Source organism: Heterocephalus glaber, unplaced genomic scaffold (assembly GCF_053883595.1).
Source record: "Heterocephalus glaber isolate CG9 unplaced genomic scaffold, H.glaber_assembly_v1.0 deba00001504, whole genome shotgun sequence".
Lineage (NCBI taxonomy): Eukaryota > Metazoa > Chordata > Mammalia > Rodentia > Bathyergidae > Heterocephalus > Heterocephalus glaber.
The window spans coordinates 18,832,545-19,060,441 of NW_028258324.1; the positions used below are offsets into that span (position 1 = coordinate 18,832,545).

At 36.1% G+C, this 227,897-nt stretch overlaps 2 protein-coding genes and 1 long non-coding RNA gene across 17 annotated transcripts; 2 read left to right on the plus strand and 1 right to left on the minus strand.

Moving 5' to 3' along the window:
* The first annotated feature begins 2,009 nt into the window (after positions 1 to 2,009).
* On the plus strand, positions 2,010 to 142,107 carry Pls1 (plastin 1). Of its 6 annotated transcripts, XR_015440841.1 has the most exons (17): positions 79,099 to 79,207; positions 82,257 to 82,420; positions 83,573 to 83,702; positions 95,728 to 95,860; positions 97,721 to 97,802; positions 101,988 to 102,153; positions 102,239 to 102,381; positions 104,734 to 104,829; positions 107,191 to 107,386; positions 107,843 to 107,863; positions 112,538 to 112,616; positions 121,538 to 121,652; positions 132,067 to 132,200; positions 133,054 to 133,177; positions 133,516 to 133,596; positions 139,826 to 139,950; positions 140,174 to 142,107. XR_015440841.1 is itself a non-coding variant. In XM_087186296.1 (16 exons), exons 3-16 carry the CDS (start codon positions 83,576 to 83,578, stop codon positions 140,307 to 140,309), a joined length of 1,677 nt encoding a protein of 558 aa, XP_087042422.1. In that variant the 5' UTR covers positions 2,010 to 2,099; positions 82,257 to 82,420; positions 83,573 to 83,575; the 3' UTR covers positions 140,310 to 142,107. The 6 variants fall into 6 exon arrangements, 4 of the variants coding, with proteins under 4 accessions (XP_087042422.1, XP_087042423.1, XP_087042420.1 ...); XM_087186296.1 differs by lacking the exons at positions 79,099 to 79,207; positions 133,516 to 133,596 and adding an exon at positions 2,010 to 2,099; XR_015440842.1 differs by lacking the exon at positions 107,843 to 107,863.
* On the minus strand, positions 60,673 to 146,211 carry LOC110347665 (uncharacterized). Its single transcript, XR_002392398.2, has 4 exons — positions 146,010 to 146,211; positions 79,652 to 79,773; positions 73,024 to 73,130; positions 60,673 to 66,501 (listed from the first exon to the last, which is right to left on the minus strand). It is a non-coding gene; the product is annotated as an uncharacterized LOC110347665 (long non-coding RNA).
* Trpc1 (transient receptor potential cation channel subfamily C member 1) lies at positions 142,341 to 214,297 on the plus strand. 10 transcript variants are annotated; one of them, XM_087186287.1, is made up of 13 exons: positions 142,341 to 143,116; positions 153,316 to 153,470; positions 159,708 to 159,809; positions 164,329 to 164,531; positions 181,466 to 181,597; positions 184,660 to 184,855; positions 188,227 to 188,563; positions 195,867 to 196,006; positions 197,767 to 197,910; positions 208,683 to 208,858; positions 210,462 to 210,663; positions 210,976 to 211,170; positions 212,432 to 214,297. In XM_087186287.1, exons 2-13 carry the CDS (start codon positions 153,327 to 153,329, stop codon positions 212,657 to 212,659), a joined length of 2,199 nt encoding a protein of 732 aa, XP_087042413.1. In that variant the 5' UTR covers positions 142,341 to 143,116; positions 153,316 to 153,326; the 3' UTR covers positions 212,660 to 214,297. The 10 variants fall into 10 exon arrangements, with proteins under 10 accessions (XP_087042413.1, XP_087042411.1, XP_087042417.1 ...); XM_087186283.1 differs by lacking the exon at positions 142,341 to 143,116 and adding an exon at positions 145,224 to 145,936; XM_087186285.1 differs by lacking the exons at positions 142,341 to 143,116; positions 181,466 to 181,597 and adding an exon at positions 145,223 to 145,936.
* Positions 214,298 to 227,897: the final 13,600 nt, after the last annotated feature.

Below are 227,897 nucleotides of genomic sequence, written 5' to 3' on the forward strand. Positions count from 1 at the left end.
GGCAAAGCCACTGAGCTAAATCCCCAGCCCTTATTTTGCCTTTCTGTCAAATCAGGTTATACCATATTTTGAGTCTGCATTTCCTTGTGAACTTGCCTTATCAACAGATCATAAATGTACTTGATATTTTTTCTTTCCAACTCCACTGGGGAATAATTTATACAAAAGAAATGCCATATATTTAAAGAGCACAGCTGTATACATCTGTGATATTATCACTACAATCAATAAAGAGAAAATTTCTATAATCTCCAAAGATTTTTACTCCTTCTTTGTAGTCCATCCTTTCCTTCAACCCTGGTTCTAGGAAATTACTGATTTGCTTTTTGTCATTATAGGTTAATTTTTTTTATTTTTTTGTACTGGGGATTAAACTCAGGACCTCATACTTGCAAGGCTGGCTCGGCACCACTGAGCTAAATCCCCAGCCCGATTATAGGTTAGATTTCATATAAATGGAATCAGATTACAGTATATGTATTTTGTCTCTGGCTTCTTCAGTTCAGTAGAATGATTTTGAGATTTATCCATATTGAGGCCCGTATAAGTAGCTCCTTCTATTTTAATCACTGCATGGTATTTCCTTGTATAAATGTACCACAATTTGTTTTCTTACCCACTTGTTTGATGGACAGAGTTCCTTCCAGATTGAGGCTATTTTGAAAAGATACTGCTATGGACATTCGTGTTGAAGTCTTTGTGTGAAAATGTTTTAATTTCTCTTGCATATTATACATGGATTTTTTTGGAGGGATACTGTTAATTGAACTGAGGATTTGTACTAACCTACGTCCCTAACCCTTTTTATTTTGAGACAGGGTCTTGCTAAATTGCCTAGCCTGGGTTCAAATTTGCCTCAAGTACCTGGGATTATAGGCGTGTGCCTCCACAACTGGTGCGTATTTAAATTTTTTTTTTTTGTGCCAGGGATGGAACTCGGGTCCTTGAGCTTGCGCAGCAGGTGGCGAAACCACTGAGGTAAATCACCGGCCTGTGTGTTTAATTTTTTAAGAAATATTTTATTTTGTGACAAGTTACACATTCAGCTCCTCTTGTATATCTGGGCTGAGATAAAAGTTACCAAATTTGCAGGCTTCTCTAGGTGGAAGGTAGAGAGAAATCCTTATCTTTCCCCTCTGGCCCATATACTTGTATATTGAATTTCTCATTCAATTATTTTGAATTCTTAATTTCAAACTTCTCCTTTTTTCTTCCAGGGCTGTCGCTACGGCCTCAGGATTTCCTGGGTGCCCATTCTGCATCAGGTACTGTGCTAAGTGCTAAGGCGGCACACAGGAGTTGGAGGTGAAAAGGCAGTAAAATAGGGACCAGCCTGTCCCTGGACTGAGCTAGTGGCACACCAATGGATTATGCAACAGGCAAAGTTTATGAGAACTCTGGAAGCTGGATTCCATTCAGTTGACTCAGAGAAGAAACAGCCCACCTTTGAGGGTAGACTATGGTTATTTATTTGTTTAAAGCAGGTGTGACTGTTAAAAACAGGTGGAAATATTATGTGTAATCTCAAATGGGGTGAGGGTAGGAGAGAAACCTTTTTTTTTCCTTCAATAATAGATGCCTTTCCTTTCACCTGCGATTTTCCAAGTGTAGTACCCAGACTACGCAGCACCCCCTGAGAATATACTACAAATGCAAATTGTCCCACCTCACTCCAGACTTCCTGCCTCTGATACCTCCGGGTGTGGGATCTATTTTAACAAGCCCTCCAGGCAATTCCAACCCACACTTAAGTTTGAAGACCAATGTGCTAAACTCATTCCAAGGGTGTAGATGGTCTTCTTAAAGCTTGGTGAACTGTGGACTGCAGAGATAACGTTGCCATATAGCATCTCTCCTCCATCTTTCCTCCATGAGTCTCCCAGCACCTGCAACTGGGCTGGAAAACCGGCTTTGGGTTCCTCTTTGTCCAGGAGCCGCAGCCAAAACCCGGAAAGTGGATTTCGAGTTTGAGGCCGGGGTGCCGACTGGGCATGCGCAGTGGCGCTAGCGCGGCGGCTGGGCGAGGGCGGAGAGGTAGCCGCGGAGTCGAACGACGGGTTCCTGGAGCCGCGTCCGGAGCTGCAGGACCGCCACAGAAGGTATCAGGCGAGGGGTTGCGGGAGTGGAGCCCGAGAGAGGAAGACTGGACGGACAGAGGATAGCAAAGCTTTACTTTGGGCCTGTTGGGGACAGTGTCCAGGGTTGCTCGCTAGTCGGGCGTCTCCGGAGTCCAGTGCGGCACCGGGCGCGCTCCTGCGTGGGCGGAGCAGCAAGTAGTGCCCGCAGGTGTTAAATCCTGGGTCGCTCCTGCCTGAACGGTGTGCACAAGTGCTCAACGGTCGCTCCCCGAAGTAAGACGTTTTACGAATTGCAGTTACGTGTTTAAAGTTTGGTGGCTGCCTGTGAGGCTTTCTGATCCGGTCTGTTTGGCTTGCGTTCCGCGACTTACTTGTCTTTGGCCTTTCGGTGCACAGGATCAATACGGCTGGAATGAAATCGCATCTGTCCTTTCTGGGTTTGCTTCCTTTCCTGGAGCACAGGGACCTCAGGCTGCAGCGTAAGAAATGTCAAGTTTCAGCGAATTTCAGTGCCAAAAACTTTCCGCATTTCGGCTGCATTTTCAAGTACAGTCTTTTAAAAAAAAAAAACTTTAAAAAAAATTCCCCCTCACCTTTTAACATTACTGTTTTTGTTTTTTCTCCAAGCTTTTGAAACTATTAAAAGAGGTCCTTTAAATGAGTATCAAGAGTTCTCACCTTTCTCCCTTTGTTTACTCTGTCACATTTTGTGGTTTATGAGGAGATAATTTACCCGGAGCTCTGATACTGGATACACTTGTAAGAGACTAAGGTTGTACTGCACAAATTTCTTGGAGAACCTGTAAACGAACCATAAGCAAAAATTTCAGGCCAGGAGGAACACACTGAATTTCATTTGGGTGCCATAACACCCTGCCCCGCGCCTTGTAATCAGCTCCCCTTACTTTAAATTGAATTCTGTGGTGAAATTCTATAGGAAAGTGTTAAATTTATGATGAGGAAGCACACCTAATAATAGTAAATTTAGGAAAAAGAACATTTTTAGTTCAGGAAGAGAAACATGTAGAAAGGAAACACACCCCCCAGCATCCTCTCATGATGAATATTTCAATTGCAGAAATAATATACAGTTGGTCCACTTTGGGACAGTAGGGACCTTTGAGGTCAGCTAGTTCAATTGCTTCAATTTACAAATGAGAAAACTGAGACCAGTGAGGTTAGATGACTTGCTGCAGTTTTCCAAGCCCCACCTTTGCAAAGCTGTGCCAGGGAACTAGGTTTTCTGATTTCAGGGATCTTTTTTTACTCTTTCCTCCTGATACTCTTCTCACAATTTGGTTGGATTATTGAACTTTCTCTTCCACTTTCTTATCTTTTGTAGTCTAGTTGAAGCAGAAAAGTCACTGTTTTTTGTGCTTAGCTTGTAAACTTCTTTCAAAGAATACCCAGTCACTCAAGCCCCACCCACCAATTTGCTGGTATTGAAACCAAATCACCCTCCTTCCTTGGCTGGAGCGCATGTTTGCCTCTCTCTCTGTTGAAGTCCTGCCCATGCAGCAAGGTTTAACATGCTCAAGTGTGACCTCTTCCTGGAAACCTTCCTTGACTGCTGCAGTGAGAAGTAGCTCTCTCTTTACAGCCCTCTTTACAGTAGCATTCACTACTATTGTCTGTGCAGCTGGTGTCTGCTTTGTGTATAGTATCCTGAAGTATATTTTAGCACATATCCCAGTTTTCTGACTAGAAAATTGTCACATTATATAAACTTATAAAGGTTAAAGCTCGTCACTTAAACATTCTACCCAGTACTAAATACAAAATAGATTCTCTGCCACTGTGTGGGAGAGAAGGAACTAGAATATGGATAGTTTTGTAAAGAAGTTTGATATGGATGTTCTGTGATAAGGGGGAGGCTGTCTTACAGCTCTATCAAGAGAGTGGCCAAGTCAAACCAGCCAAATGGGATGATTCTGTGATTCTCATGTTTTGATAAGAGAACATAGATTAGTTCCAGGAAATGCGGGGGACAGGGGCAACAACATAATAGGGGACAATCATCCAGGGCCTAGATTAAGCGTGCAACTCATAAATGCAGAGTGGAGAGCACAGATTTAAAAAAAATAATGTAAAGGAGGAAGCATTTAGTGAAAGAGTAGATGAAAGAGAAGAAAAGATCTGTTGAAAATTACTTATGCTCAGAATTGGAGTGTAGTGATGGGCTTATAATATTCCTTATAAGCACCTTGAATTGGGAGATTATCTCTTTTTGGTTTCTTTTAGTTATTGATGTGACTGTCTCATTTCCTATTTTAGCTGATAAGCTCTTTGAGGGAAGATCTTTATACTGTTATCCTTAGTGTCTGGCTAAGGATAACAACTGCTTTGCATTATCACATGGTCAGTAGTTACTGTATGAGTGCAGGAATTTTGGCATGAAGAGGCAGGCAGTTAGTGTCTTAGAGTTACCCAGACCATCCCCTTCTTGGAGAGGCACTGAGATGTGCTTAACTCAGCTGGTTAGTGGCATAGGAAGAGACTCTGTTCAAGTTTCTTCGTTACTAGACCTGAGCTCCTTTCATTAACCTTTGCTGTTCAGCGTTATTGGTCCCAAGATTAATTTGACTTGGTAGCAGGACACTCCAGTACAAAAGGTCCTGTGGACTGAAAACCCTCAGAGACTAATCTAAAGGGAAACATTAGGTGGCTGATGAGAGAATGTCTTTGTCACTGGAAGAGATGAGATTCAAAGAAAGACTGGCAGGGCCAGGGATTTAGCTCAGTGGTTCCGCTGTCTGCCTCACAAGCTTTAGGTCCCAAGTTCGATCCCCGGTACCAAAAAAAAAAAAAAGGAATGACTGGCAAATTCAGAATTGATTATATAGAGGCTGACATGTGCATGCAAGCATAAGTGTGAGAGTGTGTCTGTGTTTGTGTGTGTGGTTGGTGACTTGGGAATCTGCAGCTGGGAAGATGGAGGAAGAGTCTGGAAAAGTCATTGCAAGCCTAGCATATCAGAGGCAGAAGATACGTGGTGGCCCAGAGCCCTTGGGAAGAGAGTATACGCAGGATATCCTACATTATTGGGAGGTGATGAGCCATGGATTTTGAGAGAGTGGCACTGAGTGGTTTATAACCCAGGAATGAGGGAGTAAGAGTTGAGGGAGGGAGGGAATTGTGACCAAATTGCCCTAGAAAAACAAGACAGAAGGCAATGCTTCTGATCCCCAAACTCCACTTCAGGAGGTATTTTGGAATATTTGTTTATTTGGAACAGATGTTGCAAATAGGCATTTTGCAAATCAAAAGCTAGCCTTTCCATTGAGATGCTTGAGGCATCAAGGGAGCTGTTGGATGGCACATCCTTTCAGTTGTCACTCATACCAGGTTGACCACCTTCTTCGTTTTTCACAGGCAGTTATGTCTGTTCTTATGAAAGTGTTAAAGAGAGAGATAACAGTTGAGGGAAGAGACTGAAGGAACATGACATGGTTAGCAGTTTGGCCTGATTAATGAGATAATCATCTTTTTAAAAATCCTGACATTAGTGAAAATTGATTAGACAAATGCAAAGTCAGCCAGTATGTTAAATTATTGTCTCATATACTGTAATTTAAAAAGTGTCCAGATCTTAAAGCCTAGAGTCTTCCATGGCATTGTATAAAATGACAATGTTATATGCCTTTCCTAAGATAAAAATAGTAATACTATATTTGTAACTAATTTTATGGAATTTTTCCATTGATCAGACACTGCACTAAACATTTTACAAGCAATGTGTCATTTAATCTTTATAAACCATCCTATGAAATAGGTGCAATCATTACCCTCATCTCCTAGATGAGAAAACTAAAGCTTAGGAGATAAAATCATCTGAGGTCAAACCGTTGACATGTGTTCAAGCTGAGATTTGACTCTATGTTTGCTTGACTTCAGGCACTGAGAGCTCAAATAATCAAATATCTTTATCTGGGGTTACTCTAACAGATGCTTAAAGTGACCACAAGCTTTAGCTGGTGAAATCTCCAGCATTCTCTGAGGCACATTTTAATCTGAGAGGTGAAACAGCAGTGATGACTGGTTTTTTAAAAAAATTCCACTTAGCCTTTATCTCTTTTTCTTTTGAAGCATTAGTGGCAACAGAGATAGCAGTCTTTTCTCCGGGAATACCATTAAGTTATTTCTGATCTGCCCCATCCTCTTTCAGAGTGGAGCTGGGTTAGGTGCAGAGTGGGTTGGTGGTAATCAATGAGGTGCATAAGGAATTAGGGAGCTCACCTTATGTAGGATCCAGAGATTCTAGGTGACCAGATTAGTGAGGACTTTTCCCCCCTGAGGTGTTGTGATTCTTTGCTGGAAGCTCTCAGGATATCTCTGAGTTCTGAACCCTGAACTGTGATCATAATCCCCCAGGGAGGATCCACACCTGAACACATTCTCTGTGAATTCTCAAGGTTAGAAAATTCTGAAGTCATTTTGGTTTAACTGGAGGTAGGCACAGATACTTCAGGGACAGTGTCAGGTCAGAAACATAATTTAGAGGTCTGGAAGGCAAGCTCTAGGCTTGACCATTGGAAGGATCCATCAAGTGGGCTGTGAGAAAATATACTCCCCTTCCTCCTCCTGATGAATGTAATGACATAGGGCATTGACCCTCTCCTTGAAGTCTGGAAAAGGAACTCAGGTAAGAATGTCCCTTCCTCTTTTGTGCTGCCTGAACTCTTTACCTTGCCTGGTTCTACTTTGCCTTCCCCTGAATGGGTGGGTGTTCCCAGGGCCAGTGCTCTGGATATGGAAGGAAGGACCAGGGGCTTCTGGCCTCTGCATTTACTCGTCTCAACAGCCAAAAGCTCATTATGCCTTGCAGTTCGAAATCAACATTTTACTCTGGGTACAGATAAAAATCAAGGAGAGAGAGGCCTTTGTGCTCCATACAGATTTATTGGTTATAAAATAGTTAATTTTTTGTTGTTGTAGTTGTCTTGAGAAAGGGTTTTGGTATGTAGTTCACTGTGATCCTCCTGGCTCAGCCTCCAAAATGCTGGGATTACAGGCACCTGCCACCATGCCTGGCTGAAAAATAGTTAATTTTCTTGCTGGAAAATTTTCTATAATATAAGGTCACATGGGATGTGAGGCTGTGCCAACTTTAATCATCTTAGTTCTTTTCAGTACTGTTGTGTCTGAAAGTGCATATTTGCCATTTTGTGTGTGTGTGTGTGTGTGTGTGTGTGTGTGTGTAACATGTACCTTGGCTTCTGAAAAAGGGAGTTGTTTTTTTACTGATATTGGGGGCACAGAAAGAGTAAGTAGATGATTAGGAGAAATATTTTTCTTCTTTAAAACATTTGTTTTACCAGAAAATATTTTCTGGGAGAGCTAGAGATAGCTTTCATAAAGTCCACTTGTGAGCCAGGTGTGGTGGCATACCCCTGTAACCCCAGTACTTAGGAGGCTGAGGCAGAAGGATCTCTGAGTTCCAGGCCAGCCTGGGTTACATAGTAAGTCCAAGACCAGCCTAAACTACATAGTGAGACCCTGTTTCAAACAAACAAACAAACAAACAAGCAAGCAAACAAACTATATTTGTGAAGAGGACTTTAAACTTTATAACTCTTGAGTTTTTATGATTGAGTTTTTGAGAAATTCACAGTTGTAAAGCTGCAAGAGTTCTTTGATGATAATTCATCTCACACCATCATGCCTCCTTCAGAAGATCCAAGCTGACCACAAATAAAACATAAGAAACTGACTTCTTTTATATTAGGTGGATGTATACCTTAGAAAGATGGAAAAAGGTGTGTGTGGGTGTGTGGGGGGTATGAAGTAATAAAAAGCCAAGGGTTTGGGATATGGTTGAATCAAAATACTGAAGGAAACCAGATTTACTCTATTACTGAGAAACTCAGTAAAATTGTTAAAAGATAACTTTTTTTTATATTAAATTCTTTTATTGGTACATTGTAGGTATACAACACAATTACATTTCTCATTGGGAATTCTACCTTTACATAATGCATCTTGGTTCTTATTTTTTCCCCATTCCTAGCCCTCCCTTCACGCCCTCCACCCTTCCCTATTTACAAAGACTTTATTTCCATTTTTTCCATTTCTCATCATTTTTCCTTTCCCTTCTTTCCTTTCCCCTGCCCCTCCCACTACCCATACCCCTTTGGACCTTTTCTTCCTATTTTACATTATCGATTATTCATTCTAATCATTGGTACATTTTAGGTATACAATATAATGACATTCATCATTGGAAATTTGCACCTTTACATAGTCTCTCTTGGTTCTTATTTTTCCCCCTTGCCCAGCCCTCCCTTCAACCCCTCCAGTCCTCCCTATTTACAAAGATTTTGTTCCTATTTTTCCATTTTCTCATATTAATCCCATTCCCTTCTATCCTTTCCCCTATCCCTCCCACTTCCTTCCCCTTTGCCCCTTTTTCTTTCTATTTCACATTACCTATTATACATTTAGTCTTTATTTACACTTTCAGTTTCTCACACCAGAGAAACTATTCGGTATTTACACGTGTGTCCTTTTATTTCACTTAAGAGTATCGCCTCAATGTGCATCCACTTAGCTATAAATGTCTCTAATTTCTCATTTTTGATGGCTGAGTAGTACTCCATTTTATTAAAAAAACACATTTTCTTTATCCAGTCTCCAGTTGATGGGCATTTGGGCTGTTTCCAAGTTTTAGCTATTACAAATTGTGCTGCTCTGAACATGGGTGCACATATATCACTGTGGTATGATTCTTTTAATTCTTTGGGGAAGATCCCCAGCAGTGGAATAGTGGGGTCAAATGGGACTTCCAGTCCTAGTTCTTTGAGGTATCTCCATACTGATTTCCACAGTGGTTGCACCAGTCTACACTCCCACCAGCAGTGGAGCAGTGTTCCTCTTTCCCCACAGCCCCGCCAGCATTTGTTATTGGTTAATTTCATGATAGCAGCCATTCTTTCTGGAGTGAAGTGGAATCTCAGTGTTGTTTTCATTTGCATCTCTCCAATGACCAGTGATGTTGAACATTTTTTCATGTATTTATTTGCTATTTCTACTTCTTTGTCTGAGAAATGTCTGCTCATTTCAGATGCCCATTTTCGGATTGGGTCTTTAAATTTGGGAGGTCTGATCTTTTTAAGTTCTTTATAGATTCAAGGTAGTAGACTTTTGTCTGAGGAAGAGCAGGTGAAGATTTTTTCCCACATTGTGGGTTGTCTGTTCACACTGCTGGTAGTTTCTCTTGCTGTGCAGAAGCTTTTTAATAAGAAGAGATCCCATTTGTTGATTGTGCTAGTTCATGGGCAACTGAGGTTTTGTTCATAAAATCTTTTCCTACACCGATGTCTTTAAGGGTTCTACCTAATCTCTGTTCCAACTGGTTCAGAGTTTCTATTTTAATATTTAGATCTTTAATTCATTTTGATTTTAGTTTAGTGCATGGGGAGAGATATAGGTCTAGTTTTAATCTTTGGCAAGTTGAAGCCCAATTTTTCCAGCACCATTTATTAAAGAGGCTATCTTTCCTCCAGTGAGGATGTTTGGCTCCTTTGTCAAAGATGAGGTGGCTGAGTGTGTCTGGTGTTGTTTCTGCATCTTCTAATCTGTTCCACTGGTCCTCAAGTCTGTTTCTTTGCCAGTACCATGCTGTTTTTATCACAGTAGCTTTGTAGTATAGTTGCAGGTTGGGGATTGTGATACCCCCTGCCATGTCTCTGTTACCTAGAATTGCTTTTGCTATTCTGGGTCTCTTCTTGTTCCAAATGAATTTTTGGATTGTTTTCTCAAGGTCTATGAAGTATGCTGCTGGGATCTCAATTGGAATTGCATTAAGTCTATATAGCAGTTTTGGAAGTATGGCCATTTTCACTATATTGATCCTTCCTAACCAGGAGCAGGGGATGTCTGTCCATTTCTGATATCATCTTCAATCTCTAATTTCAGAGTGCTGTAGTTTTCAGAGAAGAGGTCTTTGATTTCTTTCATTAGGATGATTCCTAGGTACTTCAGTTTTTTGGATGCTATTGTGAAAGGAATTATTTGCCCTATTTCTCTCTCAGTGAGTCTGTCATTGGTGTAGAGGAAAGCTATTGATTTTTGTGTGTTGACCTTGTAACCAGCTACTTTACTGAATTTGGTTATTAAGTCTAGAAGACTTTTGGTGAAGTTCTTGGGGTCTTTATATAGAGTATCATGTCATCTGCAAATAATGACAATTTGACTTCTTCATTACCTTTCTTTATTCCCTTTATTTCTTTCTCTTGTCTACTTGCCGTGGCTAATATTTCCAGAACTATATTGAACAAGAGTGGTGATAGTGGACATCCTTGTCTTGTTCCTGATTTTAGTGTGAAGGATTTCAGTTTTTGACCATTTAGTATGATATTGGCTGTTGGTTTTTCATAGATGGCTTCTATCAGTTTGAGGTAGAGACCATCTATTCCAATTTTTTGTAGGGTTTTTATCATAAATGCACGTTGGATTTTGTCAAATGCTTTTTGTGCATCTATGGAGATAATCGTATGGTTTTTGTCCTTGGCTCTATTGATATAGTGTATTCCATTGATTGATTTGCTTATATTGAACCATCCCTGCCTCCCTGGGATGAATCCCACTTGATCAGGGTGTATGATCTTCTTGATGATCTTCTCCATTCTGTTTACCAGTATCTTATTAAGGATTTTTGCATCTATGTTCATTAGTGAGATTGGCCTATAGTTCTCTTTTTCAGTTGGGTCTTTCTCTGCTTTGGGGATCAAGGTGATGCTTGCTTCCAGGAATGAATTTGGGAGTATTGCTTCCCTTTCAATTTCATTGAAGAGTTTAAACAATAGTGGGAGCCGTTCCTCTCTAAATGTCTTGTAGAATTCAGCAGTGAAGCCATCAGGGCCCGGGCTTTTCTTAGTTGATAAGTTTTGAATTACATTTTCAATTTCATTGGTTGATATTGGGTTGTTCAGAATTTTTAGGTCTTCTTCGTTCAACTTTGGTAATTCATATGTATCTAGGAATCTGTCCATTTCTTCTGTGTTGTCCATCTTATTGGCGTATAGGTTCTGGAAGTAGGTATTGATGATCCTCTGGATTTCTGCTGGGTCTGTTGTAATTTCACCCTTTCCATTCCTAATTGCATGGATTTGGGCCTTTTCTTTCCTTTTTCTGACAAGGTTGGCTAAAGGTTTGTCAATTTTGTTGATTCTTTCCAAGAACCAACTCTTGGCTTCATTGATTTTTTGTATTGTTCTCTTAGTCTCCATTGCATTGATTTCTCCTCTGATCTTTATAATTTCCTCCCTTGTATGAGCTTTGGGGTTGTTCTGCTCTTCTTTTTCTAGAAGTTTCAGGTGCAGCATCAGGTTGTTTAATTGGACTCGTTCTGTTTTCCTCATATGTGTATTCACTGCTATGAATTTCCCTCTTAAGACTGCTTTCATTGTGTCCCATAGATTCCCATATGTTGTACTGTCATTGTCATTTAATTGAAGGAACTGTCTGATTTCTTCTTTAATTTCCTCTGTGACCCATTGGTTATTCACAAGTGTGTTGTTCAATTTCCATGTGTTTATGAAATTTTTTGAGTTTCTTTTGCCATGGATCTCCAGTTTCATCACACTATGGTCTGATAATATACAGGGGATAACTTCAATTCCTTTGCACTTACTTAAACATGTTCTATGTGTGAGTATGTGGTCTATTTTTGAGAATGACCCATGGGCAGCTGAGAAGAATGTGTATTCTGATTTTGTGGGGTGGAAGACTCTGTCAACATCTGTTAAGTTCATTTGTTCAGGAGTTCGATTGAGTTCTAGTGTTTCATGACTTATTTTTAGTCTAGTTGATCTATCTATTTGTGACAGTGGGGTGTTGAGGTCCCCCACTACAATTGTATTAGTGCATATATGACTTTTCCTGTCCGTTAGTATTTGTTTTACATAGTTGGGTGCACTAGTGTTTGGTGCATAGATATTTATGATTGTCATCTCTTCCTCTTGGATTCTTCCCTTTACAAGGATGTAGTGTCTTTCTTCATCTCTCTTAATCAGTGTTGGTTTGAAATCTACTTGATCTGCCAAGAGGATAGCTATTCCTGTTTTTTTTCGGGTTCATGTCCCATGCAGTATTGTTTTCCACCCTTTCACTTTCAGTCTATGAGTTTCCTTTTGAATTAAGTGTGTTTCTTGTATGCAGCATATTGTTGGATTTTGCTTCTTGACCCATTCTGCCAGTCTGTTTCCTTTGATTGGTGAATTGAGACCATTAACGTTGATGGTTATAACTGAAATGTATTGACTTGTCATTGCCATGACTTTTTCTTTTTGTTAGGTTCTCCCCCTTTCCATTTAATTTCTTGTCATGCCAGATGGGTTCATTCTGCTTTGCTTCCTGGGGTTGTGATCCTCAATGTCTGTTCCTAGGATATTGTGTCAAATTCTTTGGAGTGCTGGTTTGGTATTCACAAAGTTCCTAAGGTGCTCTTTGTCATGAAAGTATCTTATTTCTCCATCCATTTTGAAAGATAGTTTTGCAGGGTACATCAATCTGGGTTGGAGGCTGTTTTCTTTTAGGGCTTGGAATATGTCACTCCAAGCTCTTCTTGCCTTGATGGTTTGTGTTGAGAAGTCTGCTGTGATTCTGATGGGCTTTCCTTTGTATGTGATTTGTTTCTTTTCTCTCACTGCTTGGAGAACTTTGTTCTTCTGTTGTGTTTCTGGAATCTTAACAATTATATGCCTATGTGTAGGGTTTTTTTGATCAAGGCTAGTTGGAGTCCTGAAGGCCTCACTTATCTGTATGTCAAACTCTTTTCCCATGCTTGGGAAGTTTTCTGCCATTATTTCTGTGAAGGGATTTTTTATGTCATCTGCACTCTCTCCTGTTTCTTCATTGAGCCCAATCAGTCTTATGTTATTCTTCTTTGCATCATCTAGCAGCTGCTGGATTGATTTCTCGTGTTCCCTTATAATTTTGAAGCAGTTTTTCTTTTCCTGGTCACTAATTGCAATCTTATCTTCTGTATCTGAAATTCTGTCCTCACATTGGCTCATTCTGCTGTGTAGACTTTCAATGGAGTTTTTCATGTCCTGGAAATCTATCTCCATCTGTTTTATGGATTCCATTTGTTTCTTATGTTGGGATTCCATCATGTTCCTGAGTTCCTCTCTAGATTTATTAATCATGTCTTGCACTAGGGGCACAATTTCTCCTGTTATCTGAGAAATTATTTCTGATTTCATTTTTTCCAGATCCCCTTTTGTTGCCAGTTCAGTGGGTCCAGGTGGTTGAGTATCAGAGTGTTCCATCTCGTTTCCCTTTGGGGTTGCTGTAGGTGATCTGGAAGTCTGGTTTTGAGATTTATTTACGTGTTTTCTCATTTCGACTGGGGCAGGGGGCTGTTAGCGCCTGCACGGATTACCTCCTCTGAGCTGGGTGAGGTGGGACAGGGGCTGGGAGCAGAGGTAGGCATGGTGACCCAAAAGCCCTTTCCTGTGGGCTGGGAGCAGCCAGAGGGATGGTGGCCGGGAAACCCCTTCCTCTGGACCAGGAGCAGTGGGACGGTGGCTCAGAAGCTCCTCCCTCTGGGCCGGGAGTAGTGGGAGGGATGGTGGCCCGGAAGCCCCTTCCTCTGGGCCAGGAGCGGCAGGACAGAAGGTGGCCCAAAAGCCCTTTCCTCTGGGCTGGGAGCAGCGGGAGGCATGGTGACCGCGAAGCCCCTTCCTCTGGACTAGGAGCAGTGGGAAGATGGCTCAGAAGCCCCTACCTCTAGGCCGGGAACAGTGGGACTCAGTACCTTGGTCTGGTGGTCTGGTATCCTCTGCGTCTTTGTAGTGTGGAATCAGGTGTCTGCCTGTCTGCAGCGGGATGATTTGGTGTCTTCCGCGGGACTCAGGACCTTGGTAGGGCGTGCACAGACCCGCCTGTCTGCAGCGGGCTGATTCGGCGTGTGTGGGGACCTAGGTAGGGCATGGGCAGACCTGCCTGTCTGCAGCGGGGGTGATTCGGCGTCTTCCGCACGACTCAGGACCATGGTAGGGCGTGCACAGACCTGCCTGTCTGCAGCGGGCTGATTCAGCGTGTTCTGTGCGACTCAGGACCTAGCCAGGGCACGGGCAGACCTGCCTGTCTGCAGCGGGGTGATTCGGCGTCTTCTGCGTGACTCAGGACCTCGTTAGGGCGTGCACAGACCTGCCTGTCTGCAGCGGGCTGATTCCAAAAGATAACATTTTTAAAAAAATAAAAATTGGCAAAAACTTGTTCACCTTTTTGGAAGACCAAGAAATGAGAGATTTTAATGGTACAGCCAAAATAGAATTTGTATTAAATTTGAGTTTAAGACATTGGCATAGTGTAGAAAGTTCAACATGTTAATTATGCCTTGGACCAGGAGCTACTGGTTACTGCTGCCCCCAGAAATGTTTACACGGGTCCCTCTGGAGCCCTTGAAGAAGTCAGCCTACACAGATCAGGGGTGTAGAATCAAAGTACGGCAGTCGATGCCGTAACACTGGTGTTGGTCAGGCGATTGGAATGCTTATGTTCCCATAGCTGGTACTCACAATCTAATTATATATATATTTTTTTGTACCGGGGATCGAACTTGGGACCTGGTGCTTGTGAAGCAGGTGGTGGAACCACTGAGCTAAATCCCCAGCCCAGAATCTAATTAAATTTTGAAATAAAAGGAAAGCAAATTCAGAACTGATTCATTTATGGTGAATAATCAGTCACACAACTAGACTTCATCTCAGTTCACTTTGTCATCCTGAATGGCATCTTGTATGACTGCATTGCTTTTTCCCCCCTTTCTTTGTCCTTGATAAGTACGTACTTATTGTGTACTGTTTATAGATAAAACCCAGTGCAAACTAGAATTCTGAGGTTTGACAAATGAGTCTCTGCTGAGGGTTTAATGCTACTCATCAATAATTTGGTGGAAAGACAATATTAAATTAGTATATAATTATAACCTGTGTGAAAAAACCAAAAATTCTCAAAGACTTCTACAGTTGCACTGGAGAACTTTCTTGGAATTCTGACCTGGTGAAGGCCCCTTTTCTATACTTACTCCCCAGGTATACTTTACTGTGACACCCTTTGGTCCAGAGAATTCCCGTTTTCAAGAGATGCCCATTTCTTGCAGAAGTTTCAGTATTAGCAGGTTAGTTAGGTGCCAGCCGTGAAACACAGCGTATAAAAACTCAGTGTTTTTTTTTGTTTTTTTTAATAGCAAAACTTCTCATGCAACTGAATTAATTCTGGAAAGAAAACAATAACAGCAATTTGCTTGATTCCTTTTCTTATCCGCAACTAGCCAAGTTAAAGCCAAGATTACCATCAGTGGAAAAAAGATAGTCTGAAAATCTCTGAATGTTTAATGATCAATCAAAATGGATCTTGGAGCAATGTAAAACTTAGGTATCTGAAATCAGTTGGCCTCTGATCACAGCAATGGATGGGAAGTCAAAGTCTGTGATTGTTTCTGACTCCATGAGAAAAGAGATTTGCTCTTTGGAGGTAGATTTGATGATTAAACAGGACTGTGAATGTGATAGCAATTAGTGAAGTATAAGATAAGCGGTAAGGTATTTATTGGCAGTTATACTATTTTCTGCTTTTCATTGACAAGTGTCCTGAACTTCGAGAATGGCTCACCTGTATGAAGTTAACCATTTTGAAAGTGGCAGAGATCGCACTCTAAGTCTTCTAATTTCAACAACTGACAAAATGTCAGGGCTTAATTGGGACCACAGCATAGCCAAGACAGATACAGGGTCCCCACCTTTGTGAAACTTCAGTCTTGCTTTAACTCGAGTGCTTTTCTAATCAATCTCTATTTTTTTCCTCTGACCAGAGGAAACAATTTCTCTATAAAAGCTATATCCAGTCTTGCTTTAACTCGAGTGCTTTTCTAATCAGTCTCTATTTTCTTCCTCTGACCAGAGGAAATAATTTCTCTATAAAAGCTATATTTGACTTTTATAAAGTCCTAGATGTGTTTTGTGGCCAAGGCTCAACTGTGGAACTCTTTAAGTGATTTCTCTGTTGCCAGCAGTGCCTTCAATCAGTGGCCCCTGAACTCCTTCACAGTGATATTTATTATCTTTGTCATGAAGACAAGTTGGATGTCTCACAACATCCTTCTCCTTGTTAACCAGAGATGTCTTGCAAAAGAGCTTGGTTGGAGGCAGGATCATGAGGTAGATGTATTCCCTGTACACCAGAGTTCTCAGGCACACAAGGACCCCTGCCTGTGACACTAGTGAGCACCAATAGGAACAGTGCAGTGAAGCTTTGAGGGGATGAAGGAAAGAGAGCAGTGAAGTCTGTTCAGTGGGTCAGGGAAGGCTTCAAGGTGAAGGTGATCTGAGAGCTGAGCTTTGAGAGGAAAGCATAAGTTCAATTGATAAAAAATAGAGAAGAAAGGGCCGGGGATTTAGCTCAGTGGTTGCCCTGACTGCTGTGCAAGCACAAGGACCCGAGTTCGATCCCCGGTACCAAAAAAAAAAAAAAAAAAAGAATAGAGAAGAAAGCTTTCCATGGAGAAGGGACAGCATGAAAAAAAGCATGGAAACAGATGAAGCTGGGCTCTTCAGGAAGTTATAGATCTTTTAATATGTTCTAAAACATGAGCAAGCATAAGAATCCTCTTGAGTGCTTCTTAAAAAAATACATGACTGGGTCTCTATTCAGAGGTTCTGGGGTGTGGCTGGAGATTTTACATTTTGACAAGTTTCTAGGTGATGCTAAGGCTAGTGGTGAGGGAACCATATTTTGAGAGTCACTGGGATACAGTACAGGGTGTGTGAGATAGATGAACTAAAAGAAAAAAGTTTGACATTTACTACTGTTATAAAATTGACTTTTCAGGTTTTGTTTTTGTTGTTTTTAAAATTAGTCCTATTTACCAAGTAGTTGCTGCCCTGTATCCTCTGGGAATTTCTTATTAGCCCCCCCCAACCCTTTTTTCTTAAGAAACTACCTCTTTTTTTACATTCCATATTTAAAAATGTTGTTGTTTAGCCAGCTGGTCATTTCACTTATGGAGTGAATAGCTGAATAGCCAATATCAGCCAAATGGACCCAAATCAATTTGGGAATTGATCCAAATCAATATGAATGACTAGTATGTTCAAGGAATATTTTGACTTTGTATGAATGACTAGTATGTTCAAGGGATATGTATTTAAATTTTGTTACTCTAGATATGATATTAGACTTCAACAAATATTTTTGAAATAATCTGCAAGTTCTGAGCTAAGAATTAGGACTCATACAACTACAGAAAGTTCCTTTCCTGCCCTCAAAAAACCTGCAGTCTTCTTGGAAGGTTAAAATGCATACATTCTTGGCTATGGAACAGCACAGCTGGTGCTAAGTGTTGTTGGAATGTTATAGAAATTGAATATGACATGGAAAATTCACTTTCTGTTGCAATAATTAGGGTAATTAGGCAAGGCAGAGTTGAGAAGAAGGATTTCTGCCAGTGGTGGTGAACCTGTGGGACACATGTCACAGCTGGCTGTTTGTTAAAAGCTCTAAAAGGTTTGCTGTCACTGTTCATGCTATTCTTCTGATATTTTATGCATCTTCGTAAGCCATCTGAAATGAGGAGTATAATTGAGGAGGGGACATTTGAAGTAGGCATGAAGGATATGGACAGATGCTTATCAGGTAGAGATTGATCAGCTGGGGAATGTATTAGTTTCTTTTCTGTTGCTGTAACAAAATACTTGAGTCTGAGTACTTTATGAAGAAAAGATGTTTATATAGTTCATAGTTTTGGAAGATGAAAGTCCTAGATTGGGCAGTTTCTGGTGAAGGCCCCCAGGGCTGTGCCACAGCATGGCAGGAAATGATCATGTGCAAAGGGTTCGAGCATGTGGGGTGGCCTCACTTTCTGACCACCCACTCTTGGGAGAACTAATTCACTCCAGAGGTCACATTAATCCCTTCCAGGGCTAGTTTCCTCATGACCTGGTGCCTTTGATCAGGCCCACTCTTAAATGTTCTGCTACCTCAACACTGCTACCTTGGAGACCAGACTTCCAGTACACATTCAAACTGTGATATTGAGTAATAGGGAGAGCATTCCAGACAAAGGGGCAGCTGAGACTGAGGTTGATGTTAGGATAGGAAAGTTCAGGTTTAGTCAGTGATGAGAACTTTGGTTTGTTTTGGTAAGTACAAGGAGGTACTGTGGAAACTATGTTAGGGCCAAATTGTGGAATGTCTTACAGGATGAATTTGTGAGATTTGGACTTTATTCTGTAGATAGTGTTGAGTCATAGGCTTGTTCTGTGACTTAGTCACAAGCTTATCTCAGGTTTACTCTGCTTGCTGGTTCCTTCCACTCCCAAAACACACAAAAGAGGAGGTATCCCACTTCTCACAGTGCACTCATCTGTGGTCAATACTATCTTGAAAAGTCACCTACAGTGCTTTTTTGCTGGGGCTGATTTTCATATATATATATATATATATATATATATATATATATATATATATCTATCAAGCACATTACAGGCTTGTAAAAGTTAATTACCAGAGGCTTCTAAGTCTTTCAACAATATGTGATATTTAAAAGGACAACCAGTTGATTTCTAAGACACAAGCTACAGAGATAAAAATAAACAATCCCTAGGACTAGTGATTATAGTACTTATTCTGGGTGGTTGTGAGAGACATGACATTTAAAAGTTAAAACTAGAATATGGGTTCTAAGCAGTTGCTCTCAAGTGATGAAATATTCCATGGAGAAAGGTAAAGGTAACAATGTGTCCTTTCAGAGTTGCTTTAGATATAAATGGAGAGCTGTCTACTCCTTTTGTAGAGGAAGAACTTGTCTCTGGGGAGTAGAGGGCACTAAGGCTAGAATGGTCCTTTCCTTTCATCTCTTTGGAGGATGTCCACAGAGGGTAAAGACACTTGTGTCTCATTGAAGGTTTCGATAATCTTCTGTGTATATCCCCTAAACGTATCCTGCTGAGGAGCTACAGTGTGTTAAGAAGCAGGGTAGTTTCCTAAATCAGCTGGTGCTGCTATGTGCTACTGACTGGTAGATGAGGCAGCGTAATGAGTGTGTGGTTCTGGACTGACTGACTCACCTCTTGTCCAAGGCCAAAGCTGAGAGGGTCTTTGCACGGGAAGGGGGGCGGTCCTCTTTAGGACACTCAGTTTATCTAAACTTTGCTTCTTTTTCTTTTTCTTTTTGCTGTGGATTAATTAAATATGTAAATTGAAAAATACCATGCACATTTCAGTTAACAATTTTCTAACACTAATTTTTAATTCTCTTGTAAGTTTTTTTTTGCCATATTGAGTTATGGCAGGATTTTATCATTTTTACTTTGTGCCCCTATTCCTGATACATAGTAGCCCCCTGGTAAATTATTGAATGGGAGAAAAAAGTGAATTAATGAGTGGATGAATATACACTTAACCCTACTCCCAACCTGCCCATGTACCTATAATTCTTTCTTGGTTTTTGCTTACAATGATTTAAGATCATGGTGCCTTATTTTTAGATGATAGCAGTTACCCCTTATCTGTGATTTTGCTTTCTTTGGTTTCAGTTACCCTTGTCAAGTGTGGTCTAAAAATGTGAAATGGAAAATTCCAGATAATGAGTCACAAGTTTTTGTCTGTTTTGTTTCTGGTGTTTTGTTTTGTTTTGTTTCAGACAGGGTCTTGCTTTGTAGTTCAGGCCAGCCTTGAACTGGCTAAGTAGCCCAGGATAGCACCAAACTCAAGATCTTCAAGATCCTCGTGCCCTGGCCTCCCAAGTGCTGGGATTATAGGTGTGTATCACCACACCCGGAAAATCATAAATTTTAAATTGCATGCTATTCTGAGTGTTACTTGAACACAAGTACTGCAATACCTTGATAGCTGATAACCAAGATGACTCCTGAGTGACTAATAAGTGGGTAATGTATATAGCAGGGATATTCTGGACAAAGGGATGACTCAAAGTATGGGACAAAGTTGAATGGTACAGGGTTTCACCCTGCTACTCAGGATATCGATGGAGAAGATCAGTAGTAGTCTAATACTGCATCACAATGCCTGTGTCCATTAAATGAACTTCACTTCATGTCATCACACAGGCATCATACCAGCTCACTTCATCACGAGGACACGAGAACAGAACGTAAGAGAGTTAAACCATACCACATAACTTATAGTATATTGGTATAATTTTTCTATTAGCTTACTAGTTATTATTGTTGATCTCTTATAGTGCCTGATTTATAAATTAAACTGTTATCATAGGTATGTATCATATTTCCTTTGTTTTTCCTTGTTTTAACCTTTTTATGTTTCAGGATCCCATCCAGGATAGTATATTACATTTAGCTATGTCTCCTTTGGCTCCTCTTGTTTTTGACTATTTTTCAGACTTCACTGTGTTTTGGTATCTTGAAAATTTTGAGGAAGAATGGTCAGGTACATTGTAAGATGGCCCTCTGTTGGGATTTACCTGAAAAAAATTTTTTTTCAAATGGGTAACCTGTGGTAACATTGGTTTTTAACATCAGAACAACTTATTATTTTAAAATATGTATTCAGAATTGGAAATCAGCAGAATATGGTTGGTAGAAAATTCTTGCCTCTGGAAGATGAGCAGAAATTTAACTGTAGATGTATTTTCCTAGCAAGAGATTAGTCAAACTGAAAGATGATCAGATGAGATAATAGAATTTATTTTTATGACTGTCATTAGATAGCATCTAATCTAAGGGTAAAGCCAACATTATATTTTTCATTGCTGTAAATGTAATAGACTTATTTTGTGTATAATAAAACAGAAAGTTAACAGAAATTCAGATTAACTTTTAGAGAATTCCACAGCATTGTGACAGCAAGCCTTGAACTCACTCTGAGTACTTCCACTTACAGGAATTCTAGTAATCCTTACAAATGGCTTAGTAAGAAGGAGCGAACTGAGGCTCAGAGAGGCAGTGATACAGAGAGGCCTGTCTCACGTAACTTGTCAGCAAAAGATTTGAGACTTTCATCCAGGGCTGTGGAAGCTTATACTTTGCTGCCTACCAGGCTCCAGAGTTTCCAGTGGCTTTAAATCAGGAATGTATTAAAGAACACAGGCACAAATCCTTTTCTTACTGGATGTTTTCACTATCAGTCGCAGGAGATAGCATCTCTCTGTGTTCCCGATCCCACCAAAATCATTCTTATCAATTAGCATGTATATATTTTTTGACTGCTAACAAAAGAGAACTTATCCAGCTTTACCTTAGGCATTACACCATCCTGTCTGGTTGTAGAGTAGTAACTCTGGCCACGTTTCTCCTGAAAATGAAGCCTGAAGGTCATAAAGCAAGAAAGGAGCTCTGTAGGAGAACATCATGTTCAGCTAAGGCTCTTGTGTTTATCAGTAGTTCCATTGTTCAAAGTATATTTCAGTTTACTCTCCAGGTTTTTTTTTTTCTATCAACACTCCAATGGCATAGAGAATTTGGTTGTAAATACTTATTTTTGAATAGGAGTAGGTATGGTACGTAGGTGGGGTCATAATCTGTGAATGCACTTGAAATAATAAAAGTTGCACAGATAACAGATGAAGATCTGGACAATTTCCCAGTTTATTCAGCTAATTGTTATACGTTGTCCACACTGATTGATCACAGGCAGATACAAGATTTCTTTCTATATTATCAGGATATCATACTTTCTACAAAGTATATATAGTTGGGATATAGTCTGTGCTGCAGTAACAAATTAACCCTAAGACTGATTTTTTTATTAGTACATGTGTGCAGTACATAATGCACAACTCCTGTGTGGAATTGGTATACGTACATAACACATCTCAATTCCTTTTTCCATCCCATTTCCCTCTCTTCCCTTCCCCTGCCCCCACTTCTTGGTCCCCTTCCTTCTTTTTTTGTACATGTTTGCAGCACATAATATTTTCGTTTTCTGTGTGTTGATACATGTACACAAAACATTCTGATTCCTTTTTTCATCCTGTATCCTCCTCTCCCTCCTTCCCTCATCTCTTGATCCCTTTCCGCTTTGAGAAAGATCTATCTCTCCACTCCCGATGAGCTATCTTTTATTTTACTCTTTATTTACAAATTTTCCCAGCAGGGGAAAGGAAACTGGAGAGTCACATACCAGCTCTGAAATCCTTTGGCCTAGAGTAACACAAATCACTTCTCATAGTGCACTTCTCATAGCTCACAACTAATCACATAACCCTGCTTATTGTTAAGGGGGTGGAAGTGAAGGAGCAGAGGGTCATTCAGTGAATGAGAAAGCTCCTTTGCACAATCTATTTTAAATAAAACAAGACTGTTAGTTTGCAAAAACAAGTGAACAAACAAAACAACAAAACCCTTTCAGTAAAAATAAATCCTCTTCAGTAAAGATAGAAAGGGTACTGAAATAGTGATAATTACTTGGTAATAAATTAAAGTGAGTTTTGCCATAATTTATGTTTAGGTGATTCAGCAACTTGATTTCCATTTGTGGATATGGTTACATCTTTCAAGGGAATAAATAACAATAAGGGTTTAGTCCTTTTGCATTGTAATTCTTCAAGTGATGATGCTGATACTCAAAGCTTCTAAGTGGTACCTCGGTTCACGACTTGATTTGTTCTATGATTATGGAAAAGATGGCCACATTTGTGTTTATGTGTGAAAGATGGTCGTATTTGTCACCTGACGCAGAGTTTGCAAACAAAAACAGAAGTTTGTCACATGCTTCTGTTTGCAAACCAAATTGTTTGCAAGCGAAAGCATTTGTGAACTGAGGTTTCACTGTGTTTAGTATCTCCGCTATGATAGGCTCTTCTAAATGTTTTATATGAATTAACTTAATTTAGATTGAGTATTACAATTTCATCTCCATGCTAAATATTGTCCACTTCTATTAACTTCTCTTATTTGAAATGTCTAGATTTACCTAACATCATGTTTCCCTCTATAAACTTAGCTTGTCACTGTATTGCCTTAAAAATGAGCTCATACCTTAGGTTGAAGGTGACAGTGGAGATTGCTATAGCTAACATAGAGTACAGTGAGACAGTGATTTGGGTACATACTTACATAGATGCAATTTAAGATGGAAAACCTTTCAGTTTTTAAAAATAAGTGGTGGTAAACTAAGCCTACACAATTTTCCCCCCTAAATGTTTTTTCTAAACTAATTATCTTGTGTCATACCTTTGTAATATTTTTTTTCTTAAAAATAAACTACTGCAGCTGAATGTGGTTGTGCATGCCTATAATACTAGCTACTCAGGAGGCTTAGGCAGGAGGATCGCCAAGTTCTAGGCCACTCTGGGCAACTTAGGGAGACCATGTTTCAAAAAATAAAAAGGGCTGGGCATGTAGTTCAGTGGCAGAACATACCTGGGTTCAATCCTCGGTATCAGGGGTTGGGGTAGGAGAGGTGGGATCTCTCTCTGTTTCTAACTCTCTCCCTCTCTCTCCTGGTAGATGCAGAACTTCTGCCTTTTGCCTGCTCTTCTGTGTATCCTAAAATTCTATCATTAGAATTACAGACAGCAAAGATCCTAGGTAGCCTGTGCCAACTAGGGCAGGCCTTGCTAGTTCTGTTTTCAAAAGGGCTGTCTGTTCTTTGAGAACAATTATCTTTACCACATCTGAGGAGCCCCACCTCAGGCTCCTCATGTTGATACTTCATCCATTCTTCAAATGCTTACTTAACCCAATTTTAGGCCAGGCACTGGGCTGGGCCCCAGTGGTCTCTACCTTCAAAGAGCTGGTAGAATGAACCAGAGTTGCAAAGTTTTCTGTAAAGAGCCAGATCATAAATATTTTAGGCTTTGTGGACATGTGGTTTCTGTCTCTACCACCTAAATCTCCTCTTGTAGAGGGAAAGCAGCCCTAGACAGTATATAAACAAATGAACCTGCCTGGAGTCCAATACACTTCTTGTAGGGACACTGAAATTTTAATTCTTTAAGAGTTTCACATGTCGCAAACTATTCTTTTGATTTTTATCGAGCCACTTAAACATGCAAAAACTATTCTTGGTTCCCAGGTTGTATTCAAGCAGATGGAGGGCCAGGTGTGGACTTTAGACTGAGTTTGTGCACTTCTGGCCTAGAGCCAGGTCCGTGTGGTTTTATTCTCACAAATAGTGAACTGCCTCAATGATTGCTTAACTTATTCAAGCCCAATATTTAAACATGAGCAACTTCATCTTTTTTTTTTTTAAATCTACCTTTAAATTCAATACAGCTCTCTCATTAGTTACTGGTGAATGTCATTTCTGCCAATTGTTTGATATTTTCTTTTCCCCCCTTTCGTATAAGAGATACACAGTATATAAATGTGCACACACGTATTATTTTTGAGGGCCACTAATTTTATGAAAATTATAAATTGCCAGTTTAAAAAATAATAGCTTAAATCTATTGGGTACTTACTACATGCCAGGCCTTTTTCTAAGCCCTTTGCCATTTGTTTTAATTAATCCTCTCCAGAACTCAGTGAAGTTGGTATTATTATCTTCATGTTTTGACTATGAAAACCAAGACTCAGAAAAGGTAAATGAGTTGTTCAGGGTGATATAATTAGCAAGAAACAATCTATATTTGTCCCTACAAATTCTGATTTTAGAGCCAGGGCTCCTAAATCTGCATTTGTTTTAGGCTAGCCTGGGCAACTTAGCTACTTACCTTATTATGCTTCCTTAGCTACTGAAGTGTATTTGTGAAAGTAGTTAAATTGCTTTTTAAAATTATTATTACAATGTAAGAAAACAAATGGTGAGTAAAGATTACAAAATTATTTTTCCTAAGACTCAAATACAAAGTATAATATTGAAAAAGAAAATCTAGCCAGGGTTATAATAGTTTTTTTTGTTTGTTTGTTTGTTTTTTAATACAGGGTCTTGCTTTACAGTTCAGGCTGGCCCTGAGCTCACTCTATAGCCCAGGTTGCCCTGAAACTCACTGCAGACCTCCTGCCCGGCCTCCTGAGTGCTGAGATTACTGGTGTGCACCACCACACCCAGCTAAAGGGTCACAATAATTTTTGCTGATTTAACTTTAATTTATTTTTGTTCATAGAAAAAGACAACTCAGACTCTAACAGGACTGCTGAAACCCTTACCTTTTCTAAACTAAGTGAATACAGAATTATCATACATTATGCCCAACTCAAAAATCATAATACAGATATATTGTACAAAAATTTATAAAATGTTTTACTGTATGCGGTGAATTCTGTGAAAGTTCTTTCAAACCTGTTAATCATATTCCAGAAGGATCGTTGTTGATTACAGTATGGGCCATTCTACTATAAATACAGCCTTAGCCCTACTTTCATTATTCCTTCATTTAGGGGCCAGGGATTTAATTTAGCCCAGTGGTTTCACTGCCTGCTGTGCAAGTGGAAGGACCCGAGTTTGATCCCCGGTACCAAAAAAAAAAAAAAACCACACACACATTATTTCTTCATTTAGATGAGGAGAAAAGGTTAGATCTCAAATGAACATTCCTGTGAAAGATTCCTATTAGACTAGTTAAATTTCTCCCCACTTGTTTTTTGATCTGTTTTATGTTGAACCAGAAAGAAAAAGACTACAGAATTCCTAGGAATTCTCTGAGGAAAAAAAAAAAAGAAGTAGGATCAAGTATATTTTATTTTCCCATTTGAGTTCTGATCTCAGAAGGGAAGAGGTGTGAAAGACAAGGAAAATTTTGACAATCAAGCCTCGACAGTGATTTACTCATCTTAGGGCAAAGACCAGGTTTTGTTTTTTTTTTCTTTTTGTACCAGGGATTGAACTCAGGTACTTGGGCTTGCAGGGCAGGCACCGGAACCACTGAGCTAAATCCCTGGCCCCAAAGACCAGGTTTTTATTTTATTTTTTTGGTACCGGGGATCGAACTCGGGTCTTTGCGCTTGCGCAGCAGGCGGCGAAACCACTGAGCTAAATCCCCGGCCCAAGACCAGGTTTTTAAAAGGTACCCAAACATGTGACACTACCAGGACAAAAATGATATAATCAAAAGTTACCAAATGTAACTGCAACTGGCTATCAGTGACATGGTCTTTCTAAAGGCAATACACTTTATTTGGTTTATTTATAATTAAAATTAAGTGTACCATAAAAGTCTACATTTGGTAGCTTCTAATTATGGACTTTTTGTCTTGTAGGATATGGCTGCTTTTTCCTTTCATTATTCCTCATCTTTTAAGCAGCTAGAGACAATCAAAAGGGGATTACTTTTGTTTTGAGTCCCTTTAGCTTCTCTCTCCACCTTCTCTGAGTCTGGGCCACTTTAGGGCAAACATTTCCTTTTGTTCATGATTCTGACAATTATGGCTTCATGACTGAGAATGGAAGCAACCACTAACTGAGGAGGAAAAAAAAATACAGGCTCCTTTCTTTTAACAGCACCATACCATATAATTTCAGTTCAGGGATGTCTCAGGAAATTAGCGGTAGCAGGTGGTAGAGCTTAGGGTTAACTGCTGGGGATGGGCCCAGATGTCTGTGTTAAACAAGCCCTCCCTCTGATTTATTGTGGTTGAAGTTTGAGAATCACTGCAGTGGAGGAGTGAGCTGCAATGGATCCAAGACTTTCTGGTGAGATAAATCAGCTTCTGTTCCACTGGGGAAGAGTGAGAAGGCAGTGTAGAAAAGGCCAGAATTGCTGCTTGACAACAGGCCTTCATGGAAAATGGAGATGGAATCTGTTTCCCCAACACAGAATCCTGCCTGTCTTCTAGAAGGGAACAGTCAGAGAAAGACCAGCAGATGGAAACATGAAGACTATTCACATGCCCCCTTTCTTTGTTAATGTTTTCTGTCCTTTTCTATAAAGGATAAGGGAGAGAGAAAAAAATGATGAAGGAATGAACACAAGCCGAGAAAGAGCACTACAGCCTCTGAAAAGAATGTAATAAGTAGTACATTCCTTCCCCTATCTTTCTTTACAGCTAATAACCACTTATTTTTGTATTCTATTAAAGGTTTAGTCATTTAAATCTCCGATTCATTTTTCTAGCTGTGACCCCAACTGTAGACCATTTGACTGTAATAATTTCATTTGTCACAGTGTCTGTTGTGCTATTTGGTTTTTAGATCTGTTCATTTTCATGCAGTTGGATTGTGTACATTACTTAGTGACATTATTACTTATGTCCTTCATATTAACCCAGCAGTTGAGATTAACTTGCTGCCTACTCTTGAGCAAGTCATTCAGTTTCACTTTCAGCAGTCTTCCTGTCAGAATAGAGGCACTCCTACTTAGCTAATAAAATAGCTAACAATGACAAAGACGTGGCTCAGTGGCTCTGCGCCTGCCTGGCAAGTGCAAGGTCCTGAGTTCGATCCCCAGTACCACACACACACACACACACATGACAATGACGGAGACATGACAAGAACTTGTCTCAACTCTTCATATAGTTGGCATTCCCTATTCTAAGGTAAAAGAACAACAAAGAATACATTTCCTAAATAATTATGAATAAGAAAATTATCTTACTTCTACCAACCTTTTCAGAGATTTGGAATAAAATGATGCCTCTTTGGGTATATGTAGCCTCACAAAGATAAGGTTGGCTCCTTTCCCCCATTTCCCCTCATAACACAACCTCTTGTAACCTCTGAATTCTATGCAATACAGATTGGAAGTTTGTTTCCATTAAATATTTAATCTCTACAGATCCAGTTATAAAAATGAATGATAAAGAATTCAAGCTACCTCTGCTTAAAGTATTTTGTTCTGATTTCATCTAAAAACAGAATTATAGTGGTGTTGTTGATCACAGTACCTGAATGCTTTGTTGTAAGAACTGTGCTAAATGTCATTACAATCCTAGAGCAGATAAGAAAACTGACGTACAGAGATGTTTAGGGATTTACCCAAAGCATCCCATCAGTAAGAGACAAAAGAAGACCCAAGTCTCTTCATGCCAAAGCTATGCCCTTAAACATTCAGTCAGATTGATGGGCAGTTCAGGGTTAACCTCTGGTAAGAAATGGATTTTGAGCCTTGGTCAAAGTTGTAGAGTTCTCAGGTTATTTGTGGAAGAAAAGGGGCCACTTCAGCGGTATAAGTCATTCACTACAGGGAAAAATTCAGAAATTCTAAATTTTGATCCTGTCTGGATTCCTGGGCTCTACCCTAAGATTTCTGAAAGAATCTTTGGAGTTGAGGCTCAGGAATTTGCATTTAAAATCACTCTATAGGCTGATCTTATGACCGCAAATGAGAGCTGTATCTAATTGCTGGGTAACTTTTTTTGTGCAATACAGTAATCTCTGGGGCCCTAGTCTGTTAGGAAGGGTTAAGACAAAGACACAACTGCTCATTATTATTGGTAGAATTCTGAATATTTGATTTTTGTAGATTTACAGTATTTGATTAACATCTGATTTGTTTATATATGCTCTGGGAGAAAAAATTAATTTAAAGAGAACCAAAAAGCCAGCATTGACCCTCTCTCAAAACATGCTCTGCCTCATATTTGTAATCCCACCACTCCGAGAGGCTAGGCAGGAGGGTTGCAAGTTTGAGCCCAGCCTGGGGAACTTAGTGAGACTCGGTCTCAAAAAAAGGGAGGGGGGCGGGACTAAACTCTGGTGCTGGAGCCTGTCTCGCAAGCGCAAGGTCCTGAGTTCGATCCCTGATACCAAAAAAAGGGGAGGGGACTGGCGGTGTAAAAGGCCTGGATTCAATCCCTAGTACATCAAAATGAACAAACAAATAAAAAAACCAAAGACATATTCTACCTCCTCTTAAGCCCCTGCATCTCTCAAATGATAGCTACTCTTTCTTTTGGGTAATCTAAAGAACATTCTGCTCTGGAATAAAACTGTCTGAGCCTGTAGTAGCTTTCTGTTGCTCCCATAACTACACAATTTACTACACAAATCTATCATCTTAAACAAAAAATTGATTATCTCCCAGTTCTGTAGTTCAGAAGTCTGACATAGGCCTTACCAGCAAAGTCAACGTACCAGGTAGGACTGCATTCCTTTCTGGAGGCTCTTGGGAAGGATCTTTGTCATGGCTCATTCTGGTTGTTGGCAGGAGTCAATTCCTTGTAATGATAGGCCTGAGACCCCCTTTCTTTCTGGATGTAAACTGGAGGCCATTTCCAGCTTCTTGAAGCCATCTACATTCTTTGGTTCATGGCACCTTTTCTCTATCTTCAAAGTTAGAGGCAGTGGGTCAAGCCCTTTTCACATTTTGAGGTCCCCTGCCATTTCATCTCTGACCTAACAGGAAATGTTCTGTTTTTAAGGGCAAATGATTAGGAGGTTAGACCTGTCTAGATAATCCAGGATAAGCTACTTCATCCCAAGGCCCATACCCTTAATCAACACCTGAGAAGAATCTTTTGCCATTTAAGGTACCATGTTTAGAGGTTCTGGGGACCAGTGTGTAGCCATCTTTGGAGGTATTGTCCTGCCTACCACTGGCATATCATCTGCCTTTGTTGTCCAGTAAGACAGCGTAGTTATTACTATCAGCAGGGGTATAAGCATAATAAGCATTAATGTTGACATACCTGAGAAAATGTGACTTAACTGGGTATTTTTCTAACTTAAAATCATTTTGGGCCAGATCTCAAAACAAATAGTTTTGAAAAAGATGTTTCAGGACTCTTGCAGGCAAGCAGAGCTGCAACTGTACTTATCTTGGTGTATAGCAAAGGACGGTAATTTGCGTTGTGCCTGCTTCTTTGGTAATTTAGATTTAGAAAAAAAATGATATAAAAAAGGCACACTCCTGCTGCCAACGTATTTGCTTTCAGTTACTCATTGCCTGCCATATGCTCCCTGCTTCCACACCTTTGTTCATGTTCCCTCAACTGCTTACTCTGCCCTTGTCTGTCTACCCATTTATCTCCAATATGCATATTTATCACAAGGTTTGACTCCTACTTATTCTAGGAAAGTTTCCAAAATGTTAAAAGTGTGGCATCTTCTCCTTTTCTCTAATAGCTGAATTAAAGTGATAAAAATAATCCTTGTCATCTGCCAGTTTTTCAAAGGGTATTTTTTGAGCTCTTCTCTGTGATGTTTTCCTCTATAAATTTGTAAGGGATTGAAGAAGCCCCTACAGCATCTTAGACATAATAGGTACTTAATAACCACTAGTTGAGCCAATTTGAGATATTAAATTTAAGAAATTGATTGTATTATCTTATATAACAAAACTCTGCAAGATATGTATATTTATTGTTTCTTTAGAGTGCTCTTAACCAAACAACATTGCTAAAATGTCTGATGCAAGTTAGTAAAAATTGGTTGTTAGAGATGAAGTTTCCAATACAAATTTTACTGAATATTATGTTAATTCATGTTCTATCAGATACTAGTATATTTTGGGGCAAGTAATGGACTTTTTGTAGAATTTCCATTTTCAGACCTTTCATTCACATGCACTATAATGCAGGAAAAGATACAAGTTGTAAGTGTACAGCTCCCAGTTGCTCCCATGTAGTCAGCACCCATGTCATGAAAGTAGGATTAGCACTAGCACCCAAAACACTCTTAAAGCTTCCTTCCATTTGCTGCTACTCTATTTTAAGGTACAGAGAAATACTCTTACAGATGTTATGACAATACTTCTTAGAAACAAATCTCCAAGTAAGTGTATGTGAGCTTACAAGACTGAAAAAAGAAAGATATGGTTCCTGCCTTGAGGATGTATTTAAACATAACAAGAGTTTTAGTATTATCAAATAGTCTGAGATGTTACAAGTTTGACTCAATTTTTTTTTTTTGTACTGGGGATCGAACTCAGGGCCTTGTGCTTGTGAGGCAGGTGTCATTGACTCAGATTTTTATCTTCCAGTCCTTATTGAATACTTGTGGTTATTCAAAATACTTTTGCCTCAGATATTCATGATAGTTAAAACTGCACCATACACTGGCCCTGATCAGTGTGACTTGGCTCTTTACATAGTTTGTTGTTGTTCTTGTTAACATAATGGCTGGCTGTGTTGCCCAGGCTGGCCTTGAACTCCTGGACTGAAAAGATCTTCCTGCCTCAGCTTCCTGAGTAGCTAGGACCACAGGTGTGCTCCTCCACACCAAACTCTACATAGTTTTTATTGAGCTCAAACCAATATATTTTCTTTGGAATTTCTTTCCCATGAAGTTTATTGGTACATTTAGGTGTAAAATACAGTTGCATTCATCATTGGGATCTTGTACCTTTACATGAATATCTTGGTTCTTATTTTTTTCCCTTACCCTGCCCTCCCTTCACTCCCTCCATTCTTCCATCTTTGCAAAGACTTTGTTTCCATTTGTCTCCTTTTCTCATATTTTTTCTTTTCTCTTCTTTCCTTTCCCCTTCCTTGTCCACTTCCCCTGCTCTTTTAGACCTTTTCTTCCTATTACACAGTTTCAATTATACATTTTAAAAATTACAATATCAAGATCTAGGAGACATTACCACAGATTTTACAGAATTTAAAAGGATATAGAAAGCATATTACAAAAATCTTTTTAAAAATAAATTTGACAAGTATTTTTGTATATCCTTTTATTGGTACATTTTAAGTGTACCTTTACATACTCTCTTGGTTCTTATTATTTTCGCCCTTCCCCTGCCCTCCCTTCAACCCCTCCATTCCTCCCTATTTACAAAGACTTTGTTTCCATTTTCTCATATTAATTCCATTCCCTTCTTTCCTTTCCCCTGTCCCACCCACTTCCCCTTCCCCTTTGCCCCTTTTCTTCGTATTTCACATTATCTATTATACCTTTTAGTCCTTATTTACACTTTCAGTTTCTCACACTAGAGAAACTATTCGGTATTTACTCACGTGTGTCCTATTTATTTCACTTAAGAGTATTGCCTCAATGTGCATCCATTTAGCAATAAATGTCTCTAATTTCTCATTTTTGATCGCTGAGTAGTACTCCATTTTATTAAAAAAACACATTTTCTTTATCCAGTCTCCAGTTGATGGGCATTTTGGCTGTTTCCAAGTTTTAGCTATTACAAACTGTGCTGCTATGAACATGGGTGCACATATATCACTGTGGTATGATACTTTTAATTCTTTTGGGAAGATTCCCAGCAGGGGAATAGCAGGGTCAAATGGGACTTCCAGTCCTAGTTCTTTGAGGTATCTCCATACTGATTTCCACAGTGGTTGCACCAGTCTACACTCCCACCAGCAGTGGAGCAGTGTTCCTCTTTAACCACAGCCCTGCCAGCATTTGTTATTGGTTGATTTCATAATAGCAGCCATTCTTTCTGGGTTGAGGTGGAATCTCAGCGTTGTTTTCATTTGCATCTCTCGAATGACCAGTGATGTTGAACATTTTTTCACATGTTTATTTGCCATCTCTACTTCTTTGTGTGAGAAATGTCTGTTCATTTTAGATGCCCATTTTCGGATTGGGTCTTTAAATTTGGGAGGTCTGATTTTTAAAGTGCTTTATAGATTCGAGATAGTAGACCTTTGTCAGAGGGACCGCTGGTGAAGATTTTATCCCACATTGTGGGTTGTCTCTTCACACTGCTGGTAGTTTCTCTTGCTGTGCAGAAGCTTTTTAGTAAGAAGAGATCCCACTTGTTGATTGTTTGTGCAAGTTCACGGGCAACTGAGGTTTTGTTCATAAAATCTTTTCCTACACCGATGTCTTCAAGGGTTCTACCTAACCTCTGTTCCAACTGGTTCAGAGTTTCTATTTTAATATTTAGATCTTCAATCCATTTTGATTTTAGTTTAGTGCATGGTGAGAGATATAGGTCTAGTTTTAATCTTTGGCAAGTTGAAGCCCAATTTCTCCAGCACCATTTATTAAAGAGACTATCTTTCCTCCAGTGAGGGTGTTTGGCTCTTTTGTCAAAGATGAGGTGTCTGAGTGTGTCTGGAGTTATTTTTGCATCTGCTAATCTGTTCCACTGGTCCTCAAGTCTGTTTCTTTGCCAGTAGCATGCTGTTTTTATCACTGTACCTTTGAAGTACAGTTTCAAGTTGGGGGCTGTAATACCCCCTGCCATGTCTGTGTTACCTAGCATTGCTTTTGCTATTCTGGGTCTCTTCTTGTTCCAAATAAATTTTTGGATTGTTTTCTCAAGGTCCATGCAGTACGCTGCTGGGATTTCAATTGGGATTGCATTGAATCTATATAGAAATTTTGGAAGTATGGCCATTTTCACTATGTTGATTCTTCCTACCCAGGAGCAAGGGATGTCTTCCCATTTTCTGATATCCCTTTCAATCTTTCTTTTCAAAGTGCTATAGTTTTCAGAGAAGAGGTCTTTGATTTCTTTCGTTAGGTTGATTCCTAGATATTTCAGTTTATTGGATGCTATTGTGAAAGAAATTATTTGCCCCATTTCTCTCTCAGGGAGTCTGTCATTGGTGTAGAGGAAAGCTATTGATTTTTGTGTGTTGACCTTGTAACCAGCTTCTTGACTGAATTTGGTTATTAAGTGTAGAAGGCTTTTGGTGGAGTTCTTGGGGTCTTCTATATAGAGTATCATGTCATCAACAAATAATGACAATTTGACTTTTTCTTTTCCTATCTTTATTCTTTTTATTTCTTTCTCTTGTCTAATTGCTGTGGCTAATGTTTCCAAAACTATATTGAACAAGAGTGGTGATAGTGGACATCCTTGTCTTGTTCCTGATTTGAGTGTGAAGGATTTCAGTTGTTGACCATTTTGTATGATACTGGTTGTTGGTTTTTCATAGAATGGCTTTTATCAGATTGAGGTAGAGACCTTCTATTCCTATTTTTTGTAGGGTTTTTATCATAAATGCATGTTGGATTTTGTCAAATGCTTTTTCTGCATCTATTGAGATGATCATATGGTTTTTGTCCCTGGCTATTGATATACTGTATTACATTGATTGATTTGTGTATTTTTAACCATCCCTGCATCTCTGGGATGAATTGCACTTGATCAGGGTGTATGATCTTCTTCATTCTATTTGCCAGTATCTTAGTAAGGATTTTTACATCTGTGTTCATTAGTGAGATTGGCCTATAGTTCTGTTTTTCGGTTGGGTCTTTCTCTGCTTTGGAGATCAAGGTGATGCTTGCTTCCAGGAATTATTTCGGGAGTATTGCTTCCCTCTCCATTTCATTGAAGAGATTATACAGTAGTGGAAATAGTTCCTCTCTAAATATCTTGTAGAATTCAGCAGTGAAGCCATCAGGACCCAGGCATTTCTTGGTTGATAAATTTTTAATTACATTTTCAATTTCATTGGTTGATACTGGGTTGTTTAGAATTTTTAGGTCTTCTTCATTCAACTTTGGTAATTCATATGTGTCTAGGTATCTGTCCATTTCTTCTGTGTTGTCCATCTTATTGGCGTATAGGTTCTGGAAGTAGGTATTGATGATCCTCTGGATTTCTGCTGGGTCTGTTGTAATTTCACCCTTTTCATTCCTAATTGCATGGATTTGGGCCTTTTCTTTCCTTTTTCTGATAAGATTGGCTAAGGGATTGTCAATTTTGTTGATTCTTTCGAAGAACCAACTCTTGGCTTCATTGATTTTTTGTATTGTTTTCTTAGTCTCCATTGCATTGATTTCTGCCCTGATCTTTACAATTTCTTCCCTTGTATGAGCTTTGGGTTTGTCCTGCTCTTCTCTTTCTAGAAGCTTGAGGTTCAGCATCAGGTTGTTTAATTGAGCTTGCTCTGTTTTCTTAATATGATTATTTACTGCTGTGAATTTGCCTCGTAAGACTGCTTTCATTGTGTCCCATAGATTCCAATATGTTGTGCTGTCATTGTCATTTATTTGAAGGAAATGTCTGATTTCTTCTTTAATTTCCTCTGTGAAACATTGGTTTTTCAGAAGTGTGTTGTTCAATTTCCATGTGTTTATGAAGTTTTTGCAGTTTCTTTTGCTGTTGATCTCCAATTTCATTGCACTATGGTCTGATAATATACAGGCGATAACTTCAGTTCCTTTGCATTTACTTAAACATGTTCTATGAGCAAGTGTGTGGTCTATTTTGGAGAACCACACGTGTGCAGCTGAAAAGAATGTGTAGTCTGATTTTGTGGGGTAGAACACTCTGTAAACATCTGTTAAGTTCATATGTTCAAGAGTTTGATTGAGTTCTAGTATTTCGTTGCTTGTTTTTTGTCTAGTTGATCTATCTATTTGTGACAATGGGGTATTGAGGTCCCCCACTACTATTGTATTAGTGCCTATATGGTTTTTCATGTCCATTAGCATTTGTTTTATGTAGTTATGCGCACTAGGGTTTGGTGCATAGATATTCATGATTGTCATCTCTTCCTCTTGGATTGTTCCCTTTACAAGGATGTAGTGTCCTGTTTGTCTCTCTTAGTCAGTGTTCATTTGAAATCTGCTTGATCTGCAAAGAGGGTACCTGCTCCTGCTTTTTTTCAGGTTCCCGTCACATGGAGTATTGTTTTCCACCCTTTAACTTTCAGTCTACGAGTTTCTTTTTGAATTAAGTGTGTTTCTTGTATGCAGCATATTGTTGGATCTTGCTTCTTGACCCATTCTGCCAGTCTGTTTCTTTTGATTGGTGAGTTGAGACCATTAACATTGATGGTTATAACTGATATGTATTGACTTATCATTGTCTCGACTTTTTCTTTTTTTTTGATCCTCCCTCTTTGCTTTTAATTTCTTGTCGTCCCAGGGGATTCACTCTGCTGGGCTTCTTGGGGTTGTGCTCCTCATTGTCTTTTTCTAGGATTTTGTCTAAAATTTTTTGAAGTGCTGGTTTGGTATTCATGAAATTCCTAAGGTGCACTTTGTCATGAAAGTATCTTATCTCATCATCAATTTTGAAAGATAGTTTTGCAGGGTACATCAATCTGGGTTGGAGGTTATTTTCCTTTAGGGCTTGAAACACATCACTCCAAGCTCTTCTTGGCTTGAGGGTTTGCATTGAGAAGTCTGCTGTGATTCTGATGGGCTTTCCTTTGTATGTGATTTGTTTCTTTTCTCTAACTGCTTGTAGAACTTTGTTCTTCTGTTGGGTTTCTGGAATCTTAATTATTATATGCCTATGTGTCGATTTTTTTTTTGATCAATGCTAGCTGGAGTCCTATATGCCTCACTTATGTGTATGTCAAGTTCTTTTCCCCTGCTTGGGAAGTTTTCTGCCATCCCTTCTGTGAACGGTTTTTTTTATGTCATTTGCACTCTCTCATGTTTCTTCATTGACTCCAGTCAGTCTTATGTCATTCTTCTTTGCATTGTTTAGCAGCTGCTGGATTGATTTCTCGTGGTCCCCTACAATTTTAAAGCAATTTTTCTTTTCCTGGTTCCTAATTGCAATCTTATCTTCTATATCTGAAATTCTATTCTCACACTGGCTCATTCTGCTGTGTAGACGTTCAGTGGAGTTTTTAATCTCCTGGAAATCTGTTTGCAACTGTTTTATGGATTCCATTTGTTTCCTTTGTTGGGATTCCATCATGTTCCTCAGCTCCTCTCTAGATTTATTAATCATGTCTTGCACTATGGTCACAATCTCTGCTGTTATGTGAGAAATTATTTTTGATTTCATTTTTTCCAGATCCTCTTTCGTTGCTAGTTCAGGGAGTCCAGCTGGTTGAGCATCAGAGTGTTCCATCTTGTTTCCCTTTGGGGTTGCTGTAGGTGATCTGGAAGTCTGGTTTTGAGACTTCTTTACATGTCTTCTCATTTTGACAGGGGTGGGAAGGATGTTGCTGGCGGTCGTGCTGCTCACCTCCTATGTGCTGGTGGGGTTGGTAAGGTGGCCTGGAAGCCTCCTCTTGTGCACTGGGAGAAGCTTACCTCCTGTGTGCTAGCGGGGGTCTTCTTTGGAATTTTGATTGAGCCTCATAGTAGGTATTGAAGAAAAGTCTGTTGCCAACAAAAGTGGCAGGCTTGTACTGTACATGTTAGCTGTTTACCGTGATACTTCCCAAAGAACAGAAATTGGAATTGGTTGTAACGAAATGGAGCAGAGAAAAATCTTCGAGAAATAGAACTCAGCTATAATATTTCTCATTCCCCATCCTGTTTCTGTGTTCAAGGATATTTCTTGAAGTATTATTTCTAGGAATTCATCCATTGGAAACCACTTTGTTTTCTAACAATAATACTTAAATAAATCGTGGCATAGTCATAATATGAGCTATTACAAAGCAGAAAGGTATATATTTTAAAAATGTTTAAAGATAAGTGAAATTTCTTAATAATGTTAAATAAAAATGCATATAGCAAATACCAATTTTGTTTTTAACAAAAAATATATAGGAATAGAAGAGCCCCATGGGAGTTCTTACTGGATGTTTTTGAATGGTATGCTTGAAAACAATTTAAATGTTCTTATTTTATAAGTATTTTAAATTTTCTGTATTACTTTTAAACCCGGAAAATTATACAGTATCCTTCTTTAAAGGGTGCACATAGGACAGATAATTGTCCTATGAAGTACCTGAAGTATCTCAAGGCAGATAATTATCTATGAAGTCAAGCCCTTGAGTAAATCGGGCATGGCCAGTACATGTTTTAGGCAAGAGGTTAGAAAAATTCCCTACAATAGTAGCAGGATCACAAACTTCCATAAGAGCTCTTCTTGAAATAATAGAATTAATTTTTTGAGACACAGTCTCACTACGTAGTACAGGCTGGCCTTCAACTTGTGGTGATCCTCCTGCCTCAGCCTCCCAAGTTCTGGGATTATAGGTGTGTGCCACCACACCCAGTCAATAATAAAATTTTTGTTGCAAGAAATATGAATGGTCACTTCATTCACTTTCCTATTCAAGAATTCCTAAAGAGAAGATCCTTTGTGCCCTTCAAATATACTTTGAGCTTTTGTTAGAGAAGGCTCAGCACAGAGAATCTTAGCATTGCCAGAGTTAGCCTGGGTTGGCTCTGAATCAGGTGCCCAGAAGATGAGTTATGATCAAAATTTTTTCAATATTTAAGGTTTTAAAAAAAGTCTTATAGTAGAAGACACCTTGCCATTAATCCCTTTAAAAATATTCCCCTTTACTTTCAATACATGTATCCCATTGTTCTTGCCACTTTCTGAAGCAGTTCTGGAAGTCCTCTTTCGTGAGTGTGTGTAGTTGCATTGCCATGGCTGCCTAATGCTTAAATCGATTTAAAATGTTTACCTTTCACTGTCATTTTGACTTTCGGAGAGGGCCATTAGTCCCTTGGTGCCAGATTGGGTGAATAAGGTGGATGAGGACACATTATAATCTTTTTATTTGATAGAAATTGCTATAAACATTTGATCAATGACAGGTGCTCATAAAATAGTATTCAATTTAAAAATTTTATTAAAGCAAAGGCATATTGCCATTAATCCTCAGAATACTCAATATACTCCCCCTTGCTTCAAACACACTTGTCTCATTGTTCTTGGCAATGTGTATTTTACTCGATATGTTCAAAAAAATTTAAACATTTATTATTATATTTAGATATATGTGCTTATTTTGTTTCCCATTTGTTTTGTCTTGCAATCCAATTTCTATCAGCTTTCTATCAGTGGTCATGTAGAGCAAGAATAAGCCTTCTTCAAAACAGTACCCTTTAGATCAGCCCACTGCAGACAGGCAGGTCTACACACACCCTACCGAGGTTGCGAGTCGCACAGAACACACTGAATCAGCCCGCGCCCTGGCAACAATCCACTGGACCCCCCCCCCACTCCTCTGTACAGCCACCTGGTTCCACATTACAAAGACCTAGAGGACACCGGACCACTTGACCATGGTACTGAGTCTCACTGCTCCCAGCCCAGAGGGCAGAGAAGCTCAGCCGGTCCCAGAACCCAGAAGAAAGGTCCCTGCCTCCATCCCAGGCTCCTAGGGCAGAGAAGCACAGCCAGTCCTAGCACCTGGAAGGAAGCTCCCGCACCGCCATCTCAGGCTCCTAGGGCAGAGAAGCTCAGCTGGTCCCAGAACCTGGAAGGAAGGTCCCCACCTCCATCCCAGGCTCCTAGGGCAGAGAAGCTCAGCTGGTCCCAGCACCCGGAAGGCAGCTCCTCTGCTGCCATCCCAGGCTCCTAGGGCAGAGAAGGTGAGCCGGTCCCACCACCCAGAAGGAAGCTCCCTGCCTCCATCCCAGGCTCCTAGGGCAGAGAAGCTCAGCTGGTCCCAGCACCCAGAAGGCAACTCCCCTGCTGCCATCCCAGGCTCCTAGGGCAGAGAAGGTGAGCTGGTCCCAGCACCCTGAAGGAAGCTCTCTAGGGAAGGTGAGCTGCGTGGGCACCAGAAGCACCCCCCACCCCGTGGAAATGAGAAAACACATAAGCAAGCCTCAAAAACAGAGTTCCAGATCACCTACAGCAACCCCAAAGGGAAACAAGATGGAACAATCTGATACTCAACCACCTGAACTCTCTGAACTGGCAACAAAAGAGGATCTGGGAAAAAGGAAATCAGAAATAATTACTCAGATAACAGCAAAGATTTTGCTCATGGTGCAAGACATGATTAATAAATCTAGAGAGGACACAGATAAAAAAATAGAGGATCTGAGGAACATGACGGAATCCCAACATAGGAAACAAATGGAATCCGTAAAACAGACACAAACAGATTTCCAAGAGATTAAAAACTCCATCGAAAGTCTGCGCAGCAGAATGAACCAATGTGAGGATAGAATTTCACATATAGAAGATAAGATTGCAATTAGTGAGGAGGAAAAGAAAAATTGCTTTAAAATTGTAAAGGAACACAAGAAATCAACCCAGCAGCTGCTAGACGATGCAAAGAAGAATAACATAAGACTAACTGGAGTCAATGAAGAAAGAGGAGAGAGTGCAGATGACATAAAAAAACTGTTCACAGAAGTGATGGCAGAAAACTTCCCAAGGAGGGGAGAAGAACTTGACATACAGATAAGTGAGGCATATAGGACTCCAGCTAGCCTTGATCAAAAAAAATCTACACATAGGCATATAATAGTTAGGATTGCAGAAATCCAACAGAAGAATAAAATTCTACAAGCAGTGAGAGAAAAGAAACAAATCACATACAAAGGAAAGCCCATCAGAATCACAGCAGACTTCTCAATGCAAACCCTCCAGGCAAGAAGAGCTTGGACTGATGTATTTCAAGCCCTAAAGGAAAACAGCCTCCAACCCAGATTGATGTACTCTGCAAAACTATCTTTCAAAATTGATGGAGAAATAAGATGCTTTCATGATAAAGAGCACCTCAGGAACTTCATGAATACCAAACTGGCACTCCAAAAAAGTTTAGACAATACCCTAGGAAAAGACAATGAGGATCACAACCCCAGGAAACCCAGCAGAATGAATCCATTGGGCGTGACAAATGAAACGCAAATGGGGAGAATCCTACAAAAAGAAATGTCATGGAAAGGGTTTTAAAACTTTTGACTTCATCTCCCTAATAAGTGTATAATTCAATCTTATTATTGTAGTGGTTAGTACTTTTCTGATTCTAGAGTTGAACACCATTCCTTGTGCTATACTGGCTATTTATCATCTTCTTATGTGTACATTTTAATTGGGTTGTCTATTAATGAGCTCTAAGAATTCTTTATATATTCTGCTCATAGGTTATATGCATTGTAAATATGGTCTGTTTAAGGACTACTTTTCATTTTAATGCTGTCATTTAAAGTCCTAAATTTTGATGGAATCTCATTTATCAATTTTTTTCTTATATACATCATGTTTTTTGTGTCCTAGGTAGTTCTTGCCTACCCTGAATTCATAAATATTTTCCCTTATAATTTCTTCTTAAAGTTTTATACTTTCAGGCTTTCTTCTTTAGGTTCATAGATCCCTTCAAGTTATTTTCATGTATGGAAAAAAAGGGTTGAGGTTAATTTTTTGTATATGGATACCAGGTGTTCTAATGCTGTTTGCTGAAAACACTATCTCTTCCTTGGCTCTTGAATTGAGTTTATATTCTATAAAATGCTAAATAATCTTTCAAAACTCAGTGGACCATATATGTGTGGTTCTATTTCTAGATTCTCTGTTTTATTCACATGATCTACATGTCTTTCCTTCACCAACACTGCCTTGATTACTGTAGCTTTAGAAGAAGTCTTAAAATTGGGTGCTAAACGTCTTCCAACACTGTTTTTGTTTTTTTTAACTTTTCTAGGTCCTTTGTACTCTTACATAACTTTTAAATTTCAATATCCAGTTCTTCATTTATAGCAAGTATACACAGACCTGAAGTTTTATATATACCTTGTGTTTTCTAATCCTGCTAAATTCAAGTACAAGTTCTAGGGGCTCCTAGAGATTTCTTAGTATTTTCTCTGTAGATGATCATTTCATCTACATATAAAGATTTTGCTTCTGCCGTGCCAATCCTATCCTAGTTGTGTCATTTTATTGCCAGACTATTTTGGACAGATGAAGAGTAGCCATATATGCCCTTGTTCCCCACTTTAGGGAGAAAGCATTGTATCGTCTCCATTCATAGAAGGAGTTTTTGTTGGAAGTATGGAGTACATGTCTTTGATCAGTTGAGAAGGTTCTGTTCTACTTCTAGTCTCCTGATAGCTTTTACCATGAACAGCTGTAGAATTTAGTCCAGTACTCTTTCTCCAACTAGTGACAGGATCATATGGCTTTCTCCTTTCCTCTGTTAAAATGATGACTTTTGGGGGTGGATCTTCCAATGCTGAACCAACACTGCCATCCCTATAACAAAACCACGTTCTACATCCTGCCAGACCTGACTTCCAATAGTTTGTTTTGTTAAACAAATTTCTATCTATGTTCATACTTTTTTCTTCTATTATCTTTATCCAGTTTTAGGATTAGCACAATGTTGATTTCCTAAAATGAGGAGAGAAGTGTTCCTTCTTTTTTCTGCTTTAAATGTTTGATATAATTTATCAGTTAAAATGTTTATGAGCCTGCTTTTGTCATATAGGTAAGTTTTCAAGCTAGGAACATACTTTCTTCAATAGGTGCTATTCAAATTTTATATTTCCTCCAGAGTTACTTTCATTAATTTGTCTTCCAAGGTACTTCTTAGAAGTTGTCAAATTTATTTCATAAAAGATTTTTGTAATATGCTTTCTATATCCTTTTAAATTCTGTAAAATCTGTGGTAATGTCTCCTAGATCTTGATATTGTAATTTTAAAAATGTATAACTGATATTGTGTAACAGGAAGAAAAAGTCTAAAAGAGCAGGGGAATTGGGAGGGGTAGGGGAAGGGAAAAAAGAGAAAGGAAAAAACTATGAGAAGAGGGAAAAAAAATGGAAACAAGGTCTTTGCAAATAGTGAAAGGTGGAGGGGGTGAAGGGAGGGCAAGGGAAGGGGAGAAAAAATAAGAACCAAGAGTCTCATGCAATGGTACAAGATCCCAATGATGAATATAACTGTATTGTATACTGAAAATGTACCAATAAACTTAATGGGGGGGGACAGTATACCCTTTAAATATTTACATGTGCATAATTTTAACATTCATTGAGATATAATATTGGCATAATAGACCGCACCCATGTGCAGTGGGCAGTTACTGTGTTTTGACAGTGGTATACATCCATAAAGTCATCACCACAGTCAAGATGTATATTTTCTTTCTTTTTTTTTTCAGTACTAGGGATCAAATTTGGGAAGATGCATATTTTCTTATCCTTAAAAGTTACCTCACGCTTCTTTGCACACTATTCCTCCTTTCACCTGTTTTACAGACAACCCCTGATTGGCTGTGTCACCAGATATTAGTTTGCAATTTCTTCAGTTTCATGTAAATGGAATCATATAGAATGAACTTTTTGTTTTAAACTGCTCTGTAAGACCAAAATCCTTAACTTTTTCTTTCACTTTATGAAGCAGTTTTATAACATCCATTCTTTTTTTTTCTTTTTCTGGTACTGGGGATCAAACTCAGGACCTTGCTCCTACAAGGCATGCACAGTGCCACTGAGCTAAATCCCTGGCCCTAACATCCATTCTTTACTTTTATGGGGCATCATAAAAGATGTTTCAGACTTCCTCTTCACAGAATTAACCACTCAGTGAAATGGGGTATAGAGTTTATAAATAGAGTTCTTACTTCACTTAAAAAGTAGATTGCAACCCTTGAGGTACTTCTAGCTGTAACACTGTAAATTTCTATATAATGTTTCCAGTTATTATTCAAAGGTAATTTTTCAATATTTGTTTGAAATTAATCCAGTACTAATACAAATTCAATAGGGTGTAGGGTTTTTCTCATTTTTAAGTTTAACATTTTCTGATTCTTTCTAGAGGTAAAAATATATGCTTAGTTGTTACAGAATGGTTTTTCACATGGTGAAAACAACATTGCCATTTTAAAATTAAAGTGGCAAATGAATATTTATAAATATATGAGAGTTCACAGAGTAGTCCCATTTCATAGGAAGAAAATCTGCTTGAATAGAACTTAGAGGTAAAGTGAGTGTCACAGTATATTTCAAGCAACCCAGATAGGATCAAATCGAAATGGTGATGTCATCTACATTTTTGCCTCCTGACTTTTTTACAGTTCCAAACCACACCCATGCTGCAGGCTGCCTTTTCTACTGAAACCCAGTTCTTTGAGATTAAAATCTGTAGTAGTAGGTAAAACACTTCAGTGAGGAGTCAGTCAGTTGCTTGATTTCTTTGGTTAAACACTAACTTTTACAAAGTGGTGTCTGAAGTTAGGCACAGCTTAGAGAGACGTTAATTTTAAATCTTCTGAATTTGTTTTCCTGGACCTGCAAATCTCAGGTGCTAAGACCAGCGGAAGCAGGTATGCCAATCTTTCCTTATGTAAATAGCAGTTCTGTAGTCTTAGATTCTAATGCTACTTTTTCATATGATTTTAAATTGAGATAAACTACCTCAGAATTTTTTTTGTTAGCTTTTCTTTTGCTTTGGAATATTAGGTGGCTTTGCATAATCAATACAAATACATTATTAACCTTGGTGTGATGGTCACATAATGCTTCATTCTGTCTTCATTTTTCTGTTTTGAAAACTTTTTCTTTTTTTTTTGCACTTTATTAAATTCTTTTATTGGTACATTGTAGTTATACAACACAATTACATTTCTCATTGGGAATTGTACCTTTACATAATGCACTTTTGTTCCTATTTTTTCCCCATTACTAGCCCTCCCTTCACCCCTTCCACCCTTCCCTATTTACAAAGACTTTATTTCCATTTTTTCCAGTTCTCATCATTTTTCCTTTCCCTTCTTTCCTTTCCCCTGCCCCTCCCACTACCCCTACCCCTTTGGACCTTTTCTTCCTATTTTGCATTATTGATTATTCATTCTAAGCATTGGTACATTTTAGGTATACAATATAATGACATTCATCATTGGAAATTTGCACCTTTGCAGAGTCTCTCTTGGTTCTTATTTTTCCCCCTTGCCCAGTCCTCCCTTCAACCCCTCCATTCCTCCCTATTTACAAAGATTTTGTTCCTATTTTTCCATTTTCTCATATTAATCCCATTCCCTTCTATCCTTTCCCCTAGCCCTCCCACTTCCTTCCCCTTTGCCCCTTTTCTTCCTATTTCACATTACCTATTATACATTTAGTCCTTATTTACACTTTCAGTTTCTCACACCAGAGAAACTATTCAGTATTTACACATGTGTGTCCTATTTATTTCACTTAAGAGTATCTCCTCAATGTGCATCCACTTACCTATAAATGTCTCTAATTTCTCATTTTTTATGGCTGAGTAGTACTCCGTTTTATTAAAAAGCCACATTTTCTTTATCCAGTCTCCAGTTGATGGGCATTTTGGCTGTTTCCAAGTTTTAGCTATTACAAACTGTGCTGCTATGAACATGGGTGCACATATATCACTGTGGTATGATTCTTTTAATTCTTTGGGGAAGATCCCCAGCAGTGGAATAGCGGGGTCAAATGGGACTTCCAGTCCTAGTTCTTTGAGGTATCTCCATACTGATTTCCACAGTACTTCCACCAGTCTACACTCCCGCCAGCAGTGGAGCAGGGTTCCTCTTTCCCCACAGCCCCGCCAGCATTTGTTATTGGTTGATTTCATGATAGCAGCCATTCTTTCTGGAGTGAAGTAGAATCTCAGCCTTGGAAAAGTTTTTCTTTTGTAATAGAACTCCTTATTAGGTAAGAAACAACTGTTTTGGTTTGTTCAGGCTTGGAATAAAAAAACTTACAATCTTTGTTGGGCTTTAATTTTCCTTTAGAAATGGCTGAAAATTATTTGGAAAGTGCTGAAGCAACTGAATATATTTTTCCTGTGCAATCCAGAAAGAATGCTATCATTCTTTGAAGCCTAATGCTTTTGGTCTGATGAAACAGCTTTTCTAGTCTATAGTTTAATCATGAATAAGCAAAACTCTTCTTTTTTCTAAAGACATTCCACAAATATGTAAATTAAATGGCAATAGAGAATATCTGCAATGCTGGGGATGTGATGAGGTTATATTCAAGTATGTACAAAAAATATCTAAATTGAGATAAATTTTGTCATGTCTTCTACATTTTTAAGAACCAAAATGTAACTAGAGATAGTGTTTTTGCTTAAAAGCTTTTATTTTTTTTTTTACTATTTCATTGAATTTGGAGAGGCATCTAAAGCTTTTAGGAAGACAGTTTCCTTATAAATAATATACACATAAGCATGATGCCTTTCACTTTGAGCATTTTTAATAGTTTCTGAGATTGGCTGAAAAAACAATGTATATCTTTACCCTATACAGCCTGGAAGCTACAACAGCCTTTCTACAGTTTTTTTCTTAGTAAAGCATAAAATGTACAGTTTCTTGCCCATGTAAAGCTGAGAAGGTCTTGAATGATGCATGTTGAGGAAACTTGGATACTGATACTACTGGCAATTCGAATAGGTCTTAGTGCCAAAGAATTAAGGACTCTTGAGTTTTCTTAAAACGGGCCAGATTGCCAGGGTTTTAGCTCAGTGATTTCGTGGCCTGCTGTGCAAGTGCAAGGACCCAAGTTTGATCCCCGGTACCAAAAAAAAAAACGGGACAGATTTTAAAAAGTTAAGTATGTTTCCTTTGTGCAGTAGAAACTTAGGATTTACCTGTTCAGCTTTGTGAAGCAGTCAGCCATTTACATTTACCTGTATGTGTCAGAGAATAGTTACTCGGTGGCTCTTCTTAGGGAAATGAACACATTATGATCATTTAACACTGGAAAACGAATGCTATGGAAAAATCTCACATTCTTAACAACAACAACCCCTACACTCTTATGGTTTTTTTAGGAACCAAAATTGCCTTTCCTGTATTGTGTCTAGAGTCCAACAAAGGCTGTGCCCTTATGCCAGTCTTCTCATAATGAACCAGCCAGTCACTCAATTGTGTTCTTGTGGAGGAGGGAGATAACATTCCTTTATGATCCCCAGTTTAGATCAGCTTACCACCCAAAGCATGATATTTGATTACCCTTATTATGTTACTTTGCATAGCCACAAATGTTTTTAATGGAGTGGCCTTATCTTGCTGTCTAAAATAGTCCACATCCATGCTGCCTTACAGTGCTGTAAAAGGTTTTGTTGCTAAGGATCCTGGTAACAGGAGCCTGTGGACAGGGGACAAAGTATGTGTTGTTCACCCAATCATCTTAAACTCTTCAGTGCTCCACTGAGTGCTGGCTTGTTTTTTTCTTTCAAATATTGATTTTAATCTCTAAAGCTCAGTGTTTCTGGCTCTGAATTGCTTTAAGAATTAAAAGGTTTACTGGCAACTTCTGACCATGTTATTCTATCAGAATTGAGATTTCCATCTTTCTTTCCAAGTGCTTTGAACACAGTTCTAGTCTTGTAGAACACAAGAGGTACTGTCATAAACCATTAAATGCAAATGATAGAAGAATTTCTAACTCCTTTACTTGATCCAACAGAGGTAGAAGACTGAGTTCTTTCTGTAAAATTGGCGCAGTTGGCCCTCTAGGCTTTTTAAATTACCCAGCTCATTAGTAAAAATTTGTTGTGCATATACCACTTGTGATGTGTAGCTTAGTATTGCAAATCTGAAAATCCAAAATCTGAATCTGAAATGTTTCAAACTCTAAAGTGTGTGTGTGTGTGTGTGTGTGTGTGTGTGTGTGTGTGGTGCTGGGGATAAAACCCAGGGCCTTGTGCATGCCAGGCAAGTGCTCTACCACTGAGTTGTACTTCCAGCCCTGCAAAAATCCCAAAACTTTTTGAGACCCAGCATGATGCCACAAGTAGAAAATTTCAAACCTGATTTCATGTGACAAATCACAGTTGAACACAGGTACACTATCCAGGAGTGGTGGCACACAACTGTAATCCTAGCACTTAGGGAGGCTGAGGCAGGAGGATTGCAAGTTCAAGCCCAGGCAATTTAGCAATTTAGCCTCACCTGTCTCAAAATAAAAAATGGGTTGGAATGAGGCTCCAGTGCAAAGGCCCTGGGTTCAATCCCCAGTACCACAAAAAACATAAAACACAAACAAACCCCACAGGTGAACTAAAAATATTGTATAAAATTACCATTAGGCTGGTATATAAAATGTGTATATGAAACACAAATGAATGTCATGTTTACATGTGGGTTCCAGCCCCAATATATCTCATTATATATATGCACATTACCAAAATCCAGAAGATCTGAAGTCTGAACATTTCTGATCCCAAGTATTTCCAATAAATGATACTCAACCTGTATATATTTTAAATCTTTTTTTTTCTCTTTTGTACTGGGAATTGAACTCAGGACGTTGCATGTGCTAGGCAGGCAGCGGCACCACTGAGCTAAATCCCTGGCCCTACCTGTATTCATTTTTAATTTATTACTATATTCATGTTCTTAATGTGTATAATGTATTGGAGCATATATAAAATTAAAATTAAAAGAATAATATGATTTTTAAATGTATTATTAGAGGGACTTTATAATACTCTTAACTAATATCTCATGGTACAGTGTACACACCAGTTACTGTTTATTATTAATGAGGGTGAATGTAAAGCTGTATTTTATATAATCTTAATAATTTTGAATTTTTTACCCAATTTGTGGTCACATTTGCTCCCCTTTGTTTTCTACTGAAGTTAGTAAAGATTCATGCTAGGATGAGAAATATCAGTTTTGCTATTTTCTTATATGATTTGTATTTTTTTCAGTCTCTAATAAGCACTTTTAAAAGCTGTTTGCCCATTTAATGAAGGTAGGTTTGATACCATATGGGTTATACAATCCATTAATTTAGGTATACACAAATTATAGGATGTCACAAATGCTGAGAGTAAAAAGAGAAATGATAGTCCACTGTTCAGCCTCTTCTTGAGGTCTGTCCACACCTCTCCTGGGGTGTCCCTTCAGCTCTTTTGTCATAGGATCGTCTGTCCTAAGGACCAAGTTACAATGCCATTGAAATGCATATTCAATATTAGTAAAGCTAATTTTGTTCCTTTTTTAGTAATAGAATATAACTAAAATATAAATATAAGCTGTTATAATATTTACTTCCTGTACTGTTAGAGACCATTGTTTTTGGTGACCGCTGTCTTCTAAGGGTGTAGCTTCATTTTTCTCATCTGTGAAAAGAAGAGGTTGAACCAAATGACTTTTAGACTCCTCCCCTTCCTCTACCCTGGGGTGAAGTGGGGCTGGGGGCCCATGTTTTGTTTTGTTTTAGTACAAGAGATTGAATCCAGGGCCTTTGCACTGAGCTACAGTCCCAGCCCTTTAAAATTTTATTTAAGAGTGGGTCTTGGGCTGGGGATGTAGCTCAGTGGTTTCGCTGCCTGCTGCGCAAGTGCAAAGACCCGAGTTTGAGCCCTGGTACCAAAAAAAAAAAAAAGACTGGGTCTTACGGAAGTCACTAGCCCAGGCTGGGCTCAAACTTGCAATTCTCCTGCCTCAGCCTCCCAGAGTGCTGGGATTATAGGTATGTTCTACTTATATTTAGCTCAGAGTTGCTATTTTTTCCCATTTAGTTTTCTACTTAGTTTTTTGGAATAATACATGCCTATTAACTCATTCTTATAAGTAATGTTCACTGCATGGAAATTATTTATATAAAAATTATGTTCAGAAATATAAGGGACTTATCAGGATTTACTTTTTAAGTCAGGATTTTGGAAATTTACACAAACCAGAACTATAGAAGCTTCCTTTCTCTTCCCAGCCATCCAGCTTAAACTTTACTCTCTCAGGAGAATCTTTGTCAGAACACACATATATATTTGTTCCCCCTTTTTCATCCTATGGAATTGTTTGTACATTAGTAATTATGGTTATATTTGTTCATGTTTGTTTTTTATGGGGCACAGCTGTTTATACTAAGTTTTATACCAGCAAGACTTGCTGATTAATTGATTTTCACTGAAAATGTTGAAGAATGCTGTTGAGAATATTAAGAAGGCCAAGAAAATATTTTAAAATGTTTTCTTTTAAGAAACCATTTTGGAAACCTTGAGGCTAGAGTCTTTTTTTTTTTATTTTTGAGGCTGGAGTCTTAACCTAGAGCTCTGGGCCTTTAGAAGGTTGGGCCCCTGAGTGGGTATATCCCCATAAACTCTCTGAAATTATTATAAAATTCAGATCTATGTGCAGTTTTCAGAGTGGAAGTCCTTAGCCTTCTATCAAAAGTGCAAAAAATCAAAAGACCATTAAGAACCAATGCTGTTGGGTAAATATAAGCATTTCAAGTATAACTTTCTACTCACCTAAATTTATGTTTACTTTCTAATCTGATTTTCATAACTTTGGTGTTTTTAGCTCTTGATAACATTTCATGATCTTATTATGAAAATCAGTAGTAGTATCAGCAGTACTTAATACAGTACCCTGAATCTCCCATGCTTTATTCCTAATTTATGTACTTAGGACAGTATCTTGCTTATAAGTGATAATGATCTTTCCAAACTCATTACTTAATTTTTGTTGAATATAAGAAATAATATTTTAGGGCCGGGGATTTAGCTCAGTGGTTGCGCTGTCTTGAAAGCACAAGAACCCGAGTTCGATCCCTGGTACCAAAAAAAAAAAAAAAAAAGAAAGAAATAGTATTTTAGTTCTTAGAAAAAAGGGAGAATTTGGGGATAAATTAGAATAGAGAAAATAAAAGGATGATGTACAGAATTGTTTGTAAACTTTTAAAATGAGTCATCTAATTTCAAAATCTATGTAAAAGAAGCTCAGAGCTCTCTTTTAAATATCATTCAGAAAGATGATCCCCTAGTTCCCTAGAGAACCTATTTCATGACTTAATTGCTCTTGGCCATTCAAGTATGGATTATTGAAAAGAACATGGAACTGAAACTCAGGCACCCTGAAAATAATATTGGCTTTGATACTTAACAGCAGATGGCCTAAGCTATATAGGTTGACCTCTCTGAGTCTGTCCCTTTATATGTAGAAATAGGAGAAAGTGAGTCAAGCAGCAGACTGCAAATATTATGTGTATGTGTCTCCAGACATTGCTGGATGTTCCCTTCCACAGCCCCAGAGACTAAACTCTGCTTTGGTTCTGCCTAACAAAACTTAAAAGCAGTATCCAAAAGGATCAAATTTTTTCCAAGTAATTTAACTTCATCAAGAATAGTTAATGACATTCTTTTTTAGAAGTAGAAAAAAAAAGTTGTAAAATTCATGCGGAATCTGAAAAAAGCCTGAATAGCCAAAACAATCTTGGATAAAAGGATAAAGCTGGTGGCCTCCACTTCTTGATTTCAAAATGTATTTCAAAGCAACAGTAAAGAAGATGGCCTATATAGTCTGGCATAAAGACAGAATATAAATAAAATCTCAGAGAGAAAGCCCATAAATAAACTTGTGTATATGGGCAAATGATTTGTGACAAGGGTCCTAAGACTTAATCTATGGGGAAAAGACAGTCTTCAAACAAATGATACTAGGAAAACTAGATACCCATATGCCAGAGAAGCATGTTGAAATCTTACTGTATGGAATATACAAAAGTTAACTCAAAATTGTTTAAAGATCTAAATGTAAGACCTCAAACTGTGAAACTCATAGAAGAAAACAGGGCTAAAGTTTTAGGACATTGAGTTCGGCAGTGATTTCTTGGGTATGGTAATAAAAGCACAGGCAACAAAAGCAAAACAGATGACTGAGACTACTTCAAACTTTAAAACTTCTACTCATGAGAAGAAACAAGAGAGTGAAAAGGCAATTTAAAGTGGAGATGATATTACCAAATCACCTATTTGATAAGAGGATACTATTTAAAATATATAAGGAACTGCTATAATTCAGCAAAAAGAAAACCACATTTGTTTCATTTATTTATTTTTGTTAGTACATAATGTTTACATTCCTTGTGTGTAGTTGGTATGAGTACAGTGCATAAAACATCTTAATTCCTTTTGTCATCCCCTTTCCCTTCCTTCCTTCAACCCTGTCTCCATCTCCTGTATTAAAAAGATGTATCTCCCTACTTCCTATTTTCTATCCTTTATTTTGCTCTTTATAAATTTGGTTTCTTGTATAAGAGAAACGTGATATTTAACCTTGTGTGTCCGATTTGTTTCACTTAACATTATGGTCTCAAGGAGCATCCATTTTCCTACAATGATTCCAGTTTATCTTTCTTTATGGCACAGTGATACTCTATTGTGTCTAAATACCATATTTTTTTAACCATTCATCGGTGTATGGAAATAGACACAAGATTTGGCTATTATGAATTGTGCTGATATAAACATGGTTATGCATGTACCACTGTGATATGATGCCTTTAACTCTTTGTGGAAGAGAACTAGAAGAGGAATAGCTGGGTCAAATGGGATTTCTAGTTTTAGCTTTTGAGGAATCTCCATACTAATTGTATAGTGGTTGTACTAGTTTACATTTCTACCAGAAATGTAGAAGTATTCCTTTCTCCCCACAGCCTTGTCAGCATTTGTTATTATTTGATTTCTTGATGATGGGCATTCTTTCTGGGCTAAGATGGAATCTCAGTGTTGTCTTAATTTGCATTTCTCTATGGCCAGTGGTGTCAAACATTTCTTTATGTATTTATTAGCCATTTATACTTTTTCTGTGAAGTGTCTATTTATTTCAGTTGTCCATTTTATTGAGTCTTTTATTTTGAGGGTCCATTGTTTTGTGTGTTCTTTATGTATTCTAGGTATTAGTCCTCTGAGGAACAGCTGGCAAAATTTTTTTTTCTCAATTTGTAGGTTGCCTTTTCACTCTGTTTGTTTCATTCACTGTGCAAAAACTTTTTAATTTGACATGGTCCCATTTGTTGATTCTTGGATTATTTCCTGAGCAAACAGGATTTTGTTCAGAAAGTCCTCGCCTATGCCTGTGACTTCAAGAGTTTTATCTATTTTATCTTCTAGGAGATTAAGTGTTACTGTTTTAACATTTAGTTCTCTGGTCTACTTTGATTTTAGTTTAGTACACAGTGAGGGATATGGGTTTAGATTCAATCTGCTACATGTGGATAGCCAGTTTTCCCAGCACCATTTATTAAAGAGGCTACCTTTCCTCCAGTGAATGTTTTTGGCCCCTTTGTCAAAGATGAAATAGTTCAGTGTGCTTGGGGTTTTTCTACATCCTCTGTTCTGTTCCATTGATCTTCATGTCTGTTTTTGCCCCAGTGCCATGCTGTTTTTATCACAGTAGTTTGTAATGTAACTTCCAGTCCAAGACTGTGATGCTTCCTGCCCTGCTCTTGTTACTCATGATAGCTTTTGCTATTCTGGGTCTATTCTGGTTCTATATAAATTTTAGGATTGTTTTCTCTAGTTCTGGCAATGCAAAATTAAATAGTAGGTAGTATGACTGTTTCTTAAACATTTTACAAATATTTGTAAAATTTTTTGTTTGAAATTTTATTATGGTCATTATTATTACTACTTTGGTTGTAAACTTTTTTATTTTTTTATTTTTTGTTTTGAGACAGGGAATCACTAAGTTGCCCAGGCTGGCCTCAAACTTAGTGGTCCTTCTACCCCAGCCTCTTGAGTAACTAGAACTACAAGCACAGGTGTGTGCCACTACATTCAATTTTCTTTGTTATTTTAATTTTCATTTGGTTTAATGGCCATTTTTAAAAATTTTCATATCTTTTTTAATTAAAAAATAAAATTTCATAAAATAAGAGAATAACAACAGTTAATAACTATCATTACTTTCAAAATAGTTACTCAGACAAAAAAGATTTTTATAAAGAACAGATAATAGCAAAAAAATTTCTTTTCAATGCACTAAGAGAAACTAGTAATGTAAGTAAAATTAATTAGCATATATATTAAATTATCTTTGAAACAGTAGAATAGGTTGTTCAAATAATTGCATTAATGGCCATTTTACAAAAGATACTTCTTTGAGCTGGATGTGGTGGGCCATGCCTGTAATCACAACTACTAGGGAGAATGAGGCAGGAGGATCACAAATTTCAGGCTATTTATCAAGACCTGGGCAATTTATCAAGACCATGTCTCAGAGTTTTTAAAAAGGGGTAGCCAGGTGAGGTGTCACATTCCTCTAATCTCAGCACTCTGGAGGGCTGAAGCAGGAGAATCACTGTGAGTTCAGGGCCTGCATGGAATACATAGCAAGACGCTTGTCTTAAAAAAACCAAAACAGAACAAAAACTGGCTGTAGCTCAGCACCAGAGTGTTTGCCTAGCACATGAGAGGCCCTGGGTTCAATCCTCAGTACTGGGGGGGGGGGGGATAAACTTTAAATAGGACTGTGATATCATCAGTTTAAAATTTTCTTAAAGAGTAACATGGAACTTGTTTGACTAATGATTTGTCTTTTGTTATTTGCTACTTAACTATAACTTTCTAAGGAAGTTGGAGCTTTAGATGAAAGTTGTATTTGGGAAAGGGAATGATGCAAATTGTAGAAACTAAGGAAGGAAAGAGCCAGTTGAATTGCTAAATATAAGAAAAGCAATTAGGGTGGAGATGAAGGAAACAAATCTTAGAGGAGGGGAAGCTGAAGTTCAGGAGGATGTGCTCCAGTGGGTGTGGCTGGGGAGAGAGTTTTGGAGCAACCAAGGAAAATGTAGCTCTCTTTGAGCAGAGTTTTGGGGAAAGATGGAGTAATTAAAGAAATTTTGCTGTTTTTTCCAGTGGTGTATAGTGTGCATTTTCTTTTCTACTTGTCCATAAAAATCTTAAATAAAATATTTCTCACTCATTGCAAGGTTGACTGTCGTAGAACTGTTGTGAAGTATAAAATACTTGATAAATATAAAATATGGCTGTTAATTTTTCTACTGTTGACATTCTGATGAGAGGAAATTTTACAGTGTATCCTACTTTTTTCCCTTCTTCAATCGCAAACGGCACAGATATTTTAGAGTTCTTTTAATGATATATATTTGTGAGCATTAACTTTTTTATCCATAATCTTTAGAAATTTAAGATTTTAGGAAAGATTTCTGTGGAGTCTTGAAAAAAACCCCATCTATTTATATGATAATTCCTTTCTTTGCCTTTTATTGGGTAGGGTCATATTTGGATTCTTCAGGTTACAAAATTGAGTATCTTACAGTTTCAACTCCTAAAAGTACTTTTTAAATTTTACCTGGGCAAGAAGCAAACAACTTCAAGTTTAAGCCGCTGGGTGTTTTGGAGGTTAAAGTTCAAACCCTGACACAGAAGCGAACTGGGTAGAACTTTTCTGCTTCCCTGAGCATGAGTTGGACCAGAGTGTCATTTGTATTGCTATGAATCATTTACATTAGAATTTTGGGCTAGAACTGGGAGGGGGTGTTCTAAACCAGGAAGTAATGCCTATGTTATTCCAGAAAACTTGGACGTGAATCACTGCTTCTTTTTCTCTGATAGCTCTTTGGTGTTGGTATTGAAACATTCACGCTGACATATTTGGCATTATAGGCAATTACAGTCTGGGCAATGATCTCCCCACTGTACAATTTCCTGTGACTCAATAATATGCAGTATAGGGCCGGGGATTTAGCTCAGTGGTTCCGCCTCCTGCCTTGAAAGCACAAGGTTCCAAGTTCAATCCCTGGTACCAAAAAAAAAAAATATGCAGTATAGAAAACAGGAACAAAGTACTTTTCCAGGGACAAAATATGATATGTAGTAATTGATGCCATTTTCACAAAGCTTATTTAAATTTTTTCATTAATTTCCTCAGTTTCTAGGAAGACAGATCATACCATGTCCAAACTTGATCTTAATAATTCTAAACTGAAAAGTTAGCTGATAGGGCATCTTCTAACAGGAAAAAGTCATAGGGAACATAAAATTAAAGAACCTAAGGCCAGAAACTTCACAGTAAGCAGTAGAACTGGGCCCTGAGCCCAGGGAGTCTGCCAACTCCAGACCCTTAATTATATATTACCTTCCTACTGGTGGTTACTATAGATCCCATTCCATACCTATATCTTCTTTAGAGTGAAAACTGTTGTAACATCAACCTCTTTGAGTTGCTCTGAGGACTAAATGAGACAGTATGTGTAGTACTTCAGACAGGGCTTGGTTCATGGTGAACTCTCAAGAATGTTTACATTAAAAGTAGCGAAAGTCCCTCTTGCCTTGTTTTGACTGTCCTTGAGTGTAAGTCCTGTGCTTTGTGGTTTTGGCATGGGGGAAATTTTGTGAAGTATGATAATCTGTAGGTGTTCTTGGTTGGTTGCAATGAGTTTAAGTCAGGAGAAGACTTTTGGACTGCATGTCTTCATTTGCTTAGGAGTCAAATTTAAAACTGCCTTTGCTTCATGCAAACATGAAGACTAGACAAAAGGCAAATGAACCTAGGACAAAGAGATTCTCTAGAGTTGCAGGTCTTGTCTTTCTGGTATTTCCTTACTAGAGAGACAAGATTCTACAAGATAGTATGGCTGTAGCATCCCCTGACTATAGAAATGAGAATGTGGCTGAAGCTCTACTAATCAAACATAACATAATGGGACACAGGTAGCAGTGAAGGCATCGAGAGAGTGCCTAAAAGCCACACATTATAGTTCTCACTGTTGATCTTTGGGGAACTGCCTGGTACTTGATCTTCTGGAGCCTGTTTGTTCAGCCTTCCTTTGATTCTTTGAGCCAATACCTTGAACCAACCCCTATACCCCACTGACACTGCCCTCTCAACTTTCATCTTTTTTTGACAAGTTTGACAGACAGTTCTTCCTTTCCTACGTATATCATTCTAAAGATACAGTGGTTCTGGAGGTAGCATTCTAGTTCATTTTGAGGGCTGACTCTGGTAAGGGCTGTGTGGAAGGCTAAGTTGAAAGGAGGAACCTGAAGTAACTCAAGGCTCAGTGGGAAAAAGCTGCAGTTGGTGAGTGATATTTGCAGTGGGTAAGGAAGTCTTATTTTGCTATGGCTGTCATCTTTGGTTTGTTGACCTCCATATTAAATTGCCACCATCAGATTGCCTCCCAACACTTACCATAACACCTAGCACCTTAGATGTTCTCAAAAAATATGTGTTAAAATGAAATGAGGGCAGGCCGGGGATTTAGCTCAGTGGTTTCACCACCTGCTGTGCAAGCGCAAGGACCCGAGTTCAATCCCTGGTACAAAAAAAAAAAAAAAAAGAAAGAAGGGCAATGAAGAAAAAATTCAGAGAGGAATTTGGGCTGTGCTTTGAGGGGTGCTAAAGATTTGGATGTGGTAGAAAAGTTTCTAGGGACAGGAAATAGCATGAAAGTAAGTTGTAGGACAATAAGGAAGAATAAAAGAAGGCCTTTCTCAGAGAGTAATGGGAAACAGAAGTCAAAAGGAAAGAATTGGAGCCTAAAGGTAAATGTTTATTAGCGAAAAGTGTTTAGGTCGTGATCTCATGAAGGAAATTGAAGTATTGTTTAAGGTAACAAACAGACAAGAGAAAATTTAGTTTTGTGAAACAGCACTTAGAATGTTTTCCTTCTGTAGAATTCTAAATAGAGAATAATTAGGCAGTGTGCATAATTTGGAACAGCAGTATAGTGATACCACTGTTGTCAACTGAAACTTTAAAACAACAATAAAAGCAACAAATATATTGGATAAAGAAGCCTAGCATTTCTAATGTTCCTACTTAAGTTTTATTCCAGACCAGTTTCTTTGAGAAGCCACAACTATGTAAGATATCTGACCGTGTATAAAGATGCTTTTTCAGAAATGAAGAGTTTTATTTTTTCGACCTCATTCCCAAATTCTTTTTTTTGCTCCCCCATTAACGTTATTGGTACATTTTAGGTATACAGTACAGTTGCATTCATCATTGGGATCTTGTACCATTACATAAGTCTCTTGGTTCTTATGTTTTTTCCCCTTCCCTTGCCCTCCCTTCACCCCCTCCACCCTTCCCTATTTGCAAAGACCTTGTTTCCATGTTTTTCCTCTTCTCATATTATTTCCTTTCCCTTTTTTCCCTTTCCCTACCCCTCCCAATTCCCCTGCTCTTTTAGACCTTTTCTTCCCGTTACACAGTATCAGTTATACATTTTTTAAATTACGATATTAAGATCTAGGAGACATTACCACAGATTTTACAGAATTTAAAAAGGTATAGAAAGCATATTACAAAAATCTTTTATGAAATAAATTTGACAACTTCTAAGAAGTACCTTGGAAGACAAATTAATGAAAGTAACTCTGGAGGAAATATAAAATTTGAATAGCACCTATTGAAGAAAGTATATTCCTAGCTTGAAAACCTACCTATATGACAACAACAGGCTCATATACATTTTAACTGATAAATTACATCAAACATTTAAAGCAGAAAAAAGAAGGAACACTTCTCCCCTCATTTTGGGAAATCAACATTGTGCTAATCCTAAAACTGGATAAAGATAATAGAAGAAAAAAGTATGAACATAGATAGAAATTTGTTTAACAAAACAAACTATTGGAAGTCAGGTCTGGCAGGATGTAGAACGTGGTTTTGTTATAGGGATGGCAGTGTTGGTTCAGCATTGGAAGGTCCACCCCCAAAAGTCATCATTTTATTGGAGGAAAGGAGAAAGCCATATGATCCTGTCACTAGTTGGAGAAAGAGTACTGGACTAAATTCTACAGCTGTTCATGGTAAAAGCTATCAGGAGACTAGAAGTAGAACAGAACCTTCTCAACTGATCAAAGACATGTACTCCATACTTCCAACAAAAACTCCTTCTATGAATGGAGACGATACAATGCTTTCTCCCTAAAGTGGGGAACAAGGGCATATATGGCTACTCTTCATCTGTCCAAAATAGTCTGGCAATAAAATGACACAACTAGGATAGGATTGGCACGGCAGAAGCAAAATCTTTATATGTAGATGAAATGATCATCTACAGAGAAAATACTAAGAAATCTCTAGGAGCCCCTAGAACTTGTACTTGAATTTAGCAGGATTAGCAAACACAAGGTATATATAAAACTTCAGGTCTATGTATACTTGCTATAAATGAAGAACTGGATATTGAAATTTTAAAGTTATGTAGGAATACAAAGGACCCAGAAAAGCCAAAAAAAAAAAAAAAAAAAAAACCACAGTGTTGGAAGACGTTTAGCACCCAATTTTAAGACTTCTTCTAAAGCTACAGTAATCAAGGCAGTGTTGGTGAAGGAAAGACATGTAGATCATGTGAATAAAACAGAGAATCTAGAAATAGAACCACACATATATGGTCCACTGAGTTTTGAAAGATTATTTAGCATTTTATAGAATATAAACTCAATTCAAGAGCCAAGGAAGAGATAGTGTTTTCAGCAAACAGCATTAGAACACCTGGTATCCATATATAAAAAATTAACCTCAACCCTTTTTTTCCATACATGAAAATAACTTGAAGGGATCTATGAACCTAAAGAAGAAAGCCTAAAAGTATAAAACTTTAAGAAGAAATGATAAGGGAAAATATTTATGAATTCAGGGCAGGCAAGAACTACCTAGGATACAAAAACCATGATGTATAAAAGAAAAAAAATTGATGAGATTCCATCAAAATTTAGAACTTTAAATGACATCATTAAAATGAAAAGTAGTCCTTAAACAGACCATATTTACAATGCATATAACCTATGAGCAGAATATATAAAGAATTCTTAGGGCTCATTAATAGACAACCCAATTAAAATGTAGACATAAGAAGATGATAAATAGCCAGTATAGCACAAGGAATGCTGTGCAATTCTAGAATCAGAAAAATACTAATCATTACAATAATAAGATTGAATTATACACTTATTAGGGAGATGAAGTCAAAAGTTTTAAAAGCCTTGTCATGACTTTTTCTTTTTTTGGATTCTCCCCCTTTGCGTTTAATTTGTCATGCCCAATGGATTCATTCTGCTGGGTTTCCTGGGGTTGTGATCCTCATTGTCTTTTCCTAGGGTATTGTCTAAACTTTTTTGGAGTGCCAGTTTGGTATTCATGAAGTTCCTGAGGTGCTCTTTATCATGAAAGCATCTTATTTCTCCATCAATTTTGAAAGATAGTTTTGCAGGGTACATCAATCTGGGTTGGAGGCTGTTTTCCTTTAGGGCTTGAAATACATCAGTCCAAGCTCTTCTTGCCTGGAGGGTTTGCATTGAGAAGTCTGCTGTGATTCTGATGGGCTTTCCTTTGTATGTGATTTGTTTCTTTTCTCTCACTGCTTGTAGAATTTTATTCTTCTGTTGGATTTCTGCAATCCTAACTATTATATGCCTATGTGTAGATTTTTTTTGATTAAGGCTATTTGGAGTCCTATATGCCTCACTTATCTGTATGTCAAGTTCTTTTCCCCTGCTTGGGAAGTTTTCTGCCATCACTTCTGTGAAGAGTTTTTTATGTCATCTGCACTCTCTCCTCTTTCTTCATTGACTCCAATCAGTCTTATGTTATTCTTCTTTGCATCATCTAGCAGCTGCTGGATTGATTTCTCATGTTCCCTTACAATTTTAAAGCAATTTTTCTTTTCCTCCTCATTAATTGCAATCTTATCTTCTATATGTGAAATTGTAACCTCACATTAGTTCATTCTGCTGTGCAGACTTTCAATGGAGTTTTTAATCTCTTGGAAAATCTGTTTGTATCTGTTTTATGGATTCCATTTGTTTCCTATGTTGGGATTCCATCATGTTCCTCAGATCCTCTATTTTTTTATCTTTGTCCTCTCTAGATTTATTAATCATGTCTTGCACCATGAGCAAAATCTTTGCTGTTATCTGAGTAATTATTTCTGATTTCCTTTTTCCCAGATCTTTTGTTGCCAGTTCAGAGAGTCCAGGTGGTTGAGTATCAGATTGTTCCATCTCATTTCTCTTTGGGGTTGCTGTAGGTGATCTGGAAGTCTGTTTTTGAGGCTTGTTTATGTGTCTTCTCATTTCCGCGGCGGGGTGGGGGGCGTTGCTTCTGGCGCCCACACAGCTCAACTTCTGTGCCCTAGGAGCTTGGGATGGCAGCAGGGGAGCTTCCTTCTGGGTGCTCGGACCGGCTGAGCTTCACTGCCCTAGGAGTCTGGGTTGGAGGTGGGGAGCTTCCTTCTGGGTGCTGGGACCGGCTGAGCTTCTCTGCCCTAGGAGCCTGGGATAGAGGCAGGGAGCTTCCTTCCAGGTACTGGGACCGGCTCACCTTCTTGGCCCTAGGAGCCTGGGTTGGAGGCGGGGAGCTTCCCTCTGGGTGCTGGGACCGGCTGCCCCAAATTCTTGTCTTCCATGTGTCTTTTTGTTCCCTTGTGTTTTGGAGCCACCTTGTCATGCTGCACAGCAAATTACAGTGTGGATCCTACTGAGATCATACTAATTTAAAGGGGCTTGATGCTTGGTGCACCTAGTTTTGGTGGAATAATGGATAAACCTGAAAACAACTTAGCCATGCTTTTTTTTTTTTTTTTAACCTTAAGAGATGGTATACATTAATTTTTTCTTTGTACATGTAATGTACTCATAATTTCCTGACTTCAATGATTTGTTGACTTTGAATGTTATGGCAGCTAGATTGTTCTGCCCTACCTCACACCAGAAAGACCTGCCCATTTCTCATACTATATTACTACTCGCATTGTCATCTTTACCAGAAAGTGAATGAAAAGAAACAGGAAGAATTTTTCTGGATGAAGGGAAGGGAAATATGAATTTTTTCCAAATGGGTAAAAGGTATAAAGAAGCCACAAGCCCAGAGGCCCATAGGTTATGAATAACACTGCTGTTCAGTGTGGGAGCAATGATCGACTGACTTTTCTGCAGTTCACCAGTGCACAGAATTTCCAGGATTAGGTATCATAGTGGTAAAATACAATTACAACAAAATAAAGCTTCTTATCTAGATATAAATATATTCCAAAAAAAATTCTTTCTGAATTCAGAATGCCCCAATATTTTCTAACCTTTGAAAAAGTGATCTCCCTTCCATGCTCTCTATGTAAAGTATGTCTAATATTGCTCTCTATATCATTTTGGGCTCTTTGTTGAAAAGAACATAACCCAGTTTAACTGGCTTAAAAAATTAGGTTAAGTAACAATAAAAGTGTGAAAGCTTTAGTACAAAGGGATTCAGGGCGCACACAACTCTGTCAGAATGTGTTTTCTCTCTGCTACTTAACCTCTGCATCCTGCTGTGTTGGTTTTAGTTTCATTCTTAGCCCTGGTTTCTCAATTTGTGGAGGCATGATAGCTGCAGCTGCTCTGGCCTCTGTCCTCACTGATACTGCTCCAGGGGAGTGTTCAGGGACTCTTGCTTCAGAAAGCTCCATAAAAGCCTTGTCATGTCTTATTGGCTCCAGATAGGCCTCTTCCTAAACCAAATTACTGTGGCCAGGGAATATTATGAAGTGCTTGGCTTAGATGTGGGGTCTCATCCTATGGCTTGGCTTAATTATAGGGAGTGGGAAAACTAAAATTGAGGGTGTTATCAGAAGGGAAATAGTTACTGGAGGAAAAAACAAAACATGTTGAAGAAATTTTATAAGCACTAATATTGTAATGTTATAATGAAAGAAATATAGTAATAGTCATGTGTTGAATTTTCTCGAGTCAGGAAGTTACTAACCTGAGGGTCCTGAAGTAGAAATGAGGATAGGGGAGAGTAAATGTAATCTAAATACTAAATAAAAAGAAAAAGAAAAGATCTTAAGACAATGGACAGGTGCAGTTAACTGAGCTGTGAAAGTCTCTGTGATAAATGGGCTTGTGACCTGCAGGTCCCTCATCTCATAGGGGAGCTGACACTTGGAAATATCCCACTTGGGCTCAGGATGTGGTAAGTGATTTAAAACTGAGCTTGCGTTTTGACTAAGAGACAAAATGTTTTCTTTTGGCCCTCACGTTTTGACTAAGAGACAAAATGTTTTCTTTTGGCCCTCACAGTGAGCTAATTTAATGGGAGTGTTTCTAAAAAAACACACACAGCATTTCCACCAAGCCCTTTGGGAATTTAAGTGAAATGATTTACAAATCTAGGTGGTATACAATGTACCCTGGAGTTACAACTGGCCTGACATAGGAACAACCTGGTTTATGACCAGAAGTTTAGTATTAACTTATATTGGCCACTTGTGCTTCCAGATAGTCTCAGATACAGATTGAGCCCTTAAAGAGTTCTGAAGGAACATTACAACATCCTTTCCTGTGTAGGGTTGAGAAATCCTGGGCCAGTGTCTCTTTAAGGACACTGAGATCTGCCTGTATTCAGGAGAGAGACTTTGAAGTCTTTGTAGAGGAGCCTGAGCTTTCATTGACTAACTTGAGTTACAACCAGCCCTGGTGAACGCATTGAGTTCGTAAGTCAGGGGTCCTCTGTAGATCCAAACTTACTAGACTTGAGAACTTATTTGGCACATATGAATGGTGCTTTGTAAAAATTCAAATTGTTAAAGTTTAAAAATAAAAATTCACTTAAAAATATGGATCTCTGTGAAATAAGTAGGACACATATGTGTAAATACCGAATAGTTTCTCTAGTGTGAGAAACTGAAAGTGTAAATAAGGATTAAAATGATTAAAACGAATAATTGAAAGTTTGAAATAGGAAGAAAATGTCCAGAGGGGTAGGGGAAATGGGAGGGGAAGGGGAAAGGATAGAAGGGAAAGGAAAAATTATGAGAAAAGGAAAAAATGGAAACAAACTCTTTGTAAATAGGGAAGGGTGGAGGGGAGGAAGGGATCACAGGGAATGGGGAAAAAATAAGAGCCAAGATGCATCATGTACAGGTACAGGCACCCAATAATAAATGTAAATGTATTGTATACCTAAAATATACCAATAAAAGAATTTAAGCAAAAAAAATATGGATCTCTGCTTCCTTATGTACATGTACCAGTTCCTGACCATGAATATAATCATTGTTTACTGCAAACATATACTAATAAAAAAAAAATCAGATAGCAACCTTGGCCCTGATTCCCTTTGGCAATAATTCATTGACGCTCTGTAGTAGTGGCCCTTTGATGTGCTTCTTCTTCATAGCCCCTGTGTAGCTTGAATCACACATTAGACTTTCCCTGCATGATCCTTGTAGGCTTAGAGGCAAGGACTAGATTTCTAGGCGGCTGGCAGCACGGATGTATGAGGGAAATGGATGAAGACTGGAGAGTCAAATCCTTCTTTCATCCAGGATCAGGAACCAGGAAAAATATTCATGGCTAATAGAATGCAAGTGTTGCTGAACTTGGGGATATGGCTGTTGCTGGACAGTATGTCTTGATATGAACTTATTTGTATTCTGTGGATTCTAATCTGCTGAGTTTACAGGTTAGGAATAGTCATTTAATGTTGAATTTAGAAAGAATTTGAAGCTTCAGTAAAGTACTAGGGGCTTGGTCTTTTATACCTTCAAATGGTTTTTTTTTGGTACTGGGGATCGAACTCGGGACCTTGCGCTTGCAAGGCAGGCAGTGGAACCACTGAGCTAAATCCCCAGCCCTCCCTCAAATGGTTTTAATCAAAATCTCCTGTGGATACTTACTATGCTTTTATCAGTAAGTTCCACTTTGTATAGTTTCTTATTGCTCAGCTAAGAAAATTACTAACCTTAGCTCTGTTGACAAAGAACCAAAGATTTTCCTACTTGTAGACAGGCTGCAGTGGGGAACATTGAAAGCATGGCAAACCCATAAGTGTACAGTAGATCCTTGATTTACGAATTCACTTTGCTCATCAGGGCTGGTTGGTAACTCAGATTGGTCAACTGAAGACTCAGGCTCCTCTACACAGCCTTCAAAGTCTCTCTCTTATATATACAGGCACATCTCAGTGTCCTCAGAGAGACATTGGCCAAGGATTTCTCAGTTAACTCCACATGGGAAAGGATGTTGTAATGTTCCTTCTAGAACTCTTTAAGGGTTCAAGCTGTATCTGAGACCATCTGGAAGCACAAGCGGCCAGCATTTGGGTCATAACTCAAAACTTTTTTCATAAGTTAAAACTAAACTTCCAGTCATAACCCAAGTTGTGTGTATGTCAGGCTGGTTGTAACTCGAGGGTCCACTGTATCTGTTTGGGTAGAGCTGTGAGCACAGAGTGGAAGGACTGAGGGACAGAAGTGAGGCCAAATTTACATATTGCCATTCTTTGCCTAGGCCATCCCTTCAATACTGCTACACTTAAAGTGTTTGAATTTCAAAGCTGAATAGCACTTGTTTGGTGTTAGCTGGGGATAATAGAAGGAACTCTAGGACAAGGGCCTTGTGAGAGGAGACTATTTTTTGGGTTTTTGTGTGTGTTTTGTTTTCCTTGACGTTTGTACTTAACCATTCAATAAGCAACCGTGGCTCTGTACGTTTATCTATTCATTCAGTTGTACAAGTCATGTCACATTTGAATCTCTGTGCTTGGATGATCAAATCTCATATATGAAGTAGTGAAGGTGTGGTGCCAGCACCTTTGATTTCAATTTGATATCCTTTCTTGGGAGTTATTTATTCTAAGTTCTATTATATAACCTTTTAAAGGGTCTATTGTTGAGTCCATTTCTGACTCACCACGTATTTTTACATTGGTGTTCTGCTTTGAGTTATGCATCTCTCCAACTTCCAGTTTGTTTTAATAGGAGAAAGGGATAGTTTTGTCTTAGCATGAATTCTCTACAGACTGATTTTCGAGGAACATCTGTTTCTGTGTTCTTTGAGACTTTGGTCATTGTTTTTTAAAAACTTGTGTATGTGTCAGTGTGCATGTATTTTAGCCCTTTAGCCTTTCTTCTTGCATTGCCATCTCATATAATACAGATAATTTGATTATAGTTAGTCCAGAAACTTCCAGCCCATAGTGATATGTGATATGTCCTGGAGTAACCACTATAATAAATGATATAAATATTAAATATAAAATATTTAAAGCCAGATTTGAATAGAAAATGAATTAGAGAATGATTCTATATTTTCATTAGAAAAGTATCACAAGATTATGTCTTCCACAAAAACGTCAGTTTTAATTAAACTTTTTAGGCATTTACAGTTGAACATGCTAAGCATTATATGAGTTTCTGGAAGATAATAATTCTTGTTTATTTTTAAATCTTCAAGTTTAGCCCTGAACTAATATGTATTTGTTGAATATGTGAATGGATTTAAACTCCCTTACTAGGGAATGAATTTCAGCTCCCTTACTAGGAGCTATATATTGAAGCTTTTAAGTAAAAGAATATTGGTAGTAACTCTAACAGCCATCAAATGCCAGCCCCAAGTTAGTGCCCAAGTGTACAAATGCGCAGCAATGTGATGACTGTGGCTAGCTGTGGAGATGACCACGGTGTTCCCCACCTTCTCTCCCCTTGCCCTCTGTCTCCTGGACCCCTTCTCGTTTGCAAGAGATTTATCCTCTTGTCTCGGTCTATACGTCCTTTATTGTGCTCTTTGTTTGTATTTTGCCTTACTCAAATGAGGGTACTATATGCTTGTGTATCTCATTTATTTCACTCAATATATTTTCCAGATGTATCCATTTTCCTACAAATGGCTCAGATTTATCCCTCTTTATAGCTGAGTAGTATCCCACATTTTCTTTATCCAGTTGTCTGTCGATGGGTATACAGGCTGCTTCAAATATTTAGCTATTAAGAATCATACTGCTATAAGCATTGGTATGCATGTATTGCTGTAGTATAATGTCTTTAGCTCTTTGGAGAAGATACCTAGAAGGGGAATAGCTGGGTCATATGGAATTTCTAATTGTATTTTGTGGAGAAATCTCTATATTATCTTTCATAATGGTTGTACTAGTTTACATTCCCACCAACAGTGGGTCCACAGCAGCCATGCTAACATTTGTACTTCTTTGTGATTGCCATTCTTTTTGGTGTAAGATAGAATCTTAGTGTTGTTTTAATTTGCATTTCTCTTAATGGCCAGAGATGTTGAACATTTTTTCCATATATTTGTTGCCATTTGTACATCTTCTTCTAGGAAGTGTCTGTGCATTTCACTTGCCCATTTCTTTTATTTTAGGTGGTCTAAATTTTTTGAGTTCTTTATATATTCTGGATATTAGTCCTCTGCCTGAGGAATAGCTGGCAAAAGTTATTTCCCATCCTGTAGGTTGTCTCTTCACTCTACTAATTGATTCCTTTGCTGTGCAGAAATGTAGAAACTCGTCTTGTCTGTTGGTGGCACATTTCCCACAAACCACTGTTTTGCTTGGCTCTTTGTTATCTAGCTCTCTTTTTGCTCTGTGAAGAAAAACATCATGAATTAATGAAGTTTACTAAATTTTCCCAATATATGCAACACAATAAGGCCACTGGAAAGACAAAAAGAGTAAGATATGTATCTTTTACCTGCAAGAAGAAAACAGTGAAGTCAGGAAGGTAGGAGAATGAAATAGCAAAATGAAACCATTACAAAGCAATGTAATCAAGAATAATGTTTGTAAACTGAGCAATGTATAAGAGGTGAAGACACCGAGTGTAGGAAAATACAGAGGTGATTATATCTCATTCCAGTGGGAAGGTGTTAGGAAAGTGATGAGTGGACCTTGTCAAGGTTAGAAGTCCAGGTTGTCAACTGAGAGTAGGAGGCAGAGAGCACATTAATTTAGTAGTGTGGGGAGTAATGAAATGGTAAATACTTGGAGAGATGAAAAGAGATAAAAGCATCAACAGTAAGATAACAGTATGTTATTATTTTTGTTCTGTTTTTGCAGGATATTGCCAGGTTTCCTTTTAGGTGGCCACAGAAAAGTCAGTTTGGAAACAAGGGTCACTTTATCCAATGTGTTAGATGTGGCTTAATTGTTTCATAATGGTGCCTAATTGATATTCTTAAGATCTCTAGATTTACCAGGCACCTAAGAAATTATTTGCTTGTTTGCAAATAAGTTGTCTTTATTGCAATTATCTTTTTAAAATAGTTCAGGATCTGGAAAATCTAGGCTGTGACAATCAAATTAATTACTCTTTAAAGAAAACTTTTATAGCTACTCTTTGTAGAATGAATGAAACAGCCAAGCTTAGTTCTTTCAGTGCTGAAGGATGCTCACAAAAAAATATATAATTGGGGCTAGGGATTTACCTCAGTGGTGCTGCCTGCCTCGCAAGTGCAAGGTCCTGAGTTCGATCCCCAGTACCGCCCCCCCGCCAAAAGACAAAAAATATATAATTATATTGTGCCCGTTTAATATATTGTGCTCTCTGTTCAGATGAAGAGTTCCATAGTCCAGGTTTGTATGTAGAGTAGTGAACTAATAATTAATAAAGTAGTAACATTACAGTTCATATTTATATTCAAGAGTCAGTAGATATTCCAATTAACTAAAAAATGTGTTTTAAAAATAATGGGTTGATAGGAAATATGAATTTTGACCTTTTGCAAAATAAATGATATAACTCTATTGTTAAATGTAGTTGAATAAGGAAATTGTTGGAAATATGATAGATGAAAATATTTTCCAAATTTTCCTTTAAGCTCTTCAACGTAATTTTATTTCTTAGCTGTTTCTTTTTTCTTAGCTATTTCAGTGGTCTTGTGATCTTTAAACTTATAATACAGAGTAGGAAGATAGAAAAGGCAAAGGTTGTAGTGGGAGATAAGAGAATACTTTGTGGGGGCTGGGGATTTAGCTCAGTGGTTTTGCCGCCTCCTGCGCAAGCGCAAGGATCTGAGTTCGATCCCTAGTACCAAAAAAAAAAGAAAGAGAATACTTTGCAAAAGAAGGATAAGAGGATACAGGGCAGCAGTAGAAGTGCCGCTCATCAGAAATGATGAAGTGCTCTGGAATCTCTGATCCTGGTCATTTCTATTGAGAAAGGGTATCAAAGTTTTTCCATAAAAGTCAGGAAGGATATATCCTTTTTTTTTACATTCTTTGAAGCAAGTGTATTTTGACCTATCCTGCCTAAGTGCTGCCAAGTCTTCTCAGGGACCTGGAAATTGCCCCTCAGCTTCTCATGTCTTGGTGTCTTATGAAAAACAAGAGGCTTAGAGAAAGCTCTTCTACCCTCAGTCATCAGCCTTCAGTGGTTATGTGGAAAGTAGTCTGTGGGTCCTTTCTGTGTAGGTTCTGTTGCAATTGCTCCCCTGGGACAGAGTCTTTTTGCTCTACCCAGATTTCCCTCCCTTCTCAATGGAAAATCTCTCCATTTTTTCTTAGTGGCTTCTCAGAGATACCCTCTTCCTGTCTACCCCTGACCATCTCCAGGACACCCAATTTAAGTAAACCCTTTAGTAGGTTTATTCTTTTCAAAGACTAAGAGAACCACAGATTCCGTGCTGATTTTGCTTTCTGTGCTGCTAGAATACATAAGAGCTTGTTACTGATTTAAATGAAGATAGAAATGAATAAGCACAATTGAATATTTCAGCAAATTATTCTTCCACAGTAATATTAACTATTTTAAGTGTTCAAGATTAAAGTATTTTAACAACAACAACAACAAGTTTCCACAAGCCTTGGGAAAATTTCCCCTGTTCAAAAATATATTCTTAATCATTGTTATGGTTTATATCTAGATGTCACCCATATTGCATATGATGCCATATATATGTAGTAAAACTTAAGACTTGAAGGTGACACAATGAATTAAGAACAGTGGTTGTCTATGCAAAGAACGGCAAGGGGCAGGGCTTGGGAAGAGGACAAACTGAATGTATTACTTTTTATAAAAGACTTACTTAAAGGAATTTTATTTAAAATTTAAGTATTTAAAAGAATGTGTCTTAAACCAAAGCCACAAATCACTAGTAAAAGAAACTCAGGGCCTAGACATGTAGCTTAGTGATGCAGCACTTGCCTAACACATGCAAGGTCCTGGTTTGATCCCCAGCACAACAAAAACAAAACAAAAACTCTCAGAGAGTAAAACAATATAAAGTTGATTGTCTTAATTACTTTCTCATCATTGAGACACAATACCCAACACCCAGAACTAAAAGAAGGAAAGGTTTATTTTGGCTCAGTGTGTAGAGGTTTCAGTCCATAGTGGCTGGCTCCAAGGTAGGGTGGCATGGCAGAGGGGCATGGCAGAGAAAAAGTGCCTTCATAGCTTGATAGCAGGAAGCAGAGAGAGAGAGACATCAAGGGAGATGGGAGGAAGTTAAATCCTTCCAGGCCACACCCACAGTGACCCACCTTCTCTGACCAGACTTCACCTCCCAAATCACACTTAGCTATAAACTCTTCAGTGGACTAATCCATGGATGAGAACCACTCCTCCATGATCTAATCACTTTCCAGAAGTCTCACCTGGGTATTATAGTATATATGGATATAATCCATAACAATGATTTTTTTTTTGAGACATAGTTTCGCTGTGCAGTTCAGGCTGGCCTTGAATTCAACTATGTAACCCAGGCTGGCCTTGAACTCGCAAGGACCTTCCTACCTCAGCCTCCTGAGTGCTGGAATTACAGGGGTACACCATCATGCCTGGCTTTTGTTATTGTATTTTATATTACTGGGTGAGGAAGTAAGGGAAGGAAAGAGATTTTGGAGGATGATGAAGGGGAAGCCTGCGTGAGCTAAATCAGAAGCAAGCTTGAAAACAGAATCTGAAGTTTCCTGGACTACGGCAACTTTGGGAGGAGGGAAAATAGAGTAGCTGGAAAGCTAGAAGGTGCCAGTGGACACTGGTGAAGACAGCTTTGGTCTCATGTAGTTGGGAGTTTTAGGGTTGGTAGAAGGACACAAAAATCTTGGTCTTAAGACAGGTCAGGGCTGTTCCTAATGCTCTTTTCCCTGAAACTGCACTAAGAAGGGCTTTAGGTCCTGACAATCATAAAAGATTGTTTCAACTAACTTTAGTTAAGCTTTAAAAGGCTCAAGATATTAGAAGTTTGAGGAAGGATAAAAGATCACATTCAGTTGCATCTAAATTAAAAGTTTATTGTTTTGGAATGTGCTTCCTTTACCTTCCAAATATATATTTGGTTGTGTCAGGGTACCTTTGAGGATGGGGAGAAGAAAAAAAGAATGTGTAATTGGGGAAAGAATGTTCAATTTAAAATAATCTGTGTTAAAGGAAAAAAAGCAAGTGAAAAGCAGTATTGGAATTATTGAAGAAATGTGGGGAACATGTCAAAATCCATAGGAAGAGTCAGTGATTTCACTGGGTTCTGAGCTGCATCTTTCAGGGTTGGCTTTGGTAGTTCAGGTCTTTGGCTTCTCCCTCTCCCTCTCCCTCTCTCCTCCCTCTTCCCTCTCTTTTTTGAGGGGGATGTTATTAAGACAGGGTCTTTTTTTTTCCCTTTGAGACAGGGTCTCACTATGTAGTTCAGGCTGGCCTTGAACTCACTATGTAGTCTAGGTTGGCCTTGAACTCACAGAGATCCTCCTGGCTCAGCCTCCCAAGTGCTGGGATTATAGAATGCACCAATATGCCTGGCAGCTCATGTCTTCTGGTTTGTGTTTTGAGCAAATATCTTAAGTGTTTGGGTATTGACTAAATGACAAGTTCTTCAAAATTGCAAAGTAATTACTATTAACTATTCTAGAGTGTTTTATTGTGACAAGTTACATATGCTTGACAAATATGAGTTGAGGGCCAGGGATGTAGCTTAGTGGTGCCATGCCTGCCTGGCCTGGTACTGGAAAAAAAAAAACAAATATGAGTTGACCTAATTAGAGATTTCCCTCACACTTTACACAGGGTGATTTCTTTTAAAATGCAAGTTATTTCACAAGAATATAATACGTAATGTTATGATATAAATAAATATTTGTACATTTATATGGCTTGATATCAGATTATATTTGGGAGGTCTGCATCCTGGCTGAGAGGCAGGAATGATATAGGTTGGGTTCTACCATAACTTATCTGGAAAACTGAGAGTGATTTACTTTGAGATCTTGAGAAGGTTACTCCATCCATGATCATGCCTTTCTTGATTGCCACATGGGGACAGGGCCTACCTTATGGAATGGTGAGAATTAAATGAAATATAATACACACAAAGCAGTTAAGACATTGTATGGCAGATTAATTACCCACGAGAAGGACTAGTAAGAGAAATAAGGGTTACTAGTTATTGGGTCATCAGGCTGTTTTTCTAAATTTTGTATACTCGTTTAGGTTGATGGAACACATTCTCTTCCATTTTCAAAAAGTCTGTGCTTTTATTGTAGGAGAAATATTTTTTCAATGAAAAACCCTATATCCAGCTTGAGTATCATGTAATTATTAGATTAGCCTTTTATACATCAAATCAAACTACTGTGTTTTCTTAGCCAATAGGATATTCAACAAATTCATTATGATATGTAACTTCCAAAATTTTTATACAGATTTAATGCAATCTCAATCAAAATACCAACAGCATATCTCACAGAATTAGAAAAAACAATCCTAAAATTCATTTGGAACCAGAAGAGACCTAGAATAGCAAAGGCAATTCTGGGCAACAAAGGCAAGGCTGAGGGTATCACAATCCCTGACCTGAAATTATACTTCAAAGCTACTGTGATAAAAACAGCATGGTACTGGCAAAAGAACAGACCTGAGGATCAATGGAACAGGCTAGAAGATGCAAAAACAACTCCAGACATACTCAGCTACATTATCTTTGACAAAGGAGCCAAACACCTTCACTGGAAGAAAGATAGGCTCTTTAGTATATGGTGCTGGAAAAACTGGCTTTCCACATGCCAAAGATTGAAACTAGAAGCATATATTTTATCATGTACTAACCTAAAATAGAAATGGATTAAAGATCTAAATATTAAAACAGAAACACTAAATCGGCTGGAAGAGAGAATAGGTAGAATGCTTGAGGACATAGGAGTAGGCAAAGACTTCATGACCCAGACCGCAGGGGAAATAGTACAAAGAATCAACAACTGGGACCTCATCTCATTAAAAAGCTTTTGCACAGCAAGAGAAACCACCAACACAGTGAAGAGACAACCCACTGTTTGGGGAAATAATTTTACCAGCAATTCATCAGATAAAGGACTACTATCTAGATTATATAAAGAACTAAAAAAAAAAAAAATCAGACCTCCCAAATTTAAAGACTCAATCCAAAAATGGGAATCTGAAATGAAAAGACACTTCTCAGATGAAGAAGTAGAAACAGCAAATAAATATATGAAAAAATGTTCAACATCACTGGTCATTTGAGAGCTGCAGATGAAAACAATGCTGAAATTCCATCTCACTCCAGAAAGAATGACTGCTATTAAGAAATCAATTAGAGTGCTGGGGATTTAGCTCAGTGGTTTCACTGCCTACCCGAGTTGGATCCCAGGTACCAAAAAAACCACACAAACAAAACCCAAAAAAAATCAAACAATAACAAATGCTGGCAGGGCTGTGGGGAAAAAGGAACACTTCTCCACTGATGGTGGGAGTGTGGACTGTGCAACTACTGTGAAAATCAGTATGGAGATTTCTCAAAAAGCTAAAACTAGGGGTTCCATTTGACCCAGCTATTCTCCTTCTTGGTATCTTCCCAAAAGAATTAAAAGCACCATACCACAGCAGCATATGCACACCCATATTTATAGTGGCACGGTTTGTAATAGCTAGATCTTGGAAACAGCCCAAACACCTATCACCTTAATGTGAGGTTCTCTTGATCCTCAGGTCTGTTCTTTTGTCAGCCAACTATGAACTGAAGCCTCTACAAACTGTGAGCTAAGTAAACCTTTCCTCCTTTAACTTTGGGTGTCGGGTATTTTGTCTCAGCAACAAGAAAAGTAACTAAGAAAATAAACATGCAAGTGATATCACTCCCCTTCATCCATCTGCTATTCTTACTTTTCTGGATCTTGCTTTGTTACTTTAAGAGTATACGTATTGGCGATGCAGCTCAGCAGTACAGCCCTTGCCCAGCGCATATGAGGGCCTGGGTTTAGTCTTCAATACTGCAAAAAACAAAAGCATAAAAGAAAAGAGTATATCTTGAAGATTATTCTGTATTTTCTGTTTGTGTCAATTAAATGCTAAAGGACTTAAAGTGACATATTTATGTTTATTAGATATAGAAACAAAGCTTTAAAAATTAGAAACAACAATATATGGGTACATTGCTTTTTAAATAAGTGCTGGTTTTGCTTAAGGGCAAAAGAATTTTTTTGTAATTAATAAGTTTTATAAATTTAAATGGGCATGGCCAAAAATGCAAGGTCAACACAAGGACTGTTAATTTCCAGCCCTTCTGTGCAGTGTAAGTGCTAAAATTGGACCACTATTTTTAAAACTTGAAGCAAGATACAGAAACCATTTTAAATAGGGGACAGGATATGCAGGATGACCACAACCACAAAGGTGAAAAGCCAGCCATAACAGAAGTAGCCTTTTGCAGACCCTAAGGAATTAAGCTTAAAAGTCCCAGTAAGACCAATCAACTTCTTTCAACACAGAGTAGCTATGCCTGTAAGTAGTATTAATTGCAGTAAAACCTTCTAAAAGTAAGAATTCAATACAATGAATATTTAATACTAGATGTGAGGAACTACATCCAAGGAGTCTGACTTTCAGTTGTTTTCCTTTCTCCTTCACTGACTTCAGCTCTTCAGAGATTTTTTTTAACCGTGAATAATTAGTGGGAAATGGAATATTTAAAAAAAATACTTAATTGTACATTAAATTAGAACCACTCCCTAGAAAAATTATAAAAGATAGAAATCTATCCCCTTGAAAGAACATAAAAAAATTCTAAAGAAGTTGGTATACAGATCATGAAAAGTGAGCCATATTCTTTGAGAGTGTCATACAATTTAATATGGTTTTAAAGTCATCAGTGATAAATTTCAGTAAATTATTTTAAAAACTGATGTGCTTCCCTGAAAAATGAGATATTGAACCTCATATAAATATAATTATATATAAGCATGTAAAAGTTTAAAAGGGTGACTTCCTATTTAGCTTCAATTCCTCTTATAAAGCACAAATGTTCACTTATTTTCTGAGGTACATGTGAAATGTCTGATGTAACTAAGTATATCTAAGAGAAGCACAACATAATTTGTATTCTACTTTAACTTTATATTGAATGGATAAACCCTAATTCATCTAAAAATAAGAGTTGCACTATTACATATCAGAAATATTAAAAATGTAATTCCACTTTTAGATATTTGTCATACAGAAATAAACATAGATATAAACAAAGATTTATCTACAGGGATGTTCATTGAACCATTATTTGTAATAAAAATCGGAAGCAATGTAAACACACTGAAACAAGGGATTTGCCAAATAAGTTATGATAGTGTAATATGTGGCCATTAAGTATTATTTTGAAGAACAACATAAAAACATACTGATACTGTGTATGCTCACATTTTCCACCTGCTCCAACAAGAGTACATACACATGCTTAGAGAGTAGATTGGAAAGATAAAGGTAACAAAAAGATAATAGGTGTTATTTCTGGAGAGCACCATTATGGGTAACTTTAATTTTCTGTTCGGGCATTTGTTACCAATTATTTTCAAAAATTGGCACCACTTTAACTTTCTTACGGCCTAATTTTATGCAATTTTTTTCTTTTTATTTGTCTTGGCTACTCACAGAAAGGAGGGGCCCAGTGATCTGGGAGAACATCACACAGGGAAGGGGAAGAATGTAGCAGTGTCTGGTTTATTTTTATTTTATTTTTAAAATGTATAACTTTATTATCATTCACTAAACACACACATATACAAAAATTAAAATTATTCAAAGAAAAACAATGCAAGGGAAAAAAACCTATAATAATATTCAAATATAATAGAACTCAACCAAAGTAAGACTGAAAAGTACTTAAACATTTTTCCATATAATTTAAAAAAAATCTCAAGCATTAACAAGACATCAAAGGACGTGATTTGTTTTAGAAAGATTTTCAAAACTAATATTGAACAAATAGTGGTCTGGAAAAGAAATTCTAATTAGCTAGTAGACTCCACATAGGCCAAATTTTTTAAAATTTAAATTTCAATACAGTCATATGACACGTGATGGAAATATAATCTGAGAAATATGTTATTAGGCAGTTTCATCCATGTGTACTGCAAAGTACCACACAGAGTGCCAACTTCTAAGTGCAAACTGAGAAGGTATACGTCAGTCATCTGTGATGGCCCCTTGATATTATCCAAATATGCAGTTAAACACGGGATACATGAGGCTACCAGTGGCATAACAGTACACTGTTTTACAGTAAACTCTTCTATATAAGTAGGATTATGCTCTAAAGGATGAAAAGCACAGCATGTTATGATAAGTACCTAAAACAGTAACAGTCATTTATCACACTGCCGAGTACTGTGAACTGTGCATAGCTGTATGCGCTTCTTCTGTAAACACACCCTTCTCTCCTTTGATCTCAGTGACTCTTCCTTCCCAACCCACTGATGAACTCCAGCCTAGTCTTTATCTACATCTCTTCCAGTAGTTTTAAACACAGTCGATATATGGATTCTTTCTAGATTCCAGCCTGTAACTCTGATCTCTTCCCTTCTCTTCCTGCCAGCCCTACCCCTTTGAACCTTTTCTTCCTATTTCAAATTATCAATTATTCATTGTAATCCTTAATTACACTTTCAGTTTCTCACACTAGAGAAACTATTTGATATTTACATATGTGTGTCGTATTTATTTCACTTAAGAGGATGGCCTCAATGTGCATCCATTTAGCTATAAATGTCTCTAGTTTCTTGTTCTTTATGGCTGAGTAGTACTCCATTTTATTAAAAAAAAAACACATCTTCTTTATCCAGTCTCCAGTTGATGGGCACTTGGGCTGTTTCCAAGCTTTCCCTATTGCAAACTGTGCCGCTATAAACATGGGTGCACATATATCAGTGTAGTATGATTCTTTTAATTCTTTAGGGAAGATACCCAGCAGGGGGATAGCTGGGTCAAATGGGAACTCTAAGCCTAGTTCTTTGAGGTATCTCCATACTGATTTCCCCAATGGTTGCACCAGTCTGCACTCCCACCAACAATGGAAAAGGGTTCCTTTCTCCCCACACCCCCTCCAGCATTTGTTATTAGATGATTTCTTGATAGCAGCCATTCTTTCTGGGGTGAGGTAGAATCTCAGTGTTGTTTTCATCTGCATCTCTCAAATAACCAGTGATGTTGAACAGTTTTTAATATATTTATTTGCTGCTTTTACATCTTTGTCTGAGAAATGTCTGTTCATTTCTGATGCCCATTTTTGAATTGGGTTTTTGAATTTGGGGGGTCTGATTTTTTTCAGTTCTTTATATATTCTAGATAGTAGTCCTTTGTCTAAGGTACAGCTGCTGAAATTTTTTTCCCACATTGTAGGTTGTCTCTTAGCTCTGTTGGTGGTTTCTTTTGCAGTACAGAAGCTTTTTAATAAGCTGAGATCCCAGTTGTTGATTCTTTGTGCTAGTTCCCATGCTACTGAGGTTCTGTTCATAAAGTCTTTTCCTATGCCAATGTCATCAAGAGTTCTACCTAACTTATCTTGCAGCAGTTAGTGTTTCTGTCTTAATATTTAGATCTTTAATCGATTTTGATCTTAGTTTAGTGCATAATGATAGGTATGGGTCTAGTTTTAATCTTTGCCAGGTTGAAATCCAGTTTTTCCAACACCATTTATTAAATAGGCTATCTTTCCTCCAATGAGGATGGTTGGCTTCTTTGTCAAAGATGAGGTGGCTGAGGATGTCTGGAGTTGTTTCTGCATCTTCTAATCTATTCCACTGATCCTTGGGTCTGTTTCTTTGCCAGTACCATGCTGTTTTTATCACAGTAGCTTTGTAGTATAGTTTCAAGTTGGGGATTATGATACCCCCTGTCATGTCTCTGTTGCCTAGAATTGCTTTATCTATTCTAGGTCTCTTCTGGTTCCAAATGAATTTTTGGATTGTTTTCTCAAGGTCTATGAAGTATGCTGCTGGGATCTCAATTGGAATTGCATTAAATCTATATAGCAGTTTTGGAAGTATGGCCATTTTCACGATATTGGTTCTTCCTACCGAGGAACAAGGGATATCTTTCCATTTGCTTATATCCTCCTCAATCTCCTTTTTCAGAGTGCTGTAGTTTTCAGTGTAGAGGTCTTTTGGTTCCTTTGTTAGACTGATTCCTAGATATTTCATTTTTTTGGATGCTATTTTAAAAGGAATTGTTTCCCTAATTTCTCTCAGTGGGTCTGTTATTTGTGTATACAAAAGCTATTGTTTTTTGAGTGTTGACCTTATATCCAGCTACTCTACTGAATCTGTCAATTAAGTCTAGGAGTCTTTTGGCAATGTATTTGGGGTCTTCTATGTAAAATATCATATCATCAGCAAATAATGACAGTTTAACTTCTTCCATTCCTATCTTTATTCCTTTTATTTCTTTCTCTTTTCTAATTGCTGTGGCTAATGTTTCCAGAACAGTATTGAAAAGGAATGGTGATAGTGGCCATCCTTGTCTTGTTCCTGATTTTAGTGTGAAAGTTTTCAGTTTTTGACCATTTAGTATGATGTTGGCTGTTGGTTTTTCATAGATAGCTTTAATCAAGTTGAGATAAAGACCTTCTATTCCAATTTTCTGTAGGGTTTTTATCATGAATGGGTGTTGGATTTTGTCGAATGGCTTTTCTGCATCTATTGAGATGATCATATGGTTTTTGTCCTTGACTCTGTTAATATAGTGTATTACATTTATTGATTTACAAATGTTGAGCCATCCTTGCATCCCTGGGATAAATCCGACTTGGTCAGGGTGTATGATCTTCTTGATGAGCCTTTGTATTCTGTTTGCCAGTATCTTGTTGAGGATTTTTGCATCTATGTTCGTTAGGGAAATTGGCCTATAGTTCTCTTTTTGGGTTGTGTCTTTCCCTGGTTTTGGAATCAAAGTAACACTTGCTTCCAGGAATGAATTTGGAAGTATTGCTTCCCTTTCAATTTCCTTGATGAGTTTAAAGAGTAATGGCGATAGTTCTTTAAATGTCTTACAGAATTCAGCAGTGAAGCCATCAGGACCTGGGCTTTTCTTTGTTGGTAAATTTTTTATTACATTTTCAATTTCACTCATAATTGGGGTGTTTAGAATTTCTGTATCTTCTTCATTTAACTTTGACAATTTGTATGTGTCTAGGAATCTGTCCATTTCTTCTGTGTTTTCCATTTTATTAGAGTACAGGTTCTCAAAGTAGGTGTTGATGATGCTGTGGATTTCTGCTGGGTCTGTTGTAACATCACCTTTTTCATTCTTAATTGCATGGATTTGAGCCTTTTCTCTTTTTGATAAGGTTGGCTAAGGGTTTATCGATTTTATTCTTTTGAAAAACCAACTCTTTGATTCATTGATTTTTTTGTATCATTCTCTTAGTCTCCATTGCATTGATTTCTGCTCTGATCTTTATAATTTCCTGTCTTGTACGAGCTTTGGGTTTGTTATGCTCTTCTTTTTCTAGGAGCTTGAGGTTCTGGTTTATTTTAAAGGAACCACAAACTCCATCCCTAGCTGAGCAGACTCCAACTTAACTTTATCCTTCTTGTGGACATTACTGATGTCTTTAAATCTTATTTTCTGACTTCCTACTTAAATGCTACATTTCTTAAACTTGCTTATTTTACTTAAATAATGAGGTAAAATGTAAATGAAAATTGCACAGACTGTTGAGAAATGTATGTACCCCAGGAAAGCACAGAGTGGAAAGCAGGTGTTTCTTCCTCACACTGAGTGTCAGCCCTTGCTTGCTAGACAGTTCTGAGACAGACTGCTACTGGGAGACCTACTCCTATTTGTTTCTTCTCAGCCAGATGTTATGGATGATTTTTTTGGTAGGGAATCTACTTCTTTTGTACCTTACATTGCTTTAAAGAAGTGTCCACAGGATTAATGTTCTAAATATTGTTGTAAATACTGCTTTTTCTAGATACAAAGACTTGAAGTTGTCTTTCCTGCCCTAAGATGGAAAATAGTACCACTACCATTTCTCGGGAGGAGCTTGAAGAACTACAAGAAGCATTTAATAAAATAGGTATGCTTGAGGAAAAGTAAATATGATATTATTATTTTGCTTGATGTTAGACTTCAGGAGTAGAACAATACTTTTTTTTTTTTAAATCTAGGTTTCACTGGATTCTTTCTGAAAAATAAATAAGACTGGCTTGAATTTCTAGATGAATTGAACTTTGAATTCTTTGACCATTTCATTACAGAGAGTAACCTAGGTTAATGAATGACAACGTAACTGAATACACTTAACATGTTACCCTCATTGTAGTGAAAAAATAAACATTTCCTTGTGTATTAACTGAACTCTGGCCTTCATGTCTTTGTCACTAACAATAACACTTTCTGACTTAATGAAGAGTATCGTTTAAATCTATTGTGGGTATTGTCTTTAAAGCCCATGTCTTGTTTTCCTTCTTACTCATATATAATTTAAAACATCTTTGCTTTTAAAGGCTGTATGTCTTACTTTCTTTTAAAAAGTGAAATGTCTTTATGGCATTATCATCTTGACAGCTTTGTATTTTTCTTCCAGAAAATTTCCCGTATGCTGTTGAATCTCAATTTTTCTGCATTTTCCTCTTAGAAAACCTAGGGCAAACAAAGAGAATATGAATACCATTTTTTCTTTGGTCTGCAAATATGTGGAAGTGAAAGTTGAGCACAGTGAATAGACTTTGGGAAAATGAGACCACTGTCACTGTCCCTTCCTCAGCAGATACCTTCTCCCGGGCAATAAAGTACTCAATGAAAAACAAGTCAGCTGGGGCCAGGGATTTAGCTCAGTGGTTTTGCTGACTGCTAGGCAAGCGCAAGGACCCGAGTTTGATCCCCGGTATCAAAAAAAAAAAAAAAAAAGTCAGATGGTGGACCAGGGAGGACATAATGATCACAGTTGGTCTTGTTCTCAGATTTCTCACAAACTTAGTGAATAATAACTGAAATTAATGTAGGTGAATGAAATGCAGCGTGGATTTTAGAGACCACTACAAAGAAAAAATATTTAATTTTAAAAAGTAAAGCTCTTCGAAAAAAAGTAAGACCTTGTGATTTGCAGATGATTGCTATGAAACACAGCAGACCCTTCCGTTACTCCCTGTGGGTTTGTCATTTGAATACTGTATGAATGTGTATGATTTCAATATTATTAATAATAAATATTACAGAGTATTGGTTGCAAGTGCCCAAGATATTTTCAAAACAAAAACTGGCAATTATTGAAATGTTCTGCTCATTTTAGGCACTGGAACAGGAAGTAATAAAATTGGATCTCTCCTACTTTGTACTTCAGTCATTTTATGTGGGCACTTGAAAAAAGGGCTGTGTAGCATTTAGTAAAATGAATGGATGAGAGTAATCTATTTTCTTTGTTTAGCACATCAGCTTTGATCCTTATGACTCATGGACATATAATCTTACAATATTTATTTAATGAAGTTTTGAATAAACAATTCAGTAATGGAATAATTCTAGCAGCAAACAATTTGTTTTATGTGAGGGAATTATTAACACTATTAGAATATGTACTTGCTCTTTTTTTTTTTTTTTAGCAAGATAAACTATGGCTAATGAACTCAGCAAACCCTCTGGTAATTTGTACCAAACAACTGTTTTCAGAGACAGAGGGATACACCCATCCAGTCTTACTAGATGGAATGTTTTTGGGTCACTGGGGGAAAGTTGAGAGTTAAAATATGCCATCTTGCTTCCTTTAAAAATCTGTGGTAGAGCCAAGCATGGTGATGCACGCCTGTAATCCCAGGACTCAGGAGGCTGAGGCAGGAGAATTGCCATGAGTTTGAATCAAGCCTGGGCTATATAGTGAGTTCAAGACCAGCCTGCATTACATAGCAAGACTATCTGAAAAAAAATTGTGGTAGAATATACATAACAAATGTATGATTTTAATCTTTTAAGTGTATAGTTCAGTGGCATTAAGTACATTTACGTTGTTCTGCATGTGGCACCACCATTCTTTCTCAGAACTCTTTTCCATGCTCCTAAACTATAATTCTACACCTATAAACAATAATTCCCACTTTCCATCTCTCCTGTACCCTAGAAACCACCATTCTACTTTTTGTGCATAGAAACTTGACTACTCTAATTACCTCATGTAAGTGAGGTACCTGTCTTTTTGTGACTGGCTTATTTTATTAGCAGATGAGCAGAGAGAACCTATACAAAGTGGATCCAGGCAACAACAAAACAATTCAAAGCTCTGTTGCCAACTCTGGGCAGAAGTGTTTTGTGTTACCTTTGCTCTGAGTTAAGAAGTGATATCCAGTCTCTGGAAAACCACCCAGGGAAGGGGACCTCAATGATAATGTGAAAACACCTGGAAACCTGTTTCTAAAAGCCCAAATATAAGTGTGAAATTTCTTCCTTTTTCTTTTCTTTTTTTTCTTCTTTTTTTGATACTGGGAATCGAACTCAGGTCCTTGTGCTTGCGGGGCAGGCTGCGGCACCACTGAGCTAAATCCCTGGCCCAAGTGTGAAATTCCTTGAACACCTGATCTCAAAATGACATCAGATATGATTCAGTATACATAATGGTATCATAAATATGTAATGAAGAAGCAAAGAATTATTGACAAATGAAATGAATTACCACCAAGTGAAATGAAGAATGAAAATGCTTTAGGTGTATTTTACATCATACACATTTTATATGGAATGTGGGGCCAGAACATTAATTTTGTAAATTCCACTGAGTTAAATTCTGGATGAATGTTTCCTCTTGACCACTGCTAACATATTTCTTTTAGATATGTGAGACTTCTCCAGGCTTATTTCTTTGAAACTTAGTCTTGTGCTAAAACTGAATTGTCAGAGCACTGTTCATACTTAATACATATAGTTGACTTAAATCTATGGAGATGGATTCCATTCAAATATGAGTATTTTGATAAAGTGTAAAACATACCCTGGACAGTTCTGGTGCAGGAAAAAGGCTACTGCCACTTGTGAAACAAATTTGAAAGGTTTTACATGCATGTGAATCCTCTATATGGCTGAATGCACATCTTCAGCAGTACAAATGATATTTGACATCTCATAATGTATCATTACAGATATTGACAACAGTGGATATGTGAGTGACTATGAACTTCAGGACCTATTTAAGGAAGCAAGCCTTCCTCTTCCTGGCTATAAGGTGCGCGAGATTGTGGAGAAAATTCTAGTAGTTGCTGACAACAACAAAGATGGCAAAATCAGTTTTGAAGAGTTTGTGTCAGTAAGTAATCTAATCCTTTCCTAGCTACTAATCCTTTTGCTTCAAGAAGAATTTTAATAATGACATTGCTAGTTTTGTTTTGATTTGGCTGCAGAGGGCAGAAAAAGTATTCCTTTAAAATGGTGATAATGTTAACAACAAAATATTGTAGAAATAATAATTCCACAAATAATTTGTAAAACAAAGGGAAATATTGAATGGGAGTTAGGTTTTTAGATAATAGTGCTTGATGCTCTAGAATAATTACATATTGATTCAATGCTTATTAATATAGCTGATTAAATATTTATGAAATAGAAATTATCTGGTTTTGCAGTCTTTATTCACTAAGCAAATATTTAAACTCTAGGCACCGTGAATAATGTGATGAGCAAAAGTGACATGGTTCCTGCTATCATGGAGTTTACATGTGGTAGGGAAGGCAGAATCACATAAATGAACAAAAGATAAGACAGAGTGGTACAAGTCCCATGAGAGTTTGTAGTAGAAGGAACTGAACTTGTAGTTGGAGGATGCAGGAACTCAGGAAGGTATCCTTTACTCTGTGATGACTGAACTGAGATCTGAAGAAAGATATTAAATGGAAAAAGGGGGTTGGGGGCCCGGAGATTTAGCTCAGTGGTTTTGCTGCCTGCTGCAGAAGCACAAGGACCCGAGTTCGATCCCCGGTACCCAAAAAAAAAAAAAAGATAGTGGGGGGTTAGGAGGAAATGAATGATATGAAGCTAGGCATGGTGGCACACATCTGTGATCCCAGCAGTTGGGAGACTGAGGCAGGAGGATATTTAGGCATTTGGGATGTTTACGCAGAAAAATGCCTTCATGATGGCATTTAAAAAAAATCTTTGTCATATAGTTATTTCTTAGGTTTTCAGTAAAAAGATTATGGCCAGTCACTAAGAACAGTTTTGTGTGTTCTAGCTAAATTTAAATTATAATTTCTTTCAGGGGCTGGGGCACAAACATTTGTCCATTTTGTATTATCGGTAAGTGATATGAGAGTTATCTGTGTACACTAAGATTAACTAAAGGAACACCTGATTTATGTTTATTTTTATGTCATTTCAAATAAGGAAGTCTAAATACATGTCCTCCTGTCACCAAATTTTTATGATTTGATCAAATCTCAATTTTACTTATATTTCATTCCAGCTAATGCAAGAGTTAAAAAGCAAAGATATCAGCAAAACATTCCGAAAAATAATTAACAAGAGAGAAGGAATTACTGCTATTGGAGGAACTTCATCCATTTCCAGTGAGGGCACACAGCATTCTTATTCAGGTAATGTTGTCCTCCAAATTTGATTTTTTTAGACATTGATTCACTCAGTAAGTGCCACATTTCTTTATATATAAGATATCCTTCATTGTGATTAATACCATTATTTTATGCATCATTAAGGGGAAAATTCTGATTAAATTATACTATAACATGAAATTTAAAGTGTATCTCAATTTTAGAGCTGTTAAAATGAAAAGTCTTACTAAAATCAGTAAGTTTGTACTGTGTGTCAGGTTCAGTGCACATCAAAGAAATTAAAAACAAAATGAAAGTTTGTATTTTAGCACTTGGTATGTTTAATCATGACTTTTGAGTGGGTATTTCATCCTGACTGGTAAGGTGGCTTTACATTTACAGTCAATGGAGGAATGGTGGAGAGGCATATTATAAAGATTTTCCCCTTCCATTTTCCAAGAACTGAGATACTTGATTCATTTTTTTATCAAACAACCAAGTGACTAGAGAATATAGTGCCTAATTTTCTTGATCTGGTAGAATCACTGGATTGTTGCCCAGTGGGAAATCCAGAGTCACATTAACTCTTAAAGTGAAGAGTCTTGCCCCTTGTTAAGCTTACTTCTCAGAGTCAAGATGTCTAAGAACCTTTGGGCAAGTTCCTTTTTATTCATATGAACATACTTAGAACTATGCTTTTGAAATTTCTGACCCAATTTCTTAGAACTTTTTTCCTTTTTTCTTCCTTTGAGATCTGAATCTGTTAATTATCCTCTTGATTTTCTTCCTAACTGGATTTTCCTCAAATTATACACTCAAGTTTCTTTTACTCATTGTATTTTTTCTTCCTAACCTTTTTCCACTAGGGAAGTAGTAATACAGGCAGTAGTCTTTAATTGCTACCTTCACTTTTTGAAATGTCCTTACCCCTTACCTCAGTTTCTGCCTGTTAATTTTACTGAAATGGTTCTTTTTAAAAAAAAATACAAAAAAAAGCAAAAAGTAAAAAATAAAATAAAATACACACTAATCAAAGTGCTATAATCTTAAGTATATGACTCAGTGACTTTTTTATGTGTGTGTATACATCCATGTACTACATCTGTGCAGCTCCCAACCAGATCAAGATATGGAATATTTTATCACCCTGTGTGGCTCCCTTATTACCCTATTAGCAACTATTCCTTGCCAGAGGTAATCACTTGTCTAAGGTGACATTTTTTTTCTTGTTTATTTAGGTATAAAATATAAATAGTAAACTTCATAAAGTATACTTTTTTTTGAGTTTGACAAAATTTATGGGTTATTTTAGTAAAGACATTCATCTCAGTTGTTTCTCTCCTCATCTTGACCTTAAATTAGTATTTCATTTGGGTCAAGAAAAGAGTATGTAGGAGAGGAATGTTATTTTAACAAACAGTAAAATGGACAAAAATGAATAGTTTGGCTACATAAAAGTAAAGTTAAATTCATGTATCTTGGTATAATTAAATCATGTAAGAACTAATAGTTCTATGTACATTTCCATTGTTTTACTTGGGGCTTAATCTAAACTTTATTGTAAAAGAACAACTTATTAGGCATATGCGTAGGTTTCTGGAATTACTATTAAAAAAGATCACCAAGTAACTACCACCAATAAAATACTCTGAAGCTGCCTCCAAATTTAACACGTAGGAATTCTGAAGGAAACCATTGTATCATTTTTCTTTTGTCTGTGACTACGCTTTCAAAGATGTGTTTAACTGTCACATTAAAAAAGTCCACATACAATACAAAAATACCAAACAAAACACCCTACAGTACACAAATCTAACAGTATATGTGATGAACAATTACATAAAATGTGTTTGAAGATGCATTTTCTTTCATTTTCAGTACCTACAATATACCCAGGTCACTGGGCAGTATGTATACACTTAAAATAAGCCATATAATTGTTCTAATAAGAAATCCTGGAGTGAGTTCAATTCAAATTGGATTTAACAACTTAGTAATGGAAATGTGTAGACAAAGTTACAGAACTTATTGTTTTCCATCTTCTACAATGTTAATTTTTTTTTTGGTGTTTATACCTTTTAAAAAATAAAAACCAGCCAAATACTTAAGCAATATGTACATTTAAATTTTTGGTGGTGGTTTGTATTTTAAAAGAGACAGCTTCCTTATGATTTGCCTCAAGTTCTGGTGGAAATGCTTACAAGAACTAGCTAATAAACAAAAACCAAGAGAAGCACATTCAAGATACTGATTTTCTTTGGTAACAAATGGCTGTTCTTTGAAGACTAATGAAGGTAGACAAGACCATTAAAGTAAAATGGGCTATTTCAAATATGATACTTCACAGACAAATTTTTTTAAAAAATTATTTTTTGTAAAAGAGCTAAGCATCTGTATCTGCTGATAGCAGTGCAATACCTAATATGATAACAAAACAAATGCCTATAAGGAAAAAAACTCTTTTAATTTTATCTTGTTGTGGGAAATCTGGGAGTTGAAATGATCTTAGAGAGACCAGGAGAGTTGGGTAAAATAAGAAAGAAGTTTATCGCCAGGCCATGGCCAGTTCCAGGAAACGAGTCCTTATAGACTGACCATGAGTTAATAAAGTTTCTCCCTTATATACCTTTTACAGTGTAAGAAGTTCAAGTGGTGGTCACACAGCTGCGTGGCAAAACAGCAAGGGGCTTTCTGTAGCTTCAAGGTCGGGGGCTTACATAAACAGTTTCAAGGCTGGTTTCTAATCTTTCTGGGAACCCCTCAAGAGGAGAGGGCCCAGCCAGTGTTTCTAAAAAGGAACAAGTTGACCCAGACGGGGCCTCAGTGATAGCCCATACAAAGCACAAAAACAACATCTTTCTGCTACATTGTCACTTTAAGCTGGCATACAGTTCATGGACAGATGTGCTACAGTAATTATTCACTCCAAGTTATGTTTGGCAGCACTTTCCACATTATTTCCCCCTGTTGCATCAAACAGAATCTTCATTGATTTGCACAGGACAAACATAACTAGCCTCTGTTCTCAGTAGCATTTGATAGAATTTGGAAATCCAATTAATTAAACATGGTCCAGTGGTTACCAGGAGTATTATTATCATTATGGGTCCCATCAGGGCCCCTAACCATGTTTTCCACCCAGTGATCTGCCAGTTCCACCAGGAGTTAGTATCCTGGGAACCATATTTAGTTTCCATCCGATTTAATCTTTCTTTTAATTGGGTCATGGACTCCCTGATCACTCCTGATTGATTTGCATAATAGCAACATTCTTCCCCTGAGTAAAGACAGGTTCCCCCATATTTAGCAGTCAGTAAATCAAGGACTCTTCTATTTTGTAGCACTGCGTCTGTCAGCAAGTCAATTTGTCCTTGTAGAGTGAGGATTGAGGCTCGCACTTCATCTAACCCTTTTTGGATGTCTTGACCTAATGAAAGGTATTGTTGTTATCTGAGCCCGAGTGCTGTGGTCCCAAATGTCAGGCTTCCTGCTATAGCCAGTCCTGCTAGGATAGGGAGGACAATGGGATCTCTTTTCTTTCTACTTAGTTCCCCCTCAGAAGATGCTATTCGAATAGGAACTTGTCTCATCGCACTGGGGGAGTATATGTTTAGGTCTGGAATAAGAATGCCTATAGCACAATCACTCTGTACTGCAGGGGAAAAGACTTGATATAAACCGTCCTTACATATAAAGAAGGCTCCTGCCGGAGCGCTGAGGTTGGAATTAGTCCCTTGGATATTACCACAATGTTTGGGGGATATTTTGTAAGGCAGAAACATTAAATACACATGAACTATTTCCTGTCATTTCAGTGGGTTCATTTAAAAATCAAACTGCTGGCTCATTGGTATGGTTTAGGGCTCCCTCCAAGGTCACTCCCAAAGCATGATAGGTGACCTGACTGAGGGGTGCACAAATCCAGCAGTCAGATGCCAGTTCTGGGTCAGCGGCCAGAAGTAACCTGTGTGTGTTATTTATAGTCTGTACCATGCCTATTCCTGTGTAATTAGTCGGTCTGGATTTAATCTTGTTAATTTCTTTGATTATTGGGCTTTCCCCAACTGTTGGATGAATTGTGGTCCAGACCTTTTTGATTAGCATATCCTAATGAGTGTCATGGTCATCACTACTTATCCAAGTACTTGAACCAGGCACCAAATGATAAAGTTGGATCCTTGTAGTTTGTCCTTTTAACCATTTGGGATCCCATGCGTCAGGTATTACTACTTTAAGTGGGTTACATTCTGCTTCTTTACAAGTATGGCAATTCGGGGATTGGGTGTCCTCTACTATTTGAGTTTTTTGTTGTCCTTGGAACTTTATAGCCATTCTTGCTTGCCCTTCTGACCTCATTGTACAGTACTGCTGTTCCCAATCATATCCTCCACAATCTATTACTTCTGGCCAGCCGTAATGTTGGCGTGGGCATCCATCAAATGTAATGGGTAGGGGATACCCCTCAGGTTCCCATTTAATTACCTTGATTAGTTTGGTTTGGGCATCAAACTTTGAATCTTTAGGCTTGTACATACTTAGCTCAAAGTCCCAATGTCCCGCATTTACCATAAACTTATAAGACCCCAGAATAGTGAGATAATACACCAGTACAGCATTTTTGGCAAGTGCTCCAGTCTCTTGGGGCACTGGCACTTAAAGCAATACCAAAGATGAACCCAGTAAGAACTATATACACAATAACAATATGTAGGAGAGTCCCAGGCAAGAGTGCAGAACTATTGTTCATAGCCTGTCATCAGGGTTTTGAGAGAATCGTCTCCTTTAATTTCTTCAGCCATGAGTTGACCTGTCAGCTTCTGGAGTGACAGGAGCAGGGCTTTGAGAGCGTTGTCTCAGCAGGCTCGCCCTCAGGGGGATTGCTGGATCCAGTTGGCATGTCCAGAAGTCTCCTGGATGAAACTCCTTGATCCTTGAATGATGAATCCAAGGCTGGATTTCTGCAAATTCACTGCTGTGGGAGTAGTCATAACAATAACATAAGGCTTGGGCCAGGGATTTAGCTCAGTGGTTTCACCCCCTGCTGTGCAAGCGCAAGGACCGGCGTTTGATCCCCAGTACCAAAGAAAAAAACAACAACCAAAAAATCCCATAAGGCCCTTTCCAAATTGGGGTGAGGGAGTCCTTTTTCCAATCTTTTATATAAATTTGTTCTCCTGGCTCAAATAAATGGGCAGGAATGTCCGTGGGAATGTTATCCCTTTCCCTGTAATATTTGTGAAGCTGATGAAAAACCTGTCCTGGAGCCTCAAGCTGTTGGTTAAGCATTAGACTTCCTACTTCATGTGTATTGCCCCTAAGGGTTTGTTTTGTTTTTTTGTACCAGGGATTGAGCTCAGGTCCTTGCGCTTGAGCAGCAGGTGGCAAAACCACTGAGCTAAATCCCTGGCCCTGCCCCTAAGGCTTTTTTTTTTTTTTTTTTTTTTTGGTACCGGGGATTGAACTCGGGTCCCTGTGCTTGGAAGGCAGGCGGCAAAGCCACTGAGCTAAATCCCCAGCCCGCCTAAGGCTTTTAATCAAAGGCAGTGGCCTTCCGAACAGGATCTCAAATGGGGAGAACTTTTCCTTGCTAGGTACATTTCTGATTTTCATCAAGGCAAAGGGTAAGAGATCTACCCAAGGGGCCTGGGTCTCTAGGCAGTACTTAGGGAGAGCTTACTTAATAGTTCTGTTCATCCTTTCTACTTTTTTTGAACTTTGTGGACAGTAGGCAGCATGCAAGTTCCATTTTATCTTCAGCAATTTAACCAATTTTTGGACTGTTTCTGCTATAAAAGCTGGACCATCGTCACTGTCGATGGTCAGAGGGACATATGTTGGAGAAAGACCCTGCATACTTCTTAGGCTTTTTCTGTCTTAGTGGGGAAAGCTTCAACCCACTCTGATATCAGTAGCCTTTGTATGCCTTCACTTTTGTGAAGTCTATTTGTGTATCTTCAAAAAGAGAGCTTCCAGTGTGTTGGATTCTGGGTGTTGGCTGAGGCTTTTGGCCCCATGGGCTTTACTCTGGTGTAGGTGCTACATCTTCAGCAGACAGGGCCACAAAGTGTGGAGAGTTGAGTAGCACCCAGTTGTTGTATTCTCCTTTATGGGCTTTTTGACTCTGTGCCCATTTATCATCCTCATCTGATCAGTGTAGGTCAACCTCTTTGAATTCCTCTTGGGTGTTCTGTAGATTCCCTGTAAATTCTGTGCTGGAATTGGCTGCCTTTTTGGCTTTCTCATCCGCCTTTGAGTTCCCAAGAATAACGGAATCGTTTACTTTCTGATGGCCTCTGTAATGCGTGACACTTACCTTCAGAGGCTCCCAAACTGTATTAAGGAGCTTCAGGATTTCCTTTTTCTATTTTTAACTTGTTTTCCTTCTGTCATAAGGAATCCTCTCTCTTTGTACAGTATGCCATGGACATGTGTGGTGGCAAAAGCATATCTGGAATCAGTACATATATTGACCTTTTCCCTTTTGACCATTTGAGTGCCTGAATCAATGCCCATAGTTTGGCCCTTTGTGCCGACCATCTGGCTGGAAGAGATCCAGCTAGGAGCACCTCTTCAGTGGTCACTACTGTATATCTGGAGTGGCGGATTTCCTTCCTAACTGAGCTACTTCCATCCGTAAAAAGGGTGTACTCAGTGTCAGTCAGGGGAGTCATCTGAAGGTCTGGTCAGCTAGCATAGGCCTCATCAACAGTCATCAGGCAGTTGTGGTCAGATGGACCCATTTCAGAGGGCAGGTAAGTTGCAGGATTCAGAGCTTTTATAGCCGTGATGGTCAGGCTAGGATTTTCACATAGCAGTGGCTGATATTGAGTGATGCAGCTATTGGAGAGCCAATTCTGGCCTTTATTATTTAATAATTCCATTACTGAAAGAGAAGTATACACAGTAAGTTCTTGTCCTAAAGTCAGCTTGTCAGCTTCTTTTATTAATGTGACTATAGCAGCCATAGCTCGCAAACAGGCCATCCTTTTGCTACTGGATCTAAAGCTCTTGAGAGGTAAGCGACGGGTCTCTCCCAAGGGTCCATCCTCTGAGTTAAGACCCCTAAGGCAACATAATTTTTCTCATCTAAAAACAGGCTGAAGGGTCTGGTTACATCTGGGATGCCAAGCACAGGAGTTTTACTTAAAGCCTTTTCAGTCTTCTGAAGGACAAATCTTGTTCAGTGTTCCATTCTAAGTTGGAATGTTCTTTTCCTTTGCCTTTCAGCATTTCATGTAGCTGCTTTGTTTTTTCTGTGAACCCCAGAACCCATATTCTGCAGAATCTTGCCGTTCCGAGGAATTCTTGGAGCTTCTTTTTGGTTGCAGGTCTTGGCAAAGAACAAATGCCTTTTTTCTCTGGACCTAGCTTCCTCTGTCCTTTTTAAAATCAAATCCCAAATATTGTACTTTGGTCTGACAGATTTGTGCTTTTTTCATGAGACTATATCCCGCGTCTTGCAGGAACTCAAGGAGGGCCTTGGTCCCTTCCCAACAGTCTTTTTTTGACTCACTATAAAGGAAGAGGTCATATTGTAACCTGTTGACTCTTAAACCCTTTGAAGATGACCATTGTACACATATTATAGTAACATATTTAGAATTTAACTCTTTGATGACAACCAATGTAAACATATTTAAACTTTTTATAACAAACTTGAAACCAACAAACAAACATACATATTTTCTTAATCACTTTTGCACATCTTTTAGACATACCTAGGTCTTCTGGTCTTATATATCTCTTTTTATCTTTCTAACAAGACAAACATACAAAAAATTTTTATATCAAAATTGTATCTCTTTTACTTAACAGCTTTTTAATATTTTTTTCATTTCACTTACTCTAGACCTCTTATCACAAACTTGTCTTTAGCTGTTAAAATTTTAAAGTGTCCCTTGTTTTCAGATTGTTACACTTTAAATTTGGTTGGCTGCCAATAGAATGGTAGTAACCTTGAGGGTTTTTTTTTATTAACAAAGTACAGAAAAGAGCAAGTTAACTCTATAATTACATTTGAAGAATTTGCAATGTATAAGAAATATTTACACTGTATTTAAGCACACCAATTAAACATCAACTCAAACTGAAACACAGATACATTTATCAATTAGCTAAAATTTGTAACTTGATTTCTCTTGTAAAATTTCTTTATGTCTAGTAGAGCACAGTTATACTTTCTCTGGCTTTGTTTTGGATTCCAGACTTTTGCAGCAACATTAGGCTGATACCATAGCTTTGGTCTTGGCTTGTAAGGCCAAGAGTGCTTTTTCTCACTATTCTGTTTTATGCTCTTAATAGAGCTTTTTTTTTTTTTTTTTTTTTAAAGCTATTTTCAGTCTATTACTTATTTTCTCTTTTCAGTTCTCTTCAATCTGAGTGCAAACCCTATTTGACCTTCTCTGAGTCTGACCACAGTATGCACCCTCTGGTGCTCTAAAGCCAAGCAGTTCTCATGCTTTTGTCCCCACCTCCTCTGCACCTGTGAATTTAGCAATTTAAAAGGAGGGGGAAGCAGCTCCACCTCCTCCAAAGGGGAGCCCTGTGATTTGCCTGTAACGATGTCACATTTTTGAGAGAGGTGAGTCTGAGGTGTGAAAGACAGATTTGGCAAGTAGTTGTTTTAACACGGAAACTAAACAGTTCAAAAAAAGAGAAATGTAACATAAAGGAAACACTGCATATATAGGGTGCAATGTTTTAAAATTTTAAAAAGCAACACTTTCCACATCAATCTAACTTTACTGTCAGTCAACAGTCCAGCAACATTTTCCTTTCAGTACAATACTCCCCCTTAATAAGGCTGTTCCTGGGAGCCAGCCAGTCAATTTAGGTAATGAAGGAGTTAATTTAGGAGTAACTGCTTACAGTTTTAAATAGACAGTAATTTTTTGCTTCCCACTTAATGTGCTAATAGTTGTGTCTTAAAAAATACGCAATTCTTAAAAAGATACCATTTCTGATTTCTTTATTATCTATAACCTTTGGAAACTAATCACATGAAACTACAAAATTAGCAAATGTCTTGAAATCTGTATATAAAACATAAATTACCTCTAATTTGAAACTCACACTTATTAGTGTACCACTCAATCTTAAAAAAAAAAATGAAAAAGAAAAAGCAGCCCAAATATAGTTTTATACCATTCTTTAAAAAAGGAAACTGTTCCTTTTAACTTTACACCCACCCCAGTTCAAAACACATCATTTAATTGTCTTGGTCATGGACATTTCCAAGATGAGATTTTATGTTTCGTTCCCATAGCTTCTGGTTATCAGAAAACCCATGCTTTTCTTTTATTGAAAGTTTGGTCCGGCTGATGTTGGTATATCCCTTCCATTATTCTTCATCCTCATCTTTGCTTCTGGAGGCATTTCCTCTGGTTCACTATCTTCATCTTCATTAAAACTGCTGCTATTGAAAGGGTTTTTGGAGCAAGAGTTGGAACAGTTTCTTTAGGCTTCTCCGGTGGCTGCAGCTCGCTTCAGCTTCTCAGGCTTCTCTCCTCCCACCTTTTGGTCCAACATTTTCCTTGCTGCGGCCTCCCCTCAGCACCTACCTTCTAACACCACTTCCAGCTTCACTTTTCTTTAAGATCAGCTGTCTGCTCAGGTCTCCTGTTCGCTGTGAAGTCCCACTTTCACTGGTGGTTGCCTCTGCTCTTTGCTCCTCTTTGAGCTCCAATGAATCAAGCTAACTTCACAAACCACAGTCACCTTTGTACTAGTTTGTAACTGGGTTAAGTATACTCTTATGTGTGTGGCTTAATGATTTTTTTTAACATATTAATTGGCTTACTATTAAATTCACCCCTTTTAAGTGTATGATTCAGTACTTTTTAGTATATTAACAGTCTTGTACAATTGTCATCCCCATTTAATTTCAAAATTCTCTACTTACACCAAAGAGAAACCTCCAAACTCATCAGCAGTCATTTCTTGTTCCCATCTTCCAGAAACCTCTGCAACTATTAATCTATGTTCTAATTCTATGGATTTGACTACTCTGGAAATTTCATATAAATGGAATATTGTAGTGGCTTTTCATTTTACAAACAGTTCTTTACTGGTATATTTTTAAAGTTCATCCATGTTACAGCATATTTTGTTCCTATATATATAAAACATACTTTGTTCCTTTTTATTGCGAATATTCCATTCTAAGGGTAATGTCACATTTTGTTTATCTTTATAAATATTTGGGTTGTTTACTCTTTTGGACTATTATGACAAATAATGTGTGAACACTTGATACATTTTTCTTGTGTGGACATAACCTTTAAATTCTCTTAAGTATATACCTGGGAGTGGAATTGCTGGATCTTTTGGTAGCTATATGTTTAACATTTTAAAGAACTGGCAGACTGTTTCCAAAGTGACTGCATTTTATTACACTTCTACCAGTTATGCATGAGGGGGTTTTTTTCTCCTATCTTTACCAATACTTGATATTATCCATTAAAAAAAATACAACCATCCCAGTGGCTATGACATTGTATCTCATTCCTGGTTCCTGTATCTAAAATATCCTCCTGTTTCCTGCCCATTTTCACCTTCTACCTTTCACATAGTATTTCTATATAAATTTTGTTTTTGAGATGAGGGTCTTCCTGGTTTCCCCAGGTTGGTCTTGTGGGCGCAAGTGATCCTGTGGCCCAGCACCCTGGGTAGCTGGGATTACAGAAATGTGCCACCACACCCACTCTAGTAAGCCTTTTTTTCTTGATTAGCCCAACCATAACTGATTATTTCTTTCTTTAAAATTTTAGAAAACTGCACCCTATATATGCAGTGTTTCCTTTATGTTACATTTCTTTTTACTTCTGTTTTATCATTACACTAAAATTCCTTTGATGGCAAGTACAATATAGTAGTGATCTTCAAATCCCTAAGGACGTACGTAGGTTGTGACAAGTAGATAAGAGGCAGATTGTTATATGTAAAAGGAGAAACACTAGTAAAAGTTTATGTCTTTATTGTCTGTGTTGATTAAAGACACACTGCTCATGACTACCTTAATGGGGAATACTTGCCAAATATGCCCTTAGGAAAGTACCTAATTCTAGGTACTGGGGTAAAAATGGAGTAGGCCAGCTCGTACATACTACTCTCTGATGGAAATAGAGATTAATTACTTTGAAAATTTATATTGTTAAATAATATTTTATATTTACATAAGATTAATAAAGCTATAGAACATTTTTACTTTTAGGTTCCTTCCTATTTTCCTTACTGAATAGCCCAATGATATTTTCTGCTTAAAAATCAGCGTACTTACCCTAGGGTACATGTGTTGCGGGTTGATTAAGGTAGTTATGAGCAGTGCTTAGTTTGTGATAGTTTTCTTATAGAAAAAATTTCAGAAATGGTGCCATTTTAGTCATTTCAATAACTGTGTGTGTGTGTGTGTGTGTGTGTGTGTGTGAGAGAGAGAGAGAGAGAGAGAGAGAGAGAGAGAGAGCAAAAGCTCTACCCCTGAGCTACATCCCCAACAAATAACTCTTGCTTAAATTCAGTATATCTTTTGTAAGTGAAAAAATCACAGCTCTCTAAATATTTTTTAGGAGGTAGGATTTATTGCCCTGGATCCAAAGATCCATTTTGGGGGAGTATTTTTCCCTTTATTTAAATATCTGTCTATATTTGTGTGTGTGTGTGTGTGTGAGAGAGAGAGAGTGTGTGAATTTGTAAACCTTTGATGTTCTGCTTCTGGTTCGTTAGATTTCAGAAGCAATACATATTTGGAAAGATTTTAGACTCAAACCAAATATTTATTGTGCCCATTTAAGATATATGTCTTCCTTCCTCTCTCCTAATATTCTGATGAAAAAGTGAAATGATTTCCCTGTTCTTAAACCTTTTAGTGTTTGAGTAGACTCTTCTTCCCCCTGGGTACTGGGGAATGAACTCAGGACCTTGTGCTTGCGAGGCAGGCACAGCGCCACTGAGCTAAATCCCTGGCCCCTTGAGTAGACTTTTAATAGTCATTTATTATCTTTGAGCAGTGTGTTTCTGTTGTGTAATAAATTTTGTGAAATGAGGTTTGCTTATGAAGACTTTCTGTTTTCAGAGGAAGAAAAAGTGGCTTTTGTTAACTGGATAAACAAAGCCCTAGAGAGTGACCCTGACTGTAAGCATCTTATACCCATGAATCCCAATGATGGCAGTCTGTTCAGATCACTTGCAGATGGCATCCTTCTTTGGTGAGTTGAATGTTGAGTTACAGTTATATGTTCTTCTTAGTGTCTCCACTGATGAACATTCCATGAAAACTGAAGTAAGCAAGTTAACCAGAAACCCCCAAATAGCCTGCACCTGAACTTTACCCCTTTTCCTCCCTGGACTGCCTGTTCAAAGTGATAAGTTAACCAGCACATAGCTTACCTTGTGGTTAAGAACAAAGGACAGGGCATGTTATACTGTAGCCCAAACCATAAAGATAGGAATTTCCTGCTGGATCCCCAAAATTGGATTTTAATCTAACTTACAATCTGCTTCTGTACCCCTGTGCTTGCTCAAACATGAGATCATGATATACCATTGTGTGGTTTTCCCTTTAAAAACTGAGTGTTGGGCTGGGGATTTAGCTCAGTGGTTCCAGGCGCCTGCCTCACAAGCGCAAGGTCCTGAGTTCGATCCCCAGTACCAAAAAAAATTAGAAAAACCTCAACAACTGGGTTTTTATTGATCAGTACCAAGGAAGATGGGGAGCGAGAGCTCATCCTTGTTTGCCAGCTAATTAAAAGGACTCCTTTAATTTGGACATTTTTGTGGCGTGTTTTTTTTTTTTCGCTTGGACAGCTATAACAAAAACTACAATTCAGCATGTCTTGTTTTGTTTTTCTGAATTAGCTACTTAGGTCTTGAAGGATTTATATTACATAGGAAATTAAGTTGTTTTCCAAAATTTTCCTTCTAACACAATCCTTTATTTTTCAAGTGCCTTTTACATATATTACCATAATAATGCTAGGAAACTTTTGAGTTAGTCCTTAGATGCATTTTTAAATGTTTACTTGGTTTTTTGTTTCATTTCCTATTGATTCCTGAACTGACTGGGAAAGGAACACCAAGAAATTAAAAGGAAGACAAAATTTAATTATGAAGTGAAAATAATGTTCTAATAGAGCCTTAGTTTTTCTCAGTCTGTTCTGCTCACTACACTGTAAATTCTAAGGGTATATCTTTGTCTTTGTGCTATTTATGGTAGTACTAGAATACTTTATACATGCAGGTATCTTTTTAAAAATTTATAAAAATGCAGGAAATTTCTAAAGAAAAAAATAATCACAAATATTTCTACCAGCCACAATTAACTATTTTTAACATCTTAGCACATTTTCTTTAATCTTTTTTCTGTGTATTTATTTATTTATTTATTTGGTACCGGGGATCGAACTTGGGACCTTGCACTTGCGAGGCAGGCGCCCGAACCACTGAGCTAAATCCCCAGCCTGTTTCTGTGTATTTATTAAAAAACAAAACAAAACAAAACAAATTCCTACCCATGAACATAGGTTTGTGTTTAGGACCTTATGTATAAAATAGGTCTTGACCCTATCTACTTCCTCTGACTTTTATTTTCCTATTTTAGTTTTAAAAGAAATATATTCTAAAATGTAGAGATAAAATTCGTATTTTCTTTTAAAAGTGTCTAAATTATTGAAGTCTTAGACAAAGCCTCTAGTTCCTTGTATTTCTGCAACAACAATACATAATTTAAACAGTATTGACACTACTTCATGGAACTTTGCTTCTTGAGAATTTGTTTACATTTCAGCCTGCTAAATGTTGGCAGTAATTAAATGAAATAAAGAGAAGACACACATAAGATGGTTAAAATATTTAGGCATAAATGCTAAGATTACTGCAATAAGTGATAGATTTGTTTTAGACTAGGGAATATTTCTTAGATTTTAGAAATTAAGTTCCTGACATGAATTTATAGTTTAAAGAAATTGTTACTATTTTTTTCAAAATTTAACTATTGTGGCTGCTTGCAAAAATAAACTAAAAATATTTGTGGGAATTTTAAACTGTGTCATTCCCCTTTTTCTCCTTAGCAAAATGATCAACTTATCTGAACCAGATACAATTGATGAAAGAGCCATTAATAAGAAGAAGCTCACTCCTTTTACTGTTTCTGTAAGTATTTGCCCTTTACTAGAAATATGTTACTGTGTTATGCAATATGGTATAAGGCCCTTATTAATGGATGTTTGGGGCCAGGGATTTAACTCAGTGGTGCCCTGCCTGCCCTCACAAGCACAAGGACCGGAGTTCGATCCCCGGTACCAAAAAAAAAAAAATTCAGTTGCATTTTATAATGAGTGAAATTAAATTTCTATGTCTCTTGTATAAATTTCTTTAGGTTAGTATGCTCAGTTTATATTGTTGTAATTATTGAGTTATTTGATTATTATTTATTTGATGCTAGAGTTCTTTTTTGATTTTCTTGTGTTGTTGAGCATTGTATATGCGACTGTTGAGTTAATACTCCCAGCCTCAATGATAGTATACTTGTTGGCTAGTTGAAAAATTAACACTGAATAGTTTTATGGTGTTTTACAATTTCACAGAAGTTTTGTTCTTTTTGAACAAGACTATACCATAGTCATCTTCTCCACAAAGATCTTGTTAAAGTCTAGGAATTTGAAGTTACCACATTTCCCCCTTCAAAATCTATACATGAATGGGTGGATATTAATATTTATCAAATGTTTAGTGGATACTAATCATTGTTCTAAACATACCGTGTGAAATTATTCCCTTGACTCTTTCTAGGAGTCAACTTCATTATAAGGTACATTGTGTGATATTACAGATAAGGAACTGAGGCACAGGTCACATGGTGCAGAGCCAGGGGTATGATCACAGTGGTATCCAGAGCCATTCCTCTTCATCACTATGGTATACTGCCACCCTCTTGTGATGGCAGTAATGCCAACTATTAATATGTGGTTAAAACAGTAATTATTAAAATTGAGCAACTACTAATTTATTTCCTTTATTTAGCAAGTGGAATCCTTGTTTTTGCTAAAATTAAATGTCTTCTGTAGGAAGCCAAGACCTGAGGACAGAGATACATAGTCTTAAACTATTTAAGGGGTTCTACCATTTTTTGTCATCCTTGAGAAGTATAAAATTGGATGTTGACTACATGGCTTTCTCCTCTGGCTCCTACCCCACCTGCCAATAGGCCAAAAATGTGGCATATCCCTAGTAGAAACTACCATTCTTTTTTTTTTTTCTGGTCCCAGGGATCGAACTCAGGACCTTGCGCTTGCAAGGCAGGTGTGGTGCCACTGAGCTAAATCCCTGGCCCAGAAACTACCATTCTTGAAGAAGGCCGTTTCTAATTGGAATTGTCAGAAGATTATTTTCTTTCACACTTTTTCCTGCTGTCTTTATCTAATACCCACAATTATTGAAAATATTCATACCCATCTTATTTTTAGAATATATGGGTCACATGACTTTTTGTGGCACTAAATCTGAAATACAGCATTTCTTACTGTTTTATGAACTCACTGTTTGGTTTTACTTTTAATACATATATGCACTGCATTAAAGGGGCTAAGAGCTGGCTTAGTGGCTAAAGTGGCTTAGAGCTGGGAAAGTAAGATTAGATTTTCAGAATTGGAATTGTCTGTGGTTTAAGGTGGGTTTTTTTAGTGTGGTGAGAGGAGCCTGATTCACATTAGGTGAGGATCTCAATACAACAAGCCAAGATTATTAGGTAGAAGTAACAAATGGAGGTTTTCAAGGTGAGGAAGTAAAAGAATTTTAGCCTATAAACTGTTCATTGGTGTTTTCCGTTGAAGGGCTAATGAGTCTTTTAGGCAGTGTCTGTGGTGGTAAACAAATCTTTTGCCAGGAAGAATAAAATCATGCTAATGAACACAGAGGAATAGTAAAGTGCCAGTGAAGACCAGAGGAATAATGCACAAAACCATATTAATGTAGTTAATATTAATAAGTTGTCAGTGTCCAGCCTGAGAGCAGTGGTAGAAAATTTTCATTCTTACTAGTTATGAAAGTCAATTTAGTGAAATTATATACTTCTTTTAAATGGTTTCATGATGTTATTGCTTATGAAGTGGGTTATTGTATAATAAATCATTTTCAGTCCAGTTCTTCCCCCTGCTGATGTATTCTGGAAAATCACAAGTTGAACAGAGATCCTTTATGCTTTGCAAAAAGCAAAAAGATAGAAAAATATTAGTGGTCAAGTCTTAGTTTGCAGAGGCTGTCTCCAAAAGATTGTATTGATTTGATATAGGTTAACTTAAAAGCATTGAAGCTATTAAAAATTTTCTAGGACTTCTGTAAAATATTTGCAACTTATGTGTTTTTGAATTTGTTGTGATTATTTGTAGTGAATTATGAGGTTTTAAAGACGTTAAAAGGTTTCTCTGGTTCTGCTGCTACTTTGAGGAGAACTACATTTAAAAGAACATCATTTAATAGTACTATAAAAATAATTTCAAGTGCTTACTTAAATCACTCTTGAGTGATCCCCAAGAGATACATTTACAAGATAAATTGTTTACAATTTAAATTGTTACATTTACAAGATAAATTGTTTGAGTACACTGCAGAAGAAAGCCACTGAAATATTCACCATGCTTTGAAAACTTCTGTGCATAGCGGCTGCCGTCACCAGCACATTAAATAATTGCTATTGCTACTGCCAAATGAGAGTGGCAGTACAGCAGAATGATTAGGAGGATGGCGTGTGGAGACCAGAGATGAAACCTTAGCTCTGACACTGTGTAACCTCTGCGCCTCAGTTTCCTCATCTGTAAATCCGTTTTAACAGTTACCTTTAAAATTCTCTGGACTTGAAACCTAATTGTATATCATTTGTTAAAGTGCTTCCAAATAGAGACTTTATAAAAATAAAGAACATTAATCCAATGCTAATAAACTGATGGTACAAAAATTGCTAGGAGCATATGCTATTAATATATTTAAATAACAGTTATATAAATATGTTAATAATTTCCTTCTTTTTGTGTATATGAAACTTACTATGAAAGTATAAGGAAAAGTCTGACTGATGTATGTGGAAGATGATTCAGATGATTCAGGAGATGGTGTTTCAGGGAAAGAGATTTGAGGAACGAGCATGTGATTTGAGAAAAGAGGAACATTATAAGCTAAGGGGAAAAGACTTTCTGTCTTGGCCAGAGCATAGTCTATATAAGTGAAATGTTAGAAGGTGAGGCCACAGCCAAGTCCTGAAAAATTTTTAATGTCCAACTAAAGATCTGAACTTGACCCTTGCCTTTCCCTCCATGATTTCATTCACTCTTACCCATTCATCCGTTTATTTAGTAACTATTTACTGAGCATATCAGTACTTAGGTACGGGAAAGCATCTCCAAACAGATCAAGGGTCCTGTTATTACAGAGCTCATCCTCTTAATTGGGAGAGATATAACAAGAAGTATATAATATGTCAGAGAGATAAGGAGTAAAGGAGGGAATACAGTAATAAGTAACAGCAAGGGCTGTAGTGATGCTATTTTGTGTAGGATGACCAGAGAATACATCACACCTTAGATGTATCTGAGCAGAGTTTTAAAGCAACAGTGTAATTTGGGGGAAGCATGTTCTAGGCAGAGGAAACTCTAAGTTCAGAGGCCCTGTGTAGTTGGATTAAAGTGTGGTAATGACAGGGAACAGTTGAAGGACTCTAAAACTTGGGAACACCATCAGCTTTATATTTTCCTAACATCACTGACAGCACAGAATTGTAGAGGATGGTCATTAGGAAGATAGGAAAATATTCAATAAAAATATTGAGGGTTTTCAGAGGTATTTAGAACATCGATTTGACAAGTTGGGGATTGCATGTGGTAGGCAAGAAAGAGCAAGGATGTTGTTCACTTTCTGGTTTAGGAAGAAGAATGAAGTTTGGTCTCATCAATCAGAAGAGTAAATAAATAAGGAAGAACTAATTTTAATAGGACTGAGAGGAGGACCAGGGAAACATACTGAGAAATTTTGCTTATTTTGGACATGTTGGGTTTAAGGTACTTATGGAACATCCAGGTGGATACAATCAAGTGTGAACACAGAGGTGAAGCTTACTGGGGGTTCAGAGAAGGTGTAGGCTGGAGATGCAGATTTGAAAGTGATTGGGATATACAGATGATGGTTAAAACCGTGTGATATTTTAGTAGTAATTTAGTTATATAAATATTACTTAAGTTTAAAAATGTGGTATTTTTGCAATTCATTGTTTCTTGCAGATAACTTGTAGATAAGACTTTAGAAAGTACTTCCATGTATATATTTTTTGTTTACTCTTGGGCAATTTAGGAAAATTTAAACCTAGCCCTGAATTCTGCCTCAGCCATTGGTTGTACAGTGGTCAACATTGGTGCACAGGATCTTAAAGAAGGAAAGCCTCACTTGGTCTTGGGTCTTCTCTGGCAGATCATCAAAGTTGGTCTTTTTGCTGATATTGAGATTTCTAGGAATGAAGGTAAGATTATCAAAAATACTTTTTATGGATACATACTTTCCTGCAGAAAGTAGGAAAAATTTACATTTCAGTGTTTTCCTCTTAGCTTTGATTGCATTGCTAAATGAAGGTGAAGAACTAGAGGAACTGATGAAGCTTTCTCCTGAGGAATTACTGCTGCGATGGGTGAACTACCATCTGACCAACGCAGGATGGAATACCATCAACAACTTCAGCCAGGACATTAAGGTTTACATTTTAATGTTCAAATTTGTGACATAAAATGAGGATATGGAATTTGAAAAATAAGCGGGTTCTGACTTAAACTTGAATTCAGTTTACACTGGGAGAGAAAATGAAGTTTTCTATTTTATTGAGTAGATCCTCCCAAATATATTTACAAAATCTTTTAATGAATTAAACAGATTTACTGAAATTTTCTTTTTTGTGTGCTGGAGATTGAGCCCAAGGCCTCATGCATGCTAGACAAGCTTTCTACCACACTGTTCCATACCCAGCCCCAGATTTTTGTGTGTATGTGTCTGTGTGTATTATTTTGGTTTTTTTGAGACAGGATCTCACTATGTAGTTCAGGGTGGCCTTGAACTCTGAGTGACCCAGGGTGACCCAACTTGTGATCCTCCTACCTCAGCCTCTTGAGTGCTAGGATTAGAGGCATGAACCATTACACTGGGCTCTTACTGATTTTTTAATATGAATTATAACTGGGTATGAGAGAAATGAGGTGTTACCCTTTGCAGATTAAATCATTCTTCCCCATTTTATATGCCATAGGTCTACCAAATTATAATGAGGATGTCAATCCATTAATTTGAACTGAAATCGTATCTGTTTGCCTTACTACACCCGTGTGGGTCTGACCAATGTTCTTACTCCCACTTTGCCAATAACTACCAGGAAACCAAATTGTCTGAGGGCAGAGGGAACCAGTAGACAAAAAGAATCTTAAGATATGGCTTCCAAAGTGGCTTGAAACACTTTCCTCTCTACTGGGAGAGCCTTGTCAAAGAAACGGTAACATACATTTCTGCCTAACAGTAACTCTCCCAAGGTTATTGCTGGTATAGGCATTGCCAAACAGGTTTCTTGTGAGATTCTTTTCATGTTTGTATGTATGTATGTATGAATGTATGTATGAATGAATGAATATATGTATGTATATATATGTATGTGGTATTAGGGATTGAACCCAGGGCCTTCACAGTGAGCTACATCTTCAGCATTTTTTATTATTATTTTAAGACAGGCTCTTGCTAAGTTGCCAAGTTGCCCATGCTGGGCTTAAACTTACAATCCTGCCTCAGCCTCCAAAATCTTCGAGCAGTGTTATCTAATTCATATTCCCTCTGTAGACATGGTGACTCCTTCAGACATGTTATATTTTTGCTACAATGGCCTGGATGACACTCTCTGTCTTTGAAGTGACATTGTTTTCTCTGCTTTCACTTGCCGATTGAAAAGTTTATTTCCAGGGTTTCTCTTCTTTTGAATCCTCCCACAATTCAGTTCAATTTACCTCATTTCAAGATTTATTATGTCCCTCCTGTTGGGCATTATGCTAAACTTGGGTGACACAGATACATATCTTTTGGGAAGCTTACTAATTATACACAGCAAACCATGCAAAACTTACTGGCTTAAAGTAATGATTTAGTATTTTTCATAATTTTGTGGGTTGATGCTGCTTGGCTGAGTGGTTCTTCTCCACATACATTTTTTCTGGGATCACTAATTTGGTTATACTCAGTTGTCAGTTGGGCTCATCTGGAAGGTGCATAAGAGCATCAGTCACAGGTATGGTGCCTCATTGCTTCTCCACCAGGCCCCTCCACATGTTCAGATTGGGCTTCCTCACATCATAATAGTCTCAGATAGTTGGCCTTCTTAGGTAAAGGGAGGAGAAGAAGGGAGTGTCATGATTTGGAAGCCCCAGAACATCACTTTCACAGCATTCTGTTGGTCAAAGGAGTCACAAGGCAAGTCCAAGTAAAAGGGGAGGGAAAATAGCCTCTGCTTTTGTGATGGGAGGAGCTATATGTATGTATGGAGAATTATGATAACCATCTGTAAAGATGACTATATTGGATAATTTAATAAAATGTGGTCACAGCTGATTTATAGAGATGGGAAGGGGCTGCTGTACAACAGAGAAGAAACTGTCTGGTTTATTCTAGAGAGATCAGGGAAGCCTCCTGGGACAAAAATATTTGACCCGAATCTTTAACTGATGCTTCCACTATGCTTGGAGACATAAACAAATGAGAGAGGGGAGCGTGTGTGTGTGTGTGTGTGTGTGTGTGTGTGTGTGTGTGTGTGTGTGTGTGTGTGTTCCAGGTACAAGGAATAGCGTTGTTAGAAGCTCTGAGGTGTGAAAGAGGATTACTGAAAGCTCTGAAATATAAAACAGCATACTGCAATTTAAGTGATTTGTAATAGTAAAGTAACTAAGTTGTTTTTCATTTCATTTTTGGGGACAGAGCAATTTCCTCAGTTTGGGCCCTTTCCCCCCTATATTTAATGAGATTTTATTTATTTATTTATTTTATTCATTTTAAATATGCTGTTTATCTTTCCTTGAAGGATTCAAGAGCCTATTTTCATCTGCTTAATCAGATTGCCCCTAAGAGTGACCGAGAGGATGGACCTGCCATTGCCATTGACCTTTCAGGATTTAATGTGAGTGTAGTTTAAATTTTTTTTATATATATTGAAGTAAAATTATATGTAACATCAAAGTTACCATTTTATCATTTTTGAGCGAATAGTTCAGTGACATTCATTACATTCACATTCCTGTGCAATTATCACCACTATCTATCTCTAGAACTTCTTTATCTTCCCACAAAGAAACTCTGTAGCCATTAAACTATAACTCCCCAATTACCCCCCAGCCCCTGATAACCACTGTTCTACTTTATGACTATGAACTTGACTAGTAAGTACAGTCAAACTTAAAGCATAATTCTCTACAGGCAGCATTCCACTGTGGTCTTCAGCCCTTCATTAGAAATTGACTTTTTGCTCTTTAGAAGTTTTTTTCACACCCTAGGCTCCAAATCTCCATGCTAATTCATCTGGCTGTCATGACCAAAGAAGGGGAATTGCAAAATTCTAACCTTGAATATGTGTGGATCAATCCTATTATCCACGTATTTCTGGTATAGTGTAATTGGAATCAGAGTGCTTTTGTGACTGTTACTGTGTTCAAGAAAGGGAAACACAAGCTGTTATTAGATTGCTAAGCAACTGATAATGAGTTCCACAGCCTACATTTAGAAATACACACAATAAAGAATAACAGTTCTATTTGTGTTCTAGGTAGGACTGACACAGATCTTGAACCACCCAGTGCATTTCTTACGAAGCCCATTCTTTTAGCATAAATTATAAATAGCAGGGATGGTTTTATTATTAAGCATTAAAATCTGGTCAGGCTCTCTATTATGTGAAAATATGTTAAATACTTAAAGTGTAGCATCCATAATTTCACATTACTTTAATGAAATATCAGAAATTTGGTGCTGCAGAACTATGCAAACTTTGCAAATTACTTTGAGTCAAAAAAATCAGGAATTTAAGCCAGGTATGGTGGTGCATGCCTATACTCCCAACACTGGGGAGGCTGAGGCAGGAGGATCACTTTGAGTTTGAGGCCAACCTGCTTTTGAGTTCAAGGCCAGGCTGCTGAACTGCATAGTGAGACCTTGTCTCAAAAAAAAAAAAAAAATCAAGAACTTAAAAAGAGAACTATGGAAAATTTAAAATATATTCAACAGTGAACAGAGTTCATATATTAATCTTAATATACTTATTAAATATTATCCATTCATCATCAGTGAACTTATTTCTTATTTCCCTCTTCTACGCAGTATTATTTTGAAGCAAAATTCTAGACATTCTATCATTTCATTGATAAATATTTCATTTACTTCAAGAAGATAAAGATTTTTTAGTATAAAAATACCTTACCCCTGAAAAATTAATAATACAGGTAATCTGTAATATCACCTAGTGATTATTGACATTTCCAGTTGCCTTGTAAATATTCATTTGAATTAAGGTCTAAATAAGTTGGTAACTCTTCATTGTTTAATGGGTTGAATTTATCACTTTCTTTGATTCAATTTATGTTTTTGCTTCTCTACTACTCTGGTAGATAAAATCAGGTATGTTGCACTCCATGGTTATGATATACTTTTGTGATAGATCCATATATGCCTTTTTATTTTTAGTTTTGGTCACTTATTTTTAAATTGTAACAACCAATAAACCCTCAATCTAACAAGAGAACTAAGACTTTGACATTAATTTAACTCTGCAGTTCTTCCCTATTCTCTCTGCCTAACCTCAGTGTGGTTACCACCATATTGAATCTTGTGTTCATTGTACTTTTTGCTCTTTTTATATAGTCTACTTTCATTCAAATGTATTTGTTGTAAAATTAAATTTTTATTTTACTTTTTAACTTAAGGTTGTACTTAAATTTCTACTGTAGTACTTATTTCCATATTGCATGAATATAGTAGTTTGTTCACCTACTCTTCTTGTTTATGGGTATTTGACTTGCTGTGCTTCTAGGGTTTTAACAACTGTGAAAGGTGCTATTCTTTCTGCTTTTAATGTTTTTATGTTATGTACCTCAATTTGCTTTTCACTGAGAAAAGTACTTACCAGGACTATCACTTAGTGTATACAGGGTGAGATAACTAGGCTTGTTATCCAGAGGACACTCTACTGGGTGGCCTTGTTACCTATAGTCAACTTTGACCAGTAGGGGCTTCCTGATTCAATATCTGAGGTTTGTTGAGTATTTCAACAGTATGAGTGAAATATGTATCAGTAATTTCAGCACTAAATCTAAGAGACTTGTTATTTTGGATTTACAAGATGTGGGGAAGTTGATTTGTAAATTCCTGCACATTCTGACCTTGAGTTATTATTTGATATATTTGTGGAAATGCAGTTGTTTATAAATATGTATGTCTATAAAACTATGTAATTCAATCTTGACCATTTTTGTTTTATTTTATTATTTAGGAGAAAAATGACCTGAAGCGTGCTGGATTCATGCTTCAAGAAGCAGATAAACTAGGCTGCAGACAGTTTGTTACTCCTGCAGATGTGGTTTCAGGAAATCCTAAACTTAATTTAGCCTTTGTAGCTAATCTTTTTAACACATACCCCTGCCTACACAAGCCTGATAATAATGAAATTGATATTAATTTATTGGAAGGTATGTTGCATTTTTTTTTCTTGTGGTACTGTCAGAGCTAGAGGGTTGTGGGGGGAGATGCAATTTAGGGTATACAGGCATGGCATCCATTGAAAAGCTCAAATTATAGACAGTAGTTTTGTTTAAAAGAGTACTGGGATAAATCTTACTTATTTGTCATTTCTCTATTAAGAGTTTAGTGAAAACTATTAAAATATTTAAACTATTAAAACATTTAAAATATTCTCATAAATGATCCTATTACAATGAATTATCTATTGGAAAAACTAATTTGTAGCTATTTTCTCCTTTGAAAGCTAATTTGACTCCAGTATTACTTTTTATTTTTCAGTATTACTTTTTTAATGTCTTCAGTGTACATGAAAAAAATAATATTCATTACTTGTCTTGTTTCTGTACTATTGTTATCTGTCTCATAATATATAACACTTTCCTATTTTGCTTCATGAAATGCAGATTTGACCCCTCCTAATGTAGGTACTGTATTTAGTACTTTTCTATACTCTCAATATATCCATACTGAATGTTTTTATTAGTGCCATTTATTTTTTCCATCTGGGTTGATACTTACTTTTTGCATTGTTCATGCTGTGTTGTCTTTTTTTTTTTTTTTTTTTTTGGTACCGGGGATCGAACTCGGGTCCTTGCGCTTGCGCAGCAGGCGGCGAAACCACTGAGCTAAATCCCCGGCCCGTTATTTGTCTTAATATGCCTATAGAATGAATACAAAGCAAGACACACAAATAAAGCTTAAATAACAGAGCAAGATTTTGGTTATATACACTGTTTACCAAATTTGCCTTCTATAATGATGGGATATTATAGTGTAAACACATTAGAAATGAGTTTTGACAATTAGACTTCATGATTTGATGTAAAGTCTTTATCCCTCTCCCATGATAAATCTTATATTTTATCACAAATAACCTTTGAAAGGTCTAATTTAGGTTCTATAACAGATTTCAAAGTATTATTTAGCTTTGTTATATTTATTGAATGTCATTGAAGCTTACAATATATGAATTGTCATAATGACAAAAACATTCTCAATATCTAGTTCTTTCTCCTTATCTCTGTTTACCAACCTCTCTTTCTTCTGTTATCACACCCTCACCCACCAGTACCCACATTAGTATCAAAAGGAAAAGTACAAACAGTGGCAGCAAAGATAGTAGTTATTGGAGGGAGGGACTAAGCCTAAGATTTTCTCTTTAATTGCCCAGGTTGGAAGAAAGTAGGGATTCTTCTTGGTCGGGAAAATCTGACGTTGCTGTGTCCATTCTCTCACATAACCCAACCCTACTCCTTTCCCCAGTGAGACAGAATGAGAAATCAGTTTCATGACTTTTTTCCTTTGACTGGCACAACTAGACCTATAATGTCCTTATTACTACATAACTACGGTTTTGTGATTAATAAAAGAAATTTCAGATTTAACAAATATATTCTTTGAGGAATATGATGAATTCAGTTCATTCTGATGGTTTAGTTAAAGAAATAATCAGTATATTCTCTACAGAGATTTACAGCTGAGAGGGAAAGAGACAAAAATGTAGATTGTTATTAGCAAAGAGAGTACAAGATTAGAACTTTTAAAAAAGTAAAAAAGGAATAGTGCTAAGTTTTTAATCAGTCTGGAAAATTTCAAAAATCTCTCTGTGTCTTAAGTAGAAGGCATTGTTTAGAGTGGCATATTAAAAATGATCTGCTTTTTATAGTCACTGAATTCTTGCTAGATATCTTTTCCAACTTGCTCGCTCTCCTGTTTGTCATGTTTGAATTCCTTTGCTAGTGTTCAGCATGCTTTTGGAAATTTTTAGTGTGAATAGGATTGTTATATATTTCCATTAGTATAGTGATTTATTAACATACTATGGAAATATTTACCAATCATCTTAATTTTGAACATATGTATGTCCTGATACATCTGCCAAAAATGTATTTGACTTCGACTGTCATTGAAATATTTTCCTATGTAAATTTATGTTTTTATTGAACCTTATGAAATTTGAAGCTTGACCTTATCACATCACAAATTCATATATTAGTATGTCCTCATTGGCAGAGAATTTTGTCTCTAGGGAATTAAAGAAAATTTAAAGCCCAATTAATTATTAAACCTTTATATCATTTTGAGCAAAACACATGGGCTACATGTAGAGACATCATCTCAGTTTTGTTTTTTTTTAGACAGAGTCAGTCTCACCATGTAGTTCAGGTTGGCCTTGAACTCACTATGTAGCCCAGGCTGGCCTTGAACTCATGGTGATCCTTCTGCTTCAGCCTCCTGAGAACTGGGATTACAGGTGTGTCCACCCCTGGCCCATCTCAGAATTCATATTGTCAGCAGAAAGTACAATAGGCTACAGAGTTTAGAAAGACTTTGTTCAAATCATGGGCCCACCATTTAATATCTCAGAAACCTCTGTGAACTTTGGTTTTCCCATATAAAAAGGACTAATACTACTTATTTTTAAGTGTTACAGAGAAAGTTAAGTGTGATCATGACTGAAGGGGTTTAACCTACTCTATATGCTTATTAATGGTTAGGATGGGAGGAAGAAAGTACCTAATACAGCACAGTACATTTAATGATTGCTGAATATATGTTAGTCGTTTTCTTTCCTCTTAGTAGCCTACTTATCTATATATGTATACATGGTGGTGGTGGGGGAATGACCATTTTACCCGGGACCTCACACTTACCTACACCCCAGCCCTTTCTAAATTTATTTATTTATATTTATGTATGTATTTATTTATTTATTTATTGTACCGGGGATTGAACTCTAAATTTTTATTTTTGGACAGGGTCTCTAGCTATGTTGCCCAATGTGGCCTTGAACATGTGATCCTCCCTATCCTGAGTAGCTGAGATTACAGATGTAAACCACCACACTCAGCAAAATATTTGTTATTTTTATTGAGACTTTTAGCAATTGCAGATGACAATTTAATCTGCAAATGATGGGAACATTTTATAGTTCTATGTTGTTTATTAGTTATTAAGAACTTAATTCTAATATTGTTTTAGTTGTCTGCAATCCAGAAAACATTTTTCCAGTCTGGAATACATATGTTTTTATAGGGCGGGGGATTTAGGTCAGTGGTTTCGCCACCTGCTGCGCAAGCACAAGGACCTGAGTTCGATCCCTGGTACCAAAAACAAAAACCAAAAAACAAAATACATATGTTTTTGTAATGCTTTACTATGGCTCTTGCACAAATGCATAGTGCTTCTAGTTTTGAGCATTTATTTACTAAGACAACTTGAAATTATGCTAGATAAATAAATGCTCACTTTTAAAGTCATTTTACTTTCCAGGATCAAAAATTAAAATGATAATAATATAATTAGTTGAGAACACCAGGAAGAAATGAGTCTCTGAATCATATAGTAGTTTCAGAATTCAAAATGCAAGTTTGTTCTTTAAATATTTACTGTATCAGCAGATTTGACAGAATTTGAGTATTTTAATTAAAAACTAAACCAATGTGATAGTTTTTGTAATTTTAGGACATAATTTGGATTTTGCTACCTATTATTATTATATTATTCCCAATAATATGAAATTCTTCTAATTACTAGAAAAAATTATATATATGGGATATATACATATATATGGCATTATGATAGTGAAAAAAAGGTGAGTCACATGCATCAAGCTATTTGTCATCTCGTTTGTTTATATTTATATAATGTGGGGCACAGTTTAGAGCTTTAATTTGTACTTGTTTAATAATTTCTATAAACAAGGTAGGCATAGATTTTAGGAATATTTAGTTTAACTTGGTTCTTTCTTTAAAAGGTTCTCAATGTAGATTGTTCATTATAAAGTATGTGTAGCAGATAACAAATTGATCAATTACCTTTTATGAAGACCAGAGGAAACAATATTTAAGCAACAAATTATATAGCTATATGACTTAATAGGGAAAGAATAAAGCAGATTCTGGGAAAACTGTTAGGCAGTGGCATTGAAAACCACATGAAAATGTTGTGGGCAGTTTATTTCCTGAACATTTGGCAAGAAAACAGAATCCTTTAGATCATAAAAGGTTTTGGTTCCTGTTCTGGTCAGGTTTGTACTATCTGTGGCTTTTTGAATACTGTAGGGATGGCACTACTATATTGGAATGAACTCTGAAGCTCAAATGGTTATAGGATTCTTTGCCAAACTGTCTGTGAGTCTCACATGGGCTGAAGTCTAGGGAGTGAACTTGTTTATGAGTTAAAACTTGTTTATGAGTTAGAAATGATGAGAGGTAAAAATGTTTCAGCTTTTCAGGAGTCTGGTGAAGAGAGATAGTCTGGGCTATTCTATTACCCCCTAACTTTTCCAAAGAATAAATAACAATATTATCGTCACTTAGAACTGTTTTCAGTCAGTAGGTGACTATAAGGCAGAAATGGCATGGAGAGTATACATCTCTCCCAACTTTGTGATACACCATAACTATGTTTTCTGTACAGATATGTAAGCACTGGTATAAAGGGAATGCTTAGGGAAGAAGGGGTTATTATCGGTTAAATATTAGTACCTGCAGGAGTTATCTCCTTGACATGATCTTTGAGGTTCAGGAATATACTATCATGAAACATGTCTTTCTCAGCACACATTAGAATGCTGTGTGGGGTCTGTGCTCCTCATGTATTTTCAAAAGTGACAGTTTACTCAGGAAGCCAATACATTCTCATTTCCTGCTTTTTATATTACCTGAAATTCCCTCTTTTCTTCATCAGTGTAAAGTGCAGGTTTGAAACCATAATTGGTATAAAATTAGAAACACTGCATTGGGGAAGGTAGAGCTTTTCTGTTTAATGTGCTAATGTTACTGACGGCTAAAAGATTTTGTTTTATAATGTTTAGCCAGATTCTGTTGCATCTACTAGTAACGTCAAACTGCACAGGTTTACCTGTTGTTTCTGGATAGAGAAATCCATGGATCAAAAGTAGTTCACAGATATTGAATAAAGCAGTTGAGAGACTGATTGACTGAAAGCTTAGAAAGGCAGTGTAAGAGATTTTCCTCCCTCCAAAAAAATTATGATATCTAAAGAAGCGTGGCAAAGTATGTATGGCCACTTTGTATCTGCTAGAATAGTTTAATATATAGTTCCTGATTTTTTTTTTGTCCTGTACACTCTAGGAGAGAGCAAAGAAGAGAGGACATTTCGGAACTGGATGAATTCCTTGGGAGTCAATCCATACATTAATCATTTGTATGGGTAAATATTTTATTGTATTCCAGCCTTACTGTCAGGTCCCTTTTTTTCCTCTTTTAGGGTTGGGGATTGAACTCAAGGCCTCATGCATGCTCCATAGGTGTTCTACCACTGAGCTACTTTCACAGCCGCAGAAGTCCAGCTTTTAAAGTTTCAAGCTATAGATGTTCACATGAGAACATTTTCTCAGGTCACAGAATTTAGTCAACACAGAGTTTCAGAGTGCCCAGAATTGGCAATACAATAATTGTAAAAGAAAAATATTATTTGGAAAGATAATGCAATAGTTACAACTTTTGATATAAATCAGAAAAGATAATCTTTATTTTTATTACTGATCATGAAAATTTTGTCATCATAATACATATCTTCATTTATTTTTGCCACAACCTCACTTATTCTGTAAAGTTTATGTATATTTTTATTTATAGAAATAATTTGTTTCCTTGGCTAATTATCATGATTTTCATCTTATTATTTCTTGTTTAAAAATGATGACATTATTAACACTGATTAGTAGCACTAAGAAAATATTTTACTAAATCACTTTTTGTGCTGCCTGCTAGGGATAACAATGTGTCTTTCTAGGTGTGGATGAGAGGAAATGTATGTTATAAAATCTTTCCTTTAAAAAAGTGGAAAAGATCTCAACTTCACCTACTTCATTTTTTTAAAAAGTCAAATAACCTAAACTAATAGTTTATATATCAAGAAAACTCCTTAGAGTGTAACTCCTTAAAGAAGATTAACTAAATTACTATTCAAATATGGCATAGCATATAGCCTTACTTGCTGTAATGTCTTTTCCTTAGTATATATTAAAAATATTCTTCAGGGCCGGGGATTTAGCTCAGTGGTTTCGCCACCTGCTGTGCAAGCACAAGGACCTGAGTTCAATCCCCAGTACCAAAAAAAAAAAATTTCTTCAAAATCTAAAACCAGCACTGCTGTATTCTATTAAATGGCCTGGATGTGACAGACTTGTATTTCAGAAATTCTTAAACAGTATATAAATTCTAGCTAAATGAGAACAAACATATATCAATTAGATTGGAGCTAAGTCTAAAATATCAAAGTGGAGGGTTTAAGTCTTTATAGATTGACTTTAAAAGAATGTCTATAATATATTACTGAGAGAAAAGAATAGGTGTAGTATAGTCCCAATTTATTTAAAGATTGCATATGTACATACTTATATAGGAATTTTTAAAGAAAATCTGAAGAACTGCATACCAAACTGTAAGCAGCCTAGCAGGAGTGGAGAATAGTCGGGAGACTTGTACTTCTAATTTTAGTAATATAAGAATGGTTCAATTTTATTCTTACAATGAGCATGTATTTCTTTTATATTTAAATATTAAATTTTAAAAAGAAGAGTAAAATTTTTCAGACTCAAGGTATCAGTTTCATAAATATTAAGATCACTAGAGTTTTGTATGGTTAATAGGAAGAGATTGGCTAAATATTTTAATTGAAATGTCTGATTATAGTTATATGAATCTTGAAATGTTAGCAAAGGGCTTCTGGATAGATATAATTTTTTTTCTTTGTTACCAGGGATCAAACTCGGGACCTTGCGCTTGCGAGGCAGGTGGTGGAACCACTGAGCTAAATCCCCGGCCCCAAGATAGATATAAATTTTTGATGAGAAAGAGACTTGTTACTTTCATAAAATTCTCAAAAGTAATATAGCCTTAAAGAGAACCATTGTTTTTCTGTAAAAAACAATAGCCACATGTCTAATTGACAGCAGAATGTGTCCATGAATTTGTGTCTATATCATATTTCTAACCCTGCCCCTAAGCAGTTTTAGCTCCATACCTACAGTACACTCAGTCCATACCAAAGCAACTAAAATAATTGATTTTAATGGAAATTGTTTTCTTATTAAATATATTTAAAGAACTATTTAAAAATTCTAGTTTTTCTATTGATTCTGGAATTCATCTCAAAGTCTCCGAAAATCAGCTGCGTCTCAGTTGTCCTGTTTGTAGAACATGAATAGTAATAGTGTGCCACACAGGAATAAGAATGATTCATTTAAAGTAAAAAAAAGAAAAATATGTGAAATAGATGAGATTCTAGAACATACACAAATACTTTAGTGATTTTTTTATACAAAATGTTCGTGTGTTTATGGATAACCTAGGCACATCTTAATTACCTTCACATTAGACTTTCTCCATCACTCAGGACTGGGCCTCATCCTTCATTGCCATAAGGTGTATGCTCAGAGAATGCTAAGTAATTTTAATATGAACCTTAACGAAACATAATGCAGAGGATAAGCTTTTGGATGAAAAAAGTGATGTAATACATCCCAGAGCTAGCAATTTAAAATATCAGTTGGTATTGCTTTATATCTTTAGCATACAGAATTAAACACAGACTTTACAGACATATTTTAAGCTTCTCAGGGGAATTTATTTTTCTGAATACAAAATAGTAGTATTCTTACTTTAAGAACTCCTACTTGTTCATAAATTTCTTCCTCTTAACTTTTATTACTGAACATGAAGAGCTGGCTACTGAATAGCTGTGATTTTCTTTTTTTCTTTTTTTTTTTTTTGGTACCGGGGATTGAACTCAGGTCCTTGCACTTGCGAGGCAGGTGACAGAACCACTGAGCTAAATCCCCGGCCCCAGCTGTGATTTTCTTATAATTAAGTTTTTAAAACTCATAAACAAAGTAACACATGGACTCCTTTTCACATACAAGTTTCAAGAAATACATAAATGTATAAAGTAAAACATGGTAATTTTTCCCTAGCCTAATACTCCTTTTTTCCTGTGCAGAGGTAATCACTACTAACAGTCCTTGGTATATAAATACATTTGACTCTACTTTTTAAAAAAATAAAGATCTAAGTATATGAAGTGTTCTGCCATTTGATTTTTGAAACTTAATATAGCTTATAAAACGTTTCATATCAGTGCATACAGATCTACCTTATTTCTAATGGTGGCCCAGAAGTTCACAGTATATATAGTTTATGTAATAGCCCTCAATGCCAGGCATTTAATGGTTTCCAAATTTATAAATACCATGAGTCAGGCATGTGGCATGTGTCGTCCCAGCTATTCTTTTTTATTTTTTTGTATATCCTTTTATTGGTACATTTTAGTTGTAGAACAAAATGACATTCATCATTGGAGATACGCACCTTTACATACTCTCTTGGTTCTTATTTTTCCCCCTTCCCCTACCCTCCCTTCAACCCCTCTATCCCTCCCTATTTACAAAGACTTTGTTTCCATTTTTTCATTTTCTCATATTGATTCCATTCCCCTCTTTCCTTTCCTCTACCCCTCCCACTTCCACTCCCCTTTGCCCCTTTTCTTCCTATTTCACATTATCTATTATACTTTTTAGTCCTTATTTACACTTTGTTTCTCACACTAGAGAAACTATGCGGTATTTACACTTGTGTGTACTATTTATTTCACTTAAGAGTATCGCCTCAATGTGCATCCATTTAGCTATAAATGTCTCTAATTTCTCGTTTTTTGATGGCTGAGTAGTACTCCATTTTATTTAAAAAAACCACATTTTCTCGATCCAGTCTCCAGTAGATGGGCATTTGGACTGTTTCCAAGTTTTAGCTATTACAAACTGTGCTGCTATGAACATGGGTGCACATATATCACTGTGGTATGATTCTTTTAATTCTTTGAGGAAGATACCCAGCAGAGGAACAACTGGGTCAAATGGGACTTCCAGTCCTAGTTCTTTGAGTTATCTTCATACTGATTTCCACAGTGGTTGCACCAGTCTACACTCCCACCAGCAGTGGAGCAGGGTTCCTCTTTCCCCACAGCACCACCAGCATTTGTTGTTGGTTGATTTCATGATAACAGCCATTCTTTCTGGAGTGAGGTGGAATCTCAGTGTTGTTTTCATTTGCATCTCTCGAATGACCAGTGATGTTGAAGATTTTTTCAAATGTTTATTTGCCATGTCTACTTCTTTGTGTGAGAAATGTCTGTTCATTTGGGAGGGCTGATTTTATTAAGTTCTTTATAGATTCAAGATAGTAGACCTTTGTCTGAGGGACCGCTGGTGAAAATTTTTTCCCACATTGTGGGTTGTCTCTTCACACTGCTGGTGGTTTCTCCTGCTGCGCAGAAGCTTTTTAGTAAAAAGAGATCCCACTTGTTGACTGCTTGTGCTAGTTCACGGGAAACTGAGGTTTTGTTCATAAAGTCTTTTCCTACACCAGTGTCTTGAAGAGTTCTACCTAACCTGTGTTCCAGCCAGTTCAATGTTTCTGTTTTTATATTTAGATCTTTAATCCATTTTGATTTTAGATTAGTGCATGGTGAGAGATATAGGTCTAGTTTTAGTCTTTGGCAAGTTGAAACCCAATTTTTCCAGCACCATTTATTAAAGAGACTTATCTTTCCTCCAGTGAGGGTGTTTGGCTCCTTTGTCAAAGATGAGGTGGCTGAGTGTGTCTGGAGTTGTTTTTACATCTTCTAATCTGTTCCACTGGCCTTCAGGTCTGTTTCTTTGCCAGTATCATGTTGTTTTTATCACAGTAGCTTTGTAGTATAGTTTCAAGTTGGGGGTTTTAATACCCCCTGCTATGTCTCTGTTACGTAGAATTGCTTTTGCTATTCTGGGTCTCTTCTTGTTCCAAATGAATTTTTGGATTGTTTTCTCAAGGTCTGTGAAGTATGCTGCTGAGATTGCATTAAATCTATATAGCAATTTTGGAAGTATAGCCATTTTCACTATGTTGATCCTTCCTACCCAGGAGCAAGGGATGTCTTTCCATTTTCTGATGTCCCCTTCAATATCTTTTTTCAAAGTGCTATAATTTTCAGAGAAGAGGTCTTTGATTTCTTCTGTTAGGTTGATTCCTAGGTATTTCAGGTTTTTGGATGCTATTGTGAAAGGAATTGTTTGCCCTGTTTCTCTCTCAGTGACTCTGTTCTTCGTGTAAAGGAAAGCTATTGATTTTTGTGTGTTGACCTTGTATCCAAGTACTTTACTGAATTTGGTTATTAAGTCTAGAAGACTTTTTGTGGAGTTCTTGGGGTCTTCTATATAGAGTTTCATGTCATCTGCAAATAATGACAATTTGACTTCTTCATTTCCTATCTTTATTCCTTTTATTTCTTTCTCTTGTTTAATTGCTGTGGCTAATGTTTCCAAAACTATATTGAACAGGAGTGGTGATAGTGACATCCTTGTCTTGTTCCTGATTTTAGTGTGAAGGATTTTAGTTTTTGACCATTTATTATGATAGTGGCTATTGTTTTTTCATAGATGGCTTTTATCAGATTGAGGTAGAGACCGTCTATTCTGATTTTTTGTAGGGCTTTTTTTTTATCATAAATGCATGTTGGATTTTGTCAAATGCTTTTTCTGCATCTATTGAGATGATCATATGGTTTTTGTCCCTGGCTCTATTGATATAGTATATTACAATGATTGATTTGCACATGTTGAACCATCCCTGCATCCCTGGGATGAATCCCACTTGGTCAGGGTGTATGATCTTCTTGATGATCTTCTGCATTCTGTTTGCCAGTATCTTATTGAGGATTTTTGCATCTATGTTTATTGGTGAGATTGGCCTATAATTCTCTTTTTTGGTTGGGTCTTTCTCTGCTTTGGGGATCAAGGCGATGCTTGCTTCCAGGAATGAATTCAGGAGTATTGCTTCCCTTTCAATTTCATTGAAGAGTTTAAACAGTAGTGGCAGTATTTCCTCTCTAAATGTCTTATAGAATTCAGCAGTGAAGCCATCAGGACCTGGGCTTTTCTTGGTTGGTTAGTTTTTAATTACATTTTCAATTTCATTGATTGATATTGGGTTGTTTAGAATTTTTAGGTCTTCTTCATTCAACTTTGGTAATTCATATGTGTCTAGGTATCTGTCCATTTCTTCTGTGCTTTCCATCTTATTGGCATATAAGTTCTCGAAGTAGGTATTGATGATCCTTTGGATTTCTGCCGGGTCTGTTGTAGTTTCACCCTTTTCATTTCTAATTACATGGATTTGGGTCTTTTCTTTCCTTTTCCTGATAAGTTTGGCTAAGGGTTTGTCAACTTTGTTGATTCTTTCGAAGAACCAACTCTTGGCTTCATTGATTTTTTTGTATTGTTTTCTTCGTCGCCATTGCATTGATTTTTGCCCAGATCTTTATAATTTCCTCCCTTTTATGAGCTTTGGGTTTGTCCTGCTCTTCTCTTTCTAGAAGCTTGAGGTTCAGCATCAGGTTGTTTAATTGGGCTCGATCTGTTTTCCTAATATGATTATTCACTGCTATGAATTTCCCTTGTAAGACTGCTTTCATTGTGTCCCATAGATTCCTATATGTTGTATTGTCATTGTCATTCATTTGAAGGAACTGTCTGATTTCTTCTTTAATTTCCTCTGTGACCCATTGGTTATTCAGAAGTGTGTTGTTCAATTTCCATGTGTTTATGAAGTTTTTGCAGTTTCTTTTGCTATGGATCTCCAATTTCATCACACTATGGTCTGATAATATACAGGGGATATCTTCAGTTCCTTTGCACTTACCTAAATATGTTCTACGAGTGAGTATGTGGTCTATTTTAGAGAATGACCCATGTGCAGCTGAAAAGAATGTGTATTCTGATTTCGTGGGGTGGAAAACTGTAAACATCTGTTAGGTTCATATCTTCAGTAGTTTGATTGAGTTCTAGTATTTCATTGCTTGTTTTTTGTCTAGTTGATCTATCTATTTGTGGCAATGGGGTATTGAGGTCCCCCACTACTATTGTATTAGTGCTTATATAGTTTCTCATGTCCATTAGTATTTGTTTTATATAGTTGGGTGCACTAGTGTTTGGTGCATAGATATTTATGATTGTCACCTCTTCCTCTTGGATTGTTCCCTTTATAACGATGTAGTGTCCTTCTTTGTCTCTCTTGGAATCAGTGTGGGTTTGAAATCTACTTGGTCTGCAAAGAGGATAGCTACTCGGGCTTTTTTTTGGGTTCCCGTCACATGGAGTATTGTTTTCCACCCTTTAACTTTCAGTCTATGAGTTTCTTTTTGAATTAAATGTGTTTCTTGTATGCAACATATTGTTGGATCTTGCCTCTTCACCCATTCTGCCAGTCTATTTCTTTTGATTGGTGAGTTGAGACCATTAACATTGATAGTTATAACTGACATGTATTGAGTTATCATTGTCATGACTTTTTCTTTTTGTTTGATTCTCCCCCTTTGCTTTTAATTTCTTGTCGTGCCCAGAGGATTCATTCTGCTTTGATTCCTGGGGTTGTGATCCTCAATGTCTGTTCCTAGGATATTGTCTAAAATTTTTTGGAGTGCTGGTTTGGTATTCATGAAGTTCCTTAAGGTGCTCTTTGTCATGAAAGTATCTTATTTCTCCATCAAGTTTGAAAGATAGTTTTGCAGGGTACATCAATCTGGATTGGAGGTTGTTTTCCTTTAGGGCTTGAAACACATCACTCCAAGCTCTTCTTGCCTTGAGGGTTTGCACTGAGAAGTCTGCTGTGATTCTGATGGGCTTTCCTTTGTATGTGATTTGTTTCTTTTCTCTAACTACCTGTAGAATTTTGTTCTTCTGTTGGGTTTCTGGAATCTTAATTATTATATGCCTATGTGTAGATTTTTTTTGATCAAGGCTATTTGGAGTCCTATATGCCTTGCTTATCTGTATGTCAAATTCTTTTCCCCTGTTTGGGAAGTTTTCTGCCATCACTTCTGTAAACAGTTTCTTTATGTTATCTACACTCTCTCCTCTTTCTTCATTGACTCCAATCAGTCTTATGCCATTTTTCTTTGCATCGTCTAGCAGCTGCTGGATTGATTTTTCATGGTCCCTTAAAATTTTAAAGAATTTTTTCTTTTCCTGGTCACTAATTGCAATCTTATCTTCTATATCTGAAATTCTGTCTTCACATTGGCTCATTCTGCTGCATAAGCTTTCAATGGAGTTTTTAATCTCATGGAAATCTGTTTGCATCTGTTTTATGGATTCATTTTCTTTCCTGTGTTGGCATTCAATCATATTCCTCAGCTTCTCTATTTTTTTTATCTGTATCCTCTCTAGAGTTATTAATAATGTCTTGCAGTATGGGCATGATCTTTGCTGTTATGTGAGAAATTATTTCTGATTTCAGTTTTTCCAGATCCTCTTTCGTTGCTAGTGCAGGGAGTACAGGTGGTTGAGTATCAGAGTGTTCCATCTAATTTCCCTTTGGGGTTGCTGTAGGTGATCTGGAAGTCTGGTTCTGTGGCTTGTTTACCTGTCTTCTCATTTTGACATGTGGGTGTGTTTGTGGGGGTAGTAGGGTGGGTCTGTGTTCCTGGCACCCATTCGGCTCACCTCCTCTGGGCTCAGGGCCGTGGCACACCTACCCAGAAGCCTTCTGCTGCCTGGGAGCTGCTTCCCAGCTATTCTGAAGGCTGAGGCAGAAGGACTGCTACCAGTCCAAGATCACCCTGGGAAACAAAGCTAGACTCCATTTCATTGAAAGTCTGTGTGTGTGTGAGAGAGAGAGAGATAAACATATACCATATATACATACACACATATGTATAGATATAAACATACTGCGGCAATAAATATGTGTCTTTGTAAACATTTACCAAAAAATTTGGGGTAGGTTTTTTTTTCTTCTTCTTCTTTTTTATAGTACCAGGGATCAAACTCAGGACCTTGTACCTGCAAGGCAGGCACGGTGCCACTGAGCCAAATCTCCAGCCCCTGGGGTAGGTTTTAGATTGGCAGTTCCAGGTCTAATATGTCTTGTCATTCTATAGGCATTACATGACCTTGTGTTTTAAAAGCATGACATGATCCTGTGTTTTAAAAAATATAAACATTAAATGACCTTGTGTCCATTTCCAATGTGCTTAATAAAATTAATGGAAACATTTATTCCTCCCTCATCTTCTTTTCCATCCTATTTCAGTGACCTTGAAGATGCTTTAGTGATCTTTCAGCTCTATGAAATGATTCGAGTGCCAGTCAACTGGAACCAGGTCAACAAACCTCCTTATCCTGCTCTTGGAGGGAATATGAAGAAGGTGAATGAAATAAACACCATGAATACTATTCTTGTTCTGATATAAAACAAAAGATTTAGAGTTTCATAATGCTTGGTAAAGTGTGGTGTATCCCACAGTTCTTTTTCAACCCAAAATATGTTAAGCTTATTAACAGCCTTTTTACAAGTTTGCTTTAATAAATGTTTCTGAAGATGAAGGCAGTCCTTCGGTCAGAAGCTTTATGTAATTTGCTTTTTCCTTTAGCAATTTGTAGTAATTAATGTTCTTTGAGATGCAGCATAAGCGTATTCTTATAACTGCCACAACTTCCTGAGTCACTATTGGTTATTCATTAATTTATTCACCAGATATATACCTACTACCTGTACAGTGCAATGCATGATAGAAAGTAGTACAAGGCATGAAGCTCTGAAGAAATCAGGGAGATAGGTGTATAAACAACTACAATACAGTACAGTGTAAGGAAAGTGAATATCACAAATTTTGTTTTAGTTTTGGTTTGGTTTGGTTTTTGAGATAGGGTCTCACTGTGTAGTCCAGGCTGGTCCTGAACTCATGATCTGGCCCAGTCAGGCCATGAACTTGCTATATAGCCCAGACTGGCCTCAAACTTGTAATCTTCCTGCCTTAGCCTCCTAACTGCTTGGGATTAGATCTGTGGCCCAGCACTTGGCTAATATTACAGGTTTTAAAGAAGAAAAGGACACAGGTCACATATTTATGAATGGCTTCATGTAGGAGGTTGTATTTGAGTTAGACCTTGAGAAATGGATAAAATTTTGTCACATTGTGACTTAAGAAGGTGGTGGTGGGTCATAAAAGGGATAGTGGTGGGAAAGTGAATTTCTGGAAGAAAATTAGTTTTGCTATATAGCAGAGGATTTTGGTAAGTAAGCAGAATGAGAATACTAAAAATTTGGCTTGAGTGGACACCACTCCCCCTCCTGCCCCGTACAGCCACCTGGTTCCACACTGCAAAGATGCAGAGGACACAGGAAAACCAGACCACTGTACAGAGTCCCCCTGCTCCCGGCCCAGAGGTAGGGGCTTCTGAGCCACCATCCCACTGCTCCTGGTCCAGAGAAAGGGGCTTCCCGGCCACCATCCCTCCCGCTGCTCCCAGCCCAGAGGAAAGGGCTTTTGGGCCACCATCCCTACCCCTGCTCCTGGCCCCTGTCCCACCTCTCCCAGCTCAGAGGAGGTAATGTGTGCAGGCACCAACAGCCCCCACCCCGCTGCAGTCGAAATGAGAAAACACGTAAATAAGTCTCAAAACCAGACTTCCAGATCACCTACAGCAACCCCAAAGGGAAATGAGATGGAACACTCTGATACTCAACCACCTGGACCCAATGAACTGGCAACAAAAGGGGATCTGGAAAAAATGAAATCAGAAATAATTTCTCAGATAACAGGAGAAATTGTGCTCCTAGTGCAAGACATGCTTAATAAAGCTAGAGAGGAGCTGAGGAACATGATGAAATCCCAACATAGGAAACAAATGGAATCCATAAAACAGATGCAAATAGATTTCCAGGATATGAAAAACTCCATTGAAAGTCTACACAGCAGAATGAGCCAATGTGAGGACAGAATTTCAGATATAGAAGATAAGATTGCAGTTAATGACCAGGAAAAGAAAAATTGCTTCAAAATTATAAGAGACCACAAGAAAGCAATCCAGCAGCTGCTAGATGATGCAAAGAAGAATAACATAAGACTGACTGGAGTCAATGAAGAAACAGGAGAGAATGCAGATGACATAAAAAAACTCTTCACAGAAATAATGGCAGAAAACTTCCCAAGCATGGGAAAAGAGCTTGACATACAGATAAGTGAGGCATATAGGACTCCAAATAGCCTTGATCAAAAAAAATCTACACATAGGCATATAATTGCTAAGATTCCAGAAACACAACAGAAGAACAAAGTTCTACAAGCAGTGAGAGAAAAGAAACAAATCACATACAAAGGAAAGCCCATCAGAATCACAGCAGACTTCTCAATGCAAACCCTCAAGCCAAGAAGTGCTTGGAGTGATGTATTTCAAGCCCTAAAGGAAAACAGCCTCCAACCCAGATTGATGTACCCTGCAAAATTATCTTTCAAAATGGATGGAGAAATAAGATACTTTCATGACAAAGAGCACCTTAGGAACTTTGTGAATACCAAACCGGCACTCCAAAGAATTTTACACAATAGCCTAGGAACAGACATTGAGGATCACAACCCCAGGAAGCAAAGCAGAATGAACCCATCCGGCATGACAAGAAATTAAATGTAAAGGGGGAGAACCCAACAAAAAGAAAAAGTCATGGCAATGACAAGTCGATACGTTTCAGTTGTAACCATCAACGTTAATGGACTCAATTCACCAATCAAAAGAAATAGACCAGCAGAATGGGTGAAGAGGCAAGATCCACCAATATGTTGCACACAAGAAATACACTTAATTCAAAAAGAAACTCATACACTGAAAGTTAAAGGGTGGAAAACAGTACTCCATGCAACAGGAACCCGAAAAAAAGCAGGAGTAGCTGTCCTCTTTGCAGATCAAGTAGATTTCAAATCAATACTGATTAAAAGAGACAAAGAAGGACACTACATCCTTGTAAAGGGAACAATCCAAGAAGAAGAGATGACAATCATAAATATCTATGCACCAAACACTAGTGCGCCCAGCTATATAAAACAAATACTGACGGACATGAAAAGTCATATATGCACTAATACAATTGTAGTGGGGGACCTCAACACCCCACTGTCACAAATGGATAGATCAACTAGACAAAAAATAAGTAATGAAATACTAGAACTCAATCGAACTCTTGAACAAATGAACTTAACAGATGTTGGCAGAGTCTTCCACCCCACAAAATCAGAATACACATTCTTCTCAGCTGCACATGCATCATTCTCAAAAATAGACCACATACTCACACATAGAACATGTTTAAGTAAGTGCAAAGGAATTGAAGTTATCCCCTGTATATTATCAGACCATAGTGTGATGAAATTGGAGATCCATAGTAAAAGAAACCACAAAAATTTCATAAACACAAAGAAATTGAACAACACACTTCTGAATAACCAATGGGTCACAGAGGAAATTAAAGAAGAAATCAGACAGTTCCTTCAATTAAATGACAATGACAATACAACATATAGGAATCTATGGGACAAGGGAAATCCATAGCAGTGAATAATCATATTAGGAAAACAGAATGAGCCCAATTAATCAACCTGATGCTGCACCTCAAGCTTCTAGAAAAAGAAGAGCAGGACAACCCCAGAGCTCATACAAGGGAGGAAATTATAAAGATCAGAGGAGAAATCAATGCAATGGGGACTAAGAGAACAATACAAAAAAATCAATGAAGCCAAGAATTGGTTCTTTGAAAGAATCAACAAAATTGACAAACCTTTAGCCAACCTTATCAGGGAAAGGAAAGAAAAGGCCCAAATCCATGCAATTAGGAATGAAAAGGGTGAAATCACAACAGACCCAGCAGAAATCCAGAGCATCATCAATACCTACTTCCAGAATCTATACGCCAATAAGATGGACAACACAGAAGACAGATGGACAGATTTCTAGATACATATGAATTACCAAAGTTGAACGAAGAAGACCTAAAAATTCTGAATAACCCAATATGAACCAATGAAATTGAAAACGTAATTAAAAACTTATCAACTAAGAAAAGCCCGGGCCCTGATCGCTTCACTGTTGGATTCTACAAGACATTTAGAGAGGAACTGCTGCCACTACTGTTTAAACTCTTCAATGAAATTGAAAGGGAAGCAATACTCCGAAGTTCATTCCTGGAAGCAAGCATCACCTTGATCACCAAAGCAGAGAAAGACCCAACTGAAAAGGAGAACCTTAGGCTAATCTCACTAATGAACATAGATGCAAAAATCCTTAATAAGATAATGGCAAACAGAATGCAGAAGATCATCGAGAAGGTCATACACCCTGATCAAGTGGAATTCATCCCAGGGATGCAGGGATGGTTCAACATACAAAAATCAATCAATGTAATACACTATATCAATAGAGCCAAGGACAAAAAACCATATGATTATCTCCATAGATGCAGAAAAAGCATTTGACCAAATCCAACATGAATTTATGATAAAAACCCTACAAAAAACTGGAATAGATGGTCTCTACCTCAAACTGATAAAAGCCATCTATGAAAAACCAACAGCCACTATCATACTAAATGGTCAAAAACTGAAATCCTTCACACTAAAATCAGGAACAAGACAAGGATGTCCACTATGACTACTCTTGTTCAATATAGTTCTGGAAACATTAGCCACGGCAGTTAGACAAGAGAAAGAAATAAAAGGAATAAAGATAGGGAATGAAGAAGTCAAATTGTCATTATTTGCAGATGACATGATACTGTATATAGAAGACCCCAAGAACTCCACCAAAAGTCTTCTACACTTAATAACCAAATTCCGTAGAGTAGCTGCATACAAGGTCAACACACAAAAATCAATAGCTTTCCTCTACACCAGTGACAGACTCACTGAGAGAGAAATGGGGCAAATAATTCCTTTCACAATAGCATCCAAAAAACTGAAATACCTAGGAATCAACCTAACAAAAGAAATCAAAGACCTCTTCTCTGAAACCTATGGCACTCTGAAAAGAGAGATTGAAGATGATACCAGAAAATGGACAGACATCCCCTGCTCCTGGGTAGGAAGGATTAATATAGTGAAAATGGCCATACTTCCAAAACTGCTATATAGATTTAATGCAATTCCAATTGAGATCTCAGCAGCATACTTCACAGACCTTGAGAAAACAATCCAAAAATTCATTTGGAACAAGAAGAGACCCAGAATAAGAAAAGCAATTCTAGGCAACAGAGACATGGCAGGGGGTATCACAATCCCCAACCTGCAACTATACTGCCAAGCTACTGTGATAAAAACAGCATGGTACTGGCAAAGAAATAGACCTGAAGGCCAGTGGAACAGATTAGAAGATGCAGAAACAATGCCAGACACACTCAGCCATCTCATCTTCAATAAAGGAGCCAAACACCCTCACTGGAGGAAAGATAGCCTCTTTAATAAATGGTGCTGGAAAAATTGGGCTTCAACTTGCCAAAAATTAAAACTAGACCTGTATCTCTCGCCATGCACTAAACTATAATCAAAATGGATTAAAGATCTAAATATTAAAATAGAAACTCTGAACCAGTTGGAACAGAGGTTAGGTAGAACCCTTGAAGACATCGGTGTAGGAAAAGATTTTATGAACAAAACCTCAGTTGCCCATGAACTAGCACAAACAATCAACAAGTGGGATCTCTTCTTATTACAAAGCTTCTGCACAGCAAGAGAAACCACCAGCAGTGTGAAGAGACAACTCACAATGTGGGAAAAAATCTTCACCTGCTCTTCCTCAGACAAAGGTCTACTATCTCGAATTTGTAAAAAACTTAAAAAGATCAGACCTCTCAAATTTAAAGACCCAATCAGAAAATGGGCATGTGAAATGAACAGACATTTCTCAGACAAAGAAGTAGTAATAGCAAAGAAATACATGAAAAAAATGTTCAACATCACTGGTCATTGGAGAGATGCAAATGAAAATAATGCTGAGATTCCACCTCACTCCAGAAAGAATGGCTGCTATCATGAAATCCACCAATAACAAATGCTGGTGGGGCTGTGGTGAAAGAGGAACCCTGCTCCACTGCTGGTGGGAGTGTAGACTGGTGCAAGCACTGTGGAAATCAGTATGGAGATACCTCAACGAACTAGGACTGGAAGTCCCATTTGACCCCACTATTCCACTGCTGGGGATCTTCCCCAAAGAATTAGAAGAATCATACCACAATGATATATATGTGCCTATGTTCATAGCAGCACAGTTTGTGATAGCTAAAACTTGGAAACAGCCCAAATGCCCATCAACTGGAGACTGGATATAGAAAATGTGGTTTTTTAATAAAATGGAGTACTACTCAGCCATCAAAAATGAGAAATTAGAGACATTTATAGCTAAGTGGATGCACCTTGAGGCGATACTCTTATGTGAAATAAATAGAACACATATGTATAAATACTGAAAAGTTTCTCTGGTGTGAGAAACTGAAAGTGTAAATAAAGACCAAAATGTATAAATAATGTGAAATAGGTAGTGTGAAATAGGAAGAAAAGGGGCAAAGGGGAAGGAAGTGGGAGGGCTAGGGGAAAGGATAGAAGGGAATGGGATTAATATGAGAAAGTGGAAAAATAGGAACAAAATCTTTGTAAATAGGGAGGACTGGAGGGGTTGAAGGGAGGGCTGGGCAAGGGGGAAAAAGAAGAACCAAGAGAGATTATGTAAAGTTGCAGATTTCCAATGATGAATGTCATTATGTTGTATACCTAAAATGTACCAATGATTAGAATGAATAATCGATAATGTAAAAGAGGAAAAGGTCCAAAAGGGTAGGGGTAGTGGGAGGGGCAGGGGAAAGGATAGAAGGGAAAGGAAAAATCCTGAGAAATGGAAAAAATGGAAATAAAGTCTTTGTAAATAGGGAAGGGTGGAGTGGGTGAAGGGAGGGCTAGGAATGGGGAAAAAATAAGAACCAAGATGCATTATGTAAAGGTAGAATTCCAAATGCGAAATGCAATTGTGTTGTGTACCTAAAATGTACCAATAAAAGAATTTAATAAAAAAAGAAAGAAAGAAAAAAAAATTTGGCTTGAAGCATGATACTGAGAACCTTGAATGCCAGAGTAAGAAGCATGGGCTTTAAACTATAAACAGTGGAAAGGCATTAAATGTTTTTGAGGAGGGCAGTGACTTGATGACAGCTGGTAAGAGAATTTCTAGCAGAAGAATGTAAAGAGAAATACTTTTCTTGTGTTCTTAACAGGTAATCAGAAGTCTCATTGTTGTTAATATTTGCTCTGTCCTGGGCCAGGGATTTAGCTCAGTGGTTCCGCCGCCTGCCTCGCAAGCACAAGGTCCTGAGTTCGATCCGTGGTACCAAAAGAAAAAGAAAATTTGCTCTGTCAAAATAGCTGAGGTTTTGTTTTGCATTTCCTTTTGACTTTCTGTTTTAGGGTCATTTGCTTTGTAAAGTAAAATAATGTAGGAGTTTACATTTTTTATACTTACATCCTTTTGCTTAAATGATGTGAATAATTTAAATATACTAAACAAATTAGTGGCTTAATTTTGCTGCAATTTACTCTATTTGGTTATTATGAAATTGAACTACATTATCATGATGTTAAAACTGTCTATAGTTGAATAAGTGCAAATATATCCATATTCCTGGAAATACTAAATTATTATACAGGTACTCATTTTTTTCCCAAATAACTTTTAGGTGGAAAATAATTGTGGCTACAATTCTAAAAAGGTTTTCAGTATGTGTAATGGGGGTTAGGGAAAGGTAATTTATAGGTGTGTGTTGGGAGTGACTTATAAAGTAATTCTAAAGTTTAACTGGAAGGAGTAAGCCTGCACAGACAAGAATGCTTACCAAAGATGTTGATCTTAGAGATGTTAGAAAACACTGTCACGATACAAAATGTAATGGGAAAAAACAGATTAAGCTATTATACGTGGAATATCTTGTTAATTATAAAATATCACAAATGAATCACATTCAGAATGCTTATTTCAACAAATACTAGTTATTTATAGGTTAAAAGATAAGGCCTGAGATAAATTCAAGATGTTTAGAAAATGAAGAAACAGTATTTTCATGACATAGTATCATATGGAATTTTATGGACTTTGTACAATCATCAGCAGGCATCACTAAAGTTCATAAAGTTGCAGTATTAAACATCTTTCATTATTTTTTAAGTTTTCTTTACATTTGGAATCTTTTTTATTTTTATTTTTTTCTGTGGTACCAGGGATCAAACTCAGGACCTTATGCTTGCCAGGCAGGCTCAGTGCTGCTGAGCTACATCCCCGGCCCTCACTTGGAATCTTGTGTCCTGTTAGGTAACTTTTATCACTGTCCAAATGATCTGAGCCTCACTTTTGTCCCAAGTATTTGAAGTGCTTGGTAATCCTTTTTCCATTCACTCTGAGATAACACACTCCAATTTTTTCTTGCTTTGTGTTTATTCTTATCTTGCATAGACTCCTCATCCTTTAGCCTGGGAACTCTAGGTATTTCCAAGGCTTATTCTTGGTTCAAAGGTCTTCTGCATTTTACACCCTCAGGGAACAGTCCATTTTTAAAGTTTAAGGTGCTACCAAAAACATAGCTTTCTTCTAGGAACCTAATTTTTCATTCTTCTCTAGTTTAGTACCTCTCCACATCCTAGAAGTGTTCCATCAGATTTGAAACCAAGTGCTGCCAAAAAGAGAACACATCTTTTCTCTTTTTTTTTTTTTAGTACCGGGGATTGAACTAAGGACCTTGCACTTCTGAGTCAGGCGGTGGCACCACTGAGCTAAATCCCCGGCCCACACATTTTTTCTGTTAGCACCCATTTCCAGTTTCTCTTTTATTATTGATTATATCAGCATCTTAGCTTCTCTTGTGAGCAACCCTGAGCTCCTGTCCCACCATCGTCTCACTTAAGAATTTTGGTCAAACTACCTATAAAACAGATGGCCCTTCACTGAAACACATTTTACACAAAAATGATTATTCAAGTTTGCTAGGAAAGTCTCCTGTTTGAATGGGAATCCATGAAAACCATCCTGGTTTTTCTTTCTTCCTGTTCATTGTTACATAATCAGATTACTGCTGCTATTTTCCATTAAGTAAAGAATCTATTCCATTTTTTCAATTCTGAGCAATTCTATAGTATTTATTTTATTAAACAGCCATAATTAAATATGACTACTAGGAAAATAATTTTGAAATATTGTCTCCTTGCACTTAAAAAAATGAATCTATATCAAGTATTTTTCTTGGCTTAGGAAATGAACCAGGCAGATGTTACAGAGGGTTCAAAGGATCTTCTTGCATTTTTTTTTTGATAATAAGCAGAACTCTAGAATTTGAATTTTCTTTTGTAAATAATATTCATTTATTTGTAAAAAAAATTCTGTGATTGTGTGGTCTCTTTTTTACCTTTTCTAGAAATATTTTCTTATTTTTGGAAAAAGATATACGTATGTATCTCAGGTTGAACTGTTTTGAAATGGAGCCTTAATTTGGGAAAGAAAATTAAGATGAACCAGTTATATTATTTTTCTTAACTAAACGTTTATTCCAAAAAAGTATTTATTAAGTACATTTTCCTATTGATAACATAAGATTATGGGAGCATATAATTTGAGTGAAGCAAAAATAAAACAAACTGAGATATATAAGAATTTATGTATGTAAGTCCTAATTAAAGAAGTATAGCACTGCATGATGGAAATAACCTTTATAGAGGCCAAGGTAAAGGGAAAAAACTACAGAAAGGACTTTTAACTGTTCTTAACATCACTAGAAATAAGTAGACAAGTGAACAGATACTTTACTTGGTGTTTATATATCAGATTTTGACTATAGGTAAGGCATTTTTTGTTCTTTAAAGGAGCTTATACTATGGGTAGCAAAAGCTAAATATAAGTAGAAGATGGTACATAAACATTACAAAATGAGCATTATTAGGAGTTCAAGGGATAGATCATTAGATCATTAGATCTCATTATGTAGTTTAGGTTGGCCTTCAGCTCACTATGGGTAACCCAGCAATCCTCCTGCCTCAGCTTCCTGGGTGCAGGGATTACAGGCATGTGCTACCATGCCTGGTTGATCATTATTTTTTAATTAAAATTAAAATTTTCATGGACTAAAGTGAGCTAAAAGCTAAATTTTGGTGAATGTACTAATAATATTTGGATTAAAAAATATGAGATATAAAGTTAGATTCTCTTCTTGTGGTACTGGGGATCAAACACAGGGGAACTCTACCACTGAGTTATATCCCCAGCCTTTTTTATTTTTTATTTTGAGACAAGGTCTTGCTAAGTTGTCCAAGCAGGACTTGAACTTGTGATCTTCCTGTTTCAGTATCCCAAAGTGCTGGGATTCCAGGTGTGCATCACTGGACCTAACTTGAAGTTACATTTTTAATGAAACAATTACTTCTCTATTCTGTAATTTTAAGTCTAAGTAAAACAATATGTATTACCTCTATTAATGGAATACAGGAAGCCTAGGTTTTCAGTCAGAGGTTTTACATTAATAAAAGTAGGCTGGAATCTTAACACTTCTCAGCCAGTTGTTCCTTTAGCTTAATCCCTTAGTACTTGGATATGTTCAGCTATAAAATGGTAATATTTATTTCTTTCCTTTACTGGGTTACTACTATGTAATGAAATTTGGTCATATAAAGTATCATTGTAATTATTTTTCAGATAACTGAACTGTGTTAGCATAGTCAAGAGTATGTTTCAAAAAAATCTTTTCATCCTAAAACTTTTGCTTATTTATAGATTGAGAACTGTAACTATGCTGTAGAGCTTGGAAAGAATAAAGCCAAATTCTCCTTGGTTGGCATTGCTGGTCAGGACCTAAATGAAGGGAATTCAACACTTACTCTGGCACTGGTATGGCAGCTGATGAGAAGGTAAAGACTGATACACTTATAGCAACATTGTTAGTTTCCTTCAACAAGTAATTTGAACTAAACTCGTAGTTATTTTTGAAGAATGAACATGGGAAATATACAATATAAAATATATGATATGTACTGATTAAATAGTGTCTTTTTGTAAATTATGTTTTAAAATGGGCCTATCTCTAGAAATAGTAACTGTTTATTAATATCTGTTAAAAATAGCTTTGTGAGCTGGGGTTGGTGGTGCACTCCTGTAACCCCAACACTCGGAAGGCTGAGGCCGGAGGATCACCACAAATTCGAAGTCAGCCTGGGCTACATAGTGAGTTCATGGCCACCCTGAACTACATAGTGAACTGCTGTCTAAAAAACCAAAATAAAATAAATTTTTTAAAAAAAGACTTTGTATGGTCAGGTGTGGTGATGCTACTGGAAGCAAGAGATTATAAGCTTAAGGTTAGCCTGAAGCTGGCTGAGGCAAGGGGAAATCAAGCTTAAGGCCAGCCTGAGCAATTTAGTGAAACTGTGTCTCAAAATAAAAAATAAAAAGGGCTGAGGATGTAGCCCAGTGGTAGAGCAGTTGGTGCACCCAGACTTGGTTTCAATCCCAATCTGACCAAAGGGAAAAAAAGATTTTATAAAGAGTTGGTCTGAAGTTTAAAAATACCAAATGATAATTTTTGTTTTTCATTAGTGAGCTTTGAAACTTCGGAATGTAATCAAGTGCAAATGCCAGTCTAAAATGAGAAATATTTATTAGAACTGAACTATTTAAGTATTTATTTAAATATTGATATAAATTATGTGAAAGCATTCTCACCATTATTAGTCTCAAATACATACATATCTTTTTCTGTTACAGGTACACATTGAATGTGTTATCAGATCTTGGAGAGGGAGAAAAAGTAAATGATGAAATTATTATTAAATGGGTCAATCAGACTCTTAAAAATGCAAACAAAAATACTTCTATTTCCAGCTTCAAGGTAATCAAAAGTACTAAATTTTTTTAAGTTTAAGAAGTAATTTGTATTGGGAATTACATTGGTTAGGTTCAGAATTACATTAATGTTATATCTCAAACACACAATTGATAAGTTTAGGCATACTAATTATTTGGCATGTGTAAAATAGAAATATTCAGTTTGAAGTCTTGTATTTTTGATTGGTTGTCCTACTGAGTATAAATGCAGGATAATAGATTATGGTAAGGTAATCTTAAAGAAGAAACAGAATTGAGCCAAAAAATCCAATTGTCAAATGAAAAAGAAAGAGAAAAGCCATTGTCTATATAGGACATATAATGTTTTGTGCTCCCTAACAGCAGTCTCAGAATTGTATTGACATCATTTCCAAGGCATAACAGAGCCAGCCAAACTGATTCAAGTGGGGATTGAGAGAACTGGTAGGAAAAAAATATCTTGTCATCTGGCTTCATAATGCACTTAACACTCACTTCTGAGCATTTGTGAATGATTCATAAAGCACTCAAAATGTAATCTGCATATACATAACCACTAATTTTCATTGTGTTTTGCTTTTGCATGCAAGGTGGCATTAGTTACAAATCAGCATGTCTGCCTGTACATATTCATTCAGTGAGCGTGTGTTTGTGATTTTTATTATATGTAAAAAAAAAACTCCAGCAATTTATATTTTTTAGTGCAATAAAAAAGTGGAGATGAAACACTAAGCTATGCTAAGAAATATCTACCTATCCTTATTCCTTTCTTTGGATTTGCTGTATGTGCTTAATAATATTATAGAGTGGAAGAAAGGTCAGAAATTGATAAATTAAATTTTCTCATCTTTACCAAAAACTGAGGCCCAAAATGGTCTTAACAGGACAGAAGGATATTGGTAGATGTTGCCTAAGTCCTAGTTTAAGGGTTTTTTTCTCCCCTTTTCCATCTTGGAAGGAACTAATAAAATTGAATTTTTGTTGTTGCTTATTTTAAAAAATATTGAGTCTATAATTTGTCTGTATATGTTTTAGATATGAAAATATAACTAAAAAAGTAAAACTGGAATGGGGGTATTATAGAATTCTTTAATTGGCAGTTACTCTTTAAAACTGTTGCACTATAACTACGACATTTACATATTAATTTATTAAAAGTAAAAATATAATCAAATACAACAAAAACCATTTAGGAACTCTTAAGTAACTTCTAGGTAAATAAAATATAATAAATTAATTTGGCCTCATTGTTCATCATTTGTTTGAAAGACAAGACTTCTATAACTAAGAAAGTAACAATATTACCTGGAATTTAAGATCCAGGTAATACAACTACTATTATTATAGGTGAAGTCTAATTGATCATTTCCCACTCATTAGTCAGAGAGTGTTTGGAGAAAGCTGATTTGAACATCAAATGAAGGAGGGATTTGAACTTGTCAGGAAAAGGAGCATAATAAGCTAGAAGGTCCATATTGAATAAAAGCAAGTCTCAGAAGGTTAGGAAAAATAGTTTGGCTACAGAAGATGATTTTTCATGAATGCTGTGCAAAATACAGACTAAGTCAAGATTGTAGAATGATTCAGTCTGAATAAAGGTCAGGGAATAAAAGGAGTAATGTAGGAAAGATGATTTTTTTAAGGAATACTAATTTAAATATGATGAGCAGGACGGGTTGGAGGCAGAATGGTGTAAATGCAAGAACACTGCTTAAGAATCAGAGGCAGTACTAAAGATAAAATGTGATAAGGGTCTGAATTGGGTGGAGGGTAAGCACTTGGAGAGTTAAGAATGGACCCATTTGACCCAGCCATTCCCCTGCTGGGTATCTTCCCAAAAGAATTAAAATAATCATACCACAGCGATACATGTGCACCCATGTTTATAGAACACAGTTTGTAATAGCTAAATCTTGGAAACAGCCCAAGTGCCCATCAACTGGAAACTGGATAAAGAAGATGTGGTTTTTTTTAATAAAATGGAGTACTACTCAGCCATAAAAAATGAGAAACTAGAGACATTTATAGCTAAATGGATGCAGATTGAGGCCATACTCTTAAGTGAAATAAGTAGGACACACATGTAAATACCGAATAGTTTCTCTAGTGTGAGAAACTGAAAGTGTAAACAAGGATTAAAATGATTAAAACAAATAACTGATAATTTGAAATAGGAAGAAAAGGTCCAAAAGAGTAGGGGAAGTGGGAGAGGAAGGGGAAAGGAAAGAAAGGAAAGAAAAAATTATGATAAAAGGAAAAAATGGAAACAAACTCTTTGTAAATAGGGAAGGGTGGAGGGGTTGAAGGGATCACAGGGAATGGGGAAAAAAATAAGAACCAAGATATATCATGTATAGGTACAAGCACCCAATGATAAATGTAAACGTATTGTATACCTAAAATGTACCAATAAAAGAATTTAAGCAAAAAAAAAAAAAAGATATGTTGGGTACATATACCAACTTCTCACGAGGAATGTAAACATTATGTAGTGGAAACATGTACTCATAAAGAAATAAAAACTGAAAAAAAAAAAGAATGGATACCTATGAGCTTTTGTACAGGAACAGGTAGGACTTGCCATCTTGATTTACAGAAGCTGGCAGAAAAGAGACGAGTCAGAATTCTTATTTTGGCCTAGGTAATTTGGAAAAACAGATGCTAACACTAACAGATATGGAGATAACGAGAAGTGCAGCTAATTTCTGGAAAAATTCAACGGAATTGAATTTCTGGAAAAATCAATTCTGGATGAATTCAATCTTGTGCATATTGAGATTGAGGTGTTATTTAGGAAATGGCAGTTGGATGAAAGGAGACATTAGAACTGTAAATACAGACTTGGAGATCAGCTGAATAAGGGAATGTGTAAATATGGGAGTACACAACTGTAAGGGGAGTGCTTAAATAGAACAGCAGACTTGAGAGCACTGTTTTACTTAAAACATAGAAAGCACAAATATTGCAAAAATGCTGTTTAGTGTAGATGCTTGGTTTAAAAAATCTTTAAAGAGAGTGCAATTAGTAAAGAAATGTGACAATGAATGATTTTTTAAAAAGGGTGTTTTTTTGGGGGGGGAAGGTTTTTTCCTCAGACATAGAAGGCATTGTCTGAAGGTTCGAATAAGTAGTACTCATAAGAACATATTAGTCATAATCAAGGCAGTGCTCTAACTAGACACTTCAGAAAAAAAATTTACCCTTTTTAGTTGCGGAGTAATTTTCCCTCACCAAGAAGTTAGGGAGGTAGTATATTAGCAAATAATAATGATCATAATTATCATTTTTAAGTCCTATATGTTACTGTCCTAAGCACTTTTACACATTCTTTTAATTCTCTCAAAAAGGTGAGCATTAGAGAAGTTAAATAACTTGACAGTTGTCATACAACTTTTAAGCAGAACAGCTGAGTTTCATGTCCAGCTCTGTCTACCTACAGACTGGAAGCCAGGTTTTGGAGTTTTATGGTTTGACTCGTGGCTCAGCTATGTGACATACTGCTCATCCATCCATAAATATTCAAAGCTTTTTCTGTGTCAGGTGCCTTGCTAGTTACTGTGGCTGCAAGTGCTCTCAAAGAGCTCACTGTTCAGGGAAGGAGACAAGTGAGAAAAAAAGAATCATAGTATAGGGTGTCAGGAATACCTATACAAGATAAATCAGCTAAGAGGGATATGGGAGCACATTACAAATACTTTAGCAGTTTACACTAGTAGCTGGCTACCACTGTTGATGAACAAAACTTATGTCTGGCTCAGCATTTAATACTTGTGTGATGTTGGGCAAGTTACTATTTTCTCTCTGCTTTTGTTTTATCATATCTAAAATGGAGATATTAATAATACCTAAATAACTATTAAGATTGTTGTCAGACTAAACAAGTTTTAACAAACGTTAAAGCATTTAAGAAGGGCTCAATACATGAGGTTTACTATACTGTTGTCACTGCCATTAGATAATGGGCTTCATATATGGAGGTGTTCCTGTTAAGCCTTTTAGGGAACTCTGGTGGCCACAGCACTGTTTTTCCATTTTTATTTTTAAAACATGACAGGAAGAACAGTGGGATGGAATGTTCTAATAATAGTATTTATCAAATTAAGAGAGATACAATCCATTATCTTGAAAATCAAGCTATAAAGTTCTAGGCTTATTCTCTCTAGGATTCTAGAAATTGTTTTTGCTTACCTAATTTATGATTAATGTAGTTAAAGTAAAAGGAAAATGAGAATGTATTTATGTATCAAACTAAAGGTTTTTACTACCCCTTTGAAAGGGTAAAATATCTTTCACTGATATGTACAAATCAGAGGAGTTGGAAGACAAGCCTGTTTTCTTGGAAACAAGTTTAGGGATCTGATGTAGTCTTTAGAGGGTTAAATTTTTTAATTCAACTAGTAAAAGCTTTTCCCAAGGAGAATCTTAAGGAAGTAGGTGGAAAAAAATCCTTGTTTCCTAAATCTAAGTAAAAAATATTTAAAATGCCACAAATATGTAAATAGGTAATTAGAATATAGCACAGTTAAATTTGCCGGGTTTTGAGTCCTATTAGTAATATATGAAAGGTAAGTCTATAGAAATTTTATTTTGTTTTATTTTATTTTATACTGGGGATCAAACTCAGGACCTTGCGCTTGCAAGGCAGACACTGGAACCACTGAGCTAAATCCCTGGCCCCAGAAATTTTAATTTATTTTAGAATGACATACATATTAAGTTCAATTTTAGAAAGTCTCATCCACAGACAGCCTGACTTATTAATTTAAGAGAAGGGCTAAATTTGCACTTTTTGTGTGTGTGGTACTACTGTGGATATAATGCAGAAGCTAGCCAAATGCTCTGGCACTGAGCCACATATCCAGCCTGAAATTTGCATTTTTAATAAGTACCCTGAGGTGATTTTCATATAAGTGTTCTTCAGACTATACATGAGAAACAGGTATGAGAAGTTTTCAGAAATAGAGAACTAAAAAATCAAGTCTGGATTATAAGCATCAGGTAGATCTAAGAGCCCTATTTTTTGTTTGTTTGGTTTTTTTGGTTTTGTTTTGGTACCAGGGATCAAACTCGGGTCCTTGTGCTTGCGCAGCAGGCAGCGAAACCACTGAGCTAAATCCCCAGCAAAGAGCCCTATTTTTATTCCCTCTAAATTCTATTTTATCCCTATTCCCTCTAAATTTGAATTTTAACATAAACATTCTTGTTAATATAAAATTTTCCAGAATTAAGTGGCTCACAAATTACACCCTATTAATCTTCATATGGCTGCAAATTATTTTGTCAAACATTTATTAGAATTGACATTTGGCTAGGGACTGTACTAGATACTTTTATCTATATTATCTTAATATTTCTAAGGATCCTGTGACACCACCATTTTTGAGATTAGGAAAGGGTGATTTTGGCTTCAAGAAAAAGAAACCCGGGCCCGTGCCAGCCTCACTCTAAAGCTGGTTCTTCTGTTGGTTATAGGCTAGCTGGTGACAGAGGTTTCATCCTCTCATTTGCATCCAGGAGGAGCAGTTGCTCGCTTTCCAGAGCCTAATTAAATTAGGACCAAATTAAAATCATTGTTAATAATAGCATAGTATTACTCTATTAAGTGAAGACTAATGTTTTCAATTTTTTTTTATTATTGTCCCCTTAAGGAGACATTTCTTTTCCAAATTGCCCCCTCCCAATGAAATTTTAATGCAGAGATGTACATACTATATCCATCTGTGCACTGTGTTTTGTACATAAAAAGAATAATTTATCATCGTGCCTTCATTGAGAATGTAGGCCTAGACTCAGGTTCACTCCTGGAGTTTTGGGTGGGGTCAGCCTTCTTTGGAGTACAAGTCCATATGAGGGAGGTATGGGTACACAACAAAACTATGAGTTCTATTTGAATGGAGACAGCAGTAAGGATTGAGTGAATACTGAGCAGGCAAGCAATAGTGACCATTATTCAGTCCAAGAAAGAGAGAATAATTTGTTACTCTTAAGTGGTAAAATTGATTCAGATCAGGATTTTTGGCTAACTACAACACTGTATCTACTAGAATTTAGTTGTCTACTTTTTACCTTGGAGGTAAAGGTCAGACAGACTGTTATGGGTTCAGGTACTTGTTCTACTTACTGGTTATGTTAAAGAAGTTGCTTGAGCTTCCCTAATTTCATCTTCTTCATCTTTAAAAAGGGATTATAATTCTCTTACTAGGATTTAAAAAGTATTAAATAAACTAAAACATAGAAAGCAATGAGAACAATGCCTTTGTAAATGTTAGTTCCCTTTGTTTTTCTTTCTGAAAAATATTAGGTGAAGGCTTAGGAATTCATGGTCTAAGAAACATAATATTACCATGTTCTATAAAATAATTTATTTCCTATTCCTTCCTTTTCAAAAGTTGTTTATTTTTTACAGAATGGATACTATAGTTAGCATACTTAGGAAATGTCATGTCAACAAACCTTTATTCAGGTATGGTGACAACTCTCTACACTATTATTTGTATAGATTGAAGAAAAAGCATATTTTAAATGGTTTGTTATATGTGCTAGTTGCAGAAAAGCTTAAAATTGGGTATAAAGAAAATTGATAGATTACCTTCAGTTAAATTACTATAACCAGAAGAAATTGACATTTATGAAAAGGTAAGATGTGGATGAATGTTCATTCTTTATTTTCTAGGATAAATCTATTAGCACGAGTTTACCTGTCCTAGATTTAATAGATGCCATTGCACCAAATGCAGTTCGTCAAGAAATGATCAAGAGAGAAAACCTTTCTGATGAAGACAAACTGAACAATGCTAAGTAAGCCCCTGCATTTTATATTATAGCATAGTGGCTTTTTAATTCTCTCAAATCCTTAAAGTTTTACATTTTTAATTACAACTTACATGAGGAATATGACTTAAAAATCATAACCTTAACCTTTTTGTAAAGTTAATTTTACAAAATATTTCTTTTATAAAAGTATGTTAAGAGAAAACATAGGAGATAAAACATACTAAGATATTTTTCTTGTCTTTTTAAGATATGCCATTTCAGTTGCTCGAAAGATTGGTGCCCGGATATATGCATTACCTGATGATCTCGTAGAAGTAAAACCAAAGATGGTTATGACGGTGTTTGCATGCTTAATGGGAAAAGGACTGAACAGAATAAAATAATGAAACTAGTATGATCTTATGCCGTATGAAACACATCGAATGCCTCACAGTTTACAGAATTTGGAAATGTAGTGGGTATAAAATCAGAGAATATTTGTATGCTCAAAATAGTTATGTATTCATTAATGAATTTAATATATTGTTCATATTAGAACTTGTTAACTTTTTGGGGCAACATAATTAAGTTTACCAATCAGTGCTGATACTAGAATATGTTCATTATCAAGATGATACTTCATGATTAAATTATTTTTGATCTCCAAAATCTTACTAAAAAAAGGCTAATTCATTCTTTTTCATGATTCAAAAATGATCAGTACAAAAACGTTTTACAGCTTTTGTTATAAAATATGTTTTGACTATTTTTTGGTGTGTTATTTAATTTATCAGAAATGTGTTCAAAGTCTAATCCTTTTATTTTCTCTTTCAAACTGTAGCGTGATTTAAAACTTTAAACCTTTCTGTAAATTTGTTATCTAAAATTTTAAAGTGACAAGTATTGTTCATTAACATTAAACTCTTATATATGAGAACTAATTCTTGAATAGACATCAAAGTTCACTGTCTTATTTAAGTAGCAAGAACTTTTTACTTAAAACTTAATTTTAATTGCATTGGTACTTTACATATCATACTTTGGCAGTACAGCTTTACCTATGACGTGTAGCATATAGTATATATTGATAACATATTATTAGAGAAGTGTATCTGTGTGTGTGTGTGTGTGTGTGTGTGTGTGTGTACCCCTGAATTACCATGGTTTTCTTAAATGGTATGTATAACTGGTCAGTCAGCCAAACCTTATGTATTTATTTTGGCTCTACAATGTGTGGTAATACTTTTCAGTTTGTGGATATCTGATACATTAAGATTATTTCACAAGTATTCATTATGAATGTGCATATAGTTATTTTGCAACTGACTCCTTCCAAATACTTGCAGCCAAATACTGGCTGGAACATCCCATATCATGTTGACATTTTCCTGTTAGCTTTCTATTACATTTGCTAGTTTGTCTATAATGAAACCTATATATACTGTGTATGTTACAATATGCCTACAGAATATCTTTTGTAGAAAGTAACATACAGCTAGTATTCAACATAGAGTAATTTCTTATTTTTCTTTTATAGTCTCCAGTGAACTGGTAATATTTGTTGAATGCTTGTGTTCTTGGTAATTGCTAAAGCATGAGGTCTGTTTTTTTCTGAATTTTTAACAGACCAATTTTGCTGTTCACAATTGAATCCAGAAAGGCACTTCATCCATCTCTTACTGTTAATGCCAGTGAGCAATACTTCTATGCAACAAAAATGCTGTCACTTGATCTCAGTGTGAATCAAGTCTAAATTCTCCTTATACCACTGATTAAACCATACATGGTAAGAGAGTACTCAGTGTGTTTAGATTAGAATTTTTAAAATGAAAGGACCAGCACGTGAAATTTTAAAATATATTCTTCTGTAAAGGAGATTTCTTTCCCTTTTATATTTTGATGACTATTTCTTTATATGAAGATTAAGGTTTGTTCTTTTATAAAATTATTTAAATCATGTTTCCTTTTTTGGTTTTTTTCCCACTATTATATTTACTAAAGTATCTGATTTACATGAAATTTGGCACTTTAGGGTGTTGGTTTTTCTCACAAAGTATATTTAATAAAAAATGCTCTGTATGTAGAAATGTGTCAGTATTTCATTTAAAGAAAAATAGTCTTGAAAATTAGTCTGGTATAAGCTTATTTTTCAGAAATGAAAAGAGAAGAATTCCCAAGTGAATTACTAAAATAAAACAAAAACTTGTATTAGATCATTTATTTGATGGTGAGGGTAGTTCTTTTTGTCCTTACATATGAAGAATTTTATTAAAGACCAACTGTGTGATTACTACAAATTTAGTTTGTGTTGAAATAATCTGACTGAATCAGCCAATTCAGTAAAATAAATTTATTGTCTACTGTGATCCAGTGACATTAGACACTGGAGATTCAGCTGAGAAAAATATAGACCAAGTCTCTTGATCTTATATTCTAGTGGAGAGAGATAATTGATAATCACACAGGAAATTTAGATAGTGATAATGCAATAGGAGAAGTAAAGCAGGGAAATGTGATAGAGACTGACTTGAGAACTGAGGTGAAGAAGATTAATTTGGGTGGTTAGGGATTTTTTTTTTTTTTGGTACCAGGGATTGAACTCGGGACCTTGGGCTTTTGAGGCAGGTACCAGAACCACTGAGCTAAATCCCTGGCCCTAGGGATGTTTTTATAAGGATTATCAGTGTTCAGCAGACCAAACTGCAAAGAATGCAGGAAGACTCTGGGAGGCGTTATATAAAAGAAACAGGTAAATGTGGCCTTAGGGAAAGGAGAGAGACTGCAGATGTAGTGAGGGTCTATCCTACTTGTAAGACTAAGGATTGAGGATTTAGCTCAGTGGCAGCCTACCTGCCTGGCAAGCACAAGGTCCTGAGTTTGATCCCTGGTACTGAAAAAAAAATTCTTACAAGACTAGATCTAAATCTGGATTTTATGGCTTCTCTGACTGGAGTTGTGACTGCTCTTCTCTTTTTGCACCTGCGATTTGGATGAGTTTGAGTAATGTGCTACTTCTCAGTCTTGCACACTGTTGTTCATAACACTACCACTGATCTCTACTCATTGATCATTGGTCTCTATGTCATATATGCAGAATAAACTGACACTGCGTGTCAATCTCTGCTAGAAAAAGTTCACTACAGAATCTGAGATGACCCCCAAACTTCTGAAGAACAGAGTGCAGTTACAAGACTCGCTTACTTTGAAGCAGGTACAGCTCAAAAATACTTTGTATTGTCCCCTAGGATTATCTACTAAAGTGGATTAGTATTCACTCAACTCTTAGAAATTAATCAAGTCCCCACAAGAGTCCTCTGGATAAAGAATCATCTAAGCCCAGAGAGTTGAAAAAGGTTTAGCTTAAAAGGTGAAACAATGTCTGTCTGTCTCTATATATAGTCTGTCTGTCTCTCTCTCTCGAAATAGTTTTATGTATGTAGCCATATATATGTATGAGCCCTCTGAGTCTCCAACAATGGGCAGGGTTAGAGTTGTTCTGCTGCTGACTATAGACATTTTGCTGAACTACAAAGTGCATAAGCACATACACATAAATAAATACATACTTCTATGTTCACTGGCTGCAGATATACAATGAGCAATTTGGACATTCCATCAAATACACAAACTTGGAACTGTAGTAAACATTACAGACTGGAGGACATTTGCCTAGAGACAAGACAGAAAAAAAAACAAAACCAAACTGAAGGACCCTAGTTAGCAAGACAGACTCCATATTGCTGCTTGACCCACCTGCCTGCCCTTTAGATGAACTCAGAAGGAGGAAGCTTAAAAACCTCCTCCCCTTAGAAAGTCTCTTTAGAAATAACAATCAACTATTGTTTTACAAATGTTTTAACAGCAGGATGTTCTGCTTCTATACCTTTTGCTTGCTTTACTAGTTCTATCCCATAGGGGGACCTAGAAACTGTTGGCCTCAAAGGTGTATAAAACAAGTTTGTCAACCCCTAGTGGAGGCTCGAGTCCGATGCTCGGCTTGGGTCCTGGCTGGTAATAAACTCCTGTGTGGATTTAATATCGGTCTCTGGTTGGTTCTCTCTCACTGGGTGTAACAAAAACTAAAAGGGGGCTGGGGATTTAGCTCAGTGGTTCCACCGCCTGCCTTGCAAGCACAAGGACCTGAGTTCGATCCCCAGTACCAAAAAACCCCCCCAAAACAAAACAAAAACTAAAAGGATTCCATAAATAATCAACTATTGTCAAATAAACAGAAAATGTTTGAAAAGATGGGCAATCTTGGCATCTACTAAGGCCTTTTAAAAAGCTGTAAAGAGGACTTTGAAAAATGGGAGTTATATTTAGGAAATTTGGGAGTTAAAGTGTTGATAGGGATAGGAATTGAACAAATCAACCAGAATGGGACAGGAAATATTCCCCTCAAATATAAGATACTCTAAAGTAAATTAAATATTGCCTTAAAAATCTAAAACCTTAAGGGCCTGGGATTTAGCTCAATGGCATTGTGCCCGCCTGGCAAGCACAAGGTCTTGAGTTCAATTCCTGGTACCAAAAAACAAAAACAAAAAACTAAAGCCTTAAAAGGCACAATTCAGATTTTTTTCTGTAGTGCATTTGGAGGAAGCAGTAAGAATTACTCAGGAAATGTAATTTCCATTTTCCCTCCTAACTTTTTAAAGATGAAAGAATATAAATCTGCTTTAAATAAAGTTTTAATTTGAAAATACATAATTAAAGAAAGTAGCACTTACTGAGCTTCACTAAATAACCAATCCAATTTTAAAAATCAGATGCAATAAATAAGAAAGGATGGTGATGAAGAGTAGGTCCTAAAAAATGTGCTTATGCAGTGGTCACGTCGGCACCTTTGAATTATATGCGAATACATGACATCAGGAAAACTACGTGACTTCAGGAATATTAGGTCAATTTCAGATCACAAACGAATGCTATCAAAATATGGCCCTTGGAAATGAGGGTAGCCAGCCCAGTATACTTAAAGACAAACGCCTAATTCTGGCGGTGCGGCAGGGCTCTCTCTTCTCTGCTGTGGGCAGAGTGCATCTGAATGATATACTTTCACAATTTCACAAGAGGTTTCGAGGAAACCTTGAATCGTCAGAGGCTCAATTAGCATAATGCTGTACATTTGTTAAATGTCCAGCAGGAGACGGCAGGGCAATGACCTCTACACCCGGGTGCGGGGACCAACCCAGGACGGAGTCTACTTTCGGTTCATCTCATCTGGCCGCGGTGCGTTCCCTAGGTCACGGAGACCCGGCGTCCCTCCCGCCCCGCCCAAGCCCCGCCCACCGACTCCTCCCCAGCCATAGGCCCCGCCCCGGTGTTGTAGCTACAGCGGAGATGAGGATGACGTGAGGAGGGAGTCGCGAACATCTACCTCCTCTGGGCGCAGCTGGGCCGGCGGTTCCCACAGCCCCAGAGTCCGGAGAGCTCAGAAACGCCTCTCGGAGCTCCTCTCCCATCGACCTCGTCCTCTTCCCGGGCCAGGCCGCCTCCCGCGCGGCCTTTGCGGCTCCTGGCACGGCCCCGCGCTCGGCTGCCGCCCTGGCGCGTTCCACTCTGTCGTCCCCGGACGGGCGCGGACCAGCTTGGCCCGGGCGCCGGAGGCTGGGGAGGGGGCGCTGGCCCCGGGGCCGCGCATGCGCTGCCATCAACCTGGGGCTGTCGGTGGAGGGCGAGTGCTGGCTCCGAGGGGAAACGACGCCCATCGGGGCCAACGGGCCCCACGCGGGTGCGGAGGCGGCCATGGGAACGACTCATCCCTTTTCCAGCCCTGGGACAGGGCTGGGGTCGGGGTCGGGGCCCATGGGGGCTCCTCCCCCGTCTCCTGGCCTGCCCCCTTCCTGGGCCGCGATGATGGCGGCCCTGTACCCGAGCACTGACCTCTCGGGCGTCTCCTCCTCCTCCCTGCCTTCCTCCCCATCCTCCTCTTCGTCGCCGAACGAAGTGATGGCGCTGAAGGATGTGCGGGAGGTGAAGGAGGAGAACACCCTGAATGAGAAGCTTTTCTTGCTGGCGTGCGACAAGGGTGAGAGCTAGGCCCCTTTCTCTGCCTCTGGACGCCCCGCGCGCGCCCCCCGGGTCTCCCTGCCTGCACTCACTCGGGCATCCTCTCCAGCCGCCTGTCTGTTCTCGTAGCGCCGCCTCTGCCTCGGGAGTGTGGAGCTGGCGGGGTGGTGGAGCTGGTGCGCGCGCCGCCTCTGGGAGCCGCTCTGGAGGTGGCCTCCCTTCCTGGGGTCAGGTGTGGAGGTGCCTTCGTGGGAGCTCAGACCCCAGAGTTTTAGCCCCATCCCAGCTACTGACCACGTGATCTGGTCTATTTCTACCCTCACTTCTTTCCTATTGGGAGCCGAGTGCCAAGTTTCAGACCTTGTGGTCTGAAAATTCTGTAACATTTCCTTAAGATTTCTCCTTTTTATGGGCTCTGACCTGACTTTTTTTTTTTTTTTTAAAGAATCTTTCTTCTGATATTTAGCGTTAGTTGCCCAATGCCTTTATCAGTGATGGTTAAATGGAATTAGGCATTTGGATATCCTAGGTAGAGAAACAAGAATAGAGATGGAGAAATTCTGCTTCAGTTCCCAAAACTTACTCCAAACTTGAGTATTTTTGTTCGTGGTTTTTATTAGAAACTGCTCTAGAGCTTTCTTTGGAGGATAAAGATAGTGAAAGATAATAGGGCAAAAATAGGTGCAATAGATTTAGTGTGCTTTCCTTTTTCTTAATCTAGAAATTGATCATTTTTATGGCTATATTTAAAGTCTTCACGTAAGCAGGCTTTCAAATGATGCATATAATAAAAGAAATAGATTGCCCTCAGACTTTTTATTTCCTATAGAAAGAAAAGCACTAAAAATTTCTTGTTTCTAAATTTATGCAGCTTGTACCATGGCCATGCTCACTTAAGAAAAGTCTGTTAAAACCACATTGACATCCAGAACATACGGTTATATTCAAAGGGCAGCTGACACTACAAAAGATTTTTGTTTGTTTGCCTGTATGTGTGTGTTTTAAGTAAACGGTAGTAACTTTTCTTACTGGGTTTGAAATAGGATTTTATTTATACAACTTTATGAAAGCACATTGACATATAAAAAAGTTTACCTATGTTTGTTAAGCCACTTTTATGTTCTCATATAGTAGTAGCAAATAATATGAAAACATTTGTTAAAGTCTACAACTTTGAATAGTTTTGGAAATGTAAAGAGACATAATGTCATTCAAATTATAGTCTGGATTATGTAAAATTATTTAATGTAGCTGGAATAGACTGAGTTCCCTCAAAAATTCTGAGTTGGGAAGGGAAAAGATTGTCTTGTGTTAGAATAAGTGGCCATTGCTACCCTAGCTCATGTGTTGTGGATATTTTAAAGCAAACAGAAAGGGAATTTGATATTCTTGTTAAACTTGAGGACAGAAATGTCATAATGAAATGTGCCTGGAGTAGCTATGGTATTTCTATGGTGTATATATTTAGGATTATAGCATGACATATTTCAAATAAGAATTTTAACTGATGACAGTTGTTTGTTTGTTTTTTTTGGTATGGGGGAATCAAACTCAGAACCTTGTTCTTGTGAGGCAGGCACGGTAAGGCACAGTGTTACTGAGCTAAATCCCTGGCCCTTATGACAGTTTTATAGCCTATCTGTAGTAGTATTTGAAACAGCTTTATATTACTGTCAATTTCCTGTGTTATAGCATCAAGATCCTTGCACAGACTGGCTTTTGGAGGTGGGGGTAGAAACTAAATATGCATGCTTTATCCCTGCTTCTGAAGTTTTTCAAAATGAGAGAGAAAATAGGTATTTTCTATGTTTCAAATATATTGAAACAAGTTTTTTGGTTAAATTTAGGAAAACGATATATTTCTCACATGCTTCTGATACACATTTAAATTTGAGTTAGAGGAGTAATTTTTTTGCTTACATGTTTGTATGTACTAATATTTTTAAACATTTTTTGGTGTTGGGATGGGGTTTTAGCTCAGTGGTTCTGCCGCTTGCCTCACAAGCACAAGGACCCGAGTTCGATCCCCACTACCAAAAAAAAACCAAACAACAACAACAACAAAAACATTTTTGGTGTTGCCTAAATCAAATCTAAAAGTGAAAATTTTTCTGAGGTAGCAGTAACTTCCTGCATTATATTGATATCATCAGACCAGACAGCAAACATTTATTAAAACAGGTATTGGAATAGAATGTTCCTGCTTTTCATAGACAGTTTCATTTAATGTAGGTCTAAGAGTCAAATTGTGTGTGTGTGTTTGTGTGTGTGTGTGTGTGTGTGTGTGTCTGTTTATGTGTGTTATATCTATCTGGTTGTAATTGAATGAATGAAAGTCATTTGTGTCAGAAAAGACATATCCACTTTTGGATTCACTGGTTGGAAATTAAACTTGCTTTATGTGGTTGTTTTATAAACCTTCAATTCTTTGTGTTAAATTTATTCCATAAAGATAAAAGTCAAACATGGTGCTGTACCTGAATAGCACCACAGCAAATCAACTAATATCTCATCCTTATCACTTAACAATGTTACTCTACCTTTTCAATATAAAATTTAAAAACTATAAAAATTTATAATATGGACAGAATCTAGGAATTCCTAAAGCAAAAACTGTGGCAATTAGGTGGTTATTTGTATGTTAGTAAATGAGTGGTCCTTGGAAAAGTATGTATAGATGAAAGAATAAACAAAAAAATGGAAAATAATTTTATAGTTTTTAATAGCTGGCTTTTATATAGGCAATTGTTCATACAAATAGTAACCAATTAATAATGGCAATTATTGATCTTCACTGTGAGTCAGGATCATCTCAATGGTAACATTTGTATAAATTGTATGAAGTTTGTATAAATTTGTATAAAATTTAGAAAGAAAGTAATTGAAAGTTTCTGTTCCAGTGATATAAAGTTAAATCTGGACCCCCTAAATGAAATTCTTAAAGTACACTCATTCTTTTTACACATGGACCTGTAATTCATAGGTAAAGGCCGAATGAAACAAGAGCTGACTATAAGTATATATAATTAAATAATAATTAGCAATTCTTGCCACCTATACCTCTTCCTCCTTCATTGAGAGTTAGTGTGGTAATGAGCCCCTTTTATCTGTGGGAACCTATGGTATCCCTGACTGAAGAATGAGTAAATAATGTTTGTTTAAGAAGTACCTAAACTATGATCTATGTTAATTTTCCTCATTTAAAGTAATGGTTGAGTAGATTGTAGCTTTGACTGTATATTCCTGAACATAAACCTTTTAATTTGCTGATGATCAGTAATTTTTTTTCTTTAATTTTATTGGTACATTTTATGTATACAATGTAATGGCATTCATCATTGATTTGTACCTTTACATAATATATCTTCATTCTTATTTTTTCCCCATTCCCCTGCCCTCCCTTTAACCGCTCCACCTCTCTCTATTTACAAAGTCTTTGTTTCTATTTTTTCATTTTCTTATATTAATTTAGTTCCCTTCTTTCCTTTCCCTTACCCCTTCCACTTCCCCTTCCCCTTTGCACCTTTTCTTCCTATTTCACATTTTCTATTACACCTTTTACTCCTTATTTACACTTTCAGTTTCTCACACTAGAGTAACTATTCAGTATATACACACACGTGTGTCCTATTTATTTCACTTAAGACTGTCACCTCAATGTGCAACCATTTACCTATAAATGTTGGGCCGGGGATTTAGCTCAGTGGCATCATGCCTACCCCACAAGCCCAAAGTCCTGAGTTCGATCCCCAATAGCAAAAAAAAAAAAAAAATCTATAAATGTCTCTAATGTCTCATTATTAATGGCTGAATAGTACTATATTTTAGTTTTTAAAAAGCTCACATTTTCATTGTCCAGTGTCCAGTTGATGGGCACTTGGGCTGTTTCCAAGCTTGAGCTGTTACAAACTATGCCGCTATAAACATTGGTGCGCATATATTGCTGTGGTATGATTCTTTTAATTCTTTTGGGAAGATACCCAGCAGGGGAATAGCTAGGTCAAATGGGACCTCTAATCCTAGTTTTTTGAGGGATCTTCATATTCATTGCCACAGTGGTTGCACCAGTCTGCATTCCCACCAACAATGGAGAAGGGTTCCTTTCTCCCCACAGCCCGGCCAGAATTCGTTATTGGTTGATTTCTTGAGAGTTTGTTTGGAGGTTCTAGCAGGGGAGCGCAGCTACTCGTATACCCTTGACGGAGGAAACGGCCCTCCTCTATCGGGGGTGGTCGTCCTCTTCGACCTGGCGCGCAGCTTCGGGAGGGACGCACAAGGAGCAGTGAGGGAGGAAGGGGACACCCGCCTAGCCAGCCAGATCAGCGGAATCAACCTTGGCGATCAATGGGGTGACAGATGTCGCAGCCAGATCGCCCTCACATCCTATTGGTTGATTTCTTGAAAGCAGCCATTCTTTCTGGGGTGTGGTGGAATCTGTGTGTTGTTTTCATCTGCGTCTCTCGAATGACCAGTGATGTTGAACATTTTTTCATATATTTATTGGCTTCTTTTACTTCAATTTGTATAGAGGTGACTGGATGTTTTAAAGGAAGCCTGACGGAATAGAGAAGAGGGTAAATGGGGGCTCAAATAGATTCAGGAAAGTGAAAAATTACAAAAAGTGGGAAGTGGGTGGTTTTTTTTATGTGAAACCAACCTGGGTTTACTACCTGGCACTTAATGGAAGTTAGGCTTCTGCCCTCTCACAGAGTCTAGGAAACAGCGCCCTGTCTTCAGGGGTTGGCCAAAATAATAAATTCTTTTGGTAGCCATGAGTTTTCTGAGGCAGGCTCTGTAAGAGAATCATTTTAATGAGGTGTCCATTGAGCTCTTAGAAATTATGTTTATATTTTGTTCGAGTCTTTATAGGTTAATGGTGACGCCTACTAGAGAAGAGCTCACAGGAGAGTGACTAGAGTTTGGTCAAGGGGAGAATTTTTTTTTAGCATGCATAAAAGTTAAGACTTTGCTCAAGAGGTACAGTGGTGGCTTGGATGAGAGGTAGCAGTATACATGGGAACAAGTAGATGAGTGTGGGGAATATTATAGAGGCGGGCCGAGATGACTTGCTCTTGAATTGTTAATACTCCCTGTGGAATTGTTCGAAAAGGTCTCTTTTTCTTTTATAAAAAAAAAAAAGTGAACAGATTTTGATGTATTTCCTCTAAATATAGGGTCAGGGATTTAGCTCAGAGGTGCCACCTCCTGCCTCGCAAGCACAAGATCCTGAGTTTGATCCCTGGTACCAAAAAAGAAAAAAAAAAAAAAAAGATTTAAAAAAATGTTAAAGGTCTAGAGATTTAACTCAGTTCGAAGGTCTGGATTCAATCCCCAGTACCTCCTCCTCCTCTAAATATATGTTGGGTTTTTTGCTATATAGTGCAGGCTGGCCTTGAATTCACTGTGTAGCCCAGTGATCCTCTCAGTGCTAGAGTTATAGGGATGCACCACCCTACTTGAGTTATATGGTTTGTGTTTTTTTTGGTACCGGGAATTGAACTCATATCCTTCCTCTTGCAAGGCAGGTGGCGGAACCACTGAGCTAAATCCCCAGCCCAATATGGTTATTTTTTAAAAGACAAAAGATATATGTAACTCTTGACAGCAACTTCTGTATAAAATAAAAATATAAAATATATCTTGTCTGGCATACACCAGCATTTTGAATTGTAACTTTTTCTGTATAATTAGCTTCTTACTATTTTAAGTTTCTTAGCATTTTACATATATCCTCATCCTAAAAGTTTAGACAACCTAATCTTTTAAAATATGGTACATTGGGCTGGGGATTTAGCTCAGTGGTTCCACCACTTGCCCCGCAAGCTCAAGGACCTGAGTTCGATCCCCGGTACCAAAAAAAAAAAAAAAATACGGTACATTGTTTTAAATGACTTGAAAATATAAACTTTAGGAATGAAGCAATATTTGGAGAGATAATGGCTATAAATAATATTTGAATTAATGAAGGACAGGAGTCCTTAGATAGTTTTAAATGTTATTTCTAGTAATAATGATACATTTTTAACTGGCCTATTTGGCCACTTCTGTCCAGATGTCATTTTGTAAAGTGTTGCTAAGTTTTTGCCGTGGAGTATTAGTGTCTAAGAGTTAGTGATGCTGTGAAGAAAGTATTTCTGTGACTAGTTTTCTTCTTGAGGCATTTGAAATACATTGTCAAGAAAAAAACTATTAAAAAAAAAAAGAAAAAGACTATTCAACTTCTTTCAGAATGTGTAGGGACTATAAGGTCATAGATTAAAAATAATAATGAAAATAATTAATAATTATTAATATTAAAATTAATAATTAATAATTAAGAATAATATGTGCAATTTTAACAAAAAATTAATACCTTATTCATTTAATCCAACTTTAGTATTTTCTCTTTCTGTGTCATGAAATCATTATTTATTTTTCCTCTGGTTTTCACTGATTATTCTTTTCCTGTTTCTTATTCATAGTCTTCTAAAGAACAGCTATAATTTCAAGTCACTTAAAATGGTTTATTCATCTTATGTTTAAAAAGTAAAATGAAACAAAACAAACATCTCCCCTTGCTTTCTTTCTCTTTTCTTCTAGTTTATTTCCCCCTACTTTTGCACCATCTCATCAGCAAATTTAAGTGAGCTCTTGGTGAAAATAATTATTCTGATTTCCCACATGGGATAACTGTTTTGTAGGCTACAGTGAGGCAGAAGACAATCTGCCTCCTCCTCACAAGTCAAGCATTAATTCTAGTCTGCCTTACAGTTTTGTGATCTCAGTGTTCCCTGGTCATTTACTTTCAACAGCCTCATTAATGAGAAAGTGCGTGTGCGCGCTGGGAGGATGATGTGGAGAGGGCTTCTAGGCAACTTTCCCCTCCTACTAAATACACACCCACCAGCATGTACATATTCCCACTGCCTTTAAAAAGTGTACTTTCTCCTTTAGAAACTCTTTATAGTAGCCTCTATTTATAACCTCATTTTTAACATTGTGACATAAAAATAAAGGGATGTATATATTTGAGATATAAAACTTGCTCCTTTAAGGTTCTTATTTTTCTAGGTGCCAGACTGCATTTGGGGACATCTTTATTAAATTGTTTTACGTATCTTCTATAAGTTTCTCTCCTTATAGTCATCCATATAAGAATTTTAGACTAGTAACTTTTACTTCACATTGCATAATAAAATTTTTCTACTTGTTTTTTACATATATTTGCTGCTGATGCATGTATTATTTTATCAAGATACAAATTTTTATCCAGGAACTGTTCACATTTTCTGTGCACGTTTCCATATACAAAAATAAATTTTAGCTGGTTTTAGTCTTAGTTCAATAAGCTAAATTTTTCTTTATAGTCATTCTTAATGTGTCTTGAATATTAAATTATGTTTGTATATTGTTATTTAGGTGACTATTATATGGTTAAAAAGATTTTGGAGGAAAACAGTTCAGGTGACTTGAACATAAATTGTGTAGATGTGCTTGGGAGAAATGCCATTACCATAACTATTGAAAACGAAAACTTGGATATACTTCAGCTTCTTTTGGACTACGGTTGTCAGGTACAAGGCTAGATAATTTTATCTAGAAGCTTCTAAGAAATGTTAGATATGCCATGTTTTCATCTTTTCAGTTTACTTTTTATTTTTTTCCTTTCTCTTTCTTTCCTTCACCTTTTATTTGTTCGAGCACTAAGAAATTTAAAATACAGACCAAAAAAGCCATTTTAGTGTGATGTTTTGATTTATCTTTTCTCTCGTCATCTTTCCCTACATCTGATAGAGGTAATAACTTTGTTTTTATTACCTGTATTACCTATATATAATATTATTATATTATATTGGATTATATACCTAAAAATAGTACAAGTGTTCTTGAAGTGTCAGAGGGACAGATGTTTTTCATGGCCCATGTTATTTACAGGCTTACAAACAAAATGTTCCTGATTCACAATTTTCAGTTTGTCTTAGTTCTCTTCTAAGATTCATTAAACTGTTTTCATTTTAAATTTAATATTTACTTATGTATAAAGATCATTGATTTTTTTTTAAAAACTGGAAAAGATAAACCTTTGTATTTGGCTTATATCATTTCAGATAGAAAAGCAGACATGCATATACATCTCAAAAGAATTCAGTCTAAAGATTCTGAAGGAAATTTAATAATAACACTATTTTCCTCTCCTTTTTTGGTTGGACTTATGTTGTCTCTTAGCAAATGAATTCTAGTGTTGTTTTTTTTTTTCTTAATGGGACATAGTTTTTGAGTGATATCAGCAAGCACTCACAGCAGGCTTTCTGAATATAAGTTGGTAATTCTGTCTCCGTCTCTATTATATGTATATATTATACCATATGGTACTATGTGACATAGTACCATATTCTTAGAATAAAAAAAGAAGTTGCTGAACTTAGCAAGCTCAGCTATCCAGAACACAACTGAGAACCATAAAGTAAGTGAAATGTACCTCTGAGCAGCCAGGATAGCTATGATGAAGTTTTCAAATTAAATTTAGTTGTAGAACCATTTCAAGAGCCCACCTTCAAAGTCTGTTTTTTGTTTTTCAATTTAGATCCCATTTTAACAAACTTAATTTCTTAATCCAGAGATAATTAGAAGAGCATAGGAAGGGTCATTAGAGCTGCAGAACAACAAAATGAGGCAAAGTACTTTGGACACTATTTAGTGAAGTCAACAGCATTCATATCTGATTATCTCTGAGGGAGCTATGAATTAGAATGGTAATTAAAATTTATAATAATGGCCTAGAATCAGTAAGGGAAAGTTAAATTATATTCAGTACCTATTATTTTAAAAGAAGAATATACTTATATAGTACTCTGAAAGTAGATTTCCATCAAATGGTTCACATTTTAATGTTAAACACTTAAAGGCATAAGCTTCAGTTATTTAGAAAATAAGGTTATAAAGAAATTCAGTCCCTGATGATTCTGGATAAAAGAGGTATTATGGTATAATAACTATATTTTTGTATATATGGTTATATGTATATAATAATTCTGCCACATTCATGGTTTTTTTCACATTCTTGATTGCATTCAAACATCAGTGTCAACCTGTGTAGATGTTCTTTATTTATTTATTTATTTTTAGATGTTCTTTTATAAATCAAAAAACTGAGGCTCATAGACTTTAATGAATTGCCCAAAGTTCTAAAATTAGTAAAGGTAAAGCTACAATTTTCATCTTCTGACTGCAAATCCCATGCTCTTTCTAGGCCAACTATATCTTATTCTGTCAGTCAATGTCCAGGGCATTTAGTTTGGTGTAAGATTATTGAAATGAAGGAAAATATGGATTCTTTACTAAAGGATTTTAAATGCTTTAGACAATTAAAGTGAATATGAATAATACAAAAATGTATTTAAGTGCTGACTGAGTAGTAATAATGCTTGACCTTGTATATTGCTTTACAGTTTTAAAGAACTTTCTTGTATTTTATCCTGTGTTACGTCAGTGTTTTTCAGTCGAATGATTTTGTCCTCACCAGTGGACATTTGGCAGTGTCTGGAGACATTTCTGGTTTGATTGGAGGAAGGTTACTACTGGTATCTAGTAGGTAGAAGCTAGGAATGCTGCTGAGCATCCTACAACATATAGGATAGCTACCACAGGCTGGAGATTTAGCTCAGTGGCGCTGCTCCTGCCTGGCAAGCACAAGGTCCTGAGTTCTATCCCTGGTACAAGGGGGCAAAAAAGGGATAGCTACCACAATTTAAAAAAAATATCTGGCCCAAAATGTCAATAGTACACTGAGAATCCCTATTTTATACTTAAACATTTATTATTCAGTATGAATATTTTATAAATACAGAAAAGGTGAAGACGGTTGAGGGTTGGATCAATTTGGAAAGGTTTTATTGGAAGAGCGTCAGTTGAGCTCAGCCTTGAAATATTGCTAACATATAGTACTCTTCTGTGCCAACAACTTTAAATATATTCACTTACTTAATCCTCACAACAGCCTTATGTTTTAGCTGTTATTATCCTTATTTTATAGAGGAGGAAACTGAAGTTCAGGAAGATTAAATAATCCTTATAGGTATAAGGAACAAGGGTGTAGAGAAGGATGTAAACAAAGACAGGTGCAATGTGTATGTTGTATATATGTGTGTGTATTATATATATAACAATATATTTATATAACATATATATATATAATATAAATATATTTTAAGCTCTCCTTGAACTCACTACATAGCCCAGGCTGGCCTCAAACTCACAGCAATCTTCCTGCCTCAGCCTCCTGAATGCTGGGAATACAGGCATGTACCACCATGCCCAGTACAATGTATTCTTGAGACAGCTTTTTTTTGTATTTGTACTTTTTAAATTTTTTAATGATTTTTAAATTTTTAGTTTATTAGAATATGTGTATAGTTCATAATGTTTATGTTTCTTGTGGGAAGTTGGTACATATACATAACACATTCCAGTTCCTTTTATTCATCTTTTATCCCTTCCCTCCCTCACCCCTCCCTCCATCTCTTGGTCTCCTTCTCCTTTGAGAACCATCTGTCTTCCTACTTCCTATTATCTTTTGTTTTAATCTTTATGTTTACTCTGGGTTTCTCTTGACAGCCTTTTTGAACAAAATATTTGAATCAGAGAGTAATGGAAATTACAAGGAAAAATAACTAAAAGCTGATGAAAAAGGCCTTGAATACTAGGCTGAAGAATTTGGGTTTGTATAATAGTGTGAAATCATTAAATAAATTTTGAGAAAGGGTGTGATATGTGTCAACTATTTAGAAAGATAAATCTTGTAGCTGAATTTAGTATAGATTAGAAAAGTAGGGAAGACTATAGCCCTTATGAGCAGTTTTCATAGTAATCCAGATATGAAGATGTTTAGGCCTAAACTCAAAGAGTGGCTGTAAGAAGATGGGGAAAAGGCAGATATGAGAGATGTTATAAAGGAAGAAGTGACAGATATTAGGGAATTTTTAAATTTGGAAGGAAGAATTGAGAAGGAGTCTAAGATGATTTGGAAATCTTAAACATGGGTAACTGGGAGGAGGATGAAAAAAAAAACAAGTTGTGAAGAGAAATCAGGCTTGGGGCAAAGGAAAATGATTTCTGGTTTTAGACCTGATGATTTGGAGGCTATCAGGCAGCTCCCAACAAATAACCACAGGTGAAAATTGCATCTCTAGGGAGTGTCAGGCTAAAGAGATACAGTAGCCAGGTATGGTGGCACATACCTGTAATCTCAGCTACTCAGAAAGCTGAAACAGGAGGATTCAAGTTTGAGGCCCCACCTAACTTGCCTGGGAAAGTTAGTCCAGGAGGACTGTGGTTGTAGCTCAGTTGTAGAGTGCTTGCCTAGTATGTATGAGGCCCTGGGTTCTGCAAAATCCTAGTGCTGCAAAAATGACTACGTAGATAGGTAAAGACATAGATATAGTAGGCAGTCATAGGTATGAGGAGGAACACTGGCATCAATAGAATTAGAGAAAATTATGCACATTGATTTGAGAAGTTTGACACAGTGAAAGCAAGAGGAAAGTGGTAAGACAAAGATAGGATGAATTAAATTAGTAAAGAGTGAGAAAGGATTTAAAATTGAAGTGGGAGCTGACACTGGTATTTCTGTCAATGAAGAACCAAGCTCCTATAGAAGATTGGGGGGCTTAAAATAGAATATTAAGATGGAATATATGTTTGGAAGGGAAATAACTGTTTCTTTTACTTAAGGGGGAAAAGTATGGGAATTGTTGAAAAGAGGAATTCTGAGGTGAGAAGGAAAGTAGTGACTTCATATATACATAATGTTATTGAAATGCTATTGAAAATGTTCTAACAAGGAATGGTCAGATATCTGAGAAAGTAAGGGGGAAAAAAACAGTGAGGATATTTTGTATACTTGTAGATATTTGTAAAATAATTTAAGATATTTTTGTCTAACAACTGCCATTTGTTTATCAAATAACAATCTATATAGAATAAATCAATGGTAACTTTATTTACATGACATTTTTATATAAATATTTTTATAGCTGAAGCTTATCCTTTTAAGCATTGAAAGATTTAGTGTAGGTCTGTAATCTTTACTAAGTAGTATATCTGAATATAATTTAACTTTACCCTGATAAGTTGGAGTCATTGAGAATGTAATCATTTTACTTTGCTTCATCTAGTCCAAAATTCTTATCATGTTTATCCTTACATTAAATGTCTTCAGATTGCTATTGTTAGTAATTTTATTATACTGATTTTTTTTTTCCCCCAGTGGTCAAGTTCTAGCAACTTTTTTTCTTTCTTCCCCTGTCCTCTTTGTTAGTTTTTATCTAGCTGTTTCTTTATTCAGTAAAGATCTGAAGATTAGTTAGGAAGGCCAGAAATCTGTCACATATAGACAATTCTCAGTGTGCATAGGCCTTTTTCTTTTGGGAAATGATGCCCATGAAGTTAGTTTATGACAGCTCTTTTTTTTTTTTTTTTTGTATTTGGTATGTTTTACATTGGAGCTGGATCCATGGCTGTTTCAGATGGTCAAAGTTGCTGTTTGAGAGCAGTGTCATTGTTTTAGTTAGTTTTATAGATTAAAACTAAACATTATAGATGATATTGAATACTAATGGATACAGGGTCTTTTTGTTTGCTTCAACTGACTAAATATGCTGAAACTGAAGAAAATGTTAACAAAACAGAAAAATAATCCTAGAACTTAAAGGCAAGGGCTATAACCCAATTAATTCTAAAATTTTAAAGGAATGAAACAATGGATTAAGGAAATTTTTCTTATTGGAAAACATAGGTAATTCCTAATGGTTGAATGAGGAGCTCAGTCCTTTATTGAGGGTGTTTAGTCCTGTTTCTTGATGTCTAGGTAAAGTGGATAAAAGCTTTATTTTTTCAACTGCAAAGAATATAAAAAATCAAATACAGTTTCATTCCTGAGAGCATGAGTCTTGGTTGATTTAAAAAGTATAAATTGAATGTAATCAGGGTGTTTTCTTAGGTTAAATCATTATTTCCATGTTTTGCTTCTGCTTTTATGGTGTTCTTTAAAAAACAACAAAAAATGCAAAGAAAGGTTGCTGATAGCGCTATAAGCTTTGTTACAGAGAGTTGAAAAGTCCCCATTTCTTCTGAGTCAGTTTACTTTTGCCTCCTGTCAAAAGTGAATCTTTACAGAGAGCTAGGTATAGGTTGGGAGTAAAACTAAACAGTTACTTGTCCTTCCTATTCTATGAACTTTAATAACTTCTTTGTTATTGCTACGTGATAAAGATTGCTAATATTAATGTCAGATTTGTACCGTGTCATTTGGTTGTGTGTTCTAATTATGAGAACAGAGAGCTCTCTGTATTTTCCATTCTCCCTTATTCTCATGATTGTCTCAATAGTGATCATTTTAATTAGTCTAAGCATGATCCTTTAGCTGTAGTAATAGTTTCTGGCAATTACTTTTATAGATTTGGAAATTTAAGAGTTTTTTTGTCCACTGTTCAAGAATAAATATCTTGAAAAGAAAACTCAACTTTAAATACTGCACTGTAGTAAATCTATTCAATTAGTAATCCCTACTATCAAGCATTCATTATTTTACCCCTTCATGCATTGAAATCAGGAGAGAAATGTGTGTATTGTACACAGAAATACTGCTAAGGCAAGCAAATGTACCACTTGTACAAGTCTAAATTTTTGAAAATTCAGTATGTCTATATATAATACAGTTAAAAAATTTAAGTAACTTTATTTATAAATTAGTAAGAATAAATAGTACACCTTTTTATCTTCCATTTTCATTTTTAACTTTTTTTTTTTTAAAGTCTGCAGATGCACTTTTGGTGGCAATCGACTCTGAAGTAGTGGGAGCTGTTGATATACTACTTAATCATCGAGCAAAACGATCATCAAGACCAACTATAGTAGTTAGTACTCTTAAGTATTTACTAACTTGGATTTTAAACCAAAGTAGCTCTCCTGCCCTGTTGCCATTTATTCTTCCCCCAAATTTGTTTTGGTTTTTTTGGAAACAGAATTTTTTTCACTTTGTAAAGTATAACTTTAAATAGACTGTTGGAAGGATAATTAGTATTGCTTTCAGGAAACTTTTTAAAAATTAGTTGATATTTCTATAATTTTGTCAACAATGACCAGTGTTTTAAGTTTGGAATATTTTGCAGGTGATGTTGAAAATATCATTAGTTTCCAGATAGGTTAAAGAATTAAATGTAAATAATGAAACCATAAAACTGAAAGAAAATACAGATGAATATTTAACTATTTGGTAGTGGAAGGAATTTTTTAAGCATAAAAATGGGACAAAAATCATGGAGGCATTGTGACTAAAATAGAAATTAAATTTCTTAAATTCAAACAGGCAAAATTTGGGCCGGGGATTTACCTCAGTGGTTCTGCTGCCTGCCTTGCAAGCGCAAGGTCCCGAGTTCAATCCCTGGTACCAAAAAAAAAAAAAAAAACCCCAGGCAAAATTTAAAGAGCAGTGGATAATTGGCAAAAGATATTTGCAGCAAATATCTCTAATTAGTAATATTAATACTAGATAAATTGATAGGAAACACTGTAATCATAGTAGAAAAGGACATGAGAAAATCCAAAATACTGTACTAAACCTTACTAATAATCAAGTATAACATACTACGTTTTGCTCATCAAATTAGCAAAAATTTTTTAAATAGAATCTCAGTATGTTGCCAAGACTGGTCTTGAACTTGTGGACTCAGGCAATTCCCCACCTCAGCTTCTTAAGTAGCTGGGATATGGATGCATGCAACCACTCCCTGTTCAGCGAATATTTAAAAAAAAAACAGTAATCATTGATGACAAGGGAGTAATATAGGTTTATACATATACTACTGGTGGGGCAAGCGGTATCATAAACAAGAAAAGTGCTTAACTTAATTCTTTCTCCTCTTGAAATCTATGAAGCAAATGCCCCCCCACCCAAAAGAAGACAAAACTGTTGATTACAATCTTATTTGTAGCAGTGGGAAAAAAAGTAATACTATTCTAAAAGTAGCTGGGGTAAGGGTAAACATCCTAAAAGAGATTGAAAATATGAATAATTAGAAGTACAACATAATATGCAGTCATTAAAATGATATTTTAGAAACAATTTTCAGGAATATAGAAAAATAAATATTAAGTGAGGGAAAAATGGGGATAGTGAATTGTACATATAATTTGGCCTAAGGTTAAAAATAATGCATTTAAAGAGATTGTATGTAAATACAACAAAATATTACCTTACAGTGGTCATCTCTTATTGATTGACCAAATTAAGGACTTTTCCTTGTTTTTTAAATTTTTCTTTATTGCTTGTATAATTAGGAAATTAATCAAATACTAACTTAAAAAGTGAGATACTTGTTGGAATTTTTTTTTTTTTTTGGTATTGGGGATCGAACTCAGGCCCTTGCACTTGCGAGGCAGGCAGCGGAACCACTGAGCTGAATCCCCAGCCCACTTGTTTGAATTTTTTAAATTATAAAACTTATTATTGGTGAAAACATAGTGAAACAAGCAGGAGTGTAAACAGAAGAAAAATATAATTTAACAGAATAATTATAAATTAGTAGCAGACTTTCTGCCATGATCTGATAACTATGAGAAGTTCTGCCAAATTTCATACTTTCATCATGTGTTTCCTGAAAAACTACTCATTTAGATTACTAAAAAAAAATTGTTACTTGCTGGGCTAGTGATGCAGCCCAGTGGTAGAGTGCTTGCAAGGCCCTGGTTTGATTGGTAGCACCACAAAACAAGACAACAACAAAAATGTGACTTTCTCCAGAGGATAGTACCACCTAGTCTAACTAGTGATAAGAAACCAACAACAATAAAGAAAAAAAGGCTAAGCATATAGTTCCAGAGAACTAGAAAGATCTAAATTTTTGTCAGTTTTCTGCCATTTACCTTGTAGTTATGGTCACATTTTGGTATGCCTTCGATCTAGTCTGTAAGCCATTTCATTTCTTGGCAGGAAAAGTGAAATACAGTATGCTAGATGTTGGAACTACTTTAAATGGTACTCTTAGAAAAAACACTTTCTAGAGCCGGGGATTTAGTCCAGTGGCACTGTGCCTACCTCGCAAGTGCAAGGTCCTGAGTTCGATCCCTGGTACCAAAAACAAAAAACAAACAAAAAAAACCACTTTCTACTCTGTCTTTAGCAAATAATGATTATTCAGCCTTTATTCGGATACTTGCAATGACGGTAACATCACATTGTAACAGCATTTTTACTTCTACACAGGCAATATTGAATTAATTCTATATGCTTACTTTTACTATTTCAGTGAATTAATTCTGTATTCTTGGCTTGTCAAAATTATTGTTTTTGCAGTTGACTTTCAAATACATGTTTACTTGGTAGTATTAGATTATGTTATGAGCAGTGAAATTATAAACCTTAAGCTTATGCATGTATAATGCTTTTCATGTAGTTAAATAAACTGTATGGGAAACATGAAGGCTCCTTTTCTATTAGTTTTTCTTTTGGGATTAAATATAATCTTCTCTTCTATATGACCAGTAATGCAACAAGAGGGAAAAAGGCTAATTTAAGGATTCTCTGTAATTGTTAAATAATTTCATTCATTTGAATTCTCTAGTAAATAAACAAAGTATATAAACTAACTGTTCATAAAAGGAGAAAAACAGATAAGTATATCAGTAAATATTAAAACTTACCAGTAACCAAGTGAAAGTAAATTAAAATTTCATAATAATATATTTTCACTCAAATTAGGAGTGATCATACCCAGTGCTGGTGAGTAAAGCTTTAGTATGAAATGGATGCGTCTTATGTTATTGGTTTTATATAAATTATTAAGAGGCTTTTGACATTATGTATCAAGAGCTTCAAACCTTTGTGGCTGGTAGACCTATAATTTTACTTCTTAATGGTCTATGTTAATGAGATAATCCTAAATTTGCAAAATACTGTTTTCATAAAGATATTTGCTATAGTATTTTTTTAATTAGCAAAATATCTTAAACACAGAGTCAATGACCTTTTTTATATTGCATGAAAAATTCTGTGCATGAATTTTTCTCTGCGAAGATCCTGGGCTACAGCCTTGTAAAATTACTAAAAGAGTCCTTGATCTTTGAAATATTAAGAGCCATTGTTTTTAACCACTGATGCTTAACATAGCTGTTTAGGCAAAAGATGATGTTGAAAAGGTGTTTGGTGGAGGAAAAACTAGAAGGATATACTGTACTGTAAAAAGTTATTTGGTAGAAGGAATATGGGTATTTTTATCCTTATTTCTGCTTTTCTGTATTTTTCAGATATTTTATATTGAGTGTACACTACTTTTATAATGTTAATAAAAATTACCAAAATGTGAACTTGATGAGCTTACACTGGAATCAAACAGCTCTCAGGGAAACCTCTGTGAAAAAGTGAGAAGTGTTGGAAAGAATATGCAATAGTCATAAAATAGTTAATCTTTTTATTTAACCCTGATTTTTTAACTATTAATATTTTTTCCTCATTTCATGTCATCATCAGGCCACTGGGCCTATGTAGTGGAAGGAGCTCAGGTTCCTGATTAATACAAACCTGGATTAATCATAATAATAGTAATATAGGGGCTGGGGATTTAGCTCAGTGGTTTCGCCGCCTGCTGCATGAGTGCAAGGACCCGAGTTCGAACCCTGGTACCAAAAAAAAATAATAATAATAGTAATACAAATCCACTCTATTGTGTGGCTTGGGCACATTAGCTTCTCTGAGCCTCAGTTTCTTTGTGGGGATTAATTACGCTCAGTTTTACAGGCTACTAGGGGGATTAAGTGAGATGATAAATGTAAAGTGCCTAATAGTTCCAGGACTCTTGTTAGTAGCTATGATTATTAGTGTTTTTTTGTATTTGTAATAGGAACCAGTATAGGCAATGGTTTGGAATATGTAGAGAATTGTACAACATGAAGAGTGCTTTCTTTTTCGGGTTGCTTCATTGCTTTAATGTGACAAAGTTTACCATAGAGGTGGAATTTTTAGTTTTTCTCATGTATTTGTACTCTGCCTATTTTTTTTTTAACATTTCTACTTTCCATTATATTCTTTTTCTAAAATTCTTGTTCTTTATCCTTGCCAAGCATGTTTCTATAATCTTGTAAAAACTAAATACTTTTTCCTAAGGTATTTCTCTAAATATCCTTGCTTCTTCTTTGGTAGGGAAACAGAACAAATATGAATGTTATCTATTGAGATTTTACCTGTTAGGATTATATTGCATTTATTAATTAAAGTTTTGAGGTTCTAAAAAATTCATTCCAAATAAAATGGTTTTTATATTTCTTTAAAAATTCTTAAATTCTTTTTGCCTTCCTATTTTTTCATTTCATCCTTAAGATAAATGTATTTTTTGAAATCACAAATAATAATTTTGGGACATTTATATAAATATTTTTCAGAAACTAATGGAACGAATTCAAAATCCTGAGTATTCAACAACTATGGATGTTGCACCTGTCATTTTAGCTGCTCATCGTAACAACTATGAAATTCTTACAATGCTCTTAAAACAGGATGTGTCTCTACCCAAGCCCCATGCAGTTGGCTGTGAATGCACATTGTGTTCTGCAAAAAACAAAAAGGACAGCCTCCGACATTCCAGGTTAGAAAATTAAGATTTTTGATAAATAGATTTGTGATATAGTAAGTGTATGTCAGTGATGTTAGCTTTTAAAAATTGGTATTCTCTATGCAGCTTTTAAGAAATGTGATAACAGGGGTGACGTAGGAAAACCAGATTGCTAGCTCCTTTGCTGATTAAGTTCTGAATTTTTCAGAAATGTTAATCAATGCTAAGTAATTAGGAAATGAATGAGATTCATCTCATACTCTTGGTGGATGGGGGTGCTATTTGCTTATCAGAAGCAGTTTATGAGTCCAAGAAGTTTCAAGTAGTAGAAGGAGTAGAGGTACCATTTTCTATCTTACTTATAAAGAGGTCAAAACAATGTTCTGGTCCATAGTCAGGCATGTTATCCTTTGTACCACTAGCCCACCAAACTATTTTGTTTAAATATTTGACCTATTTGATCTTCTTCTGTCCCCTCTTAGACAATATTTGTCTTTATTTTTTCTATTCATCATCTCTTCCTGTTTCCCTGCTTGAAAATGTTAAGAACAGTGTTGACATGATTGATCAAGAAAGTATCCTGTCATGTACAAGTTGAGTACAATCACAAACATGGGCATAGTGTATAAGATGTGTGGGTCTAAGATTTGAGAATCTTGATTTTTGGTACATGTCTTTGGTATGGTTTTCTCTACCAAACCTCATGTTGAAATCTGACTCCCATTGTTGCATTGTTGAGAGGTGGGGCCTTTGGAAGGTAGTTGGGTCTTGAGGCACTTTATAACAACAAATAAATGTCTTTCTCAAAGAGACTGTTTGTTCTTTTGAGCCTGGATTAGTTCTCATGGTAATGAAAGAGCCTACATCTCCCCTCTGCCTCTCTCACACGTGTGCTTTCTTCTGCATGTGCCTATTTTTGCTTCTTGCATGAGCCACAGGCAGAGCAGACACAGGCATTATGCTCTTGGACTTCTCAGAACTATTTTAAATAAATTACCCATTCTGATAAAACATGACATTAGCCTTTATATATACAGTGGTACCTTGGTTCACGAACACTTTTGTTTGCAAACAGTTTGGTTCACAAATAAAAGCACTGGCAAAATTTTTTGTTTGGAACTCTGCATTAGGTGATTAACGCAGCCACAACTATCTTTCCCACAGGAACATAACCATGGCCATCTTTTCCAGAATCGTGGAATGAATTAAGTTCTTGAACGGAGGTACCACTGTACACGTAATTAAAAATAATAAATTATAGTAATTAAGCATACCATTTATATATGCAAATAATAATTAGGGTTGATACAATATCAAAGGTAACATCTACTCTGGAAAATAGACCTAGAAGTCCCAAGCAGCCTGTTGACAAACATTTTTCAAGTTAAAATTTTTGGATAGTATATAAAATAAAACTTAAACCTCCAAACCATTCTCTCCTTTATTTTATTCACATACCCCTGATGTATTGACAGTCACAAATCCATACATTGGGAAAGCTTTCTGGGAACCAGTTTAACATTTATTTGCAGAGGTTTAACTAGAAATGTTTTGTATTTTTAGGTCTTTTTTACAAAGAGATTTATTTTTCTCTTTGGTAAGATCTGATTTATAGCTATGGCTGTATCACTTTACTTTTTAGTTTTAAAATGACTGGTTCATAAAATGACAGGGAAAATTATCTTTAAGGCTTCTTCTAGTTGTAAAATCTTTCATTAAATGTAAATATTTTTCAAATCATATGCTTCTTAAATACATATGTAGTTGAAGCAGCTGGGGGTCACAGGTTGAGGCTGGAGAACACAGTCTGGCTTGGTTTAAGGCTGGAAAATAACATGTTCTGAAAGCATTTAAAGAAATTATGGCTTAAGATCTTTAAGAATGAACAAGAATTAAAAGGTGAAGTATTTTAGGCAGAAAGTACAGCATGTAATTGTGGTTTATTTGGGAACTACAAATGGTTAGGTATATTAGCAGAAGAGTTTGAGGGAGTTTATTACTGATTCTTGAGAAAATAATTATAGCAAATGGCAAAAGGCCCTGACTAACGTAATTTCCAGGAATTGCTAAGAAGAACTGCAGAAGAAAAGAAGGCTAACAAAATGAGTAAAAAGGGAAATGGGATGATTTCTATGAAGTTGAAGTCAATGTACTAACAGAAAGTAAGATGATCTGTATTTATATAAAATATTGTTTTTAAAACTTCAGATATGATGTAGTTCCAGGTGATTATAAAATCTTGGGGTAATATTTCCAGATGTAGTAGGGAAAGATAGTAGACCACTTGAGTTTAGAAAACATTTTCAGTAATATAATTGCTATGATTTAGTTTTAGTATCCATATTTTTTAGTATGCATATTTGATATATTTTGGATTTGCAAATAACTTTAAAAGAAGATATGAAATCTTTATTATCTATTAAAGGGAGGGAAACTTAAAAAACTTGAGAAATATTGGAATTAGGATAGCAAAGTAATAGATAGCCAGTTAGTTTAATTTACAATGGGCTTTGTTCAACTTCACAGTTTTTTTTAAATAATTTTTTTAGAGTGCACAATGTATACTCAGCTTTGCCTGTATCATTACCCATTTTACTTCTGAAGGCAAGTGAATTTGTAGAACTCAGATGGGTCCCTACCAAGTAGAGTGTAGGATGTTGATATGGTGAGCTCTGAGGTGAAAGTGGTTTTAGGAATATGGATTCTTCTGGCATAGTGGCAAGAAAATAGGCTGAGAGAAAGACTGCTCGATGCCATAGTCCTTAGAGTAACAGAGATCAAGAAATGGCAAGTGATGATGATAAGCAAATACTGGAATCATTAAATGTCATGAACCTCCAAAAAAAGTGATTTGAATTTCTCTAAAAATAATGGACGAATTGTGTAAGATTTAAGTATTATGAAATTATGCTTTCCTATTTCCAGTGTCTCTAATGGAACATATTGTTTGTTCTTATAAAACCTTAAATTGATTATATGTCCATGTTGGATCATATACTCATAATTGGATTATACAGTAATTTAAATATTTTTTAAGACAAAGTAACCTTCACACATGTCTTACATATGTGGGAACTTTGCTTCCAGTGGTTTTTTGTTGTTTTTTTTTTAAAAAACTACTCAGTTACACAAGAATATATGAATAAATTCTTAAATTTTTGTAAAAATTCTTTAACGTTGAACAGAAATCTCTTGACCAATCCAAATTTTCTATAGAGCCAGTGACTAGTAGCAGTTTGTCATTCTCTCTCTGCTCCTGTGGCTAATATCCCAAATAGTTAGAAATGTGACTCTTAACTGCAGTGTTAGTCTAGAAGCCAATCTTAACAATGACTGCCATTACATGTTGGAAACTCCCTCTCCCAGTTTCCACACAGTTTCCTCTCTTCTTTTATTCAGTTATTCATCTTGTTCAATGGCTTATCAAACTATCATACTCCAGCCAAATTCAGTGTGCCAGTGCTTTTGTAAATAACATTTTATTGAAACATACCTCTATCTATTCATTTTTGCATTGTCTGTTGCTGTCATTATGGTATAACAAGAGTTGAATAGGTGCCATATAAACTGTATGGCCTTCAAAGCCTAAATTATTGAATATCTGACCCTTTACAGAAAATGTCTGCTAAGCTCTGATCTAACTATAAACTTGTCATTTTATTGATCTTTTCTAAGAAACAACATTCATTCATTCATGTTCTCTATTTTTTTTCTACGTTACTGCTTCTGCTTGGACTTTTTCTTTTTGCTGTGTGTTTGATTTAATCTTTTTTTGTCTAGCTTCTTAAATTAGAAACTTGGCTTATGTTTTTCTAGATCTTGCTTCCTTTCTGATACAAGTATGTTCATGATACTTTCTCTTTGCTATGTGATTTTTTTCTTTGACTCATGAATAATTTTTTTTAAACTATAGATTTAAATTTTAGGGCAGTTTTAACAAATTTCACAAAACAATTCAGCAGGAAGTGCAGAGTTCCCATATTGTACCCCACCCCTTTCAAGTATTACCCACCATCAACATCCCCTACTGGTGTAGGGGATATTTGGGATATTTGTAGGGGATATTTGTTACAGCAGATGAACCAACTTTGGCACAACATGATCACTCAAAGTCTGTAGTTTACATTAGGGTTTACTCTTGAGAACTTGATTGGAGGTTCTAGCAGGGGAGTGCAGCTACCCACATAACCCTGACCGAGGAAATGGTCCTCCTCTATCAGGAGTGGTCATCCTCTCCGACTCAGTGCACAGATTCAAGAGGGACACACATGGAGCGATGAGGGGGGAAGGGAACACCTAGCCAGCCAGATCAGCCGAATCAACTCTGGCGATCAGTGGGGTGATAGATGTTGCAGCAAGGTTGCCCTCACATCCCAGGGTTTAGTCTTGATGTTATGCATTCTCTTGGTTTTGGCAAATGTGTAATGATATGCATCCACCATTATAAAATCATAGAGAATAATTTCACTTCTCTAAAATTTTTATGTTATATCTGTTTTACTCTTCTATCCTCCCAAGTCCCTACCAACCACTGCTGCTGTTTTAAAAACTATTTCCATAGTTATATCGTTTCCATAATATAATTATTCCATAATATAATTAAAATCAACCAGCATGCAGGCTTTTCAGATCAGCTTTTTTCACTTAGTAATATGCATTTAAGTTTCCTTCATGTCTTTCCATGGCTTAATAGCACATTTCTTCTTAGTGCTAAATGGTTTCCTATTGTTTGGATATATTACAGTTTATCCACTTACTTATTGAAGGACATCTCCATTGCTTTTAAATATTGACACTTTTTTTTTCTCTTAAATTCTTTTATTGGTACATTTTAGGTATACAATACATTTACATTTATCATTGGGTGCTTGTACCTGTACATGATGTATCTTGGTTCTTATTTTTTCTCCATTCCCTGTGCTCCCTTCAACCCCTCCACCCTTCCCTATTTACAAAGACTTTTGTTTCCATGTTTTCATTTTCTTATAATTTCTCCATTCCCTTTTTTCCTTTCCCCTTCCTCTCCCACTTCCCCTACCCCTTTGGATCTTTTCTTCCTATTTCAAATTATTAATTATTTGTTTTAATCATTTTAATCCTTATTTACGCTTTCAGTTTCTCACACCAGAGAAACTATTTGGTATTTACACATGTGGGTCCTGTTTATTTCACTTAAGAGGATGGCCTCAATATGCATCCATTCAGCTATAAATGTCTCTAATTTCTCATTCTTTATGCCTGAGTAGTACTCCATTTTATTAAAAAAACCACATCTTTATCCATTTCCAGTTGATAGGCAATTGGGCTGTTTCCAAGCTTTAGCTATTACAAACTGTGCTGCTATGAACATGGATGCACATATATCACTGTGGTATGATTCTTTTAATTCTTTTGGGAAGATACCCAGTAGGGGAATAGCTGGGTCAAATGGGACCTCTAGCCGTAGCTCTTTGAGGTATCTCCATACTGATTTCCACAGTGGTTGCACCAGTCTGCACTCCCACCAACAATGGAGAAAGGTTCCTTTCTTCCCACACCCCTGCCAGCATTTGTTATTGGTTGATTTCTTGATATCAGCCATTCTTTCTGGGTTAAGGTGGAATCTCAGTGTTTTTTTCATCTGCATCTCTCGAATGACCAGTGATGTTGAACATTTTTTCATATGTTTATTTGCTGCTTTTATTTCTTTGTCTGAGAAATGTCTGTTCATTTCAGATGCCCATTTTTGAATTGGGTCTTTGAATTTGGGGGGGTCTGATTTTTTTTAAGTTCTTTATATATTCTAGATAGTCCTTTGCCTGAGGTACAGCTGGTAAAATTTTTTCCCACATTGTAGGTTGTCTCTTAGCTGTGTTGGTGGTTTCTCTTGGAGTGCAGAAGCTTTTTACTAAGTTGAGATCCCAGCTGTTGATTCTTTGTGCTAGTTCCCATGCTATGTGTTTTGTTCATAAAGTCTTTTCCTATACCAGGATCTTCAAGAGTTCTACCTAACTCATCTTCCAGCAAGTTTAGTGTTTCTGTCTTAATATTTAGATCTTTAATCCACTTCATTCTTAGTTTAGTGCATGGTGATAGGTATGGGCCTAGTTTTAATCTTTGAGAAGTTGAAATCCAGTTTTTCCAACACCATTTATTAAAATAGGCTATCTTCCCTCCATTGAGGATGGTTGGCTCCTTTGTCAAAGATGAGATGACTGAATGTGTCTGGAGTTGTTTCTGTATCTTCTAATCTATTCCACTGATCCTTGGGTCTGTTTCTTTGCCAGTACCATGCTGTTTTTATCACAGTAGCTTTGTAGTATAGTTTCAAGTTGGAGATTGTAATACCTCCTGCCATGTCTCTGTTGCCTAGAATTGCTTTTGCTCTTCTAGGTCTTTTCTGGTTCCAAATGAATTTTTGGATTGTTTTCTGTAGTTCTGTGAAATATATTGTTGGAATTTCAATTGGCATTGCATTAAATCTGTATAGCAGTTTTGGCCATTTTCACTATATTGGTTCTTCCTACCCAGGAATAAGGAATGTCTTTCCATTTTCTTATATCCTCTTCTATCTCTTTTTTTTCAGAGTGCTGTAATTTTCAGTGTAGAGGTCTTTTGCTTCCTTTGTTAGATTGATTCCTGGATATTTCATTTTTTTGGATGCTATTGTAAAAAGAATTGTTTTCCTAATTTCTCTCTCAGTGAGTCTGTTATTTGTGTACAAGAAGGCTATTTTTTTTTTTTTGAATGTTGACCTCGTATCCAGCTACTATACTGAATTGGTCAATTAAGTTTAGAAGTCTTCTGGCGGTGTTTTTTGGGTCTTCTATGTAAAGTTATCATATCGTCAGCAAATAATGACAATTTAACTTCTTTTTTTCCTAAAATGTTGGCACTTATGAATGGAACAGCTATGTGCGTTCATCTACAGTTTTTTTTTTGTGGACGTGTTTTATTTAGGTAGATATCAAGATCTGTGATTATTGGGTCATATAGTTTCTAAGAAACTGCTAAACTTTTCTGTAGTGGCTCTAGTATTTAGAAATCTCAGTGATGGAAGAAAGTTCCCGGTACTGTACATTCTCAATCAGCATTTAGTATTCTGGTGTTTTAGATTTTAACCATTCTATTTGGTGTGTATTTGTATCTCATTTTAATTTGTAGTTTCCTTATAATGTGTGATGTTTAACAAATTTTCACATGTTTGTTTTCCATCTGTATGTCTTTAGTGAGGTGTCTGTTTAGATCTGACTATGTGTGTTGGTGGGAGTTGTTATAGATACTGGGGATCAAACCCAGAGTCTTGCATATGGTTGGAAAGTGCTATACCACTGAGTTACATCCCCAGACCTTTTTGAATGGGTCTGTTTTTTGCTAAGTTACTCAAGCTGCTCTTGAATTTATGACCCTCCTGTTTCAACCTCCCGAGTCGCTGGGATTACAGACATGCACCACTATCCTGGGCTTTTTACCTATTACTATATTAAATCATTTATATTCTTTTGTTAAATTTTAAGAGTTCTGTGTATACTTTATAAAAAAGTCTTTTGTCAGATATACAAATATTGAAAATAATGAGTCCACCTTTATTCATGGTTTTGCTTTCCATGATTTCATTTATTTGCAGTCAACCACCATCTGAAAACATTAAATGGTGAATTACAGAAACAATTCATAAGTTTTAAATAACTTTTATTATAGTGTGTAGATATATTTTTCCATTTTTTATTGCTGTGACTCTCTTACTATGCCAAATTTATTGCAGTTATATCCCAATAAACCCACTTTAAGTTAAAAATATCATTATGTCAAAACTACGTTTAATACTTCGTACCTACCAACCGTCAAAGCTTGACCTACCCTACCTTAAACATACTTAGAAGACTCACATTAGCCTATAATGAGCAAAATAATCTAACATAAAGCATATTTTTTATGTAGAAACCATGTGATCTTGTGGCGGCCTGGTAGCTGCAACTTTCAGCTACTGCCCAGCATAGTGAGAGAGTATCATACTAATATTGTAACCCAGGAAAAAGATCAAAATTTAAAACTTGAGGTATAGTCTCTACTGATGCAATAATTTTTACACTTTGTAAGATCAAAAATATTATAAGTTGAAGATTATGACTTCAGGCATCCACATTGGTTTTAGAACTGATCCCATTTATAAGAGGGGGATAATGTATTTTCTTCCAGTCTGTGGTTTGTTTTTTCATTTTCTTGACCCATGGATTATTTCTAAGTATGTCATTTTAACTTTCAGATATTTGAACATTTTCTAGATTGCTTTCTCTTGGTAACTTTTACTTTAATTGTTGTGATTGGAAGGTATATTTTATTTTTTAATAACATTTTTATTAAGATATAACTCATAAACTATAATGTTCATATTTTTTAAGTATAAAGTTTAGTTGTAGGCTATTTACAAAGTTATGTGTTCATCACCATTATCTAATTTCAGAACATTTCTTCATTTCAAAATGAAATCCCATGTCTCTTGGGTAGTGACTCTCCCAGCTACTAGAAACCACTATACCCACTTTCTGTCTCTTTTGATGTGCCATTCTGGATATTTATCTAAGACTTCTTTCAGTAACTTATACATCATGTGTATATCTTCCATGGAGCTAGGTTCATTCAAATCTTTCCCAATTTTTAATTGATTGTCTACCTTTTCATTGATGAGTTTTAAGAATTCTTTTTATATTCTGAATATAAATGTTATCAGAAATATAATTTACAAATATTTTTCTTCCATTCTGTGAATGCCTTTTCACTTTTCTGATGGTGTACTTTGAAGACCCAAAGTACAGAGTTCAAAGAATCTACTTTTTTTTTCTTTTTTATACTTTTAGTATTATAGCTAAGAAATTATTGCTTAATTTGTAGCATATCTGATTTCATTCCTTTTTAGTGTATTAAGAGTAGATTCATGCTCTAGCATGTGATATAACATGGAGAATGTCCTATATACTCTTTTTATATTATCCTACTTTAGGGGTAAACATTCTATAAATTTCAGTTTTGTCATATTGTTTCATACTGTTGTTCAAATATTCTATATCTCTACTGGTTATTTTTTTTAGATTTATTCGATCTGAAAAGAAACCAGAGTATTTACTGGTTTTTTTTTTAATCTAGTTGTTCTATCAGTTTCTCGGAAAAGAATATTAAAATCTCTCAACTATAATTATTGAATTATCTTTCTGCTTTCAGTTTTTGCTTTGTACACATTGAGGCTCTGCTGTTAGGAGTATATTTATTTGTAATTGCTATGTTTTCCTTCTAGTATTAACTTATCCATTTTAACTCTCTTGTGGTTACTTATTACATGGTATATCTTTCTAGCCCTTTACTTTCAACTTAGCGTATTTTTTACTTAAGTGTGTTTTTTTGGACAGTTTTTGCTATTGGATCTTGTTTTCATCCACTCTGACAATTAGTTTTTACCTTTTGATTAAAACACATAGTTCCCTTACATGTAATTTCTGACATGATGAATTTGTTTTTCATTTTGCCATTTGTTTTCTATATTTCTTATGTCTTTTGTTTCTTTGTCCCTCTTTTGCTATCTTTCTGTTCAAAGAATTTAGTGTACCTTTTCATTTCCAGTATTCTTGTTTTTTTGACAATTTTAAGGTTTTTTTTCTTTTAGAGATCACAGTATGCAACTTTAATGCATTTGCAATCTATTAGTTTAAAATGGACTTAAAATATACCAAATGCTATTTATATGTATATATATATTATATCTAAATGTGTTATAAACACAATAGTGCAGTGTTGCAAGTACTACTTTAAACAATCTTATGCTTCTGAAAAGATGCAAGAAAAGAAAAATATGCAACCTTTTACATTTATCTATATAATTACTATTTCTTGTCTTCAGTCCTTCCTGTGAATCTCATTTACCATCTGCTACCATTTCCTTTCAGTCTTAGCATTTGTGATAGGGCAAGTCTACTACCTAAAAATTCTGTTAGCATTTGTTTTTTTGAGAAAATCTTTATTTTACTTTCATTTTTTGAGCTTTATTGAGATACAGTTCACACATCATACAGTTAATTCATTTAAGTTATATGGTTACTGGGCCTGGTAGTTCATGCCTGTAATCTCTATACTTTGGGAGGCTGAGTCAGGAGGATCTCAAAGTTCAAATCCCATTGGGGCAACTTAGCAAGACCCTGTCTCAAAAAAACAAAAACATGCAAACAAAAAAACTGGCTGGATCTGTAGCTCAGTCCAAAGGCCCAGGCTCAATACCCAGTACCAAAACACAATAGGATAGGATAGTTTTTGGTATATTTTAGGTGTACAAATTCATTGCCACAGTCAGAACATTATCCTTACCAAACAATCTTCATACCCCTTGTTTTTCTTTTTCTAGTACTTTAGTGGAAAGTAAGTAAATTATTTCACTCCTTCTTTTGTACTAGGGATTGAACCCAGGGTCTTTGCATTGACCCTACATCCCCAGCCCTGTTTTATTTTGAGACAGGTTCTTGCTTAGCTGCCCGGGCTAGATTTGAATTTGTAATCCTGCTGCTTTAGCCTCCCAGAGTAATGTGATTACAGGTATGTGCCACAGCACCTGGGTTCTTCTTTCTTAATACAGGCATTTACAGGTATAAATTTCCTCCTAAGCACTGCTTTTACTGAATTTTAAATACAATTTTGGATATATTATGTCTTCATTTTCATTCATCTTTTTTTAATATTAATTCCATTCCCTTCTTTCCTTTCCCCTATCCCTCCCACTTCCCCCTCCCCTTTGCCCCTTTTCTTCCTATTTCACATTATCTATTATACCTTTTAGTCCTTATTTACACTTTGTTTTCATTCATCTTAAAGTATTTTCTGATTTTCTTTTTTTTTGTTTCTTTGACCTGTTGTTTATGTAATAGTGTGTTTAATTTGTACATTTATTGGTTTCCCCTAAGTTCCTTTGTTAGTGATTTCTAATTTCATTCTGATGTGGTTGAAGAATATACTATTATTTCTATTCTTTGAGTTTTTTGAGTTTCTTTTTTTTTCCTATGGCTTAGCATATGGTCTATCCTGCAGAATGTTTCATGTGCACTAAAGAAGAATGTATAATCTGTCATTGTCAGGTAGTGCCATCATTTGGAATTTGAATATCCCTTGAAAGTCTGTTTTTAAGGCATGGGCCCCATGGTGCTTAGTTATAATTATTACTTTAACATTTGTAGTCATTTACTTAGTTTGTTATAGCATTAGCCCCACTCTTCTACTTTGTGCTGTTACTGGCAAATATATTAACCTAGATTACATTTCTGTGTGTTATAGGCCAAACATTATTGTCCATTATATTCATATTATTATATGTAATTGTTTTCAATCAGTTAAGTGACCAAAGGAGAAAATATATATTTATGGTGTCTATGATATCTTCCATGATTACATAATTACTTTTTCTGGTGTTCATGTGGATGACTTGCTCTCTGACATATGTTTTATGTTTCTTGTAAGGTGGGTCTGCTATCAACATATCTATGTTTGTTTTTTGTTTAGCTGGTGAGATTTTATATTTTTCCCTTTCCCCCTTTGTTGTTGAACATTAGCTTTGCTGAATGTAGGGCTTTTTTTTTTTTGCCTTTGAGAACTTAGAACATGGTATCCTGCTGACTTTCAAACTCATAGATTTTGGTCAAGAAGTCAGCTGTTAATATTATTTGAGTTCCCTTGTAAGTGACATGCTATTGTTTTCTTATTCCTTTTAAGTTTTTCTTTTTTTTGTTGTTTTTTTTTTGGTACCGGAGATCGAACTCGGGTCCTTGAGCTTGCGAGGCAGGCGACGGAACCACTGGGCTAAATCCCCGGCCCATTTCTCTTTGTTTTTGAGTGTCAACATTTCCACTTTTAAAAAAAATTTTGATACTGGGAATCAAACTCAGGACCTTGCACTTGCCAGGCAGGTGCGGTGCCACTGAGCTACATCCTCGGCTTTCCACTGTGATGTTTATGTTGGTGAGTTTCTGCATTCATTCTACTTACAGTTTGTTGAGATTTCTGGATATGTGGTTAGTTACTGTTTTTAAAGAAACTAGAACGTTTTTAGTGATTATTTCTTCAAATAATTTTCCTTCTACTTTTTCTTCTTTCCTTGTATTTCTATTATTTCTTGGTATGCTTAATTGGTGTCCCACATATCTCTGAGTTTTTGTTCATTTTTACTAGTTCTATGTTTTTAGCTTGCATAATTCATATTGATATATCTTCAAGTTCACTAATTCTTCTTCCAGTTTGCAGTTATCAAACCTGCTATTAGTTTTCTAGGGCTGTCATAACAAGGTACAACAGAATTTATTTTTTCACAATTCTGGGTTCTAGAAGTCAGAAATGAAGTTATTGTCAAGGTTGATTTCTTAGAGGCATGAAAGAATGATCTGTTCCAAGCCTCTTTTGGCTTGTAGATGGCCATCTTAATATTCATATCATGTTCTACCTGTTGGAGACACCAGTCATATTAGAGTTAGACCTAATGTCTTCATTTTATCTTAATTTCTTCCTTAAAATCCTATCTTCAAATAAAGTCACAGTTGAAAGTATCGGTGGGTAGGACATCAGCTTATAAATTTTGAGGGATACAGTTCAACCCATAACAAGCCTTTCTAGTAAATTTCTAATTTCAGTTATTGTATTTTTCAGTTTCATAATTTTGATTTTATTTTTCATTATTTCTTCATTGATATTCTCTATTTGATGCTGTACTATCTTCATAGCCTTGTTTATTTCTGCAATCATGCTTTGCTTTGGCACTATGAACATACTGACAGTGGTTACCTTGAAATCTCTTTCTGTTAAATCTAACATCTGGTCACTCACTGTTTCTGTTCTTCACTTTCTTTCTTCTAGAGTGTGGATTATATTTTCTTTTTTCTTCACATGTCTCTTATGTTAACAATTAAGCATTTTAGATAATATATTGTAGCAACTTTGTGTGATAGTCTCCACCCACCCCATTCTTGGGGCTTGTTATTGTTATTTTCTTGCTTATTATTTTTAGTGACTGATTGGATTATTTTTAGTATATGTGCTACCAAAGTGAGCACTCTGATTGGATTATTTATTCCGACCCCATCCCTAGTGGTAAGCCTTTGCTGTTGCTCCCTGAATAGGCATGGCTTACCTTTTTTTTTAAAATAACATATCTAGTGTTTATTTGAAAACTGGACAGTTTAGTATATTGTAAACTCTGAATACTGTTTTATTTTTCTAAGAGCTTTTCTTTGTCTTTAGTTACTTGCTTGGCCTGCAGAACCTGTCTCCTTAAAGTAGACAGTCATTGATGTCTGCTTAGTTTGTTGTTTTTATTCTTATTTTTTAGCCTTGATTCCTTAAAGTCATTTTGATGTCTATATGGGTCAGTCAGCCAGAAAGTGATTTAGACAAAAGTTGTACTGATAACACTTTGAGCCCCTAAAAGTTCTACACTATTTTAATTTCTCTGTGGGTTAGTTTGGGAATGCATTCAAACTTACAGCCATTTCTCAACACTTCTTTGGCTTTTTCTTTTTGCCAAGCAATGTGTTCTGTAATTTTCTAGTCAGCCAGGGATTTGTGGAGATCTTATCTAAATCCATCTATGCCTTTTTCTTTTCGAGAAAACATCACCCCTGTTAATTGCTTATTGGTCTGCTGTTTGCCTCAACTTGGACTTCAGCATCAGCCTTACAAAGCTGAAGAGTTTCCCTATCCATTTTTGCTAAGCCCACCCCTTTTAGCCAGTTTTCTTTTTGGGGGGGAGGCAAAGTGTACAGTTTTATTTTTTATTTTATTTATTTTATTTTAAAAATTCTTTTATTGGTACATTTTAGGTATAGATTATGTTTACATTTATCATTGGGTGCTTGTACCTGTACATGATGTATCTTAGTTCTTATTTTTTTTCCCCATTACCTGTGTGCCCTTCACCCCCTCCACCCTTCCCTATTTACATAGATTTTGTTTCCTTTTTTTTTTTTCTTTTCTCATAATTTTTCCTATCCATTCTTCCCTTTCCCCTTCCCCTCCCACTACCCCTACACCTTTGGACATTTTCCTATTTCAAATTATGAATTATTCATTTTAATCCTTATTTACACTTTCAGTTTCTCACACTAGAGGAACTATTCGGTATTTACATATGTGTGTCCTATTTATTTCACTTAAGAGTATAGCCTCAGTATGCATCCATTTAGCTATAAATGTCTCTAGTTTCTCGTTCTTGATGGCTGAGTAGTATTCCATTTTATTCAAGAAACCACATCTTCTTTATCCAGTTTCCAGTTAATGGCCACTTGGGCTGTTTCCAAGCTTTAGCTATTACAAACTGTGAGCATGGCTATAGTTTTCTACTGTCCCATGAAATGATTTTACCTTTCTGTCTCAAAGGTAGGCTCACCAGCATCAAACTGGTAAAACTACAGATCTCATTGACTAAACTGGAGTCGAGGGTGATGAATGTAGCTTTAGGCAAGGCACAGATTCCAGCCACTCCTGCCTGTAACTCTCAGTTTTTCAACAATCAGCGATGTCAAATAGAATATTTCCAGTGGCCTAAAATGGCGGATTGTTTTTGGACAACTGTCTAGTTTTATGCTTTTGTTTTGTTTGTGGAGAGATATCACTGACTTCTTCATACTATCATTACTTTTGATGGTGTTTTGAATTTCAAATGATAGAATGGTAGATTTTATAAAGTAGATGATAAATTTTGTAATCTACTGTTAGATTTTATAAACTAAGTGGCCAGACAGTGGTTGCCAAACTTTTCTTTCTATTGTTTTTGAAAGTTATTATTTCTCTACGTTTGTCATTAATCCTTTAGTATATCTAGTCTATTTGTAGATATGGTAAAATAGGTTTATATAAAAGTCTATTTTAGAAATGATCTGATAAAATTAATTTAGACATATTGATGGAAACAAAAAGACAAATTTTGTGATTATGCATATTTTTCTCAGCTTATATCTTATATATGTATGTATGTATGCATGCTTGCATGTATGTATGTGGTGCTAGGGCTTGAATCCAGGGCCTCATGCATAGTGGCCAAGTGCTCTATCATTGAGCTACATCCCAGCCCCTCCCTCCTTTTTTTTACTTTGACACAGGGCTTCGCTAATTTACCTAGGGTGGTCTTAAACTTGCAGTCCTCTTGCCTCATTCTTCCAGTAGCTGGGATTATAGGTATCCGCCACCATGCCTGGCTTTTTCTCAGCCTTTGATTGTGATGGTATAGGCAAATATCTCTGCAAAAACCCTTACTTAATACAGATAATTGTACTTATTAATTAAAGAGCTAGATCATAACTAGATTTCAACAATGTTCTTTTCTTTAAAAGCATTTTACAGAATCTTTTCACTTATCTTTTTGAAATGAGGGTCTCACTCTGTTGTCTAGGCTGGCCTTGAACTCCTGAACTAAAGCAATCCTCCTGACTCACCTCCTGAGTATCTGGGACTATAGATTACTTTGCTTCTAAATATCAGACATTAAACCTGTAAACTAAATAGGGTATATACTGTATCAGTAAATTTGACCACATATTTTAAATTTCCGTATTGAAAAAACTTAATGTAAACACAGTAAAGAAGATAAACAACAGACTGAGGAAAAGTACTTGAATGATTTTTGTCTAGACAGAAAGCTAATTTCTTTGATATATAAAGAAATCTTACAAATTAATTTTTTAAAAAATAGTCATTAGAGAAAAAAAGCCAAAGGATATGAACAAAAAAGATAAATGGGTATTAAACACAAAAGAATACTCAGGCTTCTAAAGAAATTCAGAGTAAATCAAATATAAAATTCTGTTTTCCATTAAGTTAGCAAAAATTTTAAAACTTGTTAATATCCATTATTAGTGAAGATGTGGGGCAAATGAGCTGTCCTTATTATTGCTTTGGAAGCAACAATCAGAATTTAAAATACACGTGCCATTTTGCCCAGAAATTCAAAGTATACAAAGGATATAGGAATAAAAAAAAAATTAATGCTGCATTTTTATACCCCCCAAAAAGCAATCTTAAATTTTCATTACTGGAAATCCAGTGGGCCTTCATCAAATAAAAATCATCCAGTTGTAGGAAACAATGATGTGAATCTATTCATAGCGACACATAAGTTCATGATTATTTTTTTAAAAAGCAAGTTTTTCCTCTTTGTATTATGTCTGATTATGTTTGTGTAATAGAAAGTATCAGAAAGGATATGCACAATTCTCTGCAGTGTCTTTGAAGTGTAGAGTTAGTGGGAGAAGGAGGACTGGGAATTATTATGTTCCCAAAGTACTTACTTGAAAAAAAAGTATGTATTAAATTTATAGTTTAACAACAGTATGCATTGTATAATAAAGTTATGATTACATATTATATTTATATATTATTAAATGAATTATAATGAGTTTTCTAGTTTGGTTCCTAGTTGGTTAAAATATGAAAATTTTTTAATTTACAGAGGGTCAGAGGAGTGTTTTTTATTAGCTGGAAATTATATATGAAGGGATAATTTCATTCTTAAGATTTGAAACATCTTTGAAAATCATAACCTAGCTTAATGGGTCATGTAATTGAAATATATATGCCATATTAAAGAATTTTTATTGCTAGGAAAGGAAAAATTTAATAATCATCCAAACCATATCATATAAGTATTTATCCATTATTAGCATATCTCATTTAAACTTATGTTAGTTAAGGAATAGAAGTTTAATTAGATTGAACAATATGTACTTTTGAATCTGCAAAGAGACAGTAAAATAGTTTTCTTCAAAGTAGTAGGTAGTAAGTTTTTCAATATTTGTGTCTCAGATATTTAATTTTTCAATCTTTCTCTTTGTGGAGTTTATCTTGTAATAAGCATATATATAGTTATTTACATACTTTTAAATTTTGTAAAACTTTGTAAAAATTAAAAGTTAAAACTAATTATATGTGTATATTAAAGTTTTTTTACATTATGGAATCAAATTTTATCACAGGTTTCGTCTTGATATATATCGATGTTTGGCCAGTCCAGCTCTAATAATGTTAACAGAGGAGGATCCAATTCTGAGAGCATTTGAACTTAGTGCTGATTTAAAAGAACTAAGCCTTGTGGAGGTGGAATTCAGGTGGGAATAAATGGAAACTGTAAATGATAAAATGTCTTTTAATTCAGAATCTTATTGATCTTGAATTTCTCCAAAGGCTGAATTATAATTTACATTTATTTACATTTGATCCAAGATGACTGCACCCTGTTGTCACTTATTTGGAATTTTCCTTCTCCTTCAGAGAAACAGAACCTGGTGCTATTTATGTCATTTTTTTCCAGCTGTCCTCTGTCACACTCATTAGCCAGCTTTAAATCCCTGAGGAAGCTTTAAAAGTTTTCCTTTATGGCAGGCTTATCCCTGGTGCTGTCTGAAGAAGGAGCAGTTAGGATTTCTTCCCAACTGCTGTTGCAAATTTTCTACAAGGCTCTATACCTAAACCCAGCTCCTGCTGGAGCCCTTTGTCTTATGTACCACCGACCCAGTGACTTGACAAGATCAGAAAGTTCAAAATTCCACTTATTGGAAGGGTGGTGAGAAACTTCTGAATTTTCACCTAGGCATGCTGACTCATGCCTGTAATCCTAGCACTCTGGGAGGCTGAAGCAGAAAGATCACTGGTTTGAGCCCAGCCTGGGCAACTTAATGACTTAGTGAGACCCTATCTTAAAATAAAAATTAAAAACAGGCCCTGGATTTAATCCCTATTACCAAAGGGATGAGATGGGAGGGGGGGGCAGAGAGACAGAGAGGGGGAGAGAGAGGAAGGTGGAGGGAGAGTGAGGAAAGAAAGAAAAGAAAAGAAAGCCAGCCACAGCAGCAGCAGTACATAGTGTATGTTTTTGATAGCTCTGAATTGCAGAGACATAAATAAAAGATATCTGTTTATAAGTTTTCAAGTTTAAAATTACTTTAATTTAGATACATTAAATTTACTTTAAACTTGGTATGTTACAAAGTATGTACTTTAATGAATTCATTAGACAAGGTTAAAAGGTACTTTTTTTGCTTTTATTACCACAAGGCTATTAAGTAATGTTTAGCTATGAAGCATTTCCTGTTACTGTAGTCCTATAATTTGAGTTCAGAGTTACCATATGTGTTAGTCAGGTTTCTGACGCCCTGATCAAGTACAGGAGGAAAGTTTATTTTGGCTCACAGTTTCAAAAGTTTCAGTCCATGATCAACTGGCTCCAGTGCAGAAATATTATGGTGACAGAGTGGAAAGCTACTTACCTTATGGCAGCCAGAAATCAGAAAGAGAAAATATATCCTTCAGAGTGGATAGGCTCAGTGACCCATTTCCTCCAATCTGGCGCCCCCTCCTAATAACATATTCAGCTATGAACTCATCAGTGGATTAGCCATTGATAAGGTTTAGTACCCATGATATAGACACTTTTCAAAACCTCGCCTCTGAACATGTCAGCCTTTTGGGAGACATAGTTTTTTTTGGTACCGGGGATCAAACTCAGGATCCTGCACTTGTGAGACAGGGGACAGCACCACTGAGCTAAATCTTTTGGGTGACATTTTTGATCCAAACCATAATGCCATATAAAATAGAATTCATTCTATTTTATATGGCATAAATATAATTTATTTATAAGAAATAAATATTATAGTCATAGAACAATTAATTTAGAATTGGAAGTGACCATAGAACTTCAATCCAGTGTTTTTATAGACAGAGAAAAGAGATCTATAAGGGTAGATGTTCCACTAATATCAACTATAATTAGGAACAGAGTTGAAACCAGAGGTAGAAGCAAAATTATAACTAGAACATAGGACTTCTTGCTTCTGGTCTACTATATTTCCACTTAAATGATATAGTCACTTATCTTCCAATAATCTATTAGAGATTAAGCAAATTAGATTAATAAAATATATTAATTTTACCTTTGAATCTAGTGACCTATCAAGTATTTAAAGATGAAGTACCTGTGTAATAATATACTCTTAAACCAAGAAGCACGGAATATACTTCATTTGACGAAATCCAACTACTTACTCTCAGGTTACATAGAAATACAAAGAATGAATGCCAGAAATGTTAGCCTGCAAAGAAAAGAAGTTTCGTTGGTTTTTTTTGTGGTACCGGGGATCGATATCGGGACCTTGTGCTTGTGAGGCAGGCGCCGGAACCACTGAGCTAAATCCCCAGCCCAGGAAAAGAAGTTTTTATTCTTTGAATTAGAATTTTATGGAAAACTCCACTGTATAGAAAGACTGACCAATGGAAAGCCTTCCTGTTTCTCTTTTCTTTCTCTTGGAGGAAAAGAACTAAATAAAAAATTAGTTTCTGAGTCCAGCCTCATGCCTGTAGTTGTTTCTTTCTCACCTAATTCTTATGTTGTTATTAAATTTAGACATAAATTTAATGTAATTGATACTTTACAAAAGGAATATGTACTAAAAGTTTATTTCTCACATATTGTTTTGTCTGCTGTTAATAAGCAATTCAAAGAACTTAGTAAGATTCAGAACAATAATATTCTAAAAGTTCAAGGCCAAGGATTTAGCTCAGTGGCGCCATGCCTGCCTCACAAGTGCAAGGTTCTGAGTGCAATCCCCAGTATCAAAAAAAAAAAAGTTCTTTGGTAGGTACATTTTAGTATCTCTTTCTAACTTGAATTCATTCCAATGAGCATTTTAAATATTAATAAAAATATTTTTAATATTAGAAGAGCATAAATGTAGACTGTTGAAAACTCTTCTTGCTAAAATTATTTTATAATGATTGACTAGCATTAAAATATTTATTCTATTATTTACTTGAATAATACTAAAGGAATGTAGCCAAACTTAGAGAATAAGAGCAAATGAGTTAAGTAAAGAAATGCTTGGCAAATATTATTAGAATTTCTATAAAAGTCAATATACATAAGGGATTTTGTGCTTATCTAAGATTATCAGTATGAACACAAGGAACATAATTGTGTTACAGTTTTCCTCAAAGCTGTGGAGAATTTATGCACCAGTTGCATCCTTCATCAGTAAGCAGAAAAAGACCAAATTTTGAGTAGCCCTGTCAGAATTAAAATGATGCTGAATAAAAAATTTCTAGTGACTGTAGCTTAATTAGAGATGGAAGTGACATAGTGACATTTCTAATAATAAACTACTATATTTTTTAGGAATGATTATGAAGAACTAGCCCGTCAATGCAAAATGTTTGCTAAAGACTTGCTTGCCCAAGCCCGGAATTCACGTGAATTGGAAGTTATCCTAAACCATACATCTAGTGATGAACCTCTTGACAAACGGGGACTACTAGAGGAAAGAATGAATTTAAGTCGTCTAAAACTTGCTATCAAATATAACCAAAAGGAGGTAAGAGACTTTTTGTGATTTTTCTTTTCCTCTGCTGTAGTCTAGTGGCTCACAGAAGAAGGCTTTGGAACAACATACCTGGATTGAGATACTAGTTCTGCTTCGTAGCATTGTGTATCCTTAGAAAGTTACTGAATTTGTGTGAGCTTTCGTTTTAAGAATTAAGAGTACGTATTTAAAGGTTTTACCATAGTGAGTACTAGTATTAAGCAAGTACCCAACAAATGGTAGTTGTTACTATTTTTTTTTAGTTGTTATTATTTTTAATAAGACTAGTTATTGTTGATTGAATGTTTTACTAAATACAGATAGTAGCTACACAGGTAAGCCTTTATAATGAAGTTTCCACCTTGTGTTATGTCTGACATAGGTTTATTTTATTGATGTTTATGAAAAGCCATTTTTATAATAATAATAATTTCTATTTAAAAATAAAGTATCAGATATATTTCCTGATTCTTCATGTTTGTAATACATTGTTAAACCCAGAGGTAGAGAGACACATGGTATAACTAAGTTGAATCTGATTCTTGTGGCATTATCCTTTCCTATTAAGGGAAATACCCATTTCTACTACCTATAAACACACACATACATATCATTCAGGAACTTGAAAAAAGGAAGGTACGCATTTTAAATTTCATTTTTTTGAGATATCATTCTGAATGCTGGTGTTTGTAGATAATGATATCTATGTGATATGGGATGTTGCTAAGTGGTTCTTTTTTTTTTTTTGGTATCGGGGATTGAACTCAGGACCTTTTACTTGCAAGGTATGGAGCTAAATCCTCAGCCCAAGTGGTCCTTTTAAAGTATTACTTCTAAGACTCATTATTAATGCAGACATGGGAATAAAATTTGCTTATCAAATTTGTGTTATAAAAATTGGGCCTAAAGTATGTAATAGTAGGAGTAAAGGTTTAGGACCTTTGGTCTTAAGAGCAGAATTTTTTATTATCTTGGTTAAAAATTTGACCCTCACTATGGCTTTTTGACTTAGGAAATTGATACAGGAATTTTAAAATGTTATTTTAGATAGTATATTGCTTATCCATATTTTTGGTTTCAAATCCTGTACTTTTTCTGCAACTCTAAAATTTCTTGCTGAAGATGGAACATTTATTGGGGAAAAAATTTGAACATAAGAATTTGGATCAGTATAGAAACAAGTTTACAAATCAGCAGTGTACCTGTATAGCCTAAAAAGGAAAGGCAGTGCTAATGTGTGTAAGTAGAAATGGATCATCTGTAGGTTTTTTCACTCACATAACCAATGTCTGAACAACAACCATCGATTTAGTAACAGTGACGCCTGAGTAGGCTGGATGCTCAGGTGAGTGAGTCCACGGAGGGTGGAACTACTGAGAACTCATAACTGGAACCTGGGAGGAACGGGATCATCACAGGGCAGGTTGTAAGGAGGTGGTCCAAGAAGCCTCTGAGGACTAATTGGAACACCTGGAACACCTTCATGTGGCTTCTCTGGGTTACTTGAGCTTCATACCATGGTAACTTCAGGGTAGTAGGACTTTCTGCATGTTAGCTCATGGCTTCCAGAGCAAGTCTTTCAGTGAACAAGTAGAAGAATCATGGCTTTTAAAGACCTGCATTTAGAAGCCACATAAGCATTGGTTACAGAATCTGCTGGTTATAGCAGTCACAAGCCTGTTGAATTAGAAGGTAGGGAACATTCATCACTCCTCTGCCCACCACTTCTTGATTGATGACACAAGCATCAAAGAATCTGTGTCTATATTGTAAGACATTAGAAATTTTGCATTTACATTTGAAATTTTGCTCTTCCAGATATTATTTAACATTGCTGTTATTTAAATTATTATTACCTTGAGGCATAGCAAAGATGGTAATCAATCCTGAGTTTGCTTTAATATTTGTAGGATAGGTGATATCACAAAGTTCAGGATGCTATTAAACAGTAGTTTATGGGAAGAAAAACTATCTTCCAGATATTTCACCTTGAGGAACAAATTAAGATTCCCTAAGAACACTGGAATCTGAGCTGAAGGATAATGAATGAAGTAAGATTTAATTGCTAAAAATAGGTATTACATATTAGTTTTTTTGTTTTGTTTTGTTTTGGTGGTATAGGGATTGAACCTAAGGCCATCACACTGAACCCTTTTAAATTTTTTTTTTTGTATTAAATTCTTTTATTGGTACATTGTAGGTATACAACACAATTACATTTCTCATTGGGAATTGTACCTTTATATAATGCATCTTGGTTAAATTTTTTTATTTTGAGACAGTGTCTTGCTGAATCCCTTAAGTTTTCCAGGCTGGGTTTGAACTTGCCGTCCTCCTGCCTCAGCCTTCTAGAGTGCTGTAATTATAGGCATATACTACCACACCTGTCTTAAAAAATGTTTTGATAAGTACAATAAACAACAATAAAATTCTGATTCTTTTTTTCCATTATAGTCTACAAATTATTTTCTATCTCAGGATAATCCTTTTTAAAATAGAAGATTAATCAAATACTATTTTAGATTACTTGAATAATATTACAGTCATCTATTTGTATAATTTCAAAGGTGGTCATATTATTGTACCCAGAATTATCAGGACACTTAAGTTATACTTTACAACATGACCATTATATTGGAAAAATATTGCCAGCAAAATTTATAACCTAAGAAACTTTGTAAACTTTGCTAAATTAATGTTTATATTTGAACTAGAATTTTCCTCTGATTTGGGACTATTTATCCTTCTCATAAAAACTGAGTTGTAGGGAGCTTTAAGAGTATCTTTAATACATTTTTGAAAATTCTTAGTGTTGTTATGGAGCATGAATATATAGACAATTTTGTTATCCTGATATTTTGGTTTCCTGCAACTAAATTTGGCAGTTTCTTTAGACTGACAGCACCCAAACACTAGTTGATGACGTCTATCTATGGGTTGTGCATGACAACTTTGAAATTTTATAAATATTGTAAGAATCTTTGTTATGCCTTATAAAGGCTTATAAATTAAGTATTTAAATGTGACAAAACAGTTCATTTGGCTAATACTTAACAATAGTGCATGCTAAGAACATTCTAAGAACCTTACATTGAATCTTTACAACTTTATGAGGAACATTAGAGTTGAGGAATTTAAGGGTTAGCGAGGTTTAAAAACTTGCTCAAAGTCATTTAGTAAGTGGCAGAGGCTAGATTTAAATCTAGGTATTTAAGCCGCAGAGGCTGTGCTCCTAACTTGTGTACTCTTTTATTAATTGTAAGAATAAAAACTATGTTCAGTGGATAAAATTTATTTTTAAGCTACTATTAAGACCCTGAATATCAATTAATAAGTACCTAAAAGTTCTATTTTGTATTTTTAAAAAACTATGTTCTTTTCAGTTTGTCTCCCAGTCTAACTGCCAGCAGTTCCTGAACACTGTTTGGTTTGGACAGATGTCAGGTTACCGACGTAAGCCCACCTGTAAGAAGATAATGACTGTTTTGACAGTTGGAGTTTTTTGGCCAGTTTTGTCACTGTGTTACTTGATAGCTCCCAAATCTCAACTTGGCAGAATCATTCATACACCTTTTATGAAATTTATTATTCATGGAGCATCATATTTTACATTTTTACTGTTACTAAATCTATACTCTCTGGTCTACAATGAGGATAAGAAAAACACAATGGGGCCAGCCCTTGAAAGAATAGACTATCTTCTTATTCTGTGGATTATTGGTAAGTATCAAGTTAGTTCAAAGAATTTTGCTTTTATTTAGCCCATTAATTCTTCCTTACATGATGGCATTATGAACATCAATTTGCAGTTTTATACTGTTCACACAGCAAGAATTTGAACATTTCTATGATCATTGAAGATTTAACTCTTTTATAAAGATAAATTTTCCTGTGCTTGATTATATAATTTAATATTACTTAAATACATAGATATTTAAAATTCTTCTCAGACTATGAGGTTGTTCATGATTGTTAAAACTGAAAATAACATTTACCAATAAATACTGTTTTGTATAAGAGCAGGAATTTTGCTTAAGTATTTAAAAACAATGAATTTCATACATTTTACTAGTTAACCTCTTTTACTATACCATCAGTTTTCTTATCAAAAACTTAAATATACTTTTGTAGTTGTATCTAAATTTATCTCTTCTATAGAAATATTATTTAAGTTTAATTTAAAGGAGTCCCGGGTGACTGATTACATAAATCAGATCTTTGTACTGAAAACCAGATCTGTTTAGAAATGATAGGTTTTAGAGCTGAGGATATGCTCAGTGGGAGAGCATTTGCCTAGCATGTGCAAGCATTATATCCCCAGGATTAAAAAAAAAAAGGCTAGTTTTTAAAAGAATAAGACATTTTTATTTTCTGAAAATTATTTTTATAAGTATTATATAAAAAGTCTCTTAAATGATCTTCAGAAGGTCATTTTTGGAGTTTTGGTGGGAAGGTGGTGAGTTGAAGTAGAACTAAGTTGTCTGTTTATGGACTTTTAAAGACACTTCTTTTATTTTTCTCCATATTGTCAGCCTTGTTTTTTTTTTTTTGGTTCCAGGGATTTAACTCAGGACCTTGTGCTTGCAAGGCAGCCAGAGTACCACTAAGCTAAATCCCCTGCCCAGCCTTATTTTTTTTTCCAGCCTTATTTTTAATCTCAGCATTTTTCATCTGTTCACTACTGTTTACTAAATTAAAATTTAGTCATTTTTGTGTATAAAGGACTGATTATATTTATCTTTTGATCTATAGTCTTGATGGTTTCAGTTATTTGAGAAGAGATATTTTACAATGTTCCCTTTTTTTTAAGCTATAAAAATAATTTTTATATATTGGAATTTTAATTTGACAATTAGTTGATTTCATATAATATAATTTCAGGGTTTTATTTTTGGCAGTATTCCTGACACATTAATGTTTAATTAAAGTAAGATAGCTAAAGTAAAAATAGTACACATCTAAATGCTAAGTATTAGAGAATTAAATAATTGCACTTTGTTAATATTTTCCTGTATTTATTGTTATTTTATCTAAAATTTAATTTTTAATTTAGGAAAGAATTCATACTCTCACTAATGCATTGTGTGTATCTTCCCATTGTAAATTTTGTTTATATTATTTAATATATCAAAAAATTAGGTTGCAAGGCACTCTTAAGAAGCACTTTCCCTCTGTTCACTTAAACTACCTCTGAAAGATTGTTATATATATCTTATACTTAAAGAAATGAAATTTTATAACATTTATTTATATTATTTAAATAGTAAAAATATTTTGGAGTTTATAAATTAAAATTCATTTTAATCAAGTCTGCATTGAGTTAAATCAAAGTTTACATACTGTAGCAGTAAATAAAATTTCACTGATCTCAAAGAGTTAAACCATTCTTTAGATAGCATAGGTAGTGCTGCTACCACTGATTTTCAAGATAATGATAAAACTGTGGCTATTTCCTTATAAGGAAATATGTTTACACACGTGCACTCCTCTGCACACAAAATATGATTAATTTTCTAAACATATTCTCCCTTATTAGAAGAATGTGCATTAATTGAACCAGTAAAATTCCTGAAAGTGTTTTACTTTCTCACCACAGCTTCTTCTTTGAAACAATTATATCTGAATAAACTTTGCCAAAGATACCTTCTTAACCATGTTTAAGTAATTTGATCATTCTGGGCTTAAGTATTATCTTAGTTACTTTTCTTGTTACTGAAACACAATACTCAACACCCACAAGTTAAAAGAGGAAAGGTTTGTTTCATATCACTGTCTGTAGAGGTTTCATTACATAGTCAGCTCTCTCCAAGGCAGGGCGGCATTGCAGAGGGGCATCACAGAGGTGAAACTGTCCATAGCAGAGCAGGTAAAAGGAAGTGAAGTAGTGAAGCACCAGCAACAAGCTTCCCTTTCCCTTTTATCCTATTCAGGCTATTGGGTGGTGCCACCAACATGCAGGGTGGGCTTTCTCATTATCCGTACCCAGAACTATGCTAAACCAGTCAGTGGACTAATTTAGTTATCACCCTTAATCCACATGCACACACCTGTAATTCACATTCACATACCTTAGATCTAGCCATCTCCAAAAAACCCCACCTGTAAGCACATGAGACTTTGGGGTGACATCTAGATATAAGCCATAGCAGGTATATAAATCCAAACCTGCTATAAGTGACCATGTTGGAGTAGTTTGTCTGTTTGACAAACCAAGTAACTCCTTGGTTCAATTTATTTTTCAAACAATGAGCCCAGTAACTTTTTATTCATGATGATCAAATTTTGTATATTTCCTGTTTCTGTTGCTTAGGTCTTTAGAAAAAAATAGGATTAAGTTATTAAAAAGCAAAGTAGAGGAAAAGGAAACAATTTGTTGACAAATACACAGAATACTAATAGTATCATTTTCCTTAATTTTTTATTGTTAAACATAATAGAACAGCCATTATAAATATGTACTTTAAAAATATTATGTACTTACTTTGTCAAAACATAGCCAGAAACAGAGATTACCCCTACATTCCTTGAGCTAATGGTCAAATTAAGGTTAAACAACAAAGTATCATCAGTAACTTGAGAATCACAAAGATAAATGAAAAAGTCACAAATGAGTTATGTGCTGTTGAATAAAGGTCACAGTGCTAAGAGAACAAGCATATTGTAGGGAGATTTCATCTAGTTAGGGAAGGTGTAAAAGCTATTTTGAGGTGAGCTAAGATCTAAATTATAAAAATGAGTCATCTGTAGGAGAATTGGAAAAGTATTCTAGGTTGAGATAAAGGCAGATTGAGAAGCACAGTGGTAGAGAAGGCATGATACAAAGAAGAGACTGAATATAGGGTCATATTCCTGGAGAGTACAGGGAACATGATTCAAGTTAAAGCAATAGAAACTAGACCATCCACAACCATGCAGTCTAGGTTAAATAATTTTGATTTCATACGAGGAACAGTGGAAAATCACCAAAAGTTTCATATGGGCAAATGACATGATCCCTTTTTTCTTTTGAAAAGTTTCTTGTTGATGGGACAAAATACCTGACACCCACAAGTTAGTTCACAGTTTGTAGAAGTTTAAGTCCGTAGTCAGTTGGCTCCAAGGCCGGGTGGCATGGCAGAAGGGCATCACAGAGGAGAAACAGTCTATGGCATGGCAGGCAGGAAGCAGCGAGCCTTCCTTTCCCTTTGTATTCCATCCAGATTACAAGCCTATTGGTTGTTGCTACCCACACTAGGATGGGGCTTCTGGCTTCAGTAATTCTATCACCCACAACTTACACCAAACCAATCAGCAGACTAATCCAGTTGTCACACACTCTTGATCCAGCCACCCCCCGCCCCCCAAAAGTCCCACCTATGAGTGCTTGAGGATTTTGGGGGGACATCTAGATATAAACTATAGTAAAATGATCATTCTAGCTATAAAGTGCAGAATTGTGTGGGATACGAGAAGAGTATTATGACAAAAGTATCGGAAGGAGACCAATAGGAGGCTATTGGAGATTACATCTGGATTACCAGATGAGAGCTATTTATACCCTGGAATTAGGATGATTGTGATAAAGAGAAGGAAACAACTGAGAGATATTTGCCAAGGTAAGGTCAATAAGACATGGAAACACATGGTATATAGGAGGTGTGAGGGGAAGGAAATTATTAAGCAATATAGGTATTTTAGAACACTACGTTTGTCAGCCTGTGGGAAGGTAGATCTTGAGTGTATTTTGGGAATGTTATCTAAAGTCTTTGAGATATCCAACAAAGATGTCAAGGCAGACAGTTGGATATAGTATGGAGCTAAGGTGAAAGTCCAAACTTGAGTTAGAAATGTGTAAATACCTATATATAGGTGGTTTCTGAAAATATGGACATGGATGAGACACTTAAGGAAAAGGTATAACATGAAAAGAGAGGTCCTAAGATCAGGCCTTGAGGAATCCCAAGATGACTGGGATTGTTTCTTAATAATGTTTTTTTTTTTTTTTTTTTTAAAGTAGAACCAACAGAAGAGGACATTGATTATGCAATGATTCCATTGCTTATAGTATTTTTAGTTCCATGGCTCCTGGTTCTGGGTAAAGGGTGGGCATAATCCATTTAGAATTCTTTGATCTCTACTGCTTCCCCAAATAAAGGCAAGCAGTGTTTGAATTAATAAAATGTTACCTGCCAGAGTATTTCATTTAACATTTTTGACAGTTTTTCATTTACTCATTTTAAGTAAAACTTACCCAAGGGAAATTTCTTAAGTGTTTTCCATCGTATCTATAAAAATTTTAAATGTTTGCTTCTACATAATGAACATGTTATGAACAGAGGTTTTCAAGAATATTTCATGTGAAAAAAAAAAGAATATTTCATGTATTTCCAAAGGGATTATTCTGCCTACTAGTTAGCCAGAGAATGATTCTGATTGGCTTAATTTGATCTTCACTGATGTGTTGTAGCACAGTATTTTTCTATTACTTATATTCTTCTTTAAAATGCCTTGATAAAGAAATGTATCAAAACACTATTCTGGTTATATTACTGCTCTCTGGTACTCCTAGAAATCTGAAATTACAGAAGAACATCTGAACAGAAAGAGAAAGGGTTTTTGCTTTTTTTTTTTTTTTTTTAAGTATTCTTCCATATGAGGCACTATTCAGGACATTTGGGACATCTGTTAGTAAAACAAGGATTCTTACCCTTGAAGAGCTTACTTAGAGTGGATTGGTAATAGAACTAATAAGTAAATTATATCCAATTTTAGAAAGTGATAAATATTACAAAAGGAAGGTAAAAGAGCAGGGGGAATTGGAAGTGGAGGCCGTTGGGCTTTCAACTTTTAAATAGCATAGTCAGGGAAAATGGTGAGGATAAAAGACATGGAATAGTAGAAGAGTTAGTCAGATGGATATCTGGGTGAGGAACTTCCAGCCAGAGAGAAGAGCCAGTGTAGAGACCATAAGGCAGGAGTTGTGTGTGCAAAGGATAGTAAGGAAGCAAGGAGGCCAGTGTGACTAAAATAGTAGAAGGAAATATTAGTAGACGTGGTCAAAGAAGAGGATTCATGTAGAGTTTTATATAATACTATAAAGACTTTGGTTTTGACCTGTGAAATTATAGGGAAGGTGTAGGACCTTCCCATAATTAGTTGCATTTGTCTTTGATTCTCTAATATTCACATCCACAGGACACAGTACACTGAAATCTGAGAGCAAGTTTACTTAGCTTTGTAGGAAGCAAGACAGGAAACACAGCATGTCAACACTATAGCTTCAAATACATCTTTATTGACAGTCCTTTCAAAAGTCTCAGGTTGCTTCTTGGCCCCATAGTGGGTACTCTCAGTTGTATGGAGTAAGACTATGTAGGTGGATAAGGGCTACCTCACCTAGAATGTAGTCCACAAGTATAGCTATGACTACAGGCACACTCTGGTTAAGAGAAACATCACACGGAGAAACTGAGGCCTGTGTTTCTCAAAATACTTTTATGGCACATAGTTCTGGCCATGTATATTTGCAAGACCCATGAATCCACTCAAGAGTCCTTCCAGTCCAGATGCACTTTCCCAATTAATAGTAGTTTTTACAACAGTGCTGTCTTAGTTACTTTTTCATTTGTGCTGAAACAAAATACTCAACACCCAAAGTTAAAGGAGGAAGGTTTATTTAGCTCTAAATTTGTAATAAGTTTTAGTCTGTGGTTGGTTGGCTCGAAAGCAGAGTGCCACATGACGGGGGTGATGCAGAGGAGAAACAGTTCTTTGCTTTCAGAAGACAGGAAAAGCAACAAGGGAACCTAAAGAATATCTTTCTGTCCCTTTTGTCTTATTCAGATTACTGGGATTAGGACGGTGCCAAACCAATCAGTATACTGGTATAGTAATCACATACTCTTAATCCCAGCATCACACATTGTAGATTCAGCCACCTCTGAAAAAGCTACCTATGACCGTATGAGGCTTTGGGGGGACGTCTAGACCCAAACTATAACAAGTGCTGAACACAGCTGACCTTCCATATTTTTCTTAACATAGTGTGTTTCCAAGTAAACTACTTCAATGGCAGGTAATCAGATTATGTTCCCATGGAGAAAGTTTGGCTTTCTGTTAATCCTTTCTCTTCTTGAAGCTACGAAAAGGGGTTTTGAGGCACAAAGAAACACTTAAATTTTTAAAGAATGACTCTAGTTGGTGTATTAAAAATGGATTTTAGGTGATAAGAGTAGAAGCAGGGAGACAAACTAGCTATTTCAGTAATTCAGGCAAGTGAAGGTGGTAGCTCAAAGTGGTTTTGAGAAACATTATATCCTAAATATATTTTTAAAAATTAAGCCAACAGCTTTTGCTTCTGATTTGAATATACAGTTAAATAAAAAAAGAAATAGAAGTCAGGGATATTTGAAGAGCATTTTGATTGAGTACTAGATAGAGTTGCCATGATCTGAGATGGGGAAATCTACAGGTGGAGTGAATTTGGGGGGGCAGAGAATTACAAGTTTGTTTTGGACACATTTCCAGTTGGAGATGTAGAATATTCAAATACTGCTGTAAAGAGGGGCTTAGCGATATAAATTATTAGTGGAATATAAGTTGAATTTACATGTGTACATTTGCGAACCTTTGCCATATAGATGGTATTTAATGCCATTAGACTGAATAAGATCACTGAAGTAATAAGTGTAAATAGTGAAAGAAAAGGATTGGGGCCAAACCCGATCTGCGTGTGTGTGTGTGTGTGTGTGTGTGTGTGTGTGTGTGTGTGTAACATCAATTTCTTTGTTTTCTTAGCTTGTTTCATATTATTTAACATCTCTCTCTGGCAAAGAAGAAACTTAACACTATTATCTTATCATTCTGTAACCTATGACTATTTTCTCTTTAATTTTAAGAACTTTTCACTAAAAAGTTCTTGTTTTTCTTTCGAATAAGTCTATATTTAGCCCAAGGGTAGTTATGTAATAATTTGACTTGAAGTACTATTTAGCTTATTATTGAATTAAGAAAGTGTTATCTAATTTTTTTTTCCCTTTTTTAGGGATGATTTGGTCAGACATTAAAAGACTCTGGTATGAAGGGTTGGAAGACTTTTTAGAAGAATCTCGTAATCAACTCAGTTTTGTCATGAATTCCCTTTATTTGGCAACCTTTGCTCTCAAAGTGGTTGCTCACAACAAGGTGACTATTTGCTATGTCAATTGAAGGCACAAAAGTTTATTTCAAAAAACTCAAGATATTTAACTATGTAACTCAGAGTTACATAGGGCCAATTCTGGGTCTGGTATGTTTTCATTTTTAAACTTAACTGTGTGTGTATAGTTTTCTACATTTCCAATAATTTAAATACTGTACCTTTAAAGGATGTTACCTTCTATATGGTAGGTACTATGGTTGTTATTTGATATACTTTATCTCATTTTATCCTCACAGGGACTATATGAGACAGAAGTCCTTATCCCCATTTTGCAATAAGAAAAATGAAGCTCAGAGATATTAAACCAAGACTGGATTTAAGTCCAGGTCTGTCTAGGCATTTTCTTTCTATTAAATGCCAATTTTTTATATCTGAGCTAGGTTCATGTAGCTCATTAACCTGTATATACTTAAAATGAGGAAATAACATCACTTAAAATGATTCATATTCAGTGTCTGTATATTAATCTGAAAAAGAATTTATCTTAATGAAACTCATTAGTATTTAACACATTCCAAATCATAGTTATCTTTTACAGATTAAAAAGTGATATAAATGTAACTTTTTTCTGATGAGTATATATTTTTACTCAGAATTTAATAAAGATTTAGCCTTGTGGACATACAATTTTACTTTCCTGAAAATTTACACTCTTCAAGATCAGAAAAGATAATAGATGTTATGTTAACAATCTTTAAGTTCTGAGTTTAGAATTCTTCTGGGATGACACAATGAAGGAACGAAAATATATAATATTCTCTGCTTTTTTAGTGATTTATAGGTTGTAGAGAAAGGAAAGTGATTCTCTTGTAGCCGTTTACCTTATTTTAAGTATTCTATTCCTTTCATTGGTCAGTAGTATGCAACATATTGGTTAAGTACATTTGATGACAGAGTATAAAGTCACTAAGAAAAATTGATCATAGGGCCGGGGATTTAGCTCAGTGGTTCTGCCACTTGCCTCGCAAGCACAAGTACCCGAGTTCAATCCCCGGTACCAAAAAAAAAAAAAAGATAAAGAAACATTGATCATGTATAGATAGTTTGCTCAAGAGATTAAATGGCATTGCTTTTTCACACGAATCTTTTTAGCTGTGTAAGTAGGGTACTCCTATAATTTATTATCCAAACAAAAAGACATTTTCAAAGCAAAAGGAAGTACTATTAGTAATTAGGCTCAGACAACTGGTATATAACTCAGACTATCCTGCTCAGTTAAGCTTGGTCTCTTTTTCACTCTCCCCTCTCCCTTCTCTTCCTTCTCTCCCCTCCACCCTTTGCCTTTCTCTCTACTGTTTTTTTCTCCCTCCCTCCTTTCCTCCCTTACCTCTCTCCTATGATTCATACTATAATTCTGGGTCAAAGGACTAGATTGGCCTAATATGATAGCTAATTAATTGACAGCGTATATACTTAAAGTTTTTGTCTGGGAATTTAAGAATGAATTTATTTCATTCATAAAAATTTAATGACAATTTTAAGAATTTTTAGTTTTACGTTTTTAAAACCTAAGAATTGCTTGGAAAACTTCGTATAGAATGATATTGTCTCACATACATAGAAATATTTTATTTACTTAAAGCATTGTTTTTATTAAAAAAGAAAAACTTAAGAAAGCATAAATGGAGATTCTCTCCACAAGGAAGCATATTAAAATAGCTCTCTTGCAGAAACTTCAGAATATTTGTTTTTATTTTCCTGAGTTGAGATTATTGTTTACCTTTGGCTTTTCTTCGAACCCTAGTTTCATGATTTTGCTGATCGGAAGGACTGGGATGCATTCCATCCTACACTTGTGGCAGAAGGGCTTTTTGCATTTGCAAATGTTCTGAGTTATCTTCGGCTCTTTTTTATGTATACAACCAGCTCTATCTTGGGTCCCTTACAGGTAAATAAAGTTTCTTGAAGAACAATTGTTAGATTTCATTATTATTTTTTCTTTCTAGTTATCCACTGGAACATTGTTCTCTTATGATGTTAAAATTACACTTTGCTTTGGAAAATAATTAGTAATTAGAAGGATACACCATGTTCATCTGTGTTGCTTCTGGCTCAGTGATAATCATTTGCTTTCAGGAATTTAGACTTTATTAAGCTGTGGACTATTGGCCTTCTTCCTTCACTCCATGGAGATAACTGTGTTTAAAATATAGTTATAATTCAGATAAGAGCATAACATAAAAATCTGTTTTTTACCAAAATGAATCTCACATTTAAAATTTGAAGTGTTTTAGGTTGTAAGAGAGTTCCTATACAAATGGAAATAATTGTACTTACATGATTTTGAAAATGTGAGCTTTATTTAAAAATATTTTGCTTTTGTTAAATAAATATTAATTTAATAAGTTGGAAAATAGCATATTTAAAGCTAAAAATTCATAGAGATTAAATAGTCCAGCTTTATATTTTATAGTACTTTATAGTTAAGGAAACAGCTTTTGATATGTTATGTGATTTGTCCAAAGTAGTATTATTATGTGTGAAAATCCAAATCTAAACTTGGTCTCTTTACATCAAAAAAAGGACTCAAAGGGCCGGGGATTTAGCTCAGTGGTTTCGCTGCCTGCTGCACAAGCGCAAAGACCCAAGTTTGATCCCTGGTACCAAAAAAAAAGAAAAAAAAGGACAAAAGGACTCAAAATTAGTTGAATTTATACCACAGAGTTTATTGATTGATTATTTTTAGGAGGTGAGGTCAACTACCCTAGCTTTGCATAATATTCTTATAATTCTAAAAATGCGAACAATATTCATTTTTCCTTGGTAAGTCAAAATTTATTAGTAATTTAGACTTTTATATTTTTAGTACCATTATAGTACCATACTGTTGTAATTGCTTTAACTTTGTAATATATATTAAAATCAGGAAGTGTGCTGCCTTTAGCTTAGTTTTTCTTCCTCAAGATTATCTATTTGAGTTCATGTGAATTTTAGAACTGTTTTTTGTATGTATGTTACAAAATGCCGTGTAGATTTTGGTAGGGATTGCATTTGATCCATACAACAGTTAAGGTAGTATGGACATTTTTACAATATTATATCTTCCAGCCCATGAACATAGGATGCTTTTCTATTTGTTTGTGTCTTCTTTAATTTGTTTTGTCAATATTTTGTAGTTTTCAGTGTAAAAGTGTTGTGGATTAAATATGAAATATCTTCCAAAGACGCATGTATTGATGGCTTTTCCTCAATGCAAGAGTGTTGAAAGATGAGGCCTAGAGAGGTTGAGGCAAAGAGATGTGATTGAATCATAAGGGCACTAACCTCATTGATGGATTCATCCAGTGATTAGTTGATTAGTTGACTGGGCTGTTATGAGGTAGGGCCTAGTTGGAGGAAGTAGGTCCCTGGGGACTTAGCTTTGAAGGGTGTATCTCTTCTTGGGCTCTCTGTCTGCCATGATGTAAGCAGCTTTCCTTCACCATGATTTTTTTGCCATTATGTTCACACTTTGGAGCCAGCTTTCCATGGACTGAATTCTCCAAAACTGTGAGCCAAAATAAACCTTTTCTGCTTTAAATTGCATATGCTATCCTAATTTCCTTTTCAGATAGTTCATGTATAGAAATACAGCTGTTATTTATTTTGTATCCTGAATCTTTACTGAATTTTTTTCTTAGTTCCAGCAGTTTGTGGACTCTGTAGTTTACTGTGTAAAAGATCATATTCAAACAGGGACAATTTTACTTTTTATCTTTCCAACTTGATACCATTTCCCCCCCTTTTTTTCTTTTCTAATTACTTTGAACAGTACTTGTACTATTATGTTGAATAGAAGTATCAAGAGCGAGCATCTTTGTCTTGTTCCAGATGTTAATGAAAATGCTTTCATTTTTTCACCATGGAATATGGTATTATCTGTGAGCTTTCATATATGGCCTTTATTATTTTGAGGTAATTCCCCACTGTGCCTAGTTTGTTTAGAGGTTTCTAGTTTAAAATGGGGTTTTGCTGCATTACTCAGGCTGGTTTTAAACTCCTGGGCTCAGGGAATCCTCATTATCCTCATAACTGTGACTGCAGGTGAAAGACTTGTTTTTGTTTTTATTATAAAGTGACTATTTCTTGGCAACCAACTGCACAAACATGTGCCCCAGGTATTCTATTTATGTTGTTTATTTTTTTGTTGTTGTTGTTTTGTTTGCTTTTTTTTTTTTGATACCGGGGATCAAACTCGGGTCCTTGCGCTTGCGCAGCAGGCGGCGAAACCACTGAGCTAAATCTCCGGCCCTTGCTTTTATTATAAAAAGGAGTTGTTGAATTTCATCAGACATCTTTTACAGGTCTATTGAGATGGTCTTGTGACTTTTCTCCTTCATTCTTTTGATATAGTATATCACATTTGTTTTTCTTTGTATCCTGGGAATAAATTCCCACTGGTTAGAAGTATGAGCTATAATGTGCTGTCGAATTTTAATTTGATAGTTGTTGCTGTTATTGTTGAGGATTTCTATATCTATGTTCACCAAAGATATTGACCAATAGTTTTCTTTTCTTATAGTATCTATGTCTGCTGTTGGTATCAGGGTAATGCTGACCTCATAAAATGAATTTGGAAATATTTCCTCCTTTTCAACTTTTTCAAAGAGTTTGAGAAGGCTTGGTATTAATTCTTTAAATGTTTCTTAAAATTTTCTAATTTTGGGGGCTTTTCTTTGTTGAGAAATTCTGATTATTGATTAATCTCCATACTAGTTATAAATCTTTTCAGACTTTCTATTCCTTCATGACTCAGTGTTGATTGTATGTTTCTCAGAATTTATTCATTTTTTCTAGGCTGTACAGTTTGTTGGCATATATTCACAGTGGTGTTTTATAATCCTTTTATTTCTGTGGCATTTTAATGTCATTTCAGGTTTTATTTTTGACTTTTTTCTTAGTTTAAAAGTTTATTTTGTTTGCCTTTTCAAAAACCATTAGTTTCATTAAATTTTTCTGTTTACTGTTTTCTAATTTGTTTGTTTCTGCTCTAATTTGTATTATTTCTTTCCTCTTGCTAACTTTGGGCTTATTTTTCTTTTTCTAATTTTAGAAATAAAAAGTTAGCTTGTCTGAATTTTTTTTTTTTTTTGTACCGGGGATCGAACTCGGGTCCTTGAACTTGCGCAGCAGGTGGCAAAACCACTGAGCTAAATCCCCGGCCCTGAATTTTTTTAATGTAGGTGTTTATCGCTATGAAATTCCCTCTTATTACTGCTTTTGTTGCATTCCATAAGTTTTGGTATGTTGTGTTTTCATTTTAATCTTAAGGTATTTTAAAATTTCTTTTATCCTTTTTGATTTCTTCTTTGAACCAGTGATTATTCAGGAGGTATTATTTAATTTCTGGATATTTGAATTTTCCAATTTTCCTTCTGCTTTTGATTTAGCCAGTACATGATGGCTACCCTTAAAGACTACTAAAGGAGACAGACATGAATATTAGTATAAAATGAAAATGCTACTTTAGAAATAACTAGCAGAGTTATTTTGGTAGTGTGAAAGAGGGAGTACCTAGAGAAAATCAGGAGGTGGCATTTGATCTGAGCCTTGAAGGGATGAGAAGCTTGCCTGGCAAAGAACAAGGGAGAGTTCTATGAGGGTGTGCAGTGATAAAGTATGGTATATTGAAAGAAGATGGGATGTCCATTTACTTGGACTGTGAAGTGAAGTTGGGGAGATGAGCCTGTAAAAGACTGGGCTGGAATCTAAAGGTCTCTGTGCCAGGAATTTTACATATTTTCACACATGCAAAGGTGAATTTTGAGCATGGGTGTTTTGAGTAGACAGAACCTTTAGATAACAGCTTTATTCTAGAAGAATTACTAGAAGTTGTCATTATTATTGCTTCTTCTTCTTCTTTTTTTTTTTTTTTAGTACCAGGGATCAAACTCGGGTCCTTGCACTTGCGAGGCAGGCGGTGGAACCATTGAGCTAAATCCCTGGCCCTAGTATTGCTTCTTTTTGTTGGCAACTTTTATACCTTAATAAGCCTAATGATGCCAGGCTTTCCCCTTGATATGAACACTAATAAAGACAACCTTTCTTCTATAAGGTATTTAGGTTGTTTTCACTGTTCTAGGTAAAACTATGTATGAGGCTTTTTGCCTCTATTAAATTATTTCCTAAGAAGAAGTTTTCAGAAATAGCATTAACAAACCAAAATATATATCATATATATTATATATAATATATATTATAATACCACAGTATTTCTCTTTCTTTGCAGATGGCTGTGTTTATTTTCTGGCACATAAGCAATATAAAAGTATACTCTTTTTGCCACTTGAATACCATTTGGTGCTCTGTTTTTTAAATCTACACTAACCAAGTAGTTTCCTTTTTTTCTTTTTGTCTCCTTTCTTTTATTTCCTTCCTTCCTTCCTTCTTTCCTTCCTTCCTTCCTTTCTCCCTCCTTCTCTCCCTCCCTTCAATTTGTTCTTTGTTTCTTTTGTGTGTGTGAGATAGGATCTCATGTTACCCAGGCTGACCTCAATCGCTCCTGGGCTCCAGCAGTTCTCTCACCTAAGTCTCATGAGCTCAGACTCTAAGCATGAACCACAGAACCCAGCTTCATTTCCATTTTTCTATTACCAGGATATTTTTCTCTGTGTATACTAGTATTAACTCTGTAAATTTCAGTATTGGTATTTTAATTCTCTTTCTCTTTTATTTCTTTTTTTCCCCCCATTAACTTTATTGGTACATTTTAGGTATAAAATACAGTTAAATTCATCATTGGGATCTTGTACCATTACATGAGTATCTTGGTTCTTATTTTTTCCCCCTTCCCTTGCCCTCCCTTCACCCCCTGCACCCTTCCCTATTTGGAAAGACTTTGTTTCCATTTTTTTCCTTTTGTCATATTTTTTCTTTTCCCTTTTTCCCCTTCCCCTACCCCTCCCAATTCTCCTGCTCTTTTAGACCTTTTCTTCCTGTTACACAATATCAGTTATACATTTTTTAAATTACAATATTAAGATCTAGGAGACATTACCACAGATTTTACAGAATTTAAAAGGATATAGAAAGCATATTACAAAAATCTTTTTTGAAATAAATTTGACAACTTCTAAGAAGTACCTTGGAAGACAAATTAATGAAACTAACTCTGGAAGAAATATAACATTTGAATAGCACCTATTAAAGAAAGTACATTCCTAGCTTGAAAACCTACCTATATGACAACAGCAGGCTCATAAACATTTTAAATGATAAATTATATCAAACAAAGCAGAAAAAAGAAGGAACACTTCTCCCCTCATTTTAGGAAATCAACATTGTGTTAATCCTAAAACTGGATAAAGATAATAGAAGAAAAAAGTATGAACATAGAAATTTGTTTAACAAAACAAGCTCTTAGAAGTCAGATCTGGCAGGATGTAGAAAGTGGTTTTGTTATAGGGATGGCAGTGTTGGTTCAGCATTGGAAGATCCATCCCCAAAAGTTATCATTTAAACAGAGGAAAGGAAAAAGCCATATGATCCTGTCACTAGTTGGAGCAAAAGTATTGGACAAAATTCTACAGGTGTTCATGGTAAAAGCTATCAGGAGACTAGAAATAGAACAGAACCTTCTCAACAGGTTAAAGACATGTACTCCATACTCCAGCAAGAACCCCTTATATGAATGGAGAAGATACAATGCTTTCTCCTTAAGGTGGAGAACAAGGGCAGATATGCTTACTCTTTATCTGTCCATTAAACTTTGAAACCTAGGCCGCACCAAAAACAGTCTGGCAATAAAATGACACAACTAGGATAGGATTGGCACGGCAGAAGCAAAATCTTTTTATGTAGATGAAATGATCATCTACAGAGAAAATACTAAGAAATCTCTAGGACCCCCTAGAACTTATACTTGAATTTAGCAGGATTAGAAAACACAAGGTATATATAAAAATTCAGGTCTGTGTACACTTGCTATAAATGAAGAATTGGATATTGAAATTTAAAAGTTATGTAGGAGTATAAAGGACCTAGAAAAATTAAAAACAAAAACAAAAACAGTGTTGGAATACGTTTAGTACCTAATTTTAAGACTTCTTCTAAATCTATAGTAATCAAGGCAGTGTTGGTGTAAGGAAAGACATATAGATCATTTGAATAAAACAGAATCTAGAAATAGAAGCACACATATATGGTCCACTGAGTTTTGAAAGATTTTTTAACTTTAGCATTTTATAGAATATAAACTCAATTCAAGAGCCGAGGAAGAGATAGTGTTTTCAGCAAACGGCACTAGAACACCTGATATCTGTATATAAAAAATTAACCTCAATCCTTTTTTTCCATACATGAAAAAAACTTGAAGGGATCTATGAACCTAAATAAGAAAGCCTAAAAGTATAAAATTTTAAGAAGAAATTATAAGGGAAAATATTTATGAATTCAGGGCAAGCAAGAACTACCTAGGATACAAAAGACACGATATATAAAAGAAAAAAATTGCTAAATAAGATTCCATCAAAATTTGGAACTTTAAATGACATCATTAAAATGAAAAGTAGTCCTTAAACAGACCATATTTACAATACATATAACCTATGAGCAGAATATATAAAGAATTCTTAGAGCTCATTAATAGACCACCCAATCAAAATGTAGACATAAGAAGATGATAAATAGCCAGTATAGCACAAGAAATGGTGTGCAACTCTAGAATCAGAAAAATACTAATCAGTACAATAATAAGATTGAATTATACACTCATTAGGGAGATGAAGTTAAAAGTTTTAAAAGCCTTGTCATGACTTTTTCTTTTTGTTGGATTCTGCCCCTTTGTGTTTAATTTGTCACGCCCAATGGATTCATTCTGCTGGGTTTCCTGGGGTTGTGATCCTCATTGTCTTTTCCTAGGGTATTGTCTAAAATTTTTTGGAGTGCCAGTTTGGTATTCGTGAAGTTCCTGAGGTGCTCTTTATCATGAAAGTATCTTATTTCTCCATCAATTTTGAAAGATAGTTTTGCAGGGTACATCAGTCTGGGTTGGAGGCTGTTTTCCTTTAGGGCTTGAAATACATCACTCCAAGCTCTTCTTGCCTGGAGGGTTTGCATTGAGAAGTCTGCTGCAATTCTGATGCGCTTTCCTTTGTATGTGATTTGTTTCTTTTCTCTCACTGCTTGTAGAATTTTATTCTTCTGTTGGATTTCTGGAATCCTAACTATTATATGCCTATGTGTAGATTTTTTTTAATTAAGACTAGCTGGAGTCCTATATGCCTCACTTATCTGTATGTCAAGTTCTTTCCCTCTCCTTGGGAAGTTTTCTGCCATCACTTCTGTGAAGAGTTTTTTTATGTCATCTGCCCTCTCTCCTGTTTCTTCATTGACTCCAATCAGTCTTATGTTATTCTTCTTTGCATCGTCTAGCAGCTGCTGGATTGATTTCTCGTGTTCCCTTACAATTTTAAAGCAATTTTTCTTTTCCTCCTCATTAATTGCAATCTTATCTTCTATATGTGAAATTCTATCCTCACATTGGTTCATTCTGCTGCACAGACTTTCGATGGAGTTTTTAATCTCCTGAAAATCTGTTTGCATCTGTTTTATGGATTCCATCATGTTCCTCAGATCCTCTATTTTTTTATCTGTGTCCTCTCTAGATCTATTAATCATGTCTTGCACCATGAGCAAAATCTTTGCTGTTATCTGAGTAATTATTTCTGATTTCATTTTTCCCAGATCCTCTTTTGTTGCCAGTTCAGAGAGTCCAGGTGGTTGAGTATCAGATTGTTCCATCTTGTTTCCCTTTGGGCTTGCTGTAGGTTATCTGGAAGTCTGTTTTTGAGGCTTGTTTATGTGTCTTCTCATTTCCACGGGGGGGGGGGTGCCTCTGGAGCCCACGTGGCTCACCTTCTCTGCCCTAGGAGCCTGGGACGCTGGTGGGGAGCTTCCTTCTGAGTGCTGGGCCTATCTGAGCTTCTCTGCCCTAGAAGCCTAGGATGGCAGTGGGGGAGCTTCCTTCCGGGTGCTAGGACTGGCTCACTTTTTCTGCCCTAGGAGCCTGGGAGGGTGGCAGGGAGCTTCCTTCCAGGTGCTGGGACTGGCTCAGCTTCCCTGCCCTAGGAGCCTGGGATGGTGGCGGGGAGCTTCCTTCAAGGTGCTGGGACCGGCTCACCTTCTCTGCCCTAGGAGCCTGGGATGGCGGTGGGGGAGCTTCTTTCTAGGTGCTGGGACTGGCTCAGCTTCCCTGCCCTAGGAGCTTGGGATGGCAGAAGGGGGCCTTCCTTCCGGGTGCTGGGACTAGCTCAGCTTCCCTGCCCTCTCTTTTATTTCTTAAATTTTCATATTTCTCAAGTAAAATTGTCAAGTAGTTTTAAATAAGTAAATATTTAAGAACATGATTATAACATTTACAAATATTTAAACCCTGTAATCTTTCTCAGTCTAAAATAAATTTACTATTTTTTAATATTTGCCTTTCACATGAATATTTAGTTGTCTTCAAGCCAGTACTCACTCTGTAATAGTCACTGTTTTACTTTTCATTTTTCCACATTATATGAGAACTAATACACTTTCAAAGATAAGTCATGAAGTCTGTGGAGTCCTCATTTAATATTGGTCACTTTGATATTAAAATTGATCACATTTTTTAAAAAATTGATCACATTCATTGTTTAAAGCATTGTTATATTAAAGCTTCTACTTTTACTAAATTAAAAAAATTAATATAATATGTAGTCAGTCTTGAGAAGCCTTATTTACCTATAAGTTTACAGTGTTTAAGTTTTCTTCAAAGGTAATTTTTTCTCTATTTATCAAAAGCAGTTACTGAATTCTTATGTCATAAGTTATTAAATTCTCCTACTGATACAGGATGGCTTTATTCTGAGCGCTTACAATCTAAATGAATGATTTTTTTCTACCAAGGCGACCCAGTAAAGCTGTCATTAATTAATACATTAAAGGAGGAAATTTGTTTCTTTTTCTCACATATTTTGAGCTTTCTGTTCTAAATACTTCCTAGTTTTTCTGTAAAAATTTTTGCCAAGGGGCCCAGTGAGGGAAGCTTTGAAACGGAAGTACTACATGGCCTAGTCACCTTTGCAGAGCCTGGGTTATTATCTTGTGGTATACCTAAAACTATTAGCATACTTTTTCTGTTTAATTAGCTGGCCTATTTTAGTGGGCTATAAGAGTTTGTCCACTTGTTTGTGGCTACATTTTTCTATTGTTCGAAGTGGACATGTGCTATGTTTGAGGGATTAAATCAATTAGGAATTTAATTTGAAGCTGGATTTGATTAATTATATAAATCTGACTGGTTAAATTTGAGGAAAGGTATTTTTAAACACTAAGTTTTGTATCTTAAGAGTAATAAATGCATATAATAAATTTAAGATCTGGTGGCTGAGTTCCAGGGTAAATTTCTAAATTCAAAGTGTAAAATATCTTTGCATCTATAACCAAGGGATATATTTTCATATGATATTTGGAAGGTTTACTTGGCATATGGCTGAAAGTGTCAATAACCATGAAATGATGCAAGTTGTTCATCCATTTTCATGTATTTGAACAGTGTATAAATTGCTTGACAATTTGAAACAAAGCTTTCAACAAATGATCAAATAGCAGCCAAATCGTTGGAAACACAGGCAATTTTGAAAGAAATTGAATCTCTTGAATGTCATTGTTCTAAAAATTTCAACACCACATCTGTCATTTCTCCATAAATCCATTAGATTCTGACAGTTGGAATGATAAAATCCTGCTATAGAGGCCTTTAGTTCAGATAGTGGGGTATCATGATAAATATATTTTTGAGTGTTACTGTTGATGCATATGGTATGTTTTCTTGTATTTCATTATTAGTGCATTTAAAAATATTTTGTACCCTATTGTCTGTTAAAATTTCCAACACTGAATTGCAGTTTCTGCCCTAGTTCTAACATTGGATCATTCAGGTATACATGACTATTTGTAGCATTTTGACTAGTCAATTTATTTACATTATTCTTTTCTTCCTCATGTGAATCAAGGTCTTCACTCTACTTCTCTATCTGTCATATCTCTTATCTGTCATATCTGTCATATTTTGCTAATGTTTTTGGTTTACATGATCCAGCTCATCATCAGTAGCCAAGTCATCTGATAACTCAATTTCAACATCTTTCCAAAGTTGTAAAAGTGGATTTTCATGTGACATTGTACTGAATTGGGCTAATTCAAGGGCCGGGGATTTAGCTCAGTGGTTTTGCCACCTGCTGCACAAGCACAAGGACCCGAGTTCGATCCCCAGTACCAAACAAAGAAACAAACATTGAATTGGGCTAATTCTACAAGAAAAATAGAAAGAAAACATTTAATTAAAAAATTATAAATACACAAAATGTAACACAGTGCATAACATGGGTGAAACTCACCATTAACACTTTGACACACGTGTATACACCTTGATATTCATTGTATCAAATGGGTGAACACAAAGATAGCTTCCTATATTCCTCCAGTGCAGCTCCTGAGACATAGCCAGCTACCATTATGCCAAAGTATATATTTTTATTAAAAAAGTAAGTGTCCGGGGATTTAGCTCAGTGGTTCCGCTGCCTGCCTTGCAAGTTTGATCCCCGGTACCCAAAAGTAAGGTATGGGCGTCTGCAACCCAGTATGAGCAACTTAATTACTATCTAGTTTTTCTGAGAATCTTACTGAACTCCTATGTAATACATTCTACAGATTTCAATGGGACAGATGTTACAAGATTTTGGAAAATTCCTTGGGATGTTCCTTCTTGTATTGTTTTCTTTCACAATTGGACTGACACAACTCTATGATAAAGGCTATACACCAAAAGAACAGAAGGACTGTGTAGGCATCTTTTGTGAACAGCAAAGCAATGATACCTTCCACTCGTGAGTACTTTTTAAAAATTTTTAGTAAATACATCTCTATCTGTGTCCTGTGTGAATTAGTGACCACAGTAATGGAACTTAGAATTTTTTTGAAGTTTTTTTTAATGTTTGTAAACCTTTAACAAATACTCATTTTTATGAATCATTTATAGTCAACTTTACTATAGAATCTTAGATAGAAGGTCCAAATTATTACATTTGTGTTCTTTGCTGTGGGCAATCTTAACCTCAAATGTCTTGGCCTTTGGGGCAGTTATTTTGTCATTTCCACATACTGCATTTCTATCCCTCACGTATTAAGTGTCAGTAGCACCTCTTAGTCATTGAAACAACCAAAAAACACACATTTTCAACATTTCTGAAGAGGTCATTAGAATTGAGAATCATCAAAACTTGATGAACAAGCCAGGTATGGTGGTGCACACTTGTAATCCTTGCATTCACAAGTTCAAGCCCAGCTTGGGCACTCAGCAATAGCAAGATCCTGTCCCAAAATAAAAAGTGTTGGGGATGTAACTCAGCATGAAGGCTTTGGCTTTAATCTCCAGTACTGAAAAAATTTTCTCTAATATCTCATAAGCAATGGAACCACCAGTTTTGAGACAGAATACTTGCCCTTGCTCTTAAATAAACAAACAAAACAGAAGAATTGCATACTTGTCTTCCTCTTATATACCAACAATTCTTTAGTTACTTTGTGTGTCCTCTTATTTAAATAATAAGATCAATGAGTATGTGTTTATTTAACACTAAGTGCTGAGTGAATGAAGTATTTATAGACAAACCAACCCTAATGGAACTTATACTGTAGTGAGGTGGTACAGGCAATAAAAAGATGAGTAAAATATATTGAATGTTACACAGTGATAAGAGCTGGAAAGACAAAGGTTGGGCTGAAGAATATATTTGCATGAAAGGATACAGCATTAGATTGGGGGTACAGAGTGCCCCAGAAGAGATGACATTCAAGTAAAGATCTAAAGCTAGTGAAGGCACGAGCCATGAAAAGGACGTTTAGAGGAAGAGCATTTGTAGAGAAAATGGCAAACACAAACGCCCAGAGGTGGGAGCATGACGCATGTTCAAGGAAAGTCCAGGTGACCAGTATGGATGAAATGTGATTGTAGCATATGAAGTCAGAAAGGTAAAAGAGATCATGTAGGACCTTACTAGCTCTTGTAAGGATTTTGGGCTGTTGAGATTGAAAGCCATATGAAGATTTTGAGCAAAGGAGGAGCAAAATCTAGATATCCTATAGGCTGCTATGTTGATACTAGACAGGCAGCAATTACTTATTGTTTGAAATTAGTATTTATCCTGTTAACCTTGTTTAAAATATGACATATTGGGCCAGGGATTTTAGCTCAGTGACTTAGCTCAGTGACATTGCACCTGCCTGGCAAGCTCAAGGTCATGAGTTCGATTCTCGATACCAAAAAATAAAATAAGGCATATATGTACTTTGGAAATAAATCTCATTTATTTTTGTTTTTATAAGTATTATGGAAGGATTATTAATGCATCATTTATATAATTTTGGTATATTATTCATTTTTGCTAATATCCTTAATTTCTTTTAAAACAAATATAATTATCTTTACAGGTTCATTGGCACTTGCTTTGCTTTGTTCTGGTATATTTTCTCCTTGGCACATGTGGCAATCTTTGTCACAAGATTTAGCTACGGAGAAGAATTGCAATCCTTTGTTGGAGCTGTTATTGTTGGTACCTACAATGTTGTAGTTGTCATCGTGCTTACCAAGCTACTGGTAGCAATGCTTCATAAAAGCTTTCAGTTAATAGCAGTAAGTGTTCATTGTTTTAAACCTTTATGTTCCATACTAAATGTATGCAATAGGTAAAGTAATTGAATTTTTAAGAATTAAGAAAAAATATCATTTAAAAATTAAAGATTTCTAAAATGTATAATAGTGGCAAATCTTGAGCCAATTTTTTATCTACAAGGTGTGGAACTAGTCAGTATCTGTTCTGTTCACTCCAGCCCATCTGCCTCTGTGTGTGTGTGCGTGTGTGTGTGTGTGCGTGCACACATGTGCATGCATGCACGTGCACATGTATATTCATATTCTATATTGCTTTTCATTTGCCTTTTATAGAATCATGAAGACAAAGAATGGAAATTTGCTCGTGCAAAGTTGTGGCTTAGCTACTTTGATGACAAATGTACATTACCCCCACCTTTCAACATCATTCCTTCACCAAAGACTATTTGCTATATGATTAGTAGCCTCAGTAAGTGGATTTGCTCTCATACTTCAAAAGGCAAGGTCAAACGGCAGAACAGTTTAAAGGTAAGAAAGTGGAAGTTTCAGTTGCAAAATAGAAGTTTTAGCAATTTCTAAGTTTCTTCAAGCATAAATCTGCAAATTTTTTAAGGGCTATGACTGATGTGTTTTTCCCATTGTTTATCCCTAATGCATAGCATAGTATCTGACATAAAGGAAAGATTCAATAAATATTTGAGAATGAGAGAACTAAAACTTTTTAGTTTTCAAATTTCCTTGGTTTATGAAATCTCATAGTTTGAAAACATAGACAGTATCTCAGAATATCTATTCTTTCACTGAAGATAAAATATGACTACTTTACCTGAGCATAGTGGCACACACCTATGATCCCAGCACTTGGGAGTCTGAGGCAGGCAGATCATCACAAGTACAAAGCCAGCCTGGGTTACATAGTGAATTCATGGCCAGTCTGAACTATGTAATGAGACCCTGCCCCCGCCCCCCCGCAAAGACTACTTGAATCATCTTTTTTGTAATTATTATTCTTGAAAATTATTCAGTATATTAATAATTCAATTCATGTTGCTTGTAATCCAAGGGTTGACAAGCTTTTCTTGTAAGAACGCCAGAGAGTAAATATTCCACACATTGCAGGCCAGGACAAAATGGAGACATTATGTGAGCAGTGATAATGACAAAGAAGAAAAATTTTTATAAAATTTTATTGATGAAATAGAAATATAACCATACAGTAATTGTGTCAAAATCTTTGTGATACAAGTCTACTAATCAAAAGAACAGAATTCCTTATATTAGGGATAAAATTTTGCTTAACTAGGCCTTAAAATTAGAGTGTGGCCTGTCATAAAATTCATTGCAAATGTTCCTCTGTAAAAGCCATCCTTAGCTAGCATGCTATTACAAAAAAATAGAAAGTGGGCCATATTGCCTTGTGGGTCATGGTTTGTTAAAACCTGCTATAAAGTGAAGATTCCTAAGACTAATTTTTTAAACATCAAGATAGGCAAAAAAGGAGAATGTATAAAACAAATACACAGGCTATCTAAAACAAGTGAAATGTTATTTTGTGTCACATTGTGGCAAAATTATCATTTAATAAAGCATTAAAAGATGTGTTTGTATCTGAATATTTCTAAAATCTACCTCACTTAAATATTGTGTCTGTGACAGGGATGTAGCTTACTGGTAGAGTGGTTGCCTAGCGTGCACAAAACCCTAGGTTGGGTCCTCAGCACTGGGCTGGGAGGGGGAATATGCATAGTTTCTGCATATTGTTAGTATCATATTATTATTTGTTTTCAAGGAATGGAGAAATTTGAAACAAAAGAGAGATGAAAACTACCAAAAAGTGATGTGCTGCTTAGTGCATCGTTATTTGACTTCCATGAGACAGAAGATGCAAAGTACAGATCAGGCAACTGTGGAAAATCTAAATGAACTACGCCAAGATTTGTCAAAATTCCGAAATGAAATAAGGGATTTGCTTGGCTTTCGGACTTCTAAATATGCTATGTTTTACCCAAGAAATTAACCATTTTCTAAATCTTACAGAAAATAATTTTCAGTAGCAAATCTGAAAGACTATTTGCATAACTTGCAATTAAACCAATTATATATATAGAAATAATTATGTAAAAGCCATTCTTTATAATATTTGTAGCATAGAAATGTAAAATATGTACATAGAATTAGTTTTTTAAAACTTGTCAATGAATTTTTGCAAGAGCAAAACAGATTAAGTGGATAGGTTTTTTTTTGTTCGCATGCTGCTTTGTTTTCTTAATTGGACAGTGCTTTAAAATGTTTTCTTTTTATGTTGTTAAAGAAGAACATTTATAAATGTATACATTGTCTAGAAGATTTTGTAAAATGAAAAACAACAAATGTGGGCTGATCTTTTGACCATAGGATACACTTGAAACATACAAGTTATGGTTTTTAAAATCTCTGTTTTAGGAGTTCACATATAGCTCAGTACTTACTGTTCAGGAGTATAGTTTTATCTAAAATCAGAGTCTTTTTCTTTCTTGATTTGTTGTAATCTTACGCAAAAAAGTGAAAAGTCTAATGAATATTTGAATCTGTGTCTCTCAATATAAATTCACTTTGCTTTTTGTTATTGTAATATACTTGTTTTACATGGTTATAATCATTTTATATTTTAAATTTTTTTCACTTAACAGTATTTTATATACATGTATATTTCCATATGTTGGTGTAGTCCATGTATTTAAATTTTTATAGAATTATACAGTTTTAAAAAAATATAGTCAGCAAATGTTCTTATTTTATAACCATAGAATATTTGTTTATGAGTTTTCATAGTTACTTTTTTGGGCATTTGGTTGCTTTTAAAGTTTTACTTATCAAAATAGTGCTATAATTTTTTCACTTTGGAGTGAATATTTGTAATTATAAAATAGAAGATGCTTCTTTATTATGTGTGTCACAGCTCGTGTTAGTTTTGGAAAACATTGAAAGACCCCTTTTGAAAGGATTTGTTTTATAATGGAATTGAGGGTTTTGAGCTTATCTCCCAAAGTATTTTCCATAGGATTTAACACAGCATCTATTAAAGTGACTTCATGTTTATTTGTGGATAATTCTTGCTGCTTAACATGAAGAGCATTGTTTTTAAATTTGAGAGTAAAATATACATTTAATTTTTTTCTGTATTCACAGAAGGGATATAGCTAAGATTTTTCACTATTGCTTATATATTCTTGCAGCATTTCCAGTTAAGAAGAAATTAGGTATATAATTATCTTCTTAACTGAATGTCAGATGGTCTTAAGGCCACAGGGTGCAGGTAGCCCTTGGTCTATAAGCACCACCAATCCAGGGATCATTGTCTGATTATGTTAATATTATGTTTTGTCTTGCTTTTTAATTTTTACTTCTTAATTTCCAGATTTTTAGTCTTCCCTCTTTTGGGCAAATTCTTATAAAAATGTTTATTGTAAAGTTATATATTTTGTCTACAATGGGATTATGCATTTCCCAATTGGGATTTTACATCAGAATTTTTAGTCATTCTAAAAAATATCTAATTATTAAAATATTTATAGAGTGCCTATTATATGCATGAGTAACCTTTGAGGTATATTTTGAATGACAGCACATTGTAAGAAAAAAGATGAATAAAACTTGATATTAGATTATGAACTGACATAGTCTGTCCATTGTGTTACACACTTTTAAAAATTGAGATATAATTCACATACCATAAAATTTATCCTTTTAGAATTTACAACTAGAGGGTATTTTTAAACTTATGATAACAAACACATAAAATGCAAAACATTTCCAGACTCCCTTTGCACCCCTTCCTCTCTCCAGTGGCAATCACATTTAATTCAGCTCTTTTCTCATATATTTATAAATACTCATGTTTTGAAATATGTCCACACAAAGACCTGTATGTAATTGTTCATAAAAGCTTTATTCATGGTCCCAAACTGAAAACAACGAGATGTCCATCAACTTGTGGATGGATAAATAAGTTGTACATTCATACAATGGAAATCTACTTGTCAGTAAAAAGAAGTCATATCAGTCAGAGTTGAATCAGAGAAGCAAAGCTCTTAGGATATTTACAGGGATGTGTGTGTATGTGTGTGTAGTGACTTGTTTATAGGTATCTGACATTATATGCTTGTTGGAGTTGATAAACAGTCTCACAGTCTGCAAGGCAACTGCTTTTGCATCTGATGCTGGAGCTTCAAGTGCATGGGATAGGTGGGTGAGAAGGAAAGACAGATATAAAAGAGCAAGGGCAAGATGGTTTGAGACCCATGGGAACACCTTTTTTTTTTTTTTAATGGTACTGGGGATCAAACTCAGGACCTTGAGCTTGCAAGGCAGGCATGGTGCCACTGATCTAAATCCCTGGCCCAGCACTTCTTAAATCTTCAACCTCATGGTGTGATACCCTGTTGCCGTTTGCTGCTGGCCTTTAGAAGTGTGTTGCTGAACACACAGCCCAGGAATCAGACAAGCAGAAGGATCTAAAGAAAAATGGAACAACTGCTGCCCGATGTCAGCGAGGTGAACCAACAGATGTGTTACCAAAGTAAAAAATAGTTGCTGCTTTACTTCTGCTCTCCAGATCTCACACTAAATTATTTATTGTAGTCTACCTTAAGTGGAAGCTTACAAGGAAGGGAATTCTGGGAAACATAATTAATCCTATCCTTTACCACTGAAATCTAATAGTATTATATTTTAATTATTTCAAAAGTAAATAGAAACCTTCCACACCACCCCAACGAAGACCAGTATATTTGATCATTTAGTATTGTGTTCAGATTTCATTTCATTAAGATTAACATTTTTCCTAAATGTAATTAGAGGTTTTTGTTATTTGGTTGAGGGACACACATACCCAAGTACTTACTAATCAGTTGGTCCTTTTTTTAAAATTTTATTGGTACATTTTAGATACGCAATATAATGACATTCATCATTGGAAATTTGCACCTTTACATAATCTCTCTTGGTTATTTTTTCCCCGTCCCCTGCCCTCCCTTCAATCCCTCCATCTCTCCCTATTTACAAAGACTTTGCTTCTGTTTTTTCATTTTCTCATGTTAATTCCATTCCCTTCTTTCCTTTCCCCTACCCCTCCCACTTCCCCTTCCCTTTTGCCCCTTTTCTTCCTATTTCACATTATCTATTATACATTTTAGTCCTTATTTACACTTTCAGTTTCTCACACTAGAGAAGCTATTGGTATTTACACATGTGTGTCCTATTCACTTAAGAGTATTGCCCCAGTGTGCACCATTTAGCTATAAATGTCTCTAATTTCTCGTTTTTTATGAAGAGTAGAACTCTATTTTATTTTTTTAAAATCGCATTTTTGGCCCAGGGATTTAGCTCAGTGGTTTCACCGCCTGCTGCGCAAGTGGAAGGACCTGAGTTCGATCCCCGGTTCCAAAAAAATAAAAAATTAAAAAAAATTTTTAAGAAAACACCACATTTTAAAAATCCTGTCTCCAGTTGATGGGAATTCGGGCTTGTTTCCAAGTTATAGCTATTACAAATTGTGCTGCTATGAACATGGGTGCACATATATCACTGTGGTATGATGCTTTTAATTCTTTGGGGAAGATACCCAGTAGGGGAATAACTGGGTCAAATGGGACTTCCAGTCCTAGTTCTTTGAGGTATCTCCATGCTGATTTCCACAGTGGTCGCACCAGTCTACACTCCCACCAGCAGTGGAGCAGGGTTCCTCTTTCCCCACAGCCCTGTCAGCATTTGTTATTGGTTGATTTCATGATAGCAGCCATTCTTTCTGGGTGAGGTGGAATCTCAGCGTTGTTTTCATTTGCATCTCTTGAATGATCAGTGATGTTGAACACTTTTTCATATGTTTATTTGCTATTTCTATTTCTTTGTCTGAGAAATGTCTGTTCATTTCTGATGCTCATTTTTGGATTGGGTCTTTAAATTTGGTAAGTCTGATTTTTAAAAATTCTTTATAGATTCTAGATAGTAGACTTTTGTCTAGGGAACAGTAGGTGAAAATTTTCCGCATTGTGGGTTGTCTCTTCACTCTTTTGGTGGTTTCTCTTGCTTTGCAGAAGCTTTTTAATAAGAAGAGATCCCACTTGTTGATTGTTTGTGCTAGTTCACAGGCAACTGAGGTTTTGTTCATAAAATCTTTTCCTACACCAATGTCTTCAAGAGTTCTACCTAACCTCTGTTCCAGCCAGTTCAGCGTTTTTGTTTTAATATTTAGATCTTTAATCCATTTTGATTTTAGTTTAGTGCATGGTGAGAGATATAGGTCTAATTTTAATCTTTGGCAAGTTGAAACCCAATTTTTCCAGCAACATTTATTAAAGAGGCTATCTTTCCTAAAGTGAGGGGGTTTCAAAGGTGACTGAGTGTGTCTGGAGTTGTTTCTGCACCTCCTAATCTGTTCCACTGGTCCTCAAGTCTGTTTCTTTGCCAGTAGCATGCTGTTTTTATCACAGTAGCTTTGTAGTATAGTTTCAAGTTGGAGGTTGTAATACCCCCTGCCATGTCTACTACCTAGAATTGCTTTTGCTATTCTGGGTTTTTTTCTCATTCCAAATGAATTTTTGGGTTGTTTTCTCAAGGTCCATGAAGTATGCTCCTGAGATTTCAATTGGGATTGCATTGAATCTATATAGCAGTTTTGGAAGTATGGCCATTTTCACTATGTTGATCCTTCCTACCCAGGAGCAGGGGATGTCTTTCCATTTTCTGATATCATCTTCAATCTCTCCTTTCAGAGTGCTATAGTTATCAGAGAAGAGGTCTTTGATTTCTTTTGTTAGGTTGATTCCTAGATATTTCAGTTTTTTGGATGCTATTGTGAAAGGAATTCTTTGCCCTACTTCTCAGTGAGTCTGTTGTTCATGTACAGAAAGCTATTGATTTTTGTGTGTTGACCTTGTATCCAGCTACTTTACTGAATTTGGTTATTAATCTTGAAGACTTTTGGTGGTGTTCTTAGGGTCTTCTATATAGAGTATCATGTCATCTGCAGATAATGACAATTTGACTTCTTCATTTCCTATCTTTATTCCAAGAACTTTCTCTTGTCTAATTGCTGTGGCTAATGTTTCACAAACTATATTGAACAGGAGTGGTGATACTGGACATCCTTGTCCCCTCCAACCCTCAGCTTAACTATTACATCAATGTTGAATGACACAGATTTGTTGAATGGAAGTTTAGCCATGGTTTATGTACATAAACATTAACATCCAATCAGTTAGATACTTAAAATTGTGTGCTCCAATCCTGTTTTCTCCAACTGAACTAGAAGAAAACTCAAACTGCCTACTTCAAACTTCTAAATTAATAGATGAGAAAAACCGACATTTTAAGTAGTTTTTTCAAAGTTGTACGACACACTTGGAAATCCATAACTCAATTTATTGTATTGGGTGAGATATATCAAAAAACCTTGCTTTTAAAAAATTAATTTGTAGATTCATCTTGGTCAGCAAACAGATTTTTTAACATGTCTAGTCCCTGTTTTTAAAAAATGACTAAAGTCTTTTATGACCAGGGTGAGAAAGAGACCAAGATGAGTAAATATTTGAGGGAGAGGATGGACAGTAAAGTACTATGCACAAATAGGAAAATTAAAGTTACTCAAGTAACCAGGCCAGGAGGGACCAGAGTGCTTAAAATGTAGATATTGGATATTATTTCTTTGTCACTTTTTAACCTGTTTCATTTGGGTATAAAGGATCTGGAAACATTTTCAGACCATAAGAGATCTCAGAAAGGACCAATTCATTTTTCTCATTTTACAGATGAGGAAACTTAATTGTGCAATGGCAATTTGACTGGATTTAAAAACCTCATAAATTAGTAAAATACACTTCTAGGTGTTCCTGTAGGGTGTTTCTAGAGATGAGTGGCATGTAGGTCACCAAGCTGAAGTGGAAGACCCACCCCATTTGTAGGTGGCACCATCTACTAGGCTGGTAGCTTGGATGAAAAAAAGGGAAAGAAGGAAGAAGTTGGTACATGTTTCAAAAGCTACCTTCTGCTTGAATGGGTGGATTTTTTTGTTATTGCCATCCTCTGTGGTTATCAGACTTCAGTTTCTTCAGCCTTTCCATGCAGTCTTATACCAGTGACCCTCAAGGGAGCTTGTAGGCCTTTAGACTCACACATGCACTTTGCCATTGATCTCTCTTGTGGCTTCCAGCCATTTGGACTTGGCAGCTACTGGATCTTCTGGCTCTCCAGCACTCATATGGCCATTGTGGACTATCTGGCTTCTAAGCCTGTAAGCCCAATAAACCACCTTCCATAATTATATGATTCTGTTCCTCTAAGGAACTCTAAATACATTAATGTTCTCCCAGCACTACACTGTGAATGAGAATCCATATTTTTTCCTCCTTATCCAAGAGGCTTTTTTATTTTTTTATTTTTTATTTTTTTGGCTCCGGGCATCAAACTCAGGTCCTTGTGCTTGCACAGCAGGCAGTGAAATCACTGAGCTAAATCCCCAGCCCTCAAGAGGCTTTTAATAGCATTATGCTCCTGTTAATACAGATTATTATTGTTGTTTATGAAATGAATCAGATATATAAAGTCTTACTTTTAAGTTGTAAACTTTTTAATAGATTAGATAACTAAAAGTTCCTTCTCAAAGTACCACCCCCTGCCCCAGTACACAGGAGGTGAGCCAGCCAGGCACCAGCAACATCCCTCCCCCACCCCCATCAAAATGAGAAGACACATAAACAAGTCTCAAAACCAGACTTCCAGATCACCTAAAGCAACCCCAAAGGGAAAGGAGATGGAACATTCTGATATGCAAAACCACCCGGACTCCCTGAACTGGCAACAAAAGAGGATCTGGAAAAAATGAAATCAGAAATAATTTCTCAGATAACAGCAGAGATTGTGACCATAGTGCAAGACATGATTAATAAATCTAGAGAAGACACAGATAAAAAAATAGAGGAACTGAGGAACATTATTGAATCCCAACATAGGAAACAAATGGAATCCATAAAACAGATGCAAACAGATTTCCATGAGATTAAAAACTCCATTGAAAGCTTACGCAGCAGGGTGGGGCTGCGAGGAAAGAGGAACCCTGCTCCTCTGCTGGTGGGAGTGTAGACTGGTGCAAGCATTGTGGAAATCAGTATGGAGATACCTCAAAGAACTAGGACTTGAAGTCCCATTTGACCCTGCTATTCCACTGCTGGGGATCTTCCCCAAAGAATTAAAAGAATCATACCACAGTGATATATGTGCACCCATGTTCATAGCAGCACAGTTTGTAATAGCTAAAACTTGGAAACAGCCCAAATGTCCATCAACTGGAGACTGGATAAAGAAAATGTGTTTTTTTTTATAAAATGGAGTTCTACTCAGCCATCAAAAATGAGAAATTAGAGACATTTATAGCTAAGTGGATGCACATTGAGGCGATACTCTTAAGTGAAATAAATAGGACACACATGTGTAAATACCAAATAGTTTCTCTGGTGTGAGAAACTGAAAGTGTAAATAAGGACTAAAATGTATAATAGGTAATGTGAAACAGGAAGAAAAGGGGCAAAGGGGAAGGAAGTGGGAGGGCTAGGGGAAAGGATAGAAAGGAATGGGATTAATATGAGAAAATGGAAAAATAGGAACAAAATCTTTGTAAATAGGGAGGACTGGAGGGGTTGAAGGGAGGGCTGGGCAAGGGGGAAAAATAAGAACCAAGAGAGACTATGTAAAGGTGCAAATTTCCAATGATGAATGTCATTATATTGTATACCTAAAATGTACCAATGATTAGAATGAATAATCGATAATGTAAAATAGGAAGAAAAGGTCCAAAGGGGTATGGGTAGTGGGAGGGGCAGGGGAAAGGAAAGAAGGGAAAGGAAAAATGATGAGAAATGGAAAAAATGGAAATTAAGCCTTTGTAAATAGGGAAGAGTGGAGGGGGTGAAGGGAGGGCTAGGAATGGGGAAAAAATAAGAACCAGGATGCATTATGTAAAGGTACAATTCCCAACGAGAAATGTAATTGTGTTGTATACCTACAATGTACCAATAAAAGAATTTAATACAAAAAAAAAAAAAGAAAGCTTACGCAGCAGAATGAGCCAATGTTAGGACAGAATTTCAGATATAGAAGATAAGATTGCAATTAGTGACCAGGAAAAGAAAAATTTTTTTAAAATAGTAAGGAACCATGAGAAATCAATCCAGTAGCTACTAGACAATGGAAAGAAGAATAACATAAGACTGATTGGAGTCAATGAAGAAACAAGAAAAAGTGCCAATGACATAAAAAAACTGTTCAGAAGTAATGGCAGAAAACCTCACAAGTAGGAGAAAAGAACTTGACATACAGATAAGTGAGGCATATAGGACTCCAACTAGCCTTGCTTAAAAAAAAATTTACTCATAGGCATACAATTGTTAAGATTCCAGAAACCCAACGGAAGAACAAAATTCTCCAAGCAGTTAGAGAAAAGAAACAAATCACATACAAAGGAAAGCCCATCAGAATCACAGCAGACTTCTCAATGCAAACTCTCAAAGCTAGAAGACCTTGAAGTGATGTATTTCAAGGCCAAAAGGAAAACAGCCTCCAACCCAGATTGATGTACTCTGCAAAACTATCTTTCAAAATTGATGGAGAAATAAGATACTTTCATGATAAAGAGCACCTTAGGAACTTCATGAATACCACACCAGTGCTCCAAAAAATTTTAGACAATATCCTAGGAAAAGACAATGAGGATCACAGCCCCAGGAAGCCCAGCAAAATGAATTCATCAGGCACGACAAGAAATTAAATGCAAATGGGGAAGATCAAACAAAAAGAAAAAGTCATGACAATGATAAGTCAATATGTATCTGTACTGGCTATTTATCATCTTCTTATGTCTACTTTTTAATTGGGTTGTCTATTAATGAGCTGTTAAGAGTTCTATACATATTCTAGTGTTAGCTTATATGCATTATAAATATGGTCTGTTTAAGGACTACTTTTCATTTTCTTAACGATGTCATTTAAAGTTCTAAATTTTGATGAAATCTCATTTATCAATTTTTTTCTTTTATACATCATGTTTTTTGTATCCTAGGAAATTCTTGCCTACCCTAAATTCATGAACATTTTCCCTTATAATTTCTTCTTAAAGTTTTATAGTTTTAGTGTTTCATATTTAGGTTCATAGATCCTTTCAAGTTATTTTTATGTATGGAAATAAAGGGTTGAGGTTACTTTTTAAATATGGATACCAGGTGTTCTAGTACCATTTGCTGAAAACACTATCTTTTCCTCTGCTATTGAATTGAGTTAATGTTCTATAAAATTTTACTGTTAAATAATCTTTCAAAACTCAGTGGACAATATATGTGTGGTTCTTTTTCTACATTCTCTGTTTTATTCCACTGATCTATGTCTTTTCTTATGCCAACACTGCCTGTAGCTTTAGAGGAAGTCTTAAAATTAGGTACTAAACGTCTTCCAACACTGTTCCTTTTTCTTTTTACTTTTCTATGTCCTTTGTACTCCTACAAAACTTTTAAGTTTCAATATCCAATTATTCATTTATAGCAAGTATACATAGTCCTGAATTTTTATATATACCTTGTGTTTTCTAATTCTGCTAAATTCAAATACAAGTTCTAAGGGCTCCTAGAGAGTTCTTAATATTTTCTCTGTAGATGATCATTTCATCTACATATAAAGATTTTGCTTCTACCTTGCCAATCCTCTCCTAATTGTGTCATTTTATTGCCAGACTATTTTGGTTTGGGCCTATGTTTCAAAGTTTAATGGACAGATGAAGAGTAGGCATATCTGGCCTTGTTCCCCACCTTAGGGAGAAAGCGTTTTATCTTTTCCATTCATATAAGGCATTTTTGGTGGAAGTATGGAGTACATGGCTTATCTGTTGAGAAGGTTTGTTCTACTTCTAGTCTCTGATAGCTTTTCCTGTGAAGAGCTATAGAATTTAGTCCAATACTTTTCCTCCAACTAGTGACAGGATCATATGGCTTTTTTCTTTCCTCTGTTAAAATGTTACTTATATAGGTGTATCTTCCAATGGTGAACCAACAGTGCCATCCCCATAATAAAACCACTTTCTACATACTTCCAGATCTGACTTCTTATAGTTGTTAAGCAAATTTTTATCTATGTTCATACTTTTTTATTCTATAATCTTCATCCAGTTTTAGTATTAGCACAATGCTGATTTCCTAAAATGAGGGCAGAAGTGTTCCTTCTTTCTTTTGCTTTAAATGTTTGATATAATTTATCAGTTAAAATGTATATGAACCTGTTGTTGTCTTATGGGTAGGTTTTCAAGCTAAGAATATACTTCCTTTAATAGGTGCTATTCAAATTTTACATTTCCTCCAGAGTCAGTTTCATTCATTTGTCTTCCAAGGTACTTCTTAGAAGTTGTCAAATTTGTTTCAAAAAAGATTTTTGTAATATGCTTTTTATATCCTTTTAAATTCTGTAAAACCTGTGGTAATGTCTCCTAGATCTTAATATTGTAATTTAAAAAATGTATAATTGATATTGTGTAATAGGAAGAAAAGTTCTAAAGGAGTAGGTGAAGTGGGAGGGGTAGGGGAAAGGAAAGAAGGGAAAAGAAAAAATATGAGAATAGGAAAAAAATGGAAACATAGTCTTTGCAAATAGGGAAGGGTGGAGGGGATGAAGGGAGGGCAGGGGAAGGGGAAAAAAAAATAAGAACCAAGATACATCATGTAAAGGTACAAGATCCCAATGATGAATGTAACTATTTTATACCTAAAATGTACCCAAAAACTTAATGGAAAAAAAGTTCCTTCTTATTGTTTAAATCTGATCCAGTCTTGAAATCCACTTTGTCTGCAAATGGAATAGCTACCCTTGCTTTTTTCACATTCCCTGTCATATGGAGTATTGTTTTCTATCTTATAACTTTCAATTTATGAATTTCTTTTTGAATTAAATGTGTTTCTTGCATGCAGCATGTTGTTGGATCTCATTTCTTAATCCAATCTGCCAAGCTGTTTCTTTTATTTGGTGAGTTGAGGCCATTTACATTGATGGTTATAACTGAAATATATTGACTTATCCTTGTCATAATATTTTCCTGTTGTTAGTTCCTTTTCTTTCCCCTATGTTTAATTGCTTGCAGTGCCTGGTGGATTCATTATATTGGGATTCATGGAATTGTTGTCTTCATTTTCTTTTTCTCAAATATTCTTCAGAACTTTTTGGAGTGCTGGTTTGGTGGTCATGAATTTCTTCACGTTTTCTTTATCATGGAAGAATCTTATTTCTCCATCAATTTTGAAAGATAATTTTGAGGATTATGTCAATCTTAGAGTTTTTCTTTTAGATCTTGAATTACTTCACTCCAAGCTCTCCTTGAGTTAAGGGTTTGGGTTGAGAAGTTGGCTATAGCCAGAATCCAGAAGGAAGCTCCCCCGCTGCCATCCCAGGCTCCTAGGGCAGAGAAGCTGAGCTGTGTGGGTGCCAGAAGCACCTCTTCCCATGGAAATGAGAAGACACATAAACAAGCCTCAAAAACAGACTTCTGGATCACCTACAGCAACCCCAAAGAGAAATGAGATGGAACAATCTGATACTCAACCACCTGGACTCTCTGAACAGCCAACAAAAAAGGATCTGGGAAAATTGAAATCAGAAATAATTACTCAGATAACAGCAAAGATTTTGCTCATGGTGCAAGACATGATTAATAAATCTAGAGAGGACACAGATAAAAAAATAGAGGATCTGAGGAACATGATGGAATCCCAACATAGGAAACAAATGGAATCCATAAAACAGATACAAACAAATTTCCAAGAGATTAAAAACTCCATCGAAAGTCTGTGCAGCAGAATGAACCAATGTGAGGATAGAATTTCACATATAGAAGATAAGATTGCAATTAATGAGGAGGAAAAGAAAAATTGCTTTAGAATTATAAGGGAACATGAGAAGTCAGTCCAGCAGCTGCTAGACGATGCAAAGAAGAGTATCATAAGACTGACTGGAGTCAATGAAGAAAGAGGAGAGAGTGCAGATGACATAAAAAAATCCTTCACAGAAGTGATGGCAGAAAACTTTCCAAGGAGAGGGAAAGAACTTGACATACAGATAAGTGAGGCATATAGGACTCCAGCTAGCCTTAATAAAAAAAAATCTACACATAGGCATATAATAGTTAGGATTCCAGAAATCCAACAGAAGAATAAAATTCTACAAGCAGTGAGAGAAAAGAAACAAATCACATACAAAGGAAAGCCCATCAGAATCACAGCAGACTTCTCAATGCAAACTCTCAAAGCTAGAAGACCTTGAAGTGATGTATTTCAAGGCCAAAAGGAAAACAGCCTCCAACCCAGACTGATGTACCCTGCAAAACTATCTTTCAAAATTGATGGAGAAATAAGATACTTTCATGATAAAGAGCACCTCAGGAACTTCATGAATACCAAATCGGCACTCCAAAAAATTTTAGACAATACCCTAGGAAAAGACAATGAGGATCACAACCCCAGGAAACCCAGCAGAATGAATCCATTGGGCGTGACAAATTAAACACAAAGGGGCAGAATCCAACAAAAAGAAAAAGTCATGACAAGGCTTTTAAAACTTTTAACTTCATCTCCCTAATGAGTGTATAATTCAATCTTATTATTATTGTACTGATTAGTATTTTTCTGATTCTAGAGTTGCACACCATTCCTTGTGCTATACTGGCTATTTATCATCTTCTTATATCTACGTTTTAATTGGGTGGTCTATTAATGAGCTCTAAGAATTTTTTATATATTCTGCTCATAGGTTATATGTATTGTAAATATGGTCTGTTTAAGGACTACTTTTCATTTTAATGATGTCATTTAAAGTTCTAAATTTTGATGGAATCCTATTTATCAATTTTTTTCTTTTATACATCATGTTTTTTGTATCCTAGGTAGTTCTTGCTTGCCCTGAATTCATAAATATTTTCCCTTATCATTTCTTCTTAAAGTTTTATACTTTTAGGCTTTCTTATTTAGGTTCATTGATCCCTTCAAGTTATTTTCATGTATGGAAAAAAAAGGGTTGAGGTTAATTTTTTATATATGGATACCAGGTGTTCTAGTGCCATTTGCTGAAAACACTATCTCTTCCTCGGCTCTTGAATTGAGTTTATATTCTATAAAATGCTAATGTTAAATAATCTTTCAAAACTCAGTGGACCATATATGTGTGGTTCTATTTCCAGATTCTCTGTTTTATTCAAATGATCTATATGTCTTTCCTTACACCAACACTGCCTTGATTACTATAGCTTTAGAAGAAGTCTTAAAATTAGGTACTAAATGTCTTCCAACACTGTTTTTGTTTTTTTGTTTTTAACTTTTCTGGGTCCTTTGTACTCTTACATAACTTTTAAATTTCAATATCCAATTCTTCATTTATAGCAAGTATACACAGACCTGAAGTTTTATATATACCTTGTGTTTTCTAATCCTGCTAAATTCAAGTATAAGTTCTAGGGGGTACTAGAAATTTCTTAGTATTTTCTCTGTAGATGATCATTTCATCTACATATAAAGATTTTGCTTCTGCCATGCCAATCCTATCCTAATTCTGTCACTTTATTGCCAGACGATTTTGGTGAGGACTAGGTTTCAAAGTTTAATGGACAGATAAAGAGTAAGCATATCTGCCCTTGTTCCCCACCTTAAGGAGAAAGCATTGTATCTTCTCCATTTATATAAGGTATTCTCGCTGGAAGTATGGAGTGCATGTCTTTAATCTGTTGAGAAGTTTCTGTTCTACTTCTAGTCTCCTGATAGCTTTTACAATGAACAGCTGTAGAATTTAGTCCAATACTTTTTCTCCAACTAGTGACAGGATCATATGGCTTTTTCCTTTCCTCTGTTTAAATGATGACTTTTGGGGGTGGATCTTCCAATGCTGAACCAAAACTGCCATCCCTATAACAAAACCACTTTCTACATCCTGCCAGATCTGACTTCCAATAGTTTGTTTTGTTAAACAAATTTCTATGTTCATACTTTTTTTGTCTATTATCTTTATCCAGTTTTAGGATTAGCACAATATTGATTTCCTAAAATGAGGGGAGAAGTGTTCCTTCTTTTTCTGCTTTAATTGTTTGATATAATTTATCATTTAAAATGTTTATGAGCCTGCTGTTGTCATATAGGTAGGTTTTCTAGCTAGGAATATACTTTCTTTAATAGGTGCTATTCAAATGTTATATTTCCTCTAGAGTTAGTTTCATTAATTTATCTTCCAAGGTACTTCTTAGAAGTTGTCAAATTTATTTCAAAAAGGATTTTTGTAATATGCTTTCTATATCCTTTTAAATTCTGTAAAACCTGTGGTAATGTCTCCTAGATCTTAATATTGTAATTTAAAAAATTTATAATTGATATTGTGTAATAGGAAGAAAAGGTCAAAAAGACCAGGGGAATTGAGAGGGGTAGGGGAAGGGAAAAAAGGGAAAGGAAAAAATAAGAAAAGAGGAAAAAAATGGAAACAAAATCTTTGCAAATAAGGAAGGGTGGAGGGGGGAAGGGAGGGCAAGGGAAGGGGAAAAAAAAATAAGAACCAAGATACTCATGTAAAGGTATAAGATCCCAATGATGAATGTAACTGTATTTTATACCAAAAATGTACCCATAAACTTAATGGGGGGGGGGAAGAGAAGTTGGCTATGATTCCAATGAGTTTTCCTTTAAAGGTGATTTATTTCTTTTCTTTAACAGCTTTTCTTTTCTTTTTTTTTTTTTTCCAGTACCGGGGATCAAACTCAGGACCTTGCGCTTGCAAGGCAGGCACAGTGCCACTAGCTACTAGCCTGGCCCCTATCTTTTCTCTAACAGCTTTTAATATTCTGTTCTTACTTTGAATTTCTGGAATCTTGACTATTATATGCCTTGTGTAGTTTTTTTTCCTGACCATGGCTAATTAGAGTTCTTTATGCCTCACTTATCTGTATGACTAATTCTTTTTCCATGCTTGGGATGTTTTCTGCTATTACTTCTGTGAATAGGTTTTTTATGTCCTTTGTGCTGTCTGTTGATTTTTCATTGATTCTGATTAATCTTATATTATTCTGTTTTGCATCATCTAGCAGCTATTGGATTGATTTTTCATGATCCTTTGCTATTTTTAAGGAGTCTTTCATTTGGCTTTTTTTTTTTTCATTTGGCATTTTCTAACTATAAACCTGTCTTCTAGATCTGATATTCTATCTCTGCATTGGTTGATTC

Excerpts from the sequence above, each read along its gene's own strand:
- Pls1 (XM_087186294.1), top strand. The coding sequence starts at position 79,138 with ATGGAAAATAGTACCACTACCATTTCTCGGGAGGAGCTTGAAGAACTA. Across the intron at positions 82,421-83,572 it reads GTTTTGAAGAGTTTGTGTCA|CTAATGCAAGAGTTAAAAAG; the intron begins GTAAGTAATCTA and ends ATTTCATTCCAG. Across the intron at positions 107,387-107,842 it reads TGATATTAATTTATTGGAAG|ATTTGACCCCTCCTAATGTA; the intron begins GTATGTTGCATT and ends CATGAAATGCAG.
- Trpc1 (XM_087186283.1), top strand. The coding sequence starts at position 145,654 with ATGGGAACGACTCATCCCTTTTCCAGCCCTGGGACAGGGCTGGGGTCG. Across the intron at positions 159,810-164,328 it reads CATCAAGACCAACTATAGTA|AAACTAATGGAACGAATTCA; the intron begins GTTAGTACTCTT and ends AATATTTTTCAG. Across the intron at positions 196,007-197,766 it reads AAGTGGTTGCTCACAACAAG|TTTCATGATTTTGCTGATCG; the intron begins GTGACTATTTGC and ends TTCGAACCCTAG.